This window comes from Mesoplodon bidens, assembly GCF_964165515.1.
Source record: "Mesoplodon bidens genome assembly, chromosome: 3".
Classification (NCBI taxonomy): domain Eukaryota; kingdom Metazoa; phylum Chordata; class Mammalia; order Artiodactyla; family Ziphiidae; genus Mesoplodon; species Mesoplodon bidens.
The window spans coordinates 54566701-54852090 of record NC_138178.1 but is presented as its reverse complement, the minus strand read 5'-3'; the positions used below and the strand labels follow the sequence as shown (position 1 = coordinate 54852090).

The 285390-nt window shown below is 44.4% G+C and overlaps 7 protein-coding genes across 13 annotated transcripts; 4 read left to right on the top strand and 3 right to left on the bottom strand.

The window, feature by feature from the left end:
* Positions 1 to 16510: 16510 nt before the first annotated feature.
* KBTBD13 (kelch repeat and BTB domain containing 13) lies at positions 16511 to 17887 on the bottom strand (the record flags this gene model as incomplete). Its single annotated transcript, XM_081227858.1, has 1 exon — positions 16511 to 17887. One exon carries the CDS (start codon positions 17885 to 17887, stop codon positions 16511 to 16513), a length of 1377 nt encoding a protein of 458 aa, XP_081083984.1.
* Positions 17888 to 25339: 7452 nt separating this feature from the next.
* RASL12 (RAS like family 12) lies at positions 25340 to 38941 on the top strand. 2 transcript variants are annotated; one of them, XM_081227984.1, is made up of 6 exons: positions 25340 to 25410; positions 25706 to 25815; positions 27756 to 27812; positions 33332 to 33405; positions 34130 to 34320; positions 36988 to 38941. In XM_081227984.1, exons 2-6 carry the CDS (start codon positions 25713 to 25715, stop codon positions 37361 to 37363), a joined length of 801 nt encoding a protein of 266 aa, XP_081084110.1. In that variant the 5' UTR covers positions 25340 to 25410; positions 25706 to 25712; the 3' UTR covers positions 37364 to 38941. The 2 variants fall into 2 exon arrangements, with proteins under 2 accessions (XP_081084110.1, XP_081084111.1); XM_081227985.1 differs by lacking the exon at positions 25340 to 25410 and having other exon boundaries at positions 25423 to 25815; positions 36992 to 37348.
* Positions 38942 to 39018: 77 nt separating this feature from the next.
* On the bottom strand, positions 39019 to 44736 carry SLC51B (SLC51 subunit beta). Its single transcript, XM_081227986.1, has 3 exons — positions 42913 to 44736; positions 41771 to 41861; positions 39019 to 39218 (listed from the first exon to the last, which is right to left on the bottom strand). The coding sequence occupies exons 1-3, from the start codon at positions 43007 to 43009 to the stop codon at positions 39029 to 39031; spliced, it is 378 nt and encodes a 125-aa protein (XP_081084112.1). The 5' UTR covers positions 43010 to 44736; the 3' UTR covers positions 39019 to 39028.
* A 26994-nt stretch (positions 44737 to 71730) lies between these two features.
* On the top strand, positions 71731 to 91571 carry MTFMT (mitochondrial methionyl-tRNA formyltransferase). The gene is given in 10 exon segments (XM_081229008.1): positions 71731 to 72011; positions 73903 to 74106; positions 75591 to 75713; positions 77468 to 77570; positions 78705 to 78780; positions 82508 to 82599; positions 88834 to 88912; positions 89770 to 89852; positions 91037 to 91194; positions 91196 to 91571. Coding segments are annotated over 10 exon segments (1293 nt in total). The 5' UTR covers positions 71731 to 71766; the 3' UTR covers positions 91326 to 91571.
* A 7812-nt stretch (positions 91572 to 99383) lies between these two features.
* On the top strand, positions 99384 to 138575 carry LOC308613636 (maspardin). Of its 4 annotated transcripts, none has more exons than XM_081227403.1 (9): positions 99384 to 99412; positions 104941 to 105027; positions 107952 to 108113; positions 129659 to 129739; positions 130633 to 130778; positions 132962 to 133070; positions 133745 to 133852; positions 136088 to 136228; positions 137883 to 138575. In XM_081227403.1, exons 2-9 carry the CDS (start codon positions 104965 to 104967, stop codon positions 137997 to 137999), a joined length of 927 nt encoding a protein of 308 aa, XP_081083529.1. In that variant the 5' UTR covers positions 99384 to 99412; positions 104941 to 104964; the 3' UTR covers positions 138000 to 138575. The 4 variants fall into 4 exon arrangements, with proteins under 4 accessions (XP_081083529.1, XP_081083528.1, XP_081083526.1 ...); XM_081227402.1 differs by lacking the exon at positions 99384 to 99412 and adding an exon at positions 99419 to 99519; XM_081227400.1 differs by lacking the exon at positions 99384 to 99412 and adding an exon at positions 99419 to 99641.
* A 28469-nt stretch (positions 138576 to 167044) lies between these two features.
* LOC308613565 (maspardin-like) lies at positions 167045 to 185616 on the top strand. Of its 3 annotated transcripts, none has more exons than XM_081227262.1 (3): positions 167045 to 167171; positions 183288 to 183410; positions 184930 to 185616. In XM_081227262.1, the coding sequence occupies exons 1-3, from the start codon at positions 167073 to 167075 to the stop codon at positions 185044 to 185046; spliced, it is 339 nt and encodes a 112-aa protein (XP_081083388.1). In that variant the 5' UTR covers positions 167045 to 167072; the 3' UTR covers positions 185047 to 185616. The 3 variants fall into 3 exon arrangements, 2 of the variants coding, with proteins under 2 accessions (XP_081083388.1, XP_081083387.1); XM_081227261.1 differs by having other exon boundaries at positions 183288 to 183428; XR_014015269.1 differs by lacking the exons at positions 183288 to 183410; positions 184930 to 185616 and adding an exon at positions 168673 to 169359 and having other exon boundaries at positions 167100 to 167171.
* Positions 185617 to 212734: 27118 nt separating this feature from the next.
* Positions 212735 to 249706, bottom strand: ANKDD1A (ankyrin repeat and death domain containing 1A; the record flags this gene model as incomplete). The annotated part of the gene is given in 22 exon segments (XM_081228238.1): positions 212735 to 212919; positions 214208 to 214279; positions 214282 to 214311; positions 216243 to 216342; positions 216346 to 216447; positions 218855 to 218941; positions 219940 to 220022; positions 220025 to 220037; positions 221667 to 221765; positions 225074 to 225148; positions 225152 to 225172; positions 228107 to 228205; positions 228626 to 228724; positions 232105 to 232203; positions 232881 to 232985; positions 237532 to 237630; positions 241933 to 242031; positions 244460 to 244542; positions 244545 to 244562; positions 248602 to 248629; positions 248631 to 248699; positions 249536 to 249706. Coding segments are annotated over 22 exon segments (1836 nt in total).
* Positions 249707 to 285390: the final 35684 nt, after the last annotated feature.

Sequence of the window (285390 nt, the reverse complement as noted above, 5' to 3'; positions counted from 1 at the left end):
AAATAAATGATGTGCAGTTCTTTGGGTCCTATAGGTTTCTGGTCTTGGGGTGCAAAGAATATCTAACTGTGGGTCAGAAGACCTAATTCTGATTTTGGTTCTGCTGATGACTGGCTCAAGGCCTCTTTGGGCCTAAGTTTCCCTAGGATAAGTGGAGTGATTAGCCCTGACTGCTATCTATAAGAATGCCCTGGGGAGTTTGTTAAAATGTCCAAGGCCCCACTCCTGGATAATCTGATTCAGAAAGTCCAGCTTGGCAGCCCTCGGGAATCTGTTTTGTTATTATAACAAGCTCTCTGGAGATTCTTTCTTTTTCTTTTTTTAATTGATTTTTTGGTTGTTATTTGTTGACCCCCTTCACCCATTTCCCCCCCTTCCATCCCCAACCTCTGGCAACCACTAATCAGTTCTTTGTATCTATGATCTTGTTTTTATTTGTTTCTTTGTTTTTTAATATCCCACATATGAGAGATCATACAGTATTTGTCTTTCTCTGTCTTATTTATTTCACTTAGCATAATACCCTCAAGGCCCATCCTTGTTGTCATAAATGGCAAGATCTCATTCCTTTTTTACAACGAATAATATTCCATTGTATAGTTACACCACAGTTTCTTTATCCATGCATTCATCAATGGACACTTAGGTTGTTTCCATATCTTGGCTCTTGTAGATAGTACAGCAATGAACATGGGGATGCAGATACCTTTGCAAGTTAGTGTTTTTGTTTTCTTTAGATAATATCCAGAAGTGGAATTGCCAGATCATATGGTAGTTCTATTTTTAATTTTTTGAGGAACCGCCACACTGTTTTCCATAGTGACTGCACCAATATACATTCCCACTAACAGTTCTCAAGGGTTCCCTTTTCTCCACATCCTCACCAACACTTGCTATTTCTTGTCATTTTGATAATAGTCATTCTGACAGGTGTGAGCTGGTATCTCATTGTGGTTTTGATTTGCATTTCCCTGATGATTAGCGATACTGAGCATCTTTTCATGTACATGTTGGCCACCTGTATGTCTTATCTGGGAAAAATGTCCTTCCAGATCTGCCCATTTTTTAATCATATTGTGTGTGTTTTTTGCTGTTGAGTTGTATGAGTTCTTTATATATTTTGGATATTAGCCCCTTATCAGATATATGATTTGCAAATATTTTCTCTCATTATGTAGGTTGCTTTTTCACTTTGTTGATAGTTTCCTTTACTGTGTAGAAGCTTTTTAGTTTGATGTAGTCCCACTTGTTTATTTTTGCTTTTGTTGCATTTGCTTTGGATGTCAGATTCAAAAAATCATCACCAGAACCGATGTCAAGGAGCTTACTGCCTATGTTTTCTTCTAGGAGTTTCATGGTTTCACGTCTAACATTCAAGTCTTTAATTCCCTTGAGTTAATTTTTGTGTGTGGTGTGAGATAGTGGTCAAGTTTTATGCTTTTGCATGTGACTGTCCAGTTTTCCCAACACCATTTATTGAAGAGACTGGCTGTCTTTTCCCCATTGTATATTCTTGGCTCCTTGGTTGTAAATTAATTGACCACACATACGTGTGGGTTTATTTCTGGTTTCTCTATTCTGTTCCATTCATCTACGTGTCTGTTTTTAGGCCAGTATCTCTGGGGATTTTTATTCAATGTAATGGGCCCATGGCCAGTGTGTCTGATATCAGAGCCAGAGATCTGGCTTCTGCTCTCACAATCTGTGGTCCTATGTCAGTCTTTCCTCATTTGGGGATTGGGCAGGTTGGGACCAAAGTTGTCTCCAGTCACCCCAGGCCTAGCTTCTGGAGGTCCCCAGGGATTGAGGGGACAAATTGCTGGAGCTACCCATGATTCAGGCAAGCAGACGTCAGAAGACAAGATGCTGATGCCTCTGCCCTTCTCAGCTGCCCTGAGCAATGACCTGCAGCTATTAGCACAGAACCAAAACCTCTCAGCCCCCTCCACCCAACAAACAGGGCTGGACCTGGAGTTGAGGCCTGTAAAAAACGCAAATAAAATCTTGTTTGAACATGCAGTGAGGACTTCTGGAGGCGTACACAGGCCTAAACAACAAGTTTGGGACTAGAACCCAGGTTTCCTGAGGCCCATCCAGCCCCTGGGTGCTTTCCATTAAGCCTCAATGCCTGCCAACTTGAAATTACATTAAAAATATTCTTTGGCCTTGAAACTTGCTTTAAATAACTTGCAGGCAACATAAAACTATTTTAGAAATCGGCGAGATGGCATTAAGTTAGTCAAAAATAAAACTGCTCTTGGAAAAGACAGTAAAATTCAAATTCAATTTCTAAGATGTAATGTTAAATCTAAAGCTATTTATGTTTTGATTAAGGTAATCTGGCCTCAGTCTGCCACCTTATTAGGTCCCCTTGTTTCGAGGCGACCAGTTGGCTGGCCTCTCCCCCACGTCACAGGGCCTTCCTCCATGTCACTCCCCCATCCTTCTCCCACCTGCCCCAAACTTTCCCATCCCTAGAAAACTATTGCTTGATTAAAAATGAGACATCAATGGGCACAGTTCGTTTAAATTATTTTTTAGGAGGTAGAATAGTGTGGTAGTTAAAGGCGTGGACTCTGAAGTCAGATTTGGGCTGAAACTACAGCCCTATTACAAACTATCTATGCAAGTCACATAACCTCTCTGTGCCTCAGTTTCTTATTCATAAAATATGGACACTAAAATTTCCCAGTTAGGATGATTGAACAGGAGAGTGTACAGGAAGCTTGTGACGTGGCATCTAGTAGCTATTTACTTATTTATACATATTTATGCCCTGCTTTGTTCTAGAATCACTACTACCTTTACTCTGTCATCCTTCTCATTATCATTATGGCTAACAAATCTCCAGCATTTATAATCAAACTCAGAAAACCTGGGAGAAACTCTCCCCCAGTGACTTGGCCTCTTTGGTCAGCAGGGTTTAAGAAGCTGTTTGGAGCAGAGGATTCTGGGAGAAAGACAGTCTCTACAGCTAACAGTAAGGGTCATTGGTGGCCCCTTGAAACAGCAGCAGATGACACACTCAGCTACCAGAAGCCAGAGTCTAAACAATGTGACCCTTGGAGAGGAAGCCAGGCGGATGGTGGAGTCAGGGGACCAGGTGGTGACCAACGCCTGGCCCAAGGAAGCAGAATGAAGTAAGTTCTCCCTGAGGCTTTGCTTTTACTTCTGTCCGCATATACTCTGTCTCCTCTTCTGTTCCCTCTGAGACCCAGTGCCAGCAGGTTGAAGCAGCCCTCCTGACTCTGATGGGGAGGGTGTGGTGTGTGTATGGGAGGCCCTCAGAAACTATTTCAGGCTGAAACCTCAAGTTCTTTGTGTGTTCCCTTCCCAGGGAAACGTGTGCCCTCTAACTAGCAGACCCTTCTGCCTCCTTCTTATAAGGACCTTTATGATTATATTGGGCCCATCTGGATAATCGCCCATCTCAAAATCCTTAACTTAATCACATCTGCAAAGTCCCTTTTACCATGTAAGGTAGATAACTCCAAGGATTAGGACATGGAAGTCTTTGGGGGACCATTATTCAGTCCAGCACAGGGGGCAATGCTTAAACCAAAATAATCCGTGACTAATGGTGGAATTTCAGGCAGTCACATAAGGGAGTTTTGTTGTGTTTTGCATTACTCTTTATACAAAGGACATTTCTATTTTGGAACAGAATGACAGTGGAGCAGGCCTTACCCAGGGGTCAGGGTCTGAGCCTGGGCCCTCACCAGGCTCAAGCTGACACAGCTGGCTCTTCTCCTCTCTCACCTCTACCAGGAGCCTCTGGGGCTCTTGCTTCAACTTGAGTCAACCTTCTGCAGCTGACAACATTCTCCTGGCACCGGGAGCAGTGCCAGCTGAGGGGCTGCCAGAGCCTCCTCTTGGCCCTGACCCTTCCATTCTGGAGATAGTGGGGTAGGACGCACCCTCAGGTCACAGCTGGCCTCCAAGGATCACGTGGAGGTGTCAGGAGCTTCCTCTTCCCGGACCCCTCCTCCCCTCTCAGCCTCCTTCCTTCCACACTCCCTCCCTGCCCCCTCCCCATCCTGCCCTGTCCTCCTATCTTATCTGGTGATTAGAGAGGTGATTGTGGGCCCCTGCAGAGAAACACGGTTTTTCCTTTTAAAAGAGGATTCAGGGAGACAGCAATGCTTACCTCATGAACAGTGGCTCATAAATGATAAGGTTTGGCTGAGTAAAAAGCCTGCCAAGGGATGGGGTGGCACTCCCAGTTTTCACCTTATTTCACCATCCATTCTGTCTCTTTTTAGACTCACTTCAAGGAGGATTTGGGGCTTTTGGAAGCTCTGGAAAGAGTCTTCCCTAATGAGATTGGGGGAGGCTTCCAGAGCCCCTCCCTCAGGACAGGGCCTCCTGGGCACACCTCCCCTCACCCTCTGACCCCAAGGGTGAGGGCTTTGTTCCCAGACATGCTGGGCTCAGAGGAACCCTTAAACAACCAGGAATCTCCTAGAAACTCCCTCTCTCTCTTATACCCACACACACACTGTCCTCAGGAGGAGTGAAGCCCCTGTCACAGGCATTCTCTGGAGCAGTTGTGGAGGTGTGTGCCTTCATGCCGGGACGAAGTGATCCTGAGTGAGGTAAGAACTGATCGCTCAGCTCTACTCAAAGGCAGGTCCCACTCAAGCACCAAATCCTTTGTTAAGCCCCTGCTCAGCTGTGCACTGGTCTCCCTGAGAAGGCGCTGCTCCTGTATTCCAGGTGTTACAGCCCAGCTGATGAGCTAAAACTACCACCAAACAACCACTCACTTACTAATCTTCCAGCCAATACAGCTTTACTGGGTGCCAGCTGGGTGCCAAGGCCTGCTGGGCCACGAGTGCAGGGAAGTGGGAAGAAGAATGAGGAATGGCCTGTCCTAGGGTGGGCGGCTTCCCGGTGCTCGGCTGGGCGGTGTAGGGCAGCGTGGCAACTGGCTGGCAGCAGGTCAGAGCCTGTGCTGCTGATGCAGGGAAGGCGGAAGGACAGGCGGGCTTTGGCCCAGCGAGGACCTCTGGAGGTGGTACTTTTCCACCTCCTCCGGTGGAGCTGGGTCCTAGCCTGCTGGCTCCACTACTGGCCCAGCAGTGGGGCACCCACCCCCACGCCAACCTCCCCCTCTGCTGGTGGGCGGCTCTGCCTCCTGCCCATTCTCCTCCTAAACCTGTCCTTATAAGGCCACCCACTCAGGAGACGTGTGTTCTGTGTCCTCTGGGAAGTTGCCCATGCAACGTCATCTGCTGTTTTATTGCTCGAGATTTTTAACCTATGATTTTATTTATTTATTTATTTATTGTCGTTAAGAAAATGTTTCCAGGCTGAACAGAGACATTCACTGGGTGCCGGGTGAGAGTGGAAGGATGGAAGCCAGGGGGCTGGGGGACCAGGGACCCAGGACAGGCCAGCCCAGGGCATGGCTTAATCACAGACTCTGAAACCCTCAGCAGCCAAGCGATGTCATGAACCTCCGCCGACCCTGTGCTGGGCACACGGAAGAGATGGGGGGTGACGGGGAGAGGATCAGGGGCTCCGCCATGGGGATGGGGACAGACAGCTCCTAAGCCACCCCTGCTGGTGCAGGGAGGGCAGTCTCCAGGCAGGGGTGAGCCCCCACCCACAGGAGCTTGAGCCAGGCTGAGAGATGAACCTCAGGCTGGCACGAGGTGTCGTCCAGGAGGGGGCACAACTGAGCTGGGTCTTGCAGGATGGGCAGGGGTTCTTCACATAGAGAAGGAGAGGAAGGGCATTCCAGGCCTCTGTCACCCAGGCATGAGACCACCTGGGGTGGGAGGGAAGTGGTGAGCTCCTCAGTGTGCCTGGAGGGTTGTGGCTGGGCCTTGAGGAGTTTGGATTTGATGCTGCAGCCAGCGAGCTACAGAGTTGACACAGTGGTGCCAACATGGGGGATGGAAGGGAGACCATAGTGAGCACTGCTGTTTTCTGGCCACCCAGCTAGGGGCCATTCTCGCTTTTTTTTGTTGAGAATTTGGCAGAGTTTATAGATTTAGAAAGCAAACTTGGATAAACTTTTGGTTAGCCCCTCCCTTATTTTTAGATGATACCCAGTGAACCTGGAGGACTAACCTCCCCCAGCTGTGGGTCATCTTGTTGTCAAAGTGCCCTGTCCTCTCCTGACCAGGGGGTGGGCACATGTCACCTGCACAGGGCCAGGCCAACTCTGGCGTGTCACCTTGGAACCTTGAGCACACTCATTCTGTCCTTTCTCAGCCAGTGCTCTGACCTTCCCTGGGAGCCTGGAGCTACCGAACGTCCTTCCACTAGAATTCCGTTCTCCTTAACTTAGCCAAAGTTGGTTTCTCTTGCTGACAACCAAAGCACCCTGCTGGATGCAATGAGAGAATATGAGTAAAGCCAGCGCCAAATGGGGCAGAAAGTGTCCTGTCACCCCTTGAATCTAGAGGAAAGTCTAAGACTGTAAAGCAGGATGAGGGAAATATGGGCCGAGGTATGGGCAGCCAGGAGGCTTGGAGGTCCTGGGTGTCACCAAGGGGCTTATATCCATCAGAGACACCTTGTGGTCCTGTAACTGCTGAAGGGGCACCTCCATCATTCCATGTGAAGCCCTGGGGGTGGGGACTGAACCTGCTTTGTCTCTCTGCCCCCATGCCTGGCGCAGCTTGTGGTAGAGGAGGTGCTCTGAGTGTTTGCAGAAGGAAGAGGGAGGAAGGTAGGGAAGGAGGGAAACCATGAAAGTTAGCCCTCTGGGGAGTGGCCATGACAAAGGTAACTGGCTTCCATAGAGGTTTCACTGAATTGCCAGGTGAAAAGACTCACCAGAAAGTATTAAGGGAAGCTCTGGGTACTTGGGATGACACTATCAGCACAGTGGTTTCAGGGGACAAAGGCAGCCGGTCCCCATTCCTTAGTGCCCAGCCCCTCAGAGCCTGGAGGGACCACATGGCTGGGACCAGAGTAAGTAAGGCATCCTTGTGGCTGCTGGGAGGGTGCCGGTGCTAATCTGCACGAGGCCCCTAGAGCTCCGTGGAAGGGACAGAGGTCCAAGTTGGCTCATGATCCCTGTGATGTGCTCCTTTGGGGGAGCACATGGCCCCTTTTTGATGGCAGCAGGGCTGGACAGAAACAAGCATGGGTCACTGTCCCTGAGCAGGCTGGAAGCAGTGACCATGCTCTCTGTGGTGGACCAGGCTGAGCTTTGAGGAGAGGGGTGGGCACTGCTGGTCAAGAAGGTGACCAGCCCTGTCTCTGTGATGAGCAGCTTTGCTCTGCCCACCCCGATGCCAGGTGCCTTCGGGTACAGGGGCTGGGGCCCAGGGATCACAGGGATGACACTGTCTCAGTGTCTGGCGAGAGGACTCACATGCCTGCCCTTCCACCCCACCAGGCCTATGACCCTAAGACAGTGCAGGGTCCCGGGGTTACACTCTGGAGATAATGGCCAACCAGGAAGAATGGTGAAAGATGCTTTCAAGGCCAAAGGCCCTCTTTGAGGTTCCCAACCACACCATGTAGACATTATTTGCCTTCTCCATCTGAAGCCAGAATGACGGCTACTGGCAAGATAACCCACTGACCTCGCCTGAGGGTGGAAAGTTTTCTGGGGTTTACTGACACTTGCTGTGGGCCTGGTACTATCCTAAGCTCCTTCTGTGTACTAGCTCGCTCACCTCCCAACAGTCTTCATTGACAGATGCCACCTGAGGCTCAGAGAGGTTAAGAACTGCCCAAGGTCACCTGGTCAGAAAGTGCTAGAACTGATTTAGAATCCAGAAGGTCTGAGCTAGAAGCTGGAGCACTGGGTTCCCCTCACCACGGGCCTGAAGACACGTCCCCTCACTTGACCACCAGTGAACATGTGCACACGTCCCCTCTCTTGACCACACAGCGAATGTGTGCACCAAAGGCTATCATCTTCAGTGACAGATGCAAAGTGGGGCTCAGAGAGGTAAAGCATCGGGCATGACATCACCCAGCAAATGGGTGGCAGGGCTGGGCCTGGAATAAATGTCTCTAGGGTTCCCTGCTGTCCCCCTCAGGACCCCTTGGTTAAACCTAGTAAAGGTCAGGTCTGATCAGGGCAGTGGAGAACCAGGCCCTGCCTAGTGGCCAGGGCTGCAGACCTGCCTGGTCCCTCACTTGGGAGGGGGCAGCAGAAGCTGTGCTCCCTGGAGCTCATGCATTTGGTTGTTTCATTCCCAGCCATTCCTCCCAGAGCTTCTAAAGGTCACTTTTTTCCCCTCAAATTCAAGTGGCTTGGGAAGCAAGGCCGTAGCTTCCGGTCACTGAGGCACCACCCCTTCTGGTAAGACGTTTCTCTCATTCCCATCACTGTGTAATCAGGCCAAGATACTGAGATGGACATTTTCCAGTACAGGCATATCTCAGAGATATTGCGGGTTTGGTTCCAGACCACTTCAATAAAGCAAATAACACAATAAAGCGAGTCACACAAATTTTTTGGTTTCCCAGTGCGTGTAAAAGTTATGTTTACACTATATTGTATTCTGTTGGGTTGGCCAAAAAGTCTGTTTGGGTTTTTCCATAAAATGTTATGTTAATGGAAAATAACATAAAAACTAATGTTATCCATTGAGTTCACAGTCTTATATGAGCGCAGTTCATGGCACCCCCAAACAATTATAACAGTAACATCTGATCACTGATCACCATAATAAATATAATAATAATGAAAACGTTTGAAATACTGTGAGAATTACCAAAATGGGACACAGAGACACAAAGTAAGTAAGTGCTGTTGGAAAAATGGCGTGACACGTGCTCAACGCAGGGTTGCCACTAACTTTCAATTTGTAGAAAAAAAGCAACATCTGCGAAGCATGATAAAGCGAAGCGCAGTAACGCGAGGTAAGCCTGTATCCTTTGCTGTAGCAAACCAAGCCACTCGGTGACAGACGCCCAGAGAGACGAGAGCCAGAGGGAACAGGGCACGGATCATGGCAGGAAAGAGATGGCAAGTCAGATCACGTCCTTAGAGGAGACTTGAAGAAAGAAGCTGTTTGCCAAGGGTGGAGGCTACTACTATAGGGATAGTGCCGGGCTGGCAACAGTGGGGCTCTCACCACCCCCAGGCCTGCAAGGGGAGGGGAGAGGTGGCCACCACAACCTGGAGACTGAGAGGGCTGCACAGGAAGGGCTACCTGACAGGAGCTGTGACTCTGGTCACTGGAGGAAAAAAAGTCAGTGTGAGGCAGCCTGGCAAGGAGGGAGCCATCAACGAAGTCCCTGGACCTCCCACTCCCCCCTACCCCTGTCTTCTTCAGGTACCCCCATGGGGGGCCAAAATCAAGAGAGCCGGTGATATAACCCAAAGGGCAGCCTCCTGGGATGGGAGGCAGGAGGAAGGGGGAGTGGATCTAGAGGGGCAGGCAGGGCGGGCGAGGGGCCTGGTATTGGAATTCGAGAAGCACGATATCCGTCTTCCATAGTCTCCACCTCAAACCCTTGCTATGGCTCCCTTTTCCTACAGAACAGGCCCACATTCTTAGCCTGGCATTCAAGGCTCTTCACACTCAGGCTCCAACCTCCCTCCCTCCTGGGAGAGCTACAGGGGCTTCCTGTGATCTACCTGCACAACAACTCTGCACGGTAAGCCTTATCATCCTCAACATTTTTTTGTTTGTTTGTTTTTTTTGCGGTACGCGGGCCTCTCACTGTTGTGGCCTCTCCCGTTGCGGAGCACAGGCTATGGACGCGCAGGCTCAGCGGCCATGGCTCACGGGCCCAGCCGCTCTGCGGCATGTGGGATCTTCCCGGACCGGGGCACGAACCCGCGTCCCCTGCATCGGCAGGAGGACTCTCAACCACTGCGCCACCAGGGAAGCCCATCCTCAACATTTTATAAAGAAACCGAGTTTGCCCAAGATGACACAGCTGGCAAGTGATGGAGCTGGAATATGAACCCAGGTCTCCTGATGCCAAAGCTGATGCTTACCTGTTCTGCCATTCCTGCTTCCTCACTGAGCGATAAATGCGTGGATTGCAGGGCCATGTTTGGCTCATCCGACCCATGCCTGTCTCACAGAAGGGGTCTCAATAAGGGGTGAGGAGGGGGAGGGAGGAGAAAGGAATATGGATGGTGAGCATAACCTGTGCTAGCCTCTAGGTCATATTTGACTCTCATAACCATCCTCTGGGACAGGAATTACCCTCCCTGTCTAGAGTCGAGACACCTTAATATCAGAAAGGTGAAGAGACTTTCCCATGGTCAGAAGGCAGAGTCTCAGCACCTTGTTTCTACCCCAACCCAACGCTCGCCCCCTCTCAGAGCCCCTGAAATTCCCTCTGCTAATCAGGACTGTGGGCCTAGGCCCATCCATGGAGGCCCCAGTGAGAATGAAAATATGCTACTGGAAAGAAAAGCATAGTGGGCCAAAATCATAAGGCCACCCTTAGAGTTGTCAAAATTGTGAGTGTGTGTGTGTGTGTGTGTGTGTGCTGTGAAGAGCCCAGGTGCCCAAATACCACCATTAGAGACCAAGTCTTTTGTCTCTATCTGCTGAATGAAAGCAGCGTGCTGAATTAATGTGACGCAAGAGGGGTGATATTTACTGGAAAAAGTAAGGATGGAGGTCTGGAATCGGGGAGGGAAGGCCTGATGGGTCATTCTGGGGAATCTTACTCATGGGTGTCCTGGAAGGCAACACAAGAGATGCAGCATGGTGTGATGGGAAGGGGATTCTACAGATGTGGGTTTTAGCTCAGAGTGGTCCACTGCATTGCTGTGTGGCTCCAGGCAAGTTATTTGCCCCGCCCCCTGCCAACTTCCCTTTCCTCCCTGTAAAAAGAGAGGGGTTAGATGAGATGCTTGTATCCTGCTCCAAGACCCTGCAGCCCTACAAAAGGACCCCTTTACCTTTTGTTAGTTGCTAAGGTGCCAGAGAGAGAGGCTCCCCACTTCAGCTGGGGCAGAATCATGAGGGTTGCAGAGGACACTGCTGGGATGAGTCCTGGGAGACCCCCCTCCATGGCGGCCCCATATTCCACGGCCACAACGGGCCTGCTCAGAGGTGGCCTGTCTGCCGGCAGCTGTGTCTCCCACCAGCACAGTTAAACTTGCCACTGTTCCTGGGAAGTGACAGCAACTCGAAGAAAAGCAATTAGGATGAAAACGGGGCCCGGCTGCTTGGGGCCAAAGGAAACTAAACAGACCTGCCCTGTGTGTATTCCACCGCCAAGAGGAGCAACTCTTCATAGGATGATTAGCACTTCCAATTCCCCTCTCCTCCCCTCCACTGGAGCCGGAGAAGTGGCCTCTGAGCTGCTGCTGTTCTGAGATCCCACTCTTCCCACGGTGTGCTGTGCACCCCACAGCTCATCACCCTCTCATGAAGGTCTCCCCTAGTCACCCGCCCACCCCAGCCCCTGCCAGAAATGATACCCCTCTCCTCTGAAATCCGACAGCCTCTTTCTATGGGTTTTCCCTTTGATTGGTTGACCGTGTGATTAATTCATTTATTCTTTTGACATCCATTGAGCACCATTAATTCATTCAAAATTTATTCAGCCCCTACTATGTTCTGTTCACTGTCCTGGTGATACAGCAGTGAACAAACAGACACAAATCTCTGCCCTCATGGAGCTCAACTTTAGTAGAAGGAAACACACACTAAACAAGTAAAAATAGAGCATAGGGGATGGTGCTAGATGCTATGGAGAGAAATAAAACAGGAAAAGAAGTAGGGAATGCAGAGAAGGGGGAGGTAGATTTTATGTAGGGTGGTCAGGAAAAGGCCTCAGAATGAAAGTGGCATTTGGGCAAAGGCCCATAGGAGGTGGGGAGTGAGCCAGGCGGCTAAGGGAGGGAGGTGTGCCCAGCAGAGGGACACGGTGCAAAGGGAGGGAGGTGTGCCCAGCAGAGGGACACGGTACAGAGGGAGGGAGGTGTGCCCAGCAGAGGGACACAGTGCAAAGGCCCTGAGGTGGGAGCATGCTCGGGGTACTTGAAGAAGAGCAATGAAGCCAGGGGGAGAGTGGTGATAGATAAAGTCAGGGAGGAAATGGGCAGGGGATCCTGAAAGGACTTGGGCTTTCACTCAAGGGACTTGAGGAGCACCCAGGGGTCTGAGCAGAAAAGCAACAGGGTCTGGCTGGCGTATCATCAGGTTGACTCTGCCCACGTGAGCAGGCCGAAGAGCGGCCAGCAGGGAAGCAGGCCCTGGGTAGAGTGTGGGAAGGGCTGGTGTCTCCTTCTGCCTCTGTCAAGCAGGCTATGTAAGCAAACCAGGATAATTCCCAGGGAGAGGAAAGCTTGGGGTGCAGGGCCTCCAGAGTCAGGGTGAAGGAGAAAGTTTGTCGAAGACTGGAGAGAGCTCCAGAGAGTGGGGCTGCAGGGCTGTCATGGAGGTTCCGGAAGGTGCTCCTTGCTGCATTAAGCCGTGTGTGTGTGTGTGTGTGTGTGTGTGTGTAGATCTCTCTGGAAGGACAAGCTTCTTAGAGTGTCCCTCTGGGCAGGCACAGAGAGATTTCAAACCCAGCCTTCTGGGCTTAGTAACCTCAAAGTATCTCTGTAATTTGCCCTCTTGAAGCTGCCTCACATCCCCAAACACCTTCATGCAGTGGTCAAGTCTGGATGCCAGGGTATGAGAGACTGAGAATCCCAAGTCCTGGTCCCAGGTCCTTGCTCTTCCACTTGACTGGCTGTGTGACTCTGGGTGACTCATTTCAGCTTTCTGCTGATTTCCTCACCTGCAAACCAGACATGGTAACCATCCTTACCGAGGGTGGCAGGCTATAGGAAGAAACAGTGCAGCCTGACCTGTGAGGCCAGTGGGTAAGGTGGGCTGGATTGTGAAAACCTCCCCACACTGTGAGAGGGAGGGAGTATCTGTCAAAATGCAGATACCCGCCAGGGCCTTCAGTCAACACCCTCGTGAAGGGGGCCATTCCTCTACCAGCTAGATCCTAAGGTAAGAGAACCCAGGACAGTTAATTTTCCTATCTCAGGAGGAGGAAGGAAAGGGCTGAGTCCAGGGGGGCAGATGAACCCCAAGAAGAAGAGGCACAGAGAGAAGGGTAACAGGGAGGGGAGTGTAAAGGAGACCGGCAGAACTACCCTGTCCGTCCCAGGATGTCAGTCAAGCAGGGAGGCAGCGACAGAAAACAGCACATGGCCCTGGGTTCAAAGCCGGGCTCTGCCACTTCCTACCTGTGCCTCTTCTAGTCACCCACGACCTTTGGGTGTTTGGGGTTTTTTTTCCCTTTAAGAAGGGAGTGGGAATGTTGCCCAGCTGCCAACCACTTAAAATTCTTACAAAGCTGAAATAAGTCCACTGTGGGAACGTTCTCTGTGAACACTGTGTTCTTATTACACATAAAAGGCGTCTCAGAAAGGGTTGGTCTAGAGCTAAGGACGACCGAACGCTGGAGCCAGCAGGCCTGTCTGGGCTGGTCCACGCAGCCAGCTCTAAAAGCCGACCAACAAAGCTCTGTGGGTTGAGAGAGCAGATGAGCTAATGGATCTCAAGACTGCAAGTGCGCTCAGCACTGATCAGGAGTGAGCGAGGAGGACAACGGTCTGTGCTGTTAAGAAGAATTATCCGTAACTTAAAACTAGGCAAAAGGAGGACTGCATGTCCTTTCAGTGTCATTCTGGGGCAGGGTTGAAGCACTAAGAGTTATTTAATTCTCTAGGAGACTGTGCCTTTGTTCTACTATTTACTATTGATTAGGGTCCTGACATTGTAAAGTTACATGCTAACGTAGCTGCATGTACAAGTATGTATGTGCATGTATGTGAAGATGAAAAGGAATTTAGTCCAGTAGAGAACCACAAAAGTTATGGTTTTACTCCCTGTAAGACACCAACCGGCTCTACCTCTATCTTGGCAAACTTATTTCAGTATATCTTTTCCAACAAAGTATACAGATCTCTTGTCTCTCAAATGTGCCTTTGAACCAGCCCTACCATTCTTTTGGTTCCCTTATTAATGAGTTAGATAAATCTTTGACATGTGAATAAAATTACATATTGGTAGAACAAAAAAGTGAGGGGCTCTGTGGCATGGGCCAGTCACTTGACCTCTGAACCTCACACATCTCATCAGTTGGGAGAAGGTACCCAAGTCCCATGACTGAGGTAGGGCTGGAGTGGGGCGATGGCTGTGAAGGTACTTTGCACATAATTCACAGGATGCAAAAGTCAGGATTTATTATTGTGACTCATCAGATTAGATTAATCCAGGCCTAAAAGGTCCCAGGCTTCTGAGGGCAGCATTCTCCAGGGCTTGGAATAGGAACATAGGTCAGGGGAAAAGGCAATAAGGGGCAGCCCAGACGCTAGGCTCCATGCCCAGGAGGTGCCAGGCTGATGCTTCATTCTCCATTTGTGATGAGGCCAGGATTTCCCACGGCCCTTGGGTCTTGGAGGGTGGAGACCACTTAGGACCACTCGGAGAAGTCTGCCCAGAGGCTTGGAGAGTCTGGAGGACTGAGCTGGCATCCGACCAGAAACCAGGGTCAGGGTATTCTAGAGGCGAGATAAGAGTCCTCATCTAACACCAGAGGTCAGCACCAGAGGTCAGCAGCAGGTCCCTAACTAGTGATCTCTACAGCCTGATGTCTTCCAGGACCTCATGTTTTGTTTCTAAAACTATTTATTTTATTTATTTATTTGTTGGCTATGTTGGGTCTCCGTTGCTGTGCATGGGCTTTTGCGGCGAGTGGGGGCTTCTCTTGTTGCGGAGCGCGGGCCCTAGAGTGTGCAGGCTTCAGTAGTTGCGGTGCGTGGGCTCAGTAGTTGTGGCACACGGGCTTAGTTGCTCCACGGCACGTGGGATCTTCCTGGACCAGGGATCGAACCTATGTCCCCTGCGTTGGCAGGTGCATTTGTAACCACTGCACCACCAGAGAAGTCCCAGGACCTCATGTTTTTCTTCTTTTAAAAAAATTTTTATTGAAGTATAGTTGATTTACAATGTTGTGTTAATTTCTGCTGTACAGCAAAGTGACTCATACATATACATATATATGTTCTTTGCCATTATGGTTTATCACAGGATATTGAATATAGTTCCCTGTGGTATACAGTAGGACCTTGTTGTTTATCCATCCTGTATATAATAGTTTGCATCTACTAATCCCAAACTCCCTATCCTTCCCTCCCTGACCCCTCCTCTCCCTTGGCAACCACAAGTCTGTTCTTTATGTCTGTGAGTCTGTTTCTGTTGCGTAGACATGTGCTTTTGTAGGACCTCATCATTTTATTCTGTAGGTGGGAAAGTGTCCCAGCTCAGCTGACAGCACAAAAGGATCTCTGCTCTTGCTATCTGCATATGTGCACGGCTGCACACATGTGCACATACACACATGGAAAAGGACGTCAGCCAGGGGTCCAATGAGCAATGCACGCAGCCATCGTCGGGAAAAGCCAACCCTGCACAGAGAGGGTAGGCACAGAGCCAACAGAGAGAGAGGAAGAGGAATGGCATTCCAGGTCCAGGGAATGGCAAGAGTGGAGGCTAGGATTAACCTGTAGAATGTAGAGGAAGGGGTACAGTGAGGAAGATGAGGCAGTTAGACCTGCCCCAAATTGGGCTCATACCTTGAGTAACCTGAAGTCATGGAAATTAATAGTCTATTGCCCTGGAGTGATGACAAAAAGGGCAGTGGATAAGGGACTTCCAACTGGGTTCTCCCCTGCGGGCCCACATCCCATTAGAGGGTATGGGGAACCCTTTTTCCCTCACAGGTCTCACTCCAGGTTCAGCTCAGTTTCTGCCTCTACAAGGCAGTGCAGCCTCACTGCCTCCCCAAAGGCCTCCATCTACAGCTGCTCTGCCTTAAAGGTAGGGCTCGCAGACTCTTCCCATCTGCTCCAGCTTTCCCCGTCTCTCCTCTTCCGAGTCTCCCCATTTAGCAGCTAATTATCCTGCCTGTCTTCTTCATACAGTTTGTTTACTACCCTTCTGCCTGGAGTAACATATTTTTCCTCTCCCTATTTTCCCTTTGCCCTGATTTCTTCAGGACTTTATTATATTGCAGGGTTTGGGTTTTTTTGTTTGTTTTTGCCCGTTGCCTTCAGCCCTATGTGGATCAAGACAAATGTGTGTAAACCTTTTGTTGTCCTTGGCTAGACTCTAAGCTTTATGGACCCCTGTCTGTCAACTACAGTCACATTAGGCGCAGCACCCTGCTGAGCACACAGTAGGTGCTTAATTCTTGCCTGACTGGCAGTTTGATTAACATCACTGAACCCACTCCCAGCTGGTGCTCAATTACTGGCCCATTCACACACAAGCCTGGATTATTGAAATCCTACACCCCATCCCTTCCACTGACATTGTGACCCACCAGCTCTCAAGACAGCCCAAGTAATTTGAGGGTTGAGATCCCAGAGTCGTTGCTTCCTGAGATTCCTGGACATGTTCACACCACCAGAAGGCAGAAGGCACAAGGCTCCCGACATCTCACCTGGGGCAGGTAGAGAGAAGTTCCCAGCAGCTCCTAAGGCCAGTCTCATAGACTCAGCCATGGCTCAGAGAAGACTCTGGGCATCCCCTCCTAAAGCCCAGCCCAGGGGTCACAGTTCTGGCGTCGTGGAGGCCACCTGCCCCCGGGCACCGTGAGGCAGCCTGAGGAGAACGGTCTGCAAGGAGCCGGGCCGTGGGAAGCCGGCCTTCTCCCTGAGCAGCCGCCAGGTGCCGCCCTCAATGGCATAGAGCAGCGTAAACATGCGGTTGACCGTATAGACGGTGTCGCCGCGCACCACGGCTGTGAAAAGCGCGCCCTTGCTGTTGACAAACTGCCCGGGCAGCGCCGTCCACTGGCCCGTGGCCAGGTTGAGGCAGTCGATGGCGCAGTGCAGGAAGTCATCCTTAGGTCCGTTGCGCACCACGTACAGACTATCGTGGTGGGCCACCATGCAGTGGCCATAGCTCTGAGGGCGCCGCAGCTCGGCCACGGGCAGCCACGCGTCTGCCCTCACCGTGTACTCCACCACGGTCGTGGTTTCGGCTGGCCGCCACAGACACACGAAGAGGCGGCCGCGGGCTTGGGCGCAGGGCACGCCGGCAGCTGGCTGCGGCAGGTTGGCTGCGAAGCTCCAGCAGCCCGCGGCCGGGTCGTAGCGCTCCACGGAGCTCATGGCCATCCTCTGGAATTCGCCCCCGATAGCATAGAGGTGGCCGTCAAAGCCGGCCAGCGCCGTGTCGTAGCGCGGCTGGTGGGGGCTGGGGAACTCGCGCCACGTGCCGCCGTCGGGGTCGTAGCAGAAGCCCAGTTCCACCACCTCCTTGTTGGGACCCCGCACGCCCCCAACGATGTAGAGCTTGTTGCCCAGCGTAGCCACGCCGGCCAGCAGCGTGCTGGCCTCCAGGGGCAGCGCGGCCAGCGTGCGCCACGCGTCCTCTTCTTCGTCCAGGTAGCACACGGTCCGCGATGCGTCCTCCAAAAAGCCGGGCGCTGGCGCGTGCGTGCTGACGGCCACATAGCTGCTGGGTCGCAGCGCCGCCACGTAGGCGCGAGCCTCGGGCAGCGCCAGCTCGGCCGTTAGCTCGCGGGCGCCGTCGCGGATGAAGAGCGCGGCGCTGTGGAAGACGTCGTGCAGGCCGAAGGCAGCGGCGGCGTCGCACAGCAGCGCGCAGTTGTCCGACGTGAGGCTGTGCTCCAGAAAGCGCGCCAACGCCGGCGTCTGCAGGAAGGCGGCGCACTCCACGGCTTGCAGCAGCTCTTCGGGGGCCGCCAGCTCCGGCCTTTCACCGCGCAGCACCCGCAGCGTGGTGCGGAAGCCTTCCGGGCTCAGAGCGCCCAGGCGCACCTCGGCCGCGCGCGCCTCCCTCATGCCCGAGCGGAAGAGGCCGCGGAAGAAGCCGCAGTGCTCCACCAGCAGTGCCCGGTCGGCCTGGAAGAGCTGGCTGCCCACCCACACCTGCATCAGGGCCCCAGGGCCCTGTGGCATGGCGGGCCCAGGCGCGGAGGCCGCCTCCGGGGGCCTGGATGCAGTGGTCACCGACTCCGGGGCTCCCCCGTACCGGCAAAAACTTACCCGGGGCATATAAATATCTTCCTGGCTAAAGATAGTACGGCTCATGTCATGTGGTGGCCAGCGGGCTGGATGGCCGAGGGCCCAGAGGGCATCTGGAGACCTGCCGGGTCACTCACTTCCGTAAAAAAAAATAGTAATAATGGTGACCATATACTGGGCACCTACTGCATTCAGGGCACTATGAGGGCAGTTTAGAAAATATCCCATTTAACCACTAAAGCAGCTGTAAGCCCTCGTGCAGGTAACCTAACTCTGACCCTCTGTTTCTTCGAAATGGGGCCAATAATAACACCTATTTCACGGTATTTCGACAGTATCTGTACAGTGTTCGGAATGAGGCTCAGAGAATTTACATGACTTGTTCAAGATCATTCAGCTGGGAAAGAGCAAGGACGGGATGAATACCTAGCTCACGCCTTCGGTTGGTGGGGCAGGGGTACTTACTTGGGTGCCAGAGGGAGAGGCAGAGGTGGAGCACGTAGAGTGGGCCAGGCTGGGGTCCAGAGCAGGTTTTCTTTTGGCTTGGGCCTCTGCCCCTGACTCTGGGCTCGACCAATCTCTCTCTCTCTCTCTCTTTTTTTAATGGTTATTTAGTTTTATTTATTTGTGGCTGCGTCGGGTCTTCGTTGCTGCGCGCGGGCTTTTCTCTAGTTGTGGCGAGCGGGGGGCTACTCTTTGTGGCGGTGCGCGGGCTTCTCATTGCGGTGGCTTCTCTTGTTGCAGAGCACGGGCTCTAGGCACATGGGCTTCAGTAGTTGTGGCTCGTGGGCTCTAGAGCGCAGGCTCAGCAGTTACGGTTCACGGGCTTAGTTGCTCTGCAGCATGTGGGACCTCCCCGGACCAGGGCTTGAACCCGCGTCTCCTGCACTGGCAGGCGGATTCTTAACCACTGCGCCACCATGGAAGCCCCTAGACCAATCTCTTTTTTTTTTTATAAATTTATTTTTATTTTTGGCTCCGTTGGTTCTTTGTTGCTGCACACGGGCTTTCTCTAGTTGTGGTGAGCGGGGGCCACTCTTCGTTGCAGTGCACGGGCTTCAGTAGTTGTGACACGCAGGCTCGGTAGTTGTGGTGCACGGGCTCGGTAGTTGTAGCGCACGGGCTTAGTTGCTCCGTGGCATGTGGGATCTTCCCAGACCAGGGCTTGAACCCATGTCTCCTGCATTGGCAGGCAGATTCTTAACCACTGCGCCACCAGGGAAGCCCCCAATCTCTTTTTGAGCCTCGATTTCCTTCTCTGCAAAAATGGGTGGGTAACAGGTGAACGTTCAGTAAGTCCCTGAATGTGGAAGTATTCCGTGATTCGGGATGGGTGTGGGAAGCTGGTGTCTGTTCCCCTCTTGCTACTCCCCACTCGTCCATTGCTGTATAGCTCAGATCTTGGGAAAAGGAAAGTGGGGATGCTGAGGGGACTATATGTCTGTGGATGGGAAGGAGACAGGCTTCTTGAAATAATATTTAACACTTAAATTGCAGGCATTTTGTGAGCACTTGAACGTCTATAATCCTCGCAGCAATCAGGTGAGAAAATAACTATTATTTCCCCTCGTTTGATAGATATTATCCACTTATTGCTTACAGCATGCATAAGTCAGATATTATTAAATTCACAGATGAGGAGACTGAGTCACCAAGAGGTTCACTCACATGCCCGAGATGACATGGCCAGAGAGCAGCAAAGCTAGGACTGGCGTGCAGCCAGTCTGACCCCAGAGCCTGCGTCTCTAACCGTTGTGCTCTGCTTCCTCCCTGTGCTACAGATGCTGGGTAGTCACTTTGTGCCAGGAGGTCACAGTTGGAAGGAATTTCAGTCTCCTATGGTTCAACCCCTTCACTTACAGTAGAGGATGAGACAGGGAGTTGCCCAGGGTCTGGAAGCAGACAGCCCCAGGCCTCCTGCTGCCCACCTTGCCCAGAACTTTCCTGGGTGACCACCTAAGACTCCGGGTTCCAAAATGTCAGCCGGAAGGGAGCTTGGTGATTATCTTCTCCTGCTACCTTGTTCTACAGGTGGGTTAACTGAGGCCCAGCCCTGTGTAGGATGTATCTGCCTTTCAGGATATGTTCAGCAGCAGGTCTTCTTCAGGAGGGATGGGGTAGCTTAGCGGCTCACAGTGATCAAGCTGTACTTGGGAAGGGAGCAGGGGAACTTCCTTTCCCCCAAGACACACGCATGCACAGATCCTCAAGTATGAATCTGCAGACCCAACACGGGTGTGCCTTTCTTGCCGGGGACTCCCACCCAGTTCACCCCATTAAAGCAGGGCTGGGATGTGGGGACCACTTGTGTGAGCCTGGGAAGCCAGAAGCCTGGAGGCGGCAGCCAGAAATATGCAAGACTCTGCCCCAGAGACCAGACAGGAAGAGGAGGAAGAGATAGAGGGGGTGGGCAGGAGTCCCCACGGATACTATCCCAGGCCCTCTGCCAGCTTTTCTCCTTCCCTGAGGCTAGACGTTGGCTGAAAGCATGACAGCCCCTCCTTGGAGGAAAGTGGGCTCTGCAGTGCCCAGTCCTGACTCTGTCCTTGCTAGTGGCAAGGAGAGTGTCTGACTCTTCTCATTTCACAGATGAGGAAAGGGAGGCCTAGAGATGGAATGGGCTTTGCCTTGGTTATGAATGAAGATGTGGGATGGATTGAACCCCGTCCACTTGACCCCAGGCCCCAGCCCAGCTGCCTCTCCTCACCTGCATCAGCCTTTTCTTCAGGAAGGGAAGCAGCTGCCTCCTGCCAGGCTCAAACGAAGGGGCGGGTGGGGAAGGGGCTGACCCCCAGGGGGCCACAGTTCCCTCCCCAGATGGCCTGTTCCTGGCGCCTAGTAACTGGTAGACAAACAGAACCACTGCCTGCACCTCTCCTGAGAGCAGGAGTGGGAAGGAGCACGAACCCCCTACTGGCTGAAGTTCCCTCCCAGTCCCAGTTTTTCACAAGTCCATCCCTGATTTCAGTGGGTTGGAGGGCTAGTGCACACACCCGGCTCCCACCCTCAGCAGCCAGGAAGTGGGGAGGGGGTCATCCTAGGTGGGGGGTCATGACTCTGAGGCTGAGTCCAGGATCAGCACTTTGGCCCTGTGCCCAACGCCCCAGTGGGGTGTTTTCTGCAGCTGGTGAGAGTTTCCTCCACCCGGACAACAAATGTCCCTCTGGGACTTGGAGAGGACAAGGAAACTGTCATGGCTGTGGGCAGCCCACGGAGTTCCCAGGCTCTGCCCGACCCCACACCAACCTCCCTCTCTACTTAGCAAGGTTGAGGGTGGAGGCAAGGAAAGGGGCTCTGTGTCAGACCCTGAGCCTTTCTAGAGCACACGCCCCACCTTGTACATCTCTGTCTGCAATGATTGGCACACTGAGGGACCTGGTGGACTCCTGGGCCCTAACCTAAGTAGGAATCCCCAGTCTGATGGAGGAGACACAACCCCTGACCCAGGAGAGCCTGCAATCTGGTGGAGGACTGGGCCCAGCTCCACCACCCTGCACAGTTCCCCTTCTGACCCTCCACTATAAATGAAGGTGTTGAACCATATGAGACTGAAGTTCCCTCCAACTGTGACCTCCTGGCCCTCCTGCCTGATGGGTGACCCCTGGCCTTTGCCACCCATGGTGGTATTTCTGTACACAGGGTAGTGATGAGCTTGCCTGGACCTGAAGAAGAGCACTGGACTGGGAGTCAGGATTCCTGCCAGGCTTTGATGCTGGTACTACCACTGGCTTGCAAAGCTACCCAACCTGTCCAGGCCTCAGTTCTTTTTTTTTTTGGCCATGCCGTGTAGCATGCAGGATCTTAGTTCCCCAACCAGGGATCAAACCTGTGGCCCCTGCATTGAGAGTGCAGAGTCTTAACCACTGGACCACCAGGGAAGTCCCCAGGCCTCAGTTCTTCATCTGTAAAGTGGAGCTTGGATCTGACTTCTAAGGTTCTGTTCAGTTTTGACATCTGAATTTATAATTGAAAAATCACAGAAGTGGTTGTCATATTGTGCCTCCAGGGAATGCAGTGACATCACAAAGGGGTCCCAAAAAGTTAGCTTTATGTGGAATGGCTTCTGGGGGTGGGAGTAGGAGTGGGTGGCAAGGGCAGGATCTAGTCCCACCTGTCTAGACCTGTATGTGCCCCACTCACTCCAGAGCCACCTATTGAGCACCTGCTGCAAGCCCACTGCTGGGTGAGGGGCCACATCCTCTGCATTTCAAGGACCCCAGGGCCCCTTATAAGAGCCTCAAATGTGGGGAGGTGGTGATAAGGAGGGTTGGGATACTGGCCCTAGCAGAATAACCTCTCTCTTCACCCAAAGTGCCCAAATGCCTGGTCACTAAACAGTTGTGGCTTCTTGGCAGTTGGGTGAGAAGTGTGAGCTATTTATGTCCAGGGGAGTGCAGGGAACTAGCATTTGCTGTTCTGGGCTATGGGCCAACCTCTAGGTGGAATATTTTCATGTTATCTAATACTTAATATCATCCCTATTTTAAAGACGAGGTGTCTCTGTAACTCTTCCACTATGAAATGGGTGTGATAACTACCTCTTAGGATGATAATAAGGAACAGATGGATAAAAAACAAGTGCATTAAGCATTGTGAATAATTCAAAGAGATTATTATCATATTGGCTTAGTCTAAGAGATATTTAATTATATTGCAGCTCTGGGAATTCTGAATGAGTTTGGGGTCTTTGAAAAATAAACCAAGAAGGGCACCTGAGAGTCAATGATGATTTCTCATTGGTAGGAATTCCAAATACGTGTATTTCAAATCTTTAAATCAAAGAGTCCTTTCAGCTCAACATTATTCATAGATTTTTAAAAATCCCCAAGACAGGGCTTCCCTGGTGGCGCAGTGGTTGAGAGTCCGCCTGCCGATGCAGGGGACGTGGGTTTGTGCCCCGGTCTGGGAGGATCCCACATGCCGCGGAGCGGCTGGGCCCGTGAGCCATGGCCGCTGAGCCTGCGCCTCCGGAGCCTGTGCTCCGCAACGGGAGAGGCCACAACAGTGAGAGGCCCACATACCACAAAAAAAAAAAAAAAAAAAAAAAAATCCCCAAGACAGGTCAATAATTTGGTGATGGTATTTGTGTATAAAAACAATGACTATTCCTTTCAGTAAGTTGTACCCCCCAGGGAATGACATAGGTGGAAATGTTGAAATTTTTATATTTTAATCTTTTAGGTCTGACTCAGCACTTCAAATTTCCTATATCAAATTTCCATAATTATTTGACTGTATTTGTTTGTTTGTTTTGTTTGTTTTGTTTGTTTTGGACTCACCACGCAGCATGTGGGACCCTAGTTCCCAGAATAGGGATTGAACCCGTGCCCCCACAGTGGAAGCACAGGATCTCAACCACTGGACCACCAGGGAAGTCCTTTGACTGTGTTTTTGGATAGATTTTGGAACTGTTGGTGGTGGTTGAGAATACAGTGATGTGTGAGAAAAAATGTACAGGGAGTAATAAAATGAGGAACTGAGGCCCAGATGGACAAAGTAGCTTATTCCACAGTCTGGCAGTAAGTGACTGATTCCAAGAGCCTTTCTGGTCCACAATGGGCACTTCTGAGCGCTGGACAAGCAGCCCATAGATGAGGAGGCTGAGGATGGGGAATGGGAGTGGTTGCAGCTGTGAGATGGGCACTGTTTTCCTCCCAAGCCTCGTAGGAGGGGCAGACTTTGGGCACTTAGCGGTCACAGCTGAGGGCCTGAGTAACCAGCTGGCAAAGAATTCAAATAATCTTTTAAATAGAAGTGAGTTAAGATCATCTCATCCCATCTTGCAAATCATTGTGGTGTCTCCTTACAACACCTCCTTGAAGTGTCATCCCCTTGATTGCCTTCAGTGTCAGGGGGCTCACTTCTTCCAAAGACAGTAGTCCCTTCTAACTATGGGCAGCTCAGGTGATTAGAGTTCACACTCACACTGAGCTAGAACCTGCCTCCTTGCAGCTCCCATCTACTGGTTGGTCTGAGTCTTAAAGATAAGGAACGTAACTCCTCCAAAATCATATAAGTAGGGAAGTAGCAGAGCCCAGGTTTACTCCCAGTTGGGCCTCTGGGCGTCCACAGCCTGCCCTCTCTCCAGCAGTCCTCCAGTGAGACTGAGTCTCCCCATAGCCCCACCCAGAACCAGTCTGTCCTCCCAGGACTAGGGCCAGCCCAGGGATGTGGCTAAAACTTGGCTCCCACTTTTTCTCCTTCTGCAACTCAAAGGAAAACCCTTGGCCATTAGCTCTGTGAGCGATCCTGGCCTGTGAGTGTAATCTAAACAGATTCCCTCAACACCTTAGAGTCTTAATAACAGCTGGTTTACCATGATCTCCCAGAAACACTATTAGGCTGAGTCAGTATTCATGTCCTGTCCTGGAAAATAATTTTCTCTCTTGGTTGAGGAGAAGTTATTACCATCAGGCTCTGACTCCAGACCCTCCGCCTGCTGACCTGGGTTTTCCTGGTTTCTTTTGCACATGGGTGGGTAGATTAGCTATGGGAGGATAGGGGTTTGGGGTTGGAGGGGGAAGGGCTGCAGTGAGAAGTCTCTGAGACTCCCATATCTTTCTCCACTCAAGACTGGAGTGTATTCCAAAAGAGAGGTCCCGCAGGGTTCTAGAAAGTACTCAGACATGGAACCCAGGGTTGATTTTGTCACTCTCCATTAGGCTTGAATTGGATTTATTTTCCCCTTCCTTTAGTATTATAGATGGGGACACCAAAGCCCAAAGAAGTGAGATGACTTGCCTAAGGTCACCCAGTGAAAGAGCTGGCACTAGATCCTAAATGTCCAGATTCCTCGTGTCAGCCCTCTGCCCTGTTTCCAGCATGACCAGATTTACCCTGGGTTTCAAGGGGAATGACAGGTGACCCTGCCAGGCTCATCCACCAATCCCAGAATCATAGGCAAGAGGGAGTGCCAGGTTTTAGAATAAAATGCCTCATTTACACACTAGGCCACAAACACATGCGACTCATTAGCTCCCATCAGGGAGAAAACAGTAATCCAGAATGGGTTTGGTTTCTTGAAGCTGGACCCAGATTGGCCATGAAATCTTAGTAAAGTCGTCTCCCCCCAGCCCCCCAGCCCCCCACCCCGTTCCCAGAAGCTAGGATTCTTTATGGGTTCTGTAGTGATGCCTGAGAGTCCCCACACCGAAGGGCAGGGTAATGTGGTCAGGGAAGTTGTGTGCCAAGGCTGAGCTGGCTTGTGATCCAGAGAAAGGACCAGGCTCGGAGTTGAACCCGGCAGGCTTCCCGGAGGAGGAGGCGGGGCCAGCTGGGTAAAACAAAGGGAGGGGTGGATCTTGCTGATGGGAAGTGACAGAGTGGAGATTCAGACAAGGCTGGAAACATCTTCCCCTCAGTGCCCCTATCCCTGGCCTCCCTCTCTCCGGTTCTTGTCCTTTCCCGCCGGGTCTTGGGGGTGCTCCGAAGGGTGAGGGCGCCGCCCGGCCCTCGAGGTACAGCAAGGCCCTGGGGGGCGCGGCCGGCCGGAGATCCTTTCCGCTCGCAGGGGTCTCCGCAGCCCTTACAAGGAGTTTGGCGGCGCTCGGGCGGCCCCGCCCACCGGGCTCCCCCGGCCCCTCCTCCCCGCACGGTCGGGCCTGACCGCGGGAAGGCTGCTAGGTGCGGGGCCCGGGAGGCCGACGCCGCCGGGGCCGCGAGTGCCAGAGGCCTCCACTCGCTCCCGAGGGCCCCAACGGGCGGGCACGCTGCTCGGGGCCCTTAGGCCAGGACCCGTCTCCCTCTCCACAGCGTCGCCATGTCCTCGGTGTTCGGGAAACCCCGCGCGGGCAGCGGGCAGCAGAGCGCACCCCTCGAGGTCAACTTGGCTATCCTGGGGCGCCGCGGGGTGGGCAAGTCCGGTGAGTAGGGTGCGGGCGGAAGGGAAGGGGTCAGGCGGGAACGCGAGAGACGGGGAGCGGTGGAGGGAACCGGGCGCTGTGGGCTTGCGGGCAGCCTCTTCCCCTGGCTTTCGGGGCTTCCTGCGCCCAGGTGGGTTGGATGAGACACCGAGATGGTATCCTTCTTTGCCTCAGCTTCTCTTGCTTGGTTCTCCCTCAGCTTGTTTTCAGCTCCTCCATCTCTCAGCTGTCTTCTCTTCCTGACCTGTCTTTCCCTCTGTGTCTCCCTTCCTTGTCTGTGACCCCAGCTGTCTCCCCTCTGTCTCTGTGTCTCCCAGTCCTCTGCTGGTCTCCCCCTTGCCGTTTACCGCCCTCCATCTCCTCTTCCTGGCCAGCAGTCAGCCCTGGTGACTGGCACCAAAGGGACCTGTTAGGCACTGATCCCCAGCCCAGGGCCCCTACGGAGCTTAGTCGCAGCCTTGCTGCTCCTTGATTTAGGCCACCGGAGAAGGGGCCCCAGGCCCCTGAAGGGAGGTGGTAAAAGTCGCTGGCTTTTGGGATTTCCCAGGGAGAGGCCGCTACCCACTCCCCACCCCAATTCTCTGGGATTCTGGAGCAAAGTGTGAATTCTTATCAAATGTATTTGTTTCAAGTCAGATCCCTCTCTTGACTTTATGGAAACACATTGGACTATGGTCTCAGGTGCCTCGGACTTGTCCTTGATGAACAAAGCGCTTGGATTTACACTCAGGCCATTTCTATCAACACTGAACTCTGCCTTCACCACTTTTGGCAGCTGGAGCCCAGGGGGTGGGGATGGGGGTGTCACCATAGGCAAAGATCCAGAAAAAGGGCTCACCGCTCTCCCTGCCATTCCCAGTCCCAGGTAGCTGAAGGGGGGAAGGCAGAGGGGGCTCCTCCACTGGCTGTTTTCCAGTTGCAGCCATTAGTGAATGGCCATCATGGACTCAGCTGTGAGTTTCCTTCTCCAGAGTATTCTTTGAGACTCACTGGTGGGAGCCTACTCTCCACTTTTGAAACCAGCCCCCTGGCTCAGAGATGGGACTCTGAATCATGCTTTCCTAGAGAAAAGATTTGCCCTCTTCCCTTTGAAAATCAAATTGTTATCTGTGGCTTTGTCACTGGTACAGTTTAGCCAGTGACTACATGAATGAAAGAATTTAAATTTTAAAATATGTATTCCCTGGGTATTAGTTTGCAAACTGACACTGTTAGGAATCCTGGGAAAGAATTTAAAGGATTTTCTTTAAAATACTGCATTATTTTTTAAGAGTTCAGTATAGTAGTGGGCTGACCCTCAGCTTTATGTGGTTAAGTTCTGAACAAAATCAATCTTGTTAATGCATTCCACCTGGGGAGAACTTCCCCAGGTTTTATGTTCTGTGACACTCCCATGATGAGTGTGGATGCCTTAGAGCCAAGACTCGAGGACTGAGGACTAGAGTGTGTTTACTTGGGATTCGGGGGTTCCTATCCCTCCCAGAGATCACCCACTGATAACTCAGCTCTTACTCTTTCTTTGGCTTGTAGCCAAAGCTGGGATAAATGCCTCCACACTTCAGAGTCTTTGTGCCTTGTCAAAGGTGGGGGAGGTCTCTCTTCACTTGGAGTCTCAGCAAGTTGACCCTAAGGTAACTGCTTGCCTGGGTCCAGACCCCTTAGTTAGGGTCTTCACAAACGCCCCTTAGGCTTGCCTCTCATTTGTTTTCTCGCTGCCATCCCCCTCCAAAATAAAACATCCCAGAATGCAACCGGGAAGGACATGGTTCCCCATATTTCTGGTTTCCTCTGAGCCTCTCAAACCAGTTCCCCAGCTCTCCAGAGAGCAGAGGGGTCACAGAGGCTAGATAAGTCCTCCCTAAAATGAGAGGGGCAGGCTCCAGGGCCCAGCAGCCAGACACGATGGGGAGACTGAGCCAACTTCTTTCTCCTTCTTGCAGCCCTGACGGTGAAGTTTCTGACCAGGAGGTTTATCAGCGAATATGACCCCAACTTGGGTAAGGGCCCACTCCCCCCGTCCCTCCTGCTGTGCCCACTTGGCTCTCGCCTGCAAACACACACATGCCGTGGTGGGCCCAGGCCTGACCAGGACCACACATCTGGGGGCCGAGGGGAGGAGCCACCAGGATGACTCAGCCCATGCGACAAAATGTTTTAAGTTCCAAAAATGTACCCTTCCACAGCTCACCCCAGACAACTTGGGGGTTAGCCCAATTAAGAGAACTGAGAGAAGTTGATTTGCCCTAAAATATGAAGTATGATGAAACTTAAAAAAAAAAAAATCAAGCATTGCAGAATATCCACATCCATTAAGTGTTTTTCTTCCAGATGGTTATTCAGTGTACTTTTCCAGAAAAGCTGGACAAGATATTTGGGAAATTCCCTAGTAATACTGGCTTCTAAACCAGTTTTTTAACCACACAAGAAAACTAGTCTTGTTTGGTAGCTGTATCATTATGGTGTATTGGAAAAAGGGATGCCCTGGTGTCAGAGCTGAGTTTGAATCCTGGCTCTGTCACTTATCGGCTGTGCACCTTTGAAGCAGTCACCTAAGCTCTCTGAGCTTCTGTTTCCTCATCTGTGAAATGGGCATAAAAATACCTATCTCAGAGAATTACTGTGAGGATTAAAGAAATAACACATATAAAAGATGTAGCATACTACTTGACCCACAGAGACATTGAATGCGTATTCACTTCTCCTTCCTTCTTTCTCCTCAGATGGCTTCCCATCTGTGGTGGCTGAGATTCGCCCAAGTTAATTAGATCACTGTTTCTGAAAATTAATTTTAGCAGCAGGACCTTTTCCTCAAATAACCTCTTACATGGAAGCCCAATACCTAAATACGTAAAAGCAGAATTTTATTAATATAAATGTAACTTAAAGCTCACATTTATAGCATTTCTTTATGGTAAACTTTCCACTGAGAAGAATGGGGTGTCTGGATGCTCTTTGGAAATGGCAGTTGCAGTCTTAGATTATCTTTCCCCTTCATAAGAATTGAATAAGGCGTTTGTGGAGCCCCTGAAGGCCCTCTGAGGAAACCCAGGGCTCCGGGAGGACCCTGGGGTCCCACAAATGAAACCTCCACAGTGCAGCACCACCGGCAGCAGGCCTCTGATGGAGTGCACCCTTCACGCCTGAAGGAAAGAGCTCCTCAGCCCACTGGTGCCCCTCAGCCCCTCAGTCCAGGCTGGGATGTTGAATCCCAGTGTCAGAGCAGGAAGGGATGTCAAGGCTACTTGGTCCAGTGGTTTTCAGCACTTATTCCTTACGTAGCAGAATCCCTTCTTCCACAGAGATCTTACACAGAACCCCAGAGGTCAAGCAGAGGAAGCAAAGGGGGTCCCCTGGCTAAGTCGGGAATGCAGGGCAGGCAACTCGCGGACAGTCCTTAAGGGGGTTGTTCCTCAAAGTTTGGTGTGACCGCCTGTGCTTTGACACAGCCCCTCGGCTACAGCGGAGGAAGTAGGCCCAAGGAGCTTTGTGGGCCAAGGTCACCAGCAGGTCTGAGGGGAGCCCATTGATTAGTGGAGGTCAGTGCCCAGGGGAGTGAGACACAGGAGCATGAAGTCAGATGGGCGGGGTGGGGGAGTGGGTGGGAAGGGAAGGCACACACCAGGGATGTCTGGGAAGGGAAAATGGAGATTCTCAAGGACAGTGCCTCAAAAGACAGATTCTGCCTACCTCAAATATTGCATGGAGCATACTTATACTAAAAAGTATTAGCTGTTTATCTGAAATTCAAATTTAACTGGTTATCTTGTATTTTATTTGGCAACCTGTCTCCAGTCTCTCTTCTTCCTGTCCCCCATCCATACCCTCCAGGCAGGGTCCCACCAGAGGAGCCCATTACAGTGGTGGTTTGAGCTTCCTGGTTGAGCAGTTTTGGAGTTCTGAACTGGTAGGGGAATGCGTGGTCAGACGGTCTGGGACGGGGGTGTGGCAGCTCCACAGTGGTTAGTCACCTCAGCCTTTGGTCTCCTACCACACCCTGAGAGCTTCTGAGCTGGAGAGATGGCCAGACGCTCTCCTGTCGGCCATTCTGGGAGGCTAGTGCTGCTCCTTGGGGGTCCTGTCCACTGTCTAAACATTCCTGCCACTATCCCGTGGCTGCTTCCAGCAACAGCGGGGGACTCTCGGACCAGAGCCTTTCCTTCTGTGGAGAAAGGTCTGAGCGTCCAAGGAAGAGTTAGCCATGTGGAGATGTAAAACCACCCTTTCCCCTTTTTGAACACCTTCCAAGAGCTTGAGCTCAAAGGGGCCTCTTGAGGGTGGACACCTGTGATGCTCATTCCTCTTTCCAGCTTGGAGTGCAGTGCTAGGCACAACACAGATGCTGTTAAACATGGGATTTGTATTTTGGTTTTAGGATTACCCTTTAAGGAAGAGCTCCTATTATTATCCCCATTTTACAGGTAAAGAAACTGAGGCAGAGAGGGCTCAGTGGTTTGCCTAAGATCATGGAGAACCTCAGGTACGAAGAAAGATGAGACACCACTCCAGTTGCCCTCCACTAAGGGTGGCCTTATGCTATCGAGGACCTAAAGTCAGAAGTGTGTGTGGCACTGGGCTCTCTGAGCCTTGGTTTCCCCATCTGGAAGATAGGACTAATAGACTGTGCTCTGTGTGTGAACTGTGCCTTGTTATAGGTTGTGACTGTTAGAGTTGGTAGGAGCCAAGAGAGTCAGTGCCTGTGAAAGGGCTTTGCCTGTGCTGAGCACTCCAGGAAGCGAGCAGGGGTATCCAGGAGAACACCCTCCTCTCACAGAGGGATTGGGAGCATCTCACCTGGTTTGCCCAGGGTAGAATGACAAGCTTCTCACTGCTCTTCTCTTCATCCTGCTCCAACAAGGATACAGGCACCATTTCTGAAGCATCATCCCATACACACTCTGACCAGAGCTCCTTTAGTGACGTTTTAAAAATTATTACTGTAAATGAGAGAAAAATACTTTGGGAAAGGGATCTTCTCTCAGCATTGAAGTCCTAAGAATGTTATTTAGAACTAGGACTTATGAAACCCATATTTACTAAAGGACTGTAGAATGACCTGAGGGCAGGGACTTTGTGATGGGGAGGCAGGACATTACTGTGACTTGGAAAGGAGCCCCCAATGCACCCCCAGCCCCTGGAGTCACCTCACTTGCAAAGGAGGAGGGAGCTGGATAAGATGATTTCATGACCTCTGAGCCTCCTCCACTTTGCCCATGCATGTTCCACGGCCTCAGCTGGACGGGGAGCTTCTGCTCTTTCCCTGTATTCTGCACAGATAGAGCTGGAGAATTGGCTTGTCCACTGAGCAGAGGGAGTGAGGGGGTCCCACTGTAGAGCCCCAAGTTCAAGTTCCTTCTGATAGGGTGCTGTGTGGCTGTGGGAGAGTTCTCTCCTTTTCTGGGCCTCACCTTCCTGTCATCTCTCTATGGAAGAGCTAACAGCAACCTCAAAAGGCTGTTGCATTTAAGGGACTGTAGGAGACCAAGGTTGGGCTAATATATTTCCTTGGGCTGGGCACAGCATGGTGCCTGTTTGGGCACGGAAGCTGGGAAGCACCTAAAAGGCATGCATCAGACAACTCTGGCAGGAAAATAAAGAAAAATCTGAAGGAGATGTAGGTATCCAGGGGCAGCTCTTCTTGCACCAAATATAATTAAACATTTGGGGCATATTTTCCATTAGATTTTTTTTTTTTTTTTTTGGTCTTTGAACAAGAACGGCTATTTATCCAAGTCCCCACAGCAGACCGGGGATGGGAGCTGTCTATGACTCCTGCAGGCTGCTAGTGGACCTGGCGTGTGTCCAGGCCTGGCTTGGCTGCCAATGGCCCTCGGAGAGAAGGGTTTGTGAATTCCGCCACGGCTGAGGGGTACTCTTCTCACAGTGGCTGCTACCAACAGGCAGAGAGGGCTCCAGTTCTGCCCAGAGGATTCTTCTTTGGGGTCACTTGGGGCACAGGGGCACCACACCCCCAGGGAAAGGTGAGGGCCAAGTGCACTCACATGTCTGGGCCAGTGGCACAGGGGAAAGTTGGGGGTAGGGAGAATGATTGTGACAGCGAGGTCCTCTTTGCAGGCCTGGCCACTTGATACTTTCTCAGGTTTGAGGTCATGAGAACTTAGAAAAAAAATTTGTAAAAACTTATGAAATCCAAATAAGGTCAGTGGTGTAGTTCATAGTATGGTACCAATGTCAATTTCCTGGTTTTGACCATTGTACTATGGTTATGTAAGGTGCTAACATTGGGGTGGGGGAAGAGTACACAGGGACTCTCTGTACTATTTTGCAACTTCTACATGAGTCTAAAATTATTTCAAAATAAAAAGTAAAAAAAAAAAAAAATCACCTAGGAATGTGAACCTGCCCTGGAAACTTTGGAGCACTATGTGCGCACTGTCCTTTACCAGGCATTTGTGGAGGGCCAGGCCCCATGCCTAGGGGCCCATCCAGTCCTCACGCAGCCCTGTGAATGGTGCAGGGACAAGCCTTTAGCACAGCGCCTGGCACGGAGTAAAAACCTGAAAACTGTTAGCCAGTGTGTTCACATCATCCCTATTTTAAAATGAGGAAACAGAGCCTCAGAATGCTGAAATGACTTGGCCAAGGCACACATTTAAAAAGTAGCTGAAGTTGGGTTTGATTCCCATCTCCAACCTAAAACTTTCAACCATCCTAGATTCCTCTGCTATTATTTTGACAAGGATTATTTGTAAAACCTTCTTGGGACTTCTTTTTCTTTATTGAAATATAGTTGATTTACAACGTTGTGCCGGTCTCTGCTCTACAGCAAAGTGACTCAGTTATACACAGAGACACTTTTTTAAATATTCTTTTCCATTATGGTTTATCACAGGATATTGAATATAGTTCCCTGTGCTATACAGTAGGACCTTGTTGTTTATCCATCCTGTATATAATAGTTCACCTCTGCTAATCCCAAACTCCCAGTCCTTCCCTCCCCCATCCCCTGCGCCTCCTGACCCACCTCCCCTCCCCGCCCCCAGCCCCTGCCTTAGTCATGTTGTGTGTTTCTCCTTTCTTGTCTCTTCCCCACCGGGGGCCAGAGGGTTGTCCTGATTGTCCTTGGGGTCTTCCTGTGGGCCCGGTGCTGTGGTTGGAGGAGGAGGGGGTGGAGAAGCTTGGGGTTCAAGTGGGAGGTGCTGGCAGTGCAGCTTCTGAGGCCTCTGCTGCTTACTGGGCCCATGAGCCACGCATTCCATCCTGCAGGTGTGGCGGGTGGACCCAGAACACAATCCCATACCCTGTGGCATGTTCTATGAGTGCCCTCTGGTGCTCTGGGCCATGACAGGTGGAGCAGCATCTCCTTGGTGGGAGGGTCTGCCCGTGTCCTCCATGTGGGTGAGAGCCAAGGTCTTTCCAGTGGTCCTGGCTCAGCCAGCCCCAGAGCAAGTCCCCCAGGGGTGCACAGGGATCCAACAAAGGGAAGCTGGGACTCAGACCCAGCCTACCATCAAGTGGCCTGCCCTGCCTCTGACTGGGCTGACCGTCTGTGTTGCAGAGGATACCTACAGCTCCGAGGAGACCGTGGACCACCAGCCTGTCCACCTGAGGGTCATGGACACTGCAGACCCGGTAACATTACCCCCATGACCCATGAAGAGCTGAGAGTCAGTGCAGCCTCTTGGGAAGTCCTGCTTCCACAGTGTGGACCTCAGATGGGAATCTGTAAACCTTTTAAGCTCCAATTTGCTATGCGTCCCTGATTGAGGTGCTGACTTCTCTGGGCCTGAATCTGTTGATTTGCCAAATGAGAAGGGATAGGAAGGGGCCTGGGGAGACCTGATGATTGTTGGTGTCAGCTCTGAGATTCTGTGCTCTGGGGCTTGATGCCTGTGTACACATGGGGACAGGTGCACACACGTGTTTACACAGAGGCTCCCCTGGCCCAACCCCGCCCCGCCGCCCAGTACATACATCTCCCTGTGTCCTCACCGCCCCCTGCCAAGGCTGGATGCCAGTTCTTCTCAGAAGCCAAAGGGGCACCATGAACCTGACCCAAAACCAGCAGTGCCCAGGCACAGCCAGGTCTCTGTAGGGGCCATGCCAAAGTCTTGGCTCTGTGCCCCAGAGGCCAAGGTCTCCAAGTCTGTGGCTGGGTGGTGGGAGTGAGGCTCCGAAACAATGTCTCCTTTCACAACAAGCCAAATCCACACTCAAGTGCCCCTTTGAAAAGGGCCCTGCTGGGGAACAATGTACAGAGACGCAGGGAGCGGGGAAGTGGGATGAGACAGCTCAGGTGAAGGCCTTTACCCTGGCCTCCTCTGCCCCTGACAGAGGCTGCCCTCCTTTGCCCCAGGACACCCCCAGGAACTGTGAGCGCTACCTGAACTGGGCCCACGCCTTCCTGGTGGTGTACAGCGTCGACAGCCGCCAGAGCTTTGAGGGCAGCAGCAGCTACCTGGAGCTACTCGCTCTGCATGAGAAGGAGACGCAGCGCAGCTACCCCGCTCTGCTGCTGGGCAACAAGCTGGACATGGCCCAGTACAGGTGAGTGCGGCACTTTGTCCCACATCCTAGAGCTCGCCTTCTTCTTTCTCATAAAACGGTGTCACCTTCAGGGATTATTTGGCTGCTAAGAAGAGTAATCCCCTTGGATGTAGATAGAAGGGGGTGTGTTGTAAGGAACAGTGGGCAGGGCTTCCAGGCAGCCAAGGGCAGGAAGGGAAGAGCATCTGGGCTGCACAGGGGCTGGACCCTGAAAGTCAGAAGAGAGGCCACTCCTCCCATCCTCCTGAGGCTCTGAGGTCTCTCTCAGCCTCACCCTTTCTTTCCTGAGACTATATGACCTTCTGTTTCCACTCCCCACAGCTGGCTGGTCATCCAGTGCCCAATTCCAATTCTGGGGAGAGAGGCTCTGATTGGCCACCTGGGTCAGGTGTCTGCCCTGGTCCAACCAGCTCTCGCCTCACCCAAGCGTGGTCCCCAGGCTCATTCCCACAGTTGGCTGTGCTGAGGGCAGGTTCTCTTAGAAAGAGTTGGAGTTGAATCAGAGACCACAGACTGGGCCAGAGGGCAGATGACCGCTGAGTGCTGCAGCCATATTTTGCTTGGCTGGCACAGAGTTTTAAAAGACCCGGAATTGCAATGCTTTGAGGCGGGGCGTGCCCCCCTCCAGCCGCACACAGGCCTCATACTCCCCGTGGCTTACCTCCACCCTCCCCACACATTCAAGTTGCCCGCCTGGCCCCTGAGGTGTTTGAGACTGTGATGCCTCCACCTGATGAGTGAGCCCACTGGCCCTCTCCAGCACATCCGTCCTGTGTGGCCAGTCCACCTGCGAGGTAGGGCACCTCCCACTAGCCTTCCCCCCGTCCCTCCCTTCTCAGGGCTGGTCACTCCTGCTTCCCTAGGCCCCAAAGGCCCACTGACTGATGTTAGGAAGGAGGGAACACTTAATATAGATCGGGGCTGATGGGCAGTGGGGAGAGGGGGTGTGGTCTCATGAAGGGGGCTCACGGTAGGAGCCTTGAAAGGTGGGCAGACCCTCAGACCCAGACAAATTCCATCTCAGGGAATGAAGAAAGTTGTGTGATCTTAAAGCCAAAAGGTAGTCTTTGAGGAATCACAGATCCCACAGAGCCTAGAATAGGGATCAGAAGACTGGATTGTGAATAAACCAGTTTTAAATATGAGGAAAAAAACTAGGCCACCGTTTTGGTCCCAATATTTGCCAGTGGGATTGTCCGAAAGTGGTTTGGGGGCAAAGAGCAAAGCAGCATCGTTTCCCTAAGAAGGAGTCACGAGATTTATCCCCACTTCCTTCTTTGGTCAAGTCCCGAGGTTGGTAGGTCAGGATTTGATGGGCACAGACAATGTAATTTTTAGCTGAGCGTTGGTCAGTGTCTCCCATGAGTGTCTTGCAGCTAAAGGGTAAAATGTGGGTTAGAGCGGTGATAACCACTGATAACATTTTCGCTAGGCTACGCCAAAATAAGAAAAAGGGTAATAATGTTATATGCCCGGCTCATCCATTCACGCACACACATGCACGTATGGGGTTCTTGTTTCTGAAAGCTCATTATTCAAGCCCCACAATGACGAAGTTTCAGATTCAAGTTCATCACAAAGGCACATAATACCAAGCATTCTTTCAAAAGGGGTTCCTCGGGAATCTGTGAGCTGACAATCAGGACACCAACCCTGGTTGGGGAGTGGATTAGGCGCTCTGTCCCTGACCCTTTTTGTCCCAGTCATTCCCTCTGTCTGTGGAGCTAGCCCACTTCCAGCCTTTGCTCCTGCCAAATTAACCTTGGCTCAGAAACCTTTTCCCACCATACCCACCCTGGTGTCCCCTCTCAGCTCCCAGGCTGTGCCACTGTCCTCAGGAATGGCAGGTGAGGCAGCTCAGCAGTGAGATTTAGCCATTGAAACCTTGACCTCCAGCCCTCAGGGACCCCTCCCCCCCCCCCTGCCTCTTCTGGACATCTGACCTATCCGAGGGCCGGTATTTTTCTCTCACCCTGATTCCCATGGTTTTCAGGACCTTCCTAGTTACAAATACTCGATCCCCTCATCATGGGAAGTGGTACAGGATGAAGCTGGGAATAGGTGCTGCTCCCTCTCTCGTGCTGTCACCCTTGCTCTCTCCTGCCTCTCTCCTGGGCAAGCAGACAAAACTCCCTGGCATGAGTCTCTCCCTGAGACCTCTGCCGACCACAGGCGTCCTGATTCAGGACCTCGGCCCACCAGGCCTCTGTGGACACTGTGGTCTCACATCCTTCCAACCAGACCACTGCCTTTCCCCAGAGCTGATCCCACATGCCAGGGCTGAGGATGGCTCATTTCCTGACCAAGGGAGTCAAGGAGATGTGGGGCTGGGAATACTCATCTTCCTCTGGCCACAGGCAGGGCCTAGCCAGGGACTTTGGGCCAGCTTCTCCCTTCCCCTCAGCCTCGTTCTGAAATTCTGGCTTCGGTGACATCAGCCGCCATTTATTAAGCAGGGACTGTACTAGGCACTTGACACAAATCGTCTTCTTAATCTTAACAACCCTGAGAGGCAGCTCTCATTATCCCATTTCACTGATGAGAAAACTGAGCCTCAGACAGATGAAGATGGTCACCGAGCTAGTAAGTGAGGCTCTAGGTGTAGGCCTGGGCCTGCCTGACTTGGATGCATGCTCCTGACCCCGCCTCACCCTGCTTCCCCGCCAGGCAGGTCACTCAGGCAGAGGGCATGGCCTTGGCGGGCAGGTTCGGGTGCCTGTTTTTCGAGGTCTCTGCCTGCCTGGACTTCGAGCACGTGCAGCACGTCTTCCACGAGGCAGTACGGGAGGCACGGCGGGAGATGGAGAAGAACTCCCTGGCCAGGCCCCTCTTCATCTCCGAGGAGAGGGCCCTGCATCACCAGGCCCCACTCACGGCCCGGCACGGGCTGGCCAGCTGCGCCTTCAACACACTTTCTACTGCTAGCCTGAAGGAGATGCCTGCTGTGGCCCAGGCCAAGCTGGTCACTGTAAAGTCATCCCGGGCTCAGAGCAAGCGCAAGGCACCCACCCTGACACTGTTGAAGGGCTTCAAGATCTTCTGAGGGCCCCTGCTCAGGATTCCAGGCTCAGCGCTGGGCAGTCTGCAGGGCAGGAGCTGGATTCTCACCACCGGCTTTCCTTCTGATGGAACAGCAGCCCTCACCCTCTGGTGGACAGCCGACCCCTCCTCCAGCACCAGGCAGTGTTCCTGACACCCAGTTCACTGTAGGAGCAATAGGGACAGGCAGAAATTCTGCTCCTATTCCCTCCAGACCTTGGTTTCCATGGTAACCACCGCATCCCTCACCCTGAAGGAAACAGCCACTGTGACAACGCAGAGACCTGGGGTCAGCCTGAAGTGGAAGGAAATTGCAGCGTCCATCATGGCGCCATCACCCCTTCCTGCTCCATCTACAGCCAGGCCTGATGTGGCGCCTGGTGGACAGCTCTGGGTGGACAGCTTCAGGAGGCACTGCATAAGTGTGGGCCTGAGAGCATCCTGCCCTGAGGTCCCAGCACCTCCTGGTGGACGGGAAGGGCAGGGCAGCTGCAGGTTTTGCGGGGCCAGAGCCTGGCCCTCCCCTTGCCTTCTGACCTCACAGAACCCCCAGGCAACAAACCTCACAGTTTATCCAAGTAAAATCTAGTTTGCAATAATCCTACGGGACAGCCTGTGAGAAGCAAAGGTGTCCCGGGAAGGCCTATTTCCAGTCCTTTGCCTCTCAATGAGGGTAGAGGGGGAGGGCCACGGGTAGGCCAGTGTAGGGAGCCTCCTGTGTGTTTCCACCAGGAGGCAGGGCCCCCGTATTTTCCAACCTTAAATCAAGGACTCTGTCCGCAGGCCCTCAGGACCAGCCTTCTCAAGTTTACTGATCAAACCTCAGAACAAAGTCATTCTGTCCAGTGACAATCACCCAGGACTCCAGGGAGCCCACAACTGGCTGTATCAGACATCCAGTAGGGAGAAACACAGTTTTCTGTTTGTAGTCTGGTGCGGCAGGACCTAGTACCCTTGGCAATGGGTCTGCGTGTTCAAAGTCCACTTTTGTAAGATACCACCTAAAGCATTTTTGGTTCATAAAGCAAATTTTTGCGTAAATTATTTGGGGTTGCCACCACAGCTTACAACACGGTGGCTCAGACATGGGATCGCGACACTCCTTTGGGATCCCACGATTAGCAAGAGAAGGGTCTCAGAGGCAGGGAGTTTCTTAGTTTTCTAGCTCTCTTTACCACAGGGCCCCTGGCCCAAAGGAAGTCTTTCACGGACCCTCAGCAGACCAGCAGGTAGAGGAGTGGCCTGTGGTGGGGGAAGGGAGGGGGAGGGGATTCTGAGTCCAAAATCCTGCCCCTTCCTCACTCAGCCCTTCCAGGAGCTTGGATTGAAAACGATAGCTCTTGCCCAGGCTTCAGCCACCTTCTGCAGACGGAGAAGCCGAGGTCAGAGGGAGGCTGTGAACTCCTCAAGGCCACGTGAGGAGTCCTGGCCAGGCTTCCTGACCCACAGGCTGGCTCTGGATTTTGCACTTTTGTTTCAAGCCGCTTGTGTGTGGACCACGGCCATTTGAACAGACTATGCAATTCCAACTGCCCACATCCAGAAGCATTTTAATAAAAAGGTTCTGTTCGTGTTTTCCTAACAGGGTTTTAGTTTGATTGCAGTTCACTCACTCTGTCTGCTAACACCACGGGGGCACTGCCCTGCACCCTAACTAGCTCTCAGATTCTCATGGGTCTGGAAGAATGACTGGCGGCACATCACTGTCATTTACGTCCACTTCCGCCTGGGCCACCTTTGGCTTCTCTGAGAGCAAAGTCTCTCTTAGGGTGGTCAGGTTGTTGTCATCTTTGTTTCTGGCCTCGGCCAAGTACAGGACTTCTGGAGTTTGTTTTTCTGGTGGCAGCCTCTTTCGATTTCTGGGAGGAGAGAAAACACTATGGAATGTGAGTTCCCTGAGTCGGGGTACTGAGGGTTTGGGGCAGGACTGGGTGTCCCAGGTGGGTTAGTGAGTTTGAGGTAGAAATCCAGTACACAGTTCTGGGAACAGTTTCGGGAGAAGCCGAGATGGTGCCATGGTTTTTGGCAGAGAAACATCTTACACTTGTCTGTGTGTCACCTTACCAAATCCTCAGTGCCACCTGTGAGCTCAACTACTATTGCTCCCCTTACAGGTGATGTAATGTGGCTCAAAGGGGCCAAAGGAGCACATGCCTGGGACGTGCGTTTCCGTTTCCTGACTCTGAGTCCCGTGTTCTTTTCACCAAACCACATTTTCTCATCGCAGGGCTGTCGTCCTATTTAGTGCAGGTCCTTGTCACCCCACACCCCATCCCCACCCTCACTCCACCCCATCTCTAGACAAACTACCTCAGGAAATTCCTAACTAATCTTCCTGCCTCTAGATGCTTACTGCTCCAAACTGGCCTACACACACCAAATCATGATTCTAAAGTCCCTGTGCGTACACGTCACTCCCCAGCTCAAGCACCTTCAGTGGCTCCCCACTCCCACTTCCTTAACCTGGCATTCAAGATCCAGTCTTCCTTCCAATAACCTTCCCAAATGTCTCCCCTCTGAGGTGGTTCTACTCAGAGTATCCACCTCTAGATTTCCTGGCCATAGTAGAGGGACCCGGCTGTGGTTAGAGCTGACCGCCCAATCTGCTTGGGCCGTAGGGGAGTATCTCAGCATCTGCTGCTTCTGAGAACACCTGCCTTGTCTCTGAAGTGACCTTGTTGAGGGGGATGCTTCCTGACAGGGTGAGAGAGGAAAGGTCACCTTCTTAGAGGCTATACCCTCTGGGTCTTTTTATATCCTGCATCCAGACTGATCTTGCTAAAACATAAGCCTTTCATGTCCCTGTGCAGAGCTCTTCTTCGGCTCCCCAATGCCCATGAGCTAGAACCTGAACTCCTTAGGGTGGCCCCCAGGGCCTGTTCACCCTGGGCTCTGCTGCCTCTTGGCCTCCTTCTCCCCCTGCCCTCCCCACACTCCACACTGCAGCCCCACGGGCCCTCCTCCTCCTGTCTCGAGCTTGGTGTGTGCTGTCCCTTGGTCTGGAAGGCTTCCATAGCCCACCCTCTCTCTCTTTTTGCCCCGCAGGCCCCAGATCCCATCTCTGTGCTCCCACAATACTCTATATGTCCCACAGTCGCCACCTGTCACTCTAAACTACAATTATCTCCCCACCAAACTGTAAACTCCATAAGGCCAGGGCTGAATCTATCTTGCCCAGCCCTGTGGTCCCCGCTCTCAGTGCGGAGCTTAGCGCAGAGCAGGTGCTCAGCTTATTCTGTGGATTGAATGATGACTGGGCCGTAGCAGTTCATAACGACTAGTTACCAATGTGAGCAAAGGGCACTGGGTTATTTCTTTCTGGCTTTACAGCAGAACTGTGAGGAGGATTCGTAGATGACATAGAATATAGCACAGAAGGAAGACCACGGAGGTTAGGCCAACCCTTCCATGGATCCTCAGTGACCTTATTCTGTACAGTGGGTATAGGTAATTTGTGCCAGCCCCGCCTTACAGGGCTGTCTTGATCAAGTGAGAGAATGTGAAGGTGCCTTTAAAATTGTAAAACATGATACAGATCTGAGGGAGAGATTCTCATTATTATTGTTTAAAAGTTACTGCTAGTTACTAGGGCTATAGTAATTATTGAATGAATGGGAATGAGTGAACCAAGCATTTACTGAATAACTTCTAGAACCAGACTTTGTGCCAGTTGCTTGGGGAAACAAAATTGAGTCAAATGTGGTCCCTGCCTTCAAGGAGCTCTCAGAAGTTAGCCCTGGAATCATCCAGAGAGTTTAACAAAATGCCAATGCCCAGGTCCCACCCTACACCCTTTGTGTCAGAATCTCCAAGACGAGGTACAGATTTCTGTGTTTTTAATATTCCTCCTCAGGTGATTTGGTTGTGTATCCAGGGTTAAGGAGTATTGTTGTTATAAAGGTGTCAAAATTACCCCAGGAGCACCGACTGATCTCAGGTCTCTTTCCGTGCCCTGCATTTGGCCTTGGAGCAGCACAAGGCTTTCCCCTTTAAGAACAGCCCTAACTCTGCAAAAGCCCCCACTGTGCACTCCCCACAATCCTAGGAGGGGGGAATCCATTATTACTGCCATTTATAGAAGAAGCTGGCTTGGAGATACTGAGTGTCTTGCCCAGCTACTGAGTGGCAGAACTGGAATTTGAACCCAGCTTGTGTGACTCCAGAGCCAGAGATCCTGACTTCTGAGATACACCACCAGCCCATGCCCTGTTTGCTGGCCAGGGCCAAGGAGTGGTCATCAGGGACAGTTGCCAGTTTTTCAGCAGCTTTGGGTTCTCAGAGGACCCTAAAGGATGCCTTTTGCTGTCCCAAAGGGTGGACAACCAAGGCCCCTAGATGATCCCTCTCTAGGTTTCCTTTGGGAGGGCAGGGCCCACCCCCTCCAGAGACCACCCCCAGACCAGCTCCTCACCTGTTTGCCTGGATGTTCCTTCTCAAGAAGACAATGCTTATCACGACCACCACGGCCACCAGGACAAACATGGAACTATTCCAAGGAGTTGCTGGGGAGGGACACACAGGACAGAGCCTTGAGGAGAGGCTGGGTGCCCTTCAGGCCCCTAACAGACCAGCTCACAGCATCAACCTTCCTGTGCTGTGGGCCAGGTATTGTGGGGAGACTGTAAGCTGAAAATGAGCCCCCTGCCCTGCGGGAACTCCCAGTCCAGTGTCGGCGGGAGAGGGAGATAAGATCTCTGCTCTGAAGAAGCTCTCATCTACCTGGGGCAGACAGCACTGCAGCTGGGTAATGATGGTGGGCAAAGGAGGAGTGTGGGTGAAGATAAACTTCACAGTCCAGAGTTTTGCTAGGGGCTAGCCAAGTGCAGTACAAGGGAAAAAGGAAGGAAAGGAGGGAGGGAGGGAAGGAGGGAGGGAGGAAAGAAAGAAGGGGTGGCAGTTAAATTGGATTCGACCCACTGCCCACAGACAATACGTAAAGTGGCTAATCTGAATTTGGATAACCAAGATTGGTCCACACTGTACCCAAGTGAGGCAGGATCTAGCTTCAGAGCTTTTGCGTTTGCTGTTCCCTCTACCAGGAATGTTCTTCCCCCACATAATCTGCATGGCTAATTCCTTCACCTCCTGCAAGCTTTATTCAAACACCGCCTTCTTAGGGAGGCCTTCCTTGACCACATTATGTTCCCTGCAGCACACTTCCTATTCCCTTTCTCCGCTTAATTTTTCTCCGTATTATGCATCACCAGCACACTATGCATTTTAGTCATTTGTTGATTTTCTGTCTCTTTCACTAGAAGGTATGCTTCATGAGGGCGGAGATTTTTGTTTTTTCCCTTCTGTAACCCCAGTGCTGAGAACAGTGCCTGGTGCACAGAAGGAACTTAATAAATATTTGTGTATGACAGGATGGATGAGTAAATGAGTGGCCAGCCCTGAGAAAAGGAGGGTGCAGTTTAGCCAGACCCCTCTGGGTAGGGAGACCCCTCAGCCTCAGTCCCTGGCTTAGAGGAAACGTGCAGTCTGCTGCAGAGGAGGGGACCATGAAGGGGGCTTCAACCAGATTCCTCTCTTTGTGTTGTGTCCACCACTTACCATCTTCTACGCGAAAAACCCAAAGCATTTCTTCCAGCAGCTCCTGAGGCACCTCGGTGCCAGGTGGGGCTCCAGTAAGCTCCTCATTGTAGCCCATGCCGCTGCTCCTGGTTGGGATATGTTTCTGACAACAAAGTCCTTAGGCCCCTTCGCCCCCAGGTGCTCTCCTGGCCTCCTAGGTTCTGGCTCTTTGCAAAGCCCCAAAGCCTGCTGGAGACAAAGCAGAGAGCATGACTAGATATCCCACCCCAGTTTACTCTCCCCTCTCTGCCCAAATCCAGCTCTCCTCAGGCCCAAAGTTACAGGACCAAAACAGCTGGAACTCCCAGAACAGGTGGGGCCTGGAGAAGCAGAGACCATAGAAGTGGGAGTCACTCAAATCTTTAGGAAAACTCATCATGTGTGGGGAAAAGCACTAACCTGGGAGTGAGGAGGACTGAGCCACTGATGGGCTGTGGGACTCTTGCAGGGGACTCCTGTTCTCCAAGAAGAAACTGATATCTAGAATATACAAAGAATTCTCTCAAATTAAGAAGAAAAAGACTAGAATCCTAATAAATGTGTAAAGGATATAAACAGGCAGTTTACAAAATAGGAAACCCAAAAGGCTAGCAAGAATATGAAAATAAACTCTTTGCCAATAACAAGAATGAAAATTAAAACAAAATGAAACACCACTTGACATCTGTTAGATTGGCATAGTTTAGAAGGTGGATAATGCCGTGTGTTGGTGGGGCTCTGGGGCTATAGCCTTATGCACTGCCAGGGTGTTTAGACTGGGGCAGCCATCTAGGGAGCAAATTAGTCAAACTAAGTGTACACGTGACCCAGCAGTTCTACTCCTGAGTGTATTTATATCTCAAAGTATCCCTGAGGATCATAAGGGGGCATGCCACACCATTTATGAAAATTCACGTATGCACACAAAACAACAACACACATTTTACAAAAACACATTTTTAAAAAGACACATTCAACACATTAGGATAATTATCACTGGGGGTGGGGAGAAGAAAAAGGTAACAGAAATGGAGATCCAAGTAAAGAAATAAAACAGGAGAAGGGTTTTGAACAGACCAATCATGAAATCATGTCATCGGGCTAAGAAGACAATGAGGCAAAGAGAGAACAAGAGAGGCCAGAAGCCATCTCAAGTCCCCCCGCTCTGATACTGCCTTCCAATCCAAAATAGCCTTTGGAGGCTCAGCCAGGAACATCGGAAAACAAATGGATGGCAAACAGCCAAACAGATGAACAAGGTACTAATAAAAAAATTGCCATCAGAGTTTTCTCCAACTCTCCAGCTCTGAGAAAACTGAAGAAACATCTACAGATTTTGAGGGAAAATATTTTGACACAAATATAATATTGAGCTGAGTTTTTCCTATATGAATGATCATTCATGTGTCAAGATAGAGATGGAAGTCAAGGAGAAAGAAAGACCTTTTTTTAGACTTTCAGGGACTCAGATGCCTACTACCTGCTTGCTCATTTGAAGGATATAATATATATACTGGATAAGGGAAAGACAAAGTTACAGGAGTGGCGAATTGATGTGATCTTGTGTTCCAGCTCCAACTGTCCAGAGCCCTTGCTAAGAAGAGCCGTGAGTTTCTGTCCAGTCTCAGATGCAGGAGTACCTGGATTAACTAGTAACATTGGCCACAGGCCCCTGTTGCATATGCAGAGCCCCCCTGAATACCCACAGAGAAAAGAGCACAGAGGTCAAGACACCAAACACCAACTCCCTTTGGGGAAGTGAGATGGGGCCTAGACCCATGGGACATCCAATTTGAACACTTCTGTATTGTATACATTTCTTGTGAGCACATACTACCTTCGTGAAAACAATACATGTAATTACATTTTTTAAATGTATGTATTTTGTATGTATATTCTAAATATATATTTTGTGTATTTGTATGTATTTTAAATGTATGTATTTACTATCCAAAGAAAACGAAAACCTAAATTCGAAAAGATAGATGCAGGGACTTCCCTGGTGGCGCAGTAGTTAACAATCTGCCTGCCAATGCAGAGGACACGGGTTCGAGCCCTGGCAGGGGAAGATCCCACATGCCACGGAGCAACTAAGCCCATGCACCACAACTACTGCGCTCTAGAGCCCGCAAGCCACAGCTACTGAGCCCACGTGCCACAACTGCTGAAGCCTGTGTGCCTAAAGCCCATGCTCCGCAACAAGAGAAGCCACCACAATGAGAAGCCCGCGCACCACAACGAAGAGCAGCCCCCACTCGCCGCAACTAGAGAAAGCCCGAGTGCAACAACGAAGACCCAACACAGCCATAAATAAATAAATAAATTTATTTGTTTTTAAAAAAGAAAAGATAGATGCAACCCAACATTCACAGCAGCATTATTTACAATAGCCAAGATATGGAAGCAACCTAAGTGTCCATCAACAGATGAATGGATAAAGAAGATGTAGTGTGTATATATACAATGGAATACTACTCAGCCATAAAAAATGAAATTTTGCCATTTGCAGCAACATGGATGGACTTGAAGGGTATTATGCTAAGTGAAATAAGTCAAAGAAAGACAAATACTGTATGATATCACTTATATGTGGAATCTAAAAAATAAAACAGAAAAGAAATAGTGAATATAACAAAAAAGAAACAGACTCAAAGATACAGAGAACAAACTAGTGGTTACCAGTGGGAAGAGGGAAGGGGAAGGGGCAATATTTTGGGGTAGGGGATTAAGAGGTACAAACTACTATGTATAAAATAAATAAGCTACAAGGATGTACTGCACAGTACAGGGAATATAGGCAATAGTTTATAATAACTATAAATGGAGTATAACATTTAAAAATTATGAATCACTATGTTATACACCTGAAACATATAATATTGTAAAAAACTATACCTCAATTAAAAAAAGTATGTATATATTGTATTTATACCTTTTGAGACAGTTCCAATTTTGGATATTTAATTAGTGGAACTAATCAAGATGTCAGTTCTTACCAATTTGATCTATAGATACAGTGCAACCCCAGTCAAAATTCCAGCAAGTTATTTTATTTTATTTTTGCGGTACGTGGGCCTCTCACTGTTGTGGCCTCTCCCGTTGCGGAGCACAGGCTCTGGATGCACAGGCTCAGCGGCCATGGCTCACGGGCCCAGCCGCTCCGTGGCATGTGGGATCCTCCCGGACCGGGGCATGAACCCGTGTCCCCTGCATCGGCAGGCGGACTCTCAATCACTGCGCCACCAGGAAGCCTGGAATGTGTGCTTTAAACATGTATAATATTGTTATAATAAAAATATACCAACAAATGAAACAAAGTGATAAGATGGATACAAGTCAGCCCTCCCTGACTGTGTTAGATGCCACAGAAACAAAGAACACAGTTCTCTCAGAGCACTTACCCAGTTTTCTTCTAGAGTGAACATGGTATTAATATCTCTGCTTTTTAAAAATTATTAACTAAACTTCATGATTTATTTGCATTTCATTTTTCCATTAATGTCTTTTTGCTGCTCCAGGTTCCCATCCAGGGTATCATATTGCATTTAGTTGTCATGTCTCCTTAGGCCCCTCCAGGAGATTCCTGCATTTTAAACAGGGCTTAACCATCTGTCATTGGACAGTGATTCCTGCCAAAGAACCTGGGCCACCCATCCCCATGGGAGGTTGAAGACACTCACCCTGGCTCCTGGGTTCCGAGGACTTGTCTGATCTGCTGTTGCGAGTAGCACCGATTTTTCCGTTCCTCTTCCTCCTTTCTGGGCAATACCGATGGTCTTTCCACCTGAGCTTTCACACAGCTGTCACCTAGTGGGCAGTGCTGCAGAGCCTGGGGCGGCCAGGCCCATCTGGTAGCTCTGCATTTATCACACGCCTGGAGCCTTCTCTGTCACTTGGGGGTGACTGACCTCTTGAATGAGAGGCCTCAGATGGCAAACAGGCTCCACCTGACTTTCACAATCAGTAAGAACTAGAAGCCCAGTGCTCTCCTTCTTATCTGTTGGCCTCAAAGAAAAAGAAAACATCCAGACCCTCTTGCCAGCCCAGGGGAATGGGCTGGGGAGGACCCTCCATCTGAAGGTCCCGTCATTGCAGGGGGCTGTGTGGTGTGCCCACTCCAGGCCTCTATTTCCTGGTATTATCAATGTTTAACCACGGAGCAGGGAGCCAAGCCTGGCCTTTTACAGCCTCTGCTTTCTCCCAGTGAGGATCATGGCCTCCTGTGAACTCCTCACAAGAAGCTATAAAATAAGACCTTTGGAGGGTCACGGGTGGGGAAGGCAAGGCATGTGAGGCTGTGTGAGTGACCCAGAGAGGAAGAAGCGGGCCAGGTTGAACAGCGTTGAGTGGGAAGGGTTTGGTGGGGAAGCAGGAGTGAGGTGCTCCCCCAACCAGGCCACATGTATTCAATTCTGATCATCAGTGGGCTTTTCTACCCCCACCCCCCAGGCTCCTTGCATCTCCAGCATCCCTTGGAGTTGGCTCAGTAAGGAGTAGGGTTCCCATTTCCCAAATGAAGCAGGTTGAATGAAGTCACATGACAGGTGCAAGCTCCTCTACGAGTTAATATTGGTCAACGGTGTGAACGACAGAGAAAAGGAGATGCAACAGGGAACCTAGGGCCAGAACGGACTCCAGCTCCTCATCGTTTCGTAACTCATTCATTCAATAAATATTACTTGAACACCAACTGTGTGGACACAAGGTAAACAAGACAGGCAAGGACCCTGGTCTCCTGAAGCTCATACTCTAGGGGACAGACAGGCAACAAAAAAGTAAGTAAAACATAAGATAATTTCAGCTAGTGACAATTTCTGTGAATAATTTAAACAACAAAATGATACAGAAATGGATGGGGGGCTGTGATTACTATATTACTTTACTAAAAACTGAATGACAAAGAATTAACTATGCAAAGACCTGGGGCAGCACTGAAGAAATAATGAGCTTAACTAGTGTGAGAAACAAAAAAAAAGGGCAACGTAGTGATATGGGGAGGTGGCATGGGATAAAGTTGGAGGCTAGACAGAAACAGAACGTGAGGTAAAACAGAATAAGGAGTATGGATGTAGAGAGAAGCCACCAGAGGTGACATGATCTGACTGACATTTATCCAAGATCACTTGGCCTGCTGGGTGGGGAATGGTTTGTAAGGGAGCGAGAGAGGAGATGGGAGACATTGGGAGGCTCTTGCATTCATCCAGGCAAGAGACAGTGGTGGTTTGGACCAGGATAATGACAGCAAAGATGGGGAGAAGTGGCCAGATGCAGGGTACATTTTGGAGAGAAAGGCAGCTGATAGATTTCGGAAGAAAGGAACTCTAACTCTTAAGCACAAAAGGAATTCGAAAGGAATTCATTGGCTCATATAACTGGGAAGCGCAGAGTGGAGCTGTCCTTACGGATAGCTAGAACCAGGAGCCTGAAGATCCTTTGCTCTTTCTCTCTAGGTCTCTTCCTGCTTCTCTTTGGGTATCAGGCTCATTCCCACAGGCTGGCCATCTCCTGGTAACTGGACCAGGCCGCAGGAAATCCAGGCTCACACCCTTACAGCTAGAGGAGGAAGGAGTCCCTCTTCTCAACTCCAGTTTGGCAGTTCCTGGGACAGGACCCTAATTGTCCTGGCCTGGGTCACATACCCACGTTTTGGATCAGTTGTTATGGCCAAGGGTGAAGTACTATGGATGCCAGCTCAAATCTCATACCCATCGAGTAGCCAAGAGAGAAAGGCTGTGAGCTGGATAGCCATGCCAGTGTGGGTCCCTAAAGTGACCCCTTGACTACAGTCCTCCCAGTCTGCCCTGGGGGAGTGTCCCCTTCAAGAGGTGCCTGCCCCATCTAAGGTTTTCCGCTCTTCTACCTGTTTCTCTTTTCTTCCTCCTCTTACTTTAGTTCTCTCTGCTATAGCTTATCCAATAACTATTATTCTGTGTCTGCTCTGTGCCAGGATTATGCTACTGATGAACAATCACAGTCATTGTCCCTGACTTCATGGAGACTGCAGTCTCATGGGAGTCACACAGGTAGTCACACCAGGGATCACGTAATTGACTGCTGTGTGATAAGGGCCATGAAGGAAACGTACACACAGAGATGAGAGAACATTGCCAACCCCTCCCTTCCTCATAGCTTCAAATATCACTTCCGGACAAATCAGTCCTACCTTGGACTCTCCTTTCTTGACCTCTCCAGTTCCTTGTCTCCCTCCCTGGGCAATTAGTAGTGGAGTGGAGTAGAAACAGCTTTGGACTTGCCCCTGCTATACTAAATCTACCACCTCATAACCCTTCTAATCTCAGTTTAAATATCATCCTGTCAGGGAAACATTCCACATCAGTTAAGACTTGTGATTGGTTCTGGGTAACAAAGACCCAATTTCAGTGGTTAAAATACATAGGGTTTATTTTTTCATATAAGAATTTCAGAGGTAGGGACTTCCCTGCTGGTCCAGTGGGTAAGACTCCACACTCCCAGTGCAGGGGGCCCAGGTACGATCCCTTGTCGGGGAACCAGATCCCACATGCATGGCGCAACTAAGAGTTCACATGCCACAACTAAGAAGCCTGCATGCTGCAACTAAAAAAAAAGATCCCACAGGCCTCAACGAAGATCCCGCATGCCACAACTAAGACCTGGTGCAGGCTAAATAAATAAATAAATAAATAAAACTTTTTTTTTTTTTTTTTTTAAAGAATTTCAGAGGTAGACAGTTACTGATGTCAAAAGCTCAAGGAAATCAGTGCTGATTTCTGAGAATTCCCTCATGGTCCCAAGAAGGCTAATGCAGCCCCTGCCATGATGTCCAAGTTCCAAGCAGATAAAAAGAAAAAAGGGAAGAAGGACAAAATGATGTGGCTATCAAGTATAATGGACAAATAACCTGCCAGAGAGTAAATCCAGACAACACGGAGAACTACAGAGAAGGACGGCATTCCCATAGAACAGTAGCGGGGCAGCCAGTGGGCTAACCAGGAAACTTTATTGTCAGGGGATCGTCACAGGTCATGCCCAGCAGGATTTGATAACCGTCATGGACCAGTGATGGCTACACAGACTGTAACAGAGCCTGCTAATTGTCCCCTAGAATACATTCTTCCCTTCCTCCTTTTTATAAAAGAACCCTCTGAATTTGAGCGTCATATGGCCACCCAGCTAGAGACTGCATTTCCCAGATGGCTTGCAGTTTGGGGTGGTCCTTTGACTAAGTTTTGGACAAGACATGAGAGTAGTATACTACTTCTGAATTACTCTCTCTCTCCTCTTTTTTTTTTTTTGCAATTATGTAAACTTTTAAATGGAAGTGTAACCTACATGCAGAAAAGTAAACAAATATTAAGATCTGGCTTAGTGGATTTTTACATGTGAACACACCCATGTGTGGGAACATAGACACCCTCTAGATGAAGAAATAGAACATTGCGAGAACGCAGAAGTCTTATTGTGTCCACTTCTGGTTACTACCCCCCACAAAGACAACCACTGTCCTAACTTTTAATACCATAGGTTACTTTGCCTGTTTTTATATTTTATGTAAATGGAATCAATCGGTAGGTAATCTTTTGTGCCTGGCTCCTTTGCTCAACATTATATTGTGGTATTCACCCATGTTGTGTGTAGTTGTGGCTCATTCATTCTTGTTTTCAGAATATTCCATTGTGTGGCTATGCCACACTATTTTTATCTATGGATCCTATTTTTGTAAGAGAAATTTCAACCCATCCCTTCTTTCCTCTGTCTGGAACATGAATATGATGGTGGAAAGAACATCTAAAGGCAAGAGTCATTAAATTATAACGTATGGGCCAAATCTAACCTGCAGCCTGTTTTTGTAAATACAGTTTTATTGGAACATGGCGGTGCTCATTTGCTTATGTAATGTCTATGGCTGCTTTTGCATTCCATTAGAAGAAATGGGCAGTTGTAGCAATGATTATATTGTCTGCAAAACCTAAAATACTTACTGTGTGGCCCTTTACAGGAAAATTTTGTGGACCCAGACAACAAGTTAGAAGGGCCTGGTTCCCTGGATAACCTCATGGAGCACAGCAGCCTACCTGCCCTGGAGCTGTCCACCTCTGGAGTGTTATGTGGGAGAGAGGTAAACTTTGGTATGATTTGAGGCACTGTGTTTGAGATCTCTTTGTTACAGAAACTTAGTCTGTACTGTAACTAATACATACATTATTTATGCTCAGTGACTGCTGAATTAGTGAATGCCATGGTATCAGAAGAACTAAGTTCTAGTCTAGTTCACCTTTGCTATGACCAGCCTTAGGGCCTTGGACCTTGAACCTCTTTTTCTTATCAAACCATATAAGCTTCAAAGAGGAGTAAAAAGGAAACGTATCTAAGAAATTATTACCAGGAGGGGTCAATTGTGTAATGACGAAAACCAGGCCCTTTAAACTCAGTAGGTTTTTCACCTGGGGTTAACCAGTTAGCTTTTCTGCTAAATAAATAATAGGTAAAGCCCAATATGAAGGGAGGAACCCTTTTCCTAAGAAAAGGTAGGGAAACACCCATTGAGCTGTCCAGGGTCTTGACCTCTCAGTTCAGGGCACTTTAACCTGATCCCAGGGTTAAAGTGCCAGGTAGGATCCTACCCTAAGCTCCAGGGACCTAAGGGTAAGCATCTTCCTGCTTCTCAACCTCCTGCCTCCCCACATCGAAGATGTGATGTTTGCTAAAGCTGACAGCCAGCAAAGGCTTCAAGGTGCTGGAGACTGCTCTATATTTCCAGGTCAGGCTGTTCTGTTCCTTGGGGTGGGTCATTCACTGTCAGCTGATACCAAGTGGGTGGACAAGCCCTTGGCTTACTGTTTCTTCTTTCCTTCAGTTTCTCAAACATCACTTACACTCAGAAGCCAATTTAATCATTCAGTTTGAACAATAATTCTGCCAAGTTCCCAAAAGCAGCACATTCTCTTCTCAGTAAACTTCGTAGAAAATGAAATGAAATCCAAAAGTGGTGATGTAAGAAAATGATAACACACAGGATAACCCAGCACAGATACAAGGATGTTCATTGGAACATTGTTTAAGGAGGTTAAAAAAAATCTAAATATCCAAGAACAGGGGAGGGGTTAAATTATAGGACATTTGGAACCAATACTTCTTCTAGGGGCCAATTTTTTATAATTAATTAATTAATTAATTTATGGCTATGTTGGGTCTTCGTTTCTGCCTAAGGGCTCTCTCCAGTTGTGGCAAGTGGGGGCGACTCTTCATCGTGGTGCACAGGCCTCTCACTATTGCGGCCTCTCTTGTTGCGGAGCACAGGCTCCACATGTGCAGGCTCAGTAATTGTGGCTCACGGGCCCAGCTGCTCCGCGGCATGTGGGATCCTCCCAGACCAGGGCTCGAACCGGCGTCCCCTGCATTGGCGGGCAGATTCTCAACCATTGCGCCACCAGGGAAGCCCTCTAGGGGCCAATTTTTATATTAAACCCAGAGGAGAGAAACATATAGTAGAATTAGTGAGGAGATTTTCTGAAAAGGTGTGGCAATTTAGCCCAAAATTATTGGTGCTTAAGCACTGACTTGATGCCTCCATCTGTGGTAGGGTGGTTGAGAAAAAAGATGGGTATCCAAAGGGAAGACATCGTTATACTGAAATAAAATCATCTCAGTGATCAGATGCATTTTCAACAGACATGGATTTTGCTGGAAGCATTTCAGAAACATTTGCAAAGTATTGGAAGTTTGGGCAGAAACTGGTGTGAAACAATGGTACAAAGTATGTACTTTCTCCAAAAAAGGACATTCTGTAGCCATCACTTTTATCTTAGTTATAACATTAGAAACGTTCTATGTCATTGACCCTTATTTACAATCCTTAATTCTATGTCTTTGACCCCTTGCTCCTGGTTATAGGATAACCAAATACATTCTTCAGTCCCTGACTAAATCAAAGTCCAAGAGTAGAATAAAATCAAAGTCTATCAGCCTTTCATTTTAATTATATGAGGTACTTGAAGTTTAATCATTCCCCTACACATCACTCTTTGAATAGCTTTGTCTTGAAGAGAGTTGCTCAATAATGTGTTTGAGGAATGTCTAACAACTTGGTCAATAACCATTGTGTGTTACTTTGTCTGAATTTTGTTGTTCTCACTTTACAAGCAAGTAAGCATTCTTTCAGAGGAACTAAGTGGCATACGATTGACCCCACTGTTAACAAGAACACTTCAGACAATTTAGTTAGGACTGCAGTTAAAGTTTTATCACAATCGTGCTGTAAGGGGAAGGGCTTCTGGTAGTCCCAGTTTAGAAATTCACTTTTGGTGGGTGACTAATCATTGTGAGACTAGATTTAAAATAAAAACAAAAACCATGTCCAATTAAAAAGTCACTAAGACTCTTGACTGATGTCAGTTGGGTGGGTGGGTGACTAAGTTTTTCAGAATAAGTCTTAATCCTCTTAAATGTATCAGAAAAATTTCTGAGCATTTTAATCAGGAATCATAATTTCTCTCCAGAGGTTATGAATTAAATCATTCAAAAAGAAAAAAAAATTCTGTCCTCGACCAGATTTGGGACAATTTTTCTTTTGAACAACTCCTCCTTTGGGCTCAGATAATTTTTAAAGATCTGTCTTCCTCAAAAAAGGGACTCTATTTTCCTTAAATTTCTTCCCTAGTTGATCACTTTTTACTTTTTTTTAAAAAATGGAGGCAAGTAGCCATACAAGAAAATATATAATCATCATTGACAGAAGTATTTATATCCACATTAATATTATTCCTTTAAACCAGCTTCCTATATTGGGAAAGAATTTCTTTAAAAAAATCTTTTTTCCTCAACATATAATTGATTTTTTTAAAATTTTTTTATTGGAGTATAGTTTTATTTTTTTGTCTGCATTGGGTCTTAGTTGCGGCACATGGGATCTTTTGTTGCGGTGCGCACACTCCTCTCTAGTTGTGGTGCATGGGCTCCAGGGCGTGTGGGCTCAGTAGTTGGGCACACAGGCTTAGTTGCTCCACGGCATGTGAGATCTTAGTTCCCTGACCAGGGATCGAACCTTTGTCCCCTGCATTGGAAGGTGGATTCTTAACCACTGGACCACGAGGGAAGTCCCCTCAATGTACAGTTGATTTATAATGTTGTGTTAGTTTCTGCTGTATGGCAAAGTGATTCAGTTATACAAATATATATATATTCTTTTTCATATTCTTTTCCATTATGGTTTCATCGCAGGATATTGAATATAGTTTCCTGTGCTATATGGTAGGATCTTGTTTATTCATTGTATATATAATATTTTTACACACACACATACACACATCTTTTTTTAATTTTTAATTTAATTTTACTTATTTTTTTATACAGCACGTTCTTATTAGTTATCCATTTTATACATATTAGTGTATACATGTCAATCCCAGTCTCTCAATTCATCACACCACCACCCCCACCACTTCCCCCCCTTGGTGTCCATGTTTGTTCTCTACACCTGTGTCTCAATTTCTACCCTGCAAACCACTTCATCTGTACCATTTTTCTAGGTTCCACATATATGCGTTAATATACAATATTTGTTTTTCTCTTTCTGACTTACTTAACTCTGTATGACAGTCTCTAAATCCATCCACGTCTCTACAAATGATCCAATTTCGTTCCTTTTTATGGCTGAGTAATATTCCATTGTATATATGTACCATATCTTCTTTATCCATTCGTCTGTCGATGGGCATTTAGGTTGCTTCCATGACCTGGGTATTTTAAATAGTGCTGCAATGAACATTGGGGTGCATGTGTCTTTTTGAATTATGGTTTTCTCTGGGTATATGCCCAGTATTGGGATTGCTGGGTCATATGGTAATTTTATTTTTAGTTTTTTAAGGAACCTCCATACTGTTCTCCATAGTGGCTGTATCAATTTACATTCCCACCAACAGTGCAAGAGGGTTCCCTTTTCTCCACACCCTCTCCAGCATTTGTTGTTTGTAGATTTTCTGATGATGCCCATTCTAACTGGTGAGAGGTGATACCTCATTGTAATTTTGATTCGCATTTCTCTAATAATTAGTGATGTTGAGCAGCTTTTCATGTGCTTCTTGGCCATCTGTATGTCTTCTTTGGAGAAGTGTCTATTTAGGTCTTCTGCCCATTTTTGGATTGGGTTGTTTGTTTTTTTAATACTGAGCTGCATAAGCTGTTTATATATTTTGGAGATGAATCTTTCGTCTGTTGATTTGTTTGCAATTTTTTTCTCCCATTCTGAGGGTTGTCTTTTTGTCTTGTTTGTAGTTTCCTTTGCTGTGCAAAACCTTTTAAGTTTCATTAGGTCCCATTTGTTTATTATTGTTTTTATTTCCATTACTCTAGGAGGTGGATCAAAAAAGATCTTGCTGTGATTTATGTCAAAGAGTGTTGTTCCTATGCTTTCCTCTAAGAGTTTTATAGTGTCCAGTCTTACATTTAGGTCTCTAATCCATTTTGAGTATATTTTTGTGTGTGGTGTTAGGGAGTGTTCTAATTTCATTCTTTTACATGTAGCTGTCCAGTTTTCCCAGCACCACTTATTGAATAGGCTGTCTTTTCTCCATTGTATATCCTTGCCTCCTTTGTAATAGATTAGTTGACCTTAGGTGCATGGGTTTATCTCTGGGCTTTCTATCCTGTTCCATTGATCTGTATTTCTGTTTTTGTGCCAGTACCATATTGTCTTGATGACTGTAGCTTTGTAGTATACTCTGAAGTCAGGGAGTCTGATTCCTCCAGCTCTGTTTTTTTTTTTTTTTTTTTTTGTGGTACGCGGGCTTCTCACTGCTGTGGCCTCTCCCGCTGCGGAGCACAGGCTCCGGACGTGCAGGCCCAGCGGCCACGGCTCACGGGCCCAGCCGCTCCGCAGCATGTGGGATCCTCCCGGACCGGGGCACGAACCTGCGTCCCCTGCATCGGCAGGCGGACTCTCAACCACTGCGCCACCAGGGAAGCCCCTCCAGCTCTGTTTTTTTCCCTCAAGACTGCTTTGGCTATTCAGGATCTTTTGTGGCTCCATACAAATTTTAAGATTTTTTGTTCTAGTTCTGTAAAGAATGCTATTGGTAATTTGATAGGGATTGCAGTGAATCTGTAGATTGCTTTGGGTAGTATAGTCATTTTCACAATACTGATACTTCCACTCCAAGAACATGGTATATCTCTCTGTTTGTATCATCTTTAATTTCCTTCATAAGTGTCTTATAGTTTTCTGCATAGAGGTTTTTTGTCTCCCTAGGTAAGTTTATTCCTAGGTATTTTATTCTTTTTGTTGCAGTGGTAAATGGGAGTGTTTCCTTAATTTCTCTTTCAGATTTTTCATCATTAGTTTATAGGAATGCCAGAGATTTCTGTGCATTAATTTTGTATCCTGCAACCTTACCAAATTCATTGATTAGCTCTAGTAGAGTTCTGGTGGCATCTTTAGGATTCTCTATGTATAGTATCATGTTGTCTTCAAACACTGACAGCTTTACTTCTTCTTTTCCAATTTGTATTCCTTTTATTTCTTTTTCTTCTCTGATTGCCGTGGCTAGGACTTCCAAAACTATGTTGAATAATAGTGGTGAGAGTGGACATCCTTGTCTCGTTTCTGATCTTAGAGGAAATGCTTTCAGTTTTTCACCATTGAGAATGATGTTTGCTGTGGGTTTATCATATATGGCCTTTATTATGTTGAGGTAGGTTCCCTCTATGCTCACTTTCTGGAGAGTTTTTATCATAAATGGGTGTTGAATTTTGTCAAAAGCTTTTTCTGCATCTATTGAGATGATCATATGGTTTTTCTTCTTCAGTTTGTTAATATGGTGTATCACATTGATTGATTTGCGTATATTGAAGAATCCTTGCATCCTTGGGATAAATCCCACTTGATTATAGTGTATGATCCTTTTAATGTGTTGTTGGATTCTGTTTGCTAGTATTTTGTTGAGGATTTTTGCATGTATATTCATCAGTGATATTGGTCTGTAATTTTCTTTTTTTGTAGTGTCTTTGTCTGGTTTTGGTATCAGGGTGATGGTGGCCTCATAGAATGAGTTTGGGAGTGTTCCTTCCTCTGCAGTTTTTTGGAAGAGTTTGAGAAGGATGGGTGTTAACTCTTCTCTAAATGTTCGATAGAATTCACCTGTGAACCATCTGGTCCTGGACTTTTGTTTGTTGGAAGATTTTTAATCACAGTTGCAATTTCATTACTTGTGATTGGTTTGTCCATATTTTCTGTCTCTTCCAGGTTCAGTCTTGGAAGGTTATACCTTTCTAAGAACTTGTCCATTTCTTTCAGGTTGTCCATTTTATTGGTATAGAGTTGCTTGTAGTAGTCTCTTAGGATGCTTTGTATTTCTGCGGTATCTGTTGTAACTTCTCCTTTTTCATTTCTAATTTTATTGATTTGAGTCCTCTCCCTCTTTTTCTTGATGAGTCTGGCTAATGGTTTATCAATTTTGTTTATCTTCTCAAAGAACCAGCTTTTAGTTTTATTGATCTTTGCTGTTGTTTTCTTTGTTTCTATTTCATTTATTTCTGCTCTGATCTTTATGACTTCTTTCCTTCTGCTAACTTTGGGTCTTGTTTGTTCTTCTTTTTCTAGCTCCTTTAGGTGTAAGTTTAGATTGTTTATTTGAGATTTTTCTTGTTTCTTGAGGGAGGCTTGTATAGCTATAAACTTCCCTCTTAGAACTGCTTTTGCTGCATCCCATAGGTTTTGGATCATCGTGTTTTCATTGTCATTTGTCTCTAGGTAGTTTTTGATTTCCTCTTTGATTTCTTCAGTGATCTCTTGGTTATTTAGTAACATATTGTTTAGCCTCCATGTGTTTGTGTTTTTTACATTTTTTTCCTATAATTCATTTCTAATCTCATAGCGTTGTGGTCAGAAAAGATGCTTGATATGATTTCAGTTTTCTTAAATTTACTGAGGCTTGATTTGTGACACAAGATGTGATCTATCCTGGAGAACGTTCCATGCGCACTTGAGAAGAAAGTGTAATCTGCTGTTTTTGGATGGAATGTCCTATAAATATTAATTAAATCTATCTGGTCTATTGTGTCATTTAAAGCTTGTGTTTCCTTATTAACTTTCTGTTTGAAAGATCTGTCCATTGGTGTAAGTGAGGTGTTAAAGTCCCCACTGTTATTGTGTTACTGTCGATTTCCTCTTTTATAGCTGTTAGCAGTTGCCTTATGTATTGAGGTGCTCCTATGTTGGGTGCATATATATTTATAATTGTTATATCTTCTTCTTCTTGTTATATCTTCTTCTTCTCACTTTCAGTCTGTATGTGTCCCTAGTTTTGAAGTGGGTCTCTTGTAGACAGCATATATATGGGTCTTGTTTTTGTATTCATTCACCATGCCTGTGTCTTTTGGCTGGAGCATTTAATCCATTCACGTTTAAGGTAATTATCGATATGTATGTTCCTATGACCATTTTCTTAATTGTTTTGGGTTTGTTTTTGTAGGTCCTTTTCTTCTCTTGTGTTTCCCACTTAGAGAAGCTCCTTTAGCATTTGTTGTAGAGCTGGTTTGGTGGTGCTGAATTCCCTTAGCTTTTGCTTTTCTGTGAAGCTTTTGATTTCTCCATCGAATCTGAATGAGATCCTTGCCGGGTAGAGTAGTCTTGGTAGTAGGTTCTTCCCTTTCATCACTTTAAGTATGTCATGCCACTCCCTTCTGGCTTGTAGAGTTTCTGCTGAGAAATCAGCTGTTAACCTTATGGGAGTTCCCTTGTATGTTGTCATTTTTCCCTTGAAGCTTTCAATTTTTTTCTTTGTCTTTAATTTTTGCCAATTTGATTACTATGTGTCTCAGCATGTTTCTCTTTGGGTTTATCCTGTATGGGACTCTCTGCACTTCCTGGACTTGGGTGGCTATTTTCTTTCCCATGTTAGGGAAGTTTTTGACTATAATCTCTTCACATATTTTCTCGGGTCCTTTTTCTCTCTCTTCTCCTTCTGGGACCCCTATAATGTGAATGTTGTTGCGTTTAATGTTGTCCCAGAGGTCTCTTAGGCTGTCTTCATTTCTTTACATTCTTTTTTCTTTATTCTGTTCCACAGCAGTGAATTCCACCATTCTGTCTTCCAGGTCACTTATCCGTTCTTCTGCCTCAGTTATTCTCCTATTGATTCCTTCTAGTGTAGTTTTCATTTCAGTTATTGTATTGCTCATCTCTGTTTGTTTGTTCTTTAATTCTTCTAGGTCTTTGTTAAACATTTCTTGCATCTTCTCGATCTTTGCCTCCATTCTTTTTCCGAGGTCCTGGATCATCTTCACTATCATTATTCTGAATTCTTTTTCTGGAAGGTTGCCTATCTCCATTCATTTAGTTGTTTTTCTGGGGTTTTATCTTATTCCTTCATCTGGTACATAGCCCTCTGCCTTTTCATCTTGTCTATCTTTCTGCGAATGTGGTTTTTGTTCCACAGGCTGCAGGATTGTAGTTCTTCTTGTTTCTGCTGTCTGCCCTCTGGTGGATGAGGCTAAGAGGCTTGAGCAAGTTTCCTGATGGGAGGGACTGGTGGTGGGTAGAGCTGGCTGTTGCTCTGGTGGGCAGAGCTCAGTAAAACTTTAATCCACTTGTCTGCTAATGGGTGGGGCTGGGTTCCCTCCCTGTTGGTTGTTTGGCCTGAGGCGACCCACCCTGGAGCCTACCCAGGCTCTTTGGTGGGGCTAATGGCGGACTCTGGGAGGGGTCATGCCAAGGAGTACTTCCCAGAACTTCTGCTGCCAGTGTCCTTGTCCTCACTGTGAGACACAGCCACCCCCTTCCTCTGCAGGAGACCCTCCAACACTATCAGGTAGGTCTGGGTCTGTCTCCTATGGGGTCACTGCTCCTTCCCCTGGGTCCCAATGCATACACTACTTTGTGTGTGCCCTCCAAGAGTGGAGTCTCTGTTTCCCCCAGTCCTCTCGAAGTCCTGCAATCAAATCCTTCTAGGCTTCACAGTCTGATTCTCTAGGAATTCCTCCTCCCATTGCCGGGCCCCCAGGTTGGGAAGCCTGACGTGGGGCTCAAAACCTTCACTCCAGTGTGTGGACTTCTGTGGTAAAGTGTTCTCCAGTTTGAGAGTCACCCACTCAGCAGTTATGGGATTTGATTTTATTGTGATTGTGCCCCTCCTACCCTCTCATTGTGGCTTCTCCTTTGTCTTTGGATGTGGGGTATCTTTTTTGGTGAGTTCCAGTGTCTTCCTGTCGATGATTGTTCAGCAGTTAGTTGTGACTCCAGTGCTCTCTCGAGAGGGAGTGAGAGCACATCCTTCTTCTGCGCCATCTTGAACCAATCTCCCCCCTTTCTATACATAATATTACAGTTTGCATCTGCTAACCCCAAACTCCAACTCCATCCCTCCTCCAACCCTCTCCCCTTTGGTAACCACAAATCTGTTCTCTATATCTGCGAGTCTGTTTCTGTTTCATAGGTAAGTTCATTTGTGTCATATTTTAGAGTCCACATATAAGTGATATCATATGGTATTTGTCTTTCTGACTTACTTCACTTAGTATGATAATCTGTAGGTCCATCCATATTGCTGCAAATGGCGTTATTTGGTTCTTTTTCATGGCTGAGTAGTATTCCATTGTATATTTATACCACATCTTCCCTTTTTTTAAAAAATTTACTTTGTTTATTTATTTTTTTGGTTGTGTTGGGTGTTCGTTGCTGCATGCGGGCTTTCTCTAGTTGTGGCGAGCGGGGGCTACTCTTCATTGCGGTGTGCGGACTTCTCATTGCAGTGGCTTCTCTTGTTGTGGAGCATGGGCTCTAGGTTCATGGACTTCAGTAGTTGTGGCACGAGGGCTCAGTAGTTGTGGTTTACAGGCTCTAGAGCACAGGCTCAGTAGCTGTGGTGAACAAGCTTAGTTGCTCTGCAGCATGTGGGATCTTCCCGGACCAGAGGTTGAACCTGTGTCCCCTGCATTGGCAGGCGGATTCTTAATGACTGTGCCACCAGGGAAGTCCCCACATCTTCCTTATCCATTCATCTGTTGATGGACACTTAGGTTGCTTCCACATCTTGACTATTGTGAATAGCGCTGCTATGAATATAGGGGTGCATGTATCTTTTTAAAAAAATTTATTTATTTTTACTTATTTATTATTTTTGGCTGGGTTTGGTCTTTGTTGCTGTGCGTGGGCTTTCTCTAGTTGCAGCGAGCGGGGGCTACTCTTCGTTGTGGTGCACAGGCTTCTCATTGCGGTGGCTTCTCTTGTTGCAGAGCACAGGCTCTAGAGTGCGTGGGCTTCAGTAGATGTGGTGCGTGGGCTCAGTAGTTGTGGCTCATGGGCTCTAGAGCGCAGGCTCAGTAGTTGTGGCTCACGGGCTTAGTTCCTCTGCAGCATGTGGGATCTTCCCGGATCAGGGCTTGAACCCGTGTCCCCTGCAATGGCAGGCGGATTCTTAACCACTGCACCACCAGGGAAGCCCTGCATGTATCTTTTTGAATTATAGTTTTATCCAAATATATGCCCGGGAGTGGGATTGCTGGATCATATGGCAACTGTATTTTTAGTTTTTTGAGGACCCTCCATACTGTTTTCCATAGTGGGTGCACCAAGTTACATTCCCACCAGCAGTGTAGGAGGGTTGGGAGGAATTTCTAAACAAATATTGTATGGTGTTTCAGTCTGGTGGTAACTATCTCATGCCGTTTATGAGCCTGAATCATGTAAGTGTTATTCTGTGTGTCATGTTTTAATTCAGGGGTGCAACGAGTGGCATCTATAAATGCACAGAGACTCTTTGCTGAATGGTGAACAAAATTAGACCTATAAGGTTAGAAGCAGAAAGTTAACTTTTGCCTGTAAATGTTACAAAGCCGTAGGGTTGAGTTTCCATTTCTTCCACCAGAAGTGCTTTCTACTGAACTTATCAGTGTGTTTGCTCTGAGGACAGAAATCAAGCACAATCTAATTCACCTCACCAGGTTTGATCATCAGTTTCCACATCTCTTCTCCAGCTCCCTGAAGTTTGTGAATGTTTCTGGCCTGTCTAGAAGTGTCAGCCTTTACTACCTGTAAGGTTGTGACTCCATAAGCCATTTCCTTGAAGGGTTTTACAGCATCATTTCCATATATAAAATGCAGTCCTTGTTTCCTATCCATGGGAAGGCTTAAAACTCATACAAAGAAATTCATCTCTAAATATGACCCTCCTGGCTGGACTTGGTTACACATTTGGATTTTCCAATCATACTTTGGTGGGAAGGAGAACCAATTCTTAATGAACTTATGCCAATAACCTCCCTGGAAAGGAGGGGCCTTCCTGACCTCCATTATGGATAGTGCTACAGAGAAGGACATTTTATACCTCCTGGACTCTAATAGGGTATGACAATGTGGGTAGGTATTCTGAGGCATTTAGTCCCTGGCTTCGAAAAACTGGATGATCTGAAGTACACAATATTATTTCTTTCATGAATCTTGAGGGATCATCTGAAATAAAATACCAGCTAAGGGGAAGGATTCACAAAGCTAATAATCAAGGAGATTTAGGGTAATAGTTCCTTTAACTATGCGTGTTAAGAGAGAGAGAGTTTCTTTCAGTTTGACGAGTTAAAGCCTGCTAAACTGAAGGTTAGAGATGCAATAAAAAGGCCCTTAATCAATCATATGCCTAGCAGAATATAGAACAGTAGAAAAGTACCAAAAACATTCCAAGACAATGCAATCTACATTCTGTCACTGGTTTCATTCAGTCCTACATGATGAATTCTCTGTAGGCAAATATTGGGTCAGTTGTCCATGTTTAAACATTTATCTGCTTCTAGATAAAGGAGTTCCAGAAATTCTGGGATTTAAGTGCTCTGGTACAGCCTGCCAGGCAAAGTCAACTCACACCAAAAGGCCAGAACTCATGAGTTAATTCCCTGAAGTATCAGTAAAGATTGCTGGCACGCTGTCATACACTGCTGGTGGGAATATAAAATGGTGCAGCCACTTTGGAAAACACCTTGACATTTCTTCTAAAAGAAGAATGTGAAGTTACCATTTGACCCGGCAATTCCACTCCTAGGTCTATACCCAAGAAAATTGAAAACATATGTCCACACAAAACCTTGCACATGAATGTTCATAGCAGTATTATTCATAATAATTAACAAGTAGAAACAACACAATGTCCCTCGACTGATGAATTGAATAAGCAATGGAATATTAATCAGCTATAAAAAGCAATGAAAGGCTTCCCTGGTGTCACAGTGGTTAAGAATCTGCAGTGCAAGGGACACGGGTTCGAGCCCTGGTCAGGGAAGATCCCACATGCTGCGGAGCAGCTAAGCCTGTGCGCCACAACTACTGAGCCTGCACTCTAGAGCCTGCGAGCCACAACTACTGAGCCTGCATGCCACAACTACTGAAGCCCACACACCTAGAGCCCATGCTCCGCAACAAGAGAAGCCACCACAGTGAGAAGCCTGCACACCGCGACGAAGAGTAGCCCCCACTTGCCGCAACTAGAGAAAGCCTGCACGCAGCAACGAAGACCCAACACAGCAAAAAATAAATAAATAAATTTATAAGAAAAAAAGCAATGAAGAACTGATATATACAACACAGATGAACCTTTAAAACTATATAGTGAAAGAAGCCAGTCACAAAAGACCACATCTTATATGATTCCATTTACATGAAATGTCCAGAATAGGCAAATCTATAGAGACAGAAAATAGATTAGTGGTTGCCTAGGGGCAATGGGTCAGGGGGAGGTTGGAGAGGGGTAATGGAATAGGATTTATTTGGGAAGTAATGAAAATATTCTAAAATTGACTGAAGTAGTTGGTGCACAGCTCTGTGAATATACTGAAAGCCACTAATTTGTATGTTTTAAATGGGTGAATTGAATAATATGTGAATTATATCTCAATAAAACTGTTAAAAATAATGAGTATCTGATACAGTCCTTACTACGAAGATTGTATGATTTTCCTTTGATATTTCTTCCAGAAGGCATGATCTCTGACTTACATACAAGGGCATTTAAGCAAGTGTGAAGAGAGAGCAAAAACCACCTGTTGATGACAAGACTAGGTACCTCTGCTTTAATTTATTACAGTGTCAACTAAATACATCAGAATGGAAGACAGTGGAATTCCCTACTGGAGAGCAGGATAGAAGCAATGGGCCTTTCCATAACTCTTAAAGACTTAATTGATCATCACTCCCAGAGGGAAGGATGTAATATTACAGACAGTGAAGGTTTTGACAAATCTCCAGGGCATGACACTCTGTCTTGTAAAGTGTAAAGTGGGTACCACAATCACCTCCAACTGACAAAGTTATTATAATTCTAGGAGAAATCTTCTTAGAAGTAAATTTATTGACAACCTTTATACATGAACAGAAATATGCTACTATCCAACACAAGCTATATAATAATATATCCACAGTGACATTTTACCTATAGAAACGAATAGGGTATCTTGCTCTTCTCTTTTTAATTCGACAACTTTCCTGTACTCTGAACCCAATAAATAGAGAAGCTTGCTATTGAGGTAACTGAAAACTATGGAGTGCATCAATCACATGCAACTGTTTCTAGCATCCCTCTTCTTTGTGAGTGCTACCTGAGGTGAAGGAGCGAGGCTTTAGTGCTGTCTGTAGCTGTCTAGGAAATAGCAAAGATGGTTTGGGTGTAAAAGTCAGGCTAGCTATTTTATTACTTCAGACGTGGGGCCCAATTTCAGAGAAAAGCAGCATCAGAAAGGGCTTTCAGATAAGAACCCAGGTGTCCAAAACAAGAGATGACCATGGCTTTAGCTATTTTATTAACCAGAATTTTGCAGTGCTTTGTAATACCAGAGCCGAAGGCAACACAACAAACAGGAATTCCAGCTGCTCTAGAAGCAAGGAATCCTTTGTGGTTCTGTTTGCTTACAATCATTTGCAGGTTTTATATTTCCAAAAGCTTCATGAAAGTTAATAGACCCTTTTAGTAGTATACATTAAAAATACAAACTTTTTTCACTACCTCACATTGTGGACAACTGTATACTCACGACCAGGCATATGATCGACGTGTCAAGTTAGATTTTTAGTACTTTATTAAACGTAAGCTTACCAGTTACATTATTAATTTTAATATAGCTCAATACATATATATTTTGAATGTGCAGCCTAAATAATGATAGGTACAATGTTATTTTATTTTATTATTTTTTTGCGTTATGCGGGCCTCTCACTGCTGTGGCCTCTCCCGTTGCGGAGCACAGGCTCCGGACGCGCAGGCTCAGCGGCCATGGCTCACGGGCCCAGCCGCTCCGCGGCATGTGGGATCTTCCCGGACCGGGTCACGAACCCGTGTCTCCTGCATCGGCAGGCAGACTCCCAACCACTGCGCCACCTGGGAAGCCCCTACAATGTTATTTAAATCTTAAAATTTTTGCTTTAAAAATAAAATTAGCCTTATAAACATATTTTAGGATACTTTTTACTGCATTGATTTTATTCTTGTAATTTGAATCTGATGAAAAAAGTACATTCCATACAGACGAGTATGTAAAAAAATATATGTTCTAACAGTTTTATTGAAATATAATTAACCCACCATACAATTCACTCATTTAAAATGTGTGCAATTCAATGGCTTTTAGTAAGTTCATAGAACTGTGTAACCATCAATGCAACCAATTTCAGAGTGTTTTTATCATCCCCAAAAGAAACCCTGTGCCCCTTGGAGGCACCCCTCAACTGTTCCAACACCCACCCCTGCCCTACTTTCTGTCTCTGGAGATCTGTCTATTCTGGACATTCATATAAATGGAATCATATACTTATTTGGTCTTTTGTGATCTTTTGTGACTCGTAAAAAGGATCACGTAGTCTTCAAGAACTTGTATGCTTTCTGTCTCTGTTCCTTTTAATTTCTTAATTTTTTTCAGATAACCAAAAATCGTTTATTAATTACTTTTAATTAATATGTCTAAGCTCTTAAAATTAATTAGTGATCTTGGGATTACTATTTAAACTGACATTAAATAATTAATCACTGTTAATATTAAATACACACCCTAACTTTTACTCAGGTATTGCAAGCAAAGCAATTCTGTGGTTCCACATGGTTTGCAACGTGGCCTGAATTTTACATATCTCACTAGTTTTTATAGTTACATTTAGTTGAGACCCCACATTTATGTCTACATAGTTTTATATTCTTGGTGTAAAGAATGATTACCTATGTAATCTATAAGACAAGCATGAGGAATTTAGAAAATTCCAACTAATTAGGTTTATCAGAATATAAATCCAAGCCTTACGAGTTAAAATGGTATGTTGGCATTTTACCCACATTGTGATCAAATAAGAGCCTTTTAAAAAATTGAAGTATACCAGACACACAGAATCCAAAAATCATAAATGTAGAGCTTGATGAATTTTCACAAACGGATCACACCTGCGTAATCAGCCCCCAGATCAAGAAATGGAGGCTGACCAGATACCTAGAAGCCCCTCTTGTGCTCTTTCCAGTCACCACCACCAAACCCCCTCTAAGGGCAACAACTCTCTTGATTCTAACACCATGAATTTGTTTTGTGTGTTTTCAACTTTATGTAAGTGGAAGCACTTTTGTGTCTGGCTTCTTTCACTTGATGCGATGTTAGTGATATTTATCTATGTTGTTGCATGCAGGTATAGCTGCTATGTGGTCTTCCATTTGTGACTAGTCTTACATTATTTATCCATTCTATTGCTGACAGCTTTGGGGTTGTTTCCAGTTTGGGGCTATTATGAAGAGTAGTTCTATGAACATGTGTGAGCTTGTCTTTTGGTGAACATGTGTACACTAGGAGTAGAATTGCCAGGTCACAGGGTAGGCTTATGTTCAGCCTTAGTAGATACTGTCAAATGATTTTCCAAAATGACTCCCCCACCAACAGTGTATGAGAATTCCAGTTGTTCTGCATCAATGCCAACATTTGGTATTGCCTGTCTCTTGGTTTCAGCCATTCTGACAGTCACATGTTTATATCTCACTGTGGTTTTAATTTGCATTTCTTTGATGACTAATATGTTTATTGGTTCTTTGAATATCCTCTTTCACAGAGTGTCCAACTCTTTTTTCCATTGGGTTATCTCCCTTTTTAAATTGATCTGTGGGAATTCTTTATATACTCTGGATACAAGCCCTTTTTCAGAGATACACAATAGCTTTCTCTTAAACCATATTTAACACAAACATTTAACTTGTCCAGGTATTTACCATGATCAAGAGTATTAGAAATTGTAATTGTATATAATTCTCTTCTATTTGTTTATCAAGTATTGATACAACTTTTATTTTTATAATATTTATTTATTTATTTGGCTGCACTGGGTCTTAGCTGCAGCACACGGGATCTTTGTTGCAGCATGTGGACTCTTAGTTGCGGCATGCAAACTCTTAGTTACAGCATGCATGTGGGATCTAGTTCCCTGACCAGGGATCGGACTCAGGCTCCCTGCATTGGGAGCGCAGAGTCTTAACCCCTGGACCACCAGGGAAGTCCCTTGATACAACTTTTAATATCTTGGTTAAAAAGATTTATACAGATGGATTCCCTGGTGGCGCAGTGGTTAAGTATCCACTTGCCAGTGCAGGGGACACGGGTTTGATCCCTGGTCCAGGAAGATCCCACATGCCATGGAGCAACTAAGCCCGTATGCCACAACTACTGAGCCTGCGCTCTAGAGCCCTCGAGCCACAACTACTAAGCCCATGTGCCACAACTACTGAAGCCCTCGTGCCTGGGCCCGTGCTCCACAACAAGAGAAGCCACTGCAATGAGAAGCCCGTGCATGGCAACTAGAGAAAGCCCGCACAGCAACGAAGACCCAGTGCAGCCAAAAATAAATAAATAAAAAATAAACAAATTTATTTTTTTTAAGTCTTATACAGAAAGCTGTCTTAGGGCTAGTCTAATATCTATTTGGATATCTTTCATTCCCTATGTTGTCTTAGTAACCAGACACCTTTTTAAAAAAAATTAATTTATTTATTCATTTTTGGCTGGTTGGGTCTTTGTTGCTGTGCACGGGCTTTCTCTAGTTGCTGCGAGTGGGGGCTACTCTTCGTTGTGATGAGCGGGCTTCTCATTGCAGTGGCTTCTCTTGTTGCAGAGCACGGGCTCTAGGCACGTGGGCTTCAGTAGTTGTGGTGCATGGTCTCAGTAGTTGTGGCGCACGGGCTTAGTTGCTCCGCAGCATGTGGGATCTTCCCGGACCAAGGCTCGAACCCGTGTCCCCTGCACTGGCAGGCGGATTCTTAACCACTGCGCCACTAGGGAAGTCCCAGACACCTTCTATTAACTAAAATGTATTGTTCTTTTTTGAACACTTGTTTCTTTCTTCCTCCTTTTATTTTCCCAAGAGTTCTTGAAACCCTTGTTCTAAATTTATGTACGTGATTACCAGTCTCTAGACCAGTCATATTATGAGCTCCATTAAATGTGAGAGGCTTTACTATCTTGTCAGTTTCCTTGTGGATAGGCAAAGGTAGTTTATAAAAAGAAATTGTACTCTCCCTTTGTTAATATAGCACAGATCTTTTGCTTGGGGGGAAGGGGCTGAGAAACAACCAAAGATTTTATTATTTGATCTCTTTAAGCCTATTTTGATATATCTCTTGGTTTACTAGGTTGACTATGGGCAGCAAAAAGAAACTTTCTTAGCCCTTTCTCTTATCCCTAGACTGCTTCTCATTCCTATAGTACCACATCTGGCTTCCCTTCCTGGGACTCTGGCATCCTTCAGCTGTCATGTAACCTCTCCAGTCTCTCTCCTCAAGGACACCCAGTCCTGTGGGCCCACACTGCCTCTTAAGCTCTTCCCTGGGATGGAAAGGCATCCCAGGCCACCCTGGTGGGAGAGAGTCTGTTGCATAGAACTGCCTCTTTAACATTTGTGTATTATCTGTAAGAGCTGAGGCGGGTGTTAAGAGATGGGGGTGGCCAGCATGTCCCGGTCCTTCCCTAGCGGGTGGCCTTGCTGCTTTACAGAGCAGCTGGACAAATTAGGAAGTGATATCTACTGAGACCACAAAGGGCCCTAACAACACAGACAGTCAGACAGACAAACGGGAGTCAGAAGCTCTGAAGCATGTGTAATTGTCCACCACGCTGTGGTGGGAAATTAGTGCGCAGCGCCCCCTTGTGGGCTGCTGATGCAACCACAGGCAGTAGATGGCCGTATATGGAACTTGGCACTAAGGGGCTGCATCCCAGAAGGCATCACTGGCCTGCGTCCCTCCGTTCAGCTCCTGCCGCTGATAATTGGCGCGATGCCTGTGTATGGCAACTCTCCTCCTGGTCACATGTGGCATTGCCTCCCAGGGCACATGCAGGAATTCTGTGGACTCAAGCATCAGCCACATACCAACCAGAATCCCCCCCCCAACCTTTTTTGGCCTCACCGCGCGGCACGTGGCACTTCCCCGACCAGGGATCGAACCCTTGCCCCACGCAGTGGAAGCGCAAGTCTTAACCACTGGACCATGGGGGAAGTCCTTCTGACCATTTTCCTCTCATGCCCCTGCTTTATCTTTCCCAGGGCTCCAGCTGCTCCCCTTTTTGACTCTCAACACCAGTGGGCTAATTACACACACACACACAGACACACACACTCTCTCTCTCTCTCTCTCTCTCTCTCTCTCTCTGTGGCAGGTCTCCCGACTCCTCAGAACTCATACACACATAGGTTTAGGGTGGGATGATAGGGAATAGGGAGGGGATGTTTCCTGCTTCCTCAGACTCCAGGATCAGCTCTCTCACCCGCCCTAGTCATGGAAGCCAGTCCCACATTCTAGATTTCTACCAAACATCTCCACTTGCTTGTCTCATCACTTCAGTTTCAAAGCAAAGCTGAAAGTCATCATGGTTACCACCAAGCAGTTCTTCCTCTCTGTCAACCTCTTGTCACCTAGACTCAGAAACTGGAGTAATTTCACTGACTCAAATGCACACATACTCCATTCATCAGGGGAGAGAAATTTCTGGAAACTGGAGCACCAGCCAATTAGCATTATCTGGGTTCTATTATAGCCCAGTCCTCTTGGATGTGCTTTCTGGGCGTCTTAACTTATTACCTAAAACTCCTTGCCATTAGGAGCTAACGTCCTCATTTTCTCTGTGTGCTTTATAGTAGCTCCAGACGTGGATTTGTCTGGGCTTGGAAATGGACTCCCCCACCCCAATACGACCCCAATTTACCACCAAGAGTTTCAGAAAGACTTCCATTTTAGCATCCTGGGAAAACTTAAGCTGTTACAATAATATCATGTTCAGTTTTTTAAAAATAAGTTTGCTAAAAATCAAATGACCACCCACTAGAAAATTAGATGTCGGCGGTAGGAGCCAACTCTATGGAGGAAAGAAAACAGATTGGCGTTGGCCCTTCAGACTGAGCCGTCGGTATGTGCTCGGCAGAGGGCGCTGTGAGTGGCTCAAGGCAGCTCTGTGGGGCGGAGCTACCTGTGGAGAATTTGGGCTGCCAAAAATAAATTGTAGCATAATGCAGTCTCTCTAACTCAAGGAGAGAAATTACGTAAAGACAAATACGAAGAGTCACTCTTTAGACAGCAGCCAGAGTCTAAGGCGAAGACCTAAATGAGTATTTGGGTTGTATTTATAGATCATGTTGTATGGGGAAAGACCATTTTTAAAATATTAGAATCATATTTCACTTACCCTAAGAGAGGATACTAGAAGAGAACTTGACTGTAGGAATAGAAGGTTGGGATCTCAGTTAGCTCCTCACCTCATATATGATCAGATGAACAGAATCACTGGAAATACACTCCCTCCCTTCCTCTTTGCCCCTCTCTTTTCTATTCAACACACAGGTGAATTTGTCAATGTCTATGCATACATTAGACAACTTCCCTCAGTAATTCCAAATTGTGTGAGAAGCAGAGGTCCCCACAGAGCATTAAAAGGGCACATAGAGAAAGACATTAAGTCCATGCAGGCAAGAGATCAAGTCTTCAGGAAGGATGTCTGACCTTGGCATTGAAGAATGGATAGCATTTAGAGAGGAAGAGAGGTGGAGAGGGCAGTAAAACTAGAAGAGAATCTGGTCTCCACTCAACAGCCAGGATGTGTGACCATCCTCAAGGAGAAGGCCACTGCATAGGCCTCAGGAATACAGAATCTAAGCACTAAAGGTCTTTAGAAGTCTTCTGAAGACAGCTTCCCCTGCCCATTTTCCTTAAGAGTCTCTTCTATGTTATCCCTCGGTGTGGGAGGGAACCCACGGGGTACGGGCAAGAGCGGGCCTTTGATTCACCAGAGTGACTACGAACAAGAATTAATCCTCCGTTTCCTCAGGGGCAAAAAGGGGACATTGACTTCCCTAGTACATAGGATTGCTATGAAGGCCAAATGGTTAGGATCACAGAATTTGGAGCTACATGGGGCTAGCTGTGAGGATCCTACATAGGTAATTACCTTAATTTCACGGAGCCTCAGATCCTCTTCAGTAAAATGGTTGTAATAATATCTACCTGGTATAGTTGATATGAGGATTAACTAAACTAACGGATATATAAAATGCTTAGCCAAAGCATGGCTTCTAGTAAATATTAGTTATAATGGCTGAGAAAATGATACAGAAATAAACAAATAAATGAGATTTCGTCGTCTGAAAACACATATGATTTGTTCCAAAAGAGTTGTTTGGGGAGATTGGCTAAATCGTGCAAACAAATGCAACAAAAGTCACGGGGACGCTTGAACCGGCAAATTCCTTCATCTGCCGCGCCTGCAATCAGGCAAGCCCCGCCCCAGTCGCTGAAAGACCTCGCCCATCGGGTTTCCTCTCCGGCCCCGCCCCTCCTGCCTAGCTCCTGCTGCCCCCACCACAATGCGCCTGCGCAGGGTGGGCCGCCCGCGGAGGCAATGAGGGGTCTGGTACGGGGCTGCTGGGGGCCCCTGCCAGGCAGCGGCGGCAGCGGCGGCGGCGGCGGCGGCGGCGCGGGCAGGAGGCCGAGCCCTCAGTGGCGATCCCTGGTCGGCCTGAGCGGGTCCTCTGGCGGGGAGGACGGCCGGGGCGCTCGAGTCCGCGAGAAGCCGCCTTGGCGGGTGCTCTTTTTCGGCACTGACCAGTTCGCCCGCGAAACGCTGCGGGCGCTGCAGGCCGCCAGGTACCGGGGCCAGGGATTGGGAGGCCCGGGTGTCGAGGGCGCGGCTGTGGAGCCACTGCGGCCGGCCTCGAGGGTTTGGACTCCTAGTCGGGGAAAGCAGCTGCGCCGGAGGGGTGTGGGCCCAGATCTCGGCGTCTCCAGGCGCCCGGGAGGTGCTCGGTCAGCCCTTGGGCGCCCGCCTGGTCCCATCCGGTCTACACGCCCGACTCTTTCCGTGCTCTGAGCGCCACCGGGCGCCCCGCGGTGCCAAGGCCGCGCTCGTTGCTTCTTTACCTGCATCACCTCCGTCCAGTCCCACCACCTCCCTGCCCGTTTAGCATGTAAACCGTAGCTCAGAGAGGTTAAGAGATTGCCCCAGGTCATCAGCTGAGCAGGTTGGTAGTAAAACGGGCTCTGACTTCAAGGACCTCCCCTTTCCACTTCCTCCTTCTGCCTCCTACTCACCTGATTTGTATCATCTAATCCTTTGGGCTTCTTCCCAGGCACAGGCATCCATCCCTCTGCACACACTTGCCTCACGCCTTCGCTCCCCATCGCCTCCCTATATACAACCGGATCCAGTTTTCTGAGACTGAAATGAAGACATAGTACAAAAATGAACTGTTTTCCTATAAATAAATTTATAAATCAGAGCTCTTAGGTATACATTTAGTATTTCTAAAATTTAACAAATTGTGTTTCCTGGACAAAAATAATTGAGATCCAACCTGTCCTGGAAGTCCATGGTATGTGGTGGCTATAACCATATACCCTGCTCTGTGTCCTTTCCCCAGCCTCCATTTTTTATTTCCCCACTCCGTTTTTTCCTGATGCACCCTCACACTCATTTCTGCAGTCTCCCTTCATCAAGTCTTCTCTACAAATACTTCCCAGCAGACCCTGATGTTGACTCATTCATGAATCCCCTTGTATTTCCCCCTTCACACACTACCCTCTGTAACACACCCTGAAACACTTCCTTCACACATGTTCCCTTTGCACACCTCCGTAATACACTCTCTACATGCTACTTTTCGTGTATGGCCTCCTGCATCTCTCACTGCGTGTATCCTGACGCTTCTGCTGATGCTTCACTTGGCAGCTCCAGTACTTCTGCACTTTTTCGTTTGGGCCCTCCTGTCTATTCCTTTTCTCATAAATCCTCAACATTTATGATGTTGTGCCTGCATGATGCAGTACCTACTAAATAAATAAATAAGCAGCCCCAGGCACTGGAATACTTTGCAGCAGGTAAAAAAAAAAAGAGGTAGTGCTACATATAGTGTCATGGAATGATGCCCATGGTGTGTGTGTGTATATATATACATATATATATATATATACACATATATATGTATATATATATATTTTAAGTATTGTTTGAATAACATGTGGTTATAGTAAAAAATTCAAAAGATATAAAAAGTCAGTTCCTTCCATCTCTTTCTCCCAGTCCCCAGTTCTTCTCTTCACTTCAAAGATAGCCACTGTTTTCAGTTTCCTATTCTAGAAATGTTTGATGCATATACAAGCAAATGTATATTTAACCCATTTTTTAAAAAGACTCACATAATAGCATACATAATGTTAAGAGAAAAAAACAAAATGCAGGACAGTATATATAATATTACAATTGTGTAAAATGTCTCTACTGTATATGTTTCTGCATGCACAGGAAATTTCTACAACCATAACAGTCCAAACAGTAGCCAGTAGCCACTTGTGACTCTTTAAATTTAAAACAATTAAATAAAAACAAAACTTTAGTCTCTCAGTTGCACTAGTTTTAATCATTTACCCTTAAATGCTTCGTGAATTTAATCATAAAAATGCCTTAGAAATGCGTGAAGTAGTTTAGCTTTCCGACATTGTCTTAACACTGTCACATTTTCTTCTAATCTTTCCAATTTAGGGAAAACAAAGGGGAAGAGTTAATTGAAAACTTGGAGGTGGTCACAGTTCCCTCACCAAAAAGACTGCCGGTGAAGCAATATGCTGTCCAATCTCAGCTTCCAGTGTATGAGTGGCCAGATGTGGGATCTGGAGAATATGATGTTGGAGTGGTAGCTTCATTTGGCCGACTTTTGAGTGAGGCTCTTATTCTTAAATTTCCCTAGTAAGTTTTATTTGTAAGGAAATACAAATGTGTAGAGACCTCGGTCTTCATATATGGACCTGGTATCTAAAGTGCAATAACTTGAACTTAATTCTGCTTTCTTTAGTATTTTCTCTTAAAATAAAAGATTTTATTAGTGGCATGAATTGTTAAAATGTATGATGCTCTTTATCACTATCTATGAGCTCTCACCCACCCTCATTTAAATTCCATGTGTATGCTAATAACTCCCAGATGTGTCCCTCCAGTTCAGATCTCTCCCTGAACTCCAGGCCCCTGATACCCACTGCCTCCTCCGCAGCTCTGCTTGGATGTCTGATAGGCACCTTACATGTAAGATGTCCAAAACAACATTCCTGAACTTTCACCCCAAAACCTGTTCCTTCCCAAAATCTTCATCTCAGTACACGGTGACTCCAGGCTTTAAGTTGCTCGGACCCAAAGCCTTGGCATTATTCTTAATTCCTTATCTCACACCACGCATCCAATCCATCAGGAAATCCTGTTGGCTCTGCCTTTGAAACCTCTCTAGAATGTCTGATTCTCATCACTTCTGCTGCCACCACTCTTGGCTGTCATACTGCAGTAGCCTCCTAAGTGGTCTCCACTTCTGTCTTTGGCCCTCTCAGTCTTTTACCACCCAACACCAAAGTGATCCTTTTAGAACATAGATCATGTCACTTTGCTCAAAATTCTCTGGTGGTTTTCCATCTCCCTCAGAATAAAAGTCAAGTCCTTATATTGGCCTATGAGGGCAGAATTTTTTTTTTTTTCCGGTGTGGTTCACTGTTGCTTATATCCCCAGCACTTAATGCCAGAACATGGATTGTGCTCCGTAAATATTTGTTGGATGAATGAGACTGGGCTGAACAGTGGAATTTAGAATATATATATACACATATGCACTCTCAAGTGTATACTCATGCTGATGGAGACATTAAACTAATGACAGATTAGTAAATTATTAAAATTGCTCATTAATGGGTGAAAGGTGTATAGGGATAAACAGCAAAGGTGAATAAATCATTAGGTGGGGATTTAAGAAGCTTGTTTTAGGAACTCTATATACAAACTAAGTGAAGTGAGGGTAATTATGTAACTAAACTATACGTGTAATTCACATCATCCATGAGATGCATGATTGCATTTGAGTGGTTTTTCTCATAGAGTAAAAAACACATTTTTTGTCTTTATTTAAAAACTCCCAGACATTGCGAGCTATGTCTCGAATCGCGAAGCTGGAACATCTTCGGAACAATGAATAGTTGTTCCTGCTCTTTTTTTAATTGAGTTTCATTGGTCTCTTATGGTAAGAAAGTTGAACTTAGCTCTGACTCCTGCTTCAGTTGGTATGAGACCAGATTTAACCGTTTTTCAAAACTGGGCAAGTTTAATGATGAAAAGTAGCATATTAGTTTAGGTAGCAGTAAACTAAATGGTAAAAAGCCCACTTGCATACTAATTTCCTGCCTTTTCTAACTCAGTGGCATCTTGAATGTCCATCCCAGTTGCCTCCCGAGGTGGCGTGGTCCAGCCCCTATAATCCATACGGTCCTGCACGGAGACACAGTTGCTGGAGTAACGATTATGCAAATTAGGCCTAAAAGGTAGAGCATATTTTCTTGAGACTTTTTGTGATGGTGATTGTTGATGTCAGTCTGCCTGGGGGCAAGTGGAGGTGGATGAGTGGGTACTAATTACTCTAATTTATTACTAATTTCTAACTCCTAATTTCTAATTAGGAGTTAGAAATTAGTAATAAATTAGAGTGTACTAGAGTACTAATTTCTCTAACTCCTGGGTTTCTTCCTGGTTTCTAACATAAACCACATGTTTGGCATTTACACAGTGTCTCTTTAAACTTGTTAATTGAAATAAATTATTAACAACTGGATTTCTATAAATGATGTTGTATAGATGAGAGATGGATTTTTGTATATTAGTTATGAATCTCTGTTCTGCTGGCTTTGGTTTCTATGGTCAAAAATTTTTTGGAACCTGAAGAAAGAATACGTTGTATACCAGTGTGTTATATAATTGTCTTAAATGTTTAATTTTTTAAATTATACCTACAATCTAAGAAACAATTATTTTAAATTGTTTTAGGAGTGTATTATGCCTCTGCCTATTATCACCTAACATCCCCATAGAAAAGAAAAATTAACAAGTTCACAAGACCAAGTCAATATCTGGGATTTGCTTTAACTTACTTCAAAAAAAAAAAAAAAAAGAAGGGAGGGGCAGATGAAACAAGAGTGGCGAAACTTTGGTAATTCTCAAATCTGCGAGATGTGTATATGGGGATTCCTTAGACTGTTCATTCTGTTTTTGGAATGTTTGTAACTTTTCATAATAATCATTTTATTAAAGCTCATAGGTTAAAAATAGAGTTAACAGACCACAAAGTTAAGTATTTAAAACAAAATATATTTCTAATAAAAACTGATGGCCTATATTTGCAGAGCTTGATATAAAATATTGCATATAAGACTTATGGGAATGCAAATACCCTTGCACCTACTTATAATCACTATTGATTATAATTCAGGCAAAACTCTTGTCCTTTGAGAAAGGAAATACAGGAAGGAATGATTGTAAATTCCTAGTTGTACTTCCTTGGAAAACATATTCTTTGCTCTGTACTTTCATTATATAATTAGAGATTTTTTTCGTACTATTTACTACTAATGATAGAATTATTTGTAGTTGCATTTAAATCCCTGATATGCAACCTTTTTCCTTTGTGAAAAAATAAACCTAAAATCTAAATATAGGCCAGATTTTGCTCTCCCTTCTTTCTTTTTTCAAAATGTTATGGATTTTAATTTTTAAAATTTTAATAGTTTAGTAAAATGACTGTATTAGAATTTAATTTTGTTAAGCTCAAGTATTGACTCCATAAATGACCAGAAAATGGTACTTAAGAATAAAGCAGATGAAAATGCAGAGAATGGTGAAAAGTTAACGTGCTTAAACTATCTAGCTGATAGACTAAAGTGATATTAGTAACATGCTAATGTTGTTCTCCCTTCTTTCAAACTGACATTTCTCCCTTGCCAATGGCTAATAGTCACATTCATGGCCACGGTTAAACTATCCTTGTGGGGGAATTTCCTGGCCTTCCAGTGGTTAGGACTCTGCACTTCCACTGCAGTGGGCCTGGGTTCGATCCCTGGTCAGGGAACTAAGATCCCATAAGCCACACTGTGTGGCCTAAAAAAACAAAACAAAACAAAACAAAACCCACCCGAACAAACAAAAAAACTATCCTTGTGGTATATAAACTTTCATGTAGACAAACATATTGATCTTAAGAAATAGTCAGTAATCATGTTATTATTTGCTTTTAATTTTTTGGTAGGTTTGATGTAGGCCCAATTCTCAAACAGGAAACAGTTCCTGTACCACCCAAGAGCACCACAAAGGATTTGGAAGCAGTGCTGTCAAGACTGGGTGCCAACATGGTACAGTTTTCCAATATCCCCCTGCTTGTTTCCTAAGTGGTTATGATGAAAAGAACAATTTTATGATGTGTGATTTTAAGCTTCTTTTTAAAAAGTGGTTTCTATCCCTGGCTTCCTAAAAATTAGCATGGCTTTTGTGATCTTATGTTAGTCTTTGAGAATTTACACAGAGTATGTACGTAATCAAAGCTTTTGAATGAAATATGTGATTTTATATGGTCTGTTACATTTCATGGTGAGACTTTTAGACTATTCTTCCCATTTTCACTCTCCTTAGTCTCATAGACGTACCATTCACCCCTGTCGAACTGAACTAACATCATTTCCTAAGTAAGTCTCTGTTTTCCTCCCACTTGTATGCCTGTGTTCCAGTCATTTGCATCTGTACCATTGGAATTCTACTGACCCTCTAGCTGTAAATGAACTCTGAGACTTTTATTTGAGTCTGCATACAATAGGGTGTGAATAAAGGCTTAATGACCCAATTAATTATTTTCATCTGAACTAAATTTTCTGTAGAGGAGCCCCCCCCTCCACCCCATCCCCTGCTGTATAGATGATGCTTCCCATTCTAGGCACTCACCTCGGAAATGCTGTTATTATAGTGTCTGTCGTTTATTGAGCACTGGCTTGTGTGCCAAGACTGTTTTAGATACTTTCATAGACTTATTTTTTTTTACCTTTGCAAGAAACCTTTGAGGTAGCTATTGCTTTCAACTGTTTTATAGATAATGACCTTGAAGGCCACAGACAAGTAAAATAACTTTTCCACAGTGACACAGCTAGCAGGTGGTAGAACTGGGATTTGAACCCAGAACTATGTGACTCCAGAGTATGAAGTCCCCACTGCCTTCCTTCAGAGTGAGAGTGCGAGTGTGGATGGCCGAGCACAGGCTGTTCTGACAGCTAGTCGAGGCTCAGTATTCTCTGGAAGGAAATCAATGACCTGTACTCTACAGAGAGCAACATCTCTACTGAAACTCCACCAAGTAGATGGATCCTCACAGCCTAAGCCAATTTACTGCTTTACCCTGCCACACAGCTCTTAAAGCTGTAATTTCATGGTACTGAATTGTAATGTATTTCTGCTTTCGTTCTTTTCATCTTGAATATATTACTCTCCTTTTTTTAAAGCTTATTTCAGTTTTGAAAAATTTGCCTGAAAGTTTGAACAATGGAAGGCAGCAGCCAGCCGAGGGGGTGACACATGGTAAGTGCAGATGGCAGAGACTCTGACATCTTTCCTAAGGTTTTGTTTGTTGTGATGGCATCTGAACACTGTGGCTTCCTCACTTGCAAGTTTCCCTTAATTTTGACTAAAGATTGAATGTCCACTTGCATGTCCTTTTCCAGAGAATGATTGGTAAGGGGTCTCTCTCCCTCTTCACATTTAGCCTTATGAAAGATTAGAACAATTTTCTCTATTCTTTATATTGAAAAATACCAAACACAAAGGTAAGTTGAAAGACAGTGAATACCTGTTTAACCCAGAGTCAACAATTATTAATGTTTGGCCATATATATGTGTTTATGTAGCATATATATTTTAATTTTTGCTATACCATTTGGAAGTATGCATCATGACCTTTCATCCCTAAATATTTCAACATGCATCTCCTAGGAAAAATGAACAGTTCCTTAATAGCATCGAATAGCCAGTCCATATTTAAATTTTCCTGACACTCTAAAAATATATTTTATAGCTGTATATTTTTTCAAACTAGGATCCAATTATAATTAGTCGTATGTCTCTTTAGTCTCATTAGAGTAATTCCTACACTGTTTTTTTCCCTCCATGTCATTAACTTTTTGAAGAGACCAGGCCAATTGTCTCTTTCCTTCCAGTGTTGTTTAATGTGTTTTTCTAGCCCTTAAAGTTCCTGTAAATTGGAAGTTCTACAGGCTTGATGAGATTCGGGCTTAAAGTTTGTGGAAAGAGTATTTCATAGATGATATTGTGTTCCAGTGATATTTGTTTCACTTTGTTTTTTAACCTTAATGGTTGCATTTTATTTTTATTTATGATGTAGTTTTATTTCTTGACTACGTAAGACATTTACATGACTCAAAAGTTAAAACTGTTTAAAGGATCTACTCAGAGAAGCCCCCGCCTCCGTCCCCTACAGTCTTAGGGAGTCATATCAGTAAGCCATAATACCAGGTTGCATCAAGGCTAGTGAAGCTAAATTTGATCACTTGATGGAGGTGGTGACCACCAGATCTTTCCAGTGTAAAGATCTATTTCTCCCTTTGCAAATGGCAGGTAATCCATGGGGTAATACTTTGGCACCATGCAAATATCCGGTTCCCTACCAGCCTTTCACGTAACAGTTTTAGCATGGATTGATGCTCCTTCCCTGAATGAATTATTCCAATGAAAATCAAAATGGTGATTTTCCAATTCCTTTTATATTTAATAGTTGGCATTGTTCTGTAAAGAAGAGCTTTTCCTTATTAATTGCAGGTGAATTTTAATTCATCCTAAAATGGCAGGATAAATACTTAATTCTTTCTCTAATTATCAATATTTAAGATAGGGAGTTGTTACCATAATCACCTTCAATTATGGTGGCGAGTGAGTTTTTTTAGTTATTTGACTTGTGGATTTTTATTTACTGTGTTTTATAGTTAATTACATTCATAATGCTTTATGCTGCTCAAGTTGTCCCAAATTTCGCTAGTGGGAGCCTCTTAAAGTTGGCTCCCGAATCCTTTGACATCCCTCCACCCCCAGCTAGTTTTTGAGCACTTCCTTGTTTCTATCGCAAGATGTCCCAGGCTCACCTTGTAAATTCTCTGTCCCATGTTGGAATCAGCCTCCTCTCCCTTGTTTATTTTAGTTGGGGGGTAGTATTTAGAAACCATCTAATACAATGATGTGCTCCAAAGTGAAGTGTTAGTGGAGAAGGGTAGGCATTTTTAAAAAATGTTTGAGTTCAGGGACTTCCCTGGCTGTCCAGTGGTTAATACTTCACATTCCAATGCAGGGGGTGCAGGTTCAATCCCTGGTTGGGGAGTTAAGATCCCACATGCCTCAGGGCCAAAAAAACAAAACATAAAACAGAAGCATGGGCTTCCCTGGTGGCGCAGTGGTTGAGAGTCCGCCTGCCGATGCAGGGGACACGTGGTTTGTGCCCCGGTCCGGGAAGATCCCACATGCCGAGGAGCGGCTGGGCCCATGAGCCATGGCGCTGAGCCTGTGCGTCCAGAGCCTGTCCTCCGCAACAGGAGAGGCCACAACAGTGAGAGGCCTGCATACCGCAAAAAAAAAAACCCCAAAAAAACCCAAAAGCAGTATTGTAACAAATTCAGTAAAGCCTTTAAAAAAAAATATTTGAGCTCATATTGTTTCTGATTCAAATTTTAAAGTACAGGGTTTTTCTGGTATTTTCTCTTACACAGAAAATCTTTTTTAAATCAATGCTGACCTGTTTTTTATTTGCTGTGCATAAAATAATTTCAAGATTACAGCACCAATATCACTACAGAAAGTATAACTACTAAGTGAGAGTTAAGATTTTTCTGCAGTTTTTTTTTTCCGCAGTTTTTTTTTTTGTCCTTAAAATATATCCTACGAAGGGTATATAGTCAGAGTACTGTGTTCAAAACTTACTGGAGATAATTATTTTTTCCATGTGGTTTTGTTATCTACTTTGATATATAGTTAAGTTCCTTTGTTTCAGTTTGTTTTTAATTTTCAGGGTTGCATTTTCCTCTTTACAACTAAATCTTATTTTTGAATATATAAAATACTTACATGATTCAAAGTTAAAACTATTTGGAAAGGTTATACAGAGAAGAAGTCTTACTTCCATCCCATTTGTATCTCTTCCAATCCTGTTCCCCTCCCTCTAGAGTTAGTAGTTTCTGATTTAGCCTTTCAGTTGTTTCCTTTTATGAAAATAAGCAAAAACACATACTTTAAAACTGATTTTTCCTTTTTTCTTCCACAAAAGGTGGCATAAAATATATACTCTTCTGCATCTTTCTTTTTTTCACTTTACGGTGTATCCTGGTGATCATTTCCTATCAATAAGAAGAAATTTTCCTGTTCTTTTTTATGGCAGTATAGTTCTCACTTGTATGGGTAAATCATAATTTAATCAATAGATCCCCTATTGGTGGACATTTGGATTGTTACTAATCTTTTGCTATTTCAAATAATGCCACTATGAATAACTTTATGCATACGTTACCTCCTAATCTAATAGATAAAAAATTGTGTCTTGGAGTAGTTTTAATTTACATTCCTCCTTGAGTGAGGCTGAGGAGCTTTTTATATGTTTAAGGACTATTTGCATTTCTTTTTTTCTGAGAAGGGTCTGTTATATCTTTTGCCCATTTTTCTATCTGGTTTTTGGTCTTTTTTGTCTCAGTTTTTAGGAGTAGTTTGTGTAATAGATATAAATAAATCTATATAATAGATACAAAGTACTCCTAAATATAATATAAATATATATAATATATATATAACATATATATAGTAATTATATATAAATATATAAATATATTTATTATATTTATTATAGATACATCTCTCATGGAATATATATAAACAGATATAAAGTACTGTGATATAAATTGCAAATAACTTGTTTGTCATTTGTTTTTTGGCTTGATTTATGGCATTTCTTTTTGTCTTACAAAAGTTTAATTTTTTGTAGTCACATTTATCGTTCTTTAATTGTTTCTGGATTTTGAGTCATAGAAGGACTTTTTCTATTACTAGGTTATAAAGAAATTTACCCATGTTTTCTTCTAGTACTTTTATTTACTATGTATGTATGTATATATCTTATATTATGTAAAATTTAAAACATACAAAAGTTGAGAAAATAATATAATGAATTCTCTTGTAGCTGTCATTCAGTATCAGTAATTACCAATTTATGGTCATTGATCTGATATTCATTCTTGCTATTGGCTTTATCTTGTAGCCCCTAAGATTTCTGCTGCTACCAGCTGTATAAAATGGGAGGAACAAACTTCAGAGCAGATATTCAGACTTCATCGTGCCATTGGAAATATAGTAAGTTGGAAGTCAAATTGCAGTTTTACCTAATTGTGTGTGTGAGTGTGTGTGTGTAATTTACTTTTGAAATATTTTAATTTAGGAATAAATCTCATAAACAAAACCAAAGGATCCTGAAGTTCATTTTTTTTTAAATAACTATCTTTTGGTTCTTTTGAACCTAGGGACAGGACAGGAATAAAGACACAGATGTAGAGAATGGACTTGAGGACAAGGGGAGGGGGACGGGTAAGTTGAGACAATGTGGGAGAATAGCATTGACATATATACACTACCAAATGTAAAACAGATAGCTAGCGGGAAGCAGCTTCATGGCACAGGGAGATCCGCTCTGTGCATTGCGACCACTAGGAGGGGTGGGATAAGGAGAGTGGGAGGGAGATGCAAGAGGGAAGTGATATGGGGATATACATATGCATATAGCTGATTCACTTTGTTATGCAGCAGAAACTAACACAACACTGTAAAGCAATTATACTCCAATAAAGATGTTAAAAAAAAAACTTTTTTTATTGGGATAAAATATATATAACATAAAATTTACCATTTAAACCATTTTTAAGTGTATAGTTCAGTGGCATTAAGTACATTTACATTGTTATGCAACCATCACCAGTATCCATTTCCAGAACTTTTTCATCATCTCAAACTGAAACTCTATACCCATTAAATAATAACTCCTCATTTCCCCCGCCCCACAGTCCCTGGTAATCACTATTCTACTTCCTGTCTCTATGAATCTACCTTTTATAAGTGGAATCATACAATATTTATCCTTTTGTGTCTGGCTTATCTCACCTAGCATAATGTTTTCAAGTTTCATTCATGTTGTACCATGTATCAGAATGTCATTCCTTTTTTAGTCTGAATAATATTCCATTGTATGTATATAGCACATTTTGTTTATCCATTTGTCTATCAATGGACAGTTGGGTTGTTTCTACCTTTTAGCTAATGTGAATAATGCTGCATGAACTTGGGTGTACACATATCTGTTTGAGTCCCTGTTTCAGTTCTTTTGAATATATGACATTCATTTTTTAAATATTCTTTAAACTTCAAGTTTTCATAGGGGACTTAGAATTTACAAAGTACTTTAAAATAGATATTTTGCCATCTCCCATAACCAAATTTTATTATCCTGTTTCATAGATGAGGAGAATGAAAATGAAGTGACTAACTTCAGGTGCCCAGTCACTGAATAATGAACCTAAATCTTCTAACTCCTAGTCCAATGCTTTTACTAGTATGTCTTTCTGCCTTTGGCCCATTTTTTACAACTGAATTCTTAAATCCTTGATTTCTACATATGGCATACAAAATCTAGTTGTAATAACTTGTTAAAATATCTGAATTAAATTCTCAGTTCTTTGACAAATTTATTGGGGTTTTTTCCCTTCATTTTGATAGCATCTTATGTTGTTTGAACTCTGAGTCTACCAAGTGTGGGGTTTTAATGGACCTCCTCTGTAGGTTAAAATGGTGAACTGCCATTGAATATCTGTAGCATGCCAGGTTCTCCGGTGAGGATTACAGCCTCATGTTGTGGGTATTATCCCATTTTAAGTTGATGAAATTGAGGCTTAAAGAAGATACTCAGTGAATGGCTGTTGAATGTTGCTCAAGGTCACATTGCTAGTTAGTGAGAGTCAGGTTTTGAACCAGATCTGCCTGATGTCAAACCCTGTACTTTCCCCACTGTAAGAGAATGGCATAGGGCAAGGAACATTGACTTTAGAGCCAGACGGAGCTGGGTTCCATCTTCTCTCTGCTACTTCCTTGCTTTATAGACTTGAGAAGGTTATTTAGCTCTGAGCTTTAGTTAGTTCATTTGAAAATTAGAATGATATAATGTATATAAAGCATCTAGTAGAGTATCTGAGTAGGTACTCATTAAATGATATCTGTTCTTATTCATTCATTAAACAAAATATTTATTGAAAGCCTCTTATATGTCAGGCATTGTTCTAGGTATTAGAGGTCATGTGAGAAGACGGAAACAAATAAATAAATAAGAAAAATATCAGATGGTGTGATAAGCTCTTTGATGAAAATTAAAATAATGTGATAGATTAACTGGTGGCTATTTTAGACTGGATATCTAAATGGGGATGGCCACTTTGAACTGACATTTAAGCTGAGGTCTGAAAGACAATAAGGAGCAAGTCATGCCAAGATCAGGAAAAGACCATTCCAGGCAGAGGGAGTAGCCAGTACAAAAGTCAAGTAAGCTAAACCAGATAAAGATTTTACAAGAAAAGAAAACTACAAATCAATAGCCCTTGTTAATATAGAGGCAAAAACCCTTAACAGAATTAGCAAAGTGAATCAAGCAACATGTAGAAAAGGATTATACACTGACCAAGTGGGATGTAGCCCAGGAATGTAAGCCTGGTTCAACATACAAAAATCAATCCACATAATATACCATATTAATAGAATAAAGGACAAAAGCCACATAATTATCTCAGTAGATGCAGAAACAGCATTTGAAAAATCCAGTACCTTTTCATGATAAAAATGTTCAACAAAGAATAGATGGGAACTTCCTCCATCTGATGAAGAATATCTACAAAAAAATCCAAATCTAACATATTTGATGGCAAAAGATTGAAACTGTTCCCTCTAAGATCAGGAACAAGACAAAGATGTCCACTGTCACCACTTCTATTCAACATTGTACTGGAGGTTATAGCCGGGGTGATTAGGCAAGAAAAAAGGAACAATGTAAAACTATATTTGCAGTTGGTGTAATCTTATATATAGAAAATTATAAATAATTCCACCCCCCAAAACTAATAGGGCTAATAAATAGTAAAGAAGACCTAAGTAAATGGAAGGGCCTCTGTATTTATGGATTAGAAGACTTAATATTGTTAAGATGGCACTATTCCCTAAATAGATATACAGACTCAACACAATTGCTATAAAAATCCTAGTTGACTTCTTTGCAGAAATTGACAGGCTTATCCTAAAATTCATATGGAATCCCAAGAGGCCCAGAATAGACAGAAAATCTTGAAAAAGAAGAATGAATTTCCGATTTCAAAGTTCCTATGAAATCAGGATGCATAGTTCCTGATTTCAAAATTTACTACAATGCTACAGTAATCAAGGCAGTGTGATACTGACAAAGACATAAAGCTCAATGGGATAGAATTCAGAGTCCAGAAATAAACCCATACATTTATGGTCACTCGATTTTTGATAAGGGTGCCAAGGCAATTTGATGGGGAAAGAATAATCTTTTTACCACATGGTGCTTGGACAACTGGATATCCACAATCAGAAGATATGGACTTGGATCCCTACCTCATACCACATATAAACATGAACTCTAAATGGATCAGAAACCTAAATGTAAGAGCTGAAACTATGAAAACTCTTGGAAGAAGATATAGGGGCATATCTTCATGACCTTGAAGTAGGAGGTGGTTCTTAGATATAATGCCTGAAGCATAAGCAACGAACTAAAAATAGAGAAATTGGACTTCAAAATTTAAAACTGTTGGGCTTCAAAGAACACTAACAAGAAAATGAAAAGACAACCTACATAATAGAAGAAGATATTTGCAAATCACAAATCTGATGAGGGTCTAGTATCCAGAGTATATAAAGAACTTTTATAGCAAAAAGATAAATAACATGATTAGAAAATCAGCAAAGGATCTACATACACATTTATCCTAAGAAAATATATAAATGGCCACTATGCATATGAAGAGATAGTTTCATTAGTCATTAGGGAAATGCAAATCAAAACTATACTGAGATACCACTTCACACTAGGATTACTGTAATTTTAAAAACAGACAATAACAAGTGTTGACAGGGATACGGAGAAATTTGGAACCCTCATTCATTGTTGGTAGAAATGTAAAATGGGGCAGCTGCTTTAGAAAACAGTTTGACAGTTCCCCAAAAAGTTAAACACTGCATAATAATTCTTATCTTCTGCAATTCACTTTTCCTCTCCACTGAGAAATTTTTGTGCTACAACAGAAGGAGTGCCTATCTTGGAGCCAGAAGGTGAAATTTGATTCCTAGAGTTGCCGTGTATTAACCAAGAGCAAGATCCTTATCTTCTCTGAGTTTCTGCTTTTCTGTCTTCTCTGAGCTTCTGCTTTTCTATCTCTAAAATGAGGTTAATGACCTGGTCCACAACTGTCAAGATCAAAGGAGATAAACTGTGAATTTAAATCCACGCCAGCATGTGATTTTGACAGTAATGACAGTGGGCACAGAAATGACTGTTTTCTTACCATCACTTTCCTTTCTTCAGTGCTCTGATGATAAGGTGAAGATGAGCTTTACCTCCTCAAGAACAAGAAGGGTATATTCTGATTCTATACCTATCATATTTATAGTTCTCAGTAAATATAAACATTTCTCAAACAGTAATCGTGTTTCAGAAGTATTTTGAGTTCTTTGAAAGAAAAAAGTTACACACATGAAAGTCATTTCATAACTTTTATTAGAAGCAGATGAAAGAAAAATAAGCAAATTATAGAAGAGGATATTTTACCAAAATATGACATATATAAGGTTGTGAATACTTTTCTTCAAATTTACTTAATTCTCTGATTTCTTTAATTCTCTGATTAATCGTTCACATCTTTGAAACAACCTAACTGTTCTGAAAGTAAAATGTCCTCTTTAGAGAATGTCATCAAAAGAGCACTGAACTGAGAATGAGAAAGCATAGATTCTGTTCCTTGGCTGTGCCACTAACTAGCTGTGTCTAAACTTGGGAAAACAGCTGCATTTCTCTGGGCCTCACTTTCCTCGTCTATGAAATAAGAGGACTGAACTGCAGTCTGAAAATCCGTTTATTTACTTCAGAAAGTTGAGAGAACTTATTTCCTGGTGTGGGTTAATTTCTGTTAGCCTATTTAAATCAAAATGTAATAAAGGTAGCATTTCACACTGAGGGGAAGGATGGGATGGATTATTCAATAAATAGTGTTGGGACAGCTGGTTAGCCTTTAAAAGGGAGAGCCCTCAAGTCTCACCTTTTCAAATCAAAATAAAATCTAGATGGATCAAGGATTTAAGTGTTTTCAAAAAATGAAACCACAAAGAACTGGGAAAAAGAACAGTTGAATAATTTTATAATATTTGATAAACGTGGATAGGCCTTTTTAAGCATGACATGAACCAATGAAGTCATGAGAGAAAAGAGTGATAAATATTACTCCATAAAATTAAAAAATTATGCATGGAAAAAAATTACCCAATATTTAAAGTCAACAAACTAGAAAAATATTCATAATCATCTGAGAACTAAAGGGCTAATTTCCTAAAAATATAAAAGCCTTTCACAAATTAATAAGAAAGAGATGAATAACTCAGGGTTTTTTTTGTTTGTTTTTGTTTTTGTTTTAATGGGCAAAGGGCATAAATAGGCCTAAGAAATAAATAACATGTGCAGGTAGATACGGACTGCTCCTCAGCCTCACTAATAATAAACAGCAATAGACTGCCATTTTTCTTCTCTTATCAAGGCAGTTTAACAATAAAATGTTGATACTCTTTAACCCAGGTGGTCCACTTAAAAAACAACTATTCTCCAGAAATATAAAAGTCCTCAAAGATATATCTACCAGGATATTTGTTATCACATTTAAATTTTTTCGTAATTTTGTAATGTGTTATGAAATATCCGTCATAAAGGCACTTGTTGCATAAATTATGGTACATTTTATAAAATGGAATACTGTGCAGCAGATTAAAGAGTGAAATAGATAAGTGTGTACTGATGAAAATTTGTCCACAGTTTATGGTTAAGTAGAAAAAGTTCCTTGTCAAACAGTATGTTCTAGATTTTTGTGATAATTATATTTGTAGGAAAAATACAAGGATATACACATTGAACTATTAGCAGTGGTTACCTCTGGGGATGGGAGTACAGAATACTTTCACATTCTAATTTTTTTTAACATAGTTGTTGTAATGCTTGCATTTTTTAAAATGAGCATGATTTTTAACTAGAAATATTAATGAAGATATAAACATTGATTTTAAAATAGTGTTTAATTTTAAGATCTAATGAATCCTGGAGACTGATGTAGAGGGTCATGTTATGTTCTATTCTGTAAGGTTTAGAGACTGAGTTCCCAATTCCTCTGTAATTGGGAGAGAAGTCAGACCAGATTAACACAAAATAGTAGTTGAAAAGGGTTTCAGGGTTGAGTGTATTTATTTATCATCCTTCTTTCATTTTATTTGCAGATTCCGTTGCAGACACTCTGGGTGAATAGTACCATTAAACTTCTGGATTTGGTAGAAGTTAATAGTTCAATCCTCACTGGTACTTATTTTTGAATAGCTGACATGGAAAATGTTTTCAGTATAGTCTATTTGAAAATGTGTCTGTTTTACCATAGGTCCCATTTACTAAAAATAAGGATTCTTTTAGCTTGTTTCAGTTCAATAATGGTAATACTTTACATTCATTTATAGTCTTATTCTTTACAGTGTCCGTTCATGTGTATTTTCTCTTCTGGTCATCATAAGAACCTGAGAAGTAGGCAGATCAGTGTTACTATCCCATTTTAAGCTCTGTGATTCCCTATATTAAGGTTTTCAGGGAATGCAGAGTGCCTAGGTTGATTTCATTCTGGTGAATATCATAATGAAAATCTCTGGGCACCTCAGTGAGAATCTTAGGCCAGGGTGTAGCATTTCATGACCCTGGTCCATTCAGAGGCCCATCAGTGCCCTCCCATCCTGGTGGACTGAAGGAGTGTGAGCCACAAAGGCAGAGAGTTCCCCAGAAATCTGGGAATTGGGACTTGTTTAGTCATGGTTGGAAGGGCCAGCTTAGATCCTAAGTCTCCTGTATGTCTCTCCACTGGTAGCTAGTTATTTCCCCCAAATGGTCAAAACTTCTAGATTCAACATTTTAGGTTGATCTCTGGGACACTGGGTAAAGGACTCATAGCTTCTTGTGTGTATGGAAAGCTTCCCTTTGGGTTCAAGATACACACAGAGCACCACAGCTCTATCGTAAGTTTTAGATTACAAAGTCAGGGCATCAGCAGATGTGTACCCTCCGATATTAGTACTGTCTTGCAGAATGTTTTTTGATTTTTAAGAAGCATCGTGAAGTTGCATAATTATTTATTCTCTCTCTCATATCCCTCTTTTCCTCTCCCCTGTCTTTAGATCCAAAATTAACAGGACAGGCTGTTATTCCAGGATCAGTAATATACCACAGACAGTCACAAATACTGCTGGTTTGTTGCAAGGTACATTTTCCTTTAGTTTCACATTATCACACTTGTTTTACTGAGTTTATAGTTGGTATCATTTGTCATTTTTAGCTGAGACTTCACTCAACTGCCTGCCCATCAGATTGAGCCAATGGACAGTTTAATTTTCTTAAGAAATAGTAGAATCTCTAGTATAATTTTTTTCAAGAGATGAAGTTTTACCAAGGTGTTACTATTACTCAGACAATGAAAGAAGATTCAGTAACTTTAGTTCTTTCTCAAAAGAAACTTGTATATTCTCAGTAATCCAATTTAATTAACAAGTCATCTTGTTAATAGGACTATCACAAAAAAATAGTAATGTCAAAGTATCTCACTGAACTACAACAGTGCCTGTATCCTACTTGCTCCTACTGTTTAATGTGGTTAGAGAGGAGATTTCTTAACTATTTAAAATGACTTTGAAACCACTATCATTTTTAAGACAATGGCATTATCCTGAGAAGTGTTCCTTGTTCCTTCCATTTCCTGAGTATTTTCCATCATGTGGTATTTATGTGCGATGTTCCATGCTCAAGAAAGAGTATTTAAAATGTGTGATAAGATTGATCTGACCTACACAAGACTGTAGATACAGAATGCCTACAGCAACCTCTCTTCACCTCTCTTCAACTTATTCTGGAATAGCACTGGGTGCATATGTCTGTGTCTGTATACATCTATACTTCAAATCTACAGTTTGCTCTCATAGAAGAAGTGGGTTGTCTCAACGTGTGAGTTTGGGTCCCACCAGTTATGTCACCTTGGACAAATCACTCACACTCTCTGGGCATCAGTTTTCTCTTGTAAAATCAGTTTTCTCTGGGGATAATATTGGATCTGCCTACTTTTTAGAGTGCTTGTATTTTGACAACCAGTAACAATAAGATACATGGACATACTCTGAGAACTGTCAAGCACCACACAAATACAACGTATACCTTTTTATTCTGCCCTGTCTACATTTAAATAGATTTAAATAGGTCTATACATTTGTTATCACTCCTCGGTAATAAACTTTTAGAGTCAAAGAATCATATATGTTACTTAGTGCTATTTGTAGCCTGGCATTTAGTAAAGATGTGTTGGTTTATTTTTTTCATGATAAAAGTTTTATAAACTAAAATTTACCACCAGTTTTGCCAGCACCGCGTATTCACTATTTGTCTTTTGCCCTATAGGATGGCTGGATTGGTGTTCGATCAGTGATGCTCAAGAAAACACTAACAGCTACTGATTTCTACAATGGATATTTACACCCCTGGTACCAAAAAAATTCCCAGGCTCAACCAAGCCAGTGCAGATTTCAGACTCTCAGACTTCCACTGAAGAAGAAGCAGGAAAAAAAATTGTCGCTATGCAATAGTGCACCAAGTAGTTAGGAAGAAGATGGACAAGTACCTACTACCTACTTGTAATTTGTTAAAAGCCTTATTTACAAGGAATTACCTTGACTTTCAGAGAAGATGACACCGTTGGAAGGAAAGATTATTGTCAAAAAGATGAATTACCTCACTTTTCACTTTTCATTTAACAGTAGTTAAAAACAGCTTTTTCTATTTCAATAACAATAGAAACTTTAAATTAAATTTTTATTTATAATATCAGACTCATGGAGATTGTATCTTTCCCTAAGAGCAAGTACAACTAACTGTTACGTGTATATACTGAAGAGATGTTCTTTTAAAAAGTGCATCTATTAAATTTTTAAAATCATGTGTCCCCATTGACTATGTTACCATTTCAGTAGTATTTAATCTGCATTTTGGATTTTCAACAAGGAGTAAAGTCAGCTCTTTAAATTTAGCTACCATCTAGTTCTCACCAAGTCATAAACATTCATAATGTGTAATAATCTGTGTCACATTGATCTGTCCAATAAATTCAGATTTTACATCTAGATTTTCTTAAAGTAGGAATACAATAACATTCTTCAATGTATTTGTGCAGTAAAGGTTATTGAGCATCTGGTCTGTGCAAACTCATCTTCTCCGTCTCCAGGAGAGTCAGGCACTTCTGGAGGAGGAAGGAGGTGCAGTGGCCAGCTGTTGAATTTTTTAATATCTTTACATAATCAGCTTTTCCTGCCTAGATGCTATCAGTTAAAATCTTTGTGCAATCATTAATTCGTCCATTCAACATTTATTGATAGCGTGATCAGATAATTGGTCATCTAAATTAGGACATGTTCATGAGTAAAAAGAAGCACTTATATTAATTATTTCTGAACAACAGGCATAAACAGGACTCCCAGGCAAACCAGGTTGTGTGAACATCCTATTTATTGAACACTTACAGTATAACCAGACTTTATGCTGATTGCTGGAGATTCAGAGATTAAATAATATTTGGTGTGTTCAATCTACTGGGGAGGCAAGCATAAGCAAATATAATACTGTTATAAATGCCATAATGAAGGTATAGTGGAAGCAGTAAGTCACCCTCAAGGGAGTCATTGGAGGCTTCCCAGAGGAGGCAAAGCTGAATCTGAGGTTCCAAATGATGAGTTCGTTATGCAGACTAAGGCCTGGAAGAAGATTCTAGCACGTGCAGAGGAACAGAGGCATACAAGAACACTATCCCATAGGGGGTTGGTAACGTGGTTCTTAAACTGGGAGCATGATTGCCTTTTATTATCATTCTTTAAACCATAAATTTGCTATGCACTCTTACGTGTATGAGCTAGTTATACACTTACGTAAGTGTATATAGAGATGGCTTGGAGAACGCTAACAGTGGATCATGGAAGAGAAACAAATGGCATGTTAAACACAGGAAAAAAAGAGCTGTGTTTTAAAGAAACTGGAAGAATTGATAGAAATGGAGTAGAACAATGGAGATGAGTCTGGAAGACCAGATCATGGAGGGCCTGAAGACCATGAGAATTTGGACCTTTGTCTTGTAGTGCAATAGACAATCAAGGAAGTGACATGACTACAGATTTGCATTTTGGTAAGTTAACTCTGGTGGTGGGGTGGAAGGTAGATTGGAGGTAAAACCTGGGGCAGGAAGATCTGTTGGGAGGTTAGAAACATGAAGATACGAACTATGGCAGCAGTTAATGGGGGTGGGGGAAATGGTTTAAAAGATTTTGCTGTGGAAGTAAGAACTTGAGTTATCAGTTGGGTATTATATTCTTATGGAGAGTTTTGGCTTCACCACTGATTAGCTCTTTGATCTCTAACAAGTTACTAAACATCACTGAACTTTAGTTTCCTCATATGTGAAATGGGGCTGAAGATAAAAAACAGCACTCCCAAAATAGTTTTGAGAATCAATGACTGTGAAAGTGCCTTTTTGTTGTTGTTTTTCAGTTGTGTATTGAGCACTCGCCCCCCTCTCCAGGCACTAAGCTCATGTTATGGAATTCAGAGACAACGAGAGTCAGTGTCCCCTGGGAGCTTATTGGTGATTTCTGCAGGGAATCTCGGGAGGTACCCACTCAGACATTGCCACGGGGAGTGGGGAACCTTAGTGAGGGCCCAGATTTCTGCTATAAGTTCTCATCTCTTACTACATGGTGGTAAATGGTCTCAGGTCTGCCTCCCTGCATTCTTGGTGGAGCCTATCTGATTGTTTAGCCTATTACCTTTGCCCTTGCTGGGCAGAATCTTTTTGCCAGACCACCCCTAGCCCTTGGCCAGACAGTGAGTCAAGGCCTGCCCCAGTCCAGTGATGCCACCTGCATAACCAATTCAGCCTAATGCCAAGTAGGGGGCTGTGGGTGAGGCTGTGTGAGCTGGAAAGGGAAGCTGGTCATCATGACTGACATGGTTGGTACACTTAGGACAACATGAAATACTGTTTATACATATGAAATCTTGAGTCATGATTGCAAGGCCCATCTCATAGAGGGCAGTTTCCCATCCAGGGAGTCTCAAGCCCATCATGGTACTGGAGGACAAACACCAGGTTTAGAATGCCATCTCTATGTTAACAGCCCATTCTTTGAAAAATTAAATGGTGCACATCCCAGATAGGCCTCAGGAAATGAGATGACCCACTCTTTCAGGCCCCCTGTAGAGACCACAACCCAGTATGACTGAGCAGTTTCTCACCTGAACCAGAATCACCTGGAGTACTTGTTTAAAATGTAGATTCCTGGGCCCTACTCCAGTGCTTGAATCAGAATCTCTGGATATGGGAATCTGCATTTGATCACACTCAACAAATAATTTGTATGTTAGAGCAGTAACAGCTTTAACCAGCAAGAGGTACACATGGGGCCACATGTTGGGCCTTAGGTCCGGGGTCCTCCTAGAAAGGGTGGAACACAGCCTTTTCTGCACTCTGGCTGAAAGGATGGATTTGCAAACACATTGCCTCCTTGTGCAAGATGCTTCTATTTTGATTCTTGTCATTGCTGAAAAAACATCAGACTCAAAACAGTTCAGTTACTCATGGCTAGTTGGGTGACCCAGGACAAATTTAAAAAATTTTAAATTCTGGGAATTCCCTGGTGGTCCAGTCGTTAGGACTCCGTGCTTCCACTGCAGGGGGCACAGGTTCAATCCCTCCTTGAGGAACTAAGATCCCGTATGCCGTGTGGGGCGCAACCAAAAAAATTTTTTTTTAATTCTGATTTCTCAGTTTAAAAACAAGGGTAGAATGTAAAGACATTCTATCTTGCAGAATAGAAATACATATAGAATATGCCCAGGGAAGCACGTGGCAAACAGTAGACAATAAATGGTAGCTATTTTTGTCACCACAGTCTAACACTGCTATGCCTTCTTTGGGCCTGCAAGAATATTTCCTCCTCTGGATGGCAGCAGCAACTTGCTGAGATGCCTTTAGACTAACAGGAGGAAAAGAATTTTAGAGCGGGAAAGGCTCAATGATTTAATACTCACAATTTCAGTTTGGAGATGATGAAACAGGGGTCCAGCAAGAGCTAGCTAGTGACAATATTAGAACCCAAAGACTACTGTAGATTTTGTTTAAAAAGGATTTTATTCTTGGTTTGATTTGAGGGACAAAAGAAATATACCTGAGCATAAAGTTGAGCTCTTGAAAAAGCCTGCTGAGAGAATGTTTATTGCTTTTAAACGTTGTGTTAAAGGAAGTACAACCTATTTTCACCATTTTTCTTTATATTTATCAAACAATTTCAAGGTAAAGAGATATGATTTTGAGAGGTAGAGTCTTAGATTCAACAAAAATGGCATGAGCCCTGCCACTGACCTTAAGCTGAGGCTGATTACACACCCTCTCTGAATCTATTTCCTTATCTATGAAATGAAAATTGTTACCTGCTTTGCAAGGATTCTCATGAGGAATAAAAATAGTATATGTAATGTACCTAGCACAGTGCCTGGAACACAGCAGGTTCTCAATACCATTATTATTAGCCAACATTTATTGATTGCTAGTCTCGTTGCTAAGGACTTGACCTGAACTATCTCATTTTATATTTACAGTAACCCTATGAGTCAGGTAATGTTATTGATCCTCATTTTTCCAGACTGTTAGATAGCTAATAAGTGGTAGAGCTAGAATTCACACTCCAGTAGTCTGACACCAGTCTGTGGGCCTAACCACTTTGGTACCCTACCTCTATTGCAAATGTTTTTATCCTTGATCAAGGAATTTAATATATTAGGCTTTTGTGCTCAGAAATGTAGAAGTAGGAGCACATGTTAATTAAGTGCCCATCATATGCATGCACTAGGCTAGACAATTTCAAAAAGATTTTCCTATTTTAGTCACTATCTTTATTACCTCTAAGAATTCATAAAGTTTTCTAGAACGCTACAGATAGAAGCTGCTTTATTTTGTAGTATAATAGTGCAGCTCTTGTTTCCCAGGATTTTTTAATTGCAGCTCTTTTTCCGGAAGGTTATCGCATTGTTATTTATGGAAGAAACATTAATGAGATGCTAGGTTGGCAGATGATACAAAAGATGTGGTACCTTTGCTTAGGAACTTTTATTTTACCAAGTTAATAATGGTCAGACATTAACTTATCGAAGAAGTCAAAATACTGTTTCCATAAGCAGGCATTTTTGTGTGCAGGATACTTTTTTTTTTTGCGGTACGCGGGCCTCTCACTGTTGTGGCCTCTCCCGTTGCGGAGCACAGGCTCCGGACGCGCAGGCTCAGCGGCCATGGCTCACGGGCCCAGCCGCTCCGCGGCATGTGGGATCTTCCCGGACCGGGGCACAAACCCGCGTCCCCTGCATCGGCAGGAGGACTCTCAACCACTGCGCCACCAGGGAAGCCCCAGGATACTTTTTTTTTTTAAATATTTATTTTATTTGTCTATTTATTTGGTTGCACCAGGTCTTAGTTGTGGCAGGCGGGCTCCTTAGTTGCAACTCACTGGCCAGGCTACTTTTTTTTTTAAGTTTGACTGGAAGGGAGTGATGGTGGGGGGATTTTCAGAGAAGAGCAGCTTTGAGGAAAGGCTGTTGTAAAGATTCTGTGATATAGCTCTCATAAGTACATAGAATCTAAAATCTTAGAATTGGAAAGAACTTAGAGATCATTTAGTCTAACTTTGGACTCATTTTACAGAAAAGAAAACCACACCTAGAGAGAGGAAATGTCTTGCCCAAGGATAGAACTCAGGTTTCTTAACTCCCGAATGATAATAAATTATTAATTATAAATAACTGTATATAACTTGTTTGATAGGACCTTTAGGTAGCAAACTATAGAATAGTCATGTCGGTATCTTTCTTGGGCAGTTTTAGAATCCCCACTCTGTGTCTGATCCCTATAATCCAGTATAGTATGTGTATGTCACAGACTGGGTCGGGCAATGAGGAAACAGCATTCATTTTCAATCTTGGTTCTTAGCATAATTTGATATATAACACTGCAGTCGATTGTACCCTGGAAAGCTTAAAAGGATGGTATTCCAGGAATTGGTATTAGTGTGAAAAACTAAGTGTTTTGCTCCTCTTTTACTTTTTCACACATGGTTCCTGGGAGCAAAATAGGGGAAATTCACTCTGAGTGGAGGGAAGAGCATACACAAATGCCTAGAGGTTTGAGACCTCATAGGGTGTAATGGGCCCTTTGGGAGAGTCAGACCTGCTGTAGCCCATACACTTTGGACTTTAGCTTGAAGGCAATGGGGAGCTATTGAAGAATTTAGAGCAGGTTTACAGCAGCATTTAAAGCATGAATATAGTTGCTTTTAAGTAATTTTATGTCATACAATAACATGGATACATGCTTATATAAATTCAAATACTAAATCTAAAGCCAGCTTCTCCTTCAACACCCCTTCTATTCCCAGTTTCCCCTCAGAGGTAACCACTACTCTGTTTGGTATGTATATGTGCATAAGAGAGATATCTAGGATTATTTTGCACATGTGTTTTTTTTTGTTTGTTTGTTTGTTTTTGCGGTACGTGGGCCTCTCACTGTTGTGGCCTCTCCCGCTGCGGAGCACACGCTCCAGACGTGCAGGCTCAGTGGCCATGGCTCACGGGCCCAGCCGCTCTGCGGCACGTGGGATCTTCCCAGACCGGGGCACGAACCCGTGTCCCCTGCATCGGCAGGTGGACTCTCAACCACTGCGCCACCAGGGAAGCCCTGCACATGTGTTTTAAAACAAATATTATCCTGTCAAAAGATAAATTTGAGGAAAAGAGCTTGGGTTTGGGCAATTTTGAGAACCAGCTGGCCACCTGTTTACTTTGCTCGGTGTTCACAGAGTATTTTGTGAACATTCCAGTTTGTAAAGTGAGATTCTCACACAGGGACTGGTGCTGTGGGAACCATCTAGCAGACCCCAACCATGACAGCTGCGAACCTTCCCAGCCATATCCACCAGGTCTGCCTGCACCGTGGCCTGCCCTGGGTTAAAAGTTTGCTTCCTGCAGTTGTGCAATTACAGGACAGCTGGAACTCACAGATACTAAATGTTTCTTGTTCAGATTAGGGAATGGACAATGTGCTTGCTATGTGTTATGGACCAACTGAAGATCCAAACATGACCATGGATTCCTTTTCTAAGGGAAACAAAACATTCATTATTTGGGGTTTGATCTTTTAATAAAAGTATACATATAACAAAACATATCTACATAGTGAAATAGTTTTCCATTATCAACAGTCAAGTTAAAAATTATTATTACCAAACTAACAGAATAAGGACTTCTAATACATTTGGGCACATCCATAGTTCATGTCTCTTCAGGGCTGATACTCAAGTGAGGTCTGGGAGTGTGGGATATAGGAATACAGCCTTAGGATACAAGCAGATAGATTTCTTTATTTGCTAATTAGTTCATTCAGTACACATTTAGTACTTATTATGAACCAGGTCATAATAGCTCAGGCACTGGTTAAATCACTCTGTTCACTTTGCTCTAAATTAAAGCTCCCAGCCCACTGGGGGAGACAGATAAACAATGTAATGAGTACCCATAATGGATTTTACATAAATACAACCAGTGATTTGCCAGGTATTCCATTCATTAAACCTCTCCAAGTTTTTTAGAAAAGTCTCAAAGTTAAAAATCGTTCACAAAAACATTCCCTGTATAGCACCTATGTGGTGCTTATAATAGAAGACCATTTTCTGTTACTGATTCAAAATTCTGAAAAGGTGATTTGGGGGAAAAAAGGCGGATATGTTACTGTGCTCTTGGGAAATTCGTCTGGGATTTGTCCAAGTTCTAGACTGGGAACCAAGGCTCCTGAGCAGGAAGGACAGAGGTCATGACTTAGGATTCAGTTTACTTGGATTCTCCCCTGACCTTAATCCCCAAAACAGTTGCCAGAGTAAAGGCAAAGGCCTTTAACAGGGTACAGGTTTTCCCTAACACAGATTAGGGAGAGGCATTTTCAGCAGGATCTTGTTGGAGGATCACCAAGAGACTTCCAACAAGGAGATTTACATGTTATTCAACCTTTTCATATCTCCAAATATTTTACTGAAAAGGAGAGTCGTGACCTCTGCAACATCTTAAGAAAAATGATTATAAATAGATTAATATTCTCTATTCCTTTAAGGGAAAGTGATGAAGGAGCTGGAGGCTCAGTGGGAGCTGTTCCCGGAAATCCCCAGGACCTCAGCACAAGTCTGGGAAGGGAGGTGGGGGCGTTACAGTGGAGGATTAGGGAGGGCGTCTGTAGTTGTGCCAAAGGAAAAAAATCTTGCCAAGAAAAGAGAGTATACAAAGCCCTGTTCGTCAAAGCCTGTAACCCAAAGGGATCCCCTCAAAGCTTTACACGGCGGAGAGAAAAGGTCGGCATCTGCTTCCTCCAAGAGGGTGCGAACTGCAGGTGGAGGCAGATTTCAAGGGTCAGGCGCCCCTTTCTTCCAGTCCCACGACCTCTCCCTAGGTACTCACGTCACATGGGTGACCTAGAACTGACCCAGAGGCTCCTCGGACCTCCTCCGCGCGCCCGCCGCCACCGGCAGAGCGGATGCCGACTCCGCACCCGGCAGGATGTACAATAGAGGGCCGAAGTCTCACCCTGTGGTCCAACCCGCCCCGTCGCCATGGTGACCGCCGGAGTCACGCAGCTCCACCCCTTCCTCGAGGCGTGGCCCCGCCCCTCCGAACCCGGAAACGCGAGGCTCGAGCCAGCTGCGCGTAAGATTCGGGAGGAGGGAGGGCGGTGGCCGAGGCTCGCTTGGCTGCGCTCCCCGCCCCTCGGAGGCCGGCCCTCCAGCGCGCCCCAAGGTCCACAGCGCTTGCGGGTACTGAGCGCTCAAGCCGCCGGCCCCGACCCGGGCCCAGCAGCTTCCCAGGCCCGCACCCCTAGTGGAGGGAAGAGCCGCCTTGGGGAGGAGGGAAAGGGACCTGGGGGCGGCCACGGCAGGTGAGGGGTGGGCGAGGCCCTGGGAAGCGGGGGATGTGGGTGTGTGACGCGTTTGTGGCTGCAGGTGAGTATGGTTTGTAGTGTGCGCGGCTGCCTCTGTCGGTGTGACTTTGTGAGTGTGGCCCTGAGTGGGTCGGTTCATGTGACCATGCACGTGATTGCATGTCCCTGTGTGTGTCTGAGGTCGAGTCTGAGTTCATGGGGGTGATTGGTGTGCCTGTGCCCCTGCCTTTGTGTAGCTGTCATCAGTGGGACTGGGAGAAGGTGGAGATCTGTGTGTGGGTCGCCTGGGGTGGGCAGTGGGGCGCTTGACCTGGGCATACGACTGTAATACCATTTTGGGGCTACAGTGCTGCAGCCCAGGAACATGTTTTTCCTGTAAACTTTTAAGAACTCTGAGCAGACTAGTTATTTTGGAGATTGCATCTCAGCCTGAAAGTGATAAATGCCTTTGTCATTGCTGAGTACGGGCCAGGTGTGAGGCTTGTGAAGGAGGCATGAGGAAAGTAGCAGGGCTAGGCTGTCTCACTTTTCCTAGGGAGTCATAAGTTCTGCATTTATGCTGCTTCTTTGTCTCCACCTACAATGTTCCAGCTCCTGTTGGCACAAAGCTTCAAGAGACTGAGGGGTGATAGAATAGCTGTGTGCAAATTTCCAAAAGCTTTTATACTAAGACAGAGTACAAGATGAGGTGTCACCGTCGAAATGTCAGGTAGTCAGCTTTTCCTCCCATGAGGTTTAGAAGATAAGGGAATAAGTTTCCGAAGAAAAGAGGGGTAAATCTTCCCCTGAGGAAACCTAAAAAAAGAATAGCTCTGTACTGGTGTGGTGAGGTATGGAGGCTTGCATTAAAAAGCCAATGGCATTGCCCAGAGACTCTCAGGTTCTAATATTTCGTTATTGCTGGTGTTAATAATAATCACAGATTGTCCATACGAAGATCATATGATTGAGATAAAGGGTAAGAAAACATCTGACTAGTTAAACTGGTTAGATGACTTAAACATTTGTAAAGGCAATTTCACTGACTCTAAATTGGCAGGGTCTGTTGAAACCCTGAGGGATAAGTGGACTGTAAACTGGCTGGTTCTACTGAAACCTTGAGGGATAAGTGCACGTAATTCTTGGTGCACACTCGCAACTAGCAGTTTAATTGTCGAGCAGTACAAGGGCCAGAGAGGCCCCGGTGTCCAGAGCACTCCCTGAGGAGGGGTTTCCTTAGGCAGGATTAAGGCAAAATTCCTGCAGCCCTTTTCCCAGCAACATGAACAGGTGCTTTTGTTTTTGTGAAGAATTGTGAGAGATCAAATCAGCATTGAGTTCGTGGTCCACATTCTTTCTTATTTAATACTGACCAGTTGAGTTACAGTCTCAGTGAACCTTTTTTTTTTGCCCTATGCAGAATGTTCCCCTTGTGACTTGGAAAAGTATTCCCCTGAAGTGGATGAAAGAGAGCTGGGAGAACAAACTTCCTTTTCATACCACTCACAGCTGCTTTCCCTTTGCAGCAGTTTTTTTTTTTTTTTTTTTTTTTTTTTTTCACTTAAACGTCAGTTGGTCAGATGCAACATTTGGTATCTATCTTAGCTTTCATGTACTGCCAAACTAGCACAAGTGTTAAAATCACTTGCCTCTACAAAAATTTAGTTACAGTTGGGTGGAATCTCTCCATCCAGCAAGATTAGTTATAAAATATTATAATATTGGGTGGTAGTGGATAATACTGAGGACTGTGGTGAGGAACATCTTTCTACTTACTGCTTAGGGAAGAAGTGGATGACAGTGAATGTGTGTGCCTGTGAATGATGTGTGTATGTGTATTTGTATGGTAGTTTGGTTTGTAGATTGCAACTGATTCAAACTATGAATACTTTATTTTATCCCAAGTTTGGTGAATCTAGAAGCATACTTTCTGGCTTTAATTAGCTAAAGTGTTTTTTTATAAATCTGTTGAGTAGGGTTTTTTTCTAAACATGTTTTTGATATTTCCTCCTGTAGAATAGTGATTGTTTATAGTATTGTAATACTAGAAAATGTCTCCATTAGGCAATATTTAGATGATATAGAAATATTTCAAGTCTGTCCAGGTAGAAAATATTCTGGAATTAACTATATGGGCTAGTTGCTTTCAATTAAAAGCAGTGACCAGCTTAGAGAAAGGCTGTAGTTCAAATGGCTTCAATTTTTTTTTATTAGTTTCTGCTTTATAACAAAGTGAATCAGTCATACATATACATCTGTTCCCACATCCCTTCCCTCATGCATCTCCCTCCCTCCCACCCTCCCCATCCCACCCCTCCAGGCGGTCACAAAGCACCGAGCTGATCTCCCTGTGCTCTGCGGCTGCTTCCCACTATCTATCTACCTTACGTTTGGTAGTGTATATATGTCCATGCCTCTCTTTCGCTTTGTCACAGCTTACCCTTCCCCCTCCCCATATCCTCAAGTCCATTCTCAAGTAGGTCTGTGTCTTTATTCCCGTTTTACCCCTAGGTTCTTCATGACATTTTTTTTTTAAATTCCGTATATATGTGTTAGCATACGGTATTTGTCTTTCTCTTTCTGACTTACTTCACTCTGTATGACAGACTCTAGGTCTATCCACCTCATTACAAATAGCTCAGTTTCGTTTCTTTTTATGGCTGAGTAATATTCCATTGTATATATGTGCCACATCTTCTTTATCCATTCATCTGATGATGGACACTTAGGTTGTTTCCAGCTCCGGGCTATTGTGGATAGAGCTGCAATGAACATTTTGGTACATGTCTCTTTTTGAATTACGGTTTTCTCAGGGTATATGCCTAGTAGTGGGATTGCTGGGTCATATGGTAGTTCTATTTTTAGTTTTTTTTTTTTTTTTTTTTTTTTTTTTTTTAAGTTTATTTATTCATTTTTTTAATTAGTTTCTGCTTTATAACAAAGTGAATCAGTCATACATATACATCTGTTCCCACATCCCTTCCCTCATGCATCTCCCTCCCTCCCACCCTCCCCATCCCACCCCTCCAGGCGGTCACAAAGCACCGAGCTGATCTCCCTGTGCTCTGCGGCTGCTTCCCACTATCTATCTACCTGACGTTTGGTAGTGTATACACGTCCATGCCTCTCTTTCGCCTTGTCACAGCCCACCCTTCCCCCTCCCCATATCCTCAAGTCCATTCTCAAGTAGGTCTGCGTCTTCATTCCCGTTTTGCCCCTAGGTTCTTCATGACATTTTTTTTTTAAATTCCGTATATATGTGTTAGCATACGGTATTTGTCTTTCTCTTTCTGACTAACTTCACTCTGTATGACAGACTCTAGGTCTATCCACCTCATTACAAATAGCTCAGTTTCGTTTCTTTTTATGGCTGAGTAATATTCCATTGTATATATGTGCCACATCTTCTTTATCCATTCATCCGATGATGGACACTTAGGTTGTTTCCAGCTCCGGGCTATTGTGAATAGAGCTGCAATGAACATTTTGGTACATGTCTCTTTTTGAATTACGGTTTTCTCAGGGTATATGCCTAGTAGTGGGATTGCTGGGTCATATGGTAGTTCTATTTTTAGTTTTTTAAGGAACCTCCATACTGTTCTCCATAGTGGCTGTACCAATTCACATTCCCACCAGCAGTGCAAGAGTGTTCCCTTTTCTCCACACCCTCTCCAGCCAAATGGCTTCAATTTTTAACATTAATATTTGTTAAGAGAAAATGAAAATGCAAAGAATGATTTTCTTTATTTCAGTATGAATAAGAACTACATCTGTGCACACTGATTTTCAGCATAAGACTGGCTGATAATTTTCTTGATATTTTAGAGCCACTTAAGATTTTAATAAACTTCTAAGTACCATCCTAGCCTTGAGAGAAGAGACCATTATTACAGTGTCAAGGTTGTAAACCTGGTTTAATATTGGATGTCTACATTTACCATCTCCTTGGGGTTCAGTTTAGTAACCCCCAAGGTTAGAGGTAGCAGTTGAGATTGCTCAGTGCCCTGTGTTCTTGAGGGAGAAGATTTGGAGGGCCAAGGAGGAAGATTCGTTGGTTTTAGAATCCCCAGCTCCTGACCAGTCCAGAGAAGCCCCTCTAAACTGGCAGTTCAGAGTCATCACAGGAGTTAAGTCCTAGGGTCTCAAACTCATCCTAGCCCTGCTAGGAAAATCCAGGCTTGTGCTGGGGTAGAGGACATGATGCAAACAAGCATTTGAATCCTTCCATACTGATGGGTGGAAGTTCTTCATTGGGCAATAAGAATCTGCAACAAGGAACTATAATTTTCAGGTTCCTGTTACAACACAGCTCAGATCCCTGAGCAAAGAGGGGTAGCCTTTAAGTTGAAGATGCCCAGCTAATGGAAAGCTCGTAGGTACCTGGGTTAAAAGGGACTCCAGGATTGCCTAGTTTGGCCTGCTTAGGATGTAGTCATTTATTTAGTCAACAGATAATGCCTGCTGTGTACCAAGCACTGTTCTATGCTTTGGAGAGAGAGTGGTGAAATAGTCACAGATGAGAAAACAGCCCAAAAAGGGTCAGTGACTTTTCCAGCTATAAAAGCTGGAAATCACTAATCTCACAACAGAAGACCACACATTTTTTCTAAAGGCACATGTTTTGTTTTGTTGCTAGTTATTGTGCCTTCAGGTCTATTCTGGTATCTTATCATAGATCTTTCAGAGTACCTTATATCACTTTTAACCACATCCATATGAACAGCAAGTTTTCCTGTGTTTTGCATTAAAAACTATGTGTGAGTTTCTGAAGCTATGTTCCCCTAGAGTGAGATTTATGGCATTTTATGAATTTGTGAGGAAGCAGGCTTACATTAACTCTTTTTTCTAGTATGGACTGTTCTCTAGAACTTTATCAGACAGGAATATCTTTATTAACATAGATTCTTAAGATCTTGTCAAAAGATAGGTTATGCTACTGCATTTGGAATCATTTAACTAGGACAGACAGTCAGGTGTCAGAAAAGGCTGTCCTGGGTCTGGTCCTGGTTTTGCAATAGCCATGGGATCTTGGGTAAGTCATTAAAATTTTCTAGACCAGATTCTTCTTCTGGGGGAATTAAGAGGGTTGGAATAATTCTCTCTCAGGGCCCTTCCTGCTCCATGATTATAGGTTTTCACCAAATTGTTTTCTGTAGTTTAAGTATATGCCAACAAGCATATAGCATATAGCTTGAAATAGCCCATTTCCTCAGTTTTATCCTTTAAAGTATTGTTGGTAGAGCTAGACCAGACTCTACGTTTAGTGCTGATGTAAACATGAATTCTTGACATGAAACATCACATGCTTTTATTTCAGGGTTAACCTCCATTTCAGCTGATCATGGGAGAGATTAAAATCTCTCCTGATTATAACTGGTTTAGAAGTACAGTCCCCCTTAAAAAGGTATGTATGGTTTTACTACACCTCTTATTTACAAAATCTTGTAATTGTTTTTATCTGTGATTTAGATGTTATGTCTTAGTATTGTTTGAGAGTAAAGGTTATTGCCAAGTATTGTGACTGGGTTGCAGAGCCTAAAGTTCACCCCTTCCCTGTCAAGTACATTCAACTTTTGAGACTCATTCAAGAGTAAAAGTGAGAATAACTGTACTCATTATTTTATAATTGGTTTTACATATTCAAGCAAGCAGGAATATGTGTACTCCTCTGTATAGTTTAGTAGAAAGCTTACAGCAACTGCAACTGTACAGTAAGTGCAGTTAGATTCTATTAGAAAGCATTTTCCTGTTCCTCAGATTTAAGATTTACAGTGAGTCACATTATAGGTCCTCTGTTTGCCGTGATATATACTCATTCTGCCATAGTCATCTTTTGGAAACTTTATATGCCTGGGATGTCTAGAAACGCTAAACACTTATATTGAAGTTTGTTGACTCTGAGTCCCAATTTAATCCCAAATGTTTGGGGATCACACTAGACAAAAGTTGTGTCAGAATAAAATCTTTGCTGATCCCCTTGCAGAAATATTAGAGTACTATGATATGAAGAACATCTATGTCTCTGTTGTAATTACTTTGTCAGGATATATAGCTGTGGAAGTATCATGCAAGTTTGAATTGATAACAGAATTACACTTCATATAGAAATTTGAGATACAGTCTCCAAGTATAGACAGAATACCTGCTATATACCTGGCACTGTTGTAGGAAGTCCCCAAATATCTTATTTAATTCTTTCAACAGTTTAACAAAGTGGATAGTGGTGTGCCCACTTAGCAGATGGGAAAACTGAAGTTCATGGAGGTTAACATGTTAAAGTCACACAGTCTAGTCGAGTTTAAATTAAAATCAAATTAATCTGGCTTCAAAGCCAGAACTGGGCTTCCCTGGTGGCACAGCGGTTAAGAATCCGCCTGCCAATGCAGGGGACACGGGTTCGATCCCTGGTCCAGGAAGATCCCACATGCTGCTGAGCAACTAAGCCTGTGCGCCACAACTACTGAGCCTGCGTGCCACAACTACTAAGGCCCGTGCGCCTAGAGCCCATGCTCCGCCACAAGAGAAGCCACGGCAATGAGAAGCCTGCGCACCACAATAAAGAGTAGCCCCCGCTCTCCGCAACTAGAGAAAGCCCGCAGTCAGCAACAAAGACCCAGCACAGCCAAAAATTAATTAACTTCTTTAAAAAAAGAAAAAATTCCTTCAAAAAAAAAAAAGCCAGAACTAATTGGCAGCTTACCAAAGGGAATCTGCCTTTCTTCTTGCTACCCCAGGAACTACTGCCCATTGCTAGGAGAATTGCCCCAGAGCCCCTCTGCCTTGTCCCATCCCCTCAAGTAATTCATGTGAGCTCCTCTCCATGGACTCACTCAGCAAGCTGATCACCAGACCCAAAACAACACAAACTTACCTAAATATTCTTGGAAGTAGTAGTTTCACTGATGTAATTTTCTCCTTTGGTCATTTCGGCCCACAAGACATGAAAAGTTTGCTTGAAATTTCATAGTGCTAGATTTTCATTTCAGAGATCTGAATATCTTATCTCATATGAATTTTATTACTATAAGGTTGGAATTTACCGCATACCACTGTCAGAGGTTACTGAGATTTTTTTTTACTACAATCAGAGCAAAAAGAAACAGGAAAAGCAAAAATGTGAGTGGCAAGTACAAAGGGCAAAAACATAATCATGAGATATACTGTCACCCGGGGAATTCCAGAAGGTGTTGGTTAGGGCCCTCTGGGCTTTGCCTTGCCCTGGTTGTCTGCTCCCAGTGATGCCGGTGACCCCGGTTAGTGTGCCGCCACCCACATTGACACCATGGTCCCCACAGCACTGCCAGTTAGGAGCTCTCAGAAAATAGAACCTTGAACTTTTTAATGTAAAAAGGATAAGTGTTGATTTGCATTGGCAAAAGTTCAAGCAGTTAATGTACTTTTCCAACTACCAAAAAGTCAGCCAAAGAGAACAAAAATTAAACTATCATGCAGTACATACTGTAGCTAACACTCTTGACACTGTTGAACACTCAATATCTGCCAAACTCTGTGCTAAACACCTGATTTGTCTCAGCTCATGTAATGCTCATCTGTTTCCCTTTTTGGGTCAAGAACCACTAAATCAGGAAGGTTTCTGATGACCTTCTTCCTTCTTACCCCCTTTTCCCCAAAAAGCCAGTTTTTCCCTGAGCCCATTCCCCACACTGACTAAATGGTTTGAAACATTTTCTGGGGACAGTGACACCTATACCTGCCTTGTCCCTCCTCTCTAGCAGAGGTCTCCCCTTCAGAGGCTTGGTCTAGATCAGGCTACTGAAGCATCTCTTGAGAGGTCCCATCTCTACCCAGTTTCTCCCCGGAGCCTGGAGTCTTTTCTTCCCCTCACCTCCCCTGGTCACACACTGACCCTGCTGATCCCAGCCCGCCCTCTGGGCCAGCACCCAAGAATGACTCTGCAAATTGTCCTCCTCCTATGTGCACACACACACGTGCACATGCACGTGTGCACACACACACACAGGCAGAAGTATGGGGAAGAAATAAGATGCCATGTACAGAGTTTACTGTTTAATGGTAAACAAAATAAACTTCATATAATCATGGCTGGGGAGGAAAATTCAAAACTGATAGAAAAAACAGCTCTTGGGAGAAGTATAAAGCAGTTCCATGGACTATGTCAGCACTGAAGAAAGAAATGGAGACAAACCCGTTTTTTATATGTGCTAGTCTGATGTGATCCCCGCATTAGCTTGTAACAACCAAGGCAGTGTAATTAAAATTGTCAGTGAAATTATAGTGCTGAAATAACTATATAAAACCCAATCCATGAGGTTTTTCTTTTTTTTTTTCTTATAATTTTCCCTCCAGATTATTGTGGATGATGACGACAGTAAGATCTGGTCGCTCTACGATGCAGGCCCCAGAAATATCAGGTGTCCTCTCATATTTCTCCCTCCCGTCAGCGGAACTGCTGATGTATTTTTCCGGCAGATTTTGGCTTTGACTGGATGGGGTTACCGGGTTATAGCTGTAAGTATTATTGACTCAGAATTGAAATTAAGTCCACATTTTCTGGTTTTCTGTGTGTGTGTGTGCATGTGCGCTTCTGTTTCTGATTAACTGTAGTAATAGGCATGTTTTTTATTGAGGTAAGATACTGTTTTCCTTTGTTAAAATGTGAAAGGGAGTTTTTTGAAGGAAGGTGGTGTGGTTCACCAACATACAGAGGCTCAGAGGGGACAAACCTCTATTGGAAGCCTTCTCTACCCTCAGCTTGAACATGCATTTTCTGAATAACTCTGACCAGCAGGAAGCATTGTCCTTGTGTATAGTTAAGGAGCCTGAGGTCCAGACCATTTTAGTGATCACCGAGGGTCACACAGCCAGTAAGCCATGGAGGGAGAGGCCAGCTCAGTCTTCTGACCCCATTTACGCTCCCCTTTTATTACATCACTGCTTCGGGGGCAGCAGAGGGATCAGCTGACATCCAGGGGACTGAAAGCTTGCTTTAATATGAGTCTTTGTTAGGTGAGGTGAGGCTCATTAATTGGCTCATATCCTTCGCATTTGGTTTTTTCTTTCTTTTTTTTTTTTACATCTTTATTGGAGTATAATTGCTTTACAATGGTGTGTTAGTTTCTGCTTTATAACAAAGTGAATCAGTTATACACATACATATGTTGCCATATCTCTTCCCTCTTGCGTCTCCCTCCCTCCCACCCTCCCTATCCCACCCCTCTAGATGGTCACAAAGCACCGAGCTGAACTCACTGTGCTATGTGGCTGCTTCCCATTAGCTATCTATTTTACGTTTGGTAGTGTATATATGTCCATGCCTCTCTCTCGCTTTGTCACAGCTTACATTTCCCCCTCCCCATATCCTCAAGTCCATTCTCTAGTAGGCCTGTGTCTTTATTCCTGTCTTACCCATAGTTTCTTCATGACATATTTTTTTCTTAAATTCCATATATATGTGTTAGCATACGGTATTTGTCTTTCTTTTTCTGACTTACTTCACTCTGTATGACAGACTCTAGGTCCATCCACCTCATTACAAATAGCTCTATTTCGTTTCTTTTTATGGCTGAGTAATATTCCGTTGTATATATGTACCACATCTTCTTTATCCATTCATCCGATGATAGACACTTAGGTTGTTTCCATCTCTGGGCTATTGTAAATAGAGCTGCAATGAACATTTTGGTACATGACTCTTTTTGAATTATGGTTTTCTCAGGCTATATGCCCAGTAGTGGGATTACTGGGTCATATGGTAGTTCTATTTGTAGTTTTTTAAGGAACCTCTATACTGTTCTCCATAATGGCTGTACCATTTCACATTCCCACCAGCAGTGCAAGAGTGTTCCCTTTTCTCCACACCCTCTCCAGCATTTACTGTTTGTAGATTTTTTGATGATGGCCATTCTGACTGGTGTGAGATGATATCTCATTGTAGTTTTGATTTGCATTTCTCTAATGATTAATGATGTTGAGTATTCTTTCATGTGTTTGTTGGCAGTCTGTATATCTTCTTTGGAGAAATGTCTATTTAGGTCTTCTGCCCATTTTTGGATTGGCTTGTTTGTTTTTTTGTTATTGAGCTGCATGAGCTGCTTATAAATTTTGGAGATGAATCCTTTGTCAGTTGCTTCATTTGCAAATATTTTCTCCCATTCTGAGGGTTGTCTTTTGGTCTTGTTTATGGTTTCCTTTGCTGTGCAAAAGCTTTGAAGTTTCATTAGGTCCCATTTGTATATTTTTGTTTTTATTTCCATGTCTCTAGGAGGTGGGTCAAAAAGGATCTTGCTGTGATTTATGTCATAGTGTTCTGCCTATGTTTTCCTCTAAGAGTTTGATAGTTTCTGGCCTTACATTTAGGTCTTTAATCCATTTTGAGCTTATTTTTGTGTATGGTGTTAGGGAGTGATCTAGTCTCATACTTTTACATGTCCCTGTCCAGTTTTCCCAGCACCACTTATTGAAGAGGCTGTCCTTTCTCCACTGTACATTCCTGCCTCCTTTATCAAAGATAAGGTGACCATATGTGCGTGGGTTTATCTCTGGGCTTTCTATCCTGTTCCATTGATCTATCTTTCTCTTTTTGTGCCCGTACCATACTATCTTGATTACTGTAGCTTAGTAGTATAGTCTGAAGTCAGGGAGCCTGGTTCCTCCAGCTCCGTTTTTTGTTCTCAAGATTGCTTTGGCTATTCGGGGTCTTTTGTGTTTCCATACAAATTGTGAAATTTTTTGTTCTAGTTCTGTGAAAAATGCCAGTGGTAGTTTGATAGGGATTGCGCTAAATCTGTAGATTGCTTTGGGTAGTAGAGTCATTTTCACAATGTTAATTCTTCCAATCCAAGAACATGGTATATCTCTCCATCTATTTGTATCATCATTAATTTCTTTCATCAGTGTCTTATAATTTTCTGCATACAGGTCTTTTCTCTCCTTAGGAAGGTTTATTCCTAGCTATTTTATTCTTTTTGTTGCAGTGGTAAATGAGATTGTTTCTTTAATTTCTCTTTCTGATCTTTCATTGTTAATGTATAGAAATGCAATGGATTTCTGTATGTTAATTTTGTATCCTGAAACTTTACCAAATTCATTGATTAGCTCTAGTAGGTTTCTGGTAGCATCTTTAGGATTCTCTATGTATAGTATCATGTTGTTTGCAAACAGTGACAGCTTTACTTCTTCTTTTCTGACTTGGATTCCTTTTCTTTCCTTTTCTTCTCTGATTGCTGTGACTAAAACTTCCAAAACTATGTTGAATAGGAGTGGTGAGAGTGGGCAACCTTGTCTCGTTCCTAATCTTAGTGCAAATGGTTTCAGTTTTTCACCATTGAGGACGATGTTGGCTGTAGGTTTGTCATATATGGCCTTTATTATGTTGAGGAAAGTTCCCTCTATGCCTACTTTCTGCAGGGTTTTTATCATAAATGGGTGTTGAATTTTGTCGAAAGCTTTCTCTGCATCTATTGAAATGATCATATGGTTTTTCTCCTTCAATTTGTTAATATGGTGTATCACGTTGATTGATTTGCGTATATTGAAGAATCCTTGCATTCCTGGAATAAACCCCACTTGATCATGGTGTATGATCCTTTTAATGAGTTGTTGGATTCTGTTTGCTAGTATTTTGTTGGTGATTTTTGCATCTATGTTCATCAGTGATATTGGCCTCTAGTTTTCTTTCTTTGTGACATCCTTGTCTGGTTTTGGTATCAAGGTGATGGTGGCCTCATAGAATGAGTTTGGGAGTGTTCGTCCCTCTGCTATATTTTGGAAGAGTTTGAGAAGGACAGGTGTTAGCTCTTCTCTAAATGTTTGATAGAATTCGCCTGTGAAGCCATCTGGTCCTGGGCTTTTGTTTGTTGGAAGATTTTTAATCACAATTTCAATTTCAGTGCTTGTGATTGGTCTGTTCATGTTTTCTATTTCTTCCTGATTCAGTCTTGGCAGATTGTGCATTTCTAAGAATTTGTCCATTTCTTCCAGGTTGTCCATTTTATTGGCCTAGAGTTGCTTGTAGTAATCTCTCATGATCTTTTGTATTTCTGCAGTGTCAGTTGTTACTTCTCCTTTTTCTTTTTTTTTTTTTGCATTACATGGGCTTCTCACTGCTGTGGCCTCTCCCGTTGCGGAGCACAGGCTCTGGACATGCAGGCCCAGCAGCCATGGCTCACGGGCCTAGCCGCTCCGCGGCATGTGGGATCTTCCCGGACCGGGGCACGAACCCGTGTCCCCTGCATCGGCAGGCGGACTCTCAACCACTGCGCCACCACGGAAGCCCACTTCTCCTTTTTCATTTCTAATTCTATTGATTTGAGTCTTGTCCCTTTTTTTCTTGATGAGTCTGGCTAATGGATTATCAATTTTGTTTATCTTCTCAAAGAACCAGCTTTTAGTTTTATTGATCTTTGCTATCGTTTCCTTCATTTCTTTTTCATTTATTTCTGATCTGATCTTTATGATTTCTTTCCTTCTGCTAACTTTGGGGGTTTTTTGTTCTTCTTTCTCTAATTGTTTTAGGTGCAAGGTTGGGTTGTTTATTCGAGATGTTTCCTGTTTCTTAAGGTAGGATTGTATTGCTATAAACTTCCCTCTTAGAACTGCTTTTGCTGCGTCCCATAGGTTTTGGGTCGTCGTGTCTCCATTGTCATTTGTTTCTAGATATTTTTTTATTTCCTCTTTGATTTCTTCAGTGATCACTTCGTTATTAAGTAGTGTATTGTTTAGCCTCCATGTGTTTGTATTTTTTACAGATCTTTTCCTGTAATTGATATCTAGTCTCATAGCATTGTGGTCAGAAAAGATACTTGATACAATTTCAATTTTCTTAAATTTACCAAGGCTTGATTTGTGACCCAAGATATGATCTATCCTGGAGAATGTTCCATGAGCACTTGAGAAAAATGTGTATTCTGTTGTTTTTGGATGGAATGTCCTATAGATATCAATTAAGTCCATCTTGTTTAATGTATCATTTAAAGCTTGTGTTTCCTTATTTATTTACATTTTGGATGATCTGTCCATTGGTGAAAGTGGGGTGTTAAAGTCCCCTACTATGAATGTGTTACTGTCGATTTCCCCTTTTATGACTGTTAGTATTTGCCTTATGTATTGAGGTGCTCCTATGTTGGGTGCATAAATATTTACAATTGTTATATCTTCTTCTTCGATCAATCCCTTGCTCATTATGTAGTGTCCTTCTTTGTCTCTTCTGAGAGTCTTTATTTTTAAGTCTATTTTGTCTGATATGAGAATTGCTACTCCAGCTTTCTTTTGGTTTCCATTTGCATGGAATATCTTTTTCCATCCCCTTCCTTCAGTCTGTATGTGTCTCTAGGTCTGAAGTGGGTCTCTTGTAGACAGCATATATATGGGTCTTGTTTTTGTATCCATTCAGCCAGTCTGTGTCTTTTGGTGGGAGCATTTAGTCCATTTACATTTAAGGTAATTATTGATATGTATGTTCCTATTCCCATTTTCTTAATTGTTTTGGGTTTATCATTGTAGGTCTTTTCCTTCTCTTGTGTTTCTTGCCTAGAGAAGTTACTTTAGCATTTGTTGTAAAGCTGGCTTGGTGGTGCTGAATTCTCTCAGCTTTTGCTTGTCTGTAAAGGTTTTAATTTCTCCATCAAAGCTGAATGAGATCCTTGCTGGGTAGAGTAATCTTGGTTGCAGGCTTTTCTCCTTCATCACTTTAAATATGTCCTGCCAGTCCTTTCTGGCTTGCAGAGTTTCTGCTGAAAGATCAGCTGTTAACCTTATGGGGATTCCCTTGTGTGTTATTTGTTGTTTTTCCCTTGTTGCTTTTAATATGTTTTCTTTGTATTTAATTTTTGACAGTTTGATTAATGTGTCTCTTGGCGTGTTTCTCCTTGGATTTATCCTGTATGGGACTCTCTGTGCTTACTGGACTTGATTAACTATTTCCTTTCTCATATTAGGGAAGTTTTCAACTATAATCTCTTCAAGTATTTTCTCAGTCCCTTTCTTTTTCTCTTCTTCTTCTGGAACCCCTATAATTCGAATGTTGGTGCGTTTAATGTTGTCCCAGAGGTCTCTGAGACTGTCCTCAGTCCTTTTCATTCTTTTTTCTTTATTCTGCTCTGCAGTAGTTATTTCCACTATTTTATCTTCCAGGTCACTTATCCGTTCTTCTGCCTCAGTTATTCTGCTATTGATCCCATCTAGAGTATTTTTAATTTCATTTATTGTGTGTTCATCGTTGCTTGTTTCATCTTTCGTTCTTCTAGGTCCTTGTTAAATGTTTCTTGCATTTTCTCTATTCTGTTTCCAAGATTTTGGATCATCTTTACTATCATTATTCTGAATTCTTTTTCAGGTAGACTGCCTATTTCCTCCTCATTTGTTAGGTCTAGTGGGTTTTTATCTTGCTCCTTCATCTGCTGTGTGTTTTTCTATCTTCTCATTTTGCTTATCTTACTGTGTTTGGGGTTTCCTTTTTGCAGGCTGCAGGTTCATAGTTCCCGTTGTTTTTGGTGTCTGTCCCCAGTGGCTAAGTTTGGTTCAGTGGGTTGTGTAGGCTTCGTGGTGGAGGGGACTAGTGCCTGTGTTCTGGTGGATGAGGCTGGATCTTGTCATTCTTGTGGGCAGGTCCACGTCTGGTGGTGTATTTTGTGGTGTCTGTGGACTTATTATGATTTTAGGCAACCTCTCTGCTAATGGGTGGGGTTGTGTTCCTGTCTTGCTAGTTGTTTGGCATAGGGTGTCCAGCACTATAGCTTGCTGGTCGTTGAGTGAAGCTGGGTGCTGGTGTTGAGATGGAGATCTCTGGGAGATTTTCGCCATTTGATATTATGTGGAGCTGGGAGGTCTCTTGTGGATCAGTGTCCTGAAGTTGGCCCTCCCACCTCATTGGCACAGCACTGACTCCTGGCTGCAGCACCAAGAGCCTTTCATCCACACAGCTCAGAATAAAAGGGAGAAAAAGTAGAAAGAAAGAATTAGAAGAAGGAAGGAAGGAACGAAGGAGGGAGGAAGGGGGGAAGGAAGGAAGAAAAGAAAGAAAGAAGATAAACTAAAATAAAGTAAGATAAAATAAAATAAAGTTATTAAAATAAAAAATAATTATTAAGAAAAAAAATTTTTTTAAACAAACAAAAAAACGGACAGATAGAACCCTAGGACAAATGGTGGACTCAAAGCTATACAGACAAAATCTCACACAGAAGCATACACATACACACTCACAAAAAGAGGAAAAGGGGAAAAAAAATCATAAATCTTGCTCTCAAAGTCCACCTCCTCAATTTGGGATGATTCATTATCCATTCAGGTATTCCACAGATGCAGGGTACATCACGTTGATTGTGGAGTTTTAATCCGCTGCTCCTGAGGTTGCTGGGAGAGATTTCCCTTTCTCTTCTTTGTTCACACAGCTCCCGGGGCTCAGCTTTGGATTTGGCCCCACCTGTGCGTGTAGGTCGCTGGAGGGTGTCGGTTCCTCGCTCAGACAGGACGGGGTTAAAGGAGCAGCTGCTTCGGGTCTCTGGCTCACTCAGGCCGGGGGGAGGGAGGGGTACGGAGTGCGGGGCGAGCCTGCGGCGTCAGAGGCCGGCACCTGTACCACATCTTCTTCATCCATTCCTCTCGATGGACATTTAGGTTGCTTCCATGTCTTGGCTGTTGTAAATAGTGCTGTCCTGAACATTGGAGTGCATGTATCATTTCGAATTATGATTTTTTCTGGATATATGCCCAGGAGTGAGAGTGCTGGATCAAATGGTAGTTCTTAGTTTTTTGGGGTTTTTTTTGGTTGTTTTTTTTTTTTTTCTTTTTGCGGTATGCGGGCCTCTCACTGTTGTGGCCCCTCCCATTGCGGAGCACAGGCTCCGGACGCGCAGGCCCAGCGGCCATGGCTCACGGGCCCAGCCGCTCCGCGGCATATGGGATCCTCCCAGACCGGGGCACGAACCCGCATCCCCTGCATCGGCAGGCGGACTCTCAACCACTGCGCCACCAGGGAGGCCCTGGTTGTTTGTTTTTTTTTTTGCAGTATGCAGGCCTCTCACTGTTGTGGCCTCTCCCGTTGCGGAGCACAGGCTCCGGACACGCAGGCTCAGCGGCCATGACTTACGGGTCCAGCCGCTCTGCGGCATGTGGGATCTTCCCGGACCGGGGCACGAACCCGTGTCTCCTGTATCGGCAGGCAGACTCTGAACCACTGTGCCACCAGGGAAGCCTGGTAGTTCTTAGTTTTTTAAGGAACCTCCATACTGTTCTCCACAGTAGTTGTACCAATTTAAATTCCCACCAACAGTGTAGGAGGGTTCTCTTTTCTCCACACCCTCTTTAGCATTTATTGTTTGTAGACTTTTTGATGATGACCATTCTGACTCATGTGAGCTGATACCTCACTGTAGTTTTGATTTCCATTTCTCTAATAATTAGCAGTGTTGAGCATCTTTTCATGTGCTTTTTGGACATCTGTATGTCTTCTTTGGAGAAATGTCTGTTCAGGTCTTCTGCCCATTTTTCAATCAGGTTGTTTGTTTTTTGATATTGAGTTGCATGAGCTGTTTGTATATTTTGGAGATTAATCCCTTGTCAGTTGCTTCATTTGCAAATATTTTATCCCATTCTGTGGGTTGCCTTTTCATTTTGTTTATGATTTCCTTTGTTGTGCAAAAGCTTTTAAGTTTAATTAGGTCCCATTTGTTTATTTTTATTTTCATTACTCTAGATGGTGGATCCAAAAAGTTATTGCTGTGATTTATGTCAGAGTGTTCTGCCTATGTTTTCCTCTGAGAGTTTTACAGTATCCAGTCTTCATTTAGGTCTTTAATCTTTTTTGAGTTTATTTTTGTGTATGGTGTTAGAGAATGTTCTAGTTGCATTCTTTTACATGTAGCTGTCCAGTTGTCCCAGCACCATTTCTCCATTGTATGTTCTTGTCTCCTTTGTCATAGATTAATTGACCATAGGCACGTGGGTTTATTTCTAGGCTTTCTATCCTGTTCCCCTGATCTATATTTCTGTTTTTGTGCCAGTACCATACTGTTTTGATTACTGTAGCTTTGTAGTATAGTCTGAAATCAGGGAGTCTGGTTCCTCCAGCTCCATTTTTCTTTCTCAGGATTGCTTTGGCTATTCGGGTCTTTTGTGTTTCCATACAAATTTTTAAATTTTTTTGTTCTAGTTCTGTGAAATATGCCATTGGTAGTTTAATAAGGATTGCATTGAATCTGTAGATTGCCTTGAGTAGTATAGTCATTTTGACAATATTGATTCTTCCAATCCAAGAACATAGTCTATCTTTCAATTTGTTTGTGTTATCTTCAATTTCTTTCATCAGCGTCTTATAGTTTTCAGAGTATAGGTCTTTTGCCTCCTTGGGCAGGTTTATTCCTAGATATTTTATTCTTTTTGATGCATTGGTAAGTGGGATTGTTTCTTTAATTTCTCTTTCTGGTCTTTCATTGTTAATGTATAGAAATGCAACAGATTTCTGTATATTAATTTTGTATCCTGCAACTTTACTGAATTTATTGATGAGCTCTAGTAGTTTTATGGTATTATCTTTAGGATTTTCTGTGTACAGTATAAACAGTGTAAACAGATGACTGTTTACAGTCATCTGCAAACAGTGACAGTTTTACTTCTTTTCCAATTTGGATTCCTTTTATTTCTTTTACTTCTCTAATTCCCATGGCTAGGAATTCCAAAACTGTGTTGTATAAAAGTGGCAAGAGTGGACATCCTCGTCTTGTTCCTGATCCTAGAGAAAATGCTTTCAGCTTTTCACTGTTGAGTATGATGTTAGCTGTGGGTTTGTCATATATGGCCTTTATTATGTTGAGGTAGGTTCCCTCTATGCCTACCTTCTGGAGAGTTTTTATAATAAATGGGTGTTGAGTTTTGTCAAGAGCTTTTTCTGCATCTATTACATGATCATATGGTTTTTATGCTTCAGTTTGTTAATGTGGTGTATCCCACTGATTGATTTGTAGATATTGAAAAATCCTTGCATCCCACTTGATCATGGTGTATTATCCTTTTAATGTATTGTTGGATTCAGTTTGCTATTATTTTTTTGAGGATTTTTGCATCTATGTTAATCAGTGATATTGGTTTCTTTCTATTTTTGTGGTATCTTTGTCTGGTTTTCGTATCAGGGTGATGGTGGCCTCATAGAATGAGTTTGGGAGTCTTCCTTCCTCTGCAGTTTTTTGGAATAGTTTCAGAAGGATAGGTGTTAACTCTTGTCTAAATGCTTGATAGAATTCGCCTGTGAAGCCATCTGGTCCTGGACTTTTGATTGTGGTAGTTTTTTAATCACAGTTTCAATTTCAGTACTTGTGATAGGTCTGTTCATATTTTCTATTTCTTCCTGGTTCAGTCTTGGAAGATTGTACCTTTCTAAGAATTTGTCCACTTCTTCTAGGTTGCCCATTTTATTGGCATATAGTTGCTTGTAGTAGTCTCTTATTATCCTTAGTATTTCTGTGGTGTCCATTGTAACTTCTTCTTTTTTCATTGCTAATTTTATTGATTTGAGCCCTCTCCCTTTTTTTCTTGATGAGTTTGGCTAAAGGTTTATCAATTTTGTTTAGCCTTTCAAAGAACCAGCTTTAACTTCATTGATCTTTCCTATGTTTTCTTCATCTCTATTTCATTTCTTTCTTTTTTTTATTTCATTTATTTCTGCTCTGATTTTTATGATTTCTTTCCTTCTACTAACTTTGGGTTTTGTTTGTTTTTCATCCTCTAGTTGCTTTAGGTGTAAGGTTAGGTTGTTCATTTGAGATTTTTCTTGTTTCCTGAGGTCAGATTGTATTGCTGTGAACTTCCCTCATAGAACTGCTTTTGCTGCATCCCATCGGTTTTGGATCATCATGTTTTCATTTTCTTTTGTCTCTAGCTATTTTTGGATTTCCTCTTTGATTTTTTTCAGCAATCCATTGGTTGTTTAGTAACATATTGTTTAGCTTCCATGTGTTTGTGTTTTTCAGTTTTTTTTCTTGTAGTTGATTTCTAATCTCATAGCATTGTGGTTGGAGAAGATGCTTGATATGATTTTAGTTTTCTTAAATTTACCAAGGCTTGCTTTGTGGCCCAGCATGTAGTCTGCCCTGGAGAATGGGTCATGTGCACTTGAGAAGAATGTATATTCTGCTTTCAGATGGAATGTTCTATAAATATCAATTAAGTTCATTTGCTCTAATGTGTCATTTAAGCCTTGTGTTTCCTTATTTGATTTTCTGTCTGGATGTTCTGTCCACTGATGTAAGTGGGGTGTTAAAGTCCCCCACTATTATTGTGTTACTGTTGATTTCTCCTTTTATGGCTGTTAGCATTTGCCTATATATTGAGGTGCTCCTATCTTGGGTGCATGTATATTTACAATTATATCTTTTTCTTGGATTGATCCCTTGATCATTATGCAGTATCCTTCTTTGTCTCTTATAACAGTCTATATTTTAAAGTCTATTTTGTCTGATATGAGAATTGCTACTCAAGCTTTCTTTTGATTTCCATTTGCATGGAATACGTTTTTCCATCCCCTCACTTTCAGTCTGTATGTGTCCCTATGTCTGAAGTGGGTCTCTTGTAGACAGCATATATACGGGTCTTGTTTTTGTATCCATTCAGCCAGTCTGTGTCTTTTGGTTGGAGCATTTAATCCATTTACATTTAAGGTAATTATCAATATGTATGCTCTTATTGCTGTTTTGTTAATTGTTTTGGATTTGTTTTGTACATCTTTTTTCTTCCCTTCCTCTTTTGTTCTCTTCGCTTGTGATTTGATGCCTATCTTTAGTGTTTTGTGTGTTTTTTGTTTTTTTTTTTGCGGTACGCGGGCCTCCCACTGTTGTGGCCTCTCCCGTTGCGGGGCACAGGCTCCGGACGCACAGGCTCAGTGGCCATGGCTCATGGACCCAGCCGTTCCGCAACATGTGGGATCCTCCCGGACCGGGGCACGAACCCGTGTCCCCTGCATCGGCAGGCGGACTCAACCACTGCGCCACCAGGGAAGCCCTCTTTAGTGTTTTGTTTGGATTGCTGCTGCTTTTTTGTGTGTGTATCTATTGTAGATTTTTGGTTTGCAGTTACCATGAGGTTTTGTTATAGCAGTCTATATATACAAGATTGTTCTAAGTGCTGGTCTCTTAATTTCAAATGCATTTCTAACATCCTGCATTTGTACTCTCTTCTCATGATTGCTGGTGTTATCTATCTATCTATTTGTTTATTTATTTATTTTGGCTGCGCTGAGTCTTAGTTGCAGCACGCGGGATCTTTGTTGCAGCATGCGGGATCTTTTAGTTGCGGCATGCGGACTTCTTAGTTGCAGCATGCAGACGTCTTAGTTGCAGCATGCGGACTCTTAGTTGTGGCATGCTTAGTTGTGGCATGCATGTGGGATCTGGTTCACCCACTAGGGATCGAACCCGGGCCTCCTGCATTGGGAACACAGAGTCTTACCCACTGGACCACGAGGGAAGTCCCATGATTGCTGGTTTTCATATCATATTTGTGTGTGGATGATTTCCTACCTTTACTGTATGTTTGCCTTTACTGGTCAGCTTTCCCGTTTGTAATTTTCTTGTTTTTAGTTGTGGCCTTTCTTTTCCATCTAGAGAAGTTCCTTTTAGCATTTGTTGTAAAGCAGGTTTGGTGGTGCTGAATTCTCTTAGCTTCTGCTTGTCCATTAAGCTTTTGATTTCTCCGTCGAATCTGAGTGAGAACCTTGCTGGGTAGAGTATTCTTGGCTGCATCACTTTAAATATATTGTGCCACTCCCTTCAGGTCTGCAGAGTTTCTGCTGTAAAATCAGCTGATAACCGTATGGGGAGTCCTTGTATATGATTTGTTGCTTTTAATATCTTCTCTTTGTCTTTAATTTTTATAAATTTGATTAATATGTTTCTTGGTGTATTCCTCCTTGGGTTTATCCTATATGGAACTCTCTGGACTTGAGTGTTTCCTTTCCCATGTTAGGGAAGTTTTTGGCTATTATCTCTGCAAATATTTTTCAGGCCCTTTCTCTCCCTCTTCTTCTGGGACCCCTATAATGTGAATGTTGGTGCATTTAATGTTGTCCCAGAGTTCTCTCAGACTGTCCTCATTTCTTTTCATTCTATTTTCTTTTTTTTTTTTTTTTTGCGTTACACGGGCCTCTCACTGTTGTGGCCTCTCCCGTTGCGGAGCACAGGCTCCGGACGCGCAGGCTCAGCGGCCATGGCTCCCGGGCCCAGCCGCTCCGCGGCATGTGGGGTCCTCCCAGACCAGGGCACGAACCCGCGTCCCCTGCACTGGCAGGCGGACTCCCAACCACTGCGCCACTAGGGAAGCCCCCTCATTCTTTTTTCTTTATTCTGTTCTGCAGCAGTGATTTCCACCAACCTGTCTGACAACTCACTTATTCGTTCGTTTGTCTCATTTATTCTGCTATCGATTCCTTCTATTCTATTTTTCTTTCCAGTTGTATTGTTCACCTCTGTTTGTTCTTTAAAGCTTCTCGCTCTTTGTTTTTTTTTTCTACATCTTTATTGGAGTATAATTGCTTTACAATGGTGTGTTGGTTTCTGCTTTATAAGAAAGTGAATCAGTTATACATATACATGTGTTCCCATGTCTCTTCCCTCTTGCGTCTCCCTCCCTCCCACCCTCCCTACCCCACCCCTCTAGTTGGTCACAAAGCACCGAGCTGGTCTCCCTGTGCTCTGTGGCTGCTTCCCACGAGCTATCTATTTTACGTTTGTAGTGTATATATGTCCATGCCTCTCTCTCACTTTGTCCCAGCTTACCCTTCCCCCTCCCCATATCCTCAAGTCCATTCTCTACTAGGTCTGTGTCTTTCTTCCTGTCTTACCCCTAGGTTCTTCATGACATTTTTTTCTTAAATTCCATATATATGTGTTAGCATACGGTATTTGTCTTTCTCTTTCTGACTTACTTCACTCTGTATGACAGACTCTAGGTCCATCCACCTCATTACAAATAGCTCAGTTTCGTTTCTTTTTATCGCTGAGTAATATTCCGTTGTATATATGTACCACATCTTCTTTATCCATTCATCCAACGATGGACACTTAGGTTGTTTCCATCTCTGGGCTATTGTAAATAGAGCTGCAATGAACACTTTGGTACATGACTCTTTTTGAATTATGGTTTTCTCAGGGTATATGTCCAGTAGTGGGACTGCTGGGTCATATGGTAGTTCTATTTGTAGTTTTTTAAGGAACCTCTATACTGTTCTCCATAATGGCTGTACCACTTCACATTCCCACCAGCAGTGCAAGAGTGTTCCCTTTTCTCCACACCCTCTCCAGCATTTACTGTTTGTAGATTTTTTGATGATGGCCATTCTGACTGGTGTGAGATGATATCTCATTGTAGTTTTGATTTGCATTTCTCTAATGACTAATGATGTTGAGCATTCTTTCATGTGTTTGTTGGCAGGCTGTATATCTTCTTTGGAGAAATGTCTATTTAGGTCTTCTGCCCATTTTTGGATTGGCTTGTTTGTTTTTTTGTTATTGAGCTGCATGAGCTGCTTATAAATTTTGGAGATGAATCCTTTGTCAGTTGCTTCATTTGCAAATATTTTCTCCCATTCTGAGGGTTGTCTTTTGGTCTTGTTTATGGTTTCCTTTGCTGTGCAAAAACTTTGAAGTTTCATTAGGTCCCATTTGTTTATTTTTGTTTTTATTTCCATGTCTCTAGGAGGTGGGTCAAAAAGGATCTTGCTGTGATTTATGTCATAGTGTTCTGCCTATGTTTTCCTCTAAGAGTTTGATAGTTTCTGGCCTTACATTTAGGTCTTTAATCCATTTTGAGCTTATTTTTGTGTATGGTGTTAGGGAGTGATCTAGTCTCATACTTTTACATGTCCCTGTCCAGTTTTCCCAGCACCACTTATTGAAGAGGCTGTCCTTTCTCCACTGTACATTCCTGCCTCCTTTATCAAAGATAAGGTGACCATATGTGCGTGGGTTTATCTCTGGGCTTTCTATCCTGTTCCATTGATCTATCTTTCTCTTTTTGTGCCAGTACCATACTGTCTTGATTACTGTAGCTTTGTAGTATAGTCTGAAGTCAGGGAGCCTGGTTCCTCCAGCTCCGTTTTTCGTTCTCAAGATTGCTTTGGCTATTCGGGGTCTTTTGTGTTTCCATACAAATTGTGAAATTTTTTGTTCTAGTTCTGTGAAAAATGCCAGTGGTAGTTTGATAGGGATTGCGATGAATCTGTAGATTGCTTTGGGTAGTAGAGTCATTTTCACAATGTTAATTCTTCCAATCCAAGAACATGGTATATCTCTCCATCTATTTGTATCATCATTAATTTCTTTCATCAGTGTCGTATAATTTTCTGCATACAGGTCTTTTCTCTCCTTAGGAAGGTTTATTCCTAGCTATTTTATTCTTTTTGTTGCAGTGGTAAATGGGAGTGTTTTCTTGATTTCACTTTCAGATTTTTTATCATTAGTGTATAGGAATGCCAGAGATTTCTGTGCATTAATTTTGTATCCTGCTACTTTACCAAATTCATTGATTAGCTCTACTAGTTTTCTGGTAGCATCTTTAGGATTCTCTATGTATAGTATCATGACGTCTGCAAACAGTGACAGCTTTACTTCTTCTTTTCTGACTTGGATTCCTTTTCTTTCCTTTTCTTCTCTGATTGCTGTGACTAAAACTTCCAAAACTATGTTGAAGAAAAGTGGTGAGAGTGGGCAACCTTGTCTTGTTCCTGATCTTAGTGGAAATGCTTTCAGTTTTTCACCATTTAGGACGATGTTGGCTGTGGGTTTGTCATATATGGCCTTTATCATGTTGAGGAAAGTTCCCTCCATGCCTACATTCTGGAGGGTTTTTATCATAAATGGATGTTGAATTTTGTCGAAAGCTTTCTCTGCATCTATTGAGATGATCCTATGGTTTTCTCCTTCAATTTGTTAATATGGTGTATCACATTGATTGATTTGTGTATATTGTTGAATCCTTGCATTCCTGGAATAAACCCCACTTGATCATGGTGTATGATCCTTTTAATGAGTTGTTGGATTCTGTTTGCTAGTATTTTGTTGGTGATTTTTGCATCTATGTTCATCAGTGATATTGGCCTGTAGTTTTCTTTCTTTGTGACATCCTTGTCTGGTTTTGGTATCAGGGTGATGGTGGCCTCGTAGAATGAGTTTGGGAGTGTTCCTCCCTCTGCTATATTTTGGAAGAGTTTGAGAAGGACAGGTGTTAGCTCTTCTCTAAATGTTTGATAGAATTCGCCTGTGAAGCCATCTGGTCCTGGGCTTTTGTTTGTTGGAAGATTTTTAATCACAGTTTCAATTTCAGTGCTTGTGATTGGTCTGTTCATATTTTCTATTTCTTCCTGGTTCAGTCTTGGCAGGTTGTACATTTCTAAGAATTTGTCCATTTCTTCCAGGTTGTCCATTTTATTGGCATATAGTTGCTTGTAGTAATCTCTCATGATCCTTTGTATTTCTGCAGTGTCAGTTGTTACTTCTCCTTTTTCATTTCTAATTCTATTGATTTGAGTCTTGTCCCTTTTTTTCTTGATGAGTCTGGCTAATGGATTATCAATTTTGTTTATCTTCTCAAAGAACCAGCTTTTAGTTTTATTGATCTTTGCTATCGTTTCCTTCATTTCTTTTTCATTTACTTCTGATCTGATCTTTATGATTTCTTTCCTTCTGCTAACTTTGGGGTTTTTTGTTCTTCTTTCTCTAATTGTTTTAGGTGCAGGGTTAGGTTGTTTATTTGAGATGTTTCCTGTTTCTTAAGGTAGGATTGTATTGCTATAAACTTCCCTCTTAGAACTGCTTTTGCTGCGTCCCATAGGTTTTGGGTCGTCGTGTCTCCATTGTCATTTGTTTCTAGGTTTTTTTTATTTCCTCTTTGATTTCTTCAGTGATCACTTCGTTATTAAGTAGTGTATTGTTTAGCCTCCATGTGTTTGTATTTTTTACAGATCTTTTCCTGTAATTGATATCTAGTCTCATAGCATTGTGGTCAGAAAAGATACTTGATACAATTTCAATTTTCTTAAATTTACCAAGGCTTGATTTGTGACCCAAGATATGATCTATCCTGGAGAATGTTCCATGAGCACTTGAGAAAAATGTGTATTCTGTTGTTTTTGGATGGAATGTCCTATAGATATCAATTAAGTCCATCTTGTTTAATGTATCATTTAAAGCTTGTGTTTCCTTATTTACTTTCATTTTGGGTGATCTGTCCATTAGTGAAAGTGGGGTGTTAAAGTCCCCTACTATGAATGTGTTACTGTCGATTTCCCCTTTTATGGCTGTTAGTATTTGCTTTATGTATTTAGGTGCTCCTATGTTGGGTGCATAAATATTTACAATTGTTATATCTTCTTCTTCGATCAATCCCTTGCTCATTATGTAGTGTCCTTCTTTGTCTCTTCTGAGAGTCTTTATTTTTAAGTCTATTTTGTCTGATATGAGAATTGCTACTCCAGCTTTCTTTTGGTTTCCATTTGCATGGAATATCTTTTTCCATCCCCTTCCTTCAGTCTGTATGTGTCTCTAGGTCTGAAGTGGGTCTCTTGTAGACAGCATATATATGGGTCTTGTTTTTGTATCCATTCAGCCAGTCTGTGTCTTTTGGTGGGAGCATTTAGTCCATTTACATTTAAGGTAATTATTGATATGTATGTTCCTATTCCCATTTTCTTAATTGTTTTGGGTTTATCATTGTAGGTCTTTTCCTTCTCTTGTGTTTCTTGCCTAGAGAAGTTCCTTTAGCATTTGTTGTAAAGCTGGTTTGGTGGTGCTGAATTCTCTCAGCTTTTGCTTGTCTGTAAAGGTTTTACTTTCTCCATCAAAGCTGAATGAGATCCTTGCTGGATAGAGTAATCTTGGTTGTAGGTTTTTCTCCTTCATCACTTCAAATATGTCCTGCCAGTCCCTTTTGGCTTGCAGAGTTTCTGCTGAAAGATCAGCTGTTAACCTTATGGGGATTCCCTTGTGTGTTATTTGTTGTTTTTCCCTTGCTGCTTTTAATATGTTTTCTTTGTATTTAATTTTTGACAGTTTGATGTCTCCTTGGATTTATCCTGTATGGAACTCTCTGTGCTTTCTGGACTTGATTAACTATTTCCTTTCCCATATTAGGGAAGTTTTCAACTATAATCCCTTCAAGTATTTTCTCAGTCCCTTTCTTTTTCTCTTCTTCTGGAACCCCTATAATTCGAATGTTGGTACATTTAATGTTGTCCCAGAGGTCTCTGAGACTGTCCTCAGTGCTTTTCATTCTTTTTTCTTTATTCTGCTCTGCAGTAGTTATTTCCACTATTTTATCTTCCAGGTCACTTATCCGTTCTTTTGCCTCAGTTATTCTGCTATTGATCCCATCTAGAGTATTTTTAATTTCATTTATTGTGTGTTCATTATTGCTTGTTTCATCTTTCATTCTTCTAGGTCCTTGTTAAACGTTTCTTGCATTTTCTCTATTCTATTTCCAAGATTTTGGATCATCTTTACTATCATTATTCTGAATTCTTTTTTAGGTAGACTGCCTATTTCCTCTTCATTTGTTAGGTCTGGTGGGTTTTTATCTTGCTCCTTCATCTGCTGTGTGTTTTTCTGTCTTCTCATTTTGCTTATCTTACTGTGTTTGGGGTCTCCTTTTTGCAGGCTGCAGGTTCCCGTTGTTTTTGGTGTCTGTCCCCAGTGGCTAAAGTTGGTTCTGTGGGTTGTGTAGGCTTCCTTGTGGAAGGGACTAGTGCCTGTGTTCTGGTGGATGAGGCTGGATCTTGTCATTCTTGTGGGCAGGTCCACGTCTGGTGGTGTGTTTTGGGGTGTCTGTGGACTTATTATGATTTTCGGCAACATCTCTGCTAATGGGTGGGGTTGTGTTCCTGTCTTACTAGTTGTTTGGCATAGGTGTCCAGCACTGTAGCTTGCTGGTCGTTGAGTGAAGCTGGGTGCTGGTGTTGAGATGGAGATCTCTGGGAGATTTTCGCCATTTGATATTATGTGGAGCTGGGAGGTCTCTTGTGGATCAGTGTCCTGAAGTTGGCTCTCCCACCTCAGTGGCACACCACTGACTCCTGGCTGCAGCACCAAGAGCCTTTCATCCACACAGCTCAGAATAAAAGGGAGAAAAAGTAGAAAGAAAGAGAGAGAGAGAGAGAGAGAGAGAGAGAGAGAGAGAGAGAGGGAGAGAGAGAGAGAGAGAAAGAAAGAAAGAAACAGCATAAAATAAAATAAAGTAAGATAAAATGAAAGTTATTAAAATAAAAATAATTATTAAGAAAAAAAATTTTTTTAAATAAAAAAAAAACGGACAGATAGAACCCTAGGACAAATGGTGGACTCAAAGCTATACAGACAAAATCTCACACAGAAGCATACACATACACACTCACAAAAAGAGAAAAAGGGGAAAAAATCATAAATCTTGCTCTCAAAGTCCACCTCCTCAATTTGGGATGATTCATTATCCATTCAGGTATTCCACAGATGCAGGGTACATCAAGTTGATTGTGGAGCTTTAATCCGCTGCTCCTGAGGTTGCTGGGAGAGGTTTCCCTTTCTCTTCTTTGTTCACACAACTCCCAGGGCTCAGCTTTGGATTTGGCCCCACCTGTGCGTGTAGGTCGCTGGAGGGCGTCGGTTCTTCGCTCAGACAGGACGGGGTTAAAGGAGCAGCTTCTTCGGGTCTCTGGCTCACTCACGCCGGGGGGAGGGAGGGGTACGGAGTGCAGGGCGAGCTTGCGGCGGCAGAGGCCAGCGTGACGTTGCACCAGCCTGAGGTGTGCCGTGCTTTCTCCCGGGGAAGTTGTCCCTGGATCCCGGGTCCGTGGCAGTGGTAGGCTGCACAGGCTCCCTGGAAGGGAGGTGTGGAGAGTGACCTGTGCTCGCAAACAGGCGCCGGCAGCAGCAGCCCCAGCATCCCATGCCCGTCTCTGGGGTCCGCACTGTTAGCTGCGGCTCGCGCCGGTCTCTGGAGCTCCTTTAAGCAGTGCTCTTAATCCCCTCTCCTCGCGCACCAAGAAACAAAGAGGGAAGAAAAAGTCTCTTGCCTCTTCGGCAGGTCCAGACTTTTTCCCGGACTCCCTTCCGGCTAGCTGTGGTGCAGTAACCCCTTCAGGCTGTGTTCACGCCTCCAGTCCTCTCCCTGTGCTCCCACCAAAGCCTGAGCCTCAGCTCCCAGCCCCACCCACCCCGTTGGGTGAGCAGACAAGCCTCTCGGGCTGGTGAGTGCTGGTCGGCACCGATCCTCTGTGCGAAAATCTCTCTGCTTTGCCCTCTGCACCCCTGTTGCTGCTCTCTCCTCCGCGGCCCCGAAGCTCCCCCCCTCCGCCACCCGCAGTCTGCGCCCGCGAAGGGGCTTCTAGTGTGTGGAAACCTTTCCTTCTTCACGGCTCCCTCCCACTGGTGCAGGTCCCGTCCCTATCCTATTGTCTCTGTTTCTTCTTTTTTTCTTTTGCCCTGCCCAGGTACGTGGGGAGTTTCTTGCCTTTTGGGAGGTCTGAGGTCTTCTGCCAGCGTTCAGTAGGTGTTCTGTAGTTGTTCCACGTGTAGATGTATTTCTGGTGTATCTGTGGGGAGGAAGGTGATCTCCGCGTCTTACTCTTCTGCCATCTTCCCCCTCCCAGCTCTTTCTTAAACATTTCTTGTATCTTCTCGATCTGTGCCTCCATTCTTTTACTGAGATCTTTACTATCATTACTCTGAATTCTTTTTCAGGTACCTTGCCTATCCCCACTTCACTTAGTTGTTCTTCTGGGGTTTTGTCTTGTTCTTTCATCTGGAATATATTTCTCTGCATCTCATTTTGTCTAATTTTCTGTGTTTGTGGTCTCTGTTCCTCGGGCGTCTCATTATGGCTTCTTTGTCTTTGGGTATAGAATATTTTTTTGGTAGGCTCAAGTGTTTTTTGTCAGCAATTAGTTGTGATTTTGGTGTTTTCATGAGAGGAGGTGAGCTCAAGTCCTTCTACTCCACCATCTTGTCTCCAGCTTTCTTTTTTCCCTTTGTGCTTCCAGTCTCACTTGCTCATAGAGTCCTGCATGCAGAAGCTTTCCACCTGGTACTTCAAGCCAGAGTTTCTAGTGTGAAATGGCTGTGCTTGACACCTCAGCTCTGCTACACTCCGTAAGGCACAGACATTTTTAAATTAAAGGGTTCATAAAAATGTCATCTCCTTTCTTTTAGGCTGTCATCTGACTCAAATTCTCAAATTTGCAGCTAGGGAGAGTCTGTTCTCCATCCTGCCTCAGAAAAGTGGAATTCTATCCACAAGTGGGATTTTAATAGTAAAAGTAACATATTACATCATATCTGAAATTATCCCATAATTTACATGGCAGTATCTATCCCAGTGATTTGTCAATGGCAAAATGAATCTAAGTGCTTAAAACAGCAAGCCTTTAAGATGGGTTTTACATGTATTAAAGAGAGGGGAACTCTTAGGTGACAAGCCTGAGTCTCCTAGAAAGGAATTAATGACTTGTGTTTATTTTTCTTCATTATTGTCAACATTAATAGGCTACTTAGGGTCAAGCATCTGAAATTTTTGGTCACAAACAAAAGTACTACAAGAAATCAGATAGAATGACTAAGTCATTAAAAGTAGAGGAACAATTTTATTGAATACTGCCTTAAAGAAATGCTACCAAAAAGAGAGGAAACTCTCCTTAGAACAGATTTTATTTCTTGTTCTCCTGAGCCATAATTCAGAACGAAATTGGTTTAAACGGAAAACAGAATTTCTTTATTTGAATGCGTTCTGCTCTGTTCATCCTTGAACCTCAGAGTTTCTTAGCTATTTGGAAAGGAAATTGATGTGAATTAAAATTGCTGTGTACATAATATCACTAAAGTATGCTTTTTTATTTTTATTTGTTAAATTGTTCTATTAGATAAAATGTGAATTTTGAAGTTTAGGATAAGATGAGAGCTTATTTTCCACATATTTTGAATAAGGAGCAGAGATTAAGCAAATGAGAAATGCTATTATGAAATTCCTAAATTTTTCAGATATATATGAGTTGTATTTTACCTCTACAGTTTTTAAAATAAATTTTAAATTTATTATTATTATTCTAGTTGCAGTATCCAGTTTATTGGGACCATCTTGAATTCTGTGATGGATTCAGAAAACTTTTAGACCATTTACAGTTGGATAAAGTGAGTCCCTTGAAACTAATTACTCACATGTGATTTTAATGCAACATTTATTGATACATTTTTAAGTCTGGTGTTGTCTTTTATTTTTTAATAACAGCTCTTTTGAGATAGAATTCACATACTGTACAGTTTACCCTTTTAAAGTGTATAATTCACTGTTTTTTAATATATTCACAGTATGTACAACCATCACCACAGTCAATTTTTGAACATTTTTCCACCCCAAAAAGAAACCCCATACTTAGCAGTCACTCCCCACCCTTCCTCCCTGGAGCCCTGTTTCTATGGATTTGCCTATTTTGGATATTTTATGTAAATGGAATGATGTAATTTGTGGTCTTTTGTGACTGGCTTTTTTCACTTAGCATAACACTTTCAGGGTTCATCAATGTTGCAGATTATATCAATATTTCATTCCTTTTTATTGTCAAATAATATCCCATTGTATGGATATAACACATTTTATTTATCCATTCGTCATTTGGTTTGTTTCCATTGGTTAGTTATTATGAGTAATGTTGCTATGAACATTCTTATACAAGTTTTTGTGTAGACAGATGTTTTCAGTTCTCTTGGGTACCTGCCTAGGAGTGGAATTACCAAATCATAGTTTTCTTAAACAGAAACTACAAAGTAGTTTAATTTTCTAATGCAATCTATGAATAATATTTTTTAACTTGTGTAATTTATATGCACAGTTGTATTTTTTCTTGACAGGGTGTAGACTTTGCATTTAAATACAATATTTCCTAAACTTCTAACTGCTGTAAATATTTCAGTCTAATGACTGGTGATGACATTGTATTCTGTGGTTGGTGATAATTAAAACAATTTTTTTTGATACTTCAAGATTGATCATTGTTCTTAGGATCCTTGTGTTTGTTTCCAATTAGGTTCATCTCTTTGGGGCTTCTTTGGGAGGCTTTTTGGCCCAGAAGTTTGCTGAATACACTCACAAATCTCCCAGAGTCCATTCTCTCATCCTCTGCAATTCCTTCAGTGACACTTCTATCTTTAACCAAACATGGACTGCAAACAGGTAAGAATGTAAACATTCAACCAACATTTTTTTATTTTCAGTGGAATTTTGAAAATGTTAGCTTTTGGTTTTTCAATGCATTAGGGAGGGAGAGGCCATATATACTTGTGTCTTTTGAAACCACCCTGGCTTTTAAAATTAGAAACAATCACCTTTGGAAAAGAAAAGAATTGAAAGACTTCTAAATTCAGTTGTTTCCATTACTCTAAATCATTGTCTAGCTTTGTTTACTATACGTTCACATGCCTTTACAGTTTAGTGCATATGTAACTGATACTGTGTTCTGCTTGCTCCACTTAGTATTTTGTGTACACAGTCCTGTTATAGTTTTTTAAGGCCTTTGGCTTCCCCCAATTTTTCATCATGTTCTACTGTAAATCTTTGTATAAATTACTTTTGTTCCTTCCCTTTCTGGGTTATTTTCTTGAGATATGTTCCCCAAAAGGGAGAGATTAGAGCATTTAGTCTGTCAGCAGATGTTCTGCACATCTTGACACTTTTACAACGTTAGTCTGCTTTTTAGAAAGATGGAAATGGTGGAATGCTTTGCGGGGCAATTAGTGGGGTACCTGTTTCCTCTGAGCCATCCCTTTATTGATTTAATCATTTTAATTAACTTGATAGATGTCTAATGGTACCTTAAAGCTGATGTCGTGATATTTCTTTCATTGCTAGCAAGGCTAGGCTCTACCCCAAAAAGCAGTCTAGTAACTAAACCTACCTGTGTGATCAGATTGGTTTTCACATAATGTTCTAGGTAAACATTGTTTTCATGGTTTTCACATCTACTCAACATTCACTCTGATTTTTAAAATATTTCTCCTGATATTTTCTCAGTTGTTTACTCAACATTCATGCAGCAATTCTTATATACATCAGACACAGATACTTCATGTCCAGATGATACACTAAGTCATTGATTATTTTTGATGATTCTTCATGTTGTTTTAATTGTCAGAAGCCAAGACTTCCCCCACTTTGTTTGTGCTCTTGCATATCAGCTACTTTTTTTTTGTTTGTTTTTTTGTTTTGCGGGACGCAGGCCTCTCCCGTTGTGGAGCACAGGCTCCGGACGCACAGGCTCAGCGGCCATGGCTCACGGGCCCAGCCGCTCCGCGGCATGTGGGATCTTCCCGGACCGGGGCACGAACCCGTGTCCCCTGCATCGGCAGGCGGACTCTCAACCACTGCGCCACCAGGGAAGCCTCAGCTACTTTTTATCAAATGTCTGAGTGCTTACTATGTGCCACACAAAGGCTGCAGGGGCAAACAGAGCCAAGAGGATGCACCCTCTACAGAGCACACCTAGGCAGCATCACCTTTAGAAGATAAGGAGCTGTGGGGTAGAGAACTTAGAAAGATCACTGAAGGTGACTGAAAGATGGCTGGCTGGTCCTTGTGAGGGAAGCCCACTGAGAATATGCATCAGAAGGTGGTCTGCACGTGTTTTGTGGTTTTTTTTTTTTTTTTTGGCTGCGGCCTGTGGGATCTTAGTTCCCTGACCAGGGATCGAACCCACGTGCCCTGCATTGGAAGCATGGAGTCTTAACCATTGGACCACCAGGGAAGTCCCTGGTCTACACCTTTTATAAGTCATTTTCAGCATAGCGTAGAGAAATTCATGTTTATCCTGTATAATGGCTCTCAGTGTAATTAGTGGAGTAAATACTAATGACAGATCACATATAGAAATACATAAAGATTGAGTTGCTTTGAATTAGCCCAATTGAACCCAGTAGTAGCAATAGGAGGTATAATAACTCTGATTTTCCTATTTTGAAATCTATCTTTAATCAAAAGGTGATATAAACCTTAAGGTTGATATGGTAAGTGTTCACTTTACTGCAAATAGGTTAGCCGTTGGAAATAAGACCAAATAGAAAATAAAATCTTGGAATCATCAGAATGTCTACCTCTGTAATGGCATTTTGAAATATTGCTTATAATTATTCCAAATCCCCCAAAGTTGGATCATATTAAACCATAACTCAGAGCTTGAGAAAATGCATACAAAAACTAGATGCTTCAAAACTAGCTCTTTAAAGGAAGGGACTAGGTTTTTTTTAATCTCTAGGTCCCAAGTACCTAGCTAATATGAAGCTTCAGTGTTGAATGAATATTTGCCATTTATGTGTAGTCTTGGAAATTTAAATTATCAGGTCTTTTTTTTTTTTTTTTAACAGCTTTTGGCTGATGCCATCATTCATGCTCAAAAAAATAGTTCTTGGAAACTTTTCATCTGGCCCAGTGGACCCTATGATGGCTGATGCCATTGATTTCATGGTGGACAGGGTAAGGATCATGGCCTTGGGGTGGGGACACCTTGTACTCGGAATTTTCATGTCCACTTGGTTCCTGAAGAAATACGTGTCTCACTGTGTACTAGAGGTATTTGTTAAGCGTTCTTCCATATTAACTTTACTACATCCAGACAGATATTCCTGCTGCTAAGTAATTCATCAGAATCACTTGGGGGAGCTTTTAAAAATACAGATTCTAAGGCCTCACACCAGACCACTGAACTAGAATCCCTGGCCGAGGGCGCTGGGAATCTGTGTTTTTACTTCATCCCTCCTCTTTCACCTCCCCAGGTAAGTGTGATGGAGCAGGTCTGTGGACTTGCATTTAGGAACTACTGGGATAGACGTTTTTCTTCAGAGGCCTCTTCTTAAATGTCTGTCTGTCCTCTTGGAGCTGCTGGAATTGGCTTGGTACCCACAGGCACCTGGTGGGAGAGTCGGCTCAGGTTGAGGGCTGTGGAAGGCCAGGTGCCCAGAATAGAAAAATGTCACCACTTGCAAGGCCCAGTTATGGTCTCAAATACACTGTGTTTCCTCAGTGGTGACCATACTGGCCCCACCACACATAATGCCACCTTTCTAAGTGCAGATATTATCTGTGGATTTAATGTAAATGTGAAAAACAAAATTAATTTTTAAAAAATTCACCTTTGTTTCTTGCTGCAGCTGGAAAGTTTGGGGCAGAGTGAACTGGCTTCAAGACTTACCCTGAATTGTCAAAATTCTTACGTGGAACCTCATAAAATTCGGGACATCCCTGTAACCATCATGGACGTAAGTTTTCTTTTAAGTAAAATAGATGCTTTGCTTTTTCTATATGTATATGTCAAGATCCACCTTATAATTATTTTATGATTTTTCAGTGTGCCTCTTCAAATACTGCCTTGGATTTTCTTTTTTTTACCCCCCAGCTTTATCAAATCCAAAATAATCTTTTATTGCTTATCCTGTATTTTTCCTGGCAGGAATAACACCATTGAAATCAAAGTAAATTTAAACAAACATGGTAGTCCTTACCCATTTTGGTTTGCTTTGCTATTCTCATCAACAGAGATTGCTCTTTAGCCTAAATTACAAATCTGGGCAGTAAAGTGAAGGTGTCTCGTGAGTGCAGAGAATCAAGAATTCCATAAAGTCTAACACAAAAACTTGCTTCTTATATATTTTTTAATTGTAGTGAAATATACATAACAAAATTCACCATTTAAATCACTTTTAAGTGTACAGAACAGTGGCATTAAGTACATTTACAGTGTGGTCCAACTGCCACTGTTATCTCCAGAACTTTCCATCATCCCAAACTGAAACTCTGTACCCATTAAACAATAATTCCCCATTCCCCCCAGTCCCTACTACTAACCTTTATCTTACTTTTTTTCTCTATGAATTTGCCTATTCTAGGTACCTCATACAAGTGGAATCATATAATTATCCTTTTGTATCTGGCTTAGTTTCACTTACTTAGCATAATGTTTTCAAGGTTCATCCATGTTACAGTGTCATTCCCTTTTAAGGTTGAATTATACTCCATTGTACCCATATACCACCTTTTGTTTATCTTCTCATCTACTGACAGATATTTGAGTTGTTTCCACCTTTTGGCTATTGTGAACATTGGTGTACAAATACCCATTTGAGTTCCTGCTTTCAATTCTTTTGGGTGGTGCATACCTAGAAGTACAATTGCTGAATCACTTGGTAATTCTATATTTAACTTTTTGAGGAACTGCCTTATCGTCTTCCACAGGGGCTGTACCATTTTACATTCCACTAGCAATGCATAAGGTTTCCAACTTCTCCATATCCTCTCCAGCACTTGTTGTTTTCTGTTTTTTTTTATAGTAGCCACCCTAGTGGATGTGAAGTGGCATCTTACTGTGGCTTTGACTTTTTATTTTAATCATATAACTGTTCTGTCTCATAATGGATTTATTCCTAAATGCAAGTAACATGGTATTTTTAAGAACTGATTTTTATCAGGAAATGATCCATTACAAACATGTACAATAACTTATCATTCTCCACTATAATTCCTACATTCCAACATTTACCATGACACAGAGCAAGCTTTCCGATACTCTCAGTGAAATATATGGTCCTCACAGTGCATTTGCTCTGCCTGCCCTTTCAAAGTTGTGTTCACCACTTGGGTACATGGTCACTTAAAACTGTCTACAAGTTTTAGCAAGGTGGAGATGCACCTATTTTTATTTTCATGGGTTCTTTTGTTTCTTTTAAATTACTTTGAATAATTTTTTGCACGTGCATATAAACATAAATTTGTATGAGTACTGAAAGATTCTAGAGTCATATATTCCAAACTTATGACAGTGGCTCCCCGAGAAAAGGGTCCCTATAACTGTTTTTAAATTAATAATAAGTTCTTTTGGGGTTTCGGGATCTTTTTGAAATTGGTATTTTCAACGATTGTTCATGGGACTTCCCTGGTGGCTCAATGGTTAAGAATCTGCCTGCCAATGCAGGGGACATGAGTTCGATCCCTGGTCCTGGAAGATCCCACATGACACAAAGCAACTAAGCCCATGCGCCACAACTCCTGAGCCCGTGGGCCACAACTGCTGAAGCCCATGTGCCTAGAGCCCGTGCTCCACAAGAGAAGCCACTGCAATGAGAAGCAACACACCACAACAAAGAGTAACTCCCGCTCGCCTCAACTAGAGAAAGCCCACACAGCAACAAAGACCCAACGCAGCCCCCCCCCAAAAAAATTGCTATTAATATTCTGTTAATTTAGTTAACTATGTTTGAGGACAAAGGAAATTCATGGTAGAATTTTTTCCGCTAAACAGTGCAACAGACATTTGGCAATAAAATCTGTATTAATGTTTTCCATTGGAGTTAGAGTCACCAGGAATGAGCAAGAGGACTCTAGAAGGGTTCAGCCATGTCTCTTGAAAGGAATGCTTGGTGGCGGGGGTGGGGGGGCACTTTGCTGAATGTGAAAAGAACACATTGAAATAACAGTTTGGGCCTCATGTTTTTTTAAAGGTGTTTGACCAGAGTGCACTTTCAACTGAAGCTAAAGAAGAAATGTACAAACTGTATCCTAATGCCCGGAGAGCTCACCTGAAAACAGGAGGCAATTTCCCATACCTGTGCAGAAGTGCAGAGGTGAATCTCTATGTACAGGTAGGTCCTAGGTTGGAACCCAGAGCACTTTGAACCCAGAGTCTGGTTTGGAACATAAAGTTTTTTTTTTTTTTTGGTGGTTGAGTAAGAGAACTACAGAATTCTCTGTAAGAATGAAGCATTGACTTGATAAAGGTGGTCTACATTAGTAACTTACAGGAGAATTCAAGCATATTAGAGACACCTGGGGGACTCTATGCCCACTATCCCTTTTCTAAGAACCACAGGCCTGAACTCACACACTGAAGCAGCCGTTTGGTACAATGGGACCTTGGCTCCTGGACGCAATGAATTCAGCCAGAGCAGGACACCAGACTTAAATGGAGTCAATCTGAATCCTATGAAGTGACTTCTTGGTCTAATTTTAATGCATTAAAATACACACATACAGGGCCTCCCTGGTGGCGCAGTGGTTGAGAGTCCGCCTGCCGATGCAGGGGATACGGGTTCGTGCCCCGGTCCGGGAGGATCCCATATGCCGCGGAGCGGCTGGGCCCGTGGGCCATGGCCGCTGGGCCTGTGCGTCCGGAGCCTGTGCTCCGCAGCGGGAGAGGCCACAACAGTGAGAGGCCCGCATACCGCAAAAAAAAAAAAAAAAAAAAAAAAAAAAAATACACACATACAAACAAACACCACTTCTTCTCATACCTGCCTAAATGGGTATTAGAATAGTGGTGAGAAATGGTTGCTTTGCAATTTGACAAGTAGTATCAAGAGCCTTAAAAAGCCAGTCACGTTCTTTGATCCTGTTGTCCACGTGTGGAAACAGATCCTGAGGAGAGGATCATAAATACAAAAACACTTGATTCCCAGAGATAGCCCTTATGGTGCTAGAACAGCAGAGGATGGTAAGATGTAAATAACAATTTGTAGTTACCTGGAAAGACTGGCTACATATTAAGTGAGGAACAAAGATCCCAAATTGTGGTTTTGTGGTTTTGGTTTCTTTTTGGTTTTTGCCTGTGTTGGGTCTTCATTGCTGCATGCGGGCTTTCTCTGGTTGCAGCAAGCAGGGGCTACTCTTCATCGTACTGCATGGGCTTCTCATTGCGGTGGCTTTTCTTGTTGCAGAGAACAGGGTCTAGGCACGCAGGCTTCAGTATTTGTGGCGCATGGGCTCAGTAGTTGTGGCTTGCGGGCTCTAGAGCACAGGCACAGTAGTTGTGGCACACGGGCTTAGTTGCTCCACAGCATGTGGGATGTTCCCGGACCAGGGCTTGAACCCATGTCCCCTGCATTGGCAGGCAGATGCTTACCCACTGCACTGGCAGGGAAGTCCCCAAACTGTGGTTTTTAAAAATTGTTGGACTTTTCTGTTTTCTAATTTTTCTAATTAGTATGTATTACTCTAATTTTTTAGTGTATATATTTATTTTTATTGAGGTATAGTTGATTTACAATATTAGTTTCAGGTGTTCTATATAGTGATTCAACATTTTTATAGATTATACTACATTTAAAGTTACTATAAAATATTGGCTATATTCCCTTTGCTGTACAATATTTTCTTGTAGCTTATTTTATATGTAGTAGTTTGTACCTTTTAACCCCCTGACCTTCTCTTGCCCATTCCCCCAGTACTCTGTAATTTTAGAACTAGGAACCATTAATACACAACAGTGATGTTTAAAATAATTATTCTGCATTTCTGCAGATACATTTGCTGCAATTCCACGGAACCAAATATGCGGCTATTGACCCATCGATGGTCAGTGCTGAGGAGCTCGAGGTGCAGAAAGGCAACCTTGGCATCAGTCAGGAGGAGCAGTAGCCGTTAAGAGTTGGCTGTTAGTGATGAGTGATCCAGGGTGTTCGTACAATCAGTGACATCAGTGCCCACCAGTCGGCCTCTCTCTTCGGTTCGTCAGGTTCACCGGTTATCACTGTGTTTGGAACTAGGACTGATTGATTGTCATCTTCGTGACAGGCGGCAGCTCTTCTAAGCCAGTGTAACTATTCCCTCTTCAGTTTTTTTAGCTTTTGAACTTAAAGAAGTACTTTTGAAGATTCCCATTTTAAGAATTGTGAAAATTTTGCTACCAAAAGTCTTCACCACTGTGTTGTTAAGTGAATGTTAATTTCTGAATTTGGGGATTTTGTGGATTTTTTTCCTTTCCTTTCTTCCTGTTATTTGCTGTAAATGCTGCACATCCACACTGTATATCAGGACATTGGTTATTTTTATGCTTTCTTGGTTACAACGTATCAGAGTGCCAAGGCTGTCACCCACTGTTTGCTCTCCTGCAAATGAACTACTTCTAATTTCCAGTTAAGCAAATTGTTTTCAGTTTTGGCTGTTGTCTTTCTACCCATTACAGTCTTTGGAATAAAAATTCAATTTGAGTGAGTGGCTTTTGTGATTATCATAGCTGCCAACTGGGCTACCTACACATAGGACTCTCTGAGAAGCAGACTGGTGTTTGCCAAGCCTGTGTGTCTTTAGGTTAAGTTACTTAGTCTCTCTAAAGTGCAGTTTGCTCACTGTTAGATTCCAGAAACAATCCTTTATTGAGCTGCTGCTATGTGCAAGGTACTTTTCACACCTGCTTTCTTTTCCCCCTCAGTGGAAGACTTTAAACACACATAAAGTAGAGAAAATAGTATAATGAACTACATTCCCATTACCCAGTTTCAAAAATTAGCAACTCATGGACTGTGTTGTATCATCTCTTACCCAACCCTCACTTTTTCCACACATACTCCTATGACTGAATCATTTTAAGGCAATGTCTGATACCTTATTTCATCTGTACATTACTATATGTACCTTCAAGGGATAAAATAATGCCATCATCACACTAAAAAATTCACCAATAATTCCTTCATACTAACATCCAGTCAATGTTCTTATTTGTGATTATCTCATAAATGTCTTTTTACAGTTGACTTGTCTAATCAGCTTCCAAAGTTGACACTGTTGAAAGACCAGAACCTATGAAAAAGGTCTTCTACAACTAAAGATAATATAAAGAAGGAGCCACAACAAGATGGGCATGAGGGGTGGAGTCGCAATATAGCCAAGTCCCATACCCCCAGGTGGGGGACCGACATACAGGAGAATTGCAATTGCAGAGGTTCTCCCAAAAGAGGGTTCCAAGCCCCAAGTCAGGCTCCCCAGCCCAAGGGTCCTGCACTGGCAAGATGAGCACCCAGAGCATTTGGCTTTAAAAGGCAAAAGGGGCTTACTTTCAGGAGTACCAGAGGGCTGGCGGAAACAGAGACTTCACTCTCAAATGCCTCACAGAAAATCTCACATGCTCCAGGACCCAGGGCAGGAGCAGTGATTATATAGGAGCCTGGTTGAGACCTACTTGCTGCTCTTAGAGAATCTCCTGGAGAGGCAGGAGGCAACTGCAGCTCACCCTAGGGACATAGTCACTGGCAGCAGCCATTCTTGGGATCTCATTCTACCAAATGGACACTGGTGCTGGTAAGTCATTGTGGAATCCTCCCTGCAGCTTATTAGCCCCAGCACCCAGCCTGACCCTGGCCCAACAGCCTATAGGCACCACTGCTGGGATACCTTAGGCCAAGCAACTAACTGGGTGGGGACACAGCTCTACCCACCATCAGGCTGCCTTGAGACCCGCTGAGCCCCCAGCCACCTCTGGACATGGCTGTGCCCACAATAGGGCCCAGCTCCACCCACCCATGGGCAGGCACCAGTGCCTGGGCCACAGTCCCACATTCCAAGGAGTCTGCTCTAGCCTCCAGACCAGTCTCACCCACAAGGGAGCAGACACCAACAGCAAGAAAACCACAGCTCCACAGCCCATGGACCTGGACACTCCACCATCAGGCCAGATCCTGCACTAGGACCAGCTGGGCCTGGCCACACCACTAGCAGGCCAACACAAACTTCAGGATGCTCTGGAGTCTGCACTCAACCATGTCAGGAATGGGCCTCACCCACCAGCGACCTGACACCAGCTCAGGGACCCCTGGTCACCGGGACTAGATTCCAGGATCTGGCTCTGCCTACCGGTAGGATGGCACTAGCCCCAGGACCTGGGTTCCCCCACCAGTGGGTGGGCAACAGCCCCAGAGTCTGCTGGACCTTGACTCTGCCGACCAGTGCCTAGCACTAGTCCCGGACCTCCTGGGTTCCACATTCAGCCACCACATCACCTGGTTCCACCAACCAATGGTTAGCACCCCACACACAAGGCAAGGCCTGGGAATCAACTGAACCAGGGGCCAATCAAGCCTACCAAACTACCCACACAGCCTGCCACAACAGAGGGACCCATGCAGCCCTCATAGAGTGAACCCCTAGAGGACATACAGCTTGGGTAACAAGAAGGGGATGCATTGCTGGGATGCATAGGACATCTCCTACAAAAGGCCGCTTCTCCAGGGAGGGGAAATGTAACCAACCTGCCAGATACATAAAAATAAAAACAACAACTCAGCAAAATGAGGCAACAGAGGAGTATTTTCCAAACGAAGGAACAAGATAAAACCCCAGAGGAAAAACTAAACAAAGTGAAGATATGCAGTTCTACTCAAGAAAGAGTTCAGGGTAGTGATCATAAAAATGATCAAAGAACACGGGAGGAGAGTGGATAAACAGAGAATCTGGAAGTTTTAAACAAAGAGTAGGAAAATATAAAGAACCAAACAGAGATGAAGAATACAATAACTGCAATGAAAAAGATACTAGAAGAAACCAACAGTAGATTAAATGGGACAGAGGAATGATCAGCGAGCTGGAAGATGGAGAAGTGGAAATCGCTGAAGCTGAGCAGAAAACATAATGAAAAGAAATGAGGACAATTTAGGAGACCTCTGGGACAACATCAAGTGCGGTAATATGGAGTTCCAAGAAGGAGGAAACAGAGAAAAGGGAGCTGAGAACAAACTTGAAGACATAATAGCTGAAAACTGGCCTAAAATGGGACAGGAAACAAACCTCCAATCCAGGAAGTACAGAGTCCCCACGGGATTAACCCAAGGAGAAACACACCAAGACACATTGTAATCAAAATGGCAGAAATTAGAAATGGAGAGAATATTAAAAGCAGCAAGGGAAAAACAACAAATGAAATACAAATAAAGTCCCATAAACCTATCAGCTGACTTTTCAGCAGAAACTCTGTAGGCCAGTAGGGAATGGCACAATATACTTAAACTGATGAAAGGGAAAAACCTACAACAACCAAGAATACCCAGCAAGGCTCTCATTCAGATTTCATGGAGAGATCAAAAGCCTTACAGACAAGCAAAAGCAAAAACAGTTCAGCACCACCAAACAAGAAACATTAAAGGAACTTCTCTAAGCAACAAAGAAAAGGCCACAACAGGAAACCCGAAAATCATGAAAGGAAAAACCTCATTGGTAAATGCAAACAGTAAAGGCAGGAAATCACCCACACACAAAGCTAGTAGGAAGGTTAAAACACAAAAGTAGTAAAATCTACCTCCACAGTAAGCAGTAAAGAGATACACAAAACAGTTAGATGTAAAACATAATATCAAAAACAGTAAACATGAGGGGAGGAGAGTACAAATGCAGGGTTGTTAAAAGGCATTGGAAATTAAGAGATCAGCAACTTAAAACAATCACATATATATATCAGTTGCTATATAAAAACCTCATGGGGGACTTCCCTGGTGGTCCAGTGGCTAAGACTCTGTGCTCCCAATGCAGGGAGCCCAGGTTCGATCCCTGGTCAGGGAGTTAGATCCCACATGCGTGCTGCAATGAAGATCCCACTTGCCACAACTAAGACGTGGCGCAGCCAAAATAAATAAATAAATCTTAAAAAAAAAATCTCATGGTAATCACATACAAGATCTGTAATAGACACACACACTCAAAAAGAAAAAGGAATCCAAACAACACTAAAGATAGTCAGTCATCAAATCACAAGAGAACAAAAGAAGAAAGGAACAAAAAAGACCTATAAAAATAACCCAAAACAATTAACAAAATGGCAATGAGAACATACATATCCATAATTATTTTAAATGTAAATGGACTAAATGCTCCAATCAAAAGACAGAGTAGCTGAATGAATAAAAAAACAAGACCCACATATATGCTGGCTACAAGAGACTCACTTGAGATGTAAAGACACACACAAAATGAAAGTGAGGAGATGGAAAAAGGGGATGAAAATATTTCCATTCCATGCAAATGGAAATCAAAAGAAAACCAAGGTAGCAATACTCATATCAGACAAAATAGACTTTAAAATAAAGACTGTTACAAGAGATAAAGGAGGACATTACATAAAGAACAAGGGATCAATCCAAGAAAAAGATATACCAATTGTAAATATATATGCACCCAACATAGGAGCACCTAAATACATAAAGCAAACATTAATGGACATAAAGGCAGAAATTGATAGTAACAATAATAATAGGGGAACTTACCACACTAACATCAATGGACAGAACATCCAGAGAATCAATAAGGAAACACTGGCCTTAAATGACACATTAGACCTAATGAACTTAAAAGAGATATATAGAACATCCCATAAAAAGCAGTAGAATACACATTCAAGTGCTCATGGAACATTCTCCAGGATAGATCACATGATAGGCCAGAAAACAATCCTTCGTAAATTTAAGAAAATTGAAATCATATCGAGCAACTTTTCCAGCTACAATGCTATGAAACTAGAAGTCAACTGCAAGAAAAAAAAACCTGCAGAAAACACAAACAGGTGGAGGCTAAACAATATGCTACTAAACAAGCACTGAATAAGTCAAGGAGGAAATAAAAAATACCTAGAGACAAATGAAAATGGAAACACAATGATCCAAAAATCTATGGGTGCAGCAAAAGCAGTTGTACGAGGGAAGTTTATAGCAATACAAGCTTACCTAAGGAAACAAGAAAAATCTCAAACAACCTGACATTACATGTAAAGGAACTAGAAAAAGAACAACAAACAAAACCCCAAGTCAATAGCAGAAAAGAAATTGTAAATCAGAGCAGAAATAAATGAAATAGAGATTTTAAAAATATCAATGAAACTAAGAGCTAGTTCTTTCAAAGGCTAAAATTGATAAACCTTTAGCCACACTCATCAAGAAAAAAGAGGGAGGGCCCAAATCAATAAAATCGGAAATGAAAAAGGAGAAGTTACAGCCAACACCACAGAAATACAAAGGATCATAAGACACTACTACACACAAGTATATGCTAATAAAATGAACAACCCAGAAGAAATGGACAAATTCCTAGAAATATACAACTTCCCAAGACTGAACCAGGAATAAACAGAAAATATGAACAGATCAATTACCCATAATGAAACTTAATCAGAAACTATAAAAAATCCCAACAACAACACCAAAGTCCAGGACCATGTGGCTTCACTGGAGAATTCTACCAAACATTTCTACAAGAGTTAACACCTATCCTTCTGAAACTCTTCCAAAAAACTGCAGAGGAAGGAATACTTCCAAACTCATTCTATGAGGCCAGCATCACCCGGATACCAAAACCAGACAAAGATACCACAAAAAAAGAAAATTGCAGGACAATATCACTGATGAATATAAATGCAAAAACCCTCAACAAAATATTAGCAAACCAAATCCAATGATACATTAAAAGAATCATATAATATAATCAAGTGGGATTTATCTCAGGGATGCAAAAATTTTTCAATATACACAATCAATCAGTGTGATACACCACATTAACAAACTGAAGAATAAAAACCATATGATCATCTCAATAGATTCAGAAAAAGCTTTTGATAAAAACTCAATAGCCAGGTTTCCCTGGTGGTGCAGTGGTTGAGAGTCTGATTGCCGATGCAGGGGATGCGGGTTTGTGTCCTGGTCCGGGAAGATCCCACATGCCGCAGAGCAGCTGGGCCCGTGAGCTGTGGCCACTGAGCCTGCGTGTCCGGAGCCTGTGCTGCGCAACCAGAGAGGCCACAGCAGTGAGAGGCCCGCGTACCGCAAAAAAATAACAAAACTCTATATCCATTTATGACAAAAAAATTCTCCAGTAAGTGGGCATAGAGGGAAACATAACTCAACATAATAAAGGCCATATATGACAAGCCCACTACTAACATCATGCTCAACAGTAAAAAGCTGAAAGCATTTCCCCTAAGATCAGGAACAAGACAAGCATGCCCACTCTTGCCACTTTTATTCAACATGGTATTGGAAGTCCTAGCCACAACAATCAGACAAGAAAAGAAAAGTAATCCAAATTGAAAAGGAAGAAGTAAAACTGTCATTGTTTGGATGAAACATGATTCTATACATAGAAAATGCTAAAGACACCACCAGAAAACTAACAGGGCTCATCAATTAATTCACTAAAGTTGCAGGGTACAAAATTAATATACAGAAATCTGCTGCATTTCTAAACACTAAGAACGAACTTTTAGAGAAATTAAGGAAACAATCCATTTACTGTCACATCAAAAAGAGTAAAATAGGCATAAACCTACCTAAGGAGGTAAAAGACCTGTACTCAGAAAACTATCTATAAGACGCTGATGAAAGAAGTTGAAGATGACACAGACAGATGGAAAGATAGACTAAGACGCTGATGAAAGAAGTTGAAGATGACACAGACAGATGGAAAGATAGACCACATTCATGGATTGGAAGAATTACTACTGTGAAAATGACCATAGTACCCAGGTGATCTACAGATTCAATGCAAACCCCATCAAAATACCAAGGGCATTTTTCACTGAACTAAAACAAACACTTTAAAAATTTGTATGGAAACACAAAAGACCAAAAAAAGCCAACACAATCTTGAGAAAGAAGAACAGAGCTGGAGGAATCATGCTCCGTGGCTTCAAACTATACTAAAGTTACAGTAATAAAAACAATAAGGTACTGGCACAAAAACAGACACATAGATCAATGGAACAGAACAGAAAGCCCAGAAATAAACCAACACACCTATGGTTAATTAATCTATGCAAAAGGAGATAAGAATATACAATGGAAAAAAAGTCTCTTCAATAAATGGTCCTGGAACAAACGGGGCCTAATGAAACTTAAAAGCTTTTACACAGCAAAGGAAACTACAAACAAGATGAAAAGACAGCCCTCAGAATGGGAGAAAATATTTGCAAACAAATCAACGGACAAAGGATTAATCTCCAAAATATATAAATAGCTCATGCAGCTCAACATTAAAAAAAAAAACAACCCAATCAAAAAATGGGCAGAAGACCTTAATAGACATTTCTCCAAAGAAGACATACAGATGGCCAAGAGGTACATGAAAAGCTGCTCAACATCACTAATTATTAGAGAAACGCAAATCAAAACTACAATGAGGTATCACCTCACACCAGTTAGGATGGGCATCACCAGAAAATCTACAAACGACACCGCGGAGCAACTAAGCCCACGCGCCACAACTAAGCCTGCGCTCTAAAGTCTGCGAGCCACAACTACTGAGCCCATGTGCCACAACGACTGAAGCCCTCGTGCCTAGAGCCCGTGCTCTGCAACAAGAGCAGCCATCACAATGAGAAGCCCGTGCACCACAACAAAGAGCAGTCCACACTCGCCGCAACTAGAGAAAGCCCACGTGCAGCAACAAAGACACAACGCAGCCCAAAATAAGTTACTTAATAATTAAAAAAAGAATATCTATGATTTACATGGATAACAGAGTCACAGGTTCTGCTAACACTACTGTGGTTTGCTGCCTACATTCATAATGGAAGGAAATGCTAAATTTCAGTTTGACCAGTATACATTTTTTTCCCACTGAAGTTCATGGACCTGCTGCATTACACCATGGAATCGAGTTCAAGAACTCCTTTTCTAACGAAGCCTTCTCCTGCCAGCACCAGATCGGATGAACCACTCTGGGCCCCAGCCACACTCTGTTGAAAATGCTGGCTTAGCACCTTTCACACAACCTGCCTTGTTAACGTCTCTAAATCACTGAGGACTCCAGTCTTCTTCCTTTATTTATCTTCGCTATCTTGGACAGGTATGGCCCCTCGGATGCATTAGCAAATCCCCATCAGCAGTCTGTGATGCACACAGGCGAACAGAACTCTCAAAATCAGCCTGGAGCTAGTGAGTAGGTAATGCAAAGACACTGACCAGGAGCTTCTGCCTTCCCTTACCTGTTTCTCCATTAGATCCAAGCCCCAGGGCAAATTCAGACAAACAGATACACCCTCTTGGGATGTCCACTCTAAGATGTTCCCTGGACTGTGGCGTTTCAGGAGCTCAGGTGTCCACCTTTCCTCTAACCACCTGTCCTGGACCTTTGCACAGCCTGCTCTGCCAGGCACCTGTCTCACACCATGTGTGCCCTGCCCTGCACTAGGATCGCTCTCTCTGAAGCAAGTGTGGAAGACTGGGTCACCTGCTGACCTCCTATATTGACGATAAAGGGCACAGGAAAGCAGAGGCCAGACCTGTAACAAGTGCTCCACAACAATGCCTTTCAAACTCAACTCTTCAGGATCCTCCAGGACTGCGCTTGGCAAACTTTAGAGTTTTTAAAAATCACCACAAGAGATTGCTAAAACAGACTGCTGGATGCCACCTCCAAAGATTCTGATGCAACAGCTCTGCAGTGGAGCCCAGGAATCTGTATTTCTATCAAGTTTCCAGGTGATGCTGACACAGCTGTCCCAAGGACCACCCTTTAAGCAGCAGGTGCTAAGATACTCTTTGCTGATTTCCAAGGTTTCCAGGGCCTTCTGGTTTGTACAGAATTTCCTTCTGGTTCCTCCTCATGTCCCTGACCTCCAAGAGTTAGGGCTGCCTCAAGATTCAGTCCAGAAAGTTCTTCTCTATCTCGACTCATCACTCTCTTGGTGAACACATTCAACGTCATGACTTCAAAGTGCATCCATATGCTGACGACTCAATGCCAACTTGATGGCTCCAGTTGGGTGTCTAAAAGGTGTCTCAAACATGCCCCAAACCAAACACCACATTTGCTTCTAGAGGTCCCTCTACCCTTTCAATTGAGCAGATATATTCTGGAGCAATCCTTGATTTCTCTGTTTTTCATACTCCACATACAATCAGCAGCAAGAACCTTCAAATTACAGCCAGACTCAGACCAATTCTTCTTGCTGTCACCATCCAAACCACCATCTTCTCTGCCTGAAATACTCCAGTAGCCTCCTAACTGGTCTCTCTCATTGTATATCCGTCCCACCTGCAAGTCTATTTCCTACAAAGCAGCCAGAGTGGTCTCTTTTTTTTTTTAATTAAAAAACACTTGATTGTTAAAAAGTGCTAGCCATCAAGAAAAAAAAAAGAAAAGAAAAGAAAATGTACAAACAACAAATGCTGGAGAGGGTATGGAGAAAAGGGAACCCTCTTGCACTGTTGGAGGGAATGTAAATTGATACAGCCACTATGGAAAACAGTATGGAGGTTCCTTAAAAAACTAAAAATAGAATTACCATATGACCCAGCAATCCCACTACTGGGCATATACCCTGAGAAAACCATAATTCAAAAAGACACATGCACCCCAATGTTCATTGCAGCACTATTTACAATAGCCAGGTCACGGAAGCAACCTAAATGCCCATCGACAGACAAATGGATAAAGAAATGTGGTACATATGTACAATGGAATATTACTCAGCCATGAAAAGGAACGAAATTAGGCCATTTGTAGAGATGTGGATAGAACTAGAGATTGTTATACAGAGTTAAGTAAGTCAGAAAGAGAAAAACAAATATCATATATTAACGCATATATGTGTAATCTAGAGAAATGGTACAGATGAACCAGTTTACAAGGCAGAAATAGACACAGATGTAGAGAACAAACGTATGGACACCAAGGGGTAAAGCTGGGGGTTGGTCGGATGTATTTGGAGATAGGGATTGACATATATACACTAATATGTATAAAATAGATAACTAATAAGATCCTGCTGTATAAAAAAATAAAATAAAATTCGAAAAAAAAAAGAACACGGCAAAGTGAAAAAATAAAAATAAATAGTCCTGGAAAAACCAGGCAGCTTCAAGTAAAAGAATGAAATTAGAACACTGTCTAACAACTTATACAAAAATACACTCAAAATGGATTAAAGACCTAAAGGTAAGGCAGGAGGCTATTAAACTCCTAGAAGAAAACATAGGCAGAACACTCTTTGACTTAAATCGTAGCAATATTTTTTTGGATCTGTGCCCTAAAGCAAAGGACAGAAAAGCAAAAACAAACAAATGGGACTTAAATAAACTTAAACGCTTTTGCACAGCAAGGGAAACCATCGAAAAATAAAAAGACAGCCTACTGAATGGGAGAAAATATTTGCAAACCATGCAACTGATAATGGCTTAATATCCAAAATACTTATACAGCTCAGACAGCCCAACATCAAAAAACAAACAACCAGATTGAAAAATGACCAGAAGACCTGAATAGACAATTTTCCAAAGAGGACATGCAGATGGCCAACAGACACAGGAAAAGATGCTCAAGATCATTAATTATCAGAGAAATGCACATCAAAACCACAATGATGTATCACATTTCACTCCTGTTAGAATGGCTATCATCAAAAAGAACACAAATAACAAATGTTGGTGAGGATGTGGAGAAAAGGGAACCCTAATACACTGTTAGTGGGAATGTAAATTGGTGCAGCCACTGTAGGAAACAACACTGAAGTTTCTCAAAAAACTAAAAATAGAACTACCATATGATCCAGCAATTTCACTACTGGGTATCTACCTGAAAAAACAAAAACATTAATTCGAAAAGATACATACACACCATGTGCACAGCAGCATTATTTACAATTGCTAAGATATGGAAGCAACCTAAATGTCCATCAACAGACAAATGGATAAAGAAAATATACACACAATGGAACACCACTCAGCCATGAAAAAAAGAATGAATTTGCAGCAACATGGATGGACCTGCAGGGTATCATGCTTAGTGAAATGAGTCAAAGAAAGAAAAATACTGTATGATATCACTTACATGTGGAATCTAAAAAATAAAACCACCTACTGAATATAACATAAAGGAAAGAGACTCACGGATAAAGAGAACAAACTAGTGGTTACCAGTGGGAAGGGGAAGGGGCAAGATAGGGGTAGGGGATTAACAGGTACAAACTACTATATATAAAAATAAATAAGTTATAAGAATATACTGTACAGCAAGGCAATATAGCCAATATGTTGTAATAAATATAAATGGAGTATAACTTTTAAAACCTGTGAATTATATGTACACCTAAAAGTTATATAATATTCTACATCAACGATACTTCAATTAAAAAAAGTTACCTCAGTTCTGTGCTGTCAGTCCCTCCACCTCCCTCCTCAGAGACAGAAGGGAGGATCAAGATGGCGGGTTATTGGGTCAAATGACCCAATTTCGTTCCTTTTCATGGCTGAGTAATATTCCATTGTATATATGTACCACATTTCTTTATCCATTTGTCTGTCGATGGGCATTTAGGTTGCTTCCATGACCTGGCTATTGTAAATAGTGCTGCAAACACATCAAAAATACATCTACATGTGGAACAATTCTTGTGGAAAACCAACTGGAAACTGGCAGAAGAACTCCTATATAACCAAACCTGCAAGAAAGATTTCCATGTAACTGGGAAAGACAAGTAAAAAAGCCATTGGATTGGGACCTGCACTCTTGGATTGGAACCCTCGCCCTGGAGAGCAAGCAAGTTGAGCCACAACCTGGGTATCCCAGTCCTGGGGGTCTTGCATGGAGGACACAAGCCCACTTGCCTGCTGGGAAATCCACTGGGACAGACAGGAGGGCTGGAGAAGCCTGGACTCCGCTCACGAGGAGTATGCTCATGCTGGCTCACTAACCATCAGGGCAGAGAGAGCCTTGCACTGGCTGCTGCCACCTCACCACACGTCCCAGTCCAAAGGGGTCAACGCCTCAGCTCTGCCCACTCCACACCACAGCTTAGTGCTGGATCTTGTAGACATGACCTGAGAGAAGTCTGCCACAGAGGCAGCCCAGAGCTCTGGTGGGCAGTGCAGCCACCTCAGTTCTGCAGCCACACATCACAACCCCCAGCCTCAGCCTGCTCCACAGCATCGCCTTGCAGTAGATCTGAGACAAACACAACTGAGAAAGGGACATGACCTTGGGCGGCTTCTGAGCAGAACTGTGGATGCATACACAGGGAGCACATAGGTCCCCTGTGACTGCATGGGCCTCACTTGCTCCAGCAACTACCTCATTTGCAGCAGGGCACGTGCCCAAAGGCAACAGAGCCTGACTGAACCCAACCCTCAGGGCTTCTACTTCAACAACTGAGGAGCAGACCCCACCCCCGACAGAGCTGTGACGGCCGTGGAGCAGAGGGGAAGTCCTGCCTCACACCCCGCACAGGCTTTAGATGCTCAACACCAACCATACACCCCTATCAAGGGGATAACGGCCAGCACTTCCTGAAGGAAGATGTGGCTGTCATCCATACCGAACCAGCCCTCGCACCACAAACACTGGACACACATGGTCTACACACGGACACTCCCACAAAAAAATGCCTCTTCAACACCACAGTAGATAACTGTTTCTCCTAAATTCATAGAGACAGAGAACGTTAAGTCAAATGAAAGGGCAGAGGAATTACTCCCAATTAAAAGAGCAAGAGATCCTCTGAAAGAATAATGAAACAGAGCTCACCAGTCAACTAGACACTGAGTTCAAAAAGGTGGTAATAAAAATGCTAACTAAATTAAGAAAGATTATCAACAGAAACACAGATCACTGTAACAAGGAACTAGAAGCTACAAAGATGAACCAACCAAAAATAGACAATTCAGGGACTTCCTTGGTGGGGCCGTGGTTAAGAATCTGCCTGCCAATGCAGGAGACACAGGTTCAAGCCCTGGTCCGGGAAGATCCCACATGACACAGAGCAACTAAATCCGTGCGCCACTACTCCTGAGCCTGCGCTCTAGAGCCCGCAAGCCACAAGTACTGAGCCCATAGGCCACAACTACTGAAGCTCATGCGCCTAGAGCCCGTGCTCCACAAGAGAAGCCACTGCAATGAGAAGCCACACACCATAACAAAGAGTAACTCCCACTCGCCTCAACTAGAGAAAGCCCCCACACAGCAACGATGAGCCAACGCAGCCAAAAAAAAAAAAAAGATTGCTATTAATATTCTGTTAATTTAGTTAACTATGTTTGAGGACAAAGGAAATTCATGGTAGAATGTTTTCCACTAAACAATGCATGAGACAATTGGCAATAAAATCTGTATTAATGTTTTCCATTGGAGTTAGAGTCACCAGGGATGAGCAAGAGGGCTCTAGAAGGGTTCAGCCATGTCTCTTGAAAGGAATGCTTGGTGGGGGTGGTTGGGCACTTTGCTGAACGTGAAAAGAACACATTGAAATAACAGTTTGGGCCTCATGTTCTTTTAAAGGTGTTTGACCAGAGTGCACTTTCAACTGAAGCTAAAGAAGAAATGTACAAACTGTATCCTAATGCCCGGAGGGCTCACCTGAAAACAGGAGTCAATTTCCCATACTTGTGCTGAAGTGCAGAGGTGAATCTCTATGTACACGTAGGTCCTAGGTTGCAACACAGAGCACTTTGAACCCAGAGTCTGGTTTGAAACATAAAGTTAGTTTTTTTTGGTGGTCGAGTAAGAGAACTATAGAATTCTCTGTAGGAATGAAGCATTGACTTGATAAAGGTGGTCTACATTAGTAACTTACAGGAGAATTCAAGCATATTAGAGACACCTGGGGGACTCTATGCCCACTATCCCTTTTCTAAGAACCACAGGCCTGAACTGACACACTGAAGCAGACGTTTGGTACAATGGGACCTTGGCTCCTGGAAGCAATGAATTCAGCCAGAGCAGGACACCAGATTTAAATGGAGTCAATCTGAATCCCATGAAGTGACTTCATGGTCTAATTTAATGCATTAAAACACACGCACACACACACACACCACTTCTTCTAATACCTGCCTAAATGGATATTAGAATAGTGGTGAGAAATGGTTTCTTTGCAATTTGGCAAGTAGTATCAACAGCCTTAAAAAAGGAGTCACGTTCTTTGATCCTGTTGTCCACGTGTGGCAACAGATCCTGAGGAGAGGATCATAAATACAAAAACACTTGATTCCCAGAGATACTCATTACAGTGTTAGAACAGCAGAGGATGGGAAGGACCTGATTCGTAGCAGCAGAGGGGAAGGGTGAACACCTACTGGTGAAGCAGCATGTGGCAATTTAAGATGTTAATAACAATTTGTAGTTACCTGGAAAGACTGGTTACATATTAAGTGAGGAACAAAGATCCCAAATTGTGGTTTTGTGGTTTTGGTTTGGGGGGGGTTTTTGGTTTTTGCCTGCGTTGGGTCTTCATTGATGCACGCGGGCTTTCGCTGGTTGCAGCAAGCAGGGGCTACTCTTCATCATACTGCACAGGCTTCTCATTGTAGTGGCTTCTCTTGTGGCAGAGCAGAGGCTCTCGGCACGCAGGCTTCCGTATTTGTGGCGCACGGGCTCAGTAGTTGTGGCTTGCGGGCTCTAGAGCACAGGCCCAGTAGTTGTGGCGCACGGGCTCAGTTGCTCCACAGCATGTGGGATGTTCCCAGACCAGGGCTTGAACCCATGTCCCCTGCATTGGCAGGCGGATTCTTAACCACTGCACTGCCAGGGAAGTCCCCAAATTGTGGTTTTTAAAATTTTTTGGACTTTTCTGTTTTCTAATTTTTCTAACTAGTATGTAATACTCTAATTTTTTAGTGTATATATTTATTTTTATTGAGGTATAGTTGATTTACAATATTAGTTTCAGGTGTTCTATATAGTGATTCAACATTTTTATAGATTATACTACATTTAAAGTTACTATAAAATATTGGCTATATTCCCTGTGCTGTACAATATATTCTTCTAGCTTATTTTATACATAGTAGTTTGTAATTTTAACTCCCTGACCTTATCTTGCCCATTCCCCAGTACTCCATAATTTTAGAACTAGGAACCATTAATACACAACAGTGATGTTTAAAATAATTATTCTGCATTTCTGCAGATACATTTGCTACAATTCCACGGAACCAAATATGCGGCTATTGACCCATCGATGGTCAGTGCTGAGGAGCTCGAGGTGCAGAAAGGCAACCTTGGCATCAGTCAGGAGGAGCAGTAGCCGTTAGAGTTGGCTGTTAGTGATGAGTGATCCAGGGTGTTCGTACAATCAGTGACATCAGTGCCCACCAGTCGGCCTCTCTCTTCGGTTCGTCAGGTTCACCGGTTATCACTGTGTTTGGAACTAGGACTGACTGTCATCTTCGTGCCAGGCGGCAGCTCTTCTAAGCCAGTGTAACTATTCCCTCTTCAGTATTTTTTTTAGCTTTTAAACTTAAAGAAGTACTTTTGAAGATTCCCATTTTAAGAATTGTGAAAATTTTGCTACCAAAGTCTTCACCACTGTGTTGTTAAGTGAATGTTAATTTCTGAATTTGGGGATTTTGTGGATTTTTTTCCTTTCCTTTCTTCCTGTTATTTGCTGTAAATGCTGCACATCCACACTGTATATCAGGACATTGGTTATTTTTATGCTTTCTTGGTTACAACGTATCAGAGTGCCAAGGCTGTCACCCACTGTTTGCTCTCCTGCAAATGAACTACTTCTAATTTCCAGTTAAGCAAATTGTTTTCAGTTTTGGCTGTTGTCTTTCTACCCATTACAGTCTTTGGAATAAAAATTCAATTTGAGTGAGTGGCTTTTGTGATTATCATAGCTGCCAACTGGGCTACCTACACATAGGACTCTCTGAGAAGCAGACTGGTGTTTGCCAAGCCTGTGTGTCTTTAGGTTAAGTTACTTAGTCTCTCTAAAGTGCAGTTTGCTCACTGTTAGATTCCAGAAACAATCCTTTATTGAGCTGCTGCTATGTGCAAGGTACTTTTCACACCTGCTTTCTTTTCCCCCTCAGTGGAAGACTTTAAACACACATAAAGTAGAGAAAATAGTATAATGAACTACATTCCCATTACCCAGTTTCAAAAATTAGCAACTCATGGACTGTGTTGTATCATCTCTTACCCAACCCTCACTTTTTCCACACATACTCCTATGACTGAATCATTTTAAGGCAATGTCTGATACCTTATGTCATCTGTACATTTCTATATGTACCTTCAAGAGATAAAATAATGCCATTATCACACTAAAAAATTCACCAATAATTCCTTCATACTAACATCCAGTCAATGTTCTTATTTGTGATTATCTCATAAATGTCTTTTTACAGTTGACTTGTTCTAATCCGCTTCCAAAGTTGACACTGTTGAAAGACCAGAGACTACCAAAAAGGTCTTCTACAACTAAAGATAATATAAAGAAGGAACCACAACAAGACGGGCAGGAGGGGTGGAGTCGCAATATAGCCAAGTCCCATACCCCAGGTGGGGGACCGACATATGGGAGAATTGCAATTGCAGAGGTTCTCTCAAAAGAGGGTTCCAAGCCCCAAGTCAGGCTCCCCAGCCCAAGGGTCCTGCACTGGCAAGATGAGCACCCAGAGCCTTTGGCTTTAAAAGGCAAAAGGGGCTACTTTCAGGAGTACCAGAGGGCTGGCGGAAACAGAGACTTCACTCTCAAAGCCCTCACAGAAAATCTCACATGCTCCAGGACCCAGGGCAGGAGCAGTGATTATATAGGAGCCTGGGTCAGACCTACCTGCTGCTCTTAGAGAATCTCCTGGAGAGGCAGGAGGCAACTGCAGCTCACCCTAGGGACATAGTCACTGGAAGCAGCCATTCTTGGGATCTCATTCTACCATGTGGACACTGGTGCTGGTAAGTCATTTTGGAATTCTCCCTTCAGCTTATTAGCCCCAGCACCCAGCCTGGCCCTGGCCCAACAGCCTATAGGCACTACTGCTGGGATACCTTAGGCCAAGCAACTAACTGGGTGGGGACACAGCTCCACCCACCATCAGATAGGCTGCCTTGAGACCCCATGAGCCCCCAGCCACCTCTGGACATGGCCTTGCCCACCATAGGGCCCAGCTCCACCCACCCATGGGCAGGCACCAGTGCCTGGGCCACAGTCCCAGATTCCAAGCAGTCTGCTCTAGCCTCCAGACCAGTCTCACCCACCAGGGAGCAGACACCAACAGCAAGAAAACCACAGCTCCACAGCCGATAGACCCAGAAACTCCACCAACAAGTCAGATCCTGCACTAAAACCAGCTGAGCCTGGCCCCACCCACTAGCAGGCCAACACAAACTTCAGGATGCTCTGGACTCTGCACTCAAACATGTCAGGAATGGGCCTCACCCACCAGCAACCTAACACCAGCTCAGGGACCCCTGGTCACTGGGACTAGATTCCAGGATCTGGCTCTGCCTACCCATAGGGTGGCACTAGCCCCAGGACCTGGGTTCCCCCACCAGTGGGTGGACAACAGTCCCAGAGTTTCCTGGACCTTGACTCTGCCCACCAGTGCCTAGCACTAGGCCCGGGCCTCCTGGGTTCCACAGTCAGCCACCATGTGACCTGGTCCCACCAACCAGCGGTTAGCAGCCCCCAGACAAGGCAAGGCCTGGCAATGAACTGAACCGGGGGCCAATCAAGCCTACCAAACTACCCACACAGCCTGCCACAACAGAGGGACCCATGCAGCCCTCATAGGGTGAATCCCTAGAGGACATACAGCTTGGGTAACAAGAGGGGGATGCGTTGCTGGGATGCATAGGACGTCTCCTACAAAAGGCCACTTCTCCAGGGTGGGGAAATGTAACCAACCTACCAGATACATAAAAACAAAAACAACAATTAGACAAAATGAGGCAACAGAGGAGTATTTTCCAAACGAAGGAACAAGATAAAACCCCAGAAGAAAAACTAAGCAAAGTGGAGATATGCAGTCTACTCAAGTAATAGTTCAGGGTAGTGATCATAAAAATGATCAAAGAACACAGGAAAACAGTGGATAAACAGTGAGAGAAGTTGGAAGTTTGAAACAAAGAGTTGGAAAATGTAAAGAACCAAACAGAGATGAAGAATACAATAACTGAAATGAAAAATATACTAGAAGGAACCAACAGTAGACTAAACGGGACAGAGGAATGATCAGTGAGCTGGAAGATGGAGAAGTGGAAATCACTGAAGCTGAACAGAAAAAATAATGAAAAGAAATGAGGACAATTTAAGAGACCTCTGGGACAACATCAAGTGTGGTAATATGGAGTTCCAAGAAGGAGGAAACAGAGAAAAGGGAGCTGAGAACAAACTTGAAGACATAATAGCTGAAAACTGGCCTAAAATGGGACAGGAAACAAACATCCAATCCAGGAAGTACAGAGTCCCCACGGGATTAACCCAAGGAGAAACACACCAAGACACATTGTAATCAAAATGGCAGAAATTAGAAATGGAGAGAATATTAAAAGCAGCAAGGGAAAAACAACAAATGAAATACAAATAAAGTCCCATAAACCTATCAGCTGACTTTTCAGCAGAAACTCTGTAGGCCAGTAGGGAATGGCACAATATACTTAAACTGATGAAAGGGAAAAACCTACAACAACCAAGAATACCCAGCAAGGCTCTCATTCAGATTTCATGGAGAGATCAAAAGCCTTACAGACAAGCAAAAGCAAAAAAAGTTCAGCACCACCAAACAACAAATGTTAAAGGAACTTCTCTAAGCAAAAAATAAAAGGCCACAACAGGAAACCAGAAAATCATGAAAGGAAAAATCTCATTGGTAAAGGCAAACAGTAAAGGCAGGAAATCACCCACACACAAAGCTAGTAGGAAGGTTAAAACACAAAAGTAGTAAACTCTACCTCCACAGTAAGCAGTAAAGAGATACACAAAACAATTAGATGTAAAACATAATATCAAAAACAGTAAACATGAGGGGAGGAGAGTACAAATGCAGGGTTGTTAAAAGGCATTGGAAATTAAGAGATCAGCAACTTAAAACAATCACATATATATATCAATTGCTATATAAAAACCTCATGGGGGACTTCCTGGGTTGTCCAGTGGCTAAGACTCTGTGCTCCCAATGCAGGGAGCCCAGGTTCCATATCTGGTCAGGGAATTAGATCCCACATGCATGCTGCAATGAAGATCCCACGTGCTGCAACTAAGATGTGGCACAGCCAAAATAAATAAATAAATAGTAAAAAAAAAAAAAAACCTCATGGTAATCACACACAAGATCTGTAATAGACACACACACTCAAAAACAAAAAGGAATCCAAACATAACACTAAAGATAGTCATCAAATCACAAGAGAACAATAGAAGGAACAGAAAAGACATAAAAATAACCCAAAACAATTAACAAAATGGCAATAAGAACAAACATATCCATAATTACTTTAAATGTAAATGGACTAAATGTTCCAATCAAAAGACCGAGTAGCTGAATGAATAAAAAAACAGGACCCACGAATATGCTGGCTACAAGAGACTCACTTGAGATGTAAAGACACACACAAACTGAAAGTGAGGGGATAGAAAAAGGGGATGAAAATATTTCCATTCCATGCAAATGGAAATCAAAAGAAAGCCAAGGTAGCAATACTCATATCAGACAAAATAGACTTTAAAATAAAGACTGTTACAAGAGATAAAGGAGGACATTACATAATGAACAAGGGATCAATCCAAGAAAAAGATATACCAATTGTAAATATATATGCACCCAACATAGGAGCACCTAAATACATAAAGGAAACATTAATGGTTATAAAGGCAGAAATTGTAAGTAACAATAATAATAGGGGAACTTACCACACTAACATCAATGGACAGAACATCCAGAGAATCAATAAGGCATTGGAAATTAAGAGATCAGCAACTTAAAACAATCACATATATATATCAATTGCTATATAAAAACCTCGTGGGGGACTTGCCTGGTGGTCCAGTGGCTAAGACATATTAGACCTAATGAACTTAATACATAAATATAGAACATCCCATAAAAAGCAGTAGAATACACATTCAAGTGCTCATGGAACATTCTCCAGGATAGATCACATGATAGGCCAGAAAACAATCCTTCGTAAATTTAAGAAAATTGAAATCATATCGAACATCTGTTCCAACCACAATGCTATAAAACTAGAAATCAACTACAAGACAAAAAAACCTGCAAAAAACACAAACAGTGGAGGCTAAACAATATGCTACTAAACAAGCACTGAATAAATCAAAGAGGAAATAAAAAATACCTAGAGACAAATGAAAATGGAAACACAATGATCCAAAAATCTATGGGATGCAGCAAAAGCAGGTGTAAGAGGGAAGTTTATAGCAATACAAGCTTACCTCAGGAAACAAGAAAAATCGCAAACAACCTGACATTACATGTAAAGGAACTAGAAAAAGAACAACAAGCAAAACCCCAAGTCGATAGAAGGAAAGAAATTGTAAATCAGAGCAGAAATAAATGAAATAGAGATTTTTAAAAAAATCAATGAAACTAAGAGCTAGTTCTTTGAAAGGATAAAATTAATAAACCTTTAGCCAGACTCATCAAGAAAAAAGAGGGAGGGCCCAAATCAATAAAATCGGAAATGAAAAAGGAGAAGTTACAGCCAACACCACAGAAATACAAAGGATCATAAGAGACTACTACAAAGAATTATATGCTAATAAAATGAACAACCTAGAAGAAATAGACAAATTCCTAGAAACATACAACTTCCCAAGACTGAACCAGGAGTAAAGAGAAAATATGAACAGATCAATTACTCATAATGAATGGGTAAAAAAATTACCCATAATGAATGGGTAAAAACTGAAACAGAAACTTTAAAAAATCCCAACAACAACAAAAAAGTCCAGGACCATGTGGCTTCACTGGAGAATTCTACCAAATATTTCTACAAGAGTTAACACCTATCCTTCTGAAACTATTCCAAAAAACTGCAGAGGAAGGAATACTTCCAAACTCATTCTATGAGGCCAGCATCACCCGGATACCAAAACCAGATAAAGATACCACAAAAAAAGAAAATTGCAGGACAATATCACTGATGAATATAAATGCAAAAACCCTCAACAAAATATTAGCAAACCAAATCCAATGATACATTAAAAGAATCATATAATATAATCAAGTGGGATTTATCTCAGGGATGCAAAAATTTTTCAATATACACAATCAATCAGTGTGATACACCACATTAACAAACTGAAGAATAAAAACCATATGATCATCTCAATAGATTCAGAAAAAGCTTTTGATAAAAACTCAATAGCCAGGTTTCCCTGGTGGTGCAGTGGTTGAGAGTCTGATTGCCGATGCAGGGGATGCGGGTTTGTGTCCTGGTCCGGGAAGATCCCACATGCCGCAGAGCAGCTGGGCCCGTGAGCTGTGGCCACTGAGCCTGCGTGTCCGGAGCCTGTGCTGCGCAACCAGAGAGGCCACAGCAGTGAGAGGCCCGCGTACCGCAAAAAAATAACAAAACTCTATATCCATTTATGACAAAAAAATTCTCCAGTAAGTGGGCATAGAGGGAAATATAACTCAACATAATAAAGGCCATATATGACAAGCCCACTACTAACATCATGCTCAACAGTAAAAAGCTGAAAGCATTTCCCCTAAGATCAGGAACAAGACAAGCATGCCCACTCTTGCCACTTTTATTCAACATGGTATTGGAAGTCCTAGCCACAACAATCAGACAAGAAAAGAAAAGTAATCCAAATTGAAAAGGAAGAAGTAAAACTGTCATTGTTTGGATGAAACATGATTCTATACATAGAAAATGCTAAAGACACCACCAGAAAACTAACAGGGCTCATCAATTAATTCACTAAAGTTGCAGGGTACAAAATTAATATACAGAAATCTGCTGCATTTCTAAACACTAAGAACGAACTTTTAGAGAAATTAAGGAAACAATCCATTTACTGTCACATCAAAAAGAGTAAAATAGGCATAAACCTACCTAAGGAGGTAAAAGACCTGTACTCAGAAAACTATCTATAAGACGCTGATGAAAGAAGTTGAAGATGACACAGACAGATGGAAAGATAGACCACATTCATGGATTGGAAGAATTACTACTGTGAAAATGACCATAGTACCCAGGTGATCTACAGATTCAATGCAAACCCCATCAAAATACCAAGGGCATTTTTCACTGAACTAAAACAAACACTTTAAAAATTTGTATGGAAACACAAAAGACCAAAAAAAGCCAACACAATCTTGAGAAAGAAGAACAGAGCTGGAGGAATCATGCTCCGTGGCTTCAAACTATACTAAAGTTACAGTAATAAAAACAATAAGGTACTGGCACAAAAACAGACACATAGATCAATGGAACAGAACAGAAAGCCCAGAAATAAACCAACACACCTATGGTTAATTAATCTATGCAAAAGGAGATAAGAATATACAATGGAAAAAAAGTCTCTTCAATAAATGGTCCTGGAACAAACGGGGCCTAATGAAACTTAAAAGCTTTTACACAGCAAAGGAAACTACAAACAAGATGAAAAGACAGCCCTCAGAATGGGAGAAAATATTTGCAAACAAATCAACGGACAAAGGATTAATCTCCAAAATATATAAATAGCTCATGCAGCTCAACATTAAAAAAAAAAACAACCCAATCAAAAAATGGGCAGAAGACCTTAATAGACATTTCTCCAAAGAAGACATACAGATGGCCAAGAGGTACATGAAAAGCTGCTCAACATCACTAATTATTAGAGAAACGCAAATCAAAACTACAATGAGGTATCACCTCACACCAGTTAGGATGGGCATCACCAGAAAATCTACAAACGACACCGCGGAGCAACTAAGCCCACGCGCCACAACTAAGCCTGCGCTCTAAAGTCTGCGAGCCACAACTACTGAGCCCATGTGCCACAACGACTGAAGCCCTCGTGCCTAGAGCCCGTGCTCTGCAACAAGAGCAGCCATCACAATGAGAAGCCCGTGCACCACAACAAAGAGCAGTCCACACTCGCCGCAACTAGAGAAAGCCCACGTGCAGCAACAAAGACACAACGCAGCCCAAAATAAGTTACTTAATAATTAAAAAAAGAATATCTATGATTTACATGGATAACAGAGTCACAGGTTCTGCTAACACTACTGTGGTTTGCTGCCTACATTCATAATGGAAGGAAATGCTAAATTTCAGTTTGACCAGTATACATTTTTTTCCCACTGAAGTTCATGGACCTGCTGCATTACACCATGGAATCGAGTTCAAGAACTCCTTTTCTAACGAAGCCTTCTCCTGCCAGCACCAGATCGGATGAACCACTCTGGGCCCCAGCCACACTCTGTTGAACATGCTGGCTTAGCACCTTTCACACAACCTGCCTTGTTAACGTCTCTAAATCACTGAGGACTCCAGTCTTCTTCCTTTATTTATCTTCGCTATCTTGGACAGGTATGGCCCCTCGGATGCATTAGCAAATCCCCATCAGCAGTCTGTGATGCACACAGGCGAACAGAACTCTCAAAATCAGCCTGGAGCTAGTGAGTAGGTAATGCAAAGACACTGACCAGGAGCTTCTGCCTTCCCTTACCTGTTTCTCCATTAGATCCAAGCCCCAGGACAAATTCAGACAAACAGATACACCCTCTTGGGATGTCCACTCTAAGATGTTCCCTGGACTGTGGCGTTTCAGGAGCTCAGGTGTCCACCTTTCCTCTAACCACCTGTCCTGGATCTTTGCACAGCCTGCTCTGCCAGGCACCAGTCTCACACCATGTGTGCCCTGCCCTGCACTAGGATCGCTCTCTCTGAAGCAAGTGTGGAAGACTGGGTCACCTGCTGACCTCCTATATCGACGATAAAGGGCACAGGAAAGCAGAGGCCAGACCTGTAACAAGTCCTCCACAACAATGCCTTTCAAACTCAACTCTTCAGGATCCTCCAGGACTGCGCTTGGCAAACTTTAGAGTTTTTAAAAATCACCACAAGAGATTGCTAAAACAGACTGCTGGATGCCACCTCCAAAGATTCTGATGCAACAGCTCTGCAGTGGAGCCCAGGAATCTGTATTTCTATCAAGTTTCCAGGTGATGCTGACACAGCTGTCCCAAGGACCACCCTTTAAGCAGCAGGTGCTAAGATACTCTTTGCTGATTTCCAAGGTTTCCAGGGCCTTCTGGTTTGTACAGAATTTCCTTCTGGTTCCTCCTCATGTCCCTGACCTCCAAGAGTTAGGGCTGCCTCAAGATTCAGTCCAGAAAGTTCTTCTCTATCTCGACTCATCACTCTCTTGGTGAACACATTCAACATCATGACTTCAAAGTGCATCCATATGCTGACGACTCAATGCCAACTTGATGGCTCCAGTTGGGTGTCTAAAAGGTGTCTCAAACATGCCCCAAACCAAACGCCACATTTGCTTCTAGAGGTCCCTCTACCCTTTCAATTGAGCAGGCGATATATTCTGGAGCAATCCTTGATTTCTCTGTTTTTCATACTCCACATACAATCAGCAGCAAGAACCTTCAAATTACAGCCAGACTCAGACCAATTCTTCTTGCTGTCACCATCCAAACCACCATCTTCTCTGCCTGAAATACTCCAGTAGCCTCCTAACTGGTCTCTCTCATTGTATATCCGTCCCACCTGCAAGTCTATTTCCTACAAAGCAGCCAGAGTGGTCTCTTTTTTTTTTTTAATTAAAAAACACTTGATTGTTAAAAAGTGCTAGCCATCAAGAAAAAAAAAAAGAAAAGAAAAGAAAATGTACAAACAACAAATGCTGGAGAGGGTATGGAGAAAAGGGAACCCTCTTGCACTGTTGGAGGGAATGTAAATTGATACAGCCACTATGGAAAACAGTATGGAGGTTCCTTAAAAAACTAAAAATAGAATTACCATATGACCCAGCAATCCCACTACTGGGCATATACCCTGAGAAAACCATAATTCAAAAAGACACATGCACCCCAATGTTCATTGCAGCACTATTTACAATAGCCAGGTCACGGAAGCAACCTAAATGCCCATCGACAGACAAATGGATAAAGAAATGTGGTACATATGTACAATGGAATATTACTCAGCCATGAAAAGGAACGAAATTAGGCCATTTGTAGAGACGTGGATAGAACTAGAGATTGTTATACAGAGTTAAGTAAGTCAGAAAGAGAAAAACAAATATCATATATTAACGCATATATGTGTAATCTAGAGAAATGGTACAGATGAACCAGTTTACAAGGCAGAAATAGACACAGATGTAGAGAACAAACGTATGGACACCAAGGGGTAAAGCTGGGGGTTGGTCGGATGTATTTGGAGATAGGGATTGACATATATACACTAATATGTATAAAATAGATAACTAATAAGATCCTGCTGTATAAAAAAATAAAATAAAATTCGAAAAAAAAAAGAACACGGCAAAGTGAAAAAATAAAAATAAATAGTCCTGGAAAAACCAGGCAGCTTCAAGTAAAAGAATGAAATTAGAACACTGTCTAACAACTTATACAAAAATACACTCAAAATGGATTAAAGACCTAAAGGTAAGGCAGGAGGCTATTAAACTCCTAGAAGAAAACATAGGCAGAACACTCTTTGACTTAAATCGTAGCAATATTTTTTTGGATCTGTGCCCTAAAGCAAAGGACAGAAAAGGAAAAACAAACAAATGGGACTTAAATAAACTTAAACGCTTTTGCACAGCAAGGGAAACCATCGAAAAATAAAAAGACAGCCTACTGAATGGGAGAAAATATTTGCAAACCATGCAACTGATAATGGCTTAATATCCAAAATACTTATACAGCTCAGACAGCCCAACATCAAAAAACAAACAACCAGATTGAAAAATGACCAGAAGACCTGAATTGACAATTTTCCAAAGAGGACATGCAGATAGCCAACAGACACAGGAAAAGATACTCAAGATCATTAATTATCAGAGAAATGCACATCAAAACCACAATGATGTATCACATTTCACTCCTGTTAGAATGGCTATCATCAAAAAGAACACAAATAACAAATGTTGGTGAGGATGTGGAGAAAAGGGAACCCTAATACACTGTTAGTGGGAATATAAATTGGTGCAGCCACTGTAGGAAACAACACTGAAGTTTCTCAAAAAACTAAAAATAGAACTACCATATGATCCAGCAATTTCACTACTGGGTATCTACCTGAAAAAACAAAAACATTAATTCGAAAAGATACATACACACCATGTGCACAGCAGCATTATTTACAATTGCTAAGATATGGAAGCAACCTAAATGTCCATCAACAGACAAATGGATAAAGAAAATATACACACAATGGAACACCACTCAGCCATGAAAAAAAGAATGAATTTGCAGCAACATGGATGGACCTGCAGGGTATCATGCTTAGTGAAATGAGTCAAAGAAAGAAAAATACTGTACGATATCACTTACATGTGGAATCTAAAAAATAAAACCACCTACTGAATATAACATAAAGGAAAGAGATTCACGGATAAAGAGAACAAACTAGTGGTTACCAGTGGGAAGGGGAAGGGGCAAGATAGGGGTAGGGGATTAACAGGTACAAACTACTATATATAAAAATAAATAAGTTATAAGAATATACTGTACAGCAAGGCAATATAGCCAATATGTTGTAATAAATATAAATGGAGTATAACTTTTAAAACCTGTGAATTATATGTACACCTAAAAGTTATATAATATTCTACATCAACGATACTTCAATTAAAAAAAGTTACCTCAGTTCTGTGCTGTCAGTCCCTCCACCTCCCTCCTCAGAGACAGAAGGGAGGATCAAGATGGCGGGTTATTGGGTCAAATGACCCAATTTCGTTCCTTTTCATGGCTGAGTAATATTCCATTGTATATATGTACCACATTTCTTTATCCATTTGTCTGTCGATGGGCATTTAGGTTGCTTCCATGACCTGGCTATTGTAAATAGTGCTGCAAACACATCAAAAATACATCTACATGTGGAACAATTCTTGTGGAAAACCAACTGGAAACTGGCAGAAGAACTCCTATATAACCAAACCTGCAAGAAAGATTTCCATGTAACTGGGAAAGACAGGTAAAAAAGCCATTGGATTGGGACCTGCACTCTTGGATTGGAACCCTCGCCCTGGAGAGCAAGCAAGTTGAGCCACAACCTGGGTATCCCAGTCCTGGGGGTCTTGCATGGAGGACACAAGCCCACTTGCCTGCTGGGAAATCCACTGGGACAGACAGGAGGGCTGGAGAAGCCTGGACTCCGCTCACGAGGAGTATGCTCATGCTGGCTCACTAACCATCAGGGCAGAGAGAGCCTTGCACTGGCTGCTGCCACCTCACCACACGTCCCAGTCCAAAGGGGTCAACGCCTCAGCTCTGCCCACTCCACACCACAGCTTAGTGCTGGATCTTGTAGACATGACCTGAGAGAAGTCTGCCACAGAGGCAGCCCAGAGCTCTGGTGGGCAGTGCAGCCACCTCAGTTCTGCAGCCACACATCACAACCCCCAGCCTCAGCCTGCTCCACAGCATCGCCTTGCAGTAGATCTGAGACAAACACAACTGAGAAAGGGACATGACCTTGGGCGGCTTCTGAGCAGAACTGTGGATGCATACACAGGGAGCACAGAGGTCCCCTGTGACTGCGTGGGCCTCACTTGCTCCAGCAACTACCTCATTTGCAGCAGGGCACGTGCCCAAAGGCAACAGAGCCTGACTGAACCCAACCCTCAGGGCTTCTACTTCAACAACTGAGGAGCGGACCCCACCCCCGACAGAGCTGTGACGGCCGTGGAGCAGAGGGGAAGTCCTGCCTCACACCCCGCACAGGCTTTAGATGCTCAACACCAACCACACACCCCTATCAAGGGGATAACGGCCAGCACTTCCTGAAGGAAGATGTGGCTGTCATCCATACCGAACCAGCCCTCACACCAGAAACACTGGACACACACGGTCTACACATGGACACTCCCACAAAAAAATGCCTCTTCAACACCACAGTACATACCTGTTTCTCCTAAATTCATAGAGACAGAGAACGTTAAGTCAAATGAAAGGGCAGAGGAATTATTCCCAATTAAAAGAGCAAGAGATCCTCTGAAAGAATAATGAAACAGAGCTCACCAGTCAACTAGACACTGAGTTCAAAAAGGTGGTAATAAAAATGCTAACTGAATTAAGCAAGATTATCAAGAGAAACACAGATCACTGTAACAAGGAACTAGAAGCTACAAAGATGAACCAACCAAAAATAGACAATTCAGGGACTTCCTTGGTGGGGCAGTGGTTAAGAATCCACCTGCCAATGCAGGGGACACAGGTTCAAGACCTGGTCCGGGAAGATCAAACATGCCACAGAACAACTAAGTCCGTGCACCACAACTACTGAGCCTACGCTCTAGAGCCCACAAGCCACAACTACTGAGCCCGTGCACCACAAATACTGAAGCCTGCGTGCCTAGAGCCTGTGCTCTGCAACAAGAGAAGCCACCGCAATGAGAAGCCTGCGCACTACGATGAAGAGTAGCCCCTGCTTCCAGCAACCAGAGAAAGCCCACACACAGCAGCGAGGACCCAACACAGCCAAAAAAAAAAAAAGATTGTTATTAATATTCTGTTAATTTAGTTAACTATGTTTGAGGACAAAGGAAATTCATGGTAGAATGTTTTCCGCTAAACAATGCAACAGACATTTGGCAATAAAATCTGTATTAATGTTTTCCATTGGAGTTAGAGTCACCAGGGATGAGCAAGAGGACTCTAGAAGGGTTCAGCCATGTCTCTTGAAAGGAATGCTTGGTGGGGGGGGGGGCACTTTGCTGAACGTGAAAAGAACACATTGAAATAACAGTTTGGGCCTCATGTTTTTTTAAAGGTGTTTGACCAGAGTGCACTTTCAACTGAAGCTAAAAAAGAAATGTACAAACTGTATCCTACTGCCCGGAGGGCTCACCTGAAAACAGGAGGCAATTTCCCATACCTGTGCAGAAGTGCAGAGGTGAATCTCTATGTACACGTAGGTCCTAGGTTGCAACACAGAGCACTTTGAACCCAGAGTCTGGTTTGAAACATTAAGTTAGTTTTTTTTTGGTGGTCGAGTAAGAGAACTATAGAATTCTCTGTAGGAATGAAGCATTGACTTGATAAAGGTGGTCTACATTAGTAACTTACGGGAGAATTCAAGCATATTAGACACACCTGGGGGACTCTATGCCCACTATCCCTTTTCTAAGAACCACAGGCCTGAACTCACACACTGAAGCAGCTGTTTGGTACAATGGGACCTTGGCTCCTGGAAGCAATGAATTCAGCCAGAGCAGGACACCTGATTTAAATGGAGTCAATCTGAATCCCATCAAGTGACTTCTTGGTCTAATTTTAATGCATTAAAACACACGCACACAAACAAACAAACACCACTTCTTCTCATACCTGCCTAAACGGATATTAGAATAGTGGTGAGAAATGGTTGCTTTGCAATTTGGCAAGTAGTATCAAGAGCCTTAAAAAAGGAGTCACGTTCTTTGATCCTGTTGTCCACGTGTGGCAACAGATCCTGAGGAGAGGATCATAAATACAAAAACACTTGATTCCCAGAGATACTCATTACAGTGTTAGAACAACAGAGGATGGGAAGGACCTGATTCGTAGCAGCAGAGGGGAAGGGTGAACACCTACTGGTGAAGCAGCATGTGGCAATTTAAGATGTTAATAATAATTTGTAGTTACTGAGAAAGACTGGTTACATATTAAGTGAGGAACAAAGATCCCAAATTCTGGTTTTGTGGTTTTGTGGTTTTGGTTTTTGGGATTTTTTGTTTTTTGCCTGCGTTGGGTCTTCATTGCTGCACGCGGGCTTTCTCTGGTTGCAGCAAGCAGGGGCTACTCTTCATCGTAGTGCGCAGGCTTCTCATTGTGGTGGCTTCTCTTGTTGCAGAGCACAGGCTCTAGGCAGGCAGGCTTCAGTATTTGTGGTGAACGGGCTCAGTAGTTGTGGCTTGCGGGTTCTAGAGCACAAGCGCAGTAGTTGTGGCCCACGGGCTTAGTTGCCCCACTGCATGTGGGATCTTCCCGGACCAGGGCTTGAACCCATGTCCCCTGCATTGGCAGGCAGATGCTTAACCACTGCACTGCCAGGGAAGTCCCCAAATTGTGATTTTTAAAATTTTTTGGTCTTTTCTGTTTTTTAATTTTTCTAATTAGTACGTACTACTCTAATTTTTTAGTGTATATTTTTACTTTTATTGAGGTATAGTTGATTTACAATATTAGTTTCAGGTGTTCTATATAGTGATTCAACATTTTTAGAGATATTACATTTAAAGTTACTATAAAATATTGGCTATATTCCCTGTGCTGTACAATATATTCTTCTAGCTTATTTTATACATAGTAGTTTGTACCTTTTGACCCCCTGACCTTCTCTTGCCCATTCCCCCAGTACTCTGTAATTTTAGAACTAGGAACCATTAATACACAACAGTGATGTTTAAAATAATTATTCTGCATTTCTGCAGATACATTTGCTGCAATTCCACGGAACCAAATATGCGGCTATTGACCCATCGATGGTCAGTGCTGAGGAGCTCGAGGTGCAGAAAGGCAACCTTGGCATCAGTCAGGAGGAGCAGTAGCCGTCAGAGTTGGCTGTTAGTGATGAGTGATCCAGGGTGTTCGTACAATCAGTGACATCAGTGCCCACCAGTTGGTCTCTCTCTTCGGTTCGTCAGGTTCACCGGTTATCACTGTGTTTGGAACTAGGACTGATTGTCATCTTCGTGACAGGCGGCAGCTCTTCTAAGCCAGTGTAACTATTCCCTCTTCAGTATTGTTTTTAGCTTTTGAACTTAAAGAAGTACTTTTGAAGATTCCCATTTTAAGAATTGTGAAAATTTTGCTACCGAAGTCCACCACTCTGTTGTTAAGTGAATGTTAATTTCTGAATTTGGGGATTCTGTGGATTTTTTTCCTTTCCTTTCTTCCTGTTATTTGCTGTAAATGCTGCACATCCACATTGTGTATCAGAAGGACATTGGTTATTTTTATGCTTTCTTGGTTATAACTTATCAGAGTGCCAAGGCTGTCACCCACTGTTTGCTCTCCTGCAAATGAACTACTTCTAATTTCCAGTTAAGCAAATTGTTTTCAGTTTTGGCTGTTGTCTTTCTACCCATTACAGTCTTTGGAATAAAAATTCAATTTGAGTGAGTGGCTTTTGTGATTATCATAGCTGCCAACTGGGCTACCTACACATAGGACTCTCTGAGAAGCAGACTGGTGTTTGCCAAGCCTGTGTGTCTTTAGGTTAAGTTACTTAGTCTCTCTAAAGTGCAGTTTGCTCACTGTTAGATTCCAGAAACAATCCTTTATTGAGCTGCTGCTATGTGCAAGGTACTTTTCACACCTGCTTTCTTTTCCCCCTCAGTGGAAGACTTTAAACACACATAAAGTAGAGAAAATAGTATAATGAACTACATTCCCATTACCCAGTTTCAAAAATTAGCAACTCATGGACTGTGTTGTATCGCCTCTTACCCAACCCTCACTTTTTCCACACATACTCCTATGACTGAATTATTTTAAGGCAATGTCTGATACCTTATTTCATCTGTACATTTCTATATGTACCTTCAAGAGATAAAATAATGCCATCATCACACTAAAAAATTCACCAATAATTCCTTCATACTAACATCCAGTCAATGTTCTTATTTGTGATTATCTCATAAATGTCTTTTTACAGTTGACTTGTTCTAATCAGCTTCCAAAGTTGACACTTTGGAAAGACCAGAACCTACCAAAAAGGTTTCCTACAACTAAAGATAATATAAAGAAGGAACCACAACAAGACGGGCAGGAGGGGTGGAGTCGCAATATAGCCAAGTCCCATACCCCAGGTGGGGGACCGACATTCGGGAGAATTGCAATTGCAGAGGTTCTCCCAAAAGAGGGTTCCAAGCCCCAAGTCAGGCTCCCCAGCCCAAGGGTCCTGCACTGGCAAGATGAGCACCCAGAGCATTTGGCTTTAAAAGGCAAGAGGGGCTTACTTTCAGGAGTACCAGAGGGCTGGCGGAAACAGAGACTTCAAAGTCAAAGGCCACACAGAAAATCTCACATGCGCCAGGACACAGGGCAGGAGCAGTGATTATATAGGAGCCTGGTTGAGACCTACTTGCTGCTCTTAGAGAATCTCCTGGAGAGGCAGGAGGCAACTGCAGCTCACCCTAGGGACATAGTCACTGGCAGCAGCCATCCTTGGGATCTCATTCTACCATGTGGACACTGGTGCTGGCAAGTCATTATGCAATCCTCCCTCCAGCTTATGAGCTCCAGCACCCAGCCTGGCCTGGCCCAACAGCCTATAGGCACTACTGCTGGGATACCTTAGGCCAAGCAACTAACTGGGTGGGGACACAGCTCCACCCACCATCAGATAGGCTGCCTTGAGACCCCATGAGCCCCCAGCCACCTCTGGACATGGCCTTGCCCACCATAGGGCCCAGCTCCACCCACCCATGGGCAGGCACCAGTGCCTGGGCCACAGTCCCACATTCCAAGGAGTCTGCTCTAGCCTCCAGACCAGTCTCACCCACCAGGGAGCAGACACCAACAGCAAGAAAACCACAGCTCCACAGCCGATAGACCCAGAAACTCCACCAACAAGTCAGATCCTGCACTAAAACCAGCTGAGCCTGGCCCCACCCACTAGCAGGCCAACACAAACTTCAGGATGCTCTGGACTTTGCACTCAAACATGTCAGGAATGGGCCTCTCCCACCAGCAACCTAACACCAGCTCAGGGATCCCTGGTCACTGGGACTAGATTCCAGGATCTGGCTCTGCCTACCCATAGGGTGGCACTAGCCCCAGGACCTGGGTTCCCCCACCAGTGGGTGGGCAACAGTCCCAGAGTTTCCTGGACCTTGACTCTGCCCACCAGTGCCTAGCACTAGGCCCGGGCCTCCTGGGTTCCACAGTCAGCCACCATGTGACCTGGTCCCACCAACCAGCGGTTAGCACCCCACACACAAGGCAAGACCTGGCAGTCAACTGACCCGAGGGCCTAACAAGCCTACCAAACTACCCACACAGACTGCCACAACAGAGGGACCCATGCAGCCCTCATAGGGTGAATTCCTAGAGGACATACAGCTTGGGTACAAGAGGGGGATGCGTTGCTGGGATGCATAGGACGTCTCCTACAAAAGGCCACTTCTCCAGGGTGGGGAAATGTAACCAACCTGCCAGATACATAAAAATAAAAACAACAGCTCAGCAAAATGAGGCACCAGAGAAGTATTTTCCAAACGAAGGAACAAGATAAAACCCCAGAAGAAAAACTAAGCAATGTGGAGACATGCAGTCTACTGAAGAATGAGTTCAGGGTAGTGATCATAAAAATGATCAAAGAACATGGAAGAAGAGTGCATAAACAGTGAGAGAAGTTGGAAGTTTGAAACAAAGAGTTGGAAAATGTAAAGAACCAAACAGATGAAGAATACAATAACTGAAATGAAAAAGATACTAGAAGGAATCAACAGTAGACTAAACGGGACAGAGGAATGATCAGTGAGCTGGAAGATGGAGAAGTGGAAATCACTGAAGCTGAACAGAAAAAATAACGAAAAGAAATGAGGACAATTTAAGAGACCTCTGGGACAACATCAAGTGCACTAATATAGAGGTCCAAGAAGGAGGAAACAGAAAAGGGAGCTGAGAACAAACTTGAAGACATAATAGCTGAAAACTGGCCTAAAATGGGACAGGAAACAAACCTCCAATCCAGGAAGTACAGAGTCCCCACGGGATTAACCCAAGGAGAAACACACCAAGACACATTGTAATCAAAATGGCAGAAATTAGAGATGGAGAGAATATTAAAAGCAGCAAGGGAAAAACAACAAATGAAATACAAATAAAGTCCCATAAACTTATCAGCTGACTTTTCAGCAGAAACTCTGTAGGCCAGTAGGGAATGGCACAATATACTTAAACTGATGAAAGGGAAAAGCCTACAACAACCAAGAATGCCAAGCAGTCTGTCATTCAGATTTCATGGAGAGATCAAAAGCCTTACAGACAAGCAAAAGCAAATAAAGTTCAGCACCAACAAACAAATGTTAAAGGAACTTCTCTAAGCAAAAAAGAAAAGGCCACAACAGGAAACCCGAAAATCATGAAAGGAAAAATCTCATTGGTAAAGGCAAACAGTAAAGGCAGGAAATCACCCACACACAAAGCAAGTAGGAAGGTTAAAACACAAAAGTAGTAAACTCTACATCCACAGTAAGCAGTAAAGAGATACACAAAACAATTAGATGTAAAGCATAATATCAAAAACAGTAAACATGAGGGGAGGAGAGTACAAATGCAGGGTTGTTAAAAGGCATTGGAAATTAAGAGATCAGCAACTTAAAACAATCATATATATATATTAATCACTATATAAAAACCTCATGGGGGGCTTCCCTGGTGGCGCAGTGGTTGAAAGTCCGCCTGCCGATGCAGGGGAAATGGGTTCGTGCTCCGGTCAGGGAAGATCCCACGGGCTGCAGGGCAGCTGGGCACGTGAGCCATGGCCATTGAGCCTGCGCGTCCAGAGCCTGTGCTCCACAACGGGAGAGGCCACAACAGTGAGAGGTCCACATATCGCAAAAAAATAAATAAATAAAACTCATGGGGGACTTCCCTGCTGGTCCAGTGGCTAAGACTCTGTGCTCCCAATGCAGGGAGCCCAGGTTCGATCCCTGGTCAGGGCATTAGATCCCATATGCATGCTGCAATGAAGATCCCACATGCCGCAACTAAGACATGGCACAGCCTAAATAAATATTAAGAAAAACAAAACCTCATGGTAATCACAGACAAGATCTGTAATAGACACACACACTCAAAAACAAAAAGGAATCCAAACATAACACTAAAGATAGTCATCAAATCACAAGAGAACAAAAGAAGAAAGGAACAAAAAAGACCTATAAAACTAATTAACAAAACGGCAATAAGAACATACATATCCGTAACTACTTTAAATGTAAATGGACTAAATGCTCCAATCAAAAGACAGAGTAGCTGAATGAATAAAAAAACAAGACCCACACATATGCTGGCTACAAGAGACTCACTTGAGATATAAAGACACAGACAAACTGAAAGTGAGGGGATGGAAAAAGGGGATGAAAAAATTTCCATTCCGTGCAAATGGAAAGCAAAAGACAGCCAAGGTAGCAATACTCATATCGGACAAAACAGACCTTAAAATAAAGACTGTTACAAGAGATAAAGGAGGACATTACATAATGAACAAGGGATCAATCCAAGAAAAAGATATACCAGTTGTAAATATATATGCACCCAACATAGGAGCACCTAAATACATAGAGCAAACATTAATGGACATAAAGGCAGAAATTGATAGTAACAATAATAATAGGGGACCTTACCACACTTACATCAATGGACAGAACATCCAGAGAATCAATAAGGAAACACTGGCCTTAAATGACATATTAGACCTAGTGAACTTGATAGATATATATAGAACATCCCATAAAAAGCAGTAGAATACAGATTCAAGTGCTCATGGAATGTTCTCCAGGATAGATCACATGTTAGGCCAGAAAACAATCCTTGGTAAATTTAAGAAAATTGAAATCATATCAAGCATCTTTTCCAACCACAATGCTATGAAACTAGAAATCAACTACAGGGGGAAAAAACCTGCAAAAAACACAAGCAGGTGGAGGCTAAACAATATGCTACTAAACAAGCACTGAATAAGTCAAAGAGGAAATAAAAAATACCTAGAGACAAATGAAAATGGAAACACAATGATCCAAAAATCTATGGGATGCAGCAAAGCAGTTGTAAGAGGGAAGTTTATAGCAATACAAGCTTACCTCAGGAAACAAGAAAAATCTCAAACAACCTGACCTTACACGTAAAGGAACTAGAAAAAGAACAACAAACAAAACCCCAAGTCAATAGAAGGAAAGAAATTGTAAATCAGAGCAGAAATAAATGAAATAGAGATTTTTAAAAAATCAATGAAACTAAGAGCTAGTTCTTTGAAAGGATAAAATTGATAAACTTTTAGCCACACTCATCAAGAAAAAAGGGAAATGAAAAAGGAGAAGTTACAGCCAACACCACAGAAATACAAAGGATCATAAGAGACTAATACAAACAAGTATATGCTAATAAAATGAACAACCCAGAAGAAATGGACAAATTTCTAGAAACATACAACTTCCCAAGACTGAACCAGGAATAAATAGAAAATAGGAACAGATCAATTACCCATAATGAAACTTAATCAGAAACTTTAAAAAATCCCAACAACAACAAAAAAGTCCAGGACCATGTGGCTTCACTGGAGAATTCTACCAAACATTTCTACAAGAGTTAACACCTATCCTTCTGAAACTATTCCAAAAAAACTGCAGAAGAAGGAATACTCCCAAACTCATTCTATGAGGCCAGCATCACCCGGATACCAAAACCAGACAAAGATACCACAAAAAAAGAAAATTGCAGACCAGTATCACTGATGAATATAAATGCAAAAACCCTCAACAAAATATTAGCAAACCAAATCCAACGATACATTAAAAGAATCATATAATATAATCAAGTGGGATTTATCCCATGGATGCAAATATTTTTCAATATTTACAATCAATCAATGTGATACACCACATTAACAAACTGAAGAATAAAAACCATATGATCATCTCAATAGATTCAGGAAAAGCTTTTGATAAAAACTCAATATCCTGGCTTCACTGGTGGCGCAGTGGTTGAGAGTCTGCCTGACGATGCAGGGGATGCGGGTTTGTGCCCCGGTCCGGGAGGATCCCATATGCTGCGGAGCGGCTGGGCTCGTGAGCCATAGCCACTGAGCCTGAGCATCCGGAGCCTGTGCTCTGCAATGAGACAGGCCACAGCAGTGAGAGGCCCGCATTCCGCAAAAAAAAAAAAAAACAAAAACCTCAATACCCATTTATGAGAAAAAAAAAACTCTCCAAAAAGTGCTCATAGAGGGAAGCATAGCTCAACATAATAAAGGCCATATATGACAAGCCCACTACTAACATCATGCTCAACAGTAAAAAGCTGAAAGCATTTCCCCTAAGATCAGGAACAAGACAAGCATGCCCACTCTTGCCATTTTTATTCAACATGGTATTGGAAGTCCTAGCCACAACAATCAGACAAGAAAAGAAAAGTAATCCAAATTGCAAAGGAAGAAGTAAAACTGTCATTGTTTGGATGAAACATGATTCTATACATAGAAAATGCTAAAGACACCACCAGAAAACTAACAGGGCTCATCAATTAATTCACTAAAGTTGCAGGGTACAAAATTAATATACAGAAATCTGCTGCATTTCTAAACACTAAGAACGAACTTTTAGAGAAATTAAGGAAACAATCCATTTACTGTCACATCAAAAAGAGTAAAATAGGCATAAACCTACCTAAGGAGGTAAAAGACCTGTACTCAGAAAACTATCTATAAGACGCTGATGAAAGAAGTTGAAGATGACACAGACAGATGGAAAGATAGACCACATTCATGGATTGGAAGAATTACTACTGTGAAAATGACCATAGTACCCAGGTGATCTACAGATTCAATGCAAACCCCATCAAAATACCATGGGCATTTTTCACAGAACTAAAACAAACACTTTTTTTTTTTTTTTTCGGTACACAGGCCTCTCACCGTTGTGGCCTCTCCCGTCGCGGAGCACAGGCTCCGGACGCGCAGGCCCAGCGGCCATGGCTCACGGGCCCAGCCGCTCCACGGCATGTGGGATCCTCCCGGACGGGGCACGAACCCGCGTCCCCTGCATCGGCAGGCGGACTCTCAACCACTGCGCCACCAGGGAAGCCCTAAAACCAACACTTTTAAAATTTGTACGGAAACACAAAAGACCACAAAAAGCCAAAACAATCTTGAGAAAGAAGATCAGAGCTGGAGGAATCATGCTCTGTGACTTCAAATTATACTACAAAGATACAGTAATAAAAACAATAAGGTACTGGCACAAAAACAGACACATAGATCAATGGAACAGAACAGAAAGCCCAGAAATAAACCACACACCTATGGTCAATTAATCTATGCAAAAGGAGATAAGAATATACAATGGAAAAAAAGTCTCTTCAATAAATGGTCCTGGAACAAATGCGGCTTAATGAAACTTAAAAGCTTTTACACAGCAAAGGAAACTATAAACAAGATGAAAAGACAACCCTCAGAATGCGAGAAAATATTTGCAAACAAATCAACGGACAAAGGATTAATCTCTAAAATATATAAATAGCTCATGCAGCTCAATAAAAAAAAAACCCAATCAAAAAATGGGCAGAAGACCTAAATAGGCATTTCTCCAAAGAAGACATACAGATGGCCAAGAGGTACTTGAAAAGCTCCTCAACATCACTAATTATTAGAGAAATGCAAATCAAACTACAGTGAGGTATCGCCTCACACCAGTTAGGATGGGCATCACCAGAAATTCTACAAACGACACCGCGGAGCAACTAAGCCCATGCGTCACAACTAAGCATGCACTCTAAAGTCCACGAGCCACAACTACTGAGCCCGTATGCCACAACGACTGAGGCCCTCGTGACTATATCCCGTGCTCTGCACCAAGAGAAGCCAACTCAATGAGAAGCCCGTACGCCACAATGCAGAGCAGCCCACACTCGCTGCAACTAGGGAAAGCCCACGTGCAGCAAGAAAGACCCAATGCAGCCAAAAATAAATAAACTAATAATTAAACAAAGAATATCTATGATTTACATGGATAACAGAGTCACAGGTTCTGGTAATATTATTGTGGTTTGCTGCCTACATTCATAATGGAAGGTAATGCTAATTTTCAGTATGACCAGTATACATTTTTTTCCCACTGAAGTTCATGGACCTGCTGCATTACACCATGGGCTCGAGTTCAAGAAATCCTTTTCTAACGAAGCCTTCTCCTGCCAGCACCAGATCGGATGAACCACTGTGGGCCCCAGCCACACTCTGTTGAACATGCTGGCTTAGCACCTTTCACACAACCTGCCTTGTTAACGTCTCTAAATCACTGAGGGACTGCAGTCTTCTTCCTTTATTTATCTTCACTATGTTGGACAGGTATGCCCCTCGGATGCACTTAGCAAATCCCCGTCAGCAGTCTGTGATGCACACAGGCGAACAAAACTCTCAAAATCAGCCTGGAGCTAGTGAGTAGGTAATGCAAAGACACTGACCAGGAGCTTCTGCCTTCCCTTACCTGTTTTTCCCTTAGATCCAAGCCCCAGGGCAAATTCAGAAAAACAGATACACCCTCTTGGGATGTCCACTCTAAGATGCTCCCTGGACTGTGGCACTTCAGGAGCTCAGGTGTCCACCTTTCCTCTACTCACCTGTCCTGGACCTTTGCACAGCCTGCTCTGCCAGGCACCTGTCTCACACCATGTGTGCCCTGCCCTGCACTAGGATCGCTCTCTCTGAAGCAAGTGTGGAAGACTGGGTCACCTGCTGACCTCCTATATCGACAATAAAGGGCACAGGAAAGCAGAGGCCAGACCTGTAACAAGTCCTCCACAACAATGCCTTTCAAACTCAACTCTTCAGGATCCTCCAGGACTGCGCTTGGCAAACTTTAGAGTTTTTAAAAATCACCACAAGAGATTGCTAAAGCAGACTGCTGGATGCCACCTCCAAAGATTCTGATGCAACAGCTCTGCAGTGGAGCCCAGGAATCTGTATTTCTATCAAGTTTCCAGGTGATGCTGATACAGCAGCCCCAGGGACCACCCTTTAAGCAGCAGGTGCTAAGATACTCTTTGCTGATTTCCAAGGTTTCCAGGGCCTTCTGGTTTGTACAGAATTTCCTTCTGGTTCCTCCTCATGTCCCTGACCTCCAAGAGTTAGGGCTGCCTCAAGATTCAGTCCAGAAAGTTCTTCTCTATCTCGACTCACCAGTCTCTTGGTGAACACATTCAACTTCATGACTTCAAAGTGCATCCATATGCTGACGACTCAATGCCAACTTGATGGCTCCAGTTGGCTGTCTAAAAGGTGTCTCAAACATGCCCCAAAACAAACTCCATATTTGCCTCTAGAGGTCCCTCTACCCTTTCAATTGAGCAGGCTATATATTCTGGAGCAATCCTTGATTTCTCTGTTTTTTTTTTTTTTCTTTTTGCGGTATGTGGGCCTCTCACTGCTGTGGCCTCTCCCGTTGCGGAGCACAGGCTCCGGACGCGCAGGCCCAGCGGCCATGGCTCACGGGCCCAGCCGCTCCGCGGCATGTGGGATCCTCCCAGACCGGGGCACGAACCCGTATCCCCTGCATCGGCAGGCGGACTCTCAACCACTGCGCCACCAGGGAGGCCCCGATTTCTCTGTTTTTCATACTCCACATACAATCAGCAGCAAGAACCTTCAAATTACAGCCAGACTCAGACCAATTCTTCTTGTTGTCTCCATCCAAACCATCATCTTCTCTGCCTGAAATACTCAGTAGCCTCCTAACTGGTCTCTCTGATTCTATTCCAGTCCCACCTGCAAGTCTATTTCCTACAAAGCAGCCAGAGTGGTCTCACTATTTTTTTTTACTTAAAAAATACTTGATTGGGGCTTCTCTGGTGGCGCAGTGGTTGAGAGTCTGCCTGCCAGTGCAGGAGACATGGTTCAAGCTCTGGTCTGGGAGGATCCCACATGCCGCGGAGCAACTGCGCCTGTGAGCCACAAGTACTGAGCCTGTGCGTCTGGAGCCTGTGCTCCACGACAAGAGAGGCTGCGTTAGTGAGAGGCCCGCGCACTGCGATGAAGAGTGGCCCCTGCTCACCGCAACTAGAGAAAGCCCTCCCACAGAAACGAAGATCCAACACAGCCAAAAATTAATTAATTAATTAATTAGTTAAATTTTAAAAAAAACTTGATTGTTAAAAAATGTTAGCCATCATAAAAAAAGAAAAGAAAAGAAAATCTATAAACGACAAATGCTGGAGAGGGTACGGAGAAAAGACAACCCTCTTGCACTGTTGGTGGGAATGAAAGTTGATACAGCCACTATGGAGAACAGTATGGAGGTTCCTTAAAAAACTAAAAATAGAATTACCATATGACCCAGCAATCCCACTACTGGGCACAGACCCTGAGAAAACCATAATTCAAAAAGACACATGCACCCCAATGTTCATTGCAGCACTATTTACAATAGCCAGGTCATGGAAGCAACCTAAATGCCCATCAACAGACAAATGGATAAAGAAATGTGGTACATATATACAATGGAATATTACTCAGCCATGAAAAGGAACAAAATTGGGTCATTTGTAGAGACGTGGATAGAGCTAGAGATTGTTATACAGAGTGAAGTAAGTCAGAAAGAGAAAAACAAATATCGTATATTAAGGCATATATGTGGAATCTAGAAAAACGGTACAGATGAACTGGTTTGCAAGGCAGAAATAGACACAGATGTAGAGAACAAATGTATGGACACCAAGGGGGTAAAGCCGGGGGGTGGTGGGATGAATTGGGAGATTGGGATTGACATATATCACGAATATGTATAAAATAGATAACTAATAAGAACCTGCTGTATAAAAAAATAAAATAAAATGCAAAAAAAAAAAAAGAACAGGGCAACGTGAAATAATAAAAATAAATGGCCCTGGGAAAACCAGGCAGCTTCATGTAAAATAATAAAATTAGGACACTGTCTAACACCATATACAAAAATACACTCAAAATGGATTAAAGACCTAAATGTAAGGCGGGAGGCTATAAAACTCCTAGAAAAAAACATAGGCAGAACACTCTTTGACTTAAATCGTAGCAATATTTTTTGGGGTCTGTCCCCATAAGCAAAGGACAAAAAAAGCAAAGACAAAACAAACGGGACTTAAATAAACTTAACAGCTTTTGCACAGCAAAGGAAACCATCGACAAAATAAAAACACAGCCTACTTAGTGGGAGAAAATATTTTCAAACCATGCAACTCATAAGGGCTTAATATCCAAACTATTTATACAGCTCAGACAGCCCAACATCAAAAAATAAACAACCAGATTGAAAAATGGCCAGAAGACCTGAATAGACATTTTTCCAAAGAGGACATGCAGATGGCCAACAGACACAGGAAAAGATGTTCAAGATGATTAATTATCCGAGAAATGCACATCAAAACCACAATGATGTATCACATTTCACTCCTGTTAGGATGGCTATCATCAAAAAGAACACAAATAACAAATGTTGGTGAGGATGTGGAAAAAAGGGAACCCTAATACACTGTTGGGGGGAATGTAAATTGGTGCAGCCACTGTAGGAAACAACATTGAAGGTTCTCAAAAAACTAAAAATAGAACTACCATATGATCCAGCAATTTCACTACTGGGTATCTACCTGAAAAAACAAAAACATTAATTCGAAAAGATACATACACACCATGTTCATAGCAGCATTATTTACAATTGCTAAGATATGGAAGCAACCTAAATGTCCATCAACAGATAAATGGATAAAGAAAATATACACACAGTGGAACACCACTCAGCCATGAAAAAAAGAAGGAATTTTGCCATTTGCAGCAACATGGATGGACCTGCAGGGTATTATGCTTAGTGAAATGAGTCAAAGAAATAAAAATACTGTACGATATCACTTACATTTGGAGACTAAAAAATAAAACCACCTACTGAATATAACATAAAGGAAAGAGACTCACGGATAAAGAGAACAAACTAGTGGTTACCAGTGGGAAGGGGAAGGGGCAAGACAGGGGTAGGGGATTAACAGGTACAAACTACTATATATAAAAATAAATAAGTTATAAGAATATACTGTACAGCAAGGCAATATAGCCAATATGTTGTAATAAGTATAAATGGAGTATAACTTTTAAAAATTGTGAATTATATGTACACCTAAAAGTTATATAATATTCTACATCAACGATACTTCAATTAAAAAAAGTTACCTCAGTTCTGTGCTGTCAGTCCCTCCACCTCCCTCCTCAGAGACAGAAGGGAGGATCAAGATGGCGGGTTATTGGGTCAAATGACCCAATTTCGTTCCTTTTCATGGCTGAGTAATATTCCATTGTATATAGGTACCACATCTTCTTTATCCATTTGTCTGTCGATGGGCATTTAGGTTGCTTCCATGACCTGGCTATTGTAAATAGTGCTGCAAACACATCAAAAATACATCTACATGTGGAACAATTCTTGTGGAAAACCAACTGGAAACTGGCAGAAGAACTCCTATATAACCAAACCTGCAAGAAAGATTTCCATGTAACTGGGAAAGACAAGTAAAAAAGCCATTGGATTGGGACCTGCACTCTTGGATTGGAACCCTCGCCCTGGAGAGCAAGCAAGTTGAGCCACAATCTGCATATCCCAGTCCTGGGGGTCTTGCATGGAGGACACAAGCCCACTTGCCTGCTGGGAAATCCACTGGGACAGACAGGAGGGCTGGAGAAGCCTGGACTCCGCTCACGAGGAGTATGCTCATGCTGGCTCACTAACCATCAGGGCAGAGAGAGCCTTGCACTGGCTGCTGCCACTTCACCACACGTCCCAGTCCAAAGGGGTCAACGCCTCAGCTCTGCCCACTCCACACCACAGCTTAGTGCTGGATCTTGTAGACATGACCTGAGAGAAGTCTGCCACAGAGGCAGCCCAGAGCTCTGGTGGGCAGTGCAGCCACCTCAGTTCTGCAGCCACACATCACAACCCCCAGCCTCAGCCTGCTCCACAGCATCGCCTTGCAGTAGATCTGAGACAAACACAACTGAGAAAGGGACATGACCTTGGGCGGCTTCTGAGCAGAACTGTGGATGCATACACAGGGAGCACAGAGGTCCCCTGTGACTGCGTGGGCCTCACTTGCTCCAGCAACTACCTCATTTGCAGCAGGGCACGTGCCCAAAGGCAACAGAGCCTGACTGAACCCAACCCTCAGGGCTTCTACTTCAACAACTGAGGAGCAGACCCCACCCCCGACAGAGCTGTGACGGCCGTGGAGCAGAGGGGAAGTCCTGCCTCACACCCCGCACAGGCTTTAGATGCTCAACACCAACCACACACCCCTATCAAGGGGATAATGGCCAGCACTTCCTGAGGGAAGATGTGGCTGTCATCCATACCGAACCAGCCCTCGCACCAGAAACACTGGACACACATGGTCTACACACGGACACTCCCACAAAAAAATGCCTCTTCAACACCACAGTAGATAACTGTTTCTCCTAAATTCATACAGACAGAGAACGTTAAGTCAAATGAAAGGGCAGAGGAATTACTCCCAATTAAAAGAGCAAGAGATCCTCTGAAAGAATAATGAAACAGAGCTCACCAGTCAACTAGACACTGAGTTCAAAAAGGTGGTAATAAAAATGCTAACTGAATTAAGCAAGATTATCAAGAGAAACACAGATCACTGTAACAAGGAACTAGAAGCTACAAAGATGAACCAACCAAAAATAGACAATTCAGGGACTTCCTTGGTGGGGCAGTGGTTAAGAATCCACCTGCCAATGCAGGGGACACAGGTTCAAGACCTGGTCCGGGAAGATCAAACATGCCACAGAACAACTAAGTCCGTGCACCACAACTACTGAGCCTACGCTCTAGAGCCCACAAGCCACAACTACTGAGCCCGTGCACCACAAATACTGAAGCCTGCATGCCTAGAGCCTGTGCTCTGCAACAAGAGAAGCCACCGCAATGAGAAGCCTGCGCACTATGATGAAGAGTAGCCCCTGCTTCCAGCAACCAGAGAAAGCCCACACACAGCAGCGAGGACCCAACGCAGCCAAAAAAAAAAAAGATTGTTATTAATATTCTGTTAATTTAGTTAACTATGTTTGAGGACAAAGGAAATTCATGGTAGAATGTTTTCCGCTAAACAATGCAACAGACATTTGGCAATAAAATCTGTATTAATGTTTTCCATTGGAGTTAGAGTCACCAGGGATGAGCAAGAGGACTCTAGAAGGGTTCAGCCATGTCTCTTGAAAGGAATGCTTGGTGGGGGGGGGGGGCACTTTGCTGAACGTGAAAAGAACACATTGAAATAACAGTTTGGGCCTCATGTTTTTTTAAAGGTGTTTGACCAGAGTGCACTTTCAACTGAAGCTAAAGAAGAAATGTACAAACTGTATCCTAATGCCCGGAGGGCTCACCTGAAAACAGGAGGCAATTTCCCATACCTGTGCAGAAGTGCAGAGGTGAATCTCTATGTACACGTAGGTCCTAGGTTGCAACACAGAGCACTTTGAACCCAGAGTCTGGTTTGAAACATTAAGTTAGTTTTTTTTTGGTGGTCGAGTAAGAGAACTATAGAATTCTCTGTAGGAATGAAGCATTGACTTGATAAAGGTGGTCTACATTAGTAACTTACGGGAGAATTCAAGCATATTAGACACACCTGGGGGACTCTATGCCCACTATCCCTTTTCTAAGAACCACAGGCCTGAACTCACACACTGAAGCAGCTGTTTGGTACAATGGGACCTTGGCTCCTGGAAGCAATGAATTCAGCCAGAGCAGGACACCTGATTTAAATGGAGTCAATCTGAATCCCATCAAGTGACTTCTTGGTCTAATTTTAATGCATTAAAACACACGCACACAAACAAACAAACACCACTTCTTCTCATACCTGCCTAAACGGATATTAGAATAGTGGTGAGAAATGGTTGCTTTGCAATTTGGCAAGTAGTATCAAGAGCCTTAAAAAAGGAGTCACGTTCTTTGATCCTGTTGTCCACGTGTGGCAACAGATCCTGAGGAGAGGATCATAAATACAAAAACACTTGATTCCCAGAGATACTCATTACAGTGTTAGAACAACAGAGGATGGGAAGGACCTGATTCGTAGCAGCAGAGGGGAAGGGTGAATACCTACTGGTGAAGCAGCATGTGGCAATTTAAGATGTTAATAATAATTTGTAGTTACTGAGAAAGACTGGTTACATATTAAGTGAGGAACAAAGATCCCAAATTCTGGTTTTGTGGTTTTGTGGGTTTGGTTTTTGGGATTTTTTGTTTTTTGCCTGCGTTGGGTCTTCATTGCTGCACGCGGGCTTTCTCTGGTTGCAGCAAGCAGGGGCTACTCTTCATCGTAGTGCGCAGGCTTCTCATTGTGGTGGCTTCTCTTGTTGCAGAGCACAGGCTCTAGGCAGGCAGGCTTCAGTATTTGTGGTGAACGGGCTCAGTAGTTGTGGCTTGCGGGTTCTAGAGCACAAGCGCAGTAGTTGTGGCCCACGGGCTTAGTTGCCCCACTGCATGTGGGATCTTCCCGGACCAGGGCTTGAACCCATGTCCCCTGCATTGGCAGGCAGATGCTTAACCACTGCACTGCCAGGGAAGTCCCCAAATTGTGATTTTTAAAATTTTTTGGTCTTTTCTGTTTTTTAATTTTTCTAATTAGTACGTACTACTCTAATTTTTTAGTGTATATTTTTACTTTTATTGAGGTATAGTTGATTTACAATATTAGTTTCAGGTGTTCTATATAGTGATTCAACATTTTTAGAGATATTACATTTAAAGTTACTATAAAATATTGGCTATATTCCCTGTGCTGTACAATATATTCTTCTAGCTTATTTTATACATAGTAGTTTGTACCTTTTGACCCCCTGACCTTCTCTTGCCCATTCCCCCAGTACTCTGTAATTTTAGAACTAGGAACCATTAATACACAACAGTGATGTTTAAAATAATTATTCTGCATTTCTGCAGATACATTTGCTGCAATTCCACGGAACCAAATATGCGGCTATTGACCCATCGATGGTCAGTGCTGAGGAGCTCGAGGTGCAGAAAGGCAACCTTGGCATCAGTCAGGAGGAGCAGTAGCCGTCAGAGTTGGCTGTTAGTGATGAGTGATCCAGGGTGTTCGTACAATCAGTGACATCAGTGCCCACCAGTTGGCCTCTCTCTTCGGTTCGTCAGGTTCACCGGTTATCACTGTGTTTGGAACTAGGACTGATTGTCATCTTCGTGACAGGCGGCAGCTCTTCTAAGCCAGTGTAACTATTCCCTCTTCAGTATTGTTTTTAGCTTTTGAACTTAAAGAAGTACTTTTGAAGATTCCCATTTTAAGAATTGTGAAAATTTTGCTACCGAAGTCCACCACTCTGTTGTTAAGTGAATGTTAATTTCTGAATTTGGGGATTCTGTGGATTTTTTTCCTTTCCTTTCTTCCTGTTATTTGCTGTAAATGCTGCACATCCACATTGTGTATCAGAAGGACATTGGTTATTTTTATGCTTTCTTGGTTATAACTTATCAGAGTGCCAAGGCTGTCACCCACTGTTTGCTCTCCTGCAAATGAACTACTTCTAATTTCCAGTTAAGCAAATTGTTTTCAGTTTTGGCTGTTGTCTTTCTACCCATTACAGTCTTTGGAATAAAAATTCAATTTGAGTGAGTGGCTTTTGTGATTATCATAGCTGCCAACTGGGCTACCTACACATAGGACTCTCTGAGAAGCAGACTGGTGTTTGCCAAGCCTGTGTGTCTTTAGGTTAAGTTACTTAGTCTCTCTAAAGTGCAGTTTGCTCATTGTTAGATTCCAGAAACAATCCTTTATTGAGCTGCTGCTATGTGCAAGGTACTTTTCACACCTGCTTTCTTTTCCCCCTCAGTGGAAGACTTTAAACACACATAAAGTAGAGAAAATAGTATAATGAACTACATTCCCATTACCCAGTTTCAAAAATTAGCAACTCATGGACTGTGTTGTATCGCCTCTTACCCAACCCTCACTTTTTCCACACATACTCCTATGACTGAATTATTTTAAGGCAATGTCTGATACCTTATGTCATCTGTACATTTCTATATGTACCTTCAAGAGATAAAATAATGCCATCATCACACTAAAAAATTCACCAATAATTCCTTCATACTAACATCCAGTCAATGTTCTTATTTGTGATTATCTCATAAATGTCTTTTTACAGTTGACTTGTTCTAATCAGCTTCCAAAGTTGACACTTTGGAAAGACCAGAACCTACCAAAAAGGTTTTCTACAACTAAAGATAATATAAAGAAGGAACCACAACAAGACGGGCAGGAGGGGTGGAGTCGCAATATAGCCAAGTCCCATACCCCAGGTGGGGGACCGACATTCGGGAGAATTGCAATTGCAGCGGTTCTCCCAAAAGAGGGTTCCAAGCCCCAAGTCAGGCTCCCCAGCCCAAGGGTCCTGCACTGGCAAGATGAGCACCCAGAGCATTTGGCTTTAAAAGGCAAGAGGGGCTTACTTTCAGGAGTACCAGAGGGCTGGCGGAAACAGAGACTTCAAAGTCAAAGGCAACACAGAAAATCTCACATGCGCCAGGACACAGGGCAGGAGCAGTGATTATATAGGAGCCTGGGTCACACCTACATGCTGCCCTTAGAGAATCTCCTGGAGAGGCAGGAGGCAACTGCAGCTCACCCTAGGGACATAGTCACTGGCAGCAGCCATCCTTGGGATCTCATTCTACCATGTGGACACTGGTGCTGGCAAGTCATTATGCAATCCTCCCTCCAGCTTATGAGCTCCAGCACCCAGCCTGGCCTGGCCCAACAGCCTATAGGCACTACTGCTGGGATACCTTAGGCCAAGCAACTAACTGGGTGGGGACACAGCTCCACCCACCATCAGATAGGCTGCCTTGAGACCCCATGAGCCCCCAGCCACCTCTGGACATGGCCTTGCCCACCATAGGGCCCAGCTCCACCCACCCATGGGCAGGCACCAGTGCCTGGGCCACAGTCCCACATTCCAAGGAGTCTGCTCTAGCCTCCAGACCAGTCTCACCCACCAGGGAGCAGACACCAACAGCAAGAAAACCACAGCTCCACAGCCGATAGACCCAGAAACTCCACCAACAAGTCAGATCCTGCACTAAAACCAGCTGAGCCTGGCCCCACCCACTAGCAGGCCAACACAAACTTCAGGATGCTCTGGACTTTGCACTCAAACATGTCAGGAATGGGCCTCTCCCACCAGCAACCTAACACCAGCTCAGGGACCCCTGGTCACTGGGACTAGATTCCAGGATCTGGCTCTGCCTACCCATAGGGTGGCACTAGCCCCAGGACCTGGGTTCCCCCACCAGTGGGTGGGCAAAAGTCCCAGAGTTTCCTGGACCTTGACTCTGCCCACCAGTGCCTAGCACTAGGCCCGGGCCTCCTGGGTTCCACAGTCAGCCACCATGTGACCTGGTCCCACCAACCAGCGGTTAGCACCCCACACACAAGGCAAGACCTGGCAGTCAACTGACCCGAGGGCCTAACAAGCCTACCAAACTACCCACACAGACTGCCACAACAGAGGGACCCATGCAGCCCTCATAGGGTGAATTCCTAGAGGACATACAGCTTGGGTACAAGAGGGGGATGCATTGCTGGGATGCATAGGACGTCTCCTACAAAAGGCCACTTCTCCAGGGTGGGGAAATGTAACCAACCTACCAGATACATAAAAACAAAAACAACAATTCGACAAAATGAGGCAACAGAGGAGTATTTTCCAAACGAAGGAACAAGATAAAACCCCAGAAGAAAAACTAAGCAAAGTGGAGATATGCAGTCTACTCAAGTAATAGTTCAGGGTAGTGATCATAAAAATGATCAAAGAACACAGGAAAACAGTGGATAAACAGTGAGAGAAGCTGAAAGTTTGAAACAAAGAGTTGGAAAATGTAAAGAACCAAACAGAGATGAAGAATACAATAACTGAAATGAAAAATATACTAGAAGGAACCAACAGTAGACTAAACGGGACAGAGGAATGATCAGTGAGCTGGAAGATGGAGAAGTGGAAATCACTGAAGCTGAACAGAAAAAATAATGAAAAGAAATGAGGACAATTTAAGAGACCTCTGGGACAACATCAAGTGTGGTAATATGGAGTTCCAAGAAGCAGGAAACAAAGAAAAGGGAGCTGAGAACAAACTTGAAGACATAATAGCTGAAAACTGGCCTAAAATGGGACAGGAAACAAACCTCCAATCCAGGAAGTACAGAGTCCCCACGGGATTAACCCAAGGAGAAACACACCAAGACACATTGTAATCAAAATGGCAGAAATTAGAGATGGAGAGAATATTAAAAGCAGCAAGGGAAAAACAACAAATGAAATACAAATAAAGTCCCATAAACTTATCAGCTGACTTTTCAGCAGAAACTCTGTAGGCCAGTAGGGAATGGCACAATATACTTAAACTGATGAAAGGGAAAAGCCTACAACAACCAAGAATGCCAAGCAGTCTGTCATTCAGATTTCATGGAGAGATCAAAAGCCTTACAGACAAGCCAAAGCAAATAAAGTTCAGCACCAACAAACAAATGTTAAAGGAACTTCTCTAAGCAAAAAAGAAAAGGCCACAACAGGAAACCCGAAAATCATGAAAGGAAAAATCTCATTGGTAAAGGCAAACAGTAAAGGCAGGAAATCACCCACACACAAAGCAAGTAGGAAGGTTAAAACACAAAAGTAGTAAACTCTACATCCACAGTAAGCAGTAAAGAGATACACAAAACAATTAGATGTAAAGCATAATATCAAAAACAGTAAACATGAGGGGAGGAGAGTACAAATGCAGGGTTGTTAAAAGGCATTGGAAATTAAGAGATCAGCAACTTAAAACAATCATATATATATATTAATCACTATATAAAAACCTCATGGGGGGCTTCCCTGGTGGCGCAGTGGTTGAAAGTCCGCCTGCCGATGCAGGGGAAATGGGTTTGTGCTCCGGTCAGGGAAGATCCCACGGGCTGCAGGGCAGCTGGGCACGTGAGCCATGGCCATTGAGCCTGCGCGTCCAGAGCCTGTGCTCCACAACGGGAGAGGCCACAACAGTGAGAGGTCCACATATCGCAAAAAAATAAATAAATAAAACTCATGGGGGACTTCCCTGCTGGTCCAGTGGCTAAGACTCTGTGCTCCCAATGCAGGGAGCCCAGGTTCGATCCCTGGTCAGGGCATTAGATCCCATATGCATGCTGCAATGAAGATCCCACATGCCGCAACTAAGACATGGCACAGCCTAAATAAATATTAAGAAAAACAAAACCTCATGGTAATCACAGACAAGATCTGTAATAGACACACACACTCAAAAACAAAAAGGAATCCAAACATAACACTAAAGATAGTCATCAAATCACAAGAGAACAAAAGAAGAAAGGAACAAAAAAGACCTATAAAACTAATTAACAGGGCTTCCCTGGTGGCGCAGTGGTTGAGAGTCCGCCTGCCGATGCAGGGGACACGGGTTCGTGCCCCTATCCCGGAAGATCCCACATGCCGCGCAGCGGCTGGGCCCGCGAGCCATGGCCGTGGAGCCTGTGTGTCCGGAGCCTGTGCTCCGCAACGGGAGAGGCCACAGCAGTGAGAGGCCCGCGTACAGCAAAAAAAAAAAAAAAAAAAAAAAAAAAAAAAAAAAACTAATTAACAAAACGGCAATAAGAACATACATATCCGTAACTGCTTTAAATGTAAATGGACTAAATGCTCCAATCAAAAGACAGAGTAGCTGAATGAATAAAAAAACAAGACCCACATATATGCTGGCTACAAGAGACTCACTTGAGATATAAAGACACAGACAAACTGAAAGTGAGGGGATGGAAAAAGGGGATGAAAAAATTTCCATTCCGTGCAAATGGAAAGCAAAAGACAGCCAAGGTAGCAATACTCATATCGGACAAAACAGACCTTAAAATAAAGACTGTTACAAGAGATAAAGGAGGACATTACATAATGAACAAGGGATCAATCCAAGAAAAAGATATACCAGTTGTAAATATATATGCACCCAACATAGGGGCACCTAAATACATAGAGCAAACATTAATGGACATAAAGGCAGAAATTGATAGTAACAATAATAATAGGGGACCTTACCACACTTACATCAATGGACAGAACATCCAGAGAATCAATAAGGAAACACTGGCCTTAAATGACATATTAGACCTAGTGAACTTGATAGATATATATAGAACATCCCATAAAAAGCAGTAGAATACAGATTCAAGTGCTCATGGAATGTTCTCCAGGATAGATCACATGTTAGGCCAGAAAACAATCCTTGGTAAATTTAAGAAAATTGAAATCATATCAAGCATCTTTTCCAACCACAATGCTATGAAACTAGAAATCAACTACAGGGGGAAAAAACCTGCAAAAAACACAAGCAGGTGGAGGCTAAACAATATGCTACTAAACAAGCACTGAATAAGTCAAAGAGGAAATAAAAAATACCTAGAGACAAATGAAAATGGAAACACAATGATCCAAAAATCTATGGGATGCAGCAAAGCAGTTGTAAGAGGGAAGTTTATAGCAATACAAGCTTACCTCAGGAAACAAGAAAAATCTCAAACAACCTGACCTTACACGTAAAGGAACTAGAAAAAGAACAACAAACAAAACCCCAAGTCAATAGAAGGAAAGAAATTGTAAATCAGAGCAGAAATAAATGAAATAGAGATTTTTAAAAAATCAATGAAACTAAGAGCTAGTTCTTTGAAAGGATAAAATTGATAAACTTTTAGCCACACTCATCAAGAAAAAAGGGAAATGAAAAAGGAGAAGTTACAGCCAACACCACAGAAATACAAAGGATCATAAGAGACTAATACAAACAAGTATATGCTAATAAAATGAACAACCCAGAAGAAATGGACAAATTCCTAGAAACATACAACTTCCCAAGACTGAACCAGGAATAAATAGAAAATAGGAACAGATCAATTACCCATAATGAAACTTAATCAGAAACTTTAAAAAATCCCAACAACAACAAAAAAGTCCAGGACCATGTGGCTTCACTGGAGAATTCTACCAAACATTTCTACAAGAGTTAACACCTATCCTTCTGAAACTATTCCAAAAAAACTGCAGAAGAAGGAATACTCCCAAACTCATTCTATGAGGCCAGCATCACCCGGATACCAAAACCAGACAAAGATACCACAAAAAAAGAAAATTGCAGACCAGTATCACTGATGAATATAAATGCAAAAACCCTCAACAAAATATTAGCAAACCAAATCCAACGATACATTAAAAGAGTCATATAATATAATCAAGTGGGATTTATCCCATGGATGCAAATATTTTTCAATATTTACAATCAATCAATGTGATACACCACATTAACAAACTGAAGAATAAAAACCATATGATCATCTCAATAGATTCAGGAAAAGCTTTTGATAAAAACTCAATATCCTGGCTTCACTGGTGGCGCAGTGGTTGAGAGTCTGCCTGACGATGCAGGGGATGCGGGTTTGTGCCCCGGTCCGGGAGGATCCCATATGCTGCGGAGCGGCTGGGCTCGTGAGCCATAGCCACTGAGCCTGAGCATCCGGAGCCTGTGCTCTGCAATGAGACAGGCCACAGCAGTGAGAGGCCCGCATTCCGCAAAAAAAAAAAAAAACAAAAACCTCAATACCCATTTATGAGAAAAAAAAAACTCTCCAAAAAGTGCTCATAGAGGGAAGCATAGCTCAACATAATAAAGGCCATATATGACAAGCCCACTACTAACATCATGCTCAACAGTAAAAAGCTGAAAGCATTTCCCCTAAGATCAGGAACAAGACAAGCATGCCCACTCTTGCCATTTTTATTCAACATGGTATTGGAAGTCCTAGCCACAACAATCAGACAAGAAAAGAAAAGTAATCCAAATTGCAAAGGAAGAAGTAAAACTGTCATTGTTTGGATGAAACATGATTCTATACATAGAAAATGCTAAAGACACCACCAGAAAACTAACAGGGCTCATCAATTAATTCACTAAAGTTGCAGGGTACAAAATTAATATACAGAAATCTGCTGCATTTCTAAACACTAAGAACGAACTTTTAGAGAAATTAAGGAAACAATCCATTTACTGTCACATCAAAAAGAGTAAAATAGGCATAAACCTACCTAAGGAGGTAAAAGACCTGTACTCAGAAAACTATCTATAAGACGCTGATGAAAGAAGTTGAAGATGACACAGACAGATGGAAAGATAGACCACATTCATGGATTGGAAGAATTACTACTGTGAAAATGACCATAGTACCCAGGTGATCTACAGATTCAATGCAAACCCCATCAAAATACCATGGGCATTTTTCACAGAACTAAAACAAACACTTTTTTTTTTTTTTTTCGGTACACAGGCCTCTCACCGTTGTGGCCTCTCCCGTCGCGGAGCACAGGCTCCGGACGCGCAGGCCCAGCGGCCATGGCTCACGGGCCCAGCCGCTCCACGGCATGTGGGATCCTCCCGGACGGGGCACGAACCCGCGTCCCCTGCATCGGCAGGCGGACTCTCAACCACTGCGCCACCAGGGAAGCCCTAAAACCAACACTTTTAAAATTTGTACGGAAACACAAAAGACCACAAAAAGCCAAAACAATCTTGAGAAAGAAGATCAGAGCTGGAGGAATCATGCTCTGTGACTTCAAATTATACTACAAAGATACAGTAATAAAAACAATAAGGTACTGGCACAAAAACAGACACATAGATCAATGGAACAGAACAGAAAGCCCAGAAATAAACCACACACCTATGGTCAATTAATCTATGCAAAAGGAGATAAGAATATACAATGGAAAAAAAGTCTCTTCAATAAATGGTCCTGGAACAAATGCGGCTTAATGAAACTTAAAAGCTTTTACACAGCAAAGGAAACTATAAACAAGATGAAAAGACAACCCTCAGAATGCGAGAAAATATTTGCAAACAAATCAACGGACAAAGGATTAATCTCTAAAATATATAAATAGCTCATGCAGCTCAATAAAAAAAAAACCCAATCAAAAAATGGGCAGAAGACCTAAATAGGCATTTCTCCAAAGAAGACATACAGATGGCCAAGAGGTACTTGAAAAGCTCCTCAACATCACTAATTATTAGAGAAATGCAAATCAAACTACAGTGAGGTATCGCCTCACACCAGTTAGGATGGGCATCACCAGAAATTCTACAAACGACACCGCGGAGCAACTAAGCCCATGCGTCACAACTAAGCATGCACTCTAAAGTCCACGAGCCACAACTACTGAGCCCGTATGCCACAACGACTGAGGCCCTCGTGACTACATCCCGTGCTCTGCACCAAGAGAAGCCAACGCAATGAGAAGCCCGTACGCCACAATGCAGAGCAGCCCACACTCGCTGCAACTAGGGAAAGCCCACGTGCAGCAAGAAAGACCCAATGCAGCCAAAAATAAATAAACTAATAATTAAACAAAGAATATCTATGATTTACATGGATAACAGAGTCACAGGTTCTGGTAATATTATTGTGGTTTGCTGCCTACATTCATAATGGAAGGTAATGCTAATTTTCAGTATGACCAGTATACATTTTTTTTCCCACTCAACTTCATGGACCTGCTGCATTACACCATGGGCTCGAGTTCAAGAAATCCTTTTCTAACGAAGCCTTCTCCTGCCAGCACCAGATCGGATGAACCACTCTGGGCCCCAGCCACACTCTGTTGAAAATGCTGGCTTAGCACCTTTCACACAGCCTGCCTTGTTAACGTCTCTAAATCACTGAGGGACTGCAGTCTTCTTCCTTTATTTATCTTCACTATGTTGGACAGGTATGCCCCTCGGATGCACTTAGCAAATCCCCGTCAGCAGTCTGTGATGCACACAGGCGAACAAAACTCTCAAAATCAGCCTGGAGCTAGTGAGTAGGTAATGCAAAGACACTGACCAGGAGCTTCTGCCTTCCCTTACCTGTTTTTCCCTTAGATCCAAGCCCCAGGGCAAATTCAGAAAAACAGATACACCCTCTTGGGATGTCCACTCTAAGATGCTCCCTGGACTGTGGCACTTCAGGAGCTCAGGTGTCCACCTTTCCTCTACTCACCTGTCCTGGACCTTTGCACAGCCTGCTCTGCCAGGCACCTGTCTCACACCATGTGTGCCCTGCCCTGCACTAGGATCGCTCTCTCTGAAGCAAGTGTGGAAGACTGGGTCACCTGCTGACCTCCTATATCGACAATAAAGGGCACAGGAAAGCAGAGGCCAGATCTGTAACAAGTGCTCCACAACAATGCCTTTCAAACTCAACTCTTCAGGATCCTCCAGGACTGCGTTTGGCAAACTTTAGAGTTTTTAAAAATCACCACAAGAGATTGCTAAAGCAGACTGCTGGATGCCACCTCCAAAGATTCTGATGCAACAGCTCTGCAGTGGAGCCCAGGAATCTGTATTTCTATCAAGTTTCCAGGTGATGCTGATACAGCAGCCCCAGGGACCACCCTTTAAGCAGCAGGTGCTAAGATACTCTTTGCTGATTTCCAAGGTTTCCAGGGCCTTCTGGTTTGTACAGAATTTCCTTCTGGTTCCTCCTCATGTCCCTGACCTCCAAGAGTTAGGGCTGCCTCAAGATTCAGTCCAGAAAGTTCTTCTCTATCTCGACTCACCAGTCTCTTGGTGAACACATTCAACTTCATGACTTCAAAGTGCATCCATATGCTGACGACTCAATGCCAACTTGATGGCTCCAGTTGGCTGTCTAAAAGGTGTCTCAAACATGCCCCAAAACAAACTCCATATTTGCCTCTAGAGGTCCCTCTACCCTTTCAATTGAGCAGGCTATATATTCTGGAGCAATCCTTGATTTCTCTGTTTTTTTTTTTTTTTTTTTTTTTTTTTTTCTTTTTGCGGTATGTGGGCCTCTCACTGCTGTGGCCTCTCCCGTTGCGGAGCACAGGCTCCGGACGCGCAGGCCCAGCGGCCATGGCTCACGGGCCCAGCCGCTCCGCGGCATGTGGGATCCTCCCAGACCGGGGCACGAACCCATATCCCCTGCATCGGCAGGCGGACTCTCAACCACTGCGCCACCAGGGAGGCCCCGATTTCTCTGTTTTTCATACTCCACATACAATCAGCAGCAAGAACCTTCAAATTACAGCCAGACTCAGACCAATTCTTCTTGTTGTCTCCATCCAAACCATCATCTTCTCTGCCTGAAATACTCAGTAGCCTCCTAACTGGTCTCTCTGATTCTATTCCAGTCCCACCTGCAAGTCTATTTCCTACAAAGCAGCCAGAGTGGTCTCACTATTTTTTTTTACTTAAAAAATACTTGATTGGGGCTTCTCTGGTGGCGCAGTGGTTGAGAGTCTGCCTGCCAGTGCAGGAGACATGGTTCAAGCTCTGGTCTGGGAGGATCCCACATGCCGCGGAGCAACTGCGCCTGTGAGCCACAAGTACTGAGCCTGTGCGTCTGGAGCCTGTGCTCCACGACAAGAGAGGCTGCGTTAGTGAGAGGCCCGCGCACTGCGATGAAGAGTGGCCCCTGCTCACCGCAACTAGAGAAAGCCCTCCCACAGAAACGAAGATCCAACACAGCCAAAAATTAATTAATTAATTAATTAGTTAAATTTAAAAAAAAACTTGATTGTTAAAAAGTGTTAGCCATCATAAAAAAAGAAAAGAAAAGAAAATCTATAAACGACAAATGCTGGAGAGGGTACGGAGAAAAGACAACCCTCTTGCACTGTTGGTGGGAATGAAAGTTGATACAGCCACTATGGAGAACAGTATGGAGGTTCCTTAAAAAACTAAAAATAGAATTACCATATGACCCAGCAATCCCACTACTGGGCACAGACCCTGAGAAAACCATAATTCAAAAAGACACATGCACCCCAATGTTCATTGCAGCACTATTTACAATAGCCAGGTCATGGAAGCAACCTAAATGCCCATCAACAGACAAATGGATAAAGAAATGTGGTACATATATACAATGGAATATTACTCAGCCATGAAAAGGAACAAAATTGGGTCATTTGTAGAGACGTGGATAGAGCTAGAGATTGTTATACAGAGTGAAGTAAGTCAGAAAGAGAAAAACAAATATCGTATATTAAGGCATATATGTGGAATCTAGAAAAACGGTACAGATGAACTGGTTTGCAAGGCAGAAATAGACACAGATGTAGAGAACAAATGTATGGACACCAAGGGGGTAAAGCCGGGGGGTGGTGGGATGAATTGGGAGATTGGGATTGACATATATCACGAATATGTATAAAATAGATAACTAATAAGAACCTGCTGTATAAAAAAATAAAATAAAATGCAAAAAAAAAAAAAAAGAACAGGGCAACGTGAAATAATAAAAATAAATGGCCCTGGGAAAACCAGGCAGCTTCATGTAAAAGAATAAAATTAGGACACTGTCTAACACCATATACAAAAATACACTCAAAATGGATTAAAGACCTAAATGTAAGGCGGGAGGCTATAAAACTCCTAGAAAAAAACATAGGCAGAACACTCTTTGACTTAAATCGTAGCAATATTTTTTGGGGTCTGTCCCCATAAGCAAAGGACAAAAAAAGCAAAGACAAAACAAACGGGACTTAAATAAACTTAACAGCTTTTGCACAGCAAAGGAAACCATCGACAAAATAAAAACACAGCCTACTTAGTGGGAGAAAATATTTTCAAACCATGCAACTCATAAGGGCTTAATATCCAAACTATTTATACAGCTCAGACAGCCCAACATCAAAAAATAAACAACCAGATTGAAAAATGGCCAGAAGACCTGAATAGACATTTTTCCAAAGAGGACATGCAGATGGCCAACAGACACAGGAAAAGATGTTCAAGATGATTAATTATCCGAGAAATGCACATCAAAACCACAATGATGTATCACATTTCACTCCTGTTAGGATGGCTATCATCAAAAAGAACACAAATAACAAATGTTGGTGAGGATGTGGAAAAAAGGGAACCCTAATACACTGTTGGGGGGAATGTAAATTGGTGCAGCCACTGTAGGAAACAACATTGAAGGTTCTCAAAAAACTAAAAATAGAACTACCATATGATCCAGCAATTTCACTACTGGGTATCTACCTGAAAAAACAAAAACATTAATTCGAAAAGATACATACACACCATGTTCATAGCAGCATTATTTACAATTGCTAAGATATGGAAGCAACCTAAATGTCCATCAACAGATAAATGGATAAAGAAAATATACACACAGTGGAACACCACTCAGCCATGAAAAAAAGAAGGAATTTTGCCATTTGCAGCAACATGGATGGACCTGCAGGGTATTATGCTTAGTGAAATGAGTCAAAGAAATAAAAATACTGTACGATATCACTTACATTTGGAGACTAAAAAATAAAACCACCTACTGAATATAACATAAAGGAAAGAGACTCACGGATAAAGAGAACAAACTAGTGGTTACCAGTGGGAAGGGGAAGGGGCAAGACAGGGGTAGGGGATTAACAGGTACAAACTACTATATATAAAAATAAATAAGTTACAAGAATATACTATACAGCACAGGCAATATAGCCAATATGTTATAATAAGTATAAATGGAGTATAACTTTTAAAAATTGTGAATTATATGTACACCTAAAAGTTATATAATATTCTACATCAACGATACTTCAATTAAAAAAAGTTACCTCAGTTCTGTGCTGTCAGTCCCTCCACCTCCCTCCTCAGAGACAGAAGGGAGGATCAAGATGGCGGGTTATTGGGTCAAATGACCCAATTTCGTTCCTTTTCATGGCTGAGTAATATTCCATTGTATATAGGTACCACATCTTCTTTATCCATTTGTCTGTCGATGGGCATTTAGGTTGCTTCCATGACCTGGCTATTGTAAATAGTGCTGCAAACACATCAAAAATACATCTACATGTGGAACAATTCTTGTGGAAAACCAACTGGAAACTGGCAGAAGAACTCCTATATAACCAAACCTGCAAGAAAGATTTCCATGTAACTGGGAAAGACAAGTAAAAAAGCCATTGGATTGGGACCTGCACTCTTGGATTGGAACCCTCGCCCTGGAGAGCAAGCAAGTTGAGCCACAACCTGGGTATCCCAGTCCTGGGGGTCTTGCATGGAGGACACAAGCCCACTTGCCTGCTGGGAAATCCACTGGGACAGACAGGAGGGCTGGAGAAGCCTGGACTCCGCTCACGAGGAGTATGCTCATGCTGGCTCACTAACCATCAGGGCAGAGAGAGCCTTGCACTGGCTGCTGCCACCTCACCACACGTCCCAGTCCAAAGGGGTCAACGCCTCAGCTCTGCCCACTCCACACCACAGCTTAGTGCTGGATCTTGTAGACATGACCTGAGAGAAGTCTGCCACAGAGGCAGCCCAGAGCTCTGGTGGGCAGTGCAGCCACCTCAGTTCTGCAGCCACACATCACAACCCCCAGCCTCAGCCTGCTCCACAGCATCGCCTTGCAGTAGATCTGAGACAAACACAACTGAGAAAGGGACATGACCTTGGGCGGCTTCTGAGCAGAACTGTGGATGCATACACAGGGAGCACAGAGGTCCCCTGTGACTGCGTGGGCCTCACTTGCTCCAGCAACTACCTCATTTGCAGCAGGGCACGTGCCCAAAGGCAACAGAGCCTGACTGAACCCAACCCTCAGGGCTTCTACTTCAACAACTGAGGAGCAGACCCCACCCCCGACAGAGCTGTGACGGCCGTGGAGCAGAGGGGAAGTCCTGCCTCACACCCCGCACAGGCTTTAGATGCTCAACACCAACCACACACCCCTATCAAGGGGATAATGGCCAGCACTTCCTGAGGGAAGATGTGGCTGTCATCCATACCGAACCAGCCCTCGCACCAGAAACACTGGACACACATGGTCTACACACGGACACTCCCACAAAAAAATGCCTCTTCAACACCACAGTAGATAACTGTTTCTCCTAAATTCATACAGACAGAGAACGTTAAGTCAAATGAAAGGGCAGAGGAATTACTCCCAATTAAAAGAGCAAGAGATCCTCTGAAAGAATAATGAAACAGAGCTCACCAGTCAACTAGACACTGAGTTCAAAAAGGTGGTAATAAAAATGCTAACTGAATTAAGAAAGATTATCAATAGAAACACAGATCACTGTAACAAGGAACTAGAAGCTACAAAGATGAACCAATCAAAAATAGACAATTCAGGGACTTCCTTGGTGGTGCAGTGGTTAAGAATCCACCTGCCAATGCAGGGGACACAGGTTCAAGCCCTGGTCCGGGAGGATCATACATGTCACAGAACAACTAAGTCCATGTGCCACAACTCCTGAGCCTGTGCTCTAGAGCCTGTGTGCCACAATTACGGAAGCCCATGCACCTAGAGCCCATAATCCGCAACAAAAGATGCCACTGCAATGAGAAGCCTGTGCACCGCAAAGAAGAGTAGCCCCTTCCCACCACAACTAGAGATGGCCCACATGCAGCAACGAAGACCCAACGCAGCCAATAAATAAATAAATAAAAATTTAAAAAACAGACAATTGCTGATATGAAAAACAATGTTGAAGCAATCAATAGTCAACTAATTGACACAGAAGAATGTATAAGTGATTTGGAAGACAGAATAATGGAAATCACCCAATCAGAAGAGCAGACAGAAAGACAAATGAAAAAAAAATGAAAGTGACATACAAGACCTATATAATATAAAACATGCCAACCTACACATAATAGGGTTTCCAGAAGGAGAAGAGAGAGAAGGGGACCAAAAATGCATTTGAAGAAATTAAGGCTGGAAACTTCCCAAACATAAAGAAGGAAACAGATATCCAGGTACAGGAAGCACAGAGGCTCCCAAATAAGATAAACCCAAACAGACCCAGACCAAAACATATTACAATTAAAATAGCAAAATTTAAAGAGCAGATTCTAAAGGCAGCAAGAGAAAAACAAAGAGTCAGTTAAAGGGACCCCCACACACACACATAAGGCTATCAGTTGATTTCCCTGCACAAAGTTTGCAGGCCAGAAGCGGGTAGCATGAATGTAGTCAAAGTACTGAAAGGGAAAAACTTGCAACCTAGGATACTCTACCCAGCAAGAGTATCATTTAGAATAGAAGGAGAGAGAAAGAATTTCTCAGACAAGCAAAAACTAAAAGAACTCAGCAATAGTAACCCTACCCTAAAAGAAATATTGAAGGGTCTTCTCTAATAGAGGAAAGGCAAAAATCTATAGGAAAGGGAAAATCATAATAGGAAAGGCAAATATGGAAAAAGATTGAAGATCACTTAAATAAGCCAGTACATAGATTAAAAAACAATTTCAAAAATTGTAAAAGTGACTTTAGGGCTTCCCTGGTGGCGCAGTGGTTGGGAATCCACCTGCCAATGAAGGGGACGCGGGTTCAAGCCCGGGTCCAGGAGGATCCCACATGCCGCGGAGCGGCTGAGCCTATGCGCCACAACTACTGAGCCTGCGCTCTAGAGTCCACGAGCCACAACTGCTGAGCCTGCGTGCCACAACTACTGAAGCCCACGTCCCTAGAGCCCGTGCTCCACAACGAGAGGCCACCACAATGAGAAGCCCACATACTGCAGCAAAGGGTGGCCCCTGCTCGCCACAACTAGAGAGAGTCCCACGCAGCAGCGAAGACCCAACACAGCCAAAAATAAATAAATTAATTTTTTTAAAGTGACTTTAACTATCAATACAATAAACAAGAAAAGGATAAGCATGAAGATGTAAAATAGGACATCAAAATCACAAAATGTGCGTAAGGAGAGTATAAAAATGTAGATCTTGGGCTTCCCTGGTGGCGCAGTGGTTGAGAGTCCACCTGCCGATGCAGGGGGCGCGGGTTTGTGCCCCGGTCCGGGAAAATCCCACATGCCGCGGAGCGGCTGGGCCCGTGAGCTATGGCTGCTGGGCCTGCGCATCCGGAGCCTGTGCTCCGCAACGGGAGAGGCCACAACAATGAGAGGCCTGCGTACCACAAAAAAAAAAAAAAAGAAAACCATCAAACCACAAAAGGAAAAACAAACAAAAAGAAATGAACAAAGAAGAGCTACAAAAACAACTGGAAAACAAGGATTAAAATTCCCCACAAACAAAAGTCTAGAACTGGACAGCTTCACTGGTGAATACTACCAAACATATAAAGAATTTATACCTATCCTTCTCAAACTATTCCAGAAAACTGAAAAGGAGGGAACACTCCGAAATTCATTCTATGAGGCCACCATCACCCTGATATCAAAACCAGACAAAGATATTACAAAAAATGAAAATTACAGGCCAATGTCTTTCATGAATGTGAAAATACTCAACAAAATATTGGCAAACTGAATCCAACAATACATAAAAGGGATCATATATCATGATCAAGTTGGATTCACAACAGGGTTGTGAGGATGGCTCAACATATGCAGATCAATCAATGTGATGCACCACATCAACAAAAGAAAACACAAAAACCATGATCATCTCAATAGATGCAGAAAAAGCATTTGACAAATTCAACATCCATTCATGACAAAAACTCTCATCAAAGTGGGTATAGAGGGCTTCCCTGGTGGCACAGTGGTTGAGAGTCCGCCTGCCGATGCAGGGGACACGGGTTCGTGCGCTGGTCTGGGAAGATGCCACATGCCGCGCAGAGCGGCTAGACCCGTAAGCCATGGCCGCTGAGCCTGCGCATCTGGAGCCTGTGCTCCGCAACGGGAGAGGCCACAACAGTGAGAGGCCCGCGTACCGCAAAAAAAAAAAAAAAAAAAAAAAGTGGGTATAGAGAGAACATATCTCAACATAATAAAGGCCATTTACAACAAACCCACAGCCAACATAATACTCAATGGTGAAAAGCTGAAAGTCTTCCCACTAAATTCAGGAACAAGGCAAGGATACCCACTCTCACCACTGTTATTCAACATAGTATTGAAAGTTCTAGCCACACCAATCAGACAAGAAAAAGAAATAAAATGTATCCAAATTGGAAGGGAAGAGGTAAAGCTGTCACTATTTGCAGATGACAAGATACTCTATATAGAGAACCTCAAAGTCTCCACACAAAGACTACTAGAACTAATAAATGAATTCAGCAAGGTAGCAGGATAGTAGATTAATATACAGAATTTTATTGCATTTCTTTATATGAACAATGAAATATCAGAAAGTTAAAAAAAATCCCATTTAAAATCATGTAAAAAAATACCTGAGTATAAACTTAACCAAGGAGCTGAAAGACCTATATGCTGAAAACTACAAGATACTGATAAAGGAAACTGAAGATGATTCAAAGCAATGGAAAGATATTCCGTGTTCTTGGATTGGAAGAATTAATATTGTTAAAATGGCCATACTACCCAAGGCAATCTACAGATTTAATGTGATCCCTATCAAATTACCCATGACATTTTTCACAGAACTAGAACGAATAATCCTAAAATTTATATGGAACGAAAAAAGACCCAGAACTGCCAAAGCAATCCTGAGGAAAAAGAAAAAAGCCAGACGTATAACCCTTCCAGGCTTCAGACTATACTATAAAGCTACAGTTAACAAAACAGCCTGGTATTGGCAGAAAAACAGACATATAGATCAATGGAACAGAATAGAGAGCCTAGAAATAAACCCACACACCCATGGTAAATTAATTTATGCAAAGGAGGCAAGAATATACAATGGAGAAAAGATGGTCTCTTCAACAAGTGGTGTTGGGAAAGCTGGACGGCTACATGTTTATCAACTGAAATTAGAACACTCCCTCACACCATACAAAAAATAAACTCAAAATGGTATAAAGACCTAAATGTAAGACATGACAGCACAGAACTCCTAGAAGAGAACATGGGTGAAATACACTTTGAAGTAAATCGTAGCAATATTTTATTACATCAGCCTCTCAAGGCAAAAGAAATAACAGCAAAAATAAACAAATGGGACCTAATCAAACTTAAAAGCTTTTGCAAAGCAAAGGAAATGATCGAGAGGAACCAAGATGGCAGAGTAGAAGGACATGCTCTCACTCCCTCTTGCGAGAACACCAGAATCACAACTAGCTGCTGGACAATCATCGACAGGAAGACACTGGAACTCACCAAAAAAGATACCCCACATCCAAAGACAAAGAAGAAGCCACAGTGAGAGGGTAGGAGGGGTGCAATCACAGTTAAATCAAATCCCATAACTGCTGAGTGGGTGGCTCACAGACTGGAGAGCACTTATACCACAGAAGTACACCCACTGGAGTGAAGGTTCTGAGCCCCACATCAGGCTTCCCAACCTGGGGGTCTGGCAATGGGAGGAGGAATTCCTAGAGAATCAGACTTTGAAGCCTAGTGGGAATTGATTGCAGGACTTCGACGGGACTGGGGGAAACAGAGACTCCACTCTTAGAGGGCACACACAAAGTAGTGTACACATCGGGACCCAGGGGAAGGAGTAGTGACCCCATAGGAGACTAATCCAGACCTACCTGCTAGTGTTGGAGGGTCTCCTGCAGAGGCGGGGGGTGGCTGTGTGGCTGTGGCTCACTGTGGGGACAAGGACACTGGCAGCAGAAGTTCTGGGAAGTACTCCTTGGCGTGAGCCCTCCCAGAGTCTCTCATTAGCCCCACCAAAGAGCCCAGGTAGGCTCCAGTGTTGGGTTGCCTCAGCCAAAACAACCAACAGGGAGGGAACCCAGCCCCACCCATCAACAGTCAAACGGATTAAAGTTTTACTGAGCTCTGTCCACCAGAGCAACAGTCAGCTCTACCCACCACCAGTCCCTCCCATCAGGAAACTTACACAGCCTCTCAGATAGCCTCATCCACCAGAGGGCAGACAGCAGAAACAAGAAGAACTACAATCCTGCAGCCTGTGGAACAAAAACCACATTCGCAGAAAGATAGACAAGATGAAAAGGCAGAGGGCTATGTACCAGATGAAGGAACAAGATAAAACCCCAGAAAAACAACTAAATGAAGTGGAGATAGGCAACCTTCCAGAAAAAGAATTCAGAATAATGATAGTGAAGATGATCCAGGACCTTGGAAAAAGAATGGAGGCAAAGATCAAGAAGATGCAAGAAATGTTTAACAAAGACTTAGAAGAATTAAAGAAAAAACAGAGATGAAAAATACAATAACTGAAATGAAACCTACACTAGAAGGAACCAACAGCAGAATAACTGAGGCAGAAGAACGGATAAGTGACCTGGAAGACAGAGGGTGGAATTCACTGCTGCAGAACAGAATAAAGAAAAAAGAATGAAAAGAAATGAAGACACCCTAAGAGACCTCTGGGACAACATTAAATGCAACAACATTCACGTTATAGGGGTCCCAGAGGAGAAGAGAGAGAAAAAGGACCTGAGAAAATATTTGAAGAGATTATAGTCGAAAACTTCCCTAACATGGGAAAGGAAATAGCCACCCAAGTCCAGGAATTGCAGAGAGTCCCATACAGGATAAACCCAAGGAGAAACATGCCGAGACACATAGTAACCAAATTGGCAAAAATTAAAGACAAAGAAAAATTATTGAAAGCAGCAAGGGAAAAATGAAAAATAACATACAAGGGAACTCTAATAAGGTTAACAGCTGATTTCTCAGCAGAAACTCTACAAGCCAGAAGAGAGTGGCATGATATACTTAAAATGATGAAAGGGAAGAACTTAAACCAAAATTACTCTAGCCAGCAAGGATCTCATTCAGATTCGATGGAGAAATCAAAAGCTTTACAGACAAGCAAAAGCTAAGAGATTTCAGCACCACCAAACCAGCTCTACCACAAATGCTAAAGGAACTTCTCTAAGTGGGAAACACAAGAGAAGAAAAGGGCCTACAAAAACAAACCCAAAACAATTAAGAAAATGGTACTAGGAACATACCTATCAATAATTATCTTAAACGTGAATGGATTAAATGCTCCAACCAAAAGACACAGGCTTGCTGAATGGATACAAAAACAAGACCCATATATATGCTGTCTACAAGAGACCTACTTCAGACCTAGGGACACATACAGACTGAAAGTGAGGGGATAGAAAAAGATATTCCATGCAAATGGAAATCAAAAGAAAGCTGGAGTAGCTATACTCATATCAGATAAAATAGACTTTAAAATAAAGAATGTTACAAGAGACAAGGAAGGACACTACATAATGATCAAGGGATCAATCCAAGAAGAAGATATAACAATTAAAAATATATATGTACCCAACATAGGAACACCTCGATACATACTGCAACTGCTAACAGTTATAAAAGAGGAAATCGACAGTAACACAATAATAGTGGGGGACTTTAACACCTCACTTACACCAATGGACAGATCATCCAAAATGAAAATAAGAGAAGTTTTAAATGACACAATAGACCAGATAGACTTAATTAATATTTATAGGACATTCCATCCCAAAACAGCAGATTACACTTTCTTCTCAAGTGTGCAAGGAACATTCTCTAGGATGGATCACATCTTGGGTCACAAATCAAGCCTAAGTAAATTTAAGAAAATTGAAATCATATCAAGCATCTTTTCTGACCACAACACTATGAGATTAGAAATGAATTACAGAGAAAAAAATGTAAAAAACACAAACACATGGAGGCTAAACAATACGTTACTAAACAACCAAGAGATCACTGAAGAAATCAAAGAGGAAATCAAAAACTACCTAGGGACAAATGACAATGAAAACACGACGATCCAAAACCTATGGGATGCAGCAAAAGCAGTTCTAAGAGGGAAGTTTATAGCTATACAAGCCTACCTGAAGAAACAAGAAAAATCTCAAGTAAACAATCTAACTTTACACCTAAATGGGCTAGAGAAAGAAGAACAAACAAAACCCAAAGTTAGCAGAAGGAAAGAGATCATAAAGATCAGAGCAGAAATAAATAAAATAGAAACAAAGAAAACAACAGCAAATATCAATAAAACTAAAAGCTGGTTCTTTGAGAAGATAAACAAAATTGATAATCCATTAGCCAGACTCATCAAGAGGGAGAGGACTCAAATCAATAAAATTAGAAATGAAAATGGAAAAGTTACAACAGACACCACAGAAATACAAAGCATCCTAAGAGACTACTACAAGCAACTCTATGCCAATAAAATGGACAACCTGGAAGAAATGGACAAATTCTTAGAAAGGTATAACCTTCCAACGCTGAACCAGGAAGAAACAGAAAATATGAACAGACGAATCACAAGTAATGAAATTGAAACTGTGATTAAAAATCTTCCAACAAACAAAAGTCCAGGACCAGATGGCTTCACAGGTGATTTCTATCAAACATTCAGAGAAGAGCTAACACCCATCCTTCTCAAACTTTTCCAAAATATTGCAGAGGAAGGAACACTCCCAAACTCATTCTATGAGGCCACCATCACCCTGGTACCAAAACCAGACAAAGATACTACAAAAAAAGAAAATTACAGACCAATATCACTGATGAATATAGATACAAAAATCCTCAACAAAATACTAGCAAACAATCCAACAACACATTAAAAGGATCATATACCATGATCAAGTGGGATTTATCCCAGGGATGAAAGGATTCTTCAGTATACACAAATCAATGAATGTGATACACCATATTAACAAATTGAAGAATAAAAACCATATGATCATCTCAATAGATGCAGAAAAAGCTTTTGACAAAATTCAACACCGATTTATGATAAAAACTCTCCAGAAAGTGGGCATAGAGCGAACCTACCTCAACATAATAAAGGCCATATACGACAAACCCACAGGAAACATCATTCTCAATGGTGAAAAGCTGAAGGATTCCCTCTAAGATCAGTAACGAGAGAAGGATGTCCACTCTCACCACTATTATTCAACATAGTTTTGGAAGTCCTAGCCCTGGCAATCAGAGAAGAAAAAGAAATAAATGGAATACAAATTGGAAATGAAGTAAAACTGTCACTGTTTGCAGATGACATGATACTATACAGAGAATTCTAAAAATGCCACCAGAAAACTACTAGAGCTAATCAATGAATTTGGTAAAGTTGCAGGATACAAAATTAATGCACAGAAATCTCCTGCATTCTTATACACTAATGATGAAAAATCTGAAGGAGAAATTATGGAAACACTCCTATTTACCACTGCAACAGAAAGAATAAAATACCTAGGAATAAACCTACCTAGGAAGACAAAAGACCTGTATGCAGAAAACTGTAAGACACTGATGAAAGAAATTAAATATGATACCAACAGATGGAGAGATATACCATGTTCTTGGATTGGAAGAATCAATATTGTGAAAATGACTATACTATCCAAAGCAATGTACAGATTCAGTGCAATCCCTATCAAATTACCAATGGCATTTTTTACGGAACTAGAACAAATCATCTTAAAATTTGTATGGAGACACAGAAGACCCCAAATAGCCAAAGCAGTCCTGAGGGAAAAAAAATGGGCTGGAGGAATCAGACTCCCTGACTTCAGACTATACTACAAAGCTACAGTCATCAAGATAATATGGTACTGGCACAAAAACAGAAATATAGATCAATGGAACAGGATAGAAAGCCCAGAGATAAACCCATACACCTATGGCCAACTAATCTATGACAAGGGAGGCAAAGATATACAGTGAAGGAAAGACAGTCTCTTCAATAAGTGGTGCTGGGAAAACTGGACAGCTACCTGTAAAAGAATGAAATTAGAACACTCCCTAACACCATACACAAAAATAAACTTAAAATGGATTAGAGACCTAAATGTAAGACTGGACACTATAAAACTCTAGAGGAAAACATAGGAAGAACACTCTTTGACATAAATCACAGCAAGATCTTTTTTGATCCACCTCCTAGAGTAATGGAAATAAAAACAAAAATAAACAAATGGGACCTAATGAAACTTCAAAGCTTTTGAACAGCAAAGGAAACCATAAACAAGATGAAAAGACAACCCTCAGAATGGGAGAAAATATTTGCAAACGAACCAACGGACAAAGGATTAATCTCCAAAATATATAAACAGCTCATGCAGCTCAATATTAAAGAAACAAACAACCCAATCCAAAAATGGGCAGAAGACCTAAATAGACATTTCTCCAAAGAAGACATACAGGTGGCCAAGAAGCACGTGAAAAGCTGCTCAACATCACTAATTATTAGAGAAATGCAAATCAAAACTACAGTGAGGTATCACCTCTCACCAGTTAGAATGGGCATCATCAGAAAATCTACAAACAAAAAATGCTGGAGAGGGTGTGGAGAAAAGGGAACCCTCTTACACTGTTGGTGGGAATGTAAATTGATACAGCCAGTATGGAGAACAGTATGGAGGTTCCTTAAAAAACTAAAAATAGAATTACCATATGATACAGCAATCCCACTACTGGGCATATACCCTGAGAAAACCATAATTCAAAAAGACACATGCACCCCAATGTTCATTGCAGCACTATTTACAATAGCCAGGTCATGGAAGCAACCTAAATGCCCATCGACAGACGAATGGATAAAGAAGTTGTGGTACATATATACAATGGAATATTACTCAGTCATAAAACGGAACGAAATTCAGTCATTACAGAGTGAAGTAAGTCAGAAAAAGAAAAACAAATATCGTATATTAACGCATGTATGTGGGACCTAGAAAAATGGTACAGATGAACTGATTTGCAGGGCAGAAGTTGAGACACAGATGTAGAGAACAAACATATGGACGCCAAGGGGGGAAAACCGTGGTGGGGTGGGGATAGTGGTGTGCTGAATTGGATGATTGGGATTGACATGTATACACTGATGTGTATAAAATTGATGACTAATAAGAACCTGCAGTATAAAAAAATCAACCAAACAAAAAAAACTAATACTAAACTTTCTTTGGGTTATTTGTATGGTAATATGTTAATATAAATGTTTCAGACATTACATGAAATTTCTAAAAATCTTATATGTTCTGGTATAATGTTATAAGTCATAATTCTAGTTATTACCTTAAAATGTGTATCTCAGAAATAACTAAATTTTCTTGTCATTTTCATTATTATGAACTTTCATCAAATCTTTAACTGTGGTCATTTTTATGTCTTTCGTCATTTACAGGCAGTTCTGGGTGTACTCTGATGCTTTGGCAAAAATGTTCCTATAAAAGCGTTTCATCTTCAAGGAATTCGTGGAAAAGACTCTGACAAGTACAGGTTTCTGGTAACTGACTATACTGCTGAACTGAATGAATAAGCATTTTCAGAACTCTAATGGAAAACTGATGAATTCATAAAAGTGCTAACAAAAGATCAAGATGAAAAAAAAATTATTACATGGGACTGAGTGAACTGATGAGGATGATTATAATTTTTGTGACTTTGAATAAAAAAAAAATCCCAGAAGGACTCAGAGGCAAAAAATATACAAATCAATTTTCACTGCAAAGTAAAGGAGCTGTTACAGTGGAGGATTACTGGACTGAATGTCAATATTATGACATAGTATGAGTGTGTTTCGTGTTTGGTAATTGCAATCATTGTTGCTTTTGTTGTGGTCATCCATTTACAATGCTTGGTGTCAGTTTATCTATCTCTTGTAAAACTAAAATACAGTGGGTGTGTGAGGAAAAAAAAAGAAACCATCAACAAAACAAGAAGACAACCTACGGAATGGGAGAAAATATTTGCAAATGATGCAATATACAAGGGATTAATATCCAAATAGCTCATACAACTCAATATCAAAAAACAAACAACCCAATCAGAAAACGGGCAGAAGATCTAAATAGACATTTTTCCGAAGAAGACATACAGATGACCAATAGGCACATGAAAAGATGCCCAACATCATTAATGATTAGAGAAATGCAAATCAAAACCACAATGAGATATCACCTTACACCTGTTATAATAGCTATCATCAAAAAGTCCACAAATAGCAAATGTTGGAGAGGATGTGGAGAAAAGTGAACCCTAATACACTGTTGGGAATGTAAATTGTTCAGCCACTATGGAAAACAGTATGGAGTTTCCTTAAAAAACTAAAAATAGGGACTTCCCTGGTGGTCCAATGGTGAAGACTCCGTGCTCCCAAGGCAGGGGGCCTGGCTTTGATCCCTGGTCAGGGAATTAGATCCTGCATGCTGCAGCTAAGATCCCTGGCACAGCCCAAATAAATAAAAATAAACAAATAAATATTTTTTAGAAACTAAAAACAGAGCAGCTATGTGATCCAGCAATCCACTCCTGAGTATGTATCCAGAAAAGATGAAAATTCTAATTCAAAAAGACACATGCACTATGAATAGTGCTGTTCACAGCAGCACTATTTACAATAGCCAGGACATGGAAATAACCCAAATGTCCAACAGGTGAGCAGCTTAAGAAGATGTGGTATATATATACAATGGAATATTACTCAGCCATAAAAAATAATGAAATATTGCCATTTGCAGCAACATGAATAGACCTAGAGAATATTATATTTAGTGAAGTAAGTCAAACAGAGAAATACTATATAATATCACTTATATGTAGAATCTAAAAAATAGTACAAATGAACTTATTTACAAACAAACCTATGGTTACCAAAGGAGTGAGGGAGGTGGGGAGGGACAAATTAGGAATATGGGATTAACAGATATAAAGTACTATACATAAAATAGATAAGCAACAAGGGTTTACTGTATAGCACAGGGAACTACATTTAGTATGTAATAAATACCTATAATGGAATATAATCAGAAAAAAAACTGAATCACTATGGTATACACTTGAAGCTAACACAATATTGTAAATCAACTATAATTCAATAAAAAAGTATTGATCTAAATATTTTTTAAAGTTAAAAAAATTTTTTTTAAGTTTAAAAAAATTGTTTACAGGTTGATTGAGTAGGCAACAAGAGATCATTCATGAGAACCCTATAAATCAATCTTGTAAATCCTATTTAAAAAAAAAAAATCCACAATAGCTTGTTTGAAATTTTGCTATTGATCTCCCAAACAAAAGAAGTAAGTATTGAACTTGAGAGATATGTTTCAACGTTTAAACTTTATTTATGGACTTGCTTTTTTATCTCAAAAAACAAACAACAGGGCTTCCCTGGTGGCGCAGTGGTTAAGAATCTGCCTGCCAATGCAGGGGACACAGGTTCGAGTCCTGGCCTTGGAAGATCCCACACGCCACAGAGCACCTAAGCCTGCACACCACAACTACTGAGCCTGTGCTCTAGAGCCCATGAGCCACAACTACTGAGCCTGCATGCCACAACTACTGAAGCCCTTGTGCCTAGAGCCTGTGCTCTGCAACAAGAGAAGCCACCACAATGAGAAGCCCACGCACTGCAACGAAGAGCAGCCCCCACTCGCCACAACTAGAGAAAGCCCGTGTGCAGCAACAAAGACCCAATGTAGCCAAAACTAAATAAAAAATAAAACAAAAAACAAAATTCATCCAGGTAAGTGATCCAAGTCCCATGTGGTATGAAATACCTTTCTCATATGGAATAGATGGTAGAAGAAGATTCTCCATCTCAACACAGCATGTGCAGATGAAAGGTGCCACAATGGCAGGGAGGCTGTGTGTTGTGCTGGGGACTGAATCCCACTGCAAACTGTGAGGCCTCAGGCCAGACACACCTCTCAAATCATCACCCTGATGGGTTGGTTTCAAAGCCTCGTTTTCTTTCTTTTTGTAAGTTTTAGTTTCAGTTATTTTTAAAAATAGACTATTTTTTAAAAATGGTTAAAGAAATCTGAGCAGATAGTACACAGCTCCCACACATCCATCTCACAGCATAGTTTCACCTTTGTTCACTTGCATGTGTATTAGTATTATATAACGTTTGCAGGTTTCTCTGTAGGGTAAATGCCTAGATGTGGGACTGCTAGGTCAAAGGGTAAATGTATTTGTAGTTTCGGTGGATAATGCCAAATTGCCTTTCAGAGGACTATACCACTGTGAACTCCCACCAGCCATGTATGAGAGCTGGAGCCCCTTTCAGCTCTAGCAGTTTTTATTCTATCTTCTTCCCAGGACGCAGGCCCAAAGGCTAACTTTGTGAGGAGTTTTTCTAAGATATGGGCTCCGAAACTGGCCACAGCCAGCTGTGCCACATGCAGGAGAGCTCACATTAGACAGAAACAGCTTTCAGGCAGAACTTCCAGGTTCAAATGACAAAATTTGAATAAGGTGTGAAGGTGAGTTAATAGTATCCTAGCAGTGTTAATTTCCTGGTTATGTAAGATGAGTGGGGGAAGCTGAGTGAAGAGTATTTGGAAATTCTTTTAACTATTTCTGCAGCTTTTTCGTAAGCCTGAAATGATTTTAAAATTAAGAGTTTAAAACTTTAAAAAGGTATTTTGAAAAAGAGGGAAAAAATGCGAGTGTATGCCTCCAGGAACTGTCAAAATGTACAAATAAGCTGAGAATAGAAACAGTTGTGGAGTAAGCACAGCATTCATAAAAGTCAGGGGTTGAATTAAGGGCAGTCCTTCTCGTAAGGGATGGATGGAGCCCTTCGCCAGGTTGGGGAGACAGGAATGCTAAGTTTGGCCCCTGACCTCACCACCTGATGAGCTGCTTATCCACCCTGTGCCTAGAATCCTCTCTGAAAAGACATCCCTTGCACCACAGGGGGCTGCTGTGAGGCTCCAGTGAGATGCAGGAGATGAAAGTAAACTGAGAGCTGCAAAGGACCATACCTCTGGGAAGGGATTACCTGCAAAACCTGAGACAGGCCCCCGTGAAAAAGATCACAAACATTTGCCTGCTGGTCCTGCCTAATATGGGTTTCAGTGGAAGCAGCTGGAAGTCTGTTTACAGTAATTGTTTTTTAAGACCTTAAACGGTGGTCCTCCTCTGTTCAGTGGCCCCCACTCTGAGGTCCCATGCTCCTGAAGGTCCAGTCCCTCCAGGTACATGGCTGTGCACTTCCTTGGGGCGCTAGAGTCATCGTTTGCTTTCTTCCTGATGCTTTCTGCAAAAGACAAGAATCCTGTTGCCTCTGGTTGCCTGAGCGCTGCCTCACAAGGCTAGTTTGATGTTTTAATTGCCTGCAAGAATTTGTGTTAAAAGAAGATGCAGAATAATATTTAAGAACATGCTGGAAGAAGAACCAAGTCATCTCTAATTCCTCCCCTCTGAAATGACTGTTTTCGCACCTTGTGTGTGGCAGCTGGGGGAGACCGACCACACAGGGGACTTTCCTCTTGCCCCTTGATAACGTGCTATCAACGCTTTTCCTTGTTGCCAAGTGACTGATATACCTTCATTACTATGGATGGCTGCCTAGTACCCCATCCTGTGGTTGCCCTGTAATGCACCATGGCAATAGAGGTTACAGAGTTTAAGCCTTTTTCATCATGAGCAGATTTTGTTTTTGTTTGTTTGTTTGTTTTTCATTTTGGGCTGTGTTGGGTCTTCATTTCTGTGCGAGGGCTTTCTCTAGTTGCGGCGAGCAGGGGCCACTCTTCATCACGGCGCGCGGGCCTCTCACTGTCGCGGCCTCTCTTGCTGCGGAGCACAAGTTCCAGACGCGCAGACTCAGTAGTTGTGGCTCACGGGCCTAGCCGCTCCACGGCACGCGGGATCTTCCCAGACCAGGGTTCGAACCTGTGTCCCCTGCATTGGCAGGCAGATTCCCAACCACTGCGCCACCAGGGAAGCCACAGATTTTGTTTTTAATGAGGGATCATTATTAGAACCTGTTACTCCGCTTGCCTGATGGTTCTACGTGGTGCCCTGAATCGCAAATCCCAAAAAAAGCTTTTGGGATTGACAGACTCAAATAGGTTGTGACGGCCTCAGAAATTTTATTTGACCAAATCTTACTGGTTCAACTCATCTTAAGCCAGTTTTGGCCCATAGGTCTTAATGTTTTTTTAAAAAAAAACCCTGCAGGCTGTTCCCACCTTATTCCAAACTGGAGAAGAAAAAAAATCAATGTAGTATAGAGAGCTGGATAGGAAGAGATTGTAGCTTCAGTGGCCTTGGGGCTGTGAAGGTCATAGGGATCGTCTGGGTCACCCTCATGGCACAGATGGGGAGACTGGGGCCAGGAGGTACTGTGAGTTGCCCAAGGCTCCGTCTGGGTTCCAGGAGGAGGCAGGGCTAAGGACCATCAATCTGGAAGGTTCAGAGCCAGCACCACAGTGCTGTGGTCTGAGCAGCCCTGGAGGGCCCTGCTGCACTCCAGCGGGGCCATGCAACTCTGACTCTGCGCCCGGCGCTGCCCTGAGCAGGAGCCGGGCAGGGGGGACACTTACCAGCCAGGTCCCTCCTGCCAATGGCGACGAGGCGTTTGAACAGCGCTCTGCTGGGGTTCTCACTGGCTGTAACCGGTGCCCGTGCTCCCGGTAGCTCTTGGTGCCTGAGGATCATGAGGGGAGAAAGAGAGAGAGAGAAGGCGCCAACCCCGCCTGCCTTACCAGAGCCAGGCCTGAGCACACCCCTTACCGCCACCAGCACATCAGACGCTTCTCCAAGTGCCAGCAGAACTCAGCCCAGAGATGGGGATGGCGTGGGAGGAAGGGGAGGAGCAGCCTTATATGGGATGGGGGGTGGAGTTTTGTGTCAGGAACACCTGGATCTCCCCAGTGCCAGGCTTTCCCCTGAGCATCCACCATGTATCCTATTGGTGTCACTGGGAAGAGAGAAAGAATTGGCATTCACTGTGGTACCACGATGCACACATGACTATACAGTTCATCTCTCTGGCGGCTCACAATAACCTATGACTCACATGCTAGTGGCCCTGTTCTTTCCCCTGAACCAGTGGTTCTCAGCCATAAGTGCTCATTGGAAACACCTGGGAGGCTTTAGCAAACACTGACACCTGGGTCCCCCTCCCGGTTCTGAGATACCTAGTACTTGGGTCTGGGTGTGGTCTAGGCAACAGATCAGTGTTAAGCCTTCCCAGGTGATTCCAATGTTGGGAAAATAAGTGCCCATGCTCTTCAGTGCCGGTGGTGGGGTTAACTTGTTATTCAACTGTGAACATGTCAGCTCTCCCAGCTGGGGACAGACGGTCTGGCACAGCCATGGGGGCACAGCCATCAGGTCCAAGTCAGTCAGCCACTGCGTCCCTAATGTTCTGGTGTCCGTGGGCCCCCAGCAGGCACTTCCTCCTGGTGCTGCTCGTGATGTAGCAGTTTCATTTGACCCGTTTATTCACTACCCCTTGTCCCCAGCCCTGTAATTTACCAGTGCTCCTTTATCCTCTATGAAATCTGCATGGGTAATAGAGTTCGCTTGTGGACTCCCCACTCTATTCCACTACCTGATTTGCATATGTTTATGTCAGGTATCTCTCTGTGTTAAATATTTTAGCTTTCTAAATTTGAGTCTGGTTGAGTTAGACCCTCTTCGCTTTTTTCCTCCAGAATATTCATTTATATATTCCCTATTCTTTCAGATGAACTGTAGAATCCTTTAGTCAAGTTTCAAAAACCTCTTATTTTGATTTGATTAAAATTGAATCAAAGCTTTAATATGGGGAAAATCAATATCTACATGACACTTTTTTTAGCTGGAAATACAGTATGTCATTCTACTTGCCCAAGTCTTCTTTTATAGTTCAAATAATTTATATTGTCTTACTCATATGTCATTCGTATTTCTTCTTAGAAACACACACTATTGTAAATGGAGTATATTTTTACATATATTTTAATATATATTATATATATATTTTTAAATATTTTAAAATATACATATTTTTACATATATATATATTTTTTGTATATATATACCTCTATATATTTTGCCCACTTATTGATGGTACAGAGGAATACTATGGTGTTCGTATATTTAATCATGTTTAGCCATTTCATTGAATTATTTTATTCTAAGAGTTTTTCCGTTGATTCTTCTGGACTTCCTGTGTGTGTGTATCTCATCTGAAACTAATAAATCTCTCTCTTCCTTTCCAGTATTTACACTCAATTTCTATTTCTGTTTCATGCCTTAATACCAGGGCCAGGATTTCCAAATAGATGTTAAATAATAGTGGCAACAGCAGCTCCTCTCCTTTTTACAGGGAGCACCTTTAGTTTCACGTGTGAATGATGGGTTTCATCTCAAGCTGATTCGTGAAGAATGTGAAGTTCACAGGTCAGTGTGGAGGGAGGGGCAGAGGGTCCAGTCTGGGTAAAGGCCTGGAGAGGGGAAGAGCACGTGATGTGTTGGAAGTGGCGTGTGGCTTGCTGAGGCTTTTCCCCCAGAAGCACAGAAAACTGAACACACCCCACGTGCCCCCACCCCTCCACCCGGTTGCTCTGGGGCACCAAGGCAAGGTGGTACCTGTCCACTGTTGCTCGATGGCGTGGACGTGGGCCTCGGTGAACACCCAGCAATACACCAGCTTCTTCCACTTGTGGGGCTGCAGGTACCTGGAGGCCAGTCACCACAGAACAGAGCGGAGCTGCTGTGTTTCCTGCCGATGGTCCTGCTTAAAGGTCAAGCTCCTCCCAGAGGGGTCACAGAGGTCCCTGCATGAGAGCTGGTCCTGTGGGGCAGATCCCAGAAATGCAGCAGCTGTCTGGGAGAAATCCCTGCCAGGCTCTCCCTTGTGAGCCTGGACACAGAACTGGTGTCATCACAGGCCTGGGGCATAGTGTCCATTACTCTGGTTTCTGACTCTGTGCCTTGCTTTGAGTGCTGGAAACTGAGTTGCTTACACTGTTTCTCCATCCAGAATTCCTTTTCTCACCTCCCTGTCTCTCAATCCCGTTGCCACAGTCAAAAGACCACCTGGGTGCCACCTCTTCCAGGAAGCCTTCCCATTTCTCTCTTTTCTTTGTGTTCTTATAGCACGAGTGTCAGTAGAATGACTCAGCAGCTGTGGCTAAAACCAGGCAAGCCAAGAATCAGGCACGAACTAAACTTGCCAAGTGACAACAAGTAGAGAAGTTCTGGGTTACAGAATTCTTTCTATGCAAAGCAGGTGATAAAATAAGAGGTTACCAAAAATTATGTAATAGCTTAAGTTAAACCCACAAAAGTCTTAGTTAAAGCCACAAAAGCCCCTCGAAAGGGTGTGGATGCAGATTTCTAGTTGTTAAAAAGCTCAGGTGATCACTGCAAAGTAAAGGTGCTGTTACAGTGGAGGATTACTGAACTGAATGTCAATATTATGACATAGTATGAGTGTGTTTCGTGTTTGGTAATTGCAATCATTGTTGCTTTTGTTGTGGTCATCCATTTACAATGTTTGGTGTCAGTTTATTTATCTCTTGTAAAAATAAAATACAGTGTGTGTGTATGTGTGTGTGAAAAAAAAAAAAAGCGCAGGTGAGTTCTGGCATCTGCAGCTCTGAATCTTACATCCTGGTTAACTGTGTCTGGCCAGTCACCTAAGAGGTGACGACCTGGGAGCTTGGCTCTCTCCCTGGGTGGTAAAAACTGTTTCTTTAGAGCAGTGTTCTCAGCTGCATCTTACATTGGGATCATCTGGGAGCTTTAAGAACTACAGAAGCTTGGCCCTTACCCCATAGATTCTGATTGAATTGGTCTAGGGGTAGGAAGGAGGGATTTGTGATTCTAACTGCACCACTGCCTTAGTGTTGAAAACTTTTAAAGCCTGAGGTGGTTTAAAATTAAGCATAGAGATGAATCAGTTCATCAAACCATTGGTATTAATATTTAGGAGTAATCTGTTGTATGTAAAGGGGTTGTAATATTTACGAGAATCCAGCATGTCAGTGAAAGAGAAAATCTTGATTCCTATGGAAATTTATCAATTGATTGATTTTTGGACAGTGATTTTTTTTGAGAAGTGTAAGAGAAGTTTACTAAGTTTGTAAACAATATCAGAATGTTTATGATATTCGAGATTCACTTTATAGGTTTAATTTATTGGATTTAATGGGATAATTTAAGAATTTAGGAAGCATTTGAAGTGCTTAAAAAGAAAACCTATTATATTAAATTTATTCTTTCAGCTTAAAACGTTAAGGTAGTTTAATTAAGCTTAAACATGGGACCAAACTTTAATCAAAAGGCTTCCTTGAAAGTGACTGTTAAAATTTACTAGTTGTATAAATATAATAATAAGATTGTAAAAATAAATTTAAAAATTTGAGGAAAAGTAGGATTTAAATTTTGTAAACAATTTAGTATTAATTTCTAAAACTGAAATAAATGCAAAAATTTATTTTCTGTGTATAAAAGCAACCATTAAGAACAACAAAAAATCTCTCCACCCACCCCCATTTGCTGACACTGGAGCTGCAAATGCAGGACCTTAAATCTGCCACTCCTCTTTCCCAAATCCACAGCAGATATCACTAATCAATCCCAGCACACTTTCCTTCTGGGCTCAGAAAGTTGCCTGAATAGAACACCCCAAGCCACAATTCCAATCACCTGGAGCTGACAGTGAGCTGGAACCAATTTGCCATTTCTTTATTCATGCATAAATGCATTCATCCATCAACCAGGAGCTAGAGCAGGGTCTACTAGTATCTCCACACTGGTACGGACCTCAGTCAGCCTTATTTCTTTTTTTTTTTTTTGCGGTATGCGGGCCTCTCACTGTTGTGGCCCCTCCCGTTGCGGAGCACAGGCTCTGGACGCGCAGGCTCAGCGGCCATGGCTCACGGGCCCAGCCGCTCCGCGGCATGTGGGATCCTCCCGGACCGGGGCACGAACCCGCGACCTCTGCATCGGCAGGCAGACTCTCAACCACTGCGCTCCAGGGAAGCCCAGTCAGCCTTATTTCAGTGTGGTTTGGGTGTTCACCCACCTCTGGATGCCCTCAAAGAACCCTAGTGTTAGGTAAGGCAGGGATTATCACTCGCTTGGAAACTGAGGGGCCTCTGAATTGCTCAGGGCTGGGGTTCAAAGCCAACTCCACCTGAAGCCATGGCCACTCCCTTTCCAACACGGAGAGACCAAGCGCAGGGTCTCAGTGCCTTCTCCCATCTGTAGAAGCGATCGGCTTTTATGATCATGTCCACCAGGTTGATGTGGGCGGCCGCTGGCAAGGCGGGTTTTCCTTGCTGCGGGTAAGAAGGGAGAAGGGAAGCCAGAGTTCCTATAAGAGGGTGTAGGGTGGCCTCTAGCACTGACTACAGACCCTCCTGCCCAAAGAAAGTGGATTCCAGCAGTCTACACTGGAGAGCAGAAGGGTTTTCTGGGAGTAACTCTGGGTGTGGAAAAGTCACAGGTAGAATAAGGCAATAATTCCAGCAACCACCTCTTGTGTTCCTCTAGAATAGGAGGACTTAAAGCTTATAAAACTCAGCCTGCATAAGTCTTCAAGGTCATCTGTGAGATAGATGTTACCAGCCTCATGTCTCAGATGAAACCAGAACCCAGAGAAGGGGCTTGGGCTCCTGTGTCAAGTTTGCTGCCTCCCCTCAGGTTTCCAGCCCTTTGCTCCAGGCCTCTGGCACAGTGCTGGCCTCCACCACCTCCAGGGACCTGCGGGGAGATGGGAAGCTCCTCTTCAAGCTTGGCCAGCTGCCCCGGGCCCCAGCTTCCCTCCCAGGAAGCAGGAAGCCCTTCCCAGGTCCAGCCTCAGGGCCTGTTCCCTGCCCCCATCTCTTTCCCACACCATCCCAAGGGCTGGGCCACGTGTGCAAGGGCCCTTCCCCTCATGAGCCTGTGACCTCTTCAGCCTCATACTAAGCCTTCACCCCTTCTCGAACTTCTGGCCACCTGAGGAGGTGGCCACCCCAGAAGCACCGTGACCCAGGAAGCTTCCCCCAACCCTGTTTCACACGTACGGAATTGTGGGGTGGTGACATGCTGTTCCTCTAGCTCTCTTCCCCTCTCCCCAGCAGATGACTCAAGGAGCTCAAAGTCTGATGGGGGCCATGAAACAGAAGACAAATGTATCACAGGCAAGGACCAGGAGAGGGGCGGGCCAAGTGCTGAGGGACCTCAGAGGAGGCAGGGGAATGTGATGGAGGGGCAGGAGGCATTTGCATCAGGGTCTCTGGCAAAGAGGGAGTCATGAAAGCTTGCAAGGGAGGTTGGTTGTGAGCAGAGGTACCTTATCTCTCAGGTTTAAGTTAACCCCAGCAATGAGGAGAATATCTGCTATGTTCTGCCAGGTGTGCACGGCGGCAAGGTGAGGGGTGTCTGCTGCCTCTGGAAAAGAAGCCAAGAGGACGGAGAGCAGAAAAGCATGTAGAGATGGCCTGTGGCTCAAAGCCAGGACAGGACCAAGGTGGGTACACTCCCAACTGGGCCTTAACAGAGTTTCTCTAAGAAGTTATGTGGGGCTTCCCTGGTGGCACAGTGGTTAAGAATCCACCTGTCAATGTAGGAGACACAGGTTCGAGCCCTGGTCTGGGAAGATCCCACATGCTGCAGAGCAACTAAGCCCGTGTGCCACAACTACTGAACCTGTGCTCTAGAGCCCATGAGCCGCAACTACTGAAGCCCAGGTGCCTAGAGCCCATGCTCCCAACAAGAGAAGCCACCGCAATGAGAAGCCTGCGCACCACAATGAAGAGTAGTCCCCGCTTACCACAACCAGAGAAAAGCCCGCGTGCAGCAATGAAGACGCAACGCAGTCAAAAATAAAAATAATAATGGTAATAAAATAAATTTATATAAAAAAAGAAGTTATGTGGGAGGGTAAAATGGATTTAATCATAAACATAATACTCAGCAAACTTAGTAAATAACAAAAAAGTAGAAAGAACAAAGAAAAAATACCACTCGCTATCCCACCTAAGTCAACCTCTGTTAACAGTCTTAGTACATTTCTTCTGGTATTTTCTTTAATGCAGAATGTTTTTAGTTTTATGGTTTTACATATTTGAGATCATCCTGTATATACATTTTGCATCTGTATAACTTCCTGCATATTATAAACTCTATAAACACCATTTGTTTGGCGGTACGCGGGCCTCTCACTGATGTGGCCTCTCCCGTTGCGGAGCACAGGCTCCGGACGCGCAGGCTCAGTGGCCACGGCTCACGGGCCCTGCCGCTCCGCGGCATGTGGGATCCTCCCAGACCGGGGCACGAACCCGTGTCCCCTGCATCGGCAGGCGGACTCTCAACCACTACACCACCAGGGAAGCCCTATAAACACCATTTTTTGTAACTCCATAAGAGCCTATCTATGCCTATACCATAATTTAACCAAGCACTTCTCTCTTATTAAGTATTTGGGGCCCTTTTTGAAATGAAAACTGATAGACTGCTACAACAAATATCTTGGTGCATGAGCTCTTAATATATTTCTGAAGCTCAACTCTCAGACGTGCAAATACTGACCATTTTAAAGGTATATGTTATATTCTGTCAAATTACTTTCCACCACTAGTGGTTGTGTGTGGCGGCCCTGAGGATTGTATGGTTGGGGGGTGGATTGTGGGGATGGGGATTTTAAAACGTTCCTGATTGATCACAACTTCAGGACTCAGAGGCCTCTTGTTATACAAGATTAACCCAGTCACCCCTGCCCTGGGAATTTTCCCTAAGGGAAAAAAAAAAATCAATGAAAGGAAAAGGTTGCATGTAGCAAAATGTTTACCACAGTGTTCTATACGTCATGACAAAAACTTGGAAATACTTCAATGTTCAAAATAGAGGAATGGTTGATAAAATAATGCTACCTTCAACAAATATTCGAACAACTTTTGACAAGCTGAAAGAGCAGTTCCTTAATTCTGGGCCAGGCTAGTAGACCACCGTCAAGCCCTGCCAACCTGGGAGGATGCCCAGAGGCTCCATGGGGCCCAGATGGTTTCTGCAGCCAATTACATTGTCAACGGCGTCCAGGTCACTGCTGGTGTCGATGAGGAGCTGCACCAGGATGGGGAAGTTGTGCCTCACGGCCATGTGCACAGGAGAGGCGCCCTGCTGGGGGCGGGTAGAGACGCACAGATCAGTTAATGGGTCCCTCCCAGGACTGCCCAGCTGCAGGCTGGTGCTAGAAGATGGGAGTTGGGAGGAGTACAGTAAGTCCCCTACGTACGAACATTCAAGTTGCGAACTTTCAAAGATGCAAGCGTGCGTGCGTGTGTCCGATCACATAAATTAATTCACATGTCTGGCGTACATTGTCACATGCGTGCATCCTCTACTAGTCGTGCTTTTGTGTACTTTACTGTACGGTACTGTTGCTATGCAACACAAGGAGCTTACTGATGAAGACCTGATGGAACTGGAGGCTCAGATAAAGGACAAAGAGACACAAGAGGAAGAAGAAGTAACTGAAGAAACGAAGAGACTCATGATGCAGGAAATGCACGTGGATTTTCTTTATTTGAGGAAGCACTGTTAGTTTTTGAGGCACAGGACCCAAACACAGAACGGTACACGAAAGTTGCAACAGCCGTTCAGCTGCTGTGTCATCTATGATGAGAAAAAAAGAGCTACTACCCAGACATCACTGAATCATTTTTTCAAGAGGGTAGATAGAATTGAATCCAGCAAGGAACCAGAACCTGTGCCATCAACGTCAGGCATGAGTGAAATTGCAGCTTGCCGTCCATCTCCTGTTGTTGATGATCCTTCAGCTCTACCATCTCCCACCTCCTCTCCCCCCTCCAGTCAGTAACTCTTCTTGCCTGTTCACTCAATGCCAGCCCCTGTATGCCAGCTGTTGTACTGTACTACTGTACTTTTCAAGGTACTGTACTGTAAGATTAAAAATGTTCTTTATTTTTTGTGTTTGTTTTTTATGTATTATTTGTGTGAAAAGTATTATAAACATATTACAGTACAGTACTGTGTAGCCAATTGTGTTAGTTGGGTATCTAGGCAAACTTTGTTGGACTTATGAACAAATTGGACTTATGAATGTGCTCTCGGAACGGAACTGGTTCATGTGTAGGGGACTTACTGTATAGATAGTGCTTCTGAGTTTGGACCTTCTCACTTCTCAGATGACATGAGTGGCCTGAGGAATTTACAGCCCACAGCCTGAATCCCTTGGGCCACAATTGATCCTCATGGTGGGTGGGAGCCTGAAATCCCAAGTTTGAGACCTTGCCATGCCAGGAACTCACTACGTGACTTTGGGCAAGTCATCTCGCTTCTCTGCTGCTCTTCATCTGGCAAGTGATGCTTGCTGAGGTCCCTTCTAGCAACAACACCTTAAGATTCTCTGCTATCTCACTTACTCCACACATGAACCTAGCAAGTATATAGGAATGGTATTCTTATTCGTACTTTAATCTTACAAATGAGAACACTTAATAAGTTTATAAAAACTTACATGACACACCCAAGCACACATAACTAATAGAGACCCTGTGTTACTGGACTTTCTACCCCTGGCATCTAGGTAGGTGCTCAACAACTATTTATGTATGAAATGAATGAGTGAGAGAGCCAGCCAGGACCAGAACAGAGGTCTCACCCAAACCCAACATTCACCCAAGGCCTCACTCAAGGCTGGAGGACTCCATCTCCAGTGGTTCCCTGTGAGCACTGACTACATGACAAAGTGGACATACTGCCACAGCATCCTTCTGTCTAGGTGTATGGTGACACACATCTAGTAGAATAGTACAAAGCCAGAAAAATCAATGGGATAGATCTATACTTACTGTGGAAAAACACCCTCACATGTTGAGTACCAAAAGGTGACAGAACAGAACACACACACATACAACAAAAATTCCCATGACTGCCATTACTAGTTTAGGCCAGAAAAAAACAGTTTATGGATATTGGAAAAGAAGAGTTAAACTATATGATTACTAGTAGGCAACGTGACTGTATATCTACACAGGTCAAAATAGTTATTATACCTCCACCAAAAAAAAAAAAAAACCTCTAGCAAAATCAATGAAAAGTCATATAGAAGATAAAAATACCAAAGTCAATAGCATTCCTGTATTGAATGCCCACAAGAAATTACATATTTTAAAAAGATAGTCTATTTGCAATGATGGCCAAAATATATAAAGTACCTATGAAGAGTATAATTGGAAATGGCTATTACAAAGGCAAACAAAAACCATAGAACATCACTGAGGGATACAGAAGAAGACATAAAGAAATGGCGAGACATGTTTGTAGTGAAAAAATAAAATATTACAAAGATGACGATTTTCTCTTATATTATTTACAGGCTTAATGTAATCCCAAACCCAAATAGCAATAAATGACAAAAGTATTCTGAAACACATCTAGAAAAATTTAAAAACCTAGGTAAAACTACCACAGAATTTCAGCAGTGTCCTCAGATCATTGCTAGATAAAAATCAGGCCAAAAGAAGGTCTACTGTGAGGGCTTCCCTGGTGGTGCAGTGGTTCAGAGTCCGCCTGCCAATGCAGGGGCCACAGGTTCATGCCCCGGTCCGGGAGGATCCCACATGCCGCGGAGTGGCTGGGCCCGTGAGCCATGGCCGCTGAGCCTGAGCGTCCGGAGCCTGTGCTCCACAACGGGAGAGGCCACGACAGTGAGAGGCCCGCGTACCGCAAAAAAAAAAAAAAAAAAAAAAAGGTCTACTGTGAGAGTGAATGGGCAGACATTGGAAACTGGCTCAAGTGCACAACTCGGATGGGCTAGGAAATTTATCAGAGCTCTAATGGTGGCTCTCCAGGAAGCAGCAGGCCACAGAGATAAAATAACCAAGGACGCTGGATATGGCCTCCATCGTCCTGGAAATAAGTCTGAGGGAATGTGGTAGGAAAGGGGAGTGGCAAGAGAGCAAGTATTGCTTTTCATTGTTTTACATTTTATTTATAGAAACCTAAAGAACCAAAAAGAACAAAAGGCATCTGGTGAAAAGCCTTCTTCCCACCCTCAACACCCATCTGCTCTGTTGTCCCCACTCCAATGGTAACATCTTACAAAGCCACAGTACAATATCCCAACCAGAACACTGACATTGATAATACCCACCATCTTACTTAGATCTCCCCAGTTTCACTTGTAGTCATTTGTATACATGTGTGTTCTATGTAATTTTATCACACGTGTAGGTTTGTGTATCCCTTACATAGTCAAGATGCAGCACAGTTCCATCACCATAAGGGTCCCTTGTGTAGTCCTTTTATAACCACACCCTCCTCCCTTCTCTGCCCCACGCCCCCATCCCTAGCCCCCCGCCACCACTAATCTGTTCTCCATTTCTATTTTGAGAAGTGAGGTCCTGGGAGACTCGGCAGTTTATCCCCCGCCTCCTCATCTTCCATCCAGGACCCACACGTACATGATCAGCCATGTCAGTGCTGCCTCCTGCATGGATGAGGGCCCAGGCCATGTCCTCAGAGCCACCGAGGGCTGCTTAGTAGAAGCAGCTCTGCTTTTTCTAGAGGGAAACAGGCATCAATGCAGCATACTAAAGACCCCTCACAGCAGGGTTTACAAAGCACTTTGAGATTCATTATCCCATTTACAGCTCACAATCCCCCTGGGATTATTATTCCCATTAAACCCTGAGACAGGAGAAATCAATGACTTGCTCAGGCCTAGTGACTAGTAAAAGGAGTTCACTGTGGCCTCAGGATTTTCCTCACCTCCAGTCACAGACTCCGGAACAAAGGCCAAAGCCTTCACAGTTCCTTAGCCAGTAAAGACACGTGGAGTATAGACGCTGAGGAGATGGTTTTCAAGGAGGAGACCAGTAAGGTTTACCTGTACAGGGCAAATCCCACCCAGCATGTACTGTCCAGCTGCAGCTGGTCTAAGCACATCCGCAGAGGAGCCTGGCAGGGCCAGAGGGAGGGCTTCTTCCTGGATGAGACTTCATCTCAGGCAGGACCCACTAGGTAACCAACTGTCCCAGATTGCCTGGGACTGAAGGTTCCCTGGATGTGAGACTTTCTGTTTTAAAATCAGGACAGTATGGGGCAGACCAGGATGAGTTGGTCACCCTCCCAAAGTCGAGTCTGAGCAAGTTTACAGGGTGGCTGGGAATCCATCCACCTCCCTGTGGGAAATGCAATCACTTTAGGTTTGCCCCCTCCTCAGAGGCCCTGCTGCACGACACTGCCAGACGTGGGAGTGTCAGAATAGACCATGGCCTCTGCCAGAAACCTCAAGTCAAGGCTGGAGCACGAGACCCAGTGAGGTGGGCAGCTCCAAGCCACCAACGACCACCAGCTGGATCTAACCCCCTGAGTCTCTAAGCTCCCGTGCTGTTACTGCTGGGGAGGTGGCCATGGCATGACCTGGCTGTGCCCCCTCCCAGTGCCTGGTGCTGGGCACAGAGAAAGGGCCTTTCTGACTAAGGAGCAACACCTTGCTGATGGAAGTGAAACAGGAGTGAAGGGGGCAGGGCACAACCTTTAAAAGAATGACATATGGGCTTCCCTGGTGGCGCAGTGGTTGAGAGTCCGCGGGCCGATGCAGGGGACACGGGTTCGTGACCCGGTCTGGGAAGATCCCACATGCCGCGCAGCGGCTGGGCCCGTGAGCCATGGCCGCTGAGCCTGCACGCCCGGAGCCTGTGCTCCACAACGGGAGAGGCCACAACAGTGAGAGGTCCGTGTACCACAAAAGAAAAAAAAAAAAAAAAAAAGAATGACATAGCCACAGTACATGATGAAAACTAATGAGAACCAACTAGGTCCAAGATGGCAGAAGATTCGACCTCCAGTAGACCTTGAGCCTCATTATATGCTCACTGTAATACCTTAGCATGCTAAATGAGACACCCACCAGCGCCATGACAGTTCTGAGGCTAACTATAAAAGGCCAAAAAGTGGGCAGTGGCCCAATTTCTGGAAACTCCTGCCCCCTCCTCAAAATAGTTGGAATAATCCTCCCACTCATTTTCCTATGAAATTACCCAGTCCATAAAAACTAACCATGCCATATTTCGAAGCCTCTTGCCTCTTGCCTTCCGAGATAGCCCACACTCTATGGAGTGTGTTTCTCTCTAAATAAATCTGATTCTTACCTATCACTTCATCTCCAAATTCTTTTGCAATGAAGAAAGAACCTTAAATTCACCAGCAACAGAAGGACATGGCTGGTGCCCTGGGATAGCTACTTTCCCCCTCTTGGCTGTAATGTCCCCCGCTATGCCCCTGGGGTAGTAGTCTCCACACCTTCCAGGGGAGCAAATTAAATGCTTTGTGGTTTATAAAGCATTATTCACATTTAAGGGAATTTACGATTTATATTATTATTATATTTACATTTGCCATTTTGCTATTTCTTTTCTTTTCTTTTTTCCGGCCGAGCTGTGCAGCTTGTCAATCTTAGTTCCCCGACCAGGGATTAAACCTGGGCCCTTGGCAGTGAAAGTGCAGAGTCCTAACCACTGAACCACCAGGGAATTCCCTTTGCTATTTTTTTTCTGAATGTCTCTTGTTTTTTTTGTCCTATTTCCCCTTGACTGCCTTCTTTTGTGTTAAATATTTTTAGCATATCATTTTCATTCCTCTGTTTTTAAACTATTTTTGCTATTATTTATATTATTCACTATTAATATTATTTTTGCTACATTATTGAAATTTAGAACAAAAAGAGAATTCCAGATTCTGCAGCCGTTCAACCAGCCAAGAAAGAATATTTGTCACTGATCTAAAAATAAAAAGCAAAACAAAACAAAAACACCAACTTCCTACCTAAAGAAAGGCCACAACCCCCTTTTCAAGGACACAGAGAATTTCTAATGGTCAACTCACAGAGTGCAATGGTAAGGGAGAAAGAGGCCTGTCCCAGAGTCACAACCAGGCTCCAGCTCTAATTGCGGTGTGAGCCTCATGTTGGGGACACCTCACTCCTAACCCCGCTGGGCAAGGCAAACGTTTCAGGCCATGAACTCTGGAGTCAGGGGAATAGACTTTTCAGACTCAGCTTTGCTTCTTACCAACTTGTGACCTGGGAAAGTCACTGAACCTCTCTCATCTGTAAAATGGGGGGAATTTTTCTGAGGTAATAGTTATGAAAGGGCTTTGTGAACTGTCACGTGCCCAGCAATAAGACACTAATGGGTACTGAGCTCCTATTATGTCCCAGGCAATATGCTAGGTATTTAGGCTTCATAGCAATATAAAATAGTAAGTATATATCACCTCCAATTTATAGTTGAGAAATGAGGCTCAGAGAGATTAAGTAACTTGCCCAAAGTCACAGAGCTCAGCAGTAGAGAAGTCAAGTCCAGAACCTGAGCCTGTTCCCTCACAGCCTTGTTCACACAATGTTCAGGAATCATCGTGGCTGCTACAGTTGACACAGTCACGTCTCTGCAGGCAGCCGAGGGCACACACCAGTCGTGAGGAGGCCCGGCTACCTGGGTGAGGACATTTGCGCTACTCCCGGCCCTGAGGAGGAGCTGCACACAGTCGGGGTGGATCCCTTCAGCAGCTGCGTGCAGGGCAGTCAGATCTTCCTGAAACACAGGGGAGCGGTGTGAGGATGGCAGGACGCTGAGGCCAGAGCCCGAGACCGGAGGACACCCCTTCCGCCAGGGCTCCAGGGCTCTTTGAGCTCTCCCCTCCCTGCTACTGCAGACATGACCTGGTGATCTGTGGTTCCCGGAGCCCCGCACCTGATTCTCACCTTGAGGGGCATAGGGTGCATTCACTCCCTCCGCCACAGCTCTGCTCGTGTTCTCCTTGCCCTCCAAGCCGCCTCATCCCTGCTCGGTCTATTCCCTCCTACTCCATCCTGGCCACAGTGACCTCCCCCTTCTTTGAACGCACACTCCTGGCTTCAGAGCCCCTACCAGGGGAAATCAGGCTGCACCACGGGCTGCGGGCTCCTGGAAGGCAGGGGGCAAGCCAGTGTCACACACCTCTGCATCCTCCACCGCATTCCTCTCCTCCAGGTCCAGCCTGACGTCCATGAGTCGCTGCAGCACAGCCAGGTGGCCCCAGAGGGCGGCCGGGTGAAGGGCTGTGTTCCCCTCCTGCGGGGAGAAGGGCTCCTGAGGGGTCAGTGGAATCACAGAGGCTTGCAGGCCCTGGGGACCCGCTGGAGCTGAGATCTAGAGAGGGGAGACATGTCCAGGGTTATAGAGCGAGTTGGTGCACGCTGGGCACACTGCACGCTGGGCCAATGCCACCCTGCTCTGAGAACTGTGCCAAAAACTACCAAAAACAAGGGGCACTTTCAAGGGCCAAGTTCTGGTCTCTTTTCTTACACTTTAAGATGGACATATTACTTAAAAAAAAATTTTTTTTTAATCCCTATTTTTCCACGCTCCAGTCTAAAGCCAGTCCCAACTCGGTGACCCCAGATCCATCCCCTCCCTCTGCTCAGGCCACAGCCCCAGACACTCTCCTTGTGCTCAGGCTGCGCCCAGCAGCCACATGGCCTAATCGCTCGCCTCCTGTGCCTTTGCTCAAGATGTCAGCTTCTCATTGAATAGTGCAGCCCACCGTGACCACAGTACTGAAAACCACAACTCCCATCTCCTCTTCTCCTGATCCCCTTATCCTGCTCCACTTTTCCTTTTCCCCCATAGCACTGACCACCTAACACCCTCTACAATCCACTTGTATACTATGCTTGTTGTTTATTGGCTGGAACGTAAGCATCACAAGGGCAAGGATTTTTGTCCATTTTGTTCTCTGAAATTTCCCCAAGTGCCTAGAATAGGGCCTGGGCACATGACAGACACTCAGTAGATATTTGTTCAATGATAATACATAACGTGATGGAGAGCTTGACCTGTGTCTCCTGGAACTTGAGAACCAGAGGATTGGGAGCAGCCTCACCCTTGAGAAGTCTAAAGGTGACAGTGACAGAGCCAAGAGAGGCGGCCCCACTGGGCGGGCAAAGGGCACAGTGTTCTTTGTGTTGGAAGTGGTCCCACAGCGGGCAGCCTATTTGGGATCGTCCTTAAAGGGATCTTGCTGCAGGAGGGTAAGGGGCCCCAGGGAAGAAGAGGCAGCTGGATGTGGCCAGCCCGAGAAAAGGTATGTCCCTACAGAGGAACCACAGATGGGGGACCAGGACAAGGACCCTGGAGGGACCCACAAAAGCATCCAGAAGGGAGGACCCAGCTTCAGCCATGCATCATGCCCAGAAGGCCATGGGGACGATCGAGGTGAACCAGTCACAGGGGCCTCCTGGGTCAAGTGCTTTCCTCTGCCCTGGCCTGTCTCAGTACCTTCCCCAGGAGACATTCAGTTTAGGCACAGATATCTATAAAGGGCCCAATGAGGATGTGAACACATACAGAAGCCAAAGCAGTACTTAAAGTAGTTAAAAACATACCCTGCTCCCATGATAGATAAACACACACATAAACAGCTATAACTATCTTACAGGGTCAAGGAGGAAACATCTACATTTCCTTTATGATCATCATTATATTATATTAATAAACAAAATTAAGTTTAAAAAATCCCCTCACAGATTTTTTCGGCTCTTCTCCCACCCGCTCCGTGGTCGGCTCGCCACAGCAAGCAAGGGTCAGGCTGTGGGCGGTGTAGCCACAGCCTTAAGTCTCTGTGTTCAAAGAGACCGGAAGGAAGTGTGTGAACGTTGGGGTCTGGCACGTGCCCCCAGTTAGCAGAGCTGTGGAAACAGGGCAGGGCTTCCCTCTTCCTTCTGGATTATAAATATCTACTTCCTGCCCTTTGAAGCTGCAGATGGCATGGACCCCCTGCCAGGGCCCTCACACTCTGCCCAGGCAGGACAGGGGGCTGGGTGGAAGGAGGCCTTGGCCTTGGGCCTGGCCTCTCCCCTCCATCTGTGGGGACATCCAGCCTCTCCACCTCTGTGGGGCCCTGTCAGCCTCTCCTTGACATTTCCGGAGGAATTAATCACTCTCTCCGGGCTCTCAATGCCTCCCTACCACAGCACCTGCAGCGTGAGGTATGTTGTCATCTGTTCTGACAGGTCTGTCCCCCTACACAGGCTGGCGGGTCCTAGCACAAGTCAGACCTTCAGTGGCCCAAAGCCTTGAAAAGCTTACTGTGCCCTCTCCCCAAATGAAATTCAAAATGAAAACATTCCTCATTGGAAAATACAACACTTAACAGGGACATGTAATTTTAAAAACTTCTTCCTAGAATTTCTGATTGCAAGATTCTGGGTAAGTTCACCAAAGCTGAACTTTTCTTGCTTTCTAGTTTGGTGCTCCTGCTCTCTTGGGGCCCTGAGTACATCATTTTTTTTTTTTTCTTGCCTCCTGGGTAGATGTGTCCTGGCAAGGGTCATCCTTTACCCTTGTCTGTACTCCCAGTTCCTGGCTCAGGGCCTGGCACAGAGCACAACCTGCTCCGCCCATGTTTCTGAAATGAAGGAAATCAGCCTGATCTGAATCTCAGAACCTGACTTAGCCTTTTCATCCTGAAAGGCTGAGTGTGGGTGGACAGATTTGGTGCAGACCCCCAGGACTCAGGGCCGCAGGAGGCAGCCTGATGAAGGAGGAGCACAGGGGGGCATCAGGATGCTGGTTCCAAACCCAGCTCGACCTTTGTCTTGCTGTGTGACCTTGGCTAAAGTATCCCCTTCCCTGGGCCTCAGCTTCCACTTCTGTAAAATGAGAAGGTTGAACTGGCCCTTGATCTAAGATCCTGTGATCCATTGGTCTGTGAGCTCTGTCACTAGCTTTGTAAACAGAACTCCTTGTATCCTAGCCAAGCATATTAATCAGAAAATTAACAGTGGAATTCTTCCCTTTGTTGGAAGCACTGTTTAGAATTTGCTGCAACACATTTGCCTAATGATTCCCAACGATCCATTGATACAAGTCATTTGTAGGGTAGTCCCCTTGGGTCCCAACCCCTCACCTATTCTCAGATAGGTGAATTCCTGCTTATAAGCTCTCCACCCTGAATGAACTGCTCCCTCCTCAGCGGTCTCATCCTACTTTTGCCATAATCATAGTAGATTACTAAAACACAAAGAAAGCAAATAACCAGCAGGCATGTGGCTACCGCCCCCCAACTCCTCCCCATTCCCCCCAGCAACAGACATCCCCAGTGGAATCACAGCCCCGCTCAAACACACTCCAGGCATCACTACCAACCAATCAGATTTGCCATCCTGGCTCCCCACATTGGCTCACAGCTCTTTCCTAGGATTGTGGTTGAATTCCTTGATTAAGAAACTGTGACTTGGGCATCTTTGTGCTCTTCACCCAGAGCACATGGCTGGCCCATAGTGTGTGCTTGAAAAATGCCTGTTGCATGAGCATCAGACACACGCTGGTCTTTGGGCCACCAGCCCCTCTAGCACGCTGCAGTTGGCAGTAGACACAGGTGAGCTGCCCGTGACCACCCCGGTCAGGAGCCCAGAGCCCGGCCCTGCCCCTGGGACCCATGGTCACAGTACCTTGTCTTTGACACTGTGGTCACAGCCAGAGGCCACAAGGAAGTCCAGAGAATCCAGCTGCCCGTGCTCTGCAGCCCGATGAAACGCTGTCCTTCCCAGCTGGCAGGGGAGGAGAAGAAAGTGAATCTTCCTCGCCCTGCCCACCTGGCCTCAGTTTCCCCAACCACACTGGGGCACTTGCAGTGCTCCAGACACTCTCCCCCACCTTGCCCTATACACCCTGCCTGGAAAGCCCAGACCATCTTCCCCACAAGACCCCACTTGGCGGGTCCCTCCCCAGCTGAAATCCTCCTGTGGCTCCTGAATAAAGGACCCATTCCTGAGGTTGGGGGTTGAGATCTCCATGAAGGCCCCTAACAACCTCTCAGGCCTTCATTCCCAAGATTCTAACCCATCTGAACTCACACACCAAAAGCCCTTTTCCTCTAAAGCTCTAGCAATTGTCTCTCCTCCATCTGGAATGCCCCTTGCTTTCTAATCTTACTGATGAAATCTATTCATTTACCAAATTCCACCTCCTCCAGGAAGCAGAAAGCACTGTCTCCCTTCTCTAACCTGTCTAGTCCATATCAGAGTCTCTCTGAGGGAACTGACCATGTGCTGCTGGCATCCTGCTCATCTGTGCCCTAATGCCCCTTCTAGACCAGCAACTCCCTGAGGTGGGGTCCAGTCTGCACTACCCATGGCTCAAGGGATGCACTCAAGGGATGTACAGGAGAGGCCCCAGGAATCCCAAGCCCAATGGGAAGGACACACAGCCTTGAGGCCACACTCACCTTGTCAGCGTGGTCCAGGGCCACGTCCTCCAGGTCCTCTGTTATGAACGCCAGCACTGGCACATGGCTTTTTTGGGCTGCGCAGTGCAGTAAGGTCAGTCTGTCCTGGAAACAAGCCCAAGGTGGTCCCTGCAGTCTGCGAAGGGAGGCCCTGCTCACGCACTGGTTGTCTCCCAAACAATGAGTGTTTGGGATCAGAACAGCTTTCCAAAGGAAACCACACTGAAAATGGGGATAGGCCCCTGGGACATCCGCAGGACCCACTTAGCCTCACGGGGGATGGTGGGAGTCAGGATGCCAGAGTTCAAATCCCAGCTCCAGCATTTATCAGCTCTGTGGTCTTCGGCAAGTTACCTATACCTCTCTGAGCCCCCATTTCCTCATAGGTCAAGTTAGGATAATACAGGCTTATTGTGCTTCACTTTATTGAAGGTCTCTTAGCCCCAGAAGCAATATTTAAGTGAGGGAGGTTTGCAAATCCTATGTTTATAGCCCACAGCTTCTACCCTGGCCTTGCATTACAGGTAGATTATTTGGAGTACTTTTCCAAATAGATTGTAACCATCAATGGGTCATAAAAATCAATGGAACAGTCTTCTACATCTTGACAGTGGTTTGGGTTACAGAGGAGTAGCACTTGTCAAATTTCAGTCTGTAGGGACTTCCCTGGTGGTGTAGTGGATAAGACTCCACACTCCCAATGCAGGGGGCCTAGATTCCATCCCTGGTCAGGGAACTAGATCTCACATGCAGGCCGCAACTAAGAGTTCTCATGCCACAACTAAGGAGCTGGCGAGCCGCAGCTAAAATGAGGAGCCCTGGAGCCGCAACTGAGGAGCCTGCTAGCCACAACTAAGACCTGGTGCAACCAAATAAAAAAAATAATAATAAATAAATAAAGATTTTTTAAAAAACTCAGCTTGTATTTCATTGTATACAAAGCATTTGAACTCTAGTTAATAATATGCATGCTGACATATTTAGAGGGAAGTACATTGATGTCTGCAATTTATTTTGAAATACATCCAAAATCTACAAAGAACTCTAAAAACTCATCAGTAAGAAATTATCCCAATTAAAAAATAATCTGCACACCAAAGAAGATATATGGAATGGCAAATAAGCACATGAAAAAATATATGACATCATTAGTCATTATTGAAATGCAAATTAAAACGACAAAGAGTTTCTAACAATAGAGTATGGAAAGGGAAAAGTGCTAACATTCCAGTGGAGAAACCTGGCCGACACCACTTTAACCAAGTGACCAAGCTTGATATTGTGATTTACAATAAGAAATATATATTTGGTCTTTGTCCTGGCTCCTGGCACAGAGCTCCTAAAACCCTAGGAATCTCCTAAATGGTAACTGTGATAAAGGTGTCTTTTATGATGTTAACAAGGTGACTTGAAGCCCCTAAGTAACCAAAGGATGGGGGCTGGTTGCCGGGGGAACCAACAGTGAGTAGAGGGTTGGAACTTCCAGTCCCACCTCCCCACCTCTGAGGAGAGGAGAGGGGATGGAGGTTCAGTCAATGACTAAGGGCTGAGAATTTAATCTATCAAGTCTATGTAATGAAGCCTCCATTAAAAACCCAAAAGGACAGGGCTTGGATAACTTCCAGGTTGGTGAATCAGATCACATCCACGTGCCAGGTCCCAAACTCCATGGGGACACAAGCACCTGCGTTCAGGACCTTGCCCTATGCATCTCTTCATCTGGCCATTGATGATTCATATCCTTAATATCCTTTGTAATAAACCAGAAATATAGTAAGTAAACCGGTTACCTGAGTTCTGAGAGCCGCTCTAGCAATTAATCGAACCTGGGGAGGGGGTTGTGGGAACTTCTGATTTACAGGCAATTATATAGCCAGGCAACCACCTGGGCTTGTGATTGACATCCAAAGTGTGGGCAGTCTTGTAGGACTGAACACTTAACCGGCAGAATCTGACATTATCTCCAAGAGTGTCAGAAATGAGTTAAATTTGTGGACTCCCCGTCAGTGTCACAGGGAACTGAGTTAACTGCTTGGTGATGTGGAAAAAACACACATCGGAATTGGTGTCAGAACTGGATCAAGAGACTGTCACCAGTGACGAATCACAATGGTATCACATGCCCCCTGATAGGAGGTAATGAGAAGGGCATTTGACCTCTGTGATCTTCTTCCCCAAATTCCATAACCCCAATCTAATCATGAGAAAAACATCAGACAAAACCAAATTGAAGGATATTCTACAAAATACTTGACCAGTACTCTTCAGAAGTGGCAAGGTCATGAAAAACAGGATGGACTGAGAAACTGTCCCAAGATCAAGCAACAGGACTGTGCTACTCTTAACATCAAGAGGAGGAATCCGATATTTTCCTCCCCCTGAAACGAGGCTGACCCTGTGATGGGATTTGACCAGTAGAATGCGGTAGAGGTAATATCTCAAGAAACCTTGCTACTTCTACTCTTGTTCTTTTGATGTCCTGGGGCTGTCACAGAAGGAAGTCTCCATGAATGTCAGCTACCACCTGGAGACACTGGCCACACCATCTGCGACGTTCCCTCTTCCTGCAGAGGCCCCAGACATGTGCTGACTGTGTCCTCATAAGTGAGCCCAGGCAAGGCCAGAGGAACTGACCAGCCTATGATACTATGAAAAACCATAAATCAATGTTACTTTAAGCCACTACATTTTAGAGTGGTTTGTTACCAAAAACAGAAAACTAATATGGAGTGGACCTGCTTAACTAGAAGATCCACTACTCAGAGCACTGCCCTCCACACACACTTAAGACCTCACCTCCCTCATTCTAGAACACTGAGGCTCATTCTGTGTTGATAGCAAATTTCATCGCAACAGCTACTGGATTCTCCAAGACCACTGAGACTCTCTCTAAGGCTAAGCTAGACAGGCAGGACTGGACAGGAGGGCCCTCAGCTTGAAACTGGGCTTGGATCCCACACTCTGGGCTTGGATCCTGTGGCCCATAACCTAGGGGTATCCTTCACTGAGAGCTGTCAGACATTTCTACCACTGCCAACAAGATCCAAACAATGGTATAGGGCAGACCTCCTGTGTGCCATGGCCCTTTTTGGTGTCTGATGAACACCCATCTATTATCTTACAGTTCTGGAGGTCAAAAGTCTAAAATGGGCTGGGAGGGCTGCTTCTCTTCTGGAGTTTCTAGGAGAATCCATTTCCTGGCCTTTCCAGCTTCTAGAGGCTACCTGCATTCCCTGGCTTGTGGGTCACATTACTCCAACCTTTGCTTCCTTCAATCACATCTCCTTCTCTGACTCTCCTGCCTCCCTCCTTCTTTCCCCTAAAAGGACATGTGGGCACATGTGGATAATCCAGAATAGTCTCCCCATCTCAAGGTCCTTAACTTAATCACATCAGAAAAATTCCTTTTGCCACGTTAGGTTCTAGAGTTCACAGGTTCTAGGGATAGGGATATGGACATCTGGGGGCGGACAGCATTCTGCCTACCAGAAAAGAAAAACAGTGATATTGAAATAGAATTATCAAAATATTAAAACCCAAATTTTTTATCTAGTAGCATATGTGCTTTATTGATCCATTAAACAACAAGATCTAGTGAAAGGTCTAATAACTACCGCCATGATTTCAAAGTAATGATGAGCATAAACAGTATTTTGAGATAACTGCAAAAACTGTAATGTGATATGAAAAGAGCTACATTTTGTCTTAGAGGCAATGTCACAGGTAATATTAATTCTACCTGCATTCATCATGGAAAGAAATGCTAAAATTTTAAGCAGAGGGCAGTTTAAAAAAAAAAGGTCCTTGTTTTCCCTTCAAAGTTCATGGATCCCCAAATTCTGTCTCTCTAAGGACCAAGGTTGAGAACTCCTGGCTGAAGGTATTTGGCCCAGAAATGTTTGCATTTTCATAAGGGCCACCAACTCCCTAAAAGTTGAGACACCAGTTCAGGGATTCTGGGCACTCTTGACTCCCTGGGGCTCTCCTCCCTCAAACCATAGCACACACCAGTGAGCAACAGGGGACTGCCAGGGTCGCTAACGTGCCAGGCACTGGGCCAGGTACTTGAGACACAGCACCACACTTACTTCTGCCTCGGCTCAGAGATGGGTACTGGCACCCCTATTTCCAAATGGGAAAACTGAGGCTCAGGGTGGTAAAATAATTTGCCCAAGGTCCCAGAGTTTGGTAAATGGTGCTTTGCTCCTTCTACCTGGCCATACTGACCGCAAGGGAGCCGGGGCCCTGTGGGAGGGAGAAGGCCCTACCTCCTTCTCATGTAATCTTCTGAGGGTGTTACTTTAATTCCCCTTTGTGAACAAGAGGCTGGCCAGAGGGCTGGGGACTGTCCCAACATCACAGAGTGGTAAACAGTAGGGGGATCAGAAGCCAGGGGCTTTCAGTGCTGATGAAAGAGGCGTCCCCAGGCCCTTCTCCCAGCCCCAGTGGAAGTAGTGAGGGTCCCAGCTTCCCAAGGCTGAGCTCAGGTGGGGGTTCAGGACAGCTCTCAGAGGGTCGAGGCAAGCTGGGGCAGGCAGAGGCACATGAGGAGACAGAAGGGGCAGTGATGGGGACAGGCAGCAGAGGTGGGGGCAGCCCTGTGCAGCAGGAGGTAGAGAGAGGGCAAGGGGGCTGCCAGCTGAGGCCTTACCTTGTTCTTACAGTGGATCTTGGCCCCGGAGTTGACCAGGATCTGGAGGATCCGTAAGTGGCTGAACCAGGCAGACAGGAGAAGCGCATTCATCCCAAACTCGGGGAGAGGACATGGCGGGGGAAGGGAGGAGACTATGAGGGGGCATGGCTCTGCCACCTGGGCCCAAGTGTGCTTTGCACAATCGTTCAACCATAAGGGACCTTGAGTGCCACCCAGGCCGGGGAGCTCTGGGCTTTAGGAATTTAGAGTCCAGGAAACTGTTTTAAACAGAGGCTGATAAACTATTGCAAACTTCCCCCCGCCCGAGTTTTACTGACAAATAATTGACATACATCACAGTATAAGTTTAAGGCATACAGCATGATCGTTTGATTTACATATATTGTGAAATGATCACCACAGTAGGTTCAGCTAACAGCTATCTTCTCACATAGATACAAAGAAAGAAAGAAAAGAAAAAACGGAAAAAGATTTTTTCCCTGTGATAACTCTGAGGATTTACTCTCCCAACAACTGCAAACTTTTGTGGGGATACCAAATAAACCTTAAAAATAAAAGAGCTGCCATCTCCTCTCACTACCAGTTCATAAAGATGGACCGTTTTACCACAAAAAATGTGAAAGGAGCTGATCTCAGAGTATACTCTTTCCAAATACAGCTTCATGAAACATACACTGCTGTTCTAATTTTCTGATTTTCTGTGACTGGTGAAGACCTCATCCTGGACTGGCGTTTGAGAATCAACTGTTTGAATCTCCTGCGGAACATCCTCCAGGCAGTTGGCTTAGGTCTGTGCACATGAAGGGATGGCATCTCGCCGCTGCACAAGACAACCACTGCACTGTCAAACACTTCTCACCGTGAAAAGCCCCTCCTCATGTGGAACTGAAATCTGCATCCCTGTGCTTTCCACCCTACTGGCCCTTTGGAGCAACTGAAAATACATCTAGGCCTTCTTCTGATGGCAGCCCAGATCCTATTTGCAGGATGCTCTTCCTCAACATCTGCGCAGTGTTTCCAGGTCACCAGAGCCCCTGCACTGACCTCCACCTTCGTGGGGCTCTGCATCTGAGGGCAGGCTTCATCCCCACCTCTACTGAGTCTTTCCTTCTATGTGAAGAGCACCCCCAGGCCTCCAAACTCACCTCCCAGGATGCACTGACAGCCAGCCACCCTCTTAGAAGTGGTTTTTCTCTGTCTTTCCTTGAGTGTGGCGGGATGCGGCAGGGTCTGAGCAGAACAGAGGCCTGGGAGATCATCACCACCTTCTGCCTACAGGCTGCACTGGCTTCCCTCAGCTTTGGGCAGCCCCAAAGTTTGTCTCTAGTTGGGCGTTCAAGGACCAGAACATATTTTCCCACCGAAACAGCGTCATGTGTGGCTCTGGGTCCCCTGGTGAGGCCAACGGCCTGTCATTCATGGAATGAGCCCACAGGGTGACCTGGTACTGATGGGCCACAGAATCTCCCCACAAGCATAAGAAGCAGGCTTGCAGTGGGAAAATGCTCCCAAGTCCAGCTGGGAGCAGAAATGCAGAGCCCACCTCAGGAAGGGCTAAAGGATCAGTGTCCCCTGATGTGTCCTCATCCCCAGCACACTCTAAGCTGCCAGAAGAACAGGGTTGGCCTAGTCCTGAATCAGCCTCAATTTCACAGTCTGGACCTCTGGGGGAAAGAGTGCCTCACCCCAGCACCTGTGCAGAGCACCCTAGTCACAACCACTTCCCCACTTGGCTCCACAAAGAGCTTCTGGGGGGGTACCAGGAAAAGGGGTCTTAGTGTTTGGCACCAGAATCCCTCTTAGGGACAGAACTGGGTTTGGGTAAAAGCTGTGACAAGTGGTTGGGATGAAAGGTGAAACCCAGAAAGAACTGACTGGGCATCATGTCAGGAATTTGGAGGCAGGGTGGGGACGGTGCAGACAAGGACAGCATTGAAAGTGGGGCAGGGAAAGAGGCCAAGCCCAAGACAAGGAAAGGACCAAGGGACTTTAAAGAACAGGAATGGCATAGAGAACAAACTTGTGGTTGCCAAGGGGGAGGGGGGAGGAGGGAGGGAGGGGCTGGGAGTTTGGGGTTAGTAGATACAAACTATTACATATAGAATAGATGGACAAGGTCCTACTGTATAGCACAGGGAACTATATTTAGTGCCCTGGGATAAACCATAATGGAAAATAGTATAAAAAAGAATGTATGTATATGTATAACTGAGTCACTTTGCTGTACAGCAGAAATTAACACAACATTGTAAATCAACTATACTTCAATTTAAAAAATAAATTTAAAATAAAGAAAAAAAGAAAGCATATGGTAAAGGAAAGAAAATAATAAAGAATAGGAATGTCAAAGACAAGATTTTAGGATTTTTACATTGTTTTTGTGTGTAATGTAAATCCCCTCCATCTCTTATTTTGGAAAGCCTGCCCCACATCAAAGTGTGTGAATGGGGTCTCTATGGAAAGTGGGGAGAAGGACTGTGATCCATGTTAGGGGTGATGCCAAGGTAGAGACAAAGGACTATGTGCAAAATTTCAAGAGGACGGCAAAAACCAAGCAGAAGCTGGAAGAGCCAAGAGTGACCACAAGAATTTAAGCCCTTCCTTCTGAAACCTTGGGAAGGTGCTGGACCCACCATAGCACCTCAAATGGGGACCAGAGTTGGTCTCAGCTAGAACCAAAGAGGCCAGGAGACCCAGCACTGGCTCAGAGCTCAGCCACTGGTAGAATATCAGTAACTGTGGGCTGGCTGGATGACGAAGGTCAGAGTCCAAGGGGAGAAGCCCACAGGAGCTTGGGAATGAAAAGGGTCAAGGCTCAAGGCTGGGGGAGGAGAGTCATGGCAGACAGAGCCTCTTGCCAGTGGGAACCCCAAGATACCTCACTGTCCTAGTTCCAGGAACTATCTAGGACAGAGCCCTGTGGCTTTTCACTAGAGACCTTCCCCCCAACAACAGGATTTCCCTTCTCCAGTGTCTCCTCTACCCTCCTGCTATTAAAGTAGGCATGCCTACCAGCCTTCTTATTTTTCAAAATGTATTTATTGCTGTTTGCAAAGGAAAGAGAGAAAATTTGTAAGCACCCTCTCTTACTATTCTCCCTCATATCTTCTTGTCTCACTCAGTCCCTCAAGGAAGAAATAACAGAGCATGTGGTGATAGTAAGGGTCTTTTTTTTTTTTTAATTAATTTATTTATTTTTGGCTGCGTTGGGTCTTCCTTGCTGCACGTGGGCTTTCTCTGGTTGCGGCGAGCGGGGGCTACTCTTCATTGCAGAGCGCGGGCTTCTCATTGCAGTGGCTTCTCTTGTTGTGGAGCACGGGCTCCAGGCGTACGGGCTTCAGTAGTTGTGGCACATAGGCTCAGTAGTTGTGGCCCACGGGCTACAGAGCACAGGCTCAGTAGTTGCGGCACATGGGCTTAGTTGCTCCGCGGCATGTGGGATCTTCCCGGACCAGGGCTCGAACCTGTGTCCCCTGCATTGGCAGGTGGATTCTTAACCACTATGCCGCCAGGGAAGTCCCAACAGTGAGGGTCTTTGTGGGCAAAAGGCTGATGCAAGAAGTTCCAGTGGTTTATTGGGACACTCAGACTAAGGAAACCAGACACTCTCCTTCCAGGGTCATCTCTAAGTGAGGCCTAAGCAGGAGCAGGGAGGAGATGGGGTGAGGGAGTGGGGAGGCAGGTGTTGCTGCCCCACCCCCAGCCCTGACTTGTAATCAAGCCCCCTTCATGGTGGGGCCTCAGAGCAAAGAGAAGTCAGGACAAAGAAAAGTATTTCCATGGAAGCTAAGTTTCTGCAGAGAAGTTTATAATTTTTAAAAAATGTATCCCTGTCAAATGCCGTTGTCAGATTCAGCTCTTTATCCAAACCCGATAAATATGTAGATAAATTTGTAGACCTTGTTATTATTCTGTTCTCTCTCTTAGCAGTGTGCTCCCTGCCAATTTGTTAAGTAAGACTGTTAGTCTTTATTCAGGTTGTGGGTTAGTGTTTGCCAGGGCAGAGCCCTGTGGCATATCATGAGAGACCTCCCTCCCGATGACTTTACTAATGAGGCCTTTGTCAACCCACCCAATTACCTGTTCTACAGCCCATATCTCTCCCTGCTCACATGACATCACAAGGGACTGAAAAGGCTGAGAACTGAAAGGCCCTTGAAAATGAAGAAATCTTTATGACTGTGCAAAGGGAAAGTGGGATTGGTACAGTGTCATCGGCCCCTGAAGACTCTGACCCCCTACCCAGCCTGCACCTGTTCATCTGTGTATCAGTGACAACCTCAGCAATGACAGCTGGCTCATAGACCCAGAATGAGTTCTGATGCCCCTGCCCCACCCTAAGACAGACAGGAAGACGGACATGCACACACAGACATGCCTGAGTGAGGGGACCCGTACCGCATCCTCATCATCCACAGCAGCCTCGTGTTCCAAGAGCAGTCGCACAGCCTGCTCGTGCCCTGCGCCCGCAGACCAATGTGGGGCCACCCTGCCCACCTGCCAGGAGGGAGAGGAAACCTGTGAGGCACCAGCTGGCTGCCCGGCCCACCTCGCACAGCCTCCCTACCTCCCGGCCAGGACAGCTGGTCTGCGGGGTGGAAGGACCTTTGCTGGCTCTGGTGACCAGTCGGCTGGGGCCGCAGCCCCACTCTGACCCCCTCCTCTTCCACTCTGCAGCTGCTGAAATGAACGTAGTAAAACACCATGTCTAGATCCGTCTGTCCCCCACCTAAAACTCTTCCCAGCTTCCCACTGCTCTTGGATCAAACTTCTAAACCTTGGGCCTATGAGGCCCTGCATGGCCCGGCACTGCTTCTCAGAAATGCCAGACAACATCCTGTCTCTAAGTCTGTTCCTGTTGCTCCCTCTGCTGGGCAGCCACCTGTGTCTGAGGATTATTTTCCAAGTCCCTGAGGAATCCTGAGTGCCTGGGTTCTGTTCCCTCCTTCCTTCAGAACAGGGCTGAAGGCTTCTGACCTACCCCCCACCCCCAAACTCACTGTCAGACCGCCCTGGCAGTTCACCCTGGTCTCTGGCCCTCAGCACATCTGAGCAGGCCTGGGGGAAGCCAGCCTCCAACCCATGAACCCAGTTCCCTCCACAGTTTTCAGCATGTGATGGGGCAACAAAAGAAAACACTAATTTTCTGCGTGGTCTCTCTGGGGACGAGCTGTCCCTTCCTTTCCCATGCTGTCCTCTCTTCCTGGAAACACTGCCTTTTTTCACTGGCTCCCACAAAAATGCCACTTCCTTGGGAGGACTTCTGGACGAGAGGGCCCCTCTGACGCCCACATGCTCTCCAACTGTGACAGTGGGAATGAACTATTTGTGAGCTACTCTATTTAATGTCTGTTTTCCCCCACCAGACTACCAGTTCCAAGAGGGCTGGGACCATGTCTGCCATGGGTTCTGCTGTCCCCATCACCTAGCACAGTGCCAGCACACAGTAAGCCCTTAATACTTACTGAACAAATGAATCATTCAATGAGTAAATGAATGAATGAATCTGGCATTAGCATCCTATCACCCCTAAGATGCAAGTCCAACTTGCAAGTCCATGTTTCCTTGCAAGTGCTTGTCCAGGAGATGAGACCAAGGCTCCAGTCACCAATAATGTGCTGTGTGACCTAAGGTGACTTGCTGCCCTCCTCTGCACCTGCCTCTACCTATAAGTAGTACTCCTCCTCCCTGCTCTCCTCCCCTCTCCAGGGGTGAGTGACAACCACCAGGAAACAGGTAGATGAGTGCTCTGACAACCAAGACACACCAGACACACCCTAGCACTCCTGCTACCATTACTGAGCCCTAGGAAGGCTGTGAAGACCCCAGCTGTACCCCTGTCACATCAAGCCAGACAGAGTCAGGAATCCTGCATCCAACCCTTTCAGCCTCCACTGACCTCTCACCCAGGCCCTGGCATCTCCTCTAACATATGCTCCTGACAGCTAGAAGCCCCGACACATGGAGAGGCTACCCGACATGGTACCCAGGCCCGTCCCCAGTGTCCCCAGCCAGAAGAATGGCTCTTCCCTCTGCCCCCTTCTCCAGCAGGGCTGCGAACCACCCCACCTGCACCCTTCCCTGAGGCCTGGTCTGCCTCCCCACCAGGCCAAGGGCAGGCCTGGGCCCACAACAGTTTTACACACTCAGTGGGCACAGCGGGCCCTCAGAGAACTGAACTGCCTAGGAGACATTCAGGCCAGGGAGAGGCTGTTCCCCGATCCTCCTTACACAGTGTCGGGGGTCCTCCGCCCTCATCCTGCACCCCTTTTGGTCCACACAGTGCTTCCTCTGGAGAGGCAGCTCCATGAGGCTGCCCGCCGGAACCACGTTGGGAGGACGCCTCAGGGACCTGGCGGTCCAGTGGTTAAGACTTCACCTTCCAGTGCAGGGGGTGCAGGTTGGATCCCTGGTCGGGGAGTTAAGATCTCACATGCCTTGTGGCCAAAAAACCAAAGCATAAAACAGAAGCCATATTGTAACAAGTTCAATAAAGACTTTAAAACAAAATACTGTAAAAAAAAAAAAAAAAAAAAAAGGTTGCAACTGACATATCAGCCTCCCTTGGTCCAGAACCCCTGGACTTCTCACCAGAGGCACCAGGCCACCTTTGTCTCTCCAGGTGCCTGTCCCTATCTGCCAGCCTCCAACTCCTGACCTTTGACCCCCTGCCCTATTGACTCTAAATCTGTTTCTTGGAGGAGCCTTCTGGATGGGTCACAAGGATTAAGAGTTAAGAGTGCTGGAATCCTGACCCTGACTTTTGGGCCTCAGAGATTTTGAGACAAAGTGGACAAGGAAGCCAGGGCCTGAGCCTCCCCCAAGTTAACACGTGCCAATGTGCCTGCCCCAGGCTCCGTGAACTGTCCCTCCTGTGTGGAGGTGACACTATAGCATTATTCCCAGCCGGAGCCCCTTTACACATGTGATTTCTGGCCCTGATGTGTACTCTCCTCTGGATCGGCTCCTTCATCCTCCCAACGTGGCTTCGGCGGGCAGCCTCATGAGCTGCCTCTCCAGAGGAAGCACTGTGGGGACAAAAAGGGGTGCAGGTTGAGGGCGGAGGACCCCCGACACTGTGTAAGGAGGATCGGGGAACAGCCCCTCCCTGACCTGAATGTCTCCTAGGCAGGGGGTCTTCCAGCTCAGAATGGTGGGTGGATGCTTCTCCTCTTTCTTAATGTTGGAGACTTCCCCAGACAGGCTACTTCTCCTTCCAACGCACCTCATGTCCACGTGACCAGGACTCAGCAGAACCCTAAAGCTGGGAGACCGTGGGCAAGACCATCCACAGGAGCCAGGTGTGTGCCCCTCCCCTCTCAGAGGTGCCCCATCATACAGTTTTCCTGACTGCTATTGCTGTTCTTGAGGAAGGGAATGCAATTCATTCTCACTGGAGTCGATAACCACCTTTCCCATGGCTCCATCAGTGAAGAAGGCAGCCAGGATTTACAGGGCCACTCACTGCGTCAGGCCCGGGCGAGGCCAGAGGCGCGTGTTCACCCGGCTTCTTTGTCCTCGTCCCTCCACCTCTTCTCTCCTCATCCCCAAATCCTAACCAGCTTTCGCCTCCTGGTTGTGGGGCCCTCTCTGATTGCCTTCTCTGTGGTCTCTGCACTCCTCTCATCCTTGTCGCTGCACCTTCATCTCAGTCTCAGACTAGAAGGAACGTCCAAGCCCCGCTTCCAGTCCCTTGCCATGGCCAGCGGTGGGCTCAGAGGGTTGGTGGCCAGGCCAGGGGGACTCAGGCCTGACGACGTGGTCCAGGGCTCATCTCACCAGAACCCCATGCTGCCGTCATCCTGACTGCTCTTGGCTTATAAGGATGTCCGGTCTCTTTGGCTGGACCTCAAGCTCCTTGGGGGCTCTGGCCACACCTGACACTTGCCAACCCACCCACACTTCACAGTGGGCCCAAAGCTGAGCACATGGAGGAATCCACAAAACTCTGCTTCCATGAGTGACACTGAAAATCGCCAAGCTGACAGATGCCTGTCCCCCCTTCAGAAAGGCTTAGATACACAAGCACAAGGGACAAATATTGGGCTGGCCAAAAAGTTCGTTTGGGATTCCTGTAACATCTTACCAAAAAACCCGAATGAACTTTTTGGGCAACCCAATATCGGCTGGCCCTTTGCACAATCAGTACAGGGCATGTAATTTGAGGTTTTATTGCTGCTGAGCCTACATCCTGCACATTTGGTCCACTGCAAATGCCCAGACCCAGCCCCTCTGTGTATCCAGGGACAGGTCGCCAGTGTCTTGGCAGGGAAGGCTAGGATGCATTAAAGTGACAGAGAAGCCTGCCATCAATTTGTTTTTTCCAGATAAATTCTATGTGGCTTTCCAGATACAGGAGAGGGTTTGGGGCTTTCTGAGGCCCCACAGATGCAACCTATGGACCTCAGAGCTGCTGCCCTGTGGCTGAACCATTTCCTGGCTGTGTGACTTAGGTTACTTAATTTTTCTGTGCCTCAGTTTCCTCATCTGCAAAATGGGGACATGAGCTGCCCTGCAGGGTTATTGTAATGATTCAATATAAGTATGTGAAAAGCTCCTAGCATGGTATCTGGCAAATAGTACCATCGTCATCATCACTATTATTCCTCCAAAACAAAGGGTCAGAGAGTAAATTCTGGCGGCCAAAGACCTGGGGGTGGTGGGGCTTCCTTCGTTCAGGGCTCTCTGAGCCAGTGAAGCCCCAACCAAGGAAACACCCTCCCTACCCACCTCCCTGCACTGCTTTTCTCCACACCACCCTCACCACTGGCCTATGCTATATTTACATATTTATTAGCTTTATTGTCTGCTTCCCCCATTATAATATAAGCCCATGAAGGGAGAGATTTTTGTCTGACTTGTTAACTACTATATCCCTAAATTCAGGCCCTGGCATATATTTGCTGAATGAATAAGTGACACACAAATCATTAAGTCTCTTCAGGGCTTTTGAACTATATAAGATGTTGCCCCAATTGAGACTCATTTGTCCCCTGGAAAACCAAACCACAAGCTCAGGTAAATGGCAGGGAAGAGGTGTATGCAGACACGGGGAGCTTCATGTCAATACTTCAGGGGAGAGGGGAAAACATCTCCTTCCAAGTGTGGTCCCCATTGATGGCGCCACCCTTCCTCACCCCCAGAAGGGTCTGCCTTTCCTATAGGGGAGGAGAGGGTCCTGCTGGAAGAATCCCTCTCAGATCTCAAACATCTCCGGGAAGCAACTGTGTCCTGAGCATTCCTTTCCTTAAACTCTTGGACGAAACCCACCATGATCCAGGTTCAGCAAAAGATCTGGCAGTTCAGGCGTAAGCTTAGGGAAGCTGGGGTTTAGTACCCACACTGCCACTTTCTAACAGCAGGAAACATCCCCCTTGGGGGCCTCAGTTCCACTGTAGAATCAGGGGAGGGTGAAAAAGTGATCTGTAGCGATCCCTACCAGTTCTGACTCCCTTTCTCTTGGTGGAAGCCTGGGATAGTGGCCTGGTTTGTGTTGGCAAACAGCCAAGAGCCTGAAGGAGAGCATGGAGGCCCTGGAGAGCACCAGTGAAATCAACTTCAGTCTCATCTCTTCCATGCATCTCAATCCATGCATCCTCTTTCTGGCCACAACAGACACACACCGCACTCTGGCCTCTGAGCCTTTGCCTATGCTGGGTCCTCTGCGCAGAATTCCCTCCCGCGCACCCCAGTGATCCATTGCTGCACATTCTTCAAGGGCCTGCTCAAGTGATGTCTGCCCCAAGCAGAACCCTGTACCTGCTTGAAAGGCTTAGCACCTGATAGAACCCCCACTCCTATCTGCATCCCAGCGAGGAAAATGGCACAGTCCTTCTCTCCCTTTACCAGGCAGTGCAGCCAAAGGTCCCCCAAGCTGGCTGATGTCCACAGGGATGCCACTGACTGGCCCAGAGGCCCTAGCAGCCAGGCACACTCCTGGAGGGGGCTCTGAGGTGCCCTCATCCCCCCTGCAGCACACCATACCTCCTCCACTCCCCATCCAGCCCTGACATTCTAAGGGAGCTGGGACCCTCAGCATTTCTACCACTTTAAGGCTGTGTGACCTTGGGCAACTTGTTTAACCACTTTGTGCCTCAGCCTTCTCTTCCGCAAAATGGAGATAACAGTAGGTCCTACCCAGAAGGCTGCCGAGGAGATCAAATAAAGTGCCAGCTCCGGCTCAGTCTGGCACACAAAGTAAGTACCCAATATAGGATCGTATTACCATCTTCTTTCGAGCTAATGTCTCCTCCATCCAAGCTCCCCGCTCCAGGGTGGGGAGCACCCCCAGTCTCAGGTGAGCAGCCAATGTCCCCTCGGCCAGGTGCGAGTTCCTCTCGGGGCCACAAAGAAGCCCAAGACGCAGGTGGCCACGCGGACCGCGCAGATCGCAGGCTCGGTCGCCCCCGCTGGGTTGCGGCGCATTCTCTCAGCCTCTACCCGCCCCTGTCCCGGCCCCCACCCCGCGGACTCAAGGCCCTGGGTCTCCCACGCCAGCTCCTCCTCCATGCCGCCGCTCCGGAGCTCCTCTGCGTTCTGCCTGGTCTCAAGCGGCACGTCCGCCCGACTGGGCCCAGGAGCTGAGGGAGGAGGAGCTGAGCTGGGGGTGACGACGAGGCTCCCGGGAGCGTCGGAGTGCAGGCGGCAGCCACTCCTCCAGAGCCCTCGCCCCTCCTCAACTCTTGGGTATGATGCAGGCGCAGTTGCTCCGACCTTCCGACCGCCCCCCATCCCGGGCCAGATTGCGGGTCTCTCTACGGGCTCCCTCGACCAGCCCACGGCCCAGCGGTTCGGAGCCACTTGGGGCTCCGCAGGTCCCCCTGGGAACGTCTCCTCTGCGAGCTGTCCCAGCCTCCCGGTCCCGGATGCACGACCTCCCGCAGGCCCCTGGCTCGCGACTCGGGAGCCTGGTCTGGCGCCCCCAGGCGCTGAAAGTCAGACCCCTAGCACTCGGGTGGGCATTTAAGGAACAGTAACCTCCGCAAGCCTGCAGGCATATGAAGAGATGGTCAGATTTGTTCATGATCAGAAAAATACAAATTAAAATGACAGTGAGATACCACTTACACCGATTAGACTGGCAAAAATTAGAAAAACTGGATAATGCCAAATGGTGGTGGGGAATGAGGGGTGTCATGGCCAGGGGCACTGCTGGTGGGGGTAGCCTGGGGCAGCCATTCCGGCAAAGAGTCTTGGCAGTAATGAGGGAAACTAAACACAGCGAACTCTGACCCTAAAAGCCATTTCCTTCTCTTACAGGCTCATCAGGGGACATGTAAGAGGATTTTGTTGCTGGGTTGTTGTTTTGTGGTTACTGGGAGCTGGAAGCAACCTAAGTGTCCACACTGGGGGAGTAGATGGATAGGTAAAATGTGGTACTACTATGCAACTACAGATGCAAGGACCACATGTATTTACAGCAACATGGATTGAAACACCAAGTGCTGAGCAGAAAGAGTAAAACCACCAAATGAGACCTAAAACACAATACCAAGAAAAATGCTTGCACACAAAACAACACACATTTGCAAAGGTACATACAGCACAAACAAAACGATACACATTAAACATATCAGAATGTGTTGTACTTCAGACCCTGGGGGATGTCTATGTCTTCTCTTCTTTGCCTTTTAGGCATTTACAGCCTCTTTAGATTTGGGGATAGTGGGGTCCCACGCATCTCTATCCCAAGGCAAGAAGTCATTACTATTTCTTGTGGGATCGGAGGAGGACAAATATCTTTCAGTCATTAGTGTAGATCAAAAAGGCTTCCTGGAGGAGGAAGTACTTGGAATGGCCTTTGAAAAATAACATAATGATAATAGCTAACAGTTAATGAGCCCCACGGTAAGACTTTGTGTGGATTATCTCATTTTGTCCCCCAAACCACCCTATGAAATGGACATTATTACCACCAGATTATGGGGGAGGAACTGAAGCACAGAGAGGGTAAATAACTCTTCCTACCCCCCACAGTAAGTGGTGAAGCCAGGGTTCTAACCCAGCTGGTCTGATTTAAGAGCCATGGCATGAACATCTGGTAGGTGGATAGGACATTGATGGAGCCAAACCTGCAGACAGCTGGTGGTTGATCACTCTCCAAGCCCTGGCCTCCCTGATGGATGCAGAGGTGCCAGGGAACAGTTGGCTGGCACAGCTGCCCAGCTGCCATTCTTGATGTCCATGGTCTTGAACCAGCAGAATGAAGTGTCTGCTGCTTTATCATCTTCCTCCTGCAGCCACTGCTGCCTGGAAATAGTCTGTGTCTCCACACTTTCCCTGGGGCACCTGGAGGTGAGACCCAAGTGACCATGAGTCAGCATTAGAGAAACCCTTGGGAAGTGGGTGACAGACAGAAGCCTGGCTGTCCCCACCAGACCAGCCACCCTGGCCCCACCAGACCAGCCACCCTGGCCCAGGCTAGGCCACACACATCCAGTGCTTCCAGGTAAACCCAGAAGTTTCTATGGGCTTCCTCTAGGAGGCCTCCCCAACCTTCAATGATCCCACATTCTGGCCAGGGATTTTTAAATTCATTATCCCACTTAATCCTCACAGCAATTCTGCAAAACAGACACTGTCACTCCTATTTAATGGATGAGGAAACTGAGGCTCAGAAGGGTCCAATAACTTTTCGAGGTCACAGCAACGAATAGTGGTAGAGGCTGGATCCAAACTCACTGCACCACACTGCCATTTCGGTCTGGACCAAACTGGCCCATTATCCAACCCCTTTTCATCCTTCAAGTTCAACTCCACAGCACGCACTCCTAGCCTCCAGCCTCCCACGAAGGCTCCCTTGTAGATGCCATAACTAGCTAGTGGTCTAGGTCAGTCCCTTCCCCTCTGTGGGCCTCAGCCTCCTCATCTGTAAAACCACTGGGTTGGAGGTGGAGCCTGTGAGCCATCCAGCACTGATGGTCCATGGTTGGACAAGGCACAGTGATCTTTCCTAAGATCACTCAAGTGGGTTAAGGGCCTCTAGCACTGGTGACAGGTTTCTCCACAAGATGGCCCTCCTGGTTTTCTTTGCTTTTACCTCGTATCTTAAGAAATTAGAGAGGGTTTCTTTGTTTTACAAAATAGAACTGTGACTTGTGTTTAACAATCTACCTAGTTGATTTCATGCTCCTTTGTTATTTGGGTGACATTCTGTTAGAAAGACAGAATCCCAGGCCCCACCCCAGACTGACTGAATCAGAACCTGCATTTCCACAAGACCTCTGGTGATTCCTGTGTACATCAAAATACGAGAAGCACTGCTCTAAGCTGTCAACGCTACTTCATTCCAATCCATCTTTTTCGGGCTTTTATGCCTATTTTCCCAAGCAGGTCTAATTAATCTCTTTGAGCTGTCCTCATTTCTTGAGCAACAGCTGTGTACCAGCCACTGTATCAGTTCTTTATCAGCATTATTTCCTGTACTCTTCCCAACCTCCCTATGATGCCTTTTCTTCACAATTTGTAATTTTGGAACACACAAATAACACTGGGTCCACCTATTCCCACTCAGAGCCCAGTGCCCTTTCATTTCATACTTAAAAGAATCACTAGCATGGTTCTAAAGCCTTGAAAAATAATGCAGGGGACTTTCCTGTGGATCCAGTGGGTAAGACTCCGTGTTCCCAATGCAGGGGTTTCGGGTTCGATCCCTGGCCAGAGAACTAGATCCCGCATGCATACTGTAACTAAGGATCCACATGCCGCGACTAAAGATCCCACATGCCACAACGAAGATCTCGTGTGCCACAACTAAGACCTGGCACGGCCAAAATAAATAAATAAATAAATAAATATTTTTTAAAGAGAGAAAGAGAAAAAGAATGTAAGTGATATTGTCTTTGTCAACAGTTTATTTAACATAGGCTCACTGCAGAAATTATAATAATTTCACAAGCTATTAGCATACAGGATAATGTCTCTTAAAAAGCCAATAAAGAGGGAGCCATTTTCAAGAACACAGCATTGAGAGAGAAGTGCATTGTTGAGACCATCTGGATGGTCTACATGAACCCAGTTCAGGCCTCTATATAAATTCTTAAGAATCTCGTGGGCGGCTGCAGAGATCTACCAGTTCTGCAGGCACCAAGAGAAGCCTGAGGATGTCAGCTCTGAGCCCCAGCAAGAAATAACAGACTTCACCTTGGATTAGTTCACCCACTCCTGCTTCATTAAAGAGGATTTTGAAAAGAAAACCCCAATCAAGTCCCCTTTCCAGCCCCACTTTGTTCCAGAATTGAAGAGAAACAGTTTCCTGTTCCAGCCATGTGGCTAAAAGGGTCTTGGTGCTCTGGCCAGGTGTCAGGCCTGTGCCTCTGAGGTGGGAGAGCCGACTTCAGGACATTGGTCCACCAGAGACCTCCCAGCTCCACGTAATATTAAACAGCAAAAGCTCTCCCAGAGATCTCCATTAAACGCTAAGACCCAGCTCCACTCAACGACCAGCAAGCTACAGTGCTGGACACCCTATGCCAAACAACTAGCAAGACAGGAACACAACCCCACCCATTAGCAGAGAGGCTGCCTAAAATCATAATAAGGTCACAGACACCCCAAAACACACCACTGGACATGGTCCTGCCCACCAGAAAGACAAGATCCAGCCTCATCCTCCAGAACACAGGCACCAGTCCCCTCCACCAGGAAGGCTACACAACCCACTGAACCAACCTTAGACACGTGGGGGCAGACACCAAAAACAACAGGAACTACGAACTTGCAGCCTGAGAAAAGGAGACCCCAAACACAGTAAGTTAAGCAAAATGAGAAGACAGAGAAACACACAGCAGATGAAGGAGTAAGATAAAAACTCACCAGACCAAACAAATGAAGAGGAAATAGGCAGTCTACCTGAAAAAGAATTCAGAGTAATGGTAGTAAAGATGATCCAAAATCTTGGAAATAGAATGGAGAAAATACAAGAAACGTTTAACAAGGACCTAGAAGAATTAAACAGCAAACACTGATGAACAACAAAATACATGAAATTAAAAATTCTACAAGGAATCAATAGCAGAATAACTGAGGCAGAAGAACGGATTAAGTGACCTGGAAGATAAAACAGTGGAAATAACTACTGCAGAGTAGAATAAAGAAAAAAGAATGAAAAGAATTGAGGACGGTTTCAGAGAACTCTGGGACAACATTAAACACACCAACATTCGAACTACACAGGTCCCAGAAGAAGAAGAGAGAAAGAAAGGGACTGAGAAAATATTTGAAGAGATTATAGTTGAGAATTTCCCCACTATGGGAAAGGAAATAGTCAATCAAGTCCAGGAAGTGCAGAGAGTCCCATACAGGATAAATCCAAGGAGAAACATGCCAAGACACATATTAATCTAACTAGCAAAAATTAAATACAAAGAAAAAATATTAAAAGCAGCAAGGGAAAAACAACAAATAACATACAAGGGAAGCCCCATAAGGTTAACAGCTGATCTTTCAGCAGAAACTCTGCAAGCCAGAAGGGACTGGCAGGACATATTTAAAGTGATGAAAGGGAAAAAGCTACAACTAAGATTACTCTACCCAGCAAGGGTCTCATTCAGATTCGATGGAGAAATTAAAACCTTTACAGAGAAGCAAAAGCTAGGAGAATTCAGCACCACCAAACCAGCTTTACAACAAATGCTAAAGAAACTTCTCTAGGCAGGAAACACAAGAGAAGGAAAAGACCCACAATAACAAACCCAAAACAATTAAGAAAATGGGAATAGGAACATACATATCAATAACTACCTTAAATGTAAATGGATTAAATGCTCCAACCAAAAGACACAGACTGGCTGAATGGATACAAAAACAAGACCCATATATATGCTGTCTACAAGAGACCCACTTCAGACCTAGGGACACACACAGACTGAAAATGAGGGGATGGAAAAAGATATTCCATGCAAATGGAAATCAAAAGAAAGCTGGAGTAGTAATTCTCATATCAGACAAAATGGACTTTAAAATAAAGACTATTACAAGAGACAAAGAAGGACACTACATAATGATCAAGGGATCGATCCAAGAAGAAGATATAACAATTGTAAATATTTATGCACCCAACATAGGAGCACCGCAATACATAAGGCAAATGTTAACAGCCATAAAAGGGGAAATTGACAGTAACATAATCATAGTAGGGGACTTGAACACCCCACTTTCACCAATGGACAGATCACCCAAAATGAAAATAAATAAGGAAACACAAGCTTTAAATGATAGTTTAAACAAGATGGACTTAATTGATATTTATAGGACATTCCATCCAAAAACAATAGAATACACATTTTTCTCAAGTGCTCATGGAACATTCTCCAGGATAGATCATATCTTGGTTCATAAATCAAGCCTCGGTAAATTTAAGAAAACTGAAATCATATCCAGTATCTTTTCTAACCACAACGCTATGAGATTGGATATCAATTACAGGAAAAAATCTGTAAAAATACAAATACATGGAGGCTAAACAATACACTACTTAATAACCAAGAGATCACTGAAGAAATCAAAGAGGAAATCAAAAAATACCTAGAAACAAATGACAATGAAAACACGACGACCCAAAACCCATGGGATGCAACAAAAGCAGTTCTAAGAGGGAAGTTTATAGCAATAAAATCCTACCTCAAGAAACAAGAAACATCTCAAATAAAAATCCTAACCTTATACCTAAAGCAATTAGATAAAGAAGAACAAAAAAACCCAAAAGTTAGTGGATGGAAAGAAATCATAAAGATCAGATCAGAAATAAATGAAAAAGAAATGAAGGAAACAATAGCAAAGATCAATAAAACTAAAAGCTGGTTCTTTGAGAAGATAAACAAAATTGATAAGCCATCAGCCAGACTCATCAAGAAAAAAAGGGACAAGACTCAAATCAATAGAATTAGAAATGAAAAAGGAGAAGTAAAAACTGACACTGCAGAAATACAAAGGATCATGAGAGATTACTACAAGCAACTATATGCCAATAAAATGGACAACATGAAAGAAATGGACACATTCTTAGAAAAACACAACCTTCCGAGACTAACCAGGAAGAACTAGAAAATATAAACAGACCAATCACAAGCACTGAAATTGAGACTGTGATTAAAAATCTTCCAACAAAAGCCCAGGACCAGATGGCTTCACAGGTGAATTCTATCAAACATGTAGAGAAGAGCTAACACCTATCCTTCTCAAACTCTTCCAAAATATAGCAGAGGGAGGAACACTCCCAAACTCATTCTATGAGGCCACCATCACCCTGATACCAAAACCAGACAAAGATGTCACAAAGAAAGAAAACTACATACCAATATCACTGATGAACACAGATGCAAAAATCCTCAACAAAATACAAGCAAACAGAATCCAACAGCACATTAAAAGGATCATACACTATGATCAAGTGGGGTTTATCCCAGGGATGCAAGAATTCTTCAATATACACAAATCAATCAATGTGATACACCATATTAACAAACTGAAGGATAAAAACCATATGATCATCTCAATAGATGCAGAAAAAGCTTTCAACAAAATTCAACACCCATTTATGATAAAAACCCTCCAGAAAGTAGGCATAGAGGGAACTTACCTCAACATAATAAACACCATACATGACAAACCCACAGCCAACATCGTTCTCAATGGTGAAAAACTGAAACCATTTCCTCTAAGATTAGGAACAAGACAAGGTTGCCCACTCTCACCACTTTTCTTCAATATAGTTTTGAAAGTTTTAGCCACAGCAATCAGAGAAGAAATAAAAGGAATCCAAATCAGAAAAGAAGAAGTAAAGCTGTCACTGTTTGCAGATGACATGATACTATACATAGAGAATCCTAAAGATGCTACCAGAAAACTACTAGAGCTAATCAATGAATTTGGTAAAGTAGCAGGATACAAAATTAATGCACAGAAATCTCTTGCATTCCTATACACTAATGATGAAAAATCTGAAAGAGAAATTAAGGAAACACTCCCATTTACCATTGCAAAAAAAGAATAAAATACCTAGGAATAAACCTACCTAAGGAGACAAAAGACCTGTATGCAGAAAACTATAAGACACTGATGAAAGAAATTAAAGATGATACAAACACATGGAGAGATATACCATTTTCTTGGATTGGAAGAATCAACATTGCGAAAATGACTACACTACCCAAAGCAATCTACAAATTGCTAATCCCTAAACTGATAGGGATTCAGTGCAATCCCTATCAAATTACCAATGGCATTTTCTACAGAAGTAGAACAAAAAATCTTAAGATTTGTATGGAGACACAAAAGACCCTGAAAAGCCAAAGCAATCCTGAGAAAGAAAAACAGAGCTGGAGGAATCAGGCTCCCTGACTTCAGACTATACTACAAAGCTATAGTAATCCAGACAGTATGGTACTGGCACAAAAACAGAAAGATAGATCAATGGAACAGGATAAAAAGCCCAGAGATAAACCCACACACATATGGTCACCTTATCTTTGATAAAGGAGGCAAAAGTATACAATGGAGAAAAGACAGCCTCTTCAATAAGTGGTGCAGGAAACTGGACAGCTACCTGTAAAAGAATGAAATTAGAACACTCCCTAACACCATACACAAATATAAACTCAAAATGGATTAAAGACCTGAATGTAAGGCCGGACACTATAAAACTTTTAGGGGAAAACATAGGCAGAACACTCTATGACATAAATCACAGCAAGATCCTTTTTGACCCACCTCCTAGAGACATGGAAATAAAAACAAAAATAAACAAATGGGACCTAGTGAAACTTAAAACTTTTGCACAGCAAAGGAAACCATAAACAAGGGGAAAAGACAACCCTCAGAATGGGAGAAAATACTTGCAAATGAAGCAACTGACAAAGGATTCATCTCCAAAATTTACAAGCAGCTCATGCAGCCCAATATCAAAAAAACAAACAACCCAATCCCAAAATGGGCAGAAGAACTAAATAGACATTTCTCCAAAGAAGATATACAACAGACTGCCAACACACATATGAAAGAATGCTCAACATCACTAACCATTAGAGAAATGCAAATCAAAACTACAATGAGGTACCATCTCACACCTATCAGAATGGCCATCATCAAAAAATCTACAAACAATAAATGCTGGAGAGGGTGTGGGGAAAAGGGAACCCTCTTGCACTGTTGGTGGGAAGGTAAATTGATACAGTCACTATGGAGAACAGTATGGAGGTTCCTTAAACAACTAAAAATAGAACTACCATACAACCCAGCAATCCCACTACTGGGCATATACCCTGAGAAAACCATAATTCAAAGAGTCACGTACCACAGTGTTCACTGCAGCTCTGTTTACAATAGCCAGGACATGGAAGCAACCTAAGTGTCCACTGATAGATGAATGGATAAAGAAGATGTGGCACATATATACAATGGAATATTACTCAGCCATAAAAAGAAATGAAATTGATTTGTTTGTAGTGAGGTGGATAGACCTAGAGTCTGTCATACAGAGTGAAGTAAGTCCAAAAGAGAAAAACAAATACCGTACGCTAACACATATATATGGAATCTAAAAAAAAAAAAAAAAAGGTTTTGAAGAACCTAGGGGCAGGACAGGAATAAAGACGCAGACCGACTAGAGAATGGACTTGAGGACACAGGGAGGTGGAAGGGTAAGGTGGGACAAAGTGAAAGAGTAGCATGGACTTATAAATACTACCAAATGTAAAATAGATAGCTAATGGGAAGCAGCCGCATAGCACAGGGAGATCAGCTCAGTGCTTTGTGACCACCTAGAGGGGTGGGATAAGGAGGGTGGGAGGGAGACACAAGAGGGAGGAGATATGGGGATATATGTATATGTATAGCTGATTCACTTTGTTATAAAGCAGAAAGTAACACACCATTGTAAAGCAATTATACTCCAATAAAGATGTTTTTTAAAAAAAAAAGCCAATAAAGAGATAAAAGGGCTTCCCTGGTGGCACTGTGGTTGAGAGTCCGCCTGCCGATGCAGGGGACACGGGTTTGTGCCCCGGTCCGGGAGGATCCCACATGCCGTGGAACGGCTGGGCCCGTGAGCCATGGCTGCTGAGCCTGCGCTCCGCAATGGGAGAGGCCACAACGGTGAGAGGCCCGCGTACCGCACAAAAAAAAAAAAAAAAAAAAAAAAAAAAAAAAGAAATAACATACTCCAAACAAACGATAGATTAATTACACTATTGTTCCAGGCAGGGGCAGATGTAGAGAACAAAGCCCAAATTCAATTGAGGTGTACCTTTTCTACCAGTTTTGGTTTCTCAGGAGAGACATCTTTGCCAACAGACAGCTACACTCAGCTATCAACGCAAAAATAAAAGTCCCTTGTTGCTAGAGCATTTTGCTAGGCAACGATGGCACCTGTATTATCTGGCAGGTAGGGGTCCTTCTAGGCTGCAAGGTTTGTCACCACTGCTGATAAAGGAGTAGTCTTTACCAGGGCAGGAGCTAATGCCCCAAGATCTTTGGAGAGCTAGATCAGCAAAAGGTAGCTTTGCCCAGACCAAAACTCTCATATATGCCCCCCAAAACTCTTGGTATTTATAGTTTAAATGCCCCTTGCCATAGTGGCTTCTCCACACATTCTTATCGATAAGCCCCCATCGGGGGCCCCTCAGCAGCTGAGCTACTAAGTGCTTATCAACAGCAACAGATCAGATGAAGACATCCTGACACAGCTTACTTCACTCATATCAAAACAACTTTACTTCTAAAAACAACTTTTTTTGTTTGTCTTTGACACAAAAAAGTAGATTAAAACAGCTTCGCGTTAAGTCATAAACAAGTGGGTTTGAAATCATCTCAAACCAATACACAAGTGGCAAGGATTTCAGGGAAATTCAGACACAGAAAAATGTCCTAAAAACCGTATTTCAGTATCTCTTTCCCCAAAGGTCCACTCATCCCAGTAGGGCCCCCACTTCTTCCAGATCTCCTCTGCCGCTCTTCTCCTTAACCAGACTCTTTGTAACATCCAAATGTTCTCTGCGCAGCCTTGCTTTTCATATACAACAGTTTTGTCTGCTCACCTCTTCCTGCCACTGGGATCTCCTCCACTGCCCCAACAGCCCTGTGGGGTGCCCCCAAGCAGCCAGTCTCCTCCTTCAGAGGCTGTGAAGACTCCTAGCTTAATACTTTTGAATATGTCATGTGAATGTTTGTTTACTGGCTTGTTATCTACCTCCCCTACTTCCCTTTAAGCAATTTTGTTCCGCCATTAAATCACAGGGAGGGACAGTGGAGGGCAAGTCTCAACGGTACAGGACTCTCTAAGTTGATGCGAGCCCTGAATGAGAAGGTCTGAAGTTCCAGGTGCCCCAGGCAACATTTGGGAGAAGTCCAGAAATGCCTGGATTTTATTCCTAGCTCTGACTTTGCTGGGTCTGGGGGCTGCTCCAGGTGGTAGCCTGTGACCATAAGACTTCTTCCAAGCCCAAAGGACTGTTCAGAAGGACGCCTGGGGGTGCAAGGTCTGGGCTGTGAGGACTCCTGCTGGGGCAAAAGGATCAAGACAAAGCAACTATTTCTTTTCTCCTAACGTTTTATTTAGAACAATTTAAACCTACACAAAAGTTGAAAGAATAGTACCACATATTAATATTTTGCCATATTTATCTTATCTAAGAGATATGAGTCTTGTAAATACTACGGAAATTTTTAAATATACTCAAAGATAGAATAATATAATGAACCCCACATACCTATCTATCATCCAGTTTCAACAATTAACAATCCATGACTAACTTTCTCCTCCTCCTGAATTATTTTGAAGCAGATTCATAAATACCATTTTATCCATAAATGTGAGTATCTCTATAAGTAAAGCCTCATTTTAAAACATAATAAAAATACCATTTTCACACTTAAAAATTAACAGTAATTCCTTAATATCATCAACTATTCAGTCGGTGTTCAACTTTCTCCAATTACTATAGTTTATTCGAATCAGAATTCCAACAAGCTCCAAACACTGAAATTGGCTGATTTGTCTCTTAGTCTACAAGTACCACTCCACTCCCTCTCTCCCTCCCTCTCCCGCCCTCTCTTTCTCTCTCCTTCCCACCCTCCCTCCCTCCCTCTCACAATTTATTTGTTAATTCACTGTACTGGGTCGTATATCCTGTAGAGATTCCCACAGTCTCTGTTTTGCTGATGACTTCCCTAGGATGTCATTTAACACGTTCCTCTGTCGCCTGTGTTTCCTATAAACTGGTAGATTGATCAAAGCTTTGTAAACGGAGTTTTGGAGAGGCTCCTTTCCATCAGAAAATACACATCTTGTCCCTCTTTGTGTGATGTTAGCGGCCGCTGATGATTTCATAAATCCATTTTTTAAACCACTCTGATACTGTGATTCATAATAAGAAACATATATTTGGTCTTTGTTCCTGTTCCTGGAGCAGTGCTCCTAAAACCCTAGGAATCTCCCACGTGTGGAGAGCGAGAAAGGTGTCTTTTGTTATGCTAGTGAGGTGATTTGGGAAGCCTCTAGGTGACCTAAGATTGGGGTCTGGTTGCCTGGGGAACCAACTGAGATTAGACAGTGGGAACTTTCAGTCCTCTTCCCTCCCCAACCTCTGAGGAGGGGAGAGGGGCTGGAGTTTGAATCAGTCAACAGTGGTCCATTATTTCATCAATCATTCCTATGTAATGAAGCCTCCATAAACATCCAAAAGGAGGGCGTTCGGAGAGCTTCCAGGTTGGTGAACACGTGGAGATTCCAGGAGAGCAACGACCCGGAGTGGATGACGGGAAGCTCCACACCCTCTTCCCATACTTGCCCTGTGCATCTCTTCCCTCTGGCTGTTCCTGGGTTATATCCTTTTATAATACATTGGTAAACATAGGGATGATAACTGCTACTGGGTTGCTCTTATTTCTGGGACCTTTCAGTGGAGAGAGCTAGGAAATGTTTGTTCATTTGTTTTTTTTCTGATAAAATGCATCATGAGTTCATACTCATGACTATCATTCAAGACAACAGGGTTTTACCTAACATCATCAAGATTACATCTGTGTTTTCCTTCTCCCATGTTGGAAATCCTGCATTCACTTTACCCTATAATCTACTCACAGCAGTCTCAGAATAACAATTTCAACATAATAACCAATAACATGATTCCTGAACACTGTTTTTGAAGTTTGTCTGGTCGTTTGGATATATCCCACTAGGGACATACAGTTGGCCCTCATATCTGCAAGACCTGCATCCAAGGATTCAGTCAACCCCAGATCGAAAATATTTGGAAAAAAATTCCAAAAAGTTTCAAAAAAGAAAACTTGAATTTGCTGCATACTGGCAACTATCTACATAGCATTACATTGTATTAGGTATTACAAGTAATCTAGAGATGATTTAAAGTATGTGGGAGGATGTGGGTAGGCTATATGCAAATACTATTGAAACCGTGCAACTCATATTGGGACTTGAACCCACGTACCTGGACTCGAACTCTGCCAAAACCCAGATTGGGACTTGAACCCACGGTCTTTTAATTGAGATCACACACCTGGTTTCAGGACTTAATGAAGCTCAGCTTCTTGATGTCTCCTCGAAGAAAGAATTCAGTGAGAGACAAAGGGATAGATAAGAAGTGGATTTATTTAGAGAGAAACACACTCCACAGACAGCCTGGGCCATCTCAGAAGGCAAGAGGCCCTGAAATATGGCGTGGTTAGTTTTTTATGGACTGGGTAATTTCATAGGCTAATGAGTGGGAGGATTATTACAACTATTTTGAGGAAGGGGCAGGGATTTCCAGAAATTGGACCACTGCCCACTTTTTGGCCTTTTATGGTTAGCCTCAGAACTGTCATGGCGCTGGTGGGTATGTTATTTAGAGGCTAACATATTACAAGGAGCATATAATGAGGCTCAAGGTCCACTGGAAGTTGAATCTTCTGCCATCTTGGACCTAATCGGTTCTAACAAGTTTTTGTCATGTCCTGTGGCTATGTCATTCTTTTAAAGGTTGTGCCCTGCCCCCTTTCCTCCTGTTTCACTGTACCACTCTATAAGGAACTTGAGCATCTGCAGATTTTGGTATCAGGGGTCCTGGAACCAATCCTTCCCGGATACTGAGGGATAACTGTATAGTCACACTACTGTTTTAAAGCCACGTGGAATAGTTCCTCTCTATGTGATTATGCTACTAACTCAACAGGCATAGGTTTATTTGTTTCATTTTGATTTTTAGATTTTTTTTCCTTCCAGTTTTATTGAGCTATAATTGTGCTATAATTGACATACAGCACCGTGTAGGTTTAAGGTGTATGGCATAATGATGTGATTTACATACATTATGAAGTGATCACCATAGTAAGTTTAGTGAACATCCATCATCTCAAGTAGATACAACATTAAAGAAATAGAAAAAAAAATTTTTTCCATGTGATGAGAAGTCTTAGGATATATAACATACAGCAGTGACTCTTTAGATATTTTTTAACATTAATTTTGTTTTAGAATTATGTAAAATGTTTACAAGTTTCAAAGTCAAGTCTCTGAAGGTTGTCATAGTCAGTTGTCTAAGACCTGCAGCTTCTACCTTGTTCTCTCTCTCCTTCACTCCATACCCAGCTTTTATTCCCAGCTGATGACACAGTTGACCAGTAGTGGCCTCCTGCCACCACAGATGCTTAGCAGCAGACCCAGTGGCATCCTCTACACAGAGGAAACAGCTCCCACAGACCTCCTGCAGCTTCGCCTGTGGTTGCATTTCACAGCTGGACCAACTTGGTTTCTCAGAGTGGCTAGTGCCTCCTCTGATGCTCTTACTCTCCTTCTGGTCTCTGTCTTCCCCAGCTCCTTCCACAATTGTGCAAAGCGAATTACCATCAAAAAGCCTCCATCCCGGGGCTTCCCTGGTGGCGCAGTGGTTGAGAGTCCGCCTGCTGATGCAGGGGACACGGGTTCATGCCCCAGTCCGGGAAGATCCCACATGCCATGGAGCGGCTGGGCCCGTGAGCCATGGCCGCTGAGCCTGCGCATCCGGAGCCTGTGCTCCGCAACGGGAGAGGCCACAACAGTGGGAGGCCTGCGTACCGGGGGGGGGGGGGGAAAAAAAAAAAGCCTCCATCCCGGACTTCCCTGGTAGTCCAGTGGTTAAGAATCTGCCTACTAATACAGGGGAGATGGGTTCAAGCCCTGGTCCAGGAAGATGCCACATGCCGTGGGGCAACTAAGCCCATGCGCCACAACTACTGAGCCTGCGCTCTGGAGCCCGTGAGCCACAACTACTGAGCCCAGTCACCGCAACTACTGAAGAATGCACGCCTAGAGACCGTGCTCCACAACAAGAGAAGCCACCGCAATGAGAAGCCCCTGCTCTGCAACGAAGAGTAGCCCCTGCTTACCGCAACTAGAGGAAGCCTGTGCACAGCAACGAAGATCCAGCGCAGCCCAAATAAATAGATTAATTAAATTCTTTTAAAAAGCCTCCATACCACAACCTCAAAGTGATTCTGTTCCCCAACTGAATCCTGACTGACACCTGACTGATACAACATTTTTTGTTGTTGTTGCTTACCCTTATATTGTTTAATTCAATCATATGTATATACTTTTTCTCCCTTTCCTACAGTAGCATACTATACACACTTTTCTCACATTGTCCTTTTTTAGTAACAGCTTTATGGAGATATAAGCTACATATTGTACAATTCACTCATTTAAGTGTACAATGCAATGGTTTTCATGTGTAATCATCACCAGTTAATTTTAGAACATTTTCATCACCCAAAAAAAGAAACCTCATACCCACATACCCTACAGTTTTCCTTCCCCTCCCCAGTATTCCCATCCCCCCATAGCCCCAGGCAACCACTAATCTACTTTCGGTCTCTACAGATTTGCCTATTCTGGACACCTACCTTGCTTTATTTACAGAACAGCTCACCTCAGCCATCTCTCTGCAGTAGTACAAGCTCTTTCTTATTCCTTTTGCAGCCTCAGAGTCCTCCAGCATGTGGCTTATTCAACCAGTTCCTGCTGATGGATGTTTGCCCTGTTTCCAGTCTTTTGCTATTACAATAGCATTATGGTGAGTAGCCTCTTGCAAGCATCATTTGGTATTTTTTTAACCAGTGCATCTAAAGGATCTATTCTTAGAAGTGGATTTCTGGGTCAAAGGGTCAATACACACTACACACGCAATTTTGCTAGCTATTGCCAGATGCCCTACGTAGGATCTATACTATTTTGCACTCCCATCAGCAATGTATGAAAGTGTTTCCTCACAGCCTTCCCAACAGAACTTGTCCAACTTGGATTTTTGCCAATCTGATAGGAAAGAAATGCTAACTCAGTGTAATTTTAATTTGCATTTCTATCATTATGAGCAAAGTCTTTTTCTATGTTTAAGAAACATTTTCTTTTTTTCGACGAACAATCTGTTCTTACCTCTAGCTCATTTTTCTTTATGATTGTTGGCCTTTTTCTTTTCTTCAAATTTTTATTTATTTACTTTTGGCTGCGTTGGGTCTTCGCTGCTGCGCACAGGCTTGCTCCGCTGCATGTGGGATCTTCCCGGACCAGGGCTTGAATTCGTGTCCCCTGCATTGGCAGGCGGATTCTTAACCACTGTGCCACCAGGGAAGTCCCGGCCTTTTTCTTAACAGAATTTTAGAGCAACTTTTATTTCTTGTCTTATTAATAATGTTTGTTTATTACTAAAGAAAATTTAAAACGCAAACAAGGAAAAAAATACCCACAATTCATCTACCCAAAGATGCCACTGTCAGTCACTTGATATATATATCAGGTTAGCCCCTTTCTAACAACAACAACAAGTGCACACGCACACACACAAGCACACACAGTGGTAAAATATTGGCTGATCTTGTGCCAGTCCTTGGGAGCCAGAGGCTGCACTGGTTTCCTCTCTGCTTAGAGCATTACCCCTGTGAGGGGAGAGAGGCCCAGAGTGTGTGCAGGAGGGAGAAGAAGGGAGTGGCAGAAGGTCCTGGCAAGTGGGGACAGGAGTGGCCAGTGGGCAGCCCCTGGAGAGGAGCCTGTACTGAGTGGGCAGTTTGACTGTGGGTGCGAAGGAGCATTCCCCCTCTCCTAGAATTGCTCCCCTGAGCTCCAGTCCAGTTCTGAGCTGCTGGGCCATGTGACCCTGGACAAGTCTCTCCCTGGCTCTTCATAAGGAAATAGGCATGGATGGTCTTTTAGGTCCCTGCCCACTGAATCATTATATCAAGAAGGCATGAATAGGGGCTTCCCTGGTGGTGCAGTGGTTGAGAGTCCGCCTGCCGATGCAGGGGGCGCGGCTTCGTGCCCCGGTCCGGGAAGATCCCACATGCCGCGGAGCGGCTGGGCCCACGAGCCATGGCCGCTGGGCCTGCGCGTCCGGAGCCTGTGCTCCGCGGCAGGAGAGGCCACAGCAGTGAGAGGCCCGCGTACGGGTGGGGGGGGGGCATGAATAATTCATTATAAACCAGCATTGATTAACGACACAAAGGGAGGCAGAGCTGGGTATTCTTCAGGCCTCTGAGCACCCCCACTAAACTCACAAGCCTTGGACCACCACCCACACCCCCAGCACTTGTGTGCCCATGTCTACCTGAGTCCAGTCCCAGCTCTGCCTCTCTAGATGTCTGACTCTGGGAAAATCACTAAATCTCTTCCCTCAATTTCTTCATCTGTGGATGATACCTTTTTATAGGACCATTTCAAAATGCCTAGAGCAGTCCCTTGCACACAGTGAGTGTCCCATTTTGGTGGTGATTACTATCTTGCTCTCCACCTGCCACCTGGATCATCCCATTGAGTCACCTTACAACCCAAGAGCTAGTAAATCTAAGCTCCATTTTACAGAGGAGACAGGTGAAGTTCAGAAAGGTTAATGACTCGCCCAGAGTCACACTGCAAGCAACTGAAGAGTTCAGAGTGGGCTTCTCCCAAGGCGCCGCAGCCAGTGCTGGTCCCGGGCAGGGCCGCGGGAGCGGCTGCAGATGAGGCCCGAGGACGTCTTTCGGGCCAGCTTCCGCTGGGCACCCCAACTCCAGGGGGCAGCTCTGTCGTCAGGAAGGAAAGCGACTTGGGGGAAAACCTCAGAAAACAGCGCAAGCAAGTCCCCCTGTACGGAGGAGACAGACGAGAGAGTTACCTCGCGCGTGAGGGCCTGGCTTCCAGAAGCGGCGCCTCCTCCAGGAATTCCGCCGGAAGTGGGCGGGGCCGGTTTGGCTCGGCTGCAGTTCCTGTTTTGGACACACTGGGGCGCCAGCGCCGGCAAAGAGCCGCAGTCGGGAAATACCGTAATTCCCTCCAGTGTGCGCATACGTAATCTGTTCCCATCACCAGAGAGGCTGATGGACACAGGCTGTAGTCTGACCTGAGGTTGGCTATGTCCTCCGGTGAAGGAGGAGGTTCTCCCTGCTGGGTCCTCCACTCCGGGCTTCCTGCTTCTCTGCTTTATGAGGCTTTCCCCAGAATTTCCAGTGAAGGTCCTTGAACGCCGGGCTAAGGACTTGGGTGAGGCCGGGGTGAGGGAGAAAGAGTTGCAGCAGAGATGTTAGTAATGTGGGGTTAACTGCCAGTTTAATTCCCACTCCCCTTATTTCCCACTTCACAAGGACCTGTCAGAGAGCCTCAGGCCTTTCTTAACCTGAGGGAAAAGATAGAATGACTTTATTCACACAGAACTTTTGGGAATTACTGTGGGTTCCTGTCAGAGTGATGTGCATTTGGAAAAATGTAGAATGTGGCAAATGCTTAAACCAAAAGAACTTCTGAAGGCCTAATTTCTGAAGAAGGTGTTTCCCTGGAGAAGGGATGGGTTAGGATGACCTGGCATTCCTGGGTTGGGAAATGAGGCAGCTTCGTGTGGTCTGGACCTCAGAGCAGTGGCAGGGGTGAGCCTGCTGTGAAAGCCCAGTCCACCTGGACAGTGGGGTCTGGGTCCAAGGCCTCTGGAAGGAGAACACCCAGCCCTGGGCAGAGTCCATAGGCAAGTGCCCACAGCCCAGGGCTCTGTCAGCCCAGCCAGCATGGCACAGGATGTGGGGCAGGAGGCTGGGGGTAGAGGTGATGGGGGAAGCACAGCAAAGAGAAAGGGAAAGGCATTTAAGAGCTGGGAGGATGGAGCTGGGCAAGACCTTCATTCTCCAGGACTCAGTTTCCTCATCTGAAAGGTGGAGATAATACTACTACTTAATGCAAAGGGCTATTGTGAGAATTTAATGAGTCAGTGTTCTAAAAGTGCTCTGTAACCAGGGCAAAGGCTAGGCAGGACACCTTCTCAGTGGGGGCTTCCCTGATTGCCCCAGACCCAAAATGCTACTCTTTCTTGGGGGTTCCCAGAGCCCATGGTCCAGCCTTTGGTGCCAGCCCTGGCCTTGATGGAAATAAATGTTTGCAGCTATCATCCCCCACTACACTGCTCTCTCCACTGCATTCCTTGCCAGACGGTGAACTTTTCAAGGCATGCATGGTGGCTGATTCATCCCTAAACTCATTCGAAACAAGGCCTGATAATACTTGGCAAAACGATACTAAAGTTCACCTAAAAAAACAAACATGTGAAAACAGATAGTAAAGGTACGGAAACAAAAGCAGTGGAAGGAAACTGGGACCAGATAGTGAAACAATTTGACAGGAGTTATCAGAATTTTTTAAAATGTACGTAGACTTTATGCTCAGCACCTCCATTTGTAAGAATCTACACCACAAAAGTAATAGCAGTGAGAGGGCAGAGATAAATGTGCAAGGATGTCTGCTGCAGTATTGTCTGTAATGATAGCAAAGAACTGGAACCAACCCAAGAGTCCATCAATAGAGGATGGTGAAATAAATTGAGGTGCAGCCATTCAATGGAATGCTGAGCAGCTGTTGAAAAGAACTGAGTGAGTCTATGAGTACTGAGGTAGGAAGAATCTCCGAAAGATAGCAAGATGCAGAATAGAAAGTACAGGATGGGGCTTCCCTGGTGGCACAGTGGTTGAGAGTCCGCCTGCCGATTCAGGGCACACGGGTTCGTGCCCCGGTCCGGGAGGATCCCACATGCCGCGGAGCGGCTGGGCCCGTGAGCCATGGCCGCTGAGCCTGCGCATCTGGAGCCTGTGCTCCGCAGCGGGAGAGGCCACAACAGTGAAAGGCCCCTGTGTTGGGTCTTCGCTGCTGCACACAGGTTTCTCTAGTTGGTGGTGAGCAGGGGCTACTCTTCATTGCGGTGCGCGGGCTTCTCATTGTGGTGGCTTCTCTTGTTGCGGAGCATGGGCTCTAGGTGCGAGGGCTGCAGTAGTTGTGGCATGCGGGCTCAGTAGTTGTGGCTCAAGGGCTCTAGACAGGTTCAGTAGTTGTGGTGCACGGGCTTAGTCGCTCCACGGCATGTGGGATCTTCCCAGACCAGGGATCAAACCTGTGTCCCCTGCATTGGCAGGCAGATTCTTAACCACTGTGCCACCAGGGAAGTCCCAGGATGAGTCCATTTCTTGAAAAACATTCTCCCACCACTGCCTTCAAGCCTTTATTTGTTGACTTTCCCTTCCCTGTCCTAGGATGGCAATCTGGCAGATCCTTTGCTATACAATCCCTTTAGGGTATTGACAGTCTTGTCCAACCCAAGTTAAATTCCAAGTTCTTTGCATTTTCAAAGTACATATAGCACAGATACATACCAGGCTTGTCTTTTTTTTTTTTTTTTTTTTTTTTCTTTTTGCGGTATGCGGGCCTCTCACTGTTGTGGCCTCTCCCGTTGCGGAGCACAGGCTCCGGACGCGCAGGCCCAGCGGCCATGGCTCACGGGCCCAGCCGCTCCGCGGCATATGGGATCCTCCCAGACCGGGGCACGAACCCGTATCCCCTGCATCGGCAGGCGGACTCTCAACCACTGCGCCACCAGGGAGGCCCCAGGCTTGTCATTTTAACTCACTTATTTCTCACCACAGTCATCTGGAGTAGGTACTATGATTATCATCCCCAATTTACAGATGAGGACAATGTGGTGTAGAGAGATTAAACAATTTTCCCAAAGTCACACAGGTCATAAATTATGGCAGAGACAGGGTCTATGGCTCCAGAATCTATGCTCTTAACTATTCTGTTATGTCACCTGAAGCTCACAGGACCATGAATGAGACTTTTTCTTGTCTCAGGATTTCAGCAGGCACAGTGTATAACTAGATATATTAGAATTAATTTAACCATTCCCCTAATGATGGGCAGATAGATTTTTCCAGTCTTGTGCTATCACAAACAATGCTGTGATGAATTTCTTCAGTCGGGTGTTTTTGTGCACTTGTGCAAACATCTCAGTAGGTTAGATTCATAGAAGTGCAATTGCTGGCTCAAAGGATAAATTTAAATCTGGATGCTGCTCCAGGTGCCTATGGCTGTATAACAAACTACCCCAAAACTCAGTGTTTAATGCCACCATTTTATTTTACTCATGATTTTGTAGATCAGAAAGGGCTCAGTTGGATGGCTCATCTTCTATTCTCTTCCGAGCTGGTGTCATCACTTACATAACTGAGGCTCAGTGCTCCTTGACCTCTCTCTCTCCACGTGGTGTCATATCCTGCAGGGCTTTGCCACATGGTTTGACCTTCATAAGAGCAGGTGATGTCAGGTAATCACAGTTTAAGTAAGAGGTAAGAAGTGGAATCCACTGGACAAGTTAAGGGGATACACTTGGATTTAGGGTTATTAGTCAGAGAACTCATAGACTAGCCTAAGTTCAAGGGAAGGGGACCTAAACCCCATCTCTCTGTGGGAGAAGTGTCAAAGAATTTGTGGATACCTTTACTTCACCACAGTAGCTATTTCCAAATTGCCCTCCAAAATGTTGGTCAATTTACATTTCCACCAAAAATGTCCAAGTCTGACTTTCCCCAGAACCTCACTGACACTATCCATTGTAAAACATTTTAATTGGTGCCAATCTGGCTGTTGAAAATGGTATATTTAATTGCTGTTTCATTATGCATTTCTTTAATTATGAGTGAATATGGGTTTCTTTTCATGTAATAACTGTTCATTAAAATTTTTTCTTTCCTTGTGAATTGTCTGTTTACATACTTTGCCCATTTTAAAATTTGTTTTTTTTTTATATTGATTTTTGAACTGTGTATATTAAGGAGATTAGCTCTTTATCTGACATTGTGTTACAAATAGTTTTTATAGCCTTTTGACTTCGTTTTTTTATAATTTTCTCCATTCAGGTTTTTCAATGTTTTTACATGTTCAATTTATCAATCTTTTACTTTAAGACTTCTGAGTTTTATGTGGAGCGTTCCTTTCCTTTTTCAGAATTTTCCTGCTAGCTTCAAATGTTTATTTTTCCAGAAGAAGATTCATATCATTTTCCAAGGCTTCCTCTCCAAACCTATTGGTGCTTGGATTGAAATAGCTTTCAGTTGACAGACCCCGTAAAGAAAACACACAACTTTACAATTGGAGGGCAGGGCTGGAAGTCACCTTGTTTTGAATCTTCTCTTCCATAGCACATCGAGGCTTAATGAGGGGGTGGCAGTGCCATGTCAGGGAGCCCCAGCACTCTGGGTACCTATCAAGAAAGAGCCCAAGAGCCCAAAGGGCAGCCCTGGGGTCAGACAGGCTCCCCACAGCCCTCTCCGTGGGAACCTAAGGCCTGGCCAGGGGAGGCCTATAACTCCTAGACCTCCACTGCAGGGTGAACTCAGGCCTCCTTGAAAGAAACATTCCTTACAGGCCCAGGAGAGGGGCCAGATGTGCCCTCAGAGAGCTGATTCACAAGGTAGGAGATTTCACAGAGTGGTGCCTTGTTCAGGAGATCAAACACAGTAATGCCTTTGCCAAGGACAATCCTCTGGTCTCAACATCACAACCTTGGGGAGAGGCAGGGATCTGCTCTGGGAACCAGATATAGGGGAGGCTGCTCTGAACACAGGCCTTCAGGCTTGCCTCCCAACCCAGTCAGGCTCCACCAACTTCTCTCTGATCCGGGGCCCCAGACAATAGCGTTCTCCACCCACTCCTTCACCAGGCAGGGCCCAAGGGACCCAAAGGCCTTCCCCCAAGTGCCTAGGGAGACTGAGTGGGCATTCATTTATTCAGGGATTATTTATTGATGCCCACTATGTGCCAGTCAGTGTTCTTGGGATACAGGAGAGAATAAAAGAGATCAAAATTGGGCTTCCCTGGTGGCGCAGTGGTTGGGAGTCCGCCTGCCGATGCAGGGGACACGGGTTCGTGCCCCGGTCCGGGAAGATCCCACGTGCTGTGGAGCGGCTGGGCCCGTGAGACATGGCCGCTGAACCTGCGCGTCTGGAGCCTGTGCTCCGCGACGGGAGAGGCCACAGCAGTGAGAGGCCCGTGTACCGCAAAAAAAAAAAAAAGAGAGATCAAAATTCCTGCCCTCCTAGAGCTTACAGACAATAAAAATAACCAGAGTGAAAATGTAAATATGTTAGGAGAAGTACCCTGGAAGAAAACAGGGCCAAGTAAGAGGACTTGGGAGTTGGGATCAGAGGAGCAGAGGTTACTGGGGAATGTGCATTTGCCCTTCAGCCGGATTCAGCCTGTGCAGGGGAGGCAGGAAGGAGAGGAGAGGAGGGCCCTTCCCTGGGGGGTCACAGCTCTGGCCAGGTGGCCCTCGCTCCCAAGCTCTCCTTTCCGATTCTAGCAGCCACTTCTTTCCCTCCCGCTCAGGCCAGGGAGTAGCAAAGGTGCCCCACGCTGCACTGCACTCTCCCTTGGGGTTTCCTTACATCCCATCCACACTTCTGCAGATAGTCCTCAAATAATCCTAACTTAAGTGCTATATTAGCTGAAACGCTGAGAAATACAGTGACATTTGAGCAGGCTGAGTAACAAGCCATGCTGATATCCAAGGGAAGAGTGTCCTAGGCAGAGGGAACTGCCCATGCAAAGGACTGGAGATAGGATGGTATGCTTGACTTTTTTGAAGAAAGGCCAGAGCGGCCAGAGCAGAGCAAGGGGAGCAGTAGGAAGTGGTATCAAAATGGCATGTGTTGGGAAAGGGGGCCATTGGAGGGCTTCAGTCTGAGGAGTGATATGAGATTTAATGTTATCACTCTGGCTACTGTGCTGAGAACAGATTATGGAGGCCAAGGGTGGAAACAGGGAGGCCAGTGAGGGGGCTATTGCAGAGTCCCAGGGGAGAGACAGTGGTGACTCAGTTGGCAGTGGGGAAGGAATGAGCCAACAGGGTTTGCTAACGACTGGATGTGGGGTGTGAGACAAAGAAGGCAAGGGTGCTCCAAGGATTCTGGCCTGTTGGATTTAGCTGCGCTACTAGATTTCTTGTGGCTGCTCTGCATCCACCCAGCCTGGGCTTCTGAGTGCTGCAGGTGTGCGTGCATGCTTGCGTGCATGTCTCCAGTCCCTGGGGCTGTACACTGCAGACCCATCTCCTCTCTGGCAGGCCTAGAGGTCTGCCAGCCTTGGCCAGGAGGGGTCCTTGAGCAAGACGCAGCCCCCTCTGCTCAGGGCCATCTCTCTGTATGTCCCTGGTTCAGGGTCAGCCATGGATTCAGCCCCTGGGGCGCTGGGAAGGGAAGCTAAGCCAGATCCCCAGAAGCAGTCCCATTGAGTGAGCTGATTGAGTTGCCATATCAGTGACCTGCTTTCTGGGGCACTCCCAGACCCACGCTCTTTTTTTTTTTTTTTAATGTAGAGAAGGTACTATTTTTATTTTTTGAAGAAGATAATGTACACAGAATTACAAACAATAATATATCCAACACCTAGAGTTAATAATGGTTGACATTTCTTCATATTTGCTTCTAGATTTTTTTAATCTAAAGAGATTATTATTATACACTATGGCTATTACAGATATGACTAACCTTTCTTTTTACCAACATCTACATTCCTATTCTTCCAGCTCCAGAGGCAACCAATACCATACATTTAGTATTTATCATTTTATTCCATTTTACACATAGAGGAATGCATTCACAAACAATCCAAGAGTATTATTTTTGGTGTATTTTTTAACTGCCACACATTAAAAGATGATGTATAGATAGATCATTTTACTTCTTGCAGCATTATATTTTTGAAATGTATCCACAGTTTCTCTGCTCTATAATGTTCATCCTGAGATCATGTCCTAACATATGAATGTTTTTATCCATTTGTCTACTTGTACACACACAGGTTATTCTCTTGATTTTGCTGTTAAGGAGAAATGCTTCTTTGTGTGTGTCTCTTTGTATGCATGTGTAAGAGTTCTATTAGGTATGCACTCAGATGTGCAAATGCTGCATTGAGCCATGTGGTACACATGTTCTTACATTCACTGCTCAGTGCCTAATTATCCTCTAAGGGACCCACGCTCTTCAACCTGGGTTCTGGGGGTCAGCCAGAACTGAATGTGACCTGCTTCTTCTTCCAACACTCACTCGGCTGGCTTCCTCTCAGGCTCCAGCCCTCAGTGGGGGCATCCAAGGTGAGGGGAGAATAGAGGTCCTGCTCAGGGGTGGCCCAACTCCCTTCCTCAGGGCCCTGAGCCTTTGCCCCTCCTGCTGGCCATGGTTTTTCTAAATCCTGGCTTGGAGGACCTCCTCCCACAGCATCCTGTGGGATCACCTGGCTGGGCCAAGCCCTGCCCCAGCCCATGAAGTCAGGCTGAGCACCTTCTGGGACAGCCGGGCCTGGGCTCCACAGATAACAGCACCACCCTTCCGCGCTTTCCCTGAGCCGGCTCCATGCTGAGCTCTCTGCAAGCCTATGCTCACAGGCCCTCTGGGGTCCATCTAGTACAGAGGGTTGGTTAGAAAAGTGGGTTCTGGGGCACAAGCTCTGCCACTCACCTGCACTTGACCTTGAGGAGTCACCTAACTTCTCCAAGCCCCCACTTCCTCAGCTGACCTCGTGGTGTCCCTTGCACATTGGAAGCCCTTGTAAGTGCTTTCTGAATAAGTTACTACATATAATATGCCTAACACAGTGCCTGACCCATAGTATGTACTCAAGAAAAGTCAGCTATTTAAGTTGTCCCCATCTCCAGATGAAGAAACTGAGGCTCAGAGAGAACTTGTCCAAGGCCACAGAGCTGGAAAATGGTGGAGCCCGATTCCCCTGTGCCCGCCCCTGCACTTGTCCCCTTCTTCCCTGCCTCTGTGAGGCCAGCACAGAGTAGGTGTCAGCTCACAAATGGAGAAGCCAGGAGCTTACACTCTGAGAACCCCCAAGGGGAGGGGAGGCTCCTGTCTTAATGGGAGATACAAAGATTAATTAAACACAAGCCCACAAGAGGCTGCCCATTCTGAAGCCAAGAGCCACAGCACTCTGGGAACAGTATCCCTCCCTACATAAAGGATCCAGAAACCTCTGTGGAGTGGTGACACCTGGGTCCCTGATACAGGACTGGCTCATTGAATCACAAAGGTCATAAGAAATGGTAAACATACTACTTGAATTTTTAAAGACAATCCAAGTTTCAAATATTCCATCCCACTGGAATAAAGCATCAAGAGCCCCAAAGAATCCAGTATTGTGGCATCTAAATAACCTCTCATGGCTAGATGCGTCACAAAAATCCACGTGACTTCACATGTCCTGAGTTTGACTTGGGGAAATAGAGTCCCCATTATTCCAGGCACAGAGAGGCCAGCTGCCCCCGCTTCGTGGATGTGTGCATGTCCACACAGACACTAACACCAGCCAAGGCTAAGGGTCACCCAGTCTTGGGGCATTAGGTGACTCCATGGCTTGAGGAGTGCCCCTTCCCCCTTTCAGCAAAGATCCTAACCCCCGTGCTAGGCACCGTAATGTCTGGAGGGGCCTTTTGAATCCTCAGAGAAAAGAGCCGCTGGCCTTGCACACTTTTTGTCAGCATGAAGGGCAAGGTCTGGTCTAGGTGACACCAAGGTTGCAGCTAGGGAGTCTCTGACCAGTCAGTTATGAAGGCTGTGCTCTTTCAGTGCCACTTTGCAATCTTAGCATCTTGCTGCAGATCTGCCTTTCACATTGACTCCTGCCAGGACTTTTGGTTTCAGTTTCTGAGAGCAGAAATGAGTCCTACCCTTTGCCTCTGCTGCCTGCTTTACTCTCCTTCCTCCTCCCTTGTCTCTGTCCTTCCTTCCCTCTCCCACCCTGGTGGGACATGGCCCCTGCTCCCTGGCTCTGTGGGAAGGGGATAGAGGGCATAGAGAAGTGGGAAGAGTTGCCAGAGAACTCACTCCATTTTCAGGGCTGGGCAGCCACTCACAGTTGTACAAATTGTGCACTGCACAACTCTAGGGGACGCAGTCACGTCAAAGTCACCAAAATTTTCAGTTATTGGCACACTTTTCAGGCAGATGGCAGTAAATTTCCTGAGAGGGGGCATCTGTCCGAAGTGAGCCAAGTAGGATGAAGGGGCTGGGTGCATTTGGGCTCTGATCTCCAAGAAGCCCCAAGCCATCCCCTGTCCCACAAGCCACCACCCCCCGCCAGGTCTGTGCTCTAACCCACTTGTCCCTCATTGCTCAACTTCTCAGCTGGGCTAGAGCCCCAGTGAGAGACTCTTGTTCAAAAGAGGTTGGCCAATCACCTCTAGGGCCATCTGTGGGACTCCAAGCAAGTCTCTTCCTTTCTGGGCCTCAGTTACCCCATCTGTAATATGCAGAATGGACAAAATGATCTCTAAGGGGCTCTCTGGATTGAACATCTGAGTCTGCACTGCGGGTGCCTGGGAGGCAGATGAGTTACAGTTAGGTTGGCCTCAGGGTCCCCTTTTCACTGAAGGAAGAAAGCTGTCATTGCCCTGACTGAAAGCAGGGCTCAGAGAGGATCCTTTTGTTGAAGGATGATGGTGGAGGCCCCATGAGGTCACCCAGAGAAGCTGTGTGTTCTGGGTCAAGTCCCCTAACCTCTCTAAACCTGTTTCCTCCCCCACGAAATGGGGGTGATACTCACCTTGCAGGTGGCTGTGAGGATTAAAGGGAATATTATATGCAAAGGCGCTGGCACAGAGGAGGCACCCGAGAACGAGAACGGCAGAGGAAAGGAGCCCTGGGGAACACAGGGGAACCAGGCTCCAAGGCTCCGATAGAGGGACAGCAGCCCTGCAAGGCACAGGCCCACCACTGCCTGAGCTCAGGCTCTAGGGCAGGAAATTTACCTGGCTTCCTCTGGGCCTGACAGCCTCCCGCCTTCCTCCCCGTGTGGGCTCCCCCAGTGTGAGCTCCCCTCCCCTCTCTTTACATGACCACACTTCTGAGAGGATGCCTCGTGCCTGCACAGCTCTGCAGGAAACCCAAAGAGCCTTTAGCCTGGCGTGCAAGGCCCTCCCCTAATGTCCCCTCCATCCCTGCCGCTCCCCAGCCACCTAGTTACCTGACACCCCCAAACAAGCCATGCACTGTCACACTCCATGCCTTTGTCCATGCCCTGTCCCTCTACGTCACATGCCTTTCCTTCTCCCCTCTCCCTGCCCCCGCCCCCCCCAGGAGAGCTAAATCCTGCTCATTGTTTAGGGCCAGGCTCAAATGTCACCCTCTCTGGGAAGCCTTTCCCTGTCCTTCCAGTAAAGAAAATAATCACCCTTCCTGTTGGCTCCCTCAACCCAGGACTCACAGTCAGGAGTACTGTGGAGCTGAGTCAGTCACACCCTCACGGAGCCTCCGTGCCATTATCTATAAAATGGAGGCAAGTCACCTCTACCTAAGGGGGAGGGTGTTGGAAGAATTCAAGAAAAGGAGATGTAAAGCCCCTAAGCACAGTGCGGACACACAATCGGTGCCCAATAAACCCTAGGTGAAACTTCAAGTCCAGCCAGCCTAGCCCGCAGAGGGCAGGAAGGATGTGTCAGGCAAGTTTCCATTGTTCTTCCAGCTCTTTTCAGTGGGTCCTCAGGTTCCTGCCCAGGGACACCGCCGGCCCACAGCTCACTGGAAGATCAACAATGATTGACAGGCCCTGAGCCCAATGACTGACCTAGTCCTTCCTGGAGCAGGTTGTCCACCGCACTGCTCTCTTTGGCACCTCTCCCTGAGAAAGGCAAAGGGCAGGAGTCATTTTTGGGGTTAGGGCTGATTTTCATGGCAGACGTGTCAGCTGTGCAGCCCCACTGATGAATCAGGTCTACTCCCCACCCTTCCCCTTCCGGAAGAGGCCCTGTCATAATCACAGTTGCGCTACATAAAAATAGCTTCAGTTCACAGATGCATGAGCACCAGGCCTTTCCACTGAGGGAAGAGGAAGGCCATTTCCCCACACACATTCCCCTGGCCCCTATTCAAAAAGCGGATCCTCTGGGGCGGGGTCTTAACACTTCTGTGTGAATGGCTTGAGCAGCAGCTTCCTCCCCAGCTTTGGTGCAGAAGGCTTTTTGTGGCTTTGCAATCAACCTCTCACATTTTCTCATTTGTCTCTCACACCAGAGATAAGGGGCACAGAAACTAAGGTTGCTGTACCCATTTTGCCGGTGTGGAAACCCAGACCAAGGGAGGGATGGTGACTTGCCTCACACAGTGAGCCAATTGTGGGTACCTGACTCCTGCTACAGTGCTCTTTCCGCTCTGGCATGTGCCTCCTCCTTGGAAAATGCTGTGATCACGGTCAGAGCAAAGAGAAAAAGGATAGGAGAGAAAGGCTGGACAGAGCACAGCATTGAGGAGCAAGACATTCATGCAACAAACATTTGTCAAGCTCCTGCTACATGCCAGGCACCATGCTAGGCGCTAGGGACACAGTAGAAAGCAAAAAGAGGTCCAGTCCCTGCCCCCCATGGAGCTTACAGTTTAATAGAGTGAGAACTAACATTTACCAAGCATGTTCTTTACACCAGATGCTTTGCTAAACACTTCTACATGGAATAAATTATTTAATTCTCACCAACATCCCCATATGGTAGCATATCGGACATTTGTCATTTGTGTTGGCCACACAGCATCTGAAACTCTTTCCTTTGTGTGGGGTGTTCTTCATGCATGAGGAAGAGCCCAGTTTCCATTCCTGAGGCTAAGTATGCCAGATACTCCCTTTCCCAGCCTCCCTTGCAGCTAAGGCTGGGCATGTGACCAGGCTTGGCCAATCAGCACAACCACCCCAGACCTGGTATTGTGAAGCAGTAACTGTACAGATCCATCACAGCAATCAGAGCCGTAACAACAGGAGCCCCACCTGACTTCCCAGAGGCACCAGCAGCCATTTGAAGGGGCAGGTTCCCTCGTTCACTGCTGGTGGAGCCAGTGTCTGTACCCAGTGGTGGGAGCTAGTGTTGTCCCTCCAGCTCTGCAGAGAAATTTTTGTTCTGTTTTTTTGTTTGTTTGTTTGTTCGTTTTCTGCAGAGAAATTTTGAGTATTTCTCCTTAGAAAGGAGAGAAAGGAGAGAAAGGAGAAAATCCTGCCCTGCCTGCAGGTGGGGTCCCTGCTGCTTCCCCCCGGGGAAGTGGAGGAGGTGGGCAGAAACTGGAAAGGTCAGGGAGTCTGGGCAGAGGTACGATTTTCTCTGAGAACTTCCAGCCCGTACCCAGTGGCCTGGACTGGGGTGGGGGTGGGCACTCGGTGGTCTCAGGACCTCTGCCTGGTGGCTTCATAATCCTCCCTTCCCTTATCAATTCTCAGCTGTCTCTCTTCTCCCACCCACCCTCCTCTCCATCCCACTGTCCCAGGCCTGGTCCTAGCCCCATAACCTCTGCTTGGACACTTTCTTCCTCAGCCTCTCCTCCTTGCAGCCACTCACTACCATCCTTCATCCTGGAGTCAGAGTGAGCCTCTGGAACACAGGACTGATGGAGGCACACCCTTTTTTAAGCACCTGCCAGGATATCCTGGCACCCAAATGCCTTTGCCTGGCACCCAAGTTTCTTCCAACCCCTCCGACGTGCACATCAATCCTCTAGCTCCAAATCAGAGCTCTGATCACACACTTCTCGGGCCAGTTGCCCCCTGTTCCACTGTTACTGTGCCCTGCCCTGTCCCTTGCACCTTCTTGCACTGCCTTTGCTCATGCTGTTCCCTCTGCCAGGAATGCCCTTCCCTGTCCCCTCCGCTCATCTAATAATCTCATTCATTCTTTTTTTTTTTTTTTTTTTTTTGGCTGCGTTGGGTCTTCGTTGTTGCACGCGGGCTTGCTCTAGTTGCGGCAAGCAGGGGCTACTCTTCGTTGCAGTGAGCGGGCTTCTCATTGTGGTGGCTTCTCTTTGTTGCCAATCACGGGCTCTAGGCATGCCGGCTTCAGTAGTTGTGGCTCGCAGGCTCTAGAGCGCAGGCTCAGTAGTTGTGGTGCACAGGCTTAGTTGCTCCCTGGCATGTGGGGTCTTCCCAGACCAGGGCTTCAACCCGTGTCCCCTGCATTGGCAGGCAGATTCTTAACCACTGTGCCACCAGGGCAGCCCCCTCTCATTCATTCTTGAAGCAGCTTCAAATGCCAACTCATCTATGAAGCCTCCCTCAACCCCACCTAGACACCCAATGACACTGTTTCCTTTGTTTTGTCCATGAGAAGTTCTGTGCATCAGCCTCTTTGGAATGAAGAAAGGTGTGCCTGTGGAACCAGGAACCCGGGCTCTTGGTCAAACAGACCGGGTTCAAACCTAAGCTTTGCCATCTCCATGCTGGGCTATTGTGGGCAAGTCGGTTAACCTCTCGGGGCCCCCACTCTTCGGCCTTACTGACACCCCCCCAAGACACATTGGTGGTTTCCCTGTCAGTCTGCCCTGTGAATGAGCAGCCCCTCCGTGCCCAGGACTGATGGGCATCAGCCCTGGGGCCCAGCCTGGGTCATGGGGGCCTTTGCTACCCATTAAAGCCCTGCCTGATCCCCTTGTTTCACTTCTACCCCTTCAAACCCACCCTCCACTACAGAAACAAAAGGCAGGTCACAGCGCACCAGGTGAGAGCCTCTGACTGGGCATCTCCTGGCACCAGGGAGAGAAGTGCACAGATGTGTCTCATCTATGTGCCTAAATGCCAAACAAGTTCAAGCAGGTGGCTCTGTGTGTGTGCACGCAACCATGTAAAACTTTGGGGTGGGTGTATGCGGAGGCATATGTGCTTATCTGTATGTGTGTGTAGCCGCTGTGGTTGTCAACTCAGAGCAAAAGAAGCCCACACTTCCTGTTAAGAATCAATTAGAGCATCTTTTATAGAAGCCCCAAATCTCCCTGAGAGTGTCATCAGAGCTCGGGGAGGGGAGGAGAGGTGGGAAGGGCAGGAAGGATGGGAGCAGAGGGCAGGATTCTGCTGCCAAGTCATTGTATGACCCCAAACAACACCTCTCTGGGCCTCAGTTTCCCTTTCTGTAAAAGCAGGATGGGGGATTTAGGCTAGGTGATCTCTGAACCCTCCCACCCCCTCATTTATGGAGACGGATTAGTATCCAGAGTACACTCTTCAGATGGAGACACCATGCACAGTCCGAAATCCCACCAGGCATGCCCCTGACCTCACATTGATCTGACCTTTCCCAGACCATTGTTGGAAACCTAGGTTAGACTCTTCCCTGTGGCTGTATGGGGGAGGGGAGAGGGAGGATGTTTCCAGTGGGGAAGGGCTAGTGGCAGCCAGTCTCCCACCCTCATCAGCAACTTCCTCTCCACTCCTGTCCCCACCCTGACCTGCTCCCTCCCGGTTCCCACGTCCTCAACCAGAAGAGAAACACATTAGTTCCTCTGTAGGAAAGGGCAGGAGTCCCTGCCCCTTCCACGCACCCCATCTGCAGTGGGGGAGGGTAAGTGGAGGAGAGGCCAGGTTCACAGTCAAAGCTGGCCCCCTCACATTTTACAGATGAGAAAACACACAGTGAGACAGTGGCGGTGCCAGGGTTGCACCCAGCTTCCCACATGCCTTTCCACATCATCAGGCTGCCCCTCAATGAAGGAGTGTACCTAACAAATTCTCATTTCCACTGAGGGTGGAACGCAAGAACAGGAGCTGACATTGTAGCATGGGTACTTAGGATAGATGCCAGGAAGCACTTCCCCAGGCATTCTCCAGGACAGGTGCCAAAGGAACACTTACCTCCTCCCAGGCATGCCTTTAGAGTATAGGATTCCCTGGAATGCAGTAGCTCCTCATGGTTAGGAAGAGGGCTGGAGAGACCAGGCTTCCTGCCTAAGTTATCCTGCAGGGAAGGGGGCAAGATTCCAGGAGGAGGAGGAAAGCTACCATGGCTGGGCTCCATGCTCAGTACTCACATCTGTGCCCATTTTACAGATGAGAAAACTGAAGCCCAGAGAGGTCAAGTGACTTTCCCAAGCTCACACAACTAGGACCCATGTGGTATGACCCCAAAATCTTTCTTTGTCTTTCCACTAACAAGTTCCCACACACAGATCACAAGATGAATTTTAAAACACCATCCATAAGGTGAGTTTAGATGATATGTGGGTGAACTGTTTTTGTTTTCTTTAACAATATATTGATCCCAGGATTCCCTGGCAGTCCAGTGGTTAGGAGTGTGTGCTTTCACTGCCGAGGGTGTGGGTTCAATCCCTGGTCAGGAACTAAGATCCTGCAAACCACGTGGCGTGGCCAAATTAAAAAAACAAAAACAAAATGAAACAAAACCAATGTATTGATCCAAATATAAATCAGGAAAAAATAAATCAGCCGTCATACTCGTGAATTCACAGACATTATTGCTTGGGACTAGGCTACGTTTTGAAAGGAGTTGAGAAATATTAAATGGATAATAGTTTAGGTAGCAAAACTCTGGAAAGTGTTGCATGAATGGCTGAAGCTTTAGAAACAATCCTTGAAATCTCTTGGTTGGAGGCAGTGAATACGGGCCTCTATTGGCAAACAACAGGGTGACTCCTTAGTGTGTGCTCCACTCCCACCCTGTCCACCTGTCCGTCCTGGCCATGCAGCCCAGGCTCTGGTGTGTGTGAGGGGGGCATTTCATCCTAGGCCATGTGGGTCCCGGGGGAGGTGAGACAGAGGAAAGCAGGCTGAGCCGCTGCAGAGGGAGGTGGGCGGGAGGAAGGGGAGCCTGCAGAGGCTCAGAAGAGTGAGATGCAGCCCTTGGGTGCTAGTGTCAACTCAGGGGAGCTCTCCACTCAGCCTGCCCTGTGTGGTTCCCCCTTCCTCTCTCGGTTTTAGCTCCTCATTTTGGGTCCCGGTTCCTACTTGCCTATGTTCCTACCAGTTTCAGCTTTGCTCATTTTCTTTATTATTTTTTAATAATTTTAATTTTTTAATTAAATTAAACTGATTTTTTTAAATTTTTGGCTGCGTTGGGTCTTCGTTGCAGCATGCGGTATCTTTCACTGTGGCGTGCAGGCTTCTCTCTAGTTGTGGCATGCAGGTTCTCTCTCTCTCTCTCTCTCTCTCATTGAGGCATGCAGGCTCAGTAGTTGCAGCGCACGGGCTTAGTTGCCTCGCGGCATTTGGGATCTTAGTTCCCTGACCAGGGATCGAACCCGCATCCCCTGCATTGGAAGGCGGATTCTTTACCACTGGACCACAGGGAAGTCCCTTTGCTCATTTTCTGAGAAGCCATCCAGGCAGGAGGGAGACTCTGGGCCTCCCCAAGGAGGCAGCTCCACTCCTGGACCCTTCCTCATGGGTCTCCAGGCCTGGCCTAGAAGCCAGTTCCAAGCAGCTGAGCATCAGACCTGGCCCCTCGCCAGCTGCCTGGACCCAGGGGACTGAGGGAGGACGCAGAGCCTGGCGAGGGCCTGGCTGGCTGACCCGGCAGTCTGGGGTCAGCTCCACAGGGGCCGGCCATCAACGAGGTTGAGTGAGCTCACTCCAAGGCCTGACACAGAGGAACCTCTGGGCAGCATCTTCCCTGTGTCAGTAGGAAGCCCCATGGTGGCGGTGGGGGAGGGACTCCATCTTCTTTCGACCTCCTCACTGCACTAGCCCCCAGGTGGGCCCAGCCTGCCTTAATGACTCACAGCCTATTCACCCACCTAGGATTTGAATCCTGAATGATCAAGATCATATTCATCAAGAAACATTTTTCAGGTGTTTCCCCCAAAGCTCTGGGCCCAGTGCTCTTGACACAGGATTTTATGGAACCTTCACAACACTGGGGTTGATCCTGTTATTATCTCCACCTAACAGGTGATAAACTGAGTCTCAGAGAAGTGAAACCATCTTGCCCAAGGTCAGACATAGGTCAGGGAAGAGCCAGGATTCGATCTGATTCTGAACCTGGGCTGTTTCCCCCATCCCTGTGAAGGGAGAGCTCACCATTAGAGAAGAAGGTGGTTCCTTCCACCTCGCTCCATCCCCAATTTCAGTACCAAGCACATTGAGAATAGCCGTCCTTGAAGCTTTAGTCGCCTATACCTTACTGTGAGTGAGCGGATGATCATTGTGACCGTGTACCGTAAATATTTTCTCACTTAGCATCTTATTTAGTCCATGCCCAAAAGAGCAGATATCATTATGCCTATCTTACAGCTGAGGAACACAAGACTCAGGGAAGTGTGGTGACAGGTTCCGCAATGCCCTGGCAACCAGCCCCTCTGTTGGGTGGGTCACTCCATCCACCCCACAGCCCTCCTCTCTCAGGACCTGTCTCCCAGAGCACATTTTGTTAAGAGGAAGGGGAGCCAGTGTGAGGAACCAGGACCCCAGAGAGAGAGGGCAATGAGGGAGAGAAGTGGGCTGCAAGGAGAAAACAGACTATCTGGACGATCGCCGGTCATCCTGATTTTGGCTGTCCTTGGTGGGCTTCTAGGGCTGCTTGCAGGAATGTAAGGGCCGCCCTTCATGAAAGCAAGACAGCTGTTCTGTGTCCTCTCCCGGACAGCCCACCACCGCCATCCTCTTTTCTAGCCATAAGACCTCCATTCTTAACCATTCCTCTTAGGACATTGCCTAATTACAGTGAGTATGAGAGAAACATGCGGACGACTCAAGGTTGTTTTTCAGTTACGTTAAACAATGTCAATGCCTGTTTGGAGGAAAGATTTCTCTGCTAATAGGCTGTTAGAAGTGTTCACCTGGAGAGCTGTGGGTTGCTCACCGTCCGGTGATGGCAGGGAGTTGAATTTCACTCGAGTAAGTAAAATAAACAGATCAGCATTCAACTTTCTGATATAACTGGAAAATAGTTTTTTAAAAATCAGGATCCTCTCAAAATACTGCAGGGCAGGCCTAGATCAAGGGCTCGTACCCTTGTGAGTTTGTGCCATAGCTTCCTTTGTCATATGGTGAAGCCTATGGATCCCATCTCAGAAAGATGTTCTTAAATGCATAAAATAAATAACATAGGCCTACGAAGGAAACCAACTATATGAAAAGGTAGTTATCAAACATTAAAAAAATTTTGATGTAGATGGTGCTTCCTAATTAATGCATGAAATATCAAGATCTAGCAATAGGTCTAACAACTACTGTAGTTTTAAAACAGTGATGAATGTAAACCATATTTTGAAATATCTGAAAAAGGTAATTTGAAAATATCTGTAATTCTGTCAGTGACACCATCATGGGTCCTGCTAATACTGCTGTGGTTTGTTGCCACATCTTTGAAGAGGAAAAAAAAAAAAATTCAGGTAGAGGTCAGTGAAAATAAAGATGTATTTTTTTTCTCTTCCCGATTTTCAGACTCCTTAATTCTATCCTTTGATCTCTAGGGAGCCCACAGATCCCAGATTAAGAACTCCTGGTCTAGTTCTATCTTTTATAGCACATATGTGTAATTGTATCAAATGCAGTTTTCAAAACCTGATTAAATTTACAAATAAAGTGCCTGACAGGTAGGTCTCCATAAATGAGAATCTCTGTGCCCAGGGCCTGGAGCTCCTGCTAAGGTTACTCCATTCGTTCTTCTAGGGAAAACAGAGCCTCTGTTTGCTCACCCACAAAGTGGAGCTCCCACAGCTACATCAAGACGTTGTGCCCCAGATACCCGCAGACCGCTTGGCACTGAGTCAGGCCTTCCTCCACCAGAGGGGCCTTTGTGCCCCTCCTCACACTGACGCCACTTGGCAGGAGAAGAATTGTGTTGGGTCTGGGAAAATTTTGACTGGCCCTCGACCCTGGGAGGAGGGTGGCTTCACAACCAGCCCTGGGGAGCCCCAGCCTCCGAGGCACCCTGAGGCTCCCTCACCCAGAGCCTCAAGCTGCCTCCATCCCGGAATTCCCCAGAAGCCCTTAGGCACCTGCTTCCCCTCTTGACTCATTTGCGGTCACATGAGGAACACAGTCACGAGCCAGTGTGACCAGGTCATTGCTGACAGGCTCACAAGACACTTGGCCGGGAATCAGGCAGCAGACAGTGGCGGCCGAGCTGGAAGGTCCTCAGAGCCCAGAGGGCAGACGGAGGCCTACAGCAGAGGCTGACTCCAGGCCGTCAGGCTCTGACTCCCTAGAGTTCATGCCCCACTCCTCCTTTTCAGCCTCCCCCCATGGCCAGGCCACCCTTCCCCATGCCAGAAATGTCAGTGCCCTGGGGATCATGCTCTTCCCTCTAGCCAAGGTCTGACATCCAACTGCCCCTTCTCCAGAAACTTTTCCCCTCATCCCTTCCACTTTCCTATCAAAACCCACCTGTTCTGTGTCCCGTCACCCTCTGCTCTAAGGCAACTAACTTCCAGTTACCTGAGGTACGAGGAATTTGGAGTTAAAGACCTTCATTCAAGTCCTGGCTCTAACTAGCTATGAAGTCCTCTGCCTCTCTGAACCTTGTTCAATGTCCTCATCTATTACATGATGTGTTTAAATTGCTGCCCTACCTTTCATACCTGTTATGAGGACCAAGAACATTTTTAGATGTGAAATCACTTCATAAACTGTAAAGCATTTTCAGAGCTGTAATATGGGACTCATCATGGCTGACAAGCTGTCTGATGTGTTTCAATTATCAGGGTCCTTCTGGAGAAATGACGGTGGTGGTGTTTCAGGAGGGGTGAAGATCCATTTAACTAGAGGGCCCTGCCACATAGTCCCACCCCATCCCCTAAATCATACCCCAAGCAAGACATGCTCTTGTAGGCAGAGTCTGGTCTTGGATC

Coding starts and splice junctions, on each gene's coding strand:
- RASL12 (XM_081227984.1), top strand. CDS start 25,713: ATGTCCTCGGTGTTCGGGAAACCCCGCGCGGGCAGCGGGCAGCAGAGC. Junction 25,816..27,755: donor CCGCGGGGTGGGCAAGTCCG/GTGAGTAGGGTG, acceptor TCCTTCTTGCAG/CCCTGACGGTGAAGTTTCTG. Junction 33,406..34,129: donor TCATGGACACTGCAGACCCG/GTAACATTACCC, acceptor CCTTTGCCCCAG/GACACCCCCAGGAACTGTGA.
- SLC51B (XM_081227986.1), bottom strand. CDS start 43,009: ATGGGCTACAATGAGGAGCTTACTGGAGCCCCACCTGGCACCGAGGTG. Junction 41,862..42,912: donor GGTTTTTCGCGTAGAAGATG/GTAAGTGGTGGA, acceptor GTCCCTCCCCAG/CAACTCCTTGGAATAGTTCC. Junction 39,219..41,770: donor AGGAACATCCAGGCAAACAG/GTGAGGAGCTGG, acceptor CTCTCCTCCCAG/AAATCGAAAGAGGCTGCCAC.
- LOC308613636 (XM_081227403.1), top strand. CDS start 104,965: ATGGGAGAGATTAAAATCTCTCCTGATTATAACTGGTTTAGAAGTACA. Junction 105,028..107,951: donor GTACAGTCCCCCTTAAAAAG/GTATGTATGGTT, acceptor TTTTCCCTCCAG/ATTATTGTGGATGATGACGA. Junction 130,779..132,961: donor CAAACATGGACTGCAAACAG/GTAAGAATGTAA, acceptor TTTTTTTAACAG/CTTTTGGCTGATGCCATCAT.
- LOC308613565 (XM_081227261.1), top strand. CDS start 167,073: ATGTACAAACTGTATCCTACTGCCCGGAGGGCTCACCTGAAAACAGGA. Junction 167,172..183,287: donor AGGTGAATCTCTATGTACAC/GTAGGTCCTAGG, acceptor GTTTTTTTAAAG/GTGTTTGACCAGAGTGCACT. Junction 183,429..184,929: donor AGGTGAATCTCTATGTACAC/GTAGGTCCTAGG, acceptor GCATTTCTGCAG/ATACATTTGCTGCAATTCCA.